Source organism: Mytilus edulis, chromosome 7, assembly GCF_963676685.1.
Source record: "Mytilus edulis chromosome 7, xbMytEdul2.2, whole genome shotgun sequence".
Classification (NCBI taxonomy): Eukaryota; Metazoa; Mollusca; class Bivalvia; order Mytilida; family Mytilidae; genus Mytilus; species Mytilus edulis.
In genome coordinates, this window is record NC_092350.1 from 30,493,724 (window position 1) to 30,782,081 (window position 288,358).

Genomic DNA, 288,358 nt, shown 5'->3' on the forward strand with positions numbered 1-288,358 from the left:
TTTAATAATACTGTAAACCAAATTACTTCCATGGATATTTTATTTTGCGTTTACCCTTTCTAATCCATTTTGCAAACCAACCAAACCAACTAATTTTTGCGACCAATTGATTTTTGCAAATTTCACAAGTAGAAAAAAAACGCAAATATAAATCGTTGTGAATACTTCAATTTGGATCTTTCTTGAATAATCATCAAGTAAATAGTAAATCGTCAAATTAAATAGCTGTAAATTGTGGTCATGAACCAAAATGAAATATGGTTACAACCTAGATACACTGTAGCATATTCATTCTTTATAATTCCGTAACTTCTATTACAGCTATGAGATATTGCACCGTATACATTATATTTTGAACAGTGAACCATTTACCTTTTAAAAGGTTAACGTTGATCAAATTTTATATCTGTGCAGAAGTAAACATTTCTTTAAATTTTGTTAGCTGATAAAGATGGATCAGAAAACTATCATGGACTATTCTTTCTGAACTGTTTTCTAATGTTATAATTGAGATTACAAATTTATTAAAACTGTCTGGATGATTAACATGCAATTACTCCTGTGACTAAAAAACATACACATGATAATAAGAAAGAAATTGTTTAAAAAAAAAACATTATTAACTTTGTTTCAATCAATGCATATTATAAATGATATAATTTGGAAAAGAAACAATTTAATATGTTTGTGTAACTCTGCTTCAACTACTATTATGGTGGAATCTAGGGGCATCAATTCCATGAGTGATGGTCTGAAAATGTGCAAATGAAGTTATTTTGCAAATGATTTTAAATAGAATCGATTTAACAAATGTTTAATGGTGATTTTCTTCCTGCAAGAATTGAAATTAAAGTCTAGTTTGTTATATTTGCAGGCATCCACTATGTGATAATTTAATTGTTACAATGTGTTAATTGATAACATTTTATAAATTACTTTGTGAAAAATCATACAGTGTCAAGGAAAAAATATACCGACGAGGATATCACTGACATGCTGGACTTTTTAATTGTTGAATTTGGAAGTTTGGTCTTCCAACAGACTATTGGAATCCCAATGGACACCAATTGCGCTCCTCTACTTGCAGATTTGATTTTATATGCCTATGAAGCAGAATTTATCTAAGGGCTTGTACAGAAAGGGGAAAAGAAATTAGACCAGTCTTTTAATTTCACCTTTCGGTATATTGATGATGTACTGTCTCTTAATAATAATAGATTCATTGATCACTTACATTTAATATATCCAAGTGAACTTGAAATTAAAGATACTACCGACACAGATAAATCTGCTTCATATTTAGAGCTTTTTTTCGAAATGATTACTGATGGTAGGTTGAATACCAAAATATATGACAAAAGTGATGATTTTAATTTTCCTATAGTCAACTTTCCATTTCTGTGTAGCAACATCCCAGCGGCACCAGCAAATGGAGTCTATGTGTCTCAATTGATACGTTACTCTAGAGCTAGCTCAAAGTACGTTGATTTTGTTGAACGAGGAATACTGCTTTCTCAAAAGTTGTTAAGACAGGGCTATGAATCAATCAAATTAAGGTCATCACTCAAGAAATTTTACGGTCGCCATCATGAGCTGATTGGCCATTATGACAAAAGTGTGTCACAAATCATATCTGATATTCTTCCTCAGTCATAATAACCTTCTATCATTACCGAACTGAACAAAGAAATAACACGACGGGTGGTGTATACGATGCAGGAAATGCTTAAACTTCTGGAGCACCTGATTTCACTCCCGGTTTTTAGTGGAGTTCGTGTTGTTTCTTAATTATTATTTATAACTGTTGATGTAAATGTCATTTGGTTTTGTGGGTCTTTGTTTACTCCTTTGTTTTGATTGTTATTGTCTTTTGCTGCATGCAAAATGTGAGGGAAAAAGAAAAAATTAACAAAATTTACCACTTGTTGAATTATAGATACCTCTATATAGATATCACATGACACTATTGAATTTGATTTCTTTGTTTTATATGATAAAAGTCTATGACAAGTAAGTAAGAAAAATATTTCTTACAATATACTAACATATATTGTACAGTTAGCATACCAAAGTACAATGAATCACTTAGTACATTATATTATAGTTAAGCACTCTAAAACAGATTAAACTCGCACTCAACAATCCGTCCAGTATGTAAGTCTTTAGCTCGGACTAAAAGTTCAGTGTAACCAACTACCATCGTCGCTTCTATCTCTAATGTTTGACCAGCTCTGATATCTGGTAGTGGAATGATTAAGCTGCCTAGTCGCTGACAGTTTGGATCTGTAACATATCGTGGGTTAGGGTCGATCGATGTGTAAATTGTAAACTCTAGGTTACTTTCGTCTGATTTGAAAACTTGAAATATTTGGGACACTGTATGACCTGGCTCCACTTTCTCACCAGCTTGAAGAAATTTAAAGAATAAATCCTTGCATCGATTAACAACAACTAAATCTGATTTCTTGTATTCTGGGTGCATATGAGGACCCCATAAGCTCTGGATACCATAAGTACGTCGCATTAATATAGCACTGATAGCCTTTGGTTGGTTGCCATATAAAACTGCTCCTTTAAGAACAGCAAGCTCTGCCTCTTTGGGAATAATTATCTTTTTATGTTTTCCAAATTTTTCTGTCATTCTATGCTGTATAAGCTCACATTCAGAGAATCCCCCTACCATAATAAGATTCTCCAAGTCTGATAACTTGTCATCACGAAACATTCTTTCTAGATGTTTTATTAAGGCTTCTGTTGTAGATTTGAATAAATCTCTAAATGTATCTGGGGAAATGTGTAACTTATCCTTCTTGTAGCAAACTGCCTGACCATACGGTGATTGCTCTAGAGCTGTCTTCATTTTACCTCTACAGCTTTTAACTAAATCAATTAGAGCAACAGGTAATGTAACGACTACTTTGTTAGTTTGATCTACACGTATTGACCTCTTTTTAGTTTCAAATTGTCTGAATAAGTCATTAAAGTCTTCAAGTTCAGTTTTTCTTAATTCTTCCATGACTGTGTGTCCAAATATTCTTTTAAGAAAGCCATGGAAAGATTCATCAATAGATTTCCCACCCCAGGGACCACCACTGGCAGGAACAACTTCCTTCAGTGTACCATCTCCACATCTTTGATGAACTGTAATATCGGCTGAGCCACCTGTACAAAATATTACATAATATATATATATATATATATAGAGAGAGAGATGTTAGTCACATGCATATTGTTAAAATATACTTTTTAACTCTTTCAGTCGTTTTGGAAAATGTTGTTTTTGCTCATTGTAGATCAATGTAAAGATCCATTCTGTTACATCTTTGTGATCAATGTATTTGGCAATCGTTGATGGCAGTCAGCAGGGTTTAAGAACATCAGTTGGTCAAAGCGTTATGTTAACCTATACTTTTTCACTGCCATGAAAAGTTTCAACTAACTTCTGATGGTTATAACACTTAAAAAACTGCTTGATTTTGTGAGTAAAAAGATCAGTTGTGATTACATTTTGTATTGCAGTATATTGTTAACATACTTTATAAGAATATATCATTTCTATCGATCATCCCGCTGGGATATCGTCAAGAACACGGTATTATTTTATTTAGGGGGTTCACTCGATAGACGCAAATTTTTATTAGTCTTCACTTCAAGGTTAATCGAACAAATTTATTTAATAATTGATTTTTACATTTTTTTTACTTTACACCGAGCTCATGAAGGTCTTATATCTGTCCACAATTGTTATTCTACTTATTTCACCTGTATCGGTGTGGACAATTCCATGTTTATATCACATGACATCTCCGCGGGAAATTATTCTATTGCGACCGTACATATGAATGTAAATTCGGATTAAGGTTTATGTACCCTTCTGTAGCCATTTTTGTACGAATTTTTCAAACCTCAATTGTATAAAAACTAAAGATACATGTATAATAAATAATAGAGATAGGCCATTTAGTACATGTTCCAAGGGGAAACTTGATGCAAAGCATTATTTTTTACTGTTTCATTGCATTTGATAGAAAAAGAGGACTTTGTGGCAAATAAATCAAGATTTTTATAGAAAATCCACAGCCTTTAATACAGAGATTTTTGTTATAAAATTTGAAACATAAATTACTCACTTGATTTTCTATGATGTGCTAGTGTTTATTTTTTACAAAAAGTTCTAAGTAACCTGTAAATTCCAAAACACCTCGTGCTGAGTCACTAAAGTCGAGCGCACCCTAAAAGGTGTACTTGATTTTGGCCATATTTATACTTGTCTTAACCAATAACTACATTTATAAACTTGTTTTAAGGAAATCAATGCTAGCACTGCATGCAATAATCCTATATCTATCAGTCATCAAATTGCCAAATATGAGAGTACAAGGATAAAGGCTGTGGATTTTCTTTAAAAATCTTGATTTATTTGCCACAAAGTCCTCTTTTTCTATTAAATGCAATGGAACAGTAAAAAATAATGCTTTGCATCAAGTTTCCCCTTGGAATATGTACAAAATGGCCTATCTCTATTATTCATAATATCTGTAGTTTTGATACAATTGAAGTTTGAAAAGTTCGTACAAAAATGGCTACAGAAGGGTACATAAACCTTAATGCATATGTGTTGTGAGATATATTGTTCTCTGTGTATATATTTTTGATAAATTGATGATCACATTTTCTACAACATAGTTAGATGTCAGGTTTGTACACATTTAGTCCCCATTTAGTCTCTACTGTAGTTTATTATTCAAAACTTAAGCCAGTAAACTGGTAAAGGGATACATGTGCTGCATAAACCCATCACATTTCAGGACATTTCAACCAACAAAAAACTATTGAATATTTTATCAGTTGACATATCTATTTTTATTTCATCTAATGTCAGTCATACCAACTGATAGGCCAAATAATTATGACATCTTGAAAGGCTATTATATTTTTTTTCTTTGACACCTTACTTCGACAGGAAAAAAATAGCCTCCCAAGACGTCATAATTATTTGGACTAACCAACTGACAAATTCAGCGGAAACCGTGTATTCGTGAATTCTATGTCTTTAATCTGCTATGGACGATTCTCTATAACATTGTATTTAATGGGGTTGTTTACATTTTGAGTCGTATGATGAATGTATGTTGAACGATTCCATATAACATTGTATTTTAGGGGTTGTTTACATTTTGAGTTGTATGATAAACGTATGTTTGTATGTGTTTCTTAATGAAAACAGCTCAATTTTATGATACTTTATATCCCAATTGACTCATGGCATTTACATGGGAATTCCGCAAATACCATACTGCCATATCGAGTTTAACAATAACAAAACAAATATATACATGTACATGTATAGTCACAGAAGTTTGAAATTCTAGCAATGACGGTGTAAAGATATGACAAACTCGACTATCACAGTAGAATAAAAAAAATAGGGAGGTACACCCGATGGTACACCCCCACCCCATCCTTATTTTTATCTAGAAAAGGACAGGGAGGGGGTAAGGTCGTTCTACGTTGATTAATTTCATTTATATTCACATTGATACATTACATGCGAGTATACGTCAATGAGTACCCAACGTCAATGAGGACCCAATGACAAAGAACACAAAACGACATATAGGACATATAGAGGGCAACAATCAGTCTTCAACAATAGACAAAATAAAGATATAAAGCTAACTGTTTTGAGAGTATTATAATTTGGACTTCGTTAGATATTTTTCAACAAATTTATAGTTTTTTGTTGTTGTGAATATATTGACCTAGAACTGTCTTTATATCTCTCTCAGACAATCGAAGTTTCAGTTGGTATAACATGTATAAATCTTTTCAATTTGCAGTGTTGTTCATTTGTTTTGGACATTTCCATATAATGCAGCATGTCAGGCCAAATATCTCGGCGTTTGGATCTTTGCATATGGCCATAAACATGACGTCAATTCGAGAAGCTAAAAATTTGACGTCTATTAGAGAGGCCAAAAATTGTTGTCGATTGACCCTGAACAAAAATGTATAGATGTACTGATTCAATTCAATAGTCTGTTTTCAGATGCCTGAGATGCACTCCAATATTTATTATTCATTAAAAATACAATGAATATATGTGGAATCATCTTTTAGAAAAGTTGTTCTTATGGTAATGACCCCCCCCCCCAATCCTTTATTTAAGTTAAAAAGACTACATCTTTTTACCCTTATTTTAAAGCAGCAAAATATATCTCATTTTTCAGCGGGGATACTTTTTATGTCGGGACAGTTTTCCTCATATTTGAAGGCTGTATGGTTGCCTGTAATTGCTATGTCATCTGAACCTCTGTGGATAGTTGTCTCATCATGCCTAATGGCAATCATATTAAATATTAGGCGAAAAAAAATATATGTCTGTCTACGGTTACCCGACCCATCCTATTTTGAGTGCTGACTCTAAGATATTTTATCCGTCATAAAGCGAAAAATAAACTGGACTCGTGTCAAAAATAAAGATAGTGTTGCCTCATTTCAATAAGTCCCCTGGCCTTCATCTTTGTAATTTTTATATGTATCCACCCTAAATAAATGTTGATTTGAATAAAATGAATCCCCTCCAGAAGGATAAGTTGAAAAAGTTTATTTACTTCTTACCTTCTTTAGAACTTTGTTTTTTTGGGGGGTGGGGTGGAGGAGGGGTTGAACCTGTTGTTAATAAGTTGAAAATCAGGCCACTACTTTTTCTCAATTCAATTGTTACGTATTTAACATGTCTGGACTGTTTTCTTTCTCTTTTTTGAAGGCTGTATAGTTGCCTATATTCATTTTGTTATTTGACCCTCTGTGGATAGTCGTTGAATTGGCAATCATACAACATATACTTTGTTCTATATGGATTGCAGACCTGAAAAAGATGTTCAAAGTTGAATATGCTGCAAACTTCAAACAGTCTACTACAACTTATTTACTATGAGACAATCAATCAGAATCGAACTATACATGTATACATTTATAATTGATTTCATCCCAGTCCTCATGTACATGTGCCACTATAGGTTGTATTTCTGTAAATATTGACAATGCAATTTCCAATAGGAACTACCCCTACCTCGAATGAAAGGTTACCACATATTTCAATGTAAACAATATGCACGTGTTTATTAACTGGTAGCATTCCCAAGTTCTGTCTCTGCAGATACCAGTCTGAGATATAAATTCACTTAAAATGTTGTAGAGATGACTGCTAACGTTTGATTTTTGCATAACTTCCAAGCATAGTTATTGTTTTCTATATAAAGAACTTAAAAATCATAAAATCATAGCATTTACAAGTTAAATTATTTGTTTTATGACCCAGGTGGTAGGCAATTTTCTATGTTTCTTGCCCTGGGGCCTCAAATTTCCTAAATAATTCTGCTGTTTCTAGCAATTTGGAATATTTAGTACATATTCAGGATAGAACACACTATTGTAAGTTTTCTTGAGATATTTTTGTTTTTCTAGCTTGTATTTATTATGACGTTGTGACAAAAAAGCAGATTTAGGTGTTGCGGCTTACTTTTGGGTTATCGAAAGGACACAAATACACCATAAATAATATTCAGGAAGGATCTATGAGTTTCAATGACGGCGAAGAGTAAATATAAGCACTTCTTAACAATTTAACTTACAAATATGCAAATATTATGAATTAATTTTGTATCCAGGACTTTAAGTAAACTATGCATACAGTAAACTGTGAATATATGCTGAGTCATCATATTTAAGGCCTAGGATTCTATCAATCTTCATTAAATATTTATAAAACTTCTTATTTGAGTTAATTTCTTTAAAATCTGTGAAATAAAGCAAATTTGGTTTAATAAATTCTGAATGTTCCCCTTTTTCACCCTATATAGGTTGCATTTCTGTAAATATTGACAATGTAATTTCCCATAGGAACTCCTTTATGAAGTTTTGAAAAAAATCTTATCCTAGAATTGAAAGTTCATATGCACCACAATTATTTTCAAAGGTCAAACTATAGGGCTGTGCGGCATATTTTCAACGTTTATATGCCCTGAACTTCTCAGAGTTCAAACTTACACTAATTTTCTTAACTACCCCTACCTCGAATGAAAGGTTACCAAAGATTTCAATGTAAACAATATGCACGTGTTTATTTACTGGAAACATTCCCAAGTTCTGTCTCTGCGATATGGAACACAGAGAGCATAACTGGGAACCAGTATGTAAGCAAAATTAATTTTCTATGAATATTCAATTTCTCCCCAAAAGAGGCGTGTTTTGAGCAACAGCTGTATTTACAAAGTGCAACCTATAGCTATTAATCAACAGAACAAATGCAAATACTTATAGTTTGATGCCATGAAAGTTGTGGTTTTTTTTTTTATAAATCTCTATCTTTATATCAATATATTAACTGTATCCAGATATGAACATGTTGGGCTCTTCTTCAGCAGAATATACAGTATAAGGTTTTCTCATTTGTATAGGCCTGTTTACAGGATGTATAATGGAATAGTGTTGTCAGTATGTCTGTCCGTCCGTTGTCAACATGTCAGACATTAACTTTAAAGGCTTTAATAAAATTGCATAAAACTTTGGTGAATTGTTTATATCTATCGACGTGAGCTCCCCTTCTTTTTTTTTACTAATTTTAGAATTTATGTTTCCGAGTCCTAAAAAAAGGGGGGATATTCCAGTTTTAAAACTTTAACTCAAAAATGCTTTTAGCAGTAACTGTTCTCATTAACATTGGTGAATTGTTGATATCTAGTGATGTAAGCTGCTGCCTTTAGATAGAATCTTACAAATTTTACATTTCCAAGTTATGGTGGTTTTATATATTAGAAAGGGGGAATTTTCAAGTTTCTGATAATGTTATCAACAATTCTCATTAACTTTGGTGCATTGTTTATGTCTATTAATGCAAACACCCTGAATGATTTTCAATAAATTTCTAATATGACATTTAGAAGTAATTGAACTTGATTTTTAGTACATGAGACAAGCCTATCAAACACTCATGGCCCAGATGGTTATTGAAAGTAGAATGCCTACTGATGACATTTAATTTCTTGCATCCATTTTATTTGAATTTAAAGGAATAGATGTTACATGTCTGTAATTATGTAAACAAACTCCACATTAATCAGACATCAACCTAAGCTAACCTGGATGTAATTGTAAGACATCTAGAAGTCAATATACAGTTTTAAACAAAAGACAAAATAATGAAAAATATAACAAAGTTTTGAGAAAAATTATTATAAAATGTATTAGTAATATTTAGAAAATATCGTTTAAAATTTAGGTTCCACCTATCATTTTAAAACTGGTATTTCGTTGGGGCTATTCTATCAGAGGGATATTTCATCGATATGGAATCTTATTTCATCATGAACATGATGAAGTCAGATTTGAACATGGACATGAGAAATGAAGGTGGAGTAAACCTGAATGTCAATTTTAGTCTTATATATGTTTGTCAATTTTACTCTTATATATGTTTACATATATTTGTATATTATTGATTCAGTTGTGATGGTAAATACAAACTCACAAGTATAAGATAAAAAATTATAGTTTTGAATGTTTCTTCATCAGTTAACTAGCATTAGATGGAGATATAATCTTATTTCCAACAGAGGGGCACTCACCCTATATCAATGTGTGCATGAAGTGATAGATAGTTCATAGATACTGAATGCTTTTACCACAAATTTGTGAAAGTTTTAACAGGTATTTATACTTAGAATACAATAATAAAATTCATGTTTTTCACTTCAGGAATTCTGATCCAACCATGTATACGTAGTATCTCATGTTATTGAGATATGGTTTTGGTCGATGGATGTTAATGAAGGACCTGTATATACGTAGTACAAAGTATATCACTGGATTAAGCTCTTTGTCCAAGTGTATTATGAAAGTGCTTTACTTTGAGCTCAGTTCATTGTTATGCAATTCATTCATTGGGAAATAAAGATTTGACAGACCACTCTCATGTACAAGGAATTATCAAAGTTGTATCCATTTTATGTACAATGTAAGTAATAGGGAGATATTAGCATTTTATTTAGATTTGAATCAAACATTTTTGTCCATTAGCCAAATTTATAAAACAAAAACACAAATTTACCAAACTCTAGCTACTAGCAATAGGATGCCTGATTGTTATGTTACGCTTTATTTTATACATATACATCTATACTGCCTACATGACGCCTTAGTAATTATAAGGCCTATTTTTTCTCTTTAAAGAACTCGTCTTCAACCAGTTTAGTAACAACATTAAGATTTTTTTTATTTTTTGTTATTTTGATTTGTATTCGGAACTCTTTTTGTTTTACCATCACCGCTATGGTAAAAGCTGCAATACTTTGGTAGGATTGCTACGAATAATTCCGACAACAAATGTAGGCATGTTATACACCATTGTAAAGATAAATCAATTTAGATTTACGATATAACAAGTTTGAGTGAGGTTGATAGCCTATAAAGCGGCATATAACGGAACTTCGTCACCACCTGACATTTTTCGAAAATGCAAGTTAAGTACCTTGTGTTATATTAAGGTATATGGGAAATTTTTTCTGAGACAAGTGCCTGTGTTCGTGATCTATAATGAAAATGTTATTTTATAAGACTTATGTAAAATGGTTGGGGTTTGGAAAAAATTTCAGCTATGATATATACATAAATTTTCTTTACAGTTTAATTTACTATATGGAGATCTTGTCAATATTCTTTAAATTATAACTGATATCTTACAATTTTAAAAAGGGAAGATGTATTTTTAAATACTTATAAGCAGAGACATATATGTGTATATATGTCTCTGTTATAAGTCATAAAATAGTAAGATGATATACTAGTAGTTAGGAACTATTCTATTTTAAAATAGACAGTTTGTAAAATTGGAAACATACATACGTGTATAACAATAATGTTTAGTTTGGTTTAATTTACTGAAAGTAAAAACAATTTTTATGTTTATAAAATACTTTCCAGTTTTACTCAAATATGTTATATCAAAAGGAGATGTATATAAAAAGGGAGATGTAAAGACCAATTTCATGTTAAGAATTGTATCAAAATTCGTTTTGCAAATTTATTGATTTTTTGAAACTTGCATTTGTTCATTGGTTTTACTTTCCCCTACTCATATATTTCCCTGAAAATTGAGAAATGGGTCACGACAAATTTGAGCCCTTTAATTTTTTTTTGAATTATATATAAATATCTAACAAATAAGGTATGTTGATTTTACATTTATTCTATGCATTGTGTGGTAATATGAAAGTAAATTTAGCTATTTCAATGCCGTTAATGTGAACTTGAGACAATGATAAATATTGCAAATCTGATTATTGTTTATTTTCGAAATACGAACTTTATTCATTGCTTGTGTAAATCCTAATAGTTACAATGATTGTTTTCTATATTTTCACAACTATGTTTATATTTTTGTGAATGTTTTGAACATTGTTATTGGAATAAATCTCATGAGGATTGCATTTTCTTTGTAGTCAATCTCATCTCACCAGTTTATACTTTAGATCCATGTACTTGGAATATTTTTGGAAAAAACTTGAGGTGTGAATTGTGTTATATTCATTTCGACTGATATTAGCGGGATATATTCATTGATGTATACGTATATGAGCACGCCAGAAGAAGTCGACACAATTATAGATTAAGATCTGATTTTGAAAAGTGTGGAAACAGAGATAAGTGGGCAACATATAAGTTCCGAAACAATTATAGATGAGAAACTCAAAACAGAAACGACAGGTAAAATGGAAGAACAGAAAACATCTGAAGCGGTAGGCGGTGTTAGGCCGAGAAAGTATATGGACTAAGGAAACGAATTTAGTGAAGGAAAAATAACTCAGTGTTTTAATGCATTAAAAGTGTTAAGTGAAAAATTATCCGAATGATATCTGACAAAGAACACAACGAGACAATACGAGTGAATTATAGAAATTACATGCAAGGCTATGAACAGTTTATTAAAAATTATTGATGTGGCAACAGGTCCGAGTGGTTCTCCGCATGCAACGAAAACGAGACTAGGATGGATACTTTGGAACGTTATATGTGAAACACAAGGAAACAGTTTTGGGGTTAATAGAGTGCACTTCCAAAGAGAAGGAATAGATGAAATACAACTTGACATTTTAATGCAAAATTTTTTTATTTTTTGGAAAGGATAATAGAGGACAAGAAAGAAAATTCAGCAGAGGACAACATGTTTATGCAAAAAGTTGAGAAATCAATCAAACTTGATGAAGATGGACATCATTGTATTAGTTTACCGTTCAGAAACAGTGAAGTATGTTTTCCAAATAATGCAGAACAATGTTTGCAGAGGCTGAATTCGTTAAAGAGGAAGTTATTGAAAAATCCTCGTGTTAAGCAGGATTATCTGGACTTTATGAACAAGATTATTGAAAGAGGTAAAGCAGAACCTGTTCCTTCCGATGACTTGGATAGAAATGAGGGAGAGGTTTTGAACCTTCCCATCATGGTGTGTACCAACCCCAAAAGCCACGAAAGATTCGCGTCGTTTTCGATTGCTCTGCAAGAAATCTACATGTCTGTGTTATTTTGAACAATTAACTTTTACGAGGTCCTAATTTAGCAAATATTCTTTTAGACGTTCTGATGCGATTTAGGCACAACACGAATGCAGTGTTAGGTTATATTGAATCCATATTTTATCAAGTTAAAGTACAAACAAACAACAGAGACTGTTTGCGATTCTATTGGTGGAAGGATGGAAACATAGATGAAAACCCAACGTTGAAGACTGTTCGTCGTCAGTTGATGAAGTAGAAAAGGCTGTTTCACTGATTAAGGACGTTACTAAATTGTGAAGTAAAGGAGGTTTCAATTTGACTAAATGGATGACAAACAATGAAACTGTTCTGGAATCTGTTGGATCGTAGTAAGAAGACACATGTATGGAGTTTAAGCGACGAAAGTGGAGTCGAACGCGCTTTAGGTGTTTATTGGTTCGTAAATGAAGATAAACTTGGTTTTCACATCATCATGAAATTCAATGTTGACTGTTCTTAGACAAAATTATTGAATCTTAGGTATGGAACGCCACAGCTGTCTTATGTGGAACTCTGATATTACTTTATGTTGTCTTATTATTACTAAATGATATTTTGTCTTAACTTAATATGGAATAGTCATTACTTAATGATATTTTGATATTACACTATATGGTTTCGTAATGACTTGATATAGTTTTGTCATTACTCAACATGGTTTTGTCCTTACTCGATGTGGTTTCACCATTATTTGATGTGTATGTGCCTTGACGTAATGTATTTGTTTCAATACATGATGTGGTTTTTTTATTTCGTAATGATGATTTGTCTATTCTTTATATGGTTTTAACATTACGTAATGATGTTTCAAAATTTGACGATTTTACACTACTTGATGTTTTTTTCTCATTATTTGATATGGTCTTGTGATTCTTTGATGTGGTCCTGTCATTCTTTGATGTGGTTATCCCATTACTAAATGAGGTAAAACCACGTGACAAATTCGGACAAACCTGTTCTATTTTTAGATAGATTTCCATGTTGTATGTGCCTTGAATGCGAGTGGCCATCCATCTAATTAGTGCTCAAATTAAAGTTCGGGTTACTGTTTGAGTTAAACTTTGAGGTATTTTTCGAATTCAAGTCATGCATAGAATTAAAGTTCCAGTTAGCATTGAGTTTCGAGTTTGACTTCGACTTTGAGTCACATATAAAGGCATAGTTCTATTTGAAATTCGAGCTATTTTATATGTCTTTTTGAGTTCGTAATTAAATTTTATATCGCGGAACAAGGGCTTTTGCTCGGGCTTCCGAAAAGAGGGCTCCACTTTCAACACTCCGTACAGTCAGCTACAAAAGCCACCATGCACAAAATCAAACGAAAACTATCGGTATATTTTACAAAAAAACAAATATGACACATATGTATACAACGACAACAATTGAACTACATGTTCCTGACATGTTCCTGACTTGGGGCAGGTACATAAAGAAAGTGCAAGGGACGGAGTCTAACATGTATTTGAGGGGATATCGGACTGTAACAGTGTAACAGCACAATACGAGAAAAAAAATGTAAACTAGACAACATGATGCCCACGCACTACACTCATTTAACCGCTTATACCCCAAAAGGGACAAAGTTAAATGTTTCTCCCAAAAGAGGAAAAATAATAAAAAGAAAAAACCCTGACCACATGATCACCTTCAATACATGTACAAACAGCTAGCAGAGGGATAAATTCCTAGCAATCAAACTGTAGGAGTTATCTAGAAACGCCCTACTCATGCAAGTGAATTTCCCAAAAATGACAAAGTTAAACTTTCTCCCAAAAAGAGCACATATTTATAAAAATTAAACCATGACCACATGCAGCACACCTTCAATATATGTACAAACAGACAGTAAAGAGAACACTTCCTAGGATGCAAACTGTTGGAGGAGTTATGCGGAATAACTATTTATCCATAATGGGACGGAAAGACGGACGGACGGACAGAGGTTAAACACTATACCCCCAATTCAGTTGCGGTAAAGTTGCGGTGGCTTAAACGAGAGTTTCAATTAGCTGACTCAATAGATCGATATGACTGGGTAGTTCAAATCCATCTCGGGTTCCACAGAAAGGTAAGGAGATTCTGCTCAACGTTAAGAACCCGTCGTGTTATTCGCGAAATTATAAACCGAGTGATTTGGTTTTATTTGGAAGTTCACATTCGAGTAAAAGATGAGGGTGTACCGTATTATGGTTACGACAACTGGAACATGTTCGTCGTCACATGTGAAACAGATATTCCAAACAGTTTATTTTTCAATTAGTGCGAGGTAGATCAGAGAATTAAATTGATTAAAAGTAAAAGATTGATATTCGTTTATATGTTCAAATGATCATTCACGCGGAAAAAAAATCGGAGAATTCTTATTTTACAGAATTGACGCTTTGTCGCTTAGTCCGATGTGTTTTATAACTTGTATATGAGTTTCCCCTCAATATATAGAAAAAGCATCTACAGAAAAACACTTTTTTTTGACCGATGAATGTACAGCCGACCAACATTACGCTTTTACACTGAAAGCACCAATCAATATCAGGCGAGACACAGCGTTCCGTTGAATATTTTACAAATTTATTATAATACTGCTTCTATTTGAGAACTTCTGATCAAATAACAGGACCAAGTGGTGTGGGGATATCCCAATTATGTCCGAAATACTGTAAAATTTTTAGGATTTTATTTTTTTATTATTGTCTGCCGTTGCCCTTTTTCATACCAAATAACTCTGAACAACCACTCGATTTTTAATTTGAACTTTAACGTTGGCGATACCCATCCAAAGCACATTAAACAAACGACATATTGAAATCTGTTTAAAGATTGATTTTTTTTCACATAGTGCTTGGTGGCATTTTGTAGCTGACTATACCAAGTGTTGAAGGCTATACGGTTGCCTATATATAATTTCTTATATCCACTGCATTTAAACTCTGGTGGATAGTTGTCTCATTGACAATCACACCACATCTAACTTTATTTCAACTCCTATGGTGCGTTTTGCAACATTGTTTATTTAGTACGCATATCCCGGAGCCCTCTTTTCGGAGGCCTAAGCAAAAGCCCTTGTTCCGCGATAGAAAATTTAATTACGAACTCAAAAAGACATATAAAATAGCTCGAATTTCAACTCAAAATCTTAATTAATCTAAATGATACTTAAATTCGAATCTTACTCGTTGTCTGCTCTTTGGTCGGGTTGTTGCCTCTTTGACATATTCCCCGTTTTCATTCTCAATTTCCCTTCAATATGGAGCTCTACCTGGGACTATAATACTATAAAACTATAAGAATAGTACATTTGTACTCCCTGGCTCTACCTAATTTCCATTTACTTAAAAACAGTCAAATGACTTCTTACAGGAGTTCTCGAACTTATATGACGAATTTTCTCACTTGCACGTTCGCCTCGTATATTGAAATATATGGTAAATTATTGATATAACTTTTAATAGCAAAAATTACCAGCAAGACAAGATCTACTGATTTTCATAGTTCTTTATTTCCCCCCTTAAATTCCGTCTATATAAAAGTGTCTTTCCGTTTCTGTTTCCGTTCCGTTTTCCATTTCCGACGTTTAGCAACACCCGTAGAGAAGACATTCGAACATACTACAAACAAGCTAGGCTAGTAGTGACAGTATTGAGATTTGTCAAGGTTATTGTAAATTGGGGTATGGAGCTGGCATGTTAGTAATTGCTAGTAGTCCTTTGTCAATTTATGTACCATTTCATTTTGTTTAGTTTTTTTTATTACCTATTCTGACATCGAACTGAGTTCTACTGTGCGTATTGTTTTTTACTACATTGGTTATAGGTCAAGTGGGGGGGGGGGGGTGTTGAAATTAAAAAAAGAAACATGTTTAGTCCCACCCCATTGTGAGCCTGTCCATCTTTTATGATTTTTAATTTTAGTTTCTAGTGAGTATATTTCAGAGTTTATTATGACGCCCATTCACACTGATCTAGTATATATTTTTGTTTAGGGGCCAGCTAAAACACGCCTCCAGGTGCGGCAGTGCTGCATTGAAACCCTATGGTGGCATTAAGCTGGTGTCTGTTCTTTGGTCGGGTCGTCGTCTCTTTGACAAACTCCCCATTTACATTCTCAATTTTACTATAATGTTTTCAAATGTCTCGTGTAATTAGGATTTGTTTTTTGTTATTTATTTAAGATTGATTGATAGTTGGCTGCTTGACTTTCTTGTATTAAGCATACGTAATGACAAAACATCTGTTATCTTCATTGGAGGTTTGTAATTGACGATACCTTTTCGAACTTTCTGACCTCGTAAAGCACAAACTTATTTACCTCCAAGGTCAACTACCATGTACTTCATTCCTGCTTTAATTGTCTCTGCAAAAGCATTTTTTTCTCGATTATTTCGATCAGTCATAAAGTGCTGGCAGTAAATAGCAGCTGCTTCAGGCTCTAAAGCAATACTCAAGTGGCCACTTTTTATACCAGCCTGTAAATATATGGTATATAGAGTATAGAAAATTGTTATGATGTGGATCTTCATGAAAAGACTCCACAGAGCATCAATCTCACATCTGGTATATATATATACTTTTTTTATATTTAGGTTTTTTTTTTTAAAATTAAACACAATCCTATAACTTTTCTGAAGCCTTTAAGTTTTTTAAGTAAAAAATATTGTGGTTGTCTGAATAACAGGCAGACACTCAAAATAATTGTTTATGGTATTATTGCCGTGACACAGTCATCCGATATGTTCCATCATGTTTAAACTTTGCCCTTGTATTTTGTATTTCGGATTAATTTTTTCTGTTTATAGTATCTACTTTACCTATTAATCTTATCATGATAATAGACATAATCAGGAAAAGTAATAAAAAATGTAATATGTAGTTTTGACTGTTCACTCTTATTTATAATATATATATAGACCTATATAATCCCTGAGGAATCCTTGTAATGTAGTTCCTAAGAACATTGCGACGAAAAGTATTCATGGAACGGACGGACGGATTGACAGATGGATCGATGTACGGATGGACGTATGGATCGACGAACGGACAGACAGAGGTAAAATAATTTACCCCTACTTTTTTAAAAGCAGGGTAAAATAACAAAATAATGAGTACACATATGTCCATGCTGTTCGCGAGGTTTTTGTTCTAAACATTGTGTATGAGTTAAATAAGATAAGGTAAAGTACAGACACACAAAAATGACGAACGGATGAACGGTAACAGTTAATGCCTTCCTCGCTTTCGACAGGAGCATGGACAATCATTGAAAGTCAAACACTCCAATATGAGAGGCCACCCATATAGAAATGTTTGTAAGTTTCCCTTGCTGACCGCTTAAATTATTTATTACAGTTTTTAGAATGAAAGCAAATAAAACTAGAGGCTCTGTTTGTCAAGTTTGCTCTCTATGCTTTGGTTATATGGAGATGAGCCAAAAACTGCAAACTGCATTTTATCCTATGTACTATTTTTAGCCATATATGCTATCTTGGTTCGCAGGCGGGGTCATCAGACACAGTTTTAAAACAAGATACCCTAATGATGATTGTGGACAAGTTTATTTAAAGGAGTAGGGAGGGGCATTAAAGCCTGGATTTGGCCCCAAAAAAATAATGTTTGATATCTATTCCAAATTGGCAAATAATGTTTTGAAATACATAGGTTCAAGAAATATAAAAGAAAAACATTAAGATTTTTACCTGATGAGGTCACAATTACGTCACATTATGTACTATTTGAAAAAAAAAAACAATGAAAAATACAGATTTTATGCAGTTTTTCATCTTAATTTCTGTTATTGAAACATCGTGCGCAGACAAGAAACAACAAAATAATTTAACAGAAGCTTTATTATTACTATTGACATGATCCCACCAAATATAAAGTTGTTTTTTGGGTGCGCACATACTTTTTCAATCGAAAATATGCATAAAATTTGATAAAAAAATAAGGAAATCACGAAATTTTACAAAATAATATGCAAAATAAATCATGATTTGTTGCCATGGAAACTTGTTCAATGTCAAATGTGTTTTGTTTCTCTGAGTACCTTGTACTGTAGTACGGTTTTCAGTTATTTGAGAATACCAATGATAACTTTTAAATTTGCAGTAATTTTTTGGCCAAATAAGGGCCTTATTGTCCCTACTCCTTTCTTTCAGTAGTTTCAGAGGGAAAGATTAACGAAAAATTGTTAAGAATTGACTATAAAGAGCAATTACTTCTTAAGGGGTCAACTGACAATTTTGGTGATGTTGATTTATTTGTAGATCTGACTTTGTTGAACATAATGGCTGTTTACAGTTTATCTTTATCTATAATAATATTCAAGATATTTATAACCAAAAACAGAAAAAAATCCTTAAAAGTACCAATTCGGGGCAGCAACCTAACAACGGGTTGTCCGATTCATCTGAAAATTTCAGGGCATAAATACCTTGACCTGATACACAATTTTTACCCTATCAGATTTGCTTCGCTCTAAATGCTTTGGTTTTAGAGATTTAAGCCAAAATCTACATTTTACAACTATGTTTTATTTTTAGCAATGGCGGCAATCTTGGTTAATTGGCCGGGATACCCTACACATTTTTTAAACTAGATTACCCTAATGATGAGTGTGGCCACGTTTGGTTAAATTTTGCCCATTGGTTTTTGTGGATAAGATTTTTCTTAAAGTTAATGACGACGGACGACGGACGACGACGGACGCCAAATGATGAGAGTAAAACCGCGGAAACTACTTTTTGGTCCGTGTAAACTCATCAACACTTTAAACAAACTTTTAGTATAATAAATGTAATTATCTGTAAATATTTCGGCGAGGGAAAAAAACTTAATTTGCTACCGCAATTTGCAGATTTAACATCGTTGTTATGATATTTAGAGTAGTTGTATGTATATAAACCATGATTTAGACTTGTTTATATAATATAAATATAATATATGTATAAACCAGTTTGAAATGTTTAAAAAAAAGGTTTTATTTTGGGATTATCAAAAAAGAATGCAGATTAGAATTTTTATCTATTTTCAAACTGGCTTCAAAAACATACAATCATGATTAATTGACATTTGCATTTGAACTTTAGCCTGAAAAGTTACTCTAAAAAAAAAACCCCCAAAAAAAGCAGCTTAGAATGGAATATCCAGTGGGTGATTTAGCATGTTGTCTTTCCGGAGAAAGGAGATAAAAAATTGATTCCTTAAACAAGAATATTTCATCCCACATTGAACAGTTTTTACATTTAAGTAAACAATCAAGGTCAGTTTCTAATTGTTATACAACAAAAATAATATAAAACAATGCATCTTTATTAAACAATTATCTGATATTTAATGCCAAATAAGCATTTGGGTTTACGATTGCTTTTCGTTTTGCATTTTTTTTAAAGAAATCAACTTGTTAAATACTTATTTAACGTCTATGCTATATTGGCACCAACGTTTTAATATTAGAGAATTTTAAGTTTCAAACGAAACTTACGTACGTTAACGCAAGTAACTTAAGCGTACAATTCTACGGACTTTTAAGACTTAATTCAAATTGTGGTTGTCTCCCTTCGCCAGTTCAATCATTTCAGATTTCAACCAGATACTCATCATAGTTATAATATTGTTTTAATTCTAAAATAACATTCATGTTTCAGGTACAGACATTTCGATTTCGGGGTGTGTGGGGAGAGCGCTTTGATATTAAAATGAAGATATTTTTGGTTCTGATTTTGACTGCATGAAATTGAATTCACAGCTTTTTGAGTTAAAAAAATTTGAGTTAAAAAAAAATTAATCAAATTGGAAATTAGTATATTTAGGGTGAGACAAATTTTGAAAGAGCATTTAAAAAATCTTTACTAAAGTGATGTGTGAAGGTTAACAAGTCTACAGGTTTACAGGTTTAATTTTACAATCAAGCAAGTAATTAAGAATAATTAGAAAGGAGTTAGGTATACATTAAGACCCCCTTTGGCCCCAAAATATAGCAGTTTTACAAATTGTTAAAATGTAAACTTTTAGTTATTAATTGGAAAGTGAAATGATTCAGCTACATGAACATGGGCTGATTTTGACATTACAGTGCACATATATCAGGTACTAGCATTATTAAGTCATACTACATTACTGACATTTTCACAATTTTAGCATTTTTGTAAATTTTTAGACGATGAATTTAGTTTTGCATGGTTGACTGAAATAATTTAAATTAATACGGATCACGTAAAATTTGTTTAGCGAAGCTTTGGGACTTTAAAAGATTAGCCATTGAAGAAAACGGGCGAAGAATGATGGCAATAACCATTTTACCTTGTAACTACGCCAGTTATCGTTCAATCCAAACACCAAATATCATTTCTCTGTATCTAAATAACCAGAATACCTTTTGTGCATTTAAAAAGGACTTTTTTTATTGTTTGCCATTCGAAATACTCTCTTCTTTTATTAAGGTCGAACTTGTTAGTAATAACGAAGCAACTCTTGGAAGGTCTGTCGTGTTCCAAATATAATAAACTACTTATATTGATAGTCATTGATATAAAGATTTACTACAGCTAGCACAAAAACTTGTACGTGGTGAGACTATAATAAAATATTGAATCTACATGTACTCATTACAATTATTCAATACACTAAAAATAGTTGGCCTATAGCTCAAAGGTTCTAAGAAACAGACTTAAACAAGAAAAAATAAATTATGTATGTATGTGGGTGTAATTCGGTGGGCGTGATTTGTTTGTGTGTTTCATACTTGTTTGTCGTTCTTTTTTTTTATATATAAATAAGGCCGTTAGTTTTCTCGTTTTATTTGTTTTACATTGTCTTATCGGGCCTTTTATAGCTGACTATGTGGTATGGGCTTTGCTCATTATTAACAGCCTTATGGTGACCTATAGTTGCTAATGTTTGTGTCATTTTGGTCTCTTGTGGGCAGTTGTCTCATTGGCAACCATACCACATCTTTTTTTTTATATATAAACATTGACATTAACCATGAAAATGACCCATTGAGGTCGAGATCAGATGAACAACACAAGGCAGACATAAACATCTTAAAATTCGTCCATACAACAAATAAAGTTGACCTATTACTGATATTTCAAGAAAACTAAAACACAAGAACTTAACACTGCACAATGAACCGTGAAAATGAGGTCAAGGTCAAATAAAACATGCAAGACTTGCATATAAAATATCCCATACACCAAATATAGTATTTGAAAAAATACCAAAACTAAATAAAAACTTAACTTTGACAACTGAAAATGAGTTCAAGGTCAGATGGTGCATGTGTATCTGCCAGTTAGACATGTACAACTTAGTCTTACAGTGAATATACTAGACCTCTCTAAGCTAAGGCTCTCTTGCTTATAGACTTGACCGTTAAAACTTAACCGTGTTCACTAATCCATGAAAAGTGATCGAGGTCAACTATAAACTATTTGACGGGCATGAGAAACTTGCAAGGTACGCGCAATACCAAAAATAGTTATCATATTACTCACTATTAAAAAAAAAGAATTTTAAATAGTCACTGCACTATGCAAATGAGGTCAAGGACAATGGACATGTGACAGACGATAAATTCATCACACGACTGAGGCATTTTTTTACAAAGTATGAAGCATTTAGTTTTCCAACCTTCAATTTAAGAAGGCAGCTAACTCCACCGCCGACTCCATCGTATCACTATCCCCATGACGAGCTTTCTGCGACAAAAGTCGCAGACTGTACGAAAAATAGGGGATAAAAAAACCTGTTTTGACATGTTGAGAAAGATCCAATACTTAATTTCAACTTAAATCAATATTTTTCCAAAAATTATTACCAAGAAACTGTATGAGCGATTTTTATCAAATATATACCAAAAGATGTAGAATTGTCTGAAGTTTTTTGTTTATTTGGTTATCATATTATTCATGCTAATTTTTTGTACTTTTTTGTAATATAATGAAACAATTTGGCCATTTGTGTGAAATGTGTCATCCGGGCTTCTAAAAATATAATACTAGTATTTTTTGTAGTGTTATCTTTGTATTGCTATACCAGCTATTCATATCTTGCAAACGTTTCCACATTGTTGAAGACCTGGATGTGACCTCTGGATGACGATTTTATTTTGATATTATAGTTTGGAGGGGCCTTTCATAGCTCACTATGCGGTATAAACTTAGCACATTGTTGAAGGCCGTACCATGACCTGTGTAATTTCTGTGTCATATGGTGTCTTGTGGAGATTTTTTTTTATTGGCAATCATATCTCATTTTTTGTTAATAAATACTAAAGATATACAACTGAACAACATATTGGTATCAAAAAATAACTTCATTTCTCAAAAATCACATGGATAAAAACTTGTCCATGCATTTGTCCATCTTTGATTCCAATGTTTTTCCTCGTTCTATGCTCTCTTTAACCGCTTCATATGTCTCTCGTGCCAATTCAGATGTTGACTTTCTTGGCGCTGGTGGTTGGGCTTGTACCAAAGGAGGTTCATCTTCTTCCGAACTAGACGGATTTTCTGCTGGTACCTCTATCGCTGCTTCTCTGTGGTCATCATCTAGCATTCTCCTTTTAACCACAGCTTCTATTTCTTTTTCTATTTCTTTTTGTGCTATAGGCACACCAGAATGTCCTCGTTTGCACAGCTGTAAAGAAAAACGTAAGATGTACTGATTTATTTAAGTTAATTCTCAACAAAAAAGTAGTATAACAAAAAGGAAAAAAAAATCAGATAGTTGTCGCTTTATATTTGCTGATTTGTTAAGTTATTTCCGTAATAATTTTTTTCACGAATGGGTCAATGGGATTAAATAATCAGAAAATAATAAAAAAAATCTAACTATAATTGATAACAGTCCAGATCATTTGAACAGTATATATAGAAGTTTATGGCGAGGGCTTCATCCTGCTACACTTTCAAATACGAAACTAAGCAATTAAAAAAGATAAAAAACTATTTATTTGGAAATAATCACCAACTTAACATGTAGTTCAAAACAAAGCTATAATTATTGTTGTTCATTCATCGTTTTGACTCCCTTTTTTTATAGTAACAGCACACATCTTTTATCTTCAAATTTCAATTGTCGGAAAAGTCGCCAGAATTTTCAATTTGTTTTCTTTACGAAAGGATGTCTACCGATCGAGGGGTCAACCAAAAACTTTAAAAATATAGTAAGGCAGTAATCATTTGGATTTTTGGGGAGGGGAGGGGTAGTTTTTTTAGGTGAAAATACGGCCATATTTGTCCATTTGTTATGATGAACCTCCTTAATTTGTCGCCAAAAAAATAGATTGTTTTTCGCCATAGGCATAGGCTATAGGCGAAAATCTAGTTTTTCCGGAAAAAAACCCATAGCCCCCCCCCCCCCCCCCCGAATTTCAAATGGTTGAACACTGTCTTAGATAGTTGTAGATACTTTAATCTTTTGATGAAATCTTATGACTAATGAAAATTACACTTTTTACGAGAAAGGGGAATTTACAAAATTAAAAAAAATAATGAATCTAATCAACTGATCAAACACACCCGACAATGCGTCAAAATTAACTCTAAAGTACCTTTTTTGAGATAACTTCTTTATCTTTGGGATGGTCTCCAGCTTGTCCGGAGTATCTGCTCTCCATTTCCCTTATTCTTTCAACGATTTCTTTTAACTCTTCATTGGTAATGATAGCCCCATCCTTTGTTAACTTTTTCATCTGGTCGGACATTCGTCTTCTTAATTTCTGGAAATCCCCCTCTAGGTACAACGACTTGGCCTGTCCAGGTAGTTCATCTATATTGCTTCTAATATTTTCCAATATCCTCGGCCAATTGCAGCGAGTTTTTTCATAGTTTTTGGCAATCATTATTTTCTCATTTAGAGAAACTTCGACACGCACCTCCTTTGCTTTCAAAGCCATTTTGCAATGTTGGGATATAAATGTTTTTTTCTGTATGTCCAATCAGAGGTCTCAAATAAATAAACAACTTCTTATGGACCAAAACAGGAGGTCCTTTAACTTTTATCTGCTTTTTATTAAATTTTATTTACATTTCGATGTATAATAAAAAAAAATAATAAAAAAAATATCGCTTAAATCTAGCTTTTTTGATTTTCAATATTTATAGGTACTAGTATATATATATATATATTTTATACACTATATATGAGGTTTGAATTCCCATCGGATACCTTATATTCAGCTTTAATACCTGAACTGGTATACATGTATAATAAAATAAATGTGTTTTTAAAGCTTCATAATGAACGGAAGGGACACTCTTTTTGCTATGATTTTAATGATGTACATGCAGTATCGAATGTTAAAAAATTGTATGCTTCTTCCATACAAGTCAGATGAGGATTTCGTGTTCATAATGTTTATGAATATGTATTCTTGTTATGTACGGAATATGAGGTTCGTCTTACCACACGTAAACCTTACAATAAGGAATAGAATTTTGGAATTTGAAGGAATACCTCACACATATGAAGCACGGGATGTCTTTTCTGTTCTGCAAAATCGACCATTTGATTTTTGGATACTTTCTGGGGAAAGCCCACGCTCATTTCAGGAGTTGGTATTGGCAATTACACCAAGAACTGCTGGTTTTCGATATGGAGTAAGGTTCATGACCCTTGAAAACAGACTGTTGATGACTTTGATATGGCTCCGCCAATATCCAACATATTCGATGTTATCTCAATATTTTGGCATAAGTGTACCAACTGTTTATACTATTATAAAGAAAATGTGGATAATTTTATGGGAAGAAGTTGCCAGAACAATAGTGTGGCCAGATAGGAATACTTGGCATCGGAGAAATGGAAAGTGGCCCGAAATGCCCAACGTTTTGGGATGCATCGATGGAACTTCGCATGAAATTTTGGTGCCGCAAACCGAACCACAAGAAGAATTTTACAGTGGTCACAGAAAGTTCCATTGTATACACACCCAGGTACAAGTATATGTTGAATTATATTTTTTCGCATATTGTTAAGACACCTTAAAAAGGATCACATAGTAATGATTACCCCCCCCCCCCTTTTTTACGTACAAAAAGAAATTTAAAACACTTATGTGAGCATGTGATTTTTACGGCAAAATATGTGACTTTTTTTTGGATGAAAATTTAAGCATTTACAAGCTATATATATATATATTAAGCTATCTACAAACACTTAATTTTAAGACTATTACGATTCGACTATAAGTATTTAAAGATTTACACATACAGCATTAGTGATCATATGATACGGAATTTTCAAAGTAACTATTTGCATGAATTTAAATTTTAAAACTTTATAGACAAAGGACACAGACACAAGCACTTGACTGGATACCGAACCTCTAAAACTCGCCCCTCCCCCTTTTTTGGTTTGATTTTTTATTAGAATGTATTTATAACTTTAAAATTGATATAGAATATTTTTTTTGTGGTTATGTAAAAATACATAATTTCTATGAAAACTAAAAAGCTCAATTTCGCATTTTTTATTCGAAATATGTATACATGTGAATTATTTTTTTCAATTTACATGTGATTTAAAATATACTAGTAGTACATGCGACATCTACGACAATCCAACCTTTTTCTCTCCATTGATCGGTTGACAGGGTTAAACAAAATTATGAAAAGATTCACCAGTCTTTCAATAAATGAAAAAAAATCATAAAGCTATACAAACTTTCTCTGACAGCAAAGCACTATTTGATTCGTCATATTTTTTAAATATAGAATTCAATTTTGTTATTCATGAATTTCAGCAAGAAAAAGTTGTTGTATACACACGTTATTCTTTCCACCTGTTCGTACCCTTTTCATATCTCTATTTTTGAAATACTAAACCCATTCCTGTTTCTTTCTCATCAAATTAGTATTTCTGTTTTGTGGGGGGGGGATCCATAATTCAAGCTCATCGGGTTTGAGGAATATGGATGTTTCTATCGTGTCTATTTTAAGTAACTCTTGTCTGAAATTATGCAAGAAAAAACCGGGGAGGGGAGGGGGACATGCCCGAGGGACTTCTAATGTTCGGTACCTACCTATGAATCAGCCAATGTATGAAATAATTTCATCCATACGAATAATAAAAAAACGATGCACAACAATTTTCAGAATGCTATCAAATCTACATGTATATGCTTACATTACTGTAAGTATTTTGTTAACGGAGTAACTTTGATCGATAAGGATCATGTTTATTTTCACTCTCGACTTAATTTATGTTTTACAGGTGGTTATAGATAACGAAAAAAATATCTGTCATATTCACTCCGGATTTCTGGGCCATGATAATGACGCTTTCGCGTATCAACAGATGAAGCGTATCGGTCCTGGACTTGATCTTGATTTTCCTGCCAATGGGTTTATCCTTGCAGACAGTATTTATCCAAATACAAGACCTCTGGTGACGCCGTATAAAGCAAATGAAATAGCAAGACTGCCTCGCAATGAAAAAAGGAGGAAACGAAAATTTAACAAACTGCACAAGAAGAGGAGAATTTTTGTTGAGCATGTTATAAAAGAGCTTAAAACTTTCCGGGTTATCGGAGCAATTTACCGCCACACTAGATGGGAACTCTCTTGTATAGTTGAGACGTGTGCTGGACTTGCAAAGAGAAGGGCTGAATTTATCAATAATCTTGATTAAGAACAAGATGTTCCTACGGTTGCAAAATAAACCCATACAAGATATGTTTTTATTTCGTTATTACTTAAAATTGTCAAGATTAAAAACCTTTACGGTCCAATTTCAAATTACACTCCATGCGGTAAATTAATTAATATTGGACGAGTCCTTTTCATTTTTTTTATGGGTGGTCAGAAAAAAAATTGAATAACTCAACTGACTGTAATTTGCAAAATTGGCCTGAAAAAATCCTGAAAAATCAAAACAAAATATGTTCCTGGCAATTTACAGCACATCTATATTAACAGCATGCAAAACAACTCATCTCGGATAACTCATTGATTAACTTGCTTGCTATCTTTGTTTGGATCTTTGTTTACTATTTACTGAAATTTGATTGGACAATAAAGATTAAATTCATTTCATGTCAATTCTTATGGTCCACTCAAATTCCAGCATATGTAAAAACTGACTGAAACTCCGCCTGCCTATTGTTTGCAAACAACCAAGCAAACAAAGCAAGCAAGTGGATCAATGATTTTTTAGAAGCACTGTAACATAATTAACAGTTTTCAATTCGATTTTGTCGTTTAAGTCTGATTACTGGTATCGGTAACTAGTGGGAAATTTTATGTCGTCACTATGAAAACATCTTTGTGCATGAAGGTTCATGAATTTTCATTACAGATTTTATATAATAACTGAAACGTTGTCTCTTGATTAGTATCATGGGTATTTGGGGCATGTAACCCCCTTTTTTGGACCTCACTAAAAAAAATGTTTTGTGTTTTTTTAATTTATTTACAATTTTCTGCAATATATAAACATATATCAAGTTATTGCAATCGACTAGCAATGGATTGTTGAGACTTGATATATGTTTATACATAGTAGAAAATTGTAAATAAATAAAAAAAAAAAACGCCAAACATTTTTTTTAAGGGGGGTCCATGCCCCAAATACCTGTGGATTATATGACTCGTAACACATTAATTGTCAGATACTACATCGAGGGAAAAGGATATATTGAACAATTATGTATGCATACCACACAAGCTTATCGTGTACTTCAGATAAGAAAACCCGTTGAAAATAGTTTACTCAGTGGCTGTGCCAGGGGTGTGGAGGGCTGTGATTGGATCCTACCTTTTTTTCCGGAAAATCACAATTGCTTTTTTTCATTCTTTTAATTTGAAATCTTTCTTTTTGAGAACCACGGTTTTGCTATATATCCAATTTGTTGTATTCTGGATTATCATGAAGAAGATATAGTCTGATAGCTACCAGAATTAAAAACAACAGAACTTAACTCTCACTATTGGAAATGATAGAAATGTATGTCGTATATGTACGATTGAATGAATCTTCCTTAAAGTTTTTCCAATACACAAAACAATGATTTCTTGCTCTCGATTTTAAAATATTTTCACATGTTTTTCTTTGACTGAACATGCTAAAAGATATTCAGATGCATTTGTCAGAAACTAATACAAAAGTTAATTTCAGTGCTAGGTAAGTCCTTACTTTGGGACCTCCTTGGGAAGACATTTACCAATTAAGTATGCTGCTTCATTCAGTTGTGATTGTCGCGCATGCATATAAACAGATGATGTGGTATAATTGCCTGTTAGACAACACTCTACCAAGATCAAATGACACAAAGATTAACAACTATTTGTCAACGTACGGCCTTTAACGTTGAGCAGAGCCCAATCCGCATAATTGGCTATAAAAGGTCCCTAAATGGCAATGTAAAAAATTCAAACGTGAAAAATAGTACAAAAAAATGAACGACAGACAAATATGTAACTCATAAAAAAACGACAACAACTGAATTACAGGCTCCTGACTTAGAACAGGTACATCAATACAGAATGTGGCGGGATTAAACATGTTATCCCAACCCTCCCCCTAACCTGGGACAGTGGTGTAACAGCACATCATAAGAACGAACTATACAAATCAGTTTACAAAGGCTTAACTCATCAGATGGATAAAAATACAAATACTTCAAACACAAGCCTAGTTTGGCTCCAATTTTTATGGCAAGGCTACAAGAAACCCAATAAAGATGATAATTTCCGAAAAATCTACTCGACATGGTTCATCTATTATGGTAACGAATTTGTTTGACAACTAAGCCAGTAAACCATTGCCATCTTTGTGAAGAATTCAGTAATTTAGCATTACTTAATGATGCTAGTACCCGATATATGTGCATTGTATATGTATGTAGCAGAAGCATTCTACTTTCCAGTTAATAGCTAAAAGATCATGCAATTTCTATATAGGTAATAAAAAGTAACACAATGCTACCATCGATCCCTCTGCTTGTCCGTCGGGGCGTCCGTTTGTAACATCCCTGTTGAAACTCTTGAATCTGCATATAAGAAGGGATTCTAAACATAGGAAATTTATCCCACTGCGATATGTTTTTATTTCATTTGCTAGAATGAACTTTCCAGGTAAAGGTTTACAAACACCTTTTCTTGATAGATTATTTTTAATGGCACACACGACACAGATCATTCATTTTAAAAAAGAAAAGCTGAGACATCATTAAGGATGTACTTTGGTGAGGTAAGGAGAAAATTAATAAATCAAGAATTTTAAATTGATACTATATAAGCTGGTAAAGCATTCTTTTAGGATAAATTAAGCTAAAAATATTTATAGGTCATAAACCTCCTTTTCGAGATATTTGAGATTTAAAATATGGCGGGAAAAGGCTGACTCGGACTTTTACTTTATGTTTGCATTGGTATTATATGGGTCTCAAAACAAAAGAAAAACAATTTTAAAAGAATCTTCTAAAATTTTGGTAAATGACCTTTCATGAGCTATTTAGTCTTGTGAAAAAATAAATGGGTGTTATGGGGCAAAATATTTTACCTTGTTTTGTATGGGAAAACACAAAGGAGTCTTAAAATTTTACACAAATTCCAAAACCTCACCTAAGTACATCCTTGAGACAAGAATACTCATGTTTGGAGTTCTCACAAATATTTACAAAAGTCCTTAATCATAATAATGGTTATCCAATAGAATAACTCCCAAAACTATCTGATAATCAAATAATCCGGCTATTTTTATGAATGTAGGAAAAAAAGTCATAGGAAAAAAAGTCACGGAAAAAAAGTCACAGGAAAAAAGGTCACAGGAAAAAAAGTCACAATATATATATTTTTGCATCAAATAGTCATAGGGTCTGCACATACATGTATTAACAGGAGAAACATTCCCAATTTGTATATTTTTTTATGGAAATGGTCATAGGGCCGCACATATATATGAATATATTGGGAAACATTCTGTGACTTTTTTTCCGTTTACCATTTTTATATGCTTATATTAAAAAATCATTACAATCTTAGATCAACGTTATCCTTTTTAGAATAAATACTTTCAAGATCTCATTTTTCCGTACATACTTTTTGAACGTGGCATGCCATATTCCCCAAATAGTTGAAAATAAAATCTTTTTCTACTAAAACTGTATTTCATTCAACATATACATGTATTCTCTGTGAACAAAGTTTGCTTTTTCGTAAGTTCAGATATCATGTATAAGACTAATGTAAACTGTCTCTCGTGGATTACGCTATTTTAAAGAGATTTTAACAAAACGGAGAAAGGGAGACAAACACAATTTTACAACAGCCAAGTTAAGGTGTATTACGTACGTCAAAACATACGATTTTTGTTTAGTTTACAAGTTTAATGGTCAACGGGAGATAACAATAAACATTTTTTTTACATGTTAAGGTATGTTACGTTTAAGTAAGTCAAAAACCTAAAATTCTCTAGTGTGGTATTTTCTTTGTGTCATAGATTATGATAATTATTTGTACAGTGAATGTTTACGTGTTTTAGTTTAATAGGCTTTTTTGATAAATGTAAGCCTGTTGTATAGATGTAAGTCAAGAGCCTGCAGTTGTTCATGATACCTATTTATTATAAGCTTAAATCCTAACTAACTTACTATCTGTTGATACTTTACGTTGATTTTCAATGATATTAAAACACTTAATCCCTGCTATGTGTTTTAATTGGTATTAGTCTCTGATGCATGACTTATTATTATTTAATGTTTTTGACTTTTTACTAGCTTTCAGTTATAGTTTCGTTTGTTCTTGCAATAAATATACGTTTCTCGTTATTAAAATAGATAAGACAGTTGGTTTTCCTGTTTGATATGTTCTTAAACTTTGTACTTGTTTGACTTTATAACTATTTTGATATGAGCGTAACTGATGAGTCTTGTGTAAACGAAACGCGCGGCTGGCGTACTAAATTATAATCCTGGTACCTTTGATAACTATTTACACCACTGGGTCGATGCCACTGCTGATGGACGTTTCCTCCCCGAGGGTATCACCAGACAAGTAGTCAGCACTTCGGTGTCGGCATGAATATCAATTATGTGGTCATTTTAAAAAAAATTCTGTTTGCAAAACTTTAAATTTTTTTCGAAAAACTAAGGATTTTCTTATCCAAGGGATAGATAACCTTAGCCGTATTTGGCACAACTTTTTGGAATTTGGGTCCTCAATGCTCTTTAACTTTGTTCTTGTTTGTATCTATACATATTTTGATATGAGCGTCACGGATTAGTCTTATGTAGACGAAACGTGCGTCTGGCGTACTAAATTATTATCCTGGTACCTTGATAACTATTGACACTAAACACTGTATTTCCTTCAAAGCTTAAAGTGCGGTGTCAGTAAGGCTCAATGTTGAATCATTACCTTGACCTATAATTTTTAAGTTTGTATACGTTGTGACTTAGATGAAGAGTTGTTTCAGTATCCCTCTCATCACATCTTTATTGGTAGTTGGTTTTGTTAACGGTACGGTTCTCAGATATGCTATCTTTTTATCTTCTCACAAAGACATACCTTTGAGATGTTAGCAGTATTTTAAGATTACTTTAAATTTTAAAACTTTTCAAAACAAAAAAATGCTGCAGTTTAGCTGTGAAAGGAGTACATGGATTTTGAAAAATTTTGCAAAAGTTAATTTGCTAAGGTAAAACATATGTGATGCATGTAGGCTTTAAAATATACTGGGCTGAAGCATCAAGTGATTGTTTATAGAAGACCAACCACGTAATAATTGTAAATTAGATAATTTAAGTGTGTCAAAATTCTGTATTTCTTGTTAAAGAAATGTTATCAATTCAGGCGTATTTAGAAATATTTGAATAATTGCCGTAGCTTTCCGTTCACACAGTTCATTAATATAAGTAATATTTATGTGAACAAGATTTATTCTAAATGCAAGACAAATGCAATATTCGCAGAGCTTTCTACCTATTCGTATCGAGTACAAATACAAGTTATATGTTCCTACGATAAACAAACCATGCTTTAGCCGACAATTTATTATTTACCCTTAATTTTCAATAAAATCGACAAAATTCTAACGGGGACCGTAAAATAAACTTCATCGTAAACAATTTTTTAATTGGATCCTTTCGCTTCCAAAAGAAACAGGACACAGGAAATCTATGCGTATACTCTTTTGTATCTGCATGTACCGGTATATTGTAAGATACCAAGTCGGCTACAGGACATAGGTCCTTCTTTCAGCACTACAAAAACACATTTGCTTCAGCCGAAAAAGCACAGTTAGGTTTGATTTAATGTCATATACATTTGGTTTTAAAAAGATGTTGATCAAATATTCTTAATTTATATTACGGTATGTACATTTTCGGTTTGTAAAAACGGTTTCTTACGTCTATACTTTCGTGGACCATCGGACTTTTGCGTATGGAGGCATCGCTCTTTAGCGTATACCATCTCGCATCAGCGTGATCATCGTACGTTAGCGTCCCCATCGCGCTTTCGATTACTACCCATATATTCAAATACATTTTTATCTGTTGACCTACACTTTTTTTTTCAAATCATGCAATGTTCATTAAATGTAAATGTGACACAAGAAAATGTGTCATATTGACACAATTTCATTCTCATCATATTACATTTTCATGATAAACAAAGGTTAAGAACGTCAAAACAGTAAACTTTACTTTTCAATTAAATTCATGTATTGGTATCTTATCTTTACATGACCATAGATGATTTAAATGAAAGATAAAACTAAAATGAATGAAATATTTCTTAGGAACCAGTAAAAAGGTTTTGAATCCGGGATGTTAATTAGACCTAAAACAAACCTTAGTGGCAGCTTCCCTCATAAACTGCTTTGCAGAGTCTTCCCATACTGCAGGTACTGTGAGGACATAAAATAAATCATTCTCCTCGATAACTTTAATTTTTTCTGATATTTTTATCAATAATTGATCCTTTAGGAACTGAATTACAGACTGAAACACTGTCAAAGCTTCCATTTCTTTATCGCACACATCTTTTATCTTGATGTCTCTTGTGATTCTCTGCGAAAAAATAAGTTGGTTTAAGCAAATGAATTAAGGTACACTCATTTCTATGCTCATATTTATAACATACACAAATGGAGATATTACGGATGTCAAGAAGTACTTCAATAATTGAGTATTGCTCGGCGATACAGCTTAACGAATATCAAGATAATACCAATTAAATAGTTTCCTGTAAGACCTTGGTCTCCTTCTCTTCATACAACGTTTTTGTGAACTCATTTAGTTAAATGATATCAAGATCTGTATGTTTTCTATTATCTAGTCCCAAATAATATGGTAAACATATTAGTATCAAATGGAAATATTTTGACTTTGTTCTTATTTTGTGAATAATTTCTAAGCAAGTAAGTGCGTATCGTTATGTAAATAAAGGCAACAGTAGTATACAGCTTTTCGAAGGTCATACATGTTTAATAGAAAACAGATCCTGGTTACAAACTAAATAAAGGCAACAGTAGTATACTGCTGTTCAAAACTCATAAATCCATGGACAAACAACAAAATAGGGTAACAAACTAAAACCGAGGGAAACACATCTATACTATTAAACGAGAAGACCTCATTTTGTGTGTCGCTTCTCTTCCTTCCACAATAAATTAATCATCATGCCTCTGTGTACTTTAGGTAACATGCATAGTCGCATTTGTCATCCATTCTTATGATTATTCAGATTGAGTTATTTTGGGAGAAAAACGACAAAATAGGTGTCCGGATATTGTGTCCATTATCAGACTGGCTTTTAGTCATAGATAAGACTTCCGGTTTTAAAACATGCACAAGAACAACCAATCGTATGATAGATTACAAAAATGACAAATAAATAAGCCAATCAGAGCGTTCTCCATATGATGGTTTTTAGATCGCAAGAACTCCAACTATTATACCTCCTTAGACACAATTATGTTTTCGCGTTTATCCACCTGTAAACTACGATTATACTACTATAATATACAGAGACTCTCTGTTTTCTGTCTACTTTTTTCTGAAATATTTACTATCTAAGGGTCATACCAGATGCATATATATTGAAATAAGTAAAACACTTCATCAAAAAACGACCTCAACAAAAACTTTAACCTGAAGCGGGACAGACGGATGGCAGAACGAACGAACGGACGAACAGACTAGAAAAACAGCATTCCCATAAATGGGGCATAAAAATTTATTGTTGGAAGTGAAAACTTTAACCTGAAGCCGGACAGAAGGACGGACGAACAGACTAGAAAACATAATTCCCATAAATGGGGCATAACAAATTATTGTTGAAAGTGAAAGTAGTGATTTGGCCAGAATAAAAGTAGGTTAGCTCGGGATAACGGGATTGATCTTTACGGGATGCGGGAATATTTTTTTTTTTATTTCGGGATGACTCTTATAATACGTGTTTTTGTTCTGCGAATGTGTTTAATGTAAAATATATAACATAATCTTGAATTTGCATGCTAAGATTAAAAAGGTATTGTTTACTGGCTTCACGATTCGACTGTCATTTTCGCCTTGTAAAAGTAGTTAAACAGGTTTTTTTTCTATTGTTATGCATTGTTCCTGTCAATTAATTTAATGGCGTGAAACAATAAAATTTCATATGAATTGACCGCTGTCAAGTATGAAAATTTGTTTAGCTATTTTAAACTTGTATATTGACATTTCAAAAACATATCTACTGCGAAAAACACGAAGAACTTGCACAGAAACACTACTATCTGAACTGGATGTGTAAACTTTTTTATTAGGACTTGAAATTAAAGTAAAGTACATCATCGATAAAGTCCGTCTGTTGCTTATTTTATCCCAAAATATATTTTAGAGAAATTTTATCGTTCGGTTGCTGTCCTATTGACTTATATCAATATTTTCAATCATATGAATCCTCTTGATCATAGAGGGTACCATATTGCCTACTACGGTTTTCTAAAACGTGCTTTGTATATAGAAACAAAATGATGAGGGTTGACATTGGGGATGGGGGGTCTTGCAAAAATGACATTCATTTGACAAACACTAATATAAATGATAAATGTTACCTTATATTTTCATCCTTTCTTTTACATATGTTAGACAACAAAAAGATAGAGTTTTGATCCTCTTGATCCTTTTGAAAATGTTTTAATTTAAAGTTAGAATTATTTTCAATACCTTTGTTTCATTGGGTGTTTTATTCTCCTTTATTCCCGTATATTTTTATTTTTGTTCAGATTGTTCATGAGTAAGTACAGAATCTAACTAAAAATTTGAAGATCCCGTTACAAAAATACATTTCTTAATTAGGACTGTCACTGCAAATTTTTTCACATGATATACAATTCATAACATTGCGATCAATTATAAGATTTAACTATTCACGATCTTTTTCCCAGGATTTTTTATATTTACGTTTCCTTTTATCATTTTCATATACTTTATTCCGATCTTCCTTTTGAATGTCACTTATCTTAAAACATTTTGTCCGATGTTCAACTCCTTCCGAAAATTTAAACATTTTGTGTTGTTGTGAAGACGCCAACTCGAGATATTAATCAACTAGATCAATTGTAAAACTTAGTATCCCCCAGTTCCGTGTAATTGATGGTGAAGGTAATAATTTTTGTAAATAAACAGTGATTATTGCGATGCAGTGATTTTTATCGACAAATTTCTAGTAGTCCGCCGGACCACCAGCTGACATAAAATACTGGTCCGACACAAATTCAACTGGTCTCGGACCACCGGACCAGCGCTAATTTCGACTCCTTGGGAGGTGTCATATATGCTATATCTTTCCATCCAAGACAAAATCTATTAAAGTAAGCAATCATAGGTTCAAAGCTGAAACGTAAGCTATAAATGAAAAGAAAAAAAAAAATAGGTTCAGATCCAACGCCGCAATTTTCGCAAACCATATCAAAGTTCACGTCCTTGTTGCACATACACATGGATAACTTCATAAATGATTTAATTAAGGTTGGCAAATGTCAGAGTCCGTTAAAAATATACAAAAATTCAATATCTCCATCAGGAAGAAAAAAAGCAACTTTGAAAAGACTAAAACAAAATGAAATTACAACTGATTAACTCATTACCTTCAAAACAAAGGAAACCGTTTGAAATAGAAAAAAGTCCAAAATACGGAAAAATGTCAAAATCAATATATATATATATACATTTTGTTAACATTGTCAGATAAAAATATTTAAAAAATGTCTTTTGCAGTTTAGATGAAACATGATTGATGACATAGGTTTGATGCATGTTCTAAATATGAAAATATAACTTAGTATTCTACAGTAAATATCTCATTATGGAAAACCGATATTTCTGAAAGATGTTTGTATAAAAAAATTAGGAGATGTGGTATGCTTGCCAATGGACAACTATACACTGAAGTTCACACGAAGTGGATGTAAGCAATGATAGGCAACCGTAATGCCTTCAACAATGAATAGACCCCATATCGTAAATTCGGCTATAAATTTTCGCAATGTATGCTTATATGTTGTTGTTTCTTAAAGACAAATTAAAAAAAAAAATACTTTTCCTCGATTTAAATTCCGTTTTAATCATACAAAAAGGTACAATATCATAAAATATATTTTTTTTTAAACCGTGAAATTTTAGTGACCCCAAAAGATATTTGACACATTCTAAATCTTCCCCTGTTTTACGAACACAACATTCAAGGATCCCTTATTTTTTTAACTGTCTTTACAAAAGTTGCTGGCCTCATGGATATTAACACGGACCGTTATCAACGGCTAGCTTTACACTAATTAGTTTGTCTTATGGGTAATAAAATTAACAGTATCAATTTTCTTGCACCAGATGCGCATTTCGACAATACATGTCTCTTCAGTGATGCTCGTGGCCAAAATATTTGAAATCCAAAGCTTATATAAAAGATGAAGAGCTATAATCCAAAAGGTCCAAAAAATAATTGTGGTCTTCATCTCCGTTTCATCATCGATCATATTAATGGCTATATAACGACTAATTTAAACACTCGTTTCTTTGCATAGAAACAACTTTTCGTTAATCTGAGCAGTGAAAGAATACTTTATATCACAAGATATGAATGTGTATACAAAAAGTGAACAACTAAGCAAAATTGTGAATCCCACAATGCATGATAAAATGTGTTGTATTTCAGTAAATAACACGTGGTTTCGGTTGATTGTAAACTTCTTCTTCTAAAATTGTTTTAGATTTAAATATGTAACTTAGTTTTAGTTAAACAAAAATAATAAGGATAAAAGGTAAAAACATGTATTTACAATGTACATATCATACTGCCATAAGATTAAAACACTGATTAGATTTAAAATTCAAAAAATGGATAAAACTTAAAATTAATAAGTTTAAAAAAGTCCACTTATTAAAAGATAAAAATATGTGTTAAGATTTATTTATGTCAGTGATGATAAAGAGGGTTCCTCATTAGACGTTTCATTAAAAAAAAAAAAAAATCATTTATACATATTGTTAATTTATTTTAACATGTTTAACATGTATTATTATTTATGTTAAAAATAGAACATTGAGGGTCATTTTAGATATCACTCATCATCTAGCAACAGGTTTAATTCTCTATTTTAATGGAGTATTTAAGGTTGGAATGGCAACAAAAATATCATTAATAACCATGAGGATATGTTATTATTCATACCCATTCTCCTGACCGACACTAGCTAGAATTTTAGATGATGGGATGTTCATCAGCAAGGAGTCAAGCACAATTGTTCATTATCCTTCACTGAATTTCTGTACTCTTGCAGTTAATATGCAGAGTATAAATGTTAAAAATATTTCACTGTAATTCTGCTCTCTTGGTATGTAATGCCCAGTCTTTGCAGATTCTTTCTATAGCTACTAATTGAGATTTTGGTATCCGACGGTTGGTGGAACTGTCAATTAATAATGGGAGTGCATCGTTTTTTAAATTCAATGATGTAGTCGTAGTTGATCTGATTTTCAATCATAAAATGTCTGAGTCTGATATAGTGAATTTTTCTGACCGGGTTAAGGCTTTTGCAGTTCACAAGAAAAGGTTTATAGTCTTCTGTTTCTTCCATACATAGTTTGCACTCTGCAGATTTTGTTGAATCAAAGCGGTTGTTTAAACTTTGAGTTGATACGTTCCAGTAAGTATTCTGGATTTAATTATGCCTTTATCAACATCTCTCTTGCTATCTCTGACACTGCTCCAACAATTATTAGGACTTCGGAAATTCCATTTGCTTATTTCCATATGATTGAATGTTGATTTTATTTCAGCTATCTCAGACTTTTTTGTTTTCCATTTTGAATCTATCATATCATGGGTCAATCTTTTCCAGTTTTTCTTTGGATTCAAGACTATCTCATGCGCAGAGGGCAATCCATATGACTTGAGAATATTATCCACTTTGATATACCAGCTGTTGGGGTTCTCATCTTTTGTCGCTAATTGACTGATTCCTATTTTGTACTCAATTGAATTTGCATCTTTTGAAATTCAAAGGAATAGAGAAATTATTGCCTTGTGAAAGAGTTGTTTAATGGATTCTGATCCAAGCAAAATATATATTGCAGCATCTGCAGTTCGTTGTGGTAGAGATAGCAGATGTTTAAATGTCTTTTTCTGGAAATTCTCAAATTTCAAAATATCAGTCTTAGTATAGCATTCTTGGTATGACAAATGTTCTCCATAGGTTATATAAAATCAACAGAATTACTCCATTTATTCCATGCAAGCCTGCTCCCATGAGAGAATACATGGTCTCTCTAGCAGTGAATATTTTGTTGACTACATTTGGGGTATTTCGGTCTTGTTTTTCGATACCCAGATGCTTTATGGTCTGTTTTTCGCTTATCTTTTTGTTGAAAAATTCAAGGTTTGATTCTTTGTTCTTTTTGTTGATCAATAATATTTCGGTCTTTTTACTATTGATTTTAACTAATGATACGGAGTTTAGTTGAAGCATCCTGTTCACAAGTTGCACATAGCATAATATCGTCTGCACACGTTGGACAACCCAAGTAATTGGTTCCGATCTTAAATCCAATATTTGTTGCTTCAAGTGTATCTTGGATATTCTTAGTGTATGCTTATAGAAGTTGGCAGATAAAATACCCCCTGCTTTACTCCTTGCAGGTTTGTGAAAGCTTGCGAGATACATTCTTGAGATTTTACTTGGGTTGATGTATTTTTATACATCTCTCTGATCAGTAACCAGGTAAGACCTGTAATTCCTTGGTGATAAAGTTTCCAAAATAGATGTATGTGATCTACCACATCGAAAGCTTTTTCTGCATCTAGGGTGATTAAAATTAATTTTTCATTATTATCCTTTGCTTCATTTATTGCTTCCGTGATTAAAAGAGCAATGGTTATTGAGGAAGCACCTTTTGTGAAACCTTTCTGTAGTCTATTTTGTTGCTTATTCAAGGTACCTTCAATTCTAGCTCTTAAGCAGAGTTCTAAGACTTAGCATATGATAGAGATGACAGTTATTCCTCTATAATTCGATGGAATTGTTGGATCCTTGTCTTATTTATGAACTGGAGTTAAAAGTCCCTTTTTTTTTTTTTATAGCAGAAGGTACATGTTTTGTGTAGAATATGTTATTGATCAGAGTTGTCAGGTAGTCTATTAGAGCTATACCTCCGTATATAAGATGTTCTGATGTTAGACTGTCTACATCTCCAGAATCCCGCTTTTTTTAATTGTGAGATAAGTTTTGTCGTATCAGAAGAGGTAACAGGTTGAACAGTTATGTCTTCATTTTCGCATAATTTTACAATTGTTTCTGCGTCTAATTTGACCAAATTGTCATGTTCTTTATCGAAAAATGGATTGTTATTTGTTTTCGCTAAGTTTGCAAAATGTTCTTTAAAGGGTTCATTTATATCACCCGGCGTAGAAGCTTCTTTATCTGGAGTCTGCAGCGTATGAGTGAATTCGGAGGAGGAGGATCTTTGGGTTTTTCTTCATGTAGCTGATTTCTGTTGTCAACACTTTGTTGTCTTTGTATTAATCTTATTATCCATTTAGAATCAAGCCTGTGTATGTTATAGATGTTATCTAAAGAAGGAGGAGATCCTGCTTTTTTTCCAGAGGAAGAATGCCTTTTTGGATTTACTGACGGCATTGGCAAGTTTTGGTGACCAACTTACCTTTTTTCCTTCGAATAAATTTTGATTTTCCTCGAGGATAGCATGTATCCAAAGCGTTATTCAAACCAATAAGTAATTGATTTGTAGCTTGGTTAATTCCATATGGTGTTTTCTATCCTTTAGTACTTCCTGAACTTTAAGAGCATCTTCACTTTTTCTCAGATGATTTTGGTACGGATAACTTCTCTGTGCTGTTTCTGACTGGCACTTAGTTCTATAAAGAGATCGGCAGACAAAGGATAATGGTCAGAGGTGTTGTGACCTTCACGTAGGATTTTAACCTGAATAAGTTCTTTTAATCGTATATTGTTCTCTGTTAAAATGAATAGTTGATTCATAGGATTCCCAGAAGGTTTGCCATTGTACAATTTTCCCATCAAAGTGCGGAAAACTGCCTAGTTTAGGTAATCTGTGGTTTTGACTGCTATTTGAAATCGAAGAAAAGCCTTGGTTGTACAAATTATGCAAGTCACGATGGGTATTTTACATGGAGCGGAAATTATCAAAATTGGTTGGCTGTACATTAGTTTCAGTTTCATTGCTGCGTATAACATTGTCATTGGTAAGCGATGAATTTGTGTGGTAAGATGGTTGAAAACTATTTTCCTTTGGATCTAAAGACGTTGTTGCGACATTTTGAGAAAGTGAATCAGAATGTCATATTTTTCTAATTTTCCGAAGCTTGGACTCTAAATTAAACATATACTCATCAGACTTTTGGATTTCCTCTGCTACATCCTCCCTCGACGTCAAATCCAGTATCTTTTCATTCAAATCCACAATAGTCCTCTGTTTCTGTTCAAATACATCCGATATTAATTTCACATCGTCTTTTTCTAAGTCCGAATTCTTTTCTATCTCATCAAATTTCTTTATTAACTTTATAACTTGCCTTCTGTGTCCTCTGTGTATTGCTTTTAACTTTGATTCCATTGTTTCCAACTGTCACGGCACAAAAATGTCGGGAATACGTGAATTTAGTGAGAAAACGTTGCATGTTTTAATATGTTTAATCAATCTATAGAAGCCCAAGTATGCAAATGACACGTCACAAATTCTTACGTTACAATATAAGAAATAAGTGACGTATACTTGGATACTATAGATTGCACATGCAATAAATAAATGCCAAAATACTAAGCATCTGATGTGCATATATTATTTAATGTCAGGGTTATAATATAAATGTTTTCAGCATATTATAAGATACAGAAGGATGAAAGTCACTCATTATCATCTATGGTAGGTTGGTCAAGTATATTGTGCTTCTCTTGGATTATTGAGAAAAATGGAAGTTAATTTGCTATACAAGTACATGATGTATCTTGTAATTTATAGCCATTATAGATAGCTGTTAAACATGTTAAAACATGAAAAAATATCATCATCAAGGTAGCTTCGGTGTTCGACGATTGATTTTTCTTAACTTTCTGTTACTGACTGGGTCAATGTCCGCTCTTGTATTTCAATATGCAAATTTGAAATCACGGACCGTTTTTTTAATACATTGAAAGTATCGAAATCTTATATTGGTTATAGAGGGGAAACCTTTGTTTTCTATATTGATAGAATATTAATCTCCAGGATTGTTTTTCATAAATACACCTACTGAAATATCAAATACAAATAGGGGTCATTTGCCTTACTTTCTTGAGAAATTCAAAATACAAAAATTGTGCCATTAATTCAGTTTATATGATTTGTCACTGATTTTAAAAGGGTTTTTTCCACAAAAACGTGTATGTACCTTTTTGACTTATAATATGTTATAGTTTTATAGTTATATTTCAAGTCATATATATGTTACAGGCATTTTCTAAATTTAGGCAATTTCTAAAATTTTTGGCGTTCTCTACGACCGAGTTTACTTGAAACTCTCGAGTTAACTTTACTTACGTCTGGCGTATATACTTAATTTAGTCCTGGTATCTATGATGAGTTTATTTACTCGGGTTTCAACAATACGATTTTTCTTGCACCACTCGAGTTAACCCCTCGTACCCTAGTTCCATTCCTTACCGAGGCAGGGTTAAACTCTTGAATGACGTCAAACCAATGAGAATATTTATTTTTTTTCCTTGGTCAGAGCTTTACCCTAGAGTTACTTAGAGTTGTTCCGAATATCAACTCTAGTCCGTTTACGTGATAATCAATTTTAAAATCAATCGGGTCCAGGACCAATCCAGTATATCTTTGTTTTTAATTCAATTTTATATGTTCATACATTTAGAATAATTAAGAGCTGATAAACTCAGTGTATGATAAATATATATTTCCGGTTATGGAATACATTTTTCAGTATTTATTTCCATATTTGTCTAGAAATTTTTAATTGCATGTTTGTAGTATAATTATTGTGTGTGTACTAAAAAAAATGTGTTTCGGTTATGGTCATGTAGACCTAGGCTTATCCTCATCAGGTATCCCTAGCCTATTTTGTTTCCTTTGTAATATGTAGAATAGTTCAAATTTGATTTCTCTTATGGGGATACGACACCTGTTCATACGTTTGAGTTCGTTTTTTTTCTTTTTTCTTTTTATCTGTTTTTTTGTTATTTATTTCTCTCTTTATTTTAACAGTTCTGTAATTTTATTGTGTGTGATATCTTGATCTTTTAATTGATTTTATATGATCATGTTATTTTCCATTTTAGAATTCATTAAATATTCTTTTAGATTTGTATGCCTTTTGTACGCAATAATCGGTGGTTTGGAAACATAGTTGTAGTATTTCTTTTTTGTTCGATTAGGTGCCAATGTTTCCTTAAAGCTCTACCGATTCCTTTAAATGCTGGGTTAAATCTTGTTGCAAAAACGAGTTGTGGAGCCGCTTTCTTATTTTTATAATTGTATTTCAAAGTTTGTTTCCTTTCTCGTTTTGTTGTATTAGTTATAATGTTGTCAATCTCAATTTCGTAATGTCCTCTTTTAAGAAGTTTAGACTTAAAAAGTTGGACTTCTTTATTGAAGTCTTTTAGGTTATTGCAAGATCTTCTAAAACGAATAATTTCTGCTGTAATGAATCCTAGGTATTTTATTCATTTTGTATAGTGCCGGTCAATGTTAGGCATTTCATAAATTGCCTGAAAATTCAAACCGCGCTGAAGTACGTCCATTATTCATTTTTCATTATTCAAAATTCATTAATGAATAATGAAACAGTTCACTATTCACTATTCAATGTTAAGTAATGAATAATGAAATAGTTTATGTTTTATTATTCAAGTTGAAGCGGTGAAAAGTGAAAAAATAGAAAAAAATTCTAACTGTGACACTATAGCTATATCCCGTATTTTTAAATTCGTCTTTTTGGTGTTACCTAATAAATATTCAAAATAATTATAGAAAAAAAAATAAAACACTCTTTAGATTTTAATTTGATTTATTTATCTGGTTCCTAGTTTCTGAGGATGTACCAGTGGGTTTTCCAACCTTTCTTTAACAGAAATTCCTTGGTTCAATGTATGGACAGACAACCTGAATACCAAAACATATACATCAAAATTGAAATACTCTACGAGGTCTTTTTTTAAATTTTCACTGGACCTTTGCTATTCTTCATCCTTCAATTATAGATATAACAAGCCGATTGTGCAGCAATGACCATTAGAGAGGTTACGGAGGACTTAAATGCCAAAATACGCGAAAAATATAAGAAATAATCAATTTTGAATAATGCAATGGATATTTTGAATAAAGGAATGGATTGTTGCGACCCTTTATTCCCTAATTATAGATATACCTTATACCTCATTCGAAAGCTGCTTTCAAGAGAGGAACAAAAGGTATATATTTAAAATGTTCCGCAACGCTTATTAGAGGAGTAACGAAGGACCTAAATATCGAAATACGCTTGAACATTAAGAAATAGCTTATTCTGAATAATGGATAATCCAGGCAAAGTTTATACACCAAACTAAAGCTTTATGATGAGGAATAAACTGAGTATAAACGATATGTACCGCAATGACCATTAGAGGGATAATGGAGGACCTAAATATCAAAATACGCGTGAAAATTAAGAAATAGCCACTTTTGAATAATGAAATGGATATTTTGAATAATGGACTGGATGGCTGTGACCCTTTAGTCCCTAATAATAGATATACATTATACCTCATTCGAAAGCCTCTTAAGAGAGGAACAAACGGTATTTAGTCAAAAGGGGTTACGGAGGACCTAAATGCCAAAAACGTGTGAAATTTAAGAAATAGCCAATTTTGAATAATGAAATGGATATTTCGAAAAATGGACTGGATGGCTGTGACCCTTTAGTCCCTTATAATAGATATACATTATACCTCATTCGAAAGCCTCTTAAGAGAGGAACAAACGGTATTTAGTCAATATGTTCCGCAACGCATATTAAAGGAGTAACGAAGGACCTAAATATCGAAATACGCTTGAAAATTAAGAAATAGCCATTTTTGAATACCTTGTAATGAAATGGATATTTTTAAATAATGGAATGGACTGCAGCGACCCTTCGACCAGCTCTTTTCAAAGGTGTTGACCGAGGCTATTCGCCACTTTATTAATTTTTTTGGGGATCCGGGCCCGTCTGGCCGCCACAGAGGTTCAAATGTGCCACTTAACGTAATTTCCCGTATTAATCACACATTCGGTACTCCTCGGCATTTCCCTACGGCAAAGTTCCGAACCAGACCCAGCTCATTTCAAAGGTATTGACCCAGGCTTTTTCCCACTTAAATATTTTTTTCTGGAATCTGGGCCCGTCTGGCCACCACAGAGGTTCAAAGTTGCCCATTTATGTATTTTTCCATTCCAACCAAACATTCGGTACTTTTCGGCATAACCTTACGGCAAAGATCCGAACCAGACCTAGCTCATTTCAAAGGTGTTAGCCGAGGCTATTCGCCACTTACATTTACTTTGGCACATTGGCCCGTCTAGCCACCACAGAGGTTCAAAGTTGAAAATTTATGTATTTTCCATTCCAACCACACATTCGATACTCTTAAGCAGATCACTACTGCAAAGTTGTAACTGGACCTAGCTCATTTCACAGGTGTTGACCCAGGCTTTTTTCCAATAAATATTTTTTTGGGAGCCGGGCCCGTCTGGCCACCACAGAGGATAAAAGGTGTCCCTAAACGCAACTTTCCTTATTAACCACACATTCAGTGCTCCTCGGCATATCCCTACGGCAAAATTCCGAACCGGACCTAGCTCATTTCAATGGTATTGACATAGGCATTTTACCACTTAAATATTTTTTGGGGATCCGGGCCAGTCTGGCCACCACAGAGGTGCAAAGTTGCCCATTTTCGTATTTTCCATTCCAACCACACTTTCACTTCTCTTCGGCATATTCCTATGGCAAAGTTCCGAACCAGACCTAGCTCATTTCAAAGGTATTGACATAGACTCTTTCCCTCTAAAATATTTTTCTGGGATCTGGGCCATCTGGCTACCACAGAGGTTCAAAGTTGCCCATTAACGTAATTTCATTACCCAGAAACCAAGTTCCTTTTTAATCACGTTTGTATCTTCATCCGTTTGGTATAAATTGTATATATAATATTCTTATAATATTGTCGAATTTTGGACATTGAAAGACCAAGGAGTCTCATCGTCATCTTTATTAAGCGGTCTCCGGTAGGTTTCCACTATACCCTTTTTTGGGGGGGGGGGGGGGGGCTTTCAATAAATATTTGTATTTATATTTCTGAATGTTTCTGGATAATATATAAAACAAAAACAAAAGACGATTAACCCAGAAACATTTAATTTATTGAATTACATCTTTGATGCATCTTTGATGTAATTTTTTTTTTATAAAATTCTATATAACAAAAAGACAAATATTCAACTTATATAAGGGTTTATTTTCGAGGACAACGATAATTTACGACAGCTTGAAGGGATTATGCAACGATTTCAGGCGTATTTTTTCACTCCTGTAAACTATGAAAATCATGCTTTTGATGTTATCAAATATTACATTATTTTTTTATTTTTAACAAAATTTGAATATTGAACCGATTGCTAGCAGCAGCTAGGTTGGATATAGAATATCAAATATCAAATATTGAAAAACGAACCGGCTGCTTACTTCACATACATATTTTAAACGGAATGAAAGGTTTTTAAAATCAGAATAAGCATTAAAATTGTCGAATTCCGCTATTAAGTTATAACTAAGATTTAGGGATTTTTGGAGTCTCATGCCGTTTTGTTTTTGTTTTTAAGACATATCATCACAATTGGCTGCTGGATAAAAGTGTCTGCTATTATGATTGGCTGCTAAGGCCCCGGTCACAACAAACCCACGACACATCTATGCAGCTCCATGACATGATTTTTTGTCAAATCGCAGGTCATCGGTGATCGTCGTATGACAGACGCACGATATTTTGAGCATCGTGGCGCTGTGGTGTGTCGTGGGAAGAAAATTAGACATGTACCTTTTTTGCACTATGATTTTTTTGTCGTGCCACTGTCTTGTGGCTGTCGTGTGAATGTCTTACCACAGTCGTGGGACTGTAAAGCGATAAACACATTGTCGTGGGTGCCAACATAAACCATTTTAATAATAAAAAAAAAAAAAAAACAATCGTACGACTGTCGCAAGACACTCGTGATACAGTCTCACGAATACCAAATTTCGTTCGATGCTCGCACAACATTGATTGTCTGTCGTACGACAGTGGTACGTATTTAGAAGAATACAATTCTGCGAGAATGAACGTCCGGAAAGAACATATTTTCTCTCGTTTGAAGAGGATGGTTATTCCACCAGACAGATTACGCTCGGTCCTACTAAATAGTTGATTTGCCGGAATCCAACAAGAGCAAAATATGGTCCTGTTAGCGTTGATTCGAGCACATAAACAGCATAGGAACCAGCGAAACGGCCGATATTGGGGATTAAGCCAGGTATCGAACTGCGCCTGTATTTGGGCAGTATAGTACACTGATGCAAGAGTTGAAGCGAGAATCTGCCGCCGGTGATTTCGTTGGACTTATGCGGATGGAGCCTGGCATGTTTCAAGAACTTTTGCTAAGAGTCACCCCTCACATCACTAACCCAATAAATCGGGTCTTCTTTATATACTAGTATTTCGGGGTCAACCGCGCAAGTGACCCACGACTGTTTTGCGACAGTGGCACGACAGTAACACGTCAGTAACACATGCATCCCATGACATGAAAACCTAACATCATAGCCCAAAACAACTCACGATTGTCGAGCGACTGTCTCACGACCGACTTGCGACAAACCAACGACAGTACAATTACATTTATTTTTTGACGTGTTCCCATCGTTTAATCATCGTGGACATGTTGTAGCTGATGTGACCACTCGAAATATTATTTTGACATTTTGTACGACAGTGCCACGACAACTGTTTATTAGATCTTCCACGACAAAAAAGACCGGGTCTTAAAAGTGGCTGCCAGCTTGAGTCTAGTCTCTATCAATAAGCTTTAATTTTGGTGTATAATTTTTGCCTTAATTAGGAGCTGACGGGTTGCAGCAGTCCGTCCATTATTGAAAATAAGCTATTTCTCAATGTTCAAGCGTATTTCGATATTTAGGTCCTTCGTTACTCCTCTAATATGCGTTGCGGAACATTTTGAATATGTACCTTTTGTTCCTCTCTTGAAAGCTTTCGAATGAGGTATAAGGTATATCTGTAATTAGGGGCTGAAGGGTCACAGAAGGCTATTCCATTATTCAAAATATCCATTTCATTATTTAAAATTGACCATTTTTTAATTTTCACGCGTATTTTGGCATTTAGGTCCTCCGTAACCCCTCAATGTCATTGCTGCACAATCGACTTGTAATATCTATAATTAAAGGATGAAGAATAGCAAGGGTCCATTGAAAATTTAAAAAAAGACCTCGTAGAGAATTTCAATTTTGACATATATGTTTTGGTATTCAGTTCGTCCGTACATTGATCCAAGGAATTTCTGTTAAAAATAGTTAGGAAAACCCACTGGGTTATCCTTCGAAACGTGGAACCAGATAAATAAATCTAAATAAAATAATGTTTTTTTTTTTTTTTTTTTTTTAAATAATATCTTTATTGCACTTTTCTTTGCTGTTGTTACAAATTACTCGACCTACAGCAGTTGGCCGAGTATCCCTGTGAATTAGTCACTGGATAACCAGGGAATTTATGCAGTGAATTCATATTTATAGATAGTTTATTAGTTTTACCATGGAAGCAATATTACTTCCATGGTTTTACAGTTCATGGTTATTACAAACATTTTACAAACTATATTGTTTCATGATTACGGAAAGTGTACAGTTTTGTCCGGTTTCTAAAGATAAAAACTTTATGATCATTGACCTTTAACCTTATTGATGAAAACCGTTGAAGCTGGTTGATCAATTGTGCAGATTAATTTATACGTTTTATTGATACTCACGAACAACTTAAACTTAAGTTAAAAATTATATGTGGTAAGTTTCGACATTGTAAATGGAAATTCATTTGATTAAGTGATAAAGTGTGTATAAATGCGTTTTGAGACAAAATTCTGTACATTTTCACGAAGTATGCTGTTTTGGTTTATTACCACGTGTTCAGATACATTGTCATCTTTTGCTACACAAATTTTATACATGAAAATGTATTATATCTAGCTATTCATGATCATATGTATCTTTTCACATCATTTAAAAATTTGCTGTTTTTAGCATTAATATATTTGTTAATTTCGTATGTGTATAAAAATTCATTTCTAAAAACTGCATAAGCGTCTATGCCTTTTTGTTTATAATTTGATATATGAGTACTTTAATGAACTGAATATATTAAGACAGTTAGGAAGAGATTTATATCATTATACATAGGATCATGTATTTCATAGCCCAGTACTAAAGTTTTAAAATTAAAAATATGTGACCCAATTTTGATTTTGCTTACAAGTACATATATTTTCTTCCAAAATTCATGAAAGAATTGACATTTGAGAAAAAAGTGTTCGTAATCGTCAGTCAAGTTACACAAGTCACACATACTTGTTTCTTGTATGTACCATTGTAGTAATAATTGTTTACATGGGAGGATGTAATGGAGTATTTTCCATCTTAACATTTTATATTTGTTATTTATTAAATAGGTAAAAGTAAATTGAAGCACATTATTTATTGGAGTGATTGATTCTAAATTGAAGATGTTTTTCCATTTGGATTATCTTAGTGGTCTCTCGTCATTTTTGTTATTAAAATGGTTATATATATATATATATCTTTGGATGACATATTTTCAATTCATTCTGATTTTTTGTTAACAGTCAAGGACAAGTTTAATTTTGTTTTTATAGAAGTTTTCAAAGATTTGTCAGATTTTAATGTACTAACCCATTCTTTTGGAATACAATTTTTCAATTTTAAAAGTTCGGAGATCCAATTAGTTTTTGAGGTTAGTTTCTCCAATATAACTTTTTGTGATATGTGACCTTTTTGATCAATTATATCATTAATGAAAATAATACCATCTTTTATCCAATTTAGGTAAACTAAACATTTTCCTTTAAATTTTATGTTTTTATTACCCCACAACATTTGCTGCCTAATATTTCTAAAATTTATGATAGGTGTATTACTTATTATTGTATTATTTGCTTCGTACCAGCTCTTTAACATGTTCAAGTAAAACGAGGGTAGTAAATTACTTAAATTAGGTAATGATTTTATGTTGTCAGGCATCATATGAAATATAAGGTTGTTTTTACCAAATTTATTGAAATAATATGTTGGAATGACTTTCCAATTAGCAAAATTATTTTGCGGTTAATCGTTTAACCCATGAAATTTGTAATGCATTCAAAAAGTAATCAATGTCAGTCATTTTTAGACCTCCATTAGTGTAATCTTTGGTAAGTGTTGAACGTTTTACCTTTTCTTGTTTATTATTCCAAATAAAATTGTACATTTGGGGTTTTGAAACAACCGAAGCTAAAAAAGTAAGATTAGGTAAAATAAGTGACTTAACAACTGTTTTTTGACCTATCATAGTTAAATTTCTTTTTTCCCAATCAAGTATTAATTTTTTTGACTGTTTCATTGTTTTTTTCAATATTTAATTTGTCACATTCACTTTTATTTAATCCAAAGTAAACACCTAGACTTTTAATTGGTTCCTTGCTCCCGTGTATATTTTCAATTGTTTCTTTACAATGTTTAAGTCTACCCAACCATATACCTTCTGTTTTAGATTTATTCAGTTTTAAACCAGAAAGCGTTCCAAATATTTCTATTAGGTACAATGCTTGGTGAATTTCATTTTTAGAATTGAGAAAGAGGGTTGTATCATCAGCCAATTGGGAAATTTTAAGATTATGTGTTTTTTCATCAAGTTTAATTTGAAATCCTTTAATGTTAGAATCTTGTCTTACTCTACAGGCCAAGATTTCAACTGCTATTACAAAAATAAGAGAACCTAAAGGACATCCTTGTTTTATACCACGGTGAAGTCTATAGGTTTCTGAGATCCAGCCGTTATTAGATAGGCATCCTTTAGTATCATTATATAAAGTTTTTACCCATTTTAAGAAGGAAGGTGGTACTCCAAATTTTAATAGGGATTCATACATAAAGGCCCATTCTAAAGAATCAAAGGCTTTGGAAAAGTCTATGAACAATAAAATTCCTTCTATATTAAATTTTTCTGAGTAGTCTATTATATCTTGAATCTGGCGAATATTAAAACCTATGTACCGATTTTTAATATATCCATTCTGATCACTATGAATAATTTTGGACAACACTAGCTTTAATCGCTGCGCTAAGGCATATGCCATAAGCTTAGTATCTACATTTAATAAAGTGATTGGCCTATGGTTGTCTAATGATAATGGATCATTTTTGTTTTATATAATAAGGAAATAACACCTATTTTTTGGAGTGTTGTCATTTTTTCTTTTTCATAGCATGTATTAAATACTTTTACTGCGGATTCGATAAAATTCTACCCTTAAACCATCTATTCCAGGGGATTTATTTAACTTCATATTAAATATAGCATTTGTACATTCTTCTACTGTTATGTTGCCCCCCAATAGTTCACTCTCAGTATTGGATAGTGAGTGATCTATCTTTGTTTCACTTATATAATTTTTAAGAGTGTTTTATTTTTTTTTTCTGATATTATTTTGAATGTTTATTAGATAACACCAAAAAGACGAATTTACAAATACGGGATATAGCTATATACCACAGTCAAATTTTTTTATTTATTTTTTTCACTTTTCACCGCTTCAACTTGAATAATGAAACATAAACTATTTCATTATGTATTATTCATTACTTAACATTGAATAGTGAATAGTGAACTATTTCATTATTCATTATTGAATTTTGAATAATGAAAAATGAATAATGGTCAGCGTGGTTTGAATTTTAGTCATTTTACAAAATGCCTCAATTTAGAAAACGCCTGTAACATATACACATGTATTATGTTGTAATATCATAATGAATGATACTTTGTAAATAAAAAAAAAAAAGATTTTGCATCATGCCCAGAAGCGATCCTCAGAAAAAGACACACTGATCATTCTTAAATCTTAAGTTTTCAAACTTGATACTCACCCTGTCACAAAGAAGCATCTTAAATCTATGAAAATAATAATATTCCTCATGTTCTTTATAAGCAACTAATTCAGAGTACATATTCTCAGCCTCATATCCAAACGCTACAAATTTCTGATTGGAATCCAGTAAAACGGCTGTAGGTGCTTTAAATGACAGTAGTTTTGATCCAGGCCAGATCATTGTTGAAATCAAAGGTGCCTGCCTTTTAGAATCATCCCTAGAACTAAAGGCAACACGTGTATATGTAGTTCCTATATCTATAGCAGCACAAAACAAGCACACAGTACTTGCCATCGACCATTCCCTGAACTGTCTATCAAAGAAACAAAAGCAAAAATGTATTAAGTTTTAATTTAGAATAAGAATATACTTTGGTTTCTTTTGCAATAAAATATTGCATACTGAAACCTTTTTTGATTTTTTAGCTGAATCATAGTGACTTTATGTCAGGGACTGTTGTTAGTAAACTAAGATCATTGACATTTTTTAAGAGAATTTTTATATATATAATAGAGTTTTCCTATTGTTAGAGTTCTTTTTCCATTTTTTTTTAGCCTGACATTTACTTGATATAATCCTACATATCATCTTTGTAATATTTTATTTACAAAGTTTGTCATTTGCTTTGGTTATGCAGAAAACAATATTCTGGAATACTTTATCCTAAATTTAAATTCTGTTTGTTAAGATACTTATATTTATGTTCTTTTTATCTTCTTACTTTTCAAATACACGGTTTCAGCTTGATGCCCCCGTTTACGGTTTGCAACAAATGTTTCTTACATCCTTATTGTTACAGACTAGTTGCAATATAGGTGAACATTGTTTACCAAAGGCTTTTAAAGAAAGTCTACAACTAGAATTACAATTTCAAGTTACTCATAGATGTAGTTGGAGGTTAAGTCGTAAAAGTGATAAAGTGAGAGCCAGAAGTAGCAAATAAATACTTTTTATCAGTCAAACAAACATTCAGATGCACATTGAACTGAGATTTTAGATTACTATATCTCCACGACAATAATTTTGCTGTTCAATCAGACATAGTCGCGAACAATAATGGTTTGTGTAAACAAATAATTTTGAATGTTTTAAAAAATAAACTCGAGATTCGTATTAATGTTGAACAATGATAGAAATAGTGTATGGAAAGCCAACGGGATCAAAACTCTTACTTCGTAACTTGTCAATTTGTAACTTGCAACTGTGTGATTTGTCAATTTGTATATTGCTGTTTTTTAACTTGTCGATTCGTAAATTGTCAATTTGTATATATATTGCTGTTTTGTAACATGTCGATTCGTTAAATGTCGATTTGCATGTTTTGTAACTTGTCGATTCGTAAATTGTCAATTTGTATATTGATGTTTTGTAACTTGTCGATTCGTTAAATGTCAATGTGTGAAATGTCAATGTGTGAAATGTCAATGTGTGAAATGTCAATGTGTGAAATGTCAATGTGTGAAATGTCATCGTTGTATTATGCTAACGACCATTATGACGACAGATGGCTCTCGGTTTCTTCTTCGGTGTATAGGCCTCCTGTAAATAGGAGCACCGCCATATGGAATATATACCAAAGTAATTTAAATCAATTATGGACAGCACATCTATATAAAAGAAACCAAATAGATAAATACATTGTTTGTTTTATATGGCATGTATACCAGGGTCTCGATCGCTTTTATTTAGAGGTGACCACAAATAAACATGTGTGTTTACTGTACTGGTCACCAAACCTGGGATCGGGTGTCAATTCCTGTATCATAGACGTGTCGCTGGAACCGGCTTCCTTATCAACTTCGCAAATATATTACTGTCACTTGGCAGGAAATTTCTACTTAATATTTAACCGGGTCAAACTAAGACTAAATACATGAAATATAGGACGGTGTTGGACAATTTATTCTAATAGTGTCCTGGGCCGCAAATTTTGAACTAAATCATGGGAGAAATGGTTTGACACTCATTATTCCTTAATATTATAATCTCAATATGAAAATTTCAGAAAAGAATATAATTATCTAATGAAGTTTTAATACAAAAAGCAAATGGACGAACAATCTTTATGTATTTGGCTCCTGAGTAATAAAGATAAAAAGTGTTTTATTATATCATATTTGTACTTTGCAAAACAAACTGAATGAAAAATTATTTTAAATGAGTCAATGATTAATGTATACTATATATTAAAACTGTATTAAATATGCACTTTTTTGTAATAAAATCTAAAGGAACCAGAAAACTAAACGAGGACCTAAATTGAACTATCAATATTTCCAACGTAGTCAAGAAGGCAAAATTAATACTAGGATTCCTGATAAGAAATTTGAGATATTGTCCATCGGAATGCAAGAAAACCGCATATATTTAAATGGTCAGATCAATAATTGGATATCATATGGTCAATAGTATGGGACCAGTACACATCTACAAACATCAATAAGCTTGAAAAAATACAGCGACCACCCCTGCGAGATTTAAAATAGGAGACTACAAATCCAGAGAAGTTGGTTGCGTCTCAAACACGCTCACCAAACTGAAACTACAAGACATGCAGACAAGACGCTCAAGTCAGAAGATAATATTCCTGTACGAGGTGGTCGAGGGGCTAGTTTCTCAGTGCTATAGAACCAGACAATACAAACTAGAGGCTCTCAAAAGCCTGTGTCGCTCACCTTGGTCTATGTGCATATTAAACAATTGACACAGATAAATTCATGACAAAATTGTGTTTTGGTGATCATGATGTGTTTATAGATCTTACTTTACTGGACATTCTTCTTGCTACAATTATCTTTATCTATAATGAGCTTGGCCCAGTAATTACAGTGGAAAATATATACACTAAAATTTTACAAAAATTTACAAAAATTTATGAAAATTGTTAAAAAATGACTATAAAGGGCAAATACTCCTTAAGGGGTAAACTGACGATTTTGGTCATGTTGACTTATTTGTAGATCTTACTTTGCTGAACATTATTGCTGTTTACTAACAGTTTATCTCTATCTATTATAATATTCAAGATAATAACCCAAACCTGCCAAATTTCCTTAAAATAACTAATTCTGGGGCAGCAACCCAACAAACAGCACATCTTGTCCCTCTTCGGAATAGTAGGTCACACCTCCTTTAAACCACCGGCAAATTTTTGTCAGGAAAATAACTTTATCTTGAATGGTGTTCAAATCTATGGGTTCCGCCATCGTTGGCGGCGGCGAAGATGCTATATGACATTATTCAATTGTGACGTTATATGTTACTCTCTCCCACAGATCTGCCATAGATTTGGAGAAAACAAAAATCTGCCATATATTTGAGTTGTTTGGCGTTTGTAACGTCACATTTACCATAGATTAGGAATCTGCCATAGATTTGGAACCCGCCATAGATTTGAGTTCTACATATATAATGCTTATTAGTAAAAATAATATACCGATTTAATAATTTCAAAACACCGACGCGATCATGTTTACAATTATATTTTCAACATGGCGACTAATCTAAATCGGATTATTGACACGTCTAAACATGTTAAAGGTTACTACGTACAATAACGACAAGTTAAAACACGCTTTCAATATTGATTTAAGGTGAATCCCTACAGATATAGCAAATTTTTTTTCACCATTGAATTTTTCTTAAAATTTGCATACATATACTATGCAATGGCCTCTATGAAAATTTGAGTTAAAAATAGTATGTCACCAGACTCGTTTCCATGGTAATGGTCACCAAAGTTGGTACATCACATGTATGCATAAATACGTATACATACCTGATGTAGAAACTCTGGATTTTTTTTAAGCCTTTGAAAGTATTTTGAAAGGTTTGTTCTTCATTTATTACAAAATTATTATTTAAAATGTAAATAAAACACAAATAATGGCAGTTTTATTCATTTTCATTGATTTCGGCTCTAATTTCATCAACACTGCTCCACAAAAAAAAACACAGATTTTGTTAAAAATTTCTATTTTTCTTAAATTTCCAAAAAAATGGTCCAATGAATATTTTTTTAAATTTGACATAAGATGCTCATAACAATTAGCTTTAAAAAGAAATAAAAAAAAATATGGGTCACCAGACTATTTTCTGCCCGAAAAACGGTTTTTGTGACCCCTAACGAAACAGTGATCAACAGCAGTTTTTTGTATATCTTTCATCATTGGTGATCAAAGTGTGACATATGTTGTCATATCCTTTGTTAAACTAACACAGAATTATACAGTTTCACAAGGCAATCAAATGAGAACAATTTTTTGGTTTCTATGAACAACGGTTACCATGGCAACAGGACATGAAGTTGGAAAATTCAAGTTTTTGCATTGTTCTGATGTGCAAGATTAACAACCTAACAGACAATGGAAGATCAAATGCCAGGATTTCAGAGCAACAACACATGGCTTCTATGTAAATGTAAACAAATATTATGATACATTGTAATGCAGCTTATATTAGCATTACTGTGGTCTTAAATGAGCAAAATAAATTACTCAGAAGTTAGCGAAAATCACCAAATATATTTTTTTTTAAATTATCCATTCATAGGTAACAGTCATGCAAGTAAATGGATTAAAAAAGACTTTGTCACCTTTTCCTCAGTTAATGATTTAAGTTTGATGAAGCATAATGATAATACATTATATATTTCAGTTGTCATAGTAACATAACCAAAAAATGATGAAATAATAACTTTTTCAAAGGTTTTTCAACTTTCTTTATTTTGAATGCCTAAATAATCAAGCATATAACTGTTATATTTACAAATATGTAAATAGTTTACTCCTCTGATTCAGTCAAGTACTTATTGATAGTCATAGCATTATTAGAGTTCACTTTGTTCTCAGTCAAAATTGTCAATCCTTCCATATTGAATAGTACATGTTGCTCCTAGTCAGATACATCATATTACTATAAGTGGCAATTCTTTTATTTTAAAATCTTTGTTTTCTGGTTATCTGTTTGCCTCTCTAATTTCTTATTCATACTTTCCCAAATTTTCTGTGTAAATTTTCCAGGGGAACATTCTATTGCTGCATTTACCTGAAAGTTTAATTTATTTATTTGTAATGAAAAGGTGTAATATATACTAATAAACTACTAAATCTATATAATATTTCAGTGAGTGCAAAATTATTCCAATCAACATTACAACATCAATTTAAAAAGATTATATTATACCTGACTAACAAAGGTACTCATTAAGAGTTTTATAATATGATATATGGCCAGGTTTTTGAAGTGATTGCAATAATTAGGTCAGCTGATGGGTATGCATTTTATATTGCTTTTGCATATGATGGCCATCCTTTTCAGTGGTTTTTGTTTTGTGTACAATGGCAATTTGGAATGCAATAATTGACAATATAAATGATATAGGGAGCATTATAGGGTCCAATGCAAATTCAAGGTATGCATGTACATTGTATATTTTTAAATAGGTGTGACCTTTACCATATACCTTAAATCAATACAGTTGAACTGTTCTTTTTGGTAAAAATTTACATATACAGCATGTGACCAAGTTTGAAATAAACATAAGTTATCTACATCACATAGTTATCTTCATTGTCAGAATTGTGGCACATAAGAACCAGTAGCAGTCTTGATAATATACTTTGTATTTAAATTATAAAATAAAGTACAAATCAATAGTGTAAAATGTGGATCACTGTGACCTTCTTTTGCATGGCAGCTGAGTTACTGAGACTCTGAGAGTGTATATATAAGTTTGCATGATCTGACACCTTTTGGTTGCTGAGATATACATTTGTTGTATATGAAATTGGATGTTTAATGTAACCAAAAGTCAGTGAAGTGGAAAATGTAGGTCAGTGACATCTGTGTACAAGTTTACATGATCCTACATTTTATAGTTGAGTCTACTAAATATATTGTCCAAAAAGAAATGTTATAAATGCCTGCAAAACACCATTATCAGATTAAAAAGTCTCAAATGAAACCTAAGTTTTTTTTCAAAGATAACTAACTACATGTAATTATCCTAAAATGTATGTATTTACCATTGACAGTCATCCTTCATTTTTCTACAAAACTGCTGCTAATAACCTGCTGTTAAATGATAACCATGAGACCTACAATTGATAACAAATATAACAAAAATTAAATAAGTAATTTAATATGATATAGGATTCATAAAAAGTGAGAGTTTTATATTACTTGTTATCAATGTTGGTTGTTGAATATCAAAATAGTGAAAATAATGATAAAAAAAGCCTTATTCCATATAATAACAAGAGCATTAATGCTAAGTATGGCATCCTCTCACCATAGAAGACTGTTGCTTTCACATGGGTTTTTAGAATCTACAATGTCCACTTTCACCTTGACATTTGGGAATATCTTTTCTATTAATAAAGTTAAAGTCTAAATTCTTTAAATTTACCTGTATTACTTTCATAGTTTCAACCAGTACCAAACATTTGCAATTCTGCAACAAAACTAGCTTCAACCTAATGAAAAAAAGTGATAACAAATATATATAAATGAAAGTGCATGCAGTGTTCAAATACTATAGCTAAAACATATTACATTTAAAATTAACTGGAAACTCTGGCTGTTAACAATGAAATTTGTAATAATAATAATATGTATAAAGGCTTTCAAAACCAAATAGGTTTCATTAAATTTGTTGAAATTATACATTAATATAGATTTCATTTAATAAATACAAATGTAACTAATTCTAGTTCAATATTTTTGTTGAAACAAATTCTGTCATGTTCTATACATGAAAGTCTTCAAGTATATATAACAATGCTTTACCACAAAATTGATTTGAAATAATGACCCTCAACTTGAAATTATTACCAAGATCTGTTAATTCATTTTTAATACTGCTTAAGTGCAAATATGAATATAATTATGGTCCTCGTTATACTTTATATAACTACTTAGGAAAATTATCAAAAAATACTTTGAAATTATATGACTAAAGGTTTAATTACCTTCTAATTATTCATTAAATTAACCATGTTTAAAACTGTTTCTTCTTTTGACTTTATTTACAGGATTCTTTTGCAACTGCAAATATTTTCTTTCCAGTTTAATTCTCCTTTTTCTTTAAATATGGCTGATGAATTCACAGAAAGTACATTCAATCCATCAAGGAAATTTTTGAAATGTGTGGCACAAATTCCTGCATGTATCATTCCTGAAAAATATGATATGAAATGTCAGTTTGCACATGTATTGGTTAATTAGATAAACTATTTAGACTTGAGTTCATAATTTTATTTGGAATATACAATTGATTTTTTCAATTTATATTTATATAATATGATTGTGAATTCATGTTTACCTTTATTCTTATAGATCACAGACTCACATTTATTTCTAATAATGTGGAATGAGAATGGGTGGCCCCCTTCTTAATTTTCTTTTTTTGCCTTCATGCATTATCCTGCATTCTACACATCATTCTAGGTGTTTTTAAATGACTAAATATGTAAGGTATCAGACCACTTGGTCTCTGATCACATGCAAAAATAACTTAATATGAAAATTCTGATTATAAAATAAAGAAAACTAATATTTTGAGTTTGTAAAACATTATTTTTGTGAATGAATCATTGTGGCTGCAATTGTTTACTTTTTCAATTCTAATTTTATGTATGGTTATATAATTGCTACCAAATAAGTATTTTCAAAATAATCCTCTCCTTTTGGATGCAAAACTAAAAAGCCCCTTATGTATAGATGTCTTTGTGTTCATTGCAAAAATGATAAATAACTTCCAGGGGAAAAATTGGGTCAAGAAGCGACAACAAGCGACAAGAAGCGACAACAAGAATTATTTTAGCGACAACAAGCGACAAGAAGACTATTTAGCGACAAGAAAACATTTTTTTTTAATTAGATATAAAGAAATTTGTATTTAATGTTTTTTTTTAAATATACGAGCAGATATGTCTAATTAAAATATTTTATTATATAGATAGATTTTTTTTTTAATTATTTTTAGTCATTATATAGTAATATGTACATTCCTATCTAACATAATATTTAGCGACAAGAAAACATTTTTTTTTTTATTAGATATAAAGAAATTTGTATTTAATGTTTTTTTTTTTAAATATACGAGCAGATATGTCTAATTAAAATGTTTTATTATATAGATAGATGTTGTTTTTGATTTTTTTAGTCATTATATAGTAATATGTACATTCCTATCTAACATAATATTTATACATTTTGTACATGGTGGTCCCATTTTGATAAGCAAACATGTGGAACATCAAATGAGATTAACGAGTCGCGTGTCCCCTGTTTTATTGCTACAATAACATCCAATTAACACCTTCAACTTTGTACACGCGTCAGACTATACAATTACACTCGCCAGAATATACAATCATTGTAAATAATGAGCACCTGTTGAAAACTCAAGATTGTCATTAATTTCCTTTCATCTTCAATCAATATGCATAAGGGAGCTACCATTTGATTTTTATGGGGGGGCTAGGATGAAAAATTTTGTCCTGCATTTTTTTTTTAGCTGTAATCTCTGTCCTGTCTTTTTATTTTTCACTCTGTTCGGTCCTGCCTTTTTTTTTTAGTTTATCCTGACTTTTTTTTACCTAAATTGTCGTCCTGACTTTTTTTTTTGCAAGTGTCTCATCCTGCCTTTTTTTTTACTCAAATCTCCTGTCCTGCCTATTTTTTTCAAATTTCATCCTAGCCCCCCCATAAAAATCAAATGGTAGCTCCCTAAACATGATAAATGTCGCTTGTTGTCGCTAAAATTCTTGTTGTCGCTAATTAGTGAGACCGCAAAATTCAAGAAAAATTACTAAGTCCAGCTTCATAAAAAATTTGGGCAGCACTTCCCCTCAAAATAAAGCTTTTTACCCTCAAACCACATAAACCCCAGACCATAATAGAGGGGAATTAAAGAAAGAAAAAGAGAGGTGTGGGGCAGGTTCATTTATTCAAGACATGAAACCATACACCTTCTCCAACCAGTAAAATGTGTAAAGAGAATATAAAGAGAAAATTGAACTCTCTTACCATGTGCAGCTTTTGAATTGATAAAAAATTCACCAGTCCCATTTCCTCCCTCGTTTCTACACTGTCACACATGATATGCAGGTTACATGCACTGCAGCTACAACGATATGGTATGGACAAAATGCTCCACGGCCTTCACCTCCTGGTACAAGCCTTGAAGGTCGTATTTCCGTTCACAGACAGTATCCGCAGGGGACAGTTTTAAATCTTAACGAACATATTCTGCGCTAGGTGATCAATTAGAGCTAGCCGTCGACCTTCTTTCCAGGTTTCGTCAAACAAAACATCACTGTTTGTGATCGGACGCCAAATTTCTCCAACTTCCCAAAACTTATATCATATGAATAGAACAGAATAGAATAGAATATCTTTTATTTCCATAAGAAGTACCCTCAAGGGGCATAGTGCATATACATTCATGACAATATATAGTTACAAACAATTACAAATACAATAAAGCAAAACAACAAAACAGTATGCTTTAAAAAGTTAAACATTTTAAATATTACTTACAGTATCCCAGTGTTATATTATAAATGTTTACTCAAGGCAGGTGTTTTGATAAGAAATAGCCAAGTTGTTTTAAAATATTAATAGACTCACAGTTTAATAGCCAAATAAATTTATTGACCATATCCAAGGAGTAAAAATTTTTACATTCTTTAAATATCAGATCAAATAACATGTCTCTATCCTTAGAGTATACAGGACATTCTATAAGAAAATGAAGTTCATCTTCCACTTTATTCAAATCGCATTTATCACAAATTCTTTGATGAACTTCTAATTTGGAATATCTCCCAGTTTCAATTTTAAGTCTATGAGATGAAATCCTGAATTTTGTGATAGCTTTTCTCAAATCAAAATTTTTCAAGATATTTAAATAATTTTCTTTACAAAATGATGTTTTAAACTGACAATATGTTCTTAGTTTTCCTTGGCTATTTTGGCTATAAGCATTTTCCCAAGATTTGACATAGGATACTTTTAAACAATTAAGTAAACATTTTCTGAATTTGTATTTACTAAAATTAATGAAGTTACTAGGCAGTTCAATAATTTTACATAAGTGTCTGACACTGCTATACCAACTATTGTGATTTTTATCATCTAAATCTTTAGAGGTTTGTAAGGCTTTATATAATAAAGAGTCCTCAGGCATATTTTCAATTCTAAAATAATAATTCAGTAGATTTTTCACAATACTAATATAAATAGGAAATCTACCTAGTTCAGAGAGTACAGCAAAATTGCTGCTCTTTCTGTTTACACCCAAAATAAATTTTGTTATTTTTATGTGTAATTTATCTGGTTCAAGATCTGAATAAATTTTATCTAAGACTATATCATTTCTAAATTTACTACTCTTTGGGTTAAATGTACCCCAAATTTGAGAGGAATATAAAGAAATAGGTTTGATCATGTGATCAAATAGATGTAGACTGGTAGTAATTTTTGGATGTGAACGAATAACATGTTTGCATAATTTATAATAGCCTTTTAGACTCTTTTTGTACAATTCCTGTGTTGCATGAGAGAAGACTACTGAAGCCGAAAATATAAGGCCTAAATACTTGTAGTGCTGTACACATTCCAGTTCAACTTGCTGAAGAGTAAATTTTTCATTGATAAGTCTACCTTGCTTATTAAATACTAAATTTTTTGTTTTATTGGTGTTTATGTTTAAGCACCAGTCAGAGCAAAACTTATCAACATTTTTTAATTTAGATTGAAGACCATATGATGTGGTAGAGAGCAAAACAATATCATCAGCATACATTAAACAATTAATATTAGTATCACCCAAAATCAGATCATCATCAACATTATCAATATATGATGGAAAGTCATTTATAAAAATTTTGAAAAGATTAGGGCTTAGGTTATCACCTTGTCGAACCCCTAATTTAACTCCTAATTTAACTCTAAAAGATATGATATTATAAGTTGAGAATCATTTAAGACTGTGTGAACTTTCAGGCTGAAGCTATTCATATTCTTTTTTTTAAAGAACGCATGCATTTATCCTTTATGATAAACCTTCCTTTCTTCTGAGCGATGAGCTGTAACTTGGAAGTTGTTTACACACGGTGTCAACAGACGTCATCGGAACTGTTACCGTGACCTAGATATACAGGCGATATATCCTAAATTTTTAAACGGGAACCAGTTTTACATCAGTAAAATGTTGTTATCTCCCTTAGTATCGGAAGTCACCTTAATGATTATATTATTTATATAATAACGTGTACGTCTTATTTTTCACAGCCGTAGGTGAATAGATATATAAACAAACAAATATATATTTGTTACACACTTAGGCCGTGTTCACATTGACCTAAACTCGGTGTTGTGTAAGTGTAACTCACACGTAAACTTAACAAAATTACGTTCCCATTGATAAAACTCAATGTTTCCATGTAGTGTAAATCATGTTTTGTCTACATGCAGTCGATACTCGATGTAGGCCTTGTGTAGATTAAGTGTATACAAACCTGGGCATTTAAAACATTAGTTTCACCGTGCATATTTAAGGAAGAAACGATTTAAAAAAAAAATTATATTTATAGCAATTATTTATGAAGTTCTTTACAGAAATATTTGTCTGAACTTGATATATTTATTTGTTTTGTTTAGAAATAAAACTTAACGTAGCTTTAATAAGCCCTTATCAAGACTCAAAGCAGCATCATTGCCGAAAACATAATTCATTTGAAAATTAAGGTCTTTCCGAATCGACTTAACTTACACAGAAATATTTGCCACTGGTCTTTACTCAAACAACGATTCACTCATAAATGCATTACTTAAAAAGTGTGAGGTAAATGTATTGCTCGTCTAGTATCTCGGATCCGTGAAATTACACTTAAAAAGTAAAAAAAAAGCATTACCTCCTCCCTTTGCCAAATACTTTTTGGAGAAGAAATATCATTTGAACAAACAGGAAAGATAGAAATATAGTGATCCCTAATATATCAATCCTTCTTCTTCGTCTGTAAGCACGCTGTTGCAGCCTACGTTTTCTAATGCTTAATCGAGACATCTTTATTATTTTTAAACAACTGCAAATCATCAAAATGGCTTTCATAAAGAAGCAACCACTTAACTTAAAAAAAAAGGGGGGGGGGGGGTATTTTGATTATTTATTTGAGTCAGAATTTTACCGCGCAAACGTTTTATTCCGGTTTTTTTTTCGATGCTGGTAATCATTTTTTTTTCTTTAACATTTAACACTTTAATGTATGGGGAAACTCTTGATTCAGAATATTTTTTGTCATCTGTAGAACCAGAATTGTTTTCTTTGTCCAATTGAGGTTCGGAATATTTCCATCCCTCCTATTTAGAATCAAATGGTCGTTCCCTTACTGCTAGAAAAGTTGTCCGAAAACGTTTCATTCGATTCTACGTAATGAACATTTAAATGACATAGAGTTTACAAATGTGAACAAATCTTATGTACAGGTAATTAAACACGGTGTATAGATGTGAACAAATTTAATTTGAAACCAATGTCCAGTTCATTAAACTAATTGTAAACAAGTTTACTGTACATGGAATTTCGTGTGAACACGGCCTTAGATGGGTTTACCTGTATATCTATTAATCATGTTAATAGACTAGGGATTTTAAAATAAAAATAAAAATCATATACTTATGCATAATTACACAAACGTAATTAGTAACACTTAATACTGAGTTTATCCTCCAAAGAAAATAATTAGTTTAATTAATTAATGTCATAATACTTAATGATGACGTCCGAGGGTATCCTCACTGGGTATCCTCATGGGTATCCTCTCCCATAGGTTTAACATTAGAAAAAGTGGCCAAGAACCGGTAGTTTCCCTACTTCTAATTAAGTTAGGAATATATTGTTACGAATTCATTGCAAATGATTTTTTTATTTTATATGTATGCAAATTTAAAAAAATAGCTTTATTGATTAACATCTTGAATCATTTTAGTTAATAAAATATCGACAAAATATTAGATTTGGTCAGGTTGCCGGGCAATAAGGAAGTGTGGCACCGGGTGGGGTTTATATCGTGAATGCTGGGCGTTGAGCAATGAAATGGTTCGATAATAGCTATAGCATTTATGATTAATAGGAATCGTTTATTACTAGTACCTGGGTTTTCCAGTTATGATGTAGCCTTTTATAGCCGACTATATGGTATCAGTTTTCTCATTGTTGAAGGCCATAGGTTGCCTATACTTGCTTACATCGACTTTATTTGAACTTCGCTTTGGTGAATAGTTGTCTCATTGGCAATCATACGGTTTATTACCACATCTCCTTATTGTATTTACCTGAATAATCCAGTCGTTATTTTCCACTGATCATTAACCTCGCAATTAAGAGAGATCAATTACGTCTAGAAACTGGACTAGTCGGGATGTATTTTCATATAGTTTCCGTTCTCGAACGAAAGTCCACGTAAGTAAAGAAAATAAAACTGGGATCCTGTAAACATGCAATTTTTGTTTTGCTTTCTTTTAGACGCATTTGCTGTAACTAATTTATGAAAAATATTTTAGGTATCTATTCAATATGGCAGTGCTCTTACTTACAGGAGGCTTATACACCGAGGAAGAAACCGAGCGCCATCTGTCGTCATAATGATCGTTAGCATTATACAACGATGACATTTCACACATTGACAAATCACACATTGACATTTAACGAATCGACATGTTACAATTTACAAAACATCAATATACAAATTGACAATTTACGAATCGACAAGTTACAAAACATCAATACACAAATTGACAATTTACAAATCGGCAAGTTACAAAATATCAATATACAAGTTGACAATTTACAAATCGACTTTTAACGAATCCACAAGTTACAAAATATCAATATAGAAATTGACAATTTACGAAGAATCGACAAGTTACAAAACATCAATATACAAATTGACATTTAACGAATCGACAAGTTACAAAACAGCAATATACAAATTGACAATTTACGAATCGACAATTTACAAAACAGCAATATACAAATTGACAAATCTCACACATTTGTCACAGTTACAAGTTAAAAATTGACAAGTTACAAATTAAGAATTTTAACCCCGTTGGCTTGACACTGATGGTAAACAATGACACAAATGGTGAACACTGACAGTAATGGTGATCATTAGCAGTTATGGTGAACACAACTGACAGTAATGGTGATCAATGACAGTAATGGTAAGCAATGACAGTTATAATGAACATTGGCAGTGATAGTGAACAACGACAGTTATAGTGAACAATGGCAGTCATAGTGAACAATGGCAGTAATAATGAACAATGACAGTTATAGTGAACAATAGCAGTAATGATAAACAATGACGGTACTGATGAAGAATGACAGTAATGATGATCAATGACAGTAATGGTGAGAAATGTCAGTAATTGTGAGTAATGTCGGTACTTGTGAGAAGTGACAGCAATGGTAATCAATAACAGTTATGGTAAACAATGATATTAATGATGAACAATGTCAGCAATGGTGAGAAATGTCAGTAATTGTGAGTAATTTCAGTTATGGTGAGTAATGCCAGTATTGGTGAGTAATGACAGTAATTGTGAGTAATGACAGTAATTGTCAGTAATGACAGTAATGATGAGTAATAACAGTAATCGTGAATAATGTCAGTAATGGTGAGTAATGACAGTAATGGTGAGTAATGGTGAGAAATGCCAGTAATGATGAGTAATGTTGGTAATGGTGAGTAATTACAGCAATGTCAGTAATGGTGAAAAATGCCAGTAATGATGAGTAATGATGGTAATGGTGAGTAATGACAGTAATGTTGAGTAATGATGGTAATGGTGAGTAATGACAGTTATTATAAACAATGACAGTAATTGTGAGAAATGTCAGTAATGGTGAGTAATAACAGTAATGGTGAGTAATGTCAGTAATGTTGAGTAATGATGGTAATGGTGAGTAATGAAAGTAATGGTGAGTAATGACAGTAATGATGAGTAATGATAGTAATGGTGAGTAATGGTGAGTAATGCCAGTAATGTTGAGTGATGACATTAATGGTGAGTAATGACAGTAATAGTGAGTAATGACAGTAATGGTGAGTAATGGCAGTAATGGTGAGTTATGACAGTAATGGTGAGTAATGGCAGTAATGGTGATCAATGATAGTAATGGTGATCAATGACAGTTATGGTGAACACTTACATAAATGGTTAACACTGCAAGAAGTGGTGAACAATGACAGTAATGGTTAACAATGACAGTAATGTTGAACAAAGACAGTAATATTGAACAATGATAGTAATATTGAACACTGACAGTTATGGTGAACAATGACAGTAATGGTGATTAATGACATTAGTGGTGATCAATGGCAGTAATAGTGAACAATGACAGTTATGGTGAACAATGACAGTAATGGTGAACATTGACAGTAATTGTAAACCATGACACAAATGGTTAACATTGAAAGTAATGATGAACAATGACAGATATAATGAACAATGATAGTAAAAGTGAACAATGACAGTAATGGTGATTAATGACAGAAGAAGTGATCAATGGCTGTTATGGTGAATATTGCCAGTTATGGTGAATATTGCCAGGTAAAATGAACAATGACAGTTATGGTGAACAATGCCAATAATAGTTATCAATGAAACTGACAGTATTGATAAACATGGACAGCAATGTTGAACTATGATAGCAAATTTGAACATTGACATTTATGGTGAACAACGACATTAAAAGTGAACATTGACAGTTGAGGTATACAATGACAGTTTAAATGAACAATGACAGTTATGGTGAACACTGACAGTAATGGTGATCAATGACACTGACAGTAATGATACATATGGACAAACATGGTGAAGTTTGATAGCAAATGTGAACATTTACATTAATGGTGAACATTGACATTGATGATGAACACTGACAGTTATTGCGAACAATCACAGTAATGGTGAACAATCACAGTAATGGTGATCAGTGACAGTTATGGTGAACAATGTCACTTATATTGGACAATGACAGTTATGGTGAACAATGACAGTTATAATGAACAATGATAGTTGTGATAAACACTGACAGAAATGGTTAACGATGATAGTAATGGTGAACACTAACAGTAATGAGAAACACTGACATCAGTGAACTATGATAGCAAATGTAAACAATGACAGTTATGGTGAATAATGATATAATGGTGAACACTGACACTTCAGTAATGAGGAACACTGACATTAATGGTGAACTATGATAGCAAATGTGAACAATGACATTAATGGTGAACAATGATAGTTATTGTGAACACTCACAGTAATGAGGAACACTAACAGTACTGGTTTACACTGAACGTAATTATGAACACTTACAGTAATGGTGAACAACAGTAATGGTGAGCGAGGATAGTATTATTTTTTAAATATAAGAAATGCAAACACTGACAGTAATTGTGAATAATGACATTAATGATAAACAATGACAGTTATGGTGAATACTGACAGTAATGGTGAACACTTACAGTAATGTTGAACACTGGGAATAATGGTAAACACTGACAGTTATGGTGAATAATGACAGTAATTAGGATAGTCAAATTAAAATAGATAAAAGGTAAAGTAAGAAAAATTCATAATTGAAAGAAAATTCAAACGGAAAGTCCATTATCAAATGGGAAAATCAAATGTTCAAGCACATCAAACAAACGGATAAACAAACCTGTCGGATTCCTGATTTTGTACAAGAATTTGTTTTTGTAAAAAAAATGGTGGATATACTCTAGTTATAGGGCTAGCTAAGCCTTTCACTCTGATAGTCACATTGAATAAAAGTAAAAGTGACGCTACCCAAATTTGTACACGATCTGAGTTGGTGGTAATAACCATTGTGTATATCAGTTTCATAACGTTTAGTTTTCGCAAACGTAAGTTAGAGAACAGAACGAAAATGTCAATCATTTTTCCATTTTAAAGGGGCACAAATCTAGAACGGTAAAAGTGGATATGTTTGTTTTAGCTTGTTAATATCCCCAATTGAATGATATTGTTTTTGTTTAAAAATAATGCAAAAGGATGAGAAACCAAAACAAACACATTTGGGTAACTTGGCCATATATGGGATCAAGCAACTGAAACTGTGAACACATACGTTACATAAATACAACGCAACTGAATTTAACCTTCAATCACACTTACAATTTAATCAAACACAGACAACAACAAAAACCTTTTTTTGGGTTAATAATAGTAAATAAAATTGAGAATGGAAGTGGGAATTATGATGCAGAGACAACAAACCGAGCAAAGAGTAGACAACAGCCGAAGGGCACCAATCGGTCTTTAACGCAGCAAGAAAATAAAGTTTGCACTAGTTTAGTGAAAATGAACGTCATACTAAACGTAAAACATATAACTGAACTGAAATTTAATAGAATAACAGACTAACAAAGGTGAAAGACTAATAACTTTGGGCATGCGCTAACAATGCGGTGGGGTTTTGTGAGACTTACGGAGTCCCTTTTAAAATGTCATGTTAATATAAATATTTTCGTTTGTCGGAGATTTTATCTAGTGTGCATCTGAACTCATTTGCACTTCTTTTCAGATCGTGCATGTGACTTTCAAATAAGTGCTAACGACTTCAAATATGTTGTATCGCAATTTTGAAACTTTTGCTCACTGCTCAAAAGTTGCGAGCACCAGTTTGAATATTACAAACGTATTATTGGTAATTAAACATATTTATGTCTACAATGCTCTTTAGGGGCTCCTTTCATAATGACACACACACTTTCCAAAAAAATAAATAGAAAATAAGCAAATTATGAATACAAGGGCAAATAAAAAGAAAATGATTTAAAAAAAAAGTGTGTTCGAATCACATTCCTTGACTCGTCATCAGAAATAACACAAACGCCAAAAACTCGAAAGCTGGATGAACATATATCGAACCAAGTCGAGCATAGTAGTACAAAGACATATAAAAACAAAATGTAAGTGAACAAAATGGAACACACAGTCAGTACCTAGAATCTTTAACCTAAGACCATCTTGTAGAATTTGTTAATTAGACACTGACTATTTATCTATTATGTTTTGGTTCTTTCCAATGAACTTTTTGAGAAAAAAGACGAGTTTCCTTCACAAAACCATCATTGATTTTAAAAAACTTTTTGCTCAGGCACTGATAACGTTTTGTTAACTATCTCGTTTTCATAGACTCTGGTATTGAGAAGCCATATTCGAAGTTAACGTCTTGAACTGAGGCCGTGAATGCTGCAAATTGGGCGTCCGTAATCTCTAGTTCATGATTACTAATGGGACCTAATAAAAAAGTTTGTACATATAATGGAAAGAACAAGATATTTCCAGAATCAGATCAGATCAATCAAAAGCTTAATTAAAATTCGGCATGTCACATAACAATAGCATAATCTCTTTTAGCTTTTATAACCGACAAATTCATACATTTACACGATAGGCATACACAATACACAATACATGTACTAATAATAAGCATAAATACATAGAACATTTATTTCATGCACACTTAGGCAAGGCTGAATTGATTTAAATGCTACACATAATATACATTTTTGAGAACTAAGCTAAAAGTAACATTAAGGGAGTTCGCTTCTCGGTTTCAAAGTTATTAACTTTTCATAACACTAGTTTATATAGATAAGGGATTAATAAGGGAATCCAAAGAGCATAAAAATATGTAGGTCACCATGCTTGTTTTCGAGATATTAGTCATTGAAATTTTGGCGGGAAAAAATTCTCTCTTGACTTTTCGTAGCTTTATCATTGACAAGTTGAAGTTCTCAAAAACTGTTAAAAGTAAAATAAAATTTTATAAGACTTTTACAGATGGCTTATCATTATACATGTAAAAGATTTACAAACAGAAAAATGGGGGTCACCGGGCAAATTTTTTCAAGGCATTCAAATGGGTAAAACCAGAGGATTCCGAAAATCTAACAAAAAATCTAAAACATGACAAGCCAGCTTCCTTAAGCAGTAACATAAAACACTAAAGCACAACAATCACATATAATGAAATCTAAGCAAATAAAACACAAAAAGTGGAAGTATAATGAGCAGCACTACTATGTTTCAAAACTGTCACATAAAACGTGAAAATATATACTAAACACAGGAGTTGCCATTCCATGAGTCGATTAGACTCTTGAATTAGGTCAAAGATGTACCGGTTCTAAAGTGGGTTGGCAACTCTTTTCATATTTAGGCTGCAGAATATCTCAAAGATTTCAAGACTTACCTTGGAGTTGTTAATTCAGGCACTTCAGCTAAGTTTTGATGTCTGAAAGAATAATTTGTTTCTTAAATGTTTATAAGACCTGTAAGCATATTGGATTTTCTATATTAACTGTTTTGAATACATCTATTATAATGTTTCTTCGGCCTCTTACTTTAAGTGATCATTTTTTTTATTTCAAGTGTAAATCATCATATGTGCTAATGTAACCATGAAACATGAAGCTGGTGGCTCTTTATTGTGCTGTTTAATTTAAGTAGAATAGACAATGAACAGAAATTAAAGTTTGACATATTGAAGGAGTACTGAAAGAGTAATATATTGTTAATTTCCCCAGTTTGTTTTAGTTTTCGCAAAGTCATTTTCGCAGATGATGGAGATATGTGTGTTTAAATTTAGTTTAAAGTCAATGAAAATGCCTAATAGTTTGACTTTTTTTCACATTTTGTTTTGTAACTGCCATACTTTAAATGTAATGTGTTTGCCCAATGTTTTATTGTTAATTGCCAAAGCTTTAAATTTTCATGGTTTGCCTTCATTTGATTGGAAGAGAATCCGTCTACATTTGTATCAGATTCAAACTGCGTTTTTTTTCAAGTGTGGAAATAACTGTGTTTGTATCCCGTTTCGTATTAGAAAGTATAATATTGTCAGTACATGTATAATTGTAGAGTGATCTGTGTGTGTGAAAGTGAAAGATTACATTAAAGAAAATCTTGAAAAGTATAAAAGAACCTTGTAGTACTCCTTTGTATATACTAGTATTTTGCTCAAACTGTACCAAACTCAAAAATATTGTTTCCTACTACATTTAAGTAGTTTTTTCAGTTCGAGAGAAGAAGTTGAAAGACCATAAGCTTCAACCTTAAGGAACAGAAGATCGCGAAGAAGTGGGAAAGACAGCAAAACGCCTTAGAAATATCCATTATTAATGATCCAATAAACTTATTTTCCAAACATCAATGATTCTGAGTACAGTAGTTTGACGTGCGTATTTTGATCGTAAAGCTGAGAAATATGGACGAAAATGTGTATCGCTGTATTCGACCAGCTGTTTGTATATTGTTCGTTTGAACATTTTTTGGAATAACTGGATATATAATTACAGGTCTATAGTTGCCCACATCAAGTACATTGTACTTTTTGCGTAATGGTAAGACTTGTTTTACATGTTTTAATTTGTCTGGAAAAGCAGCTGATTTTATTGTCTTGTTTATCAATTCAGTTATTGAGTTTGTAATAACTGGTGGTTTTAGTTTTAGGAATTTAACTGATATGCCATCTATTCCTGTTGCCTTTTTTATGTTTACATTTTCAAGTTGTTTGACTGCAAATTCATGTTGGATAATACTAAATTTTAGTAAGTGTGTGGTTTTTTTCATGAACTTTTTAAGTTTGGATGGTTCCATGGAAAATCAAACAGATCCCTTCCTACTTGACGCATTTATGAAATTGCGTTTAGCATTATATATACAAAGATATTAACGTTCACGATCATATTTTCGATATACTCAATGACACCAGTGTATATTTTACGATAATTCTTATATGATTTGCATTTCTTCAAATACTTGAATCGATTGGTCCGTCAGGATTTTTCATTTGGTTTATACTTCAATGGACCATAATGCCGAGACTATTTTCTGCGCGATACAGATGTATGGGACTAAGAGGTTCCAGCAATTTGAGTTTCACAAAACTAATACATTTCTGTTAATGTTTAATGTAATCTTCAAATTTGGAAAATGTCTTATTAGAATGTCGTTTTTTAGGCAGGTGGTATTTTATTACAAATTGCATTAATCGAACTTTAATGTATTTCACAAAGTCTATATGGTGGCTAACCCCTTAGTTAAATGTCTATTATGTATTTGATGGTACATAGTAGCCAATGTACCAAAAATTGTAAGTAAAAATATGCAAATGTTTGGTTTAAGAATTATACGAATGACAAATATTGTTTGCAGAGATTATTTATGTGTAAAATGAGTCGCTGACTCACAATCTTTACATGAAAGTCCTTTTGGTGTGTGAGTTAATCGCCCGAGTTTACACATCGATAACGTTTAGAAAATATGTGCTTAATCCTATATAAACAATCATTCTGTGAGTATTGCATGGTAATACATAGTCTCTATCGGTTAAATTTCCTTGTATTGGAATACAATTTTAACCGTTTTGATCTATAACTTGCCATGGTGTAGATTATATAACAAATACAAAGGCACTTGTCTCAGAATAAAAATCCTACATACCTTTATATAACACGTGTTATACGAGGTATATAGTGAAAACAATTCTGAGAAAAGTGCCTGTGAACAAAAATCAAGTACATATTATCAAGCAAGATGACAAAAGTGTTGAAAACTTATCATTTAAGATCATTTAGGTGAATTTTGTAAGTCTAAGGTCTATAACTCTGCACATATCATTAGCATTAGACCGAATCAAAACTATATATTAAATTTCAAATCAATATCTTTATGCATGACGAAAAAAAGTACGGAAAACTGATTATTTAGTGAATTTTCTAGGTCCAAGCACCAAATCTTTTTGCCGCACTGACAGATGGACAGCCACACAGACGAACGGACTGCAATCATAAAGTCTCTTCGTCTTCGTTATTGGGGGACTAAACAAAAGGTACAATGTTGCCGATTTTATCAATTGTAGACTTACTGCGATAACTTTTCTATTTCTGCTTGCTTTTGTCTTAAATCTTTGTTTAAATCATTGTTTTCCTTCTGGAGTTCGCAGGCTAACATTTCTTTCTCCTTTACTGCATTTGTCAACAATTCAATTTCAGTTTCTGTTTCTTTGAATATACTGAAAGAAGATTCATAAAAGAAAGAATCAATTAATGAATTTCATTACTCTCACTTTCAGATATAATAATGATGTTTTGTCACTCAATACATCAGATTTTGAGCAGTGCTAACATCTCATAGTATATGCTCGTAATCTTCAAAAAAAAGGATATTGCAAAGGTGAACGGTCTGCTTGAAATCTTTATCTTTTTTCCGAGTTATTTGACTGATTACACATGCAAAATGAAACTAACACCTTGTTAATGATGCCAATGTTTCCAGTATAAATATGTTCATCATGATTATATTTGTATGGAATCGAAGTACAAGGAATCATAGTCATTTCGTACCATAACTTTTTCGTATCCCCCCTTTTCGTACCCTAGCAAAAACCATTTCGTACTCTGACCATTTCGTACATTGACCATTCGTTCCTCATGGAATATTTTACATGTATACCTTTTCGTCCCTCATGGAAAATTTATATGTTTACCATTTGGTACATAATGAATGTTCCTATATATGCCATTTCGAACCTCATAAAAGATTGATATGTATGCCAATTCGATCGTCGGGGAAGAGTTATATATATGCCAATTCGCACCTCATGGAAAATTCATATGTGCATTTTAATTTCTTGGTAAAAACTGACTCATGGATGTATGCCAGTTTAATAGTTCCTTATGGAAGATTTATATGTATACGTTTTCGTACCTCATTGAAGATTTGTATGTATGCCATTTTGTACCTCATTGAATATTTGCGTGTATACCACTTCGTACCTCATGGTAAATTTGTATGTAAGTTATTTTGTACCTCGTTGAATATTTATGTGTATACCATTTTGTACCTAATGGACGATTTCATGTTTACCATGTCGTACATAATTGAATGTGTGTAAGTTTACCATGATGTTTTTCGTGGAAGATTATATGTGTATGCATGCCATTTTGAACCTTGTGGAAGATTTATATAACTTTCATTTATATTTAAAATATTCACATTGCCTTTTGCTGTAAGGCGGTAGAGGTCACGAGAACTAAAAAAATAAAGCAACTACGAGTTTTATAAAGGAAAAAAGTCACTTAACATTTTTTTTAAAAATCTGTAATACTTTATATTCATGATATTTATTTCAAGTATTAAATCTAAACTAACATTTATCAAATAGAAAACTCTAAAAACTCTTTTTCTCACAACAATACTAATTTATCAGAATTGTAGATTAAAGAATTCATTAAATTTATTCTAAGTTTCCTTTCAGTACATTTTATACCCTGTTACAACACATGTGAAAAGTCAAATTCCATCTTTTCCTTGTTTCTCCAGAATATTTCACTAGGATAGGACCTAAATAATCAAGCCTCGTTTCTGAAAAAGAGACTACCTGTGACACTCTTGATTTAAGAAACGGAGCCATTAATGACATTTTGTATGGTCCGCCTTCAGGACGTCTACAAACTTAGCAATTTCGCAGAACTTGTCTTACAGCAGCACGACCTTGCGGTTTCCAGTAATTGTACCTGATAGGGGATAATGTTTGTGAAACGCCACAATGAAGTTGTTTACAGGAAAGGGCAATGAAAACATCAGAGTAACGTTTCTTCTGAATACATTTAATCCATTGTTCTTGTCTTGACTCTGTTGACGTTTTTTCTGAATCGATCTATAAAACATGTAATCCATGCTGTAATACGAATTTATCGTATGAAGGAAGAGAACTTATCACTTTGGATTCCATAAGGTGTTTTGTCAGATACATAAACTTTTGCACTATAATGAGAAATGCTTTCTTTGACATTCTTTTTGACTTTTTAATTGATAATTGATTTCTCGTTATAAGAGTACAACTTCCAGGATCCTTCAGCACAGTTTAACCAGACAGGGCCATGCCACCACAATCTGTGGATGGCAAGTTTGTTTGTCGAAGTTCTTCTTGTAGAAACATCAGCAGGGTTTTCATTGGTTGGAATAAAAACTCAAACTTTACATTTTCTTGTTTCTTTATTTCTGTTACCCTGTTTCGTACGTACACAGTTAGATCTTTGTGTGATGAAATCGACTTTAATACACATTGTGATCCGACCACAAGAAGTTCTTTTCAATCGGTATTTTCATTTCACTTTCAACGAATTTCAGACTACTAACTCCAATAAGAACTGCCATTAATTCTAGTCTTGGAATTGTCATTCTGGAGTATAAGTCTAGTCTTAGAAAACATAAGATGCCACTTTGAAACTCCATTACTAACTTGATGAATATAAATAGCGGCAGTATACGCATTTTAAGAGGCATAACAAAACAATGTAATTTATACTTCCTTAGTTGTGACAAGCTATCCATTGCAATACTTCTAGGAGAGGCGTCACAAAACAATGTAATTTATACTTCCTTAGTTGTGACAAGCTATCCATTGCAATACTTCTAGGAGAGGCGTCACAAAACAATGTAATTTATACTTCCTTAGTTGTGGCAAGCTATCCATTGCAATACTTCTAGGAGAGGCGTCACAAAACAATGTAATTTATACTTCCTTAGTTGTGGCAAGCTATCGATTGCAATACTTCTAGGAATCTCACAATATGTTATCTAAAGTAAATGTGAATGTATCTCTTTCCATCTGACGTAATCTTCTTTATCTAATTCATCGTCTCAATTTAATCTTTTCTATAGATCTTAAAAAAAAACAATCTTTCCTTGAGTCGTCACAGGTGAAAAGAGTCCAAGTGGATCAAACACTTCAGCTTCTTCTTTCAAAAGGTTCTTTTTGTTTGTTTCTCTCCTATTACACACGAACGGGTTGACTTCAAGCGCAACGTATCTCTATCAACATTCCAAACATGATCAAGAACTTTCGTTGAACACACGCCATGCTTATCGCCGTCTGGAAAAAAGGCATTCACGTTTTTGTCATTTGAAATCCATTTTCTTAGGTTCATAGAGGCTTCTCTGAAAATCTTCGTTGAATCTGAATACAAACTTATCACCTTCGTCACAGCATTAGCTCCGGTGATCTACATAGATGTCATTTCTTATTTTTTTCCGCGATTGGTTGTTCACAAACACTTAAATGACAATCGATAGTAGCCCCTAGTAGTAACGGACTTGATATCACCAAAAAAGGGACACGAAAAAAACGATACTACATTATATGTTCACTGGTCAAACTTTTTTGTATCTTTAATCAAGAGAAATCTTGTAACTTCTCTTTCACTTTGCTGTAAACCTATTTGAAGGAAAGCTTTATCAATATCAGCCACAAGTCCCACTTTGTGAAGTCTGAATCTCATATTAGTATACCACACATTTTATTCAACATAACTGGTCCTCTATACAGACATTTATTTAAACTTTTTATGTCCTTGTTTGTTTTCGATGAAGCATCATACACTATTCGTAACTTGGTGATTGATTTCAGTAGTGTAATGACTGCATGATGAGGAATATAGTGGATCAAACTGGCTGTCTTTTCTTCAACTTTCTCTATTATCTCACGTTTCAATTGTTCTTGTATGACACCATTATACTGTTTTAGTAACTCTGTTTTTTCTTCGTCCGGCCGATACAAGACTTTAATCTTCCAAAAGCTAGAGAACTATTAATAGGTAAATCAGGATCATCTTGTTCCCAGGCCAAGTTACTTGGTATCTTCTATTTTGGAATTTCAGTTTTCTCTGAACGATTGTATTGCCTTTTCATCATCTGGATTTTTCGACTGATCGGTAATACCAATTGAGTCCAAGTTCCAGAAATCAGTAATATCTGGTTGGGAAATAAATTCACATTCGTTTTACATATTACTTGTCTTTTTAGAAACAACATCACTAATGACATGTGACAAAATCATCCTGTTTCATCTTTACAATCAGGAGTATCTTTTGCTCTTCCTGTAATTATCCAGCCAAGTTTTGAGGCAAGAAGATACAACCCATGTTGAACCTCAATTCTTTGTGAAAGTATTAAATCTAAATAATAATCATTTACAAGTATACCCATACTTGATGACTCAATTTCACCTGGTAAATTATCTGCAAGTTCAATGTCTCTTAAAAATTGTTTCAAATGGGTAATTGTGGAGTCATCTAATTTCCTACTTTGTACATTTCCGCTTATAACAGGGACTATATTGGCCATAATACTTAAGTACTTTCTATTCTTCAATCTTATCTCCAGTTTAGTGCTCTATGTTTTCACAATTTTAGCTTTTTCACTTCCAAATGTAACAAGCTTCCTTTCTTCTTCCTTTTAACTCTTTAATTTAAACTTATTTGCTAAACTTTGTGAAATGTACGTCCTCTGGGATTCTGAATCGAAAAGAACACGTGTTGCTGCTTGAAATTATTGCCAACATTTCTGACATCAGTTTTTGCAATTTGCAATAGTACCATTTCACTAGATGTGATGAAAACGTTTTCCTGTTCATCTGTATTGCCATTCTGAAGCGTCGTTCCATCAAAATATACACGATCTTGACGTCTATTAACCATCAGTTCTTCGGAAAAATGAACAGTTGATGTCTTCATATTTATTTTTTTCGGACACAAACTTCTATGGTGGGAATTTACCTCATTGCAGAAAATACACATTTTGCCTCGTTTACAGTCCGCTGACTTATTACCTTCTCTAAGACACTTAAAACAACTCCCTTTGATTTTTTTCTTTCTTTCTTCAATACTCTTGTACCTTAGACACTCATCATTCCAATATTTCTCATCACAGTATCGACATTTGTCTGCTATCCTTTTGGGTGTCTGGTAATCCTGATTTCTCTCTCGCTATGAATTCAACTTGTTACATAAACAGAAAATCGTCCACTTTTCTATGGAGCCCTTTTGAGTATCTAACTGCAGCATCACTTCTTTGGGTAGTTTTGTTTTTTTACAAATGAAGTGAACACAATCTGATTTACATTTTGTTTTAACACTTCCAAACCTCTTAGGTGTATTTTTAATTTATCAAGAAAATCTCTGAGGTTTGTTGTTCTATGCGTAGCAGAGGGCAAATTAATCATTTGGTTGTAGTGTAAATTGATTACATCTTGTTTGATTCCAAATCTTTCTCTCAAAATACCAACAGCCAGATCATAATTATCGTTTGACAATGTTAACCCATCTATTGCAAGCTTGGCTTGTCCTTGCAATTTGCTTCTTAAGTAATTGAATTTTTCAATATTTGATTGGTGATTTGAAAGAGTTCCAAATTTCAATCCACTTATTTTTGTCGCCAGAAAATGATATCAAATCCAATTTAGGTAACTTAACGGAAGTTGCTTCCTCGTCTTTTTTGGCATGTTTTTTTTTCTTAATGTTCAATTTGGAATCTTAATATGTCTTTCATTTTTCTTTGAAGATCAACAAAATCACTTGGAATAGCACTTTCTCTTACATTTCTAACCTCTTTTTTTTAATAAATTCTACTAACGCTCCAGCGTTTGAAAGATTTCGTCAATTAACTTCCTGTATCAACTGTTGTAAAGGAAGTAATAGGACCTCAAAAGAAAAAAAAACAAATTCCTGTTAAGTTCAAGCGGAGTCACGGAGCATCAGCGTTCGTGTCATCCGTGGCACTGAACTTGCTGTCACAGACATCTGCTGTCTTGCCTCCCGATACCAAGTCACCGTAAGTTACCTTTATCCCAGATCTGGGATTTTTAACCGTCATACAAAAACTAGGCCTTTCAGATAAGATCCCTACTGGACACCAAAAAAAGGGTGTTAAACAAGAGATCCCTGTTGCACACCAGCATCAAATCAACCTTACATCATAGATAACTGATTCCCCTTACGTAAGGACCTGCTTTTCTCCCGATTAACAAGCTTTAACGATCGGGCAGAATAATTCCATACTTGGAAAGTAAGCTTTAAGAACGTGACTGATGAGTTGCAAGTCTCCGACAGATCGATTTACTGATCAAGTGGCTCGGTCCAGAGTTTGCTAAACATGCCATTAGCATAAGAGCGTCGAACGCCAATAAGCCTACCATAGGTATACAAAGATTATGGAAGAGGCTTGACGAGCGGTATGGTGCTCCAGAAATGTTGGAAGCCTCTTTCACAAGGAAAATTCCAAGCTGGGATGTTTGCTAGCATATTTTGACTCTTCGTCCGGGATAAATCCTATTGTGTGAAAAATTACCGTAAAACCGTGTGCTTGTTGTAGTTATTTTGGATAGGAAATTTTATATTTAACCTATCTTGAGAACACTTTGCTAACGATGTCAGTGTCCCCTGTAATATAATGACCAACGGGACTATATTTGTATGAATCGATACGCTGGAAACCAACCATAAGTGATATGAATAACACGCCTTTAACGAATTAACGTGTTTTACTTACGAAAAGCGTAGCTTTGTGTGAATGATCATTTTAATGAGTGAGGCGTTATATGTGATTGGAAACATTACTAGGCGAAGTAACCTGTCAAAGGTTAAATATAATTGTACTTTTCATGAATTTAATAAATCAATTAAATAGTAGAGGCTTGAACGCAATTGCCTCTATCTTAAAGTAGGATTAGATTTTATGATACATGTCAACGAACGAGTTGGGATATAAAAACACCGTATGATGGAGACAAAGGCACATCGCCGTCTAAAAAGGGAAAATTAACAATAGGAAATAAAAAATCGTCTCTTTTGTCGTAAATTTTAGTATGAAGTTTCCCGTTTGAAATTGAAATGTCTAAATCTAGAAAAGGACAACTGCTGCTGTTTGTGTTAGATTTAGTTAAAATAAGTTCTTTTGGGTAAATTTCGGAAGTATATTTAGAAAACTCTGGATTATTCAACGAAAAAATATCATCCAGATACCGGTAGGTATTTTTGAATGTATCAACCAAATGTAACAATGATGGGTCTTTACTGAGTTTTGTCATAAACTGAGATTCATAGCAATATAGAAATAAATCTGCTATTAAAGGGGCACAGTTAGTGCCTATAGGAATACCTACTACGTGACGATACACTTTATCGCCGAAACGTACATAAATATTATCTAGCAGAACATTTAAAGCTTCAATCATATACTCACATTTCCAGTAAGTGTATCTAGCATACTTTCCTTTTTCGTTACAGAAAATGGCTTTAAACGAGTTACAGCAAATAAAATTACAATGAGATTTTTCGAAAGACCATTTTATCAAATACAAAAACTGTTTCTTTATAAGATTGTGTGGAAGTGTAGTGTACAGAGTAGAAAAATCATAACTGTTGACAGAATTATAAGGACCATTAAAAGCATGTATTTTAAACCTCTAAAGAATTTTTAACACTCCAAAAATAATTAATACCATTATTTTCATAAGCTTTGTTACAAAAGTTAATAACCAGTTCTTTGAGTAGTAAGGGAGGTAGTTAGAAGCACTAATTATAGATTAGTAATAGAACACTTACTCGAAGCGGAGATGAAACAGAACTTAAATGGTTTTTGTTTGTGTAATGTCGGTAACCAGTACATGTCAGGGACTTTCAAATGTTCGGAAGATGCTTTAAGCTGGGTAGTGGCAGTGTTAAGGATTTTCTTACGCCCAGGAGTAGATTACCTTAGCCGTATTTGGCACAACTTTTTGGAATTTTGGGTCCTCAATGCTCTTCAACTTTGAATTTGTTTGGCTTTTTAATTGTTTTGATCTGAGCGTCACTGATGAGTCTTATGTAGACGAAACGCGCGTCTGGCGTATTAAATTATAGTCCTGGTACCTTTGATAACAATTTACACCACTGGGTCGATGCCACTGCTGGTGGACGTTTCGTCCCCGAGGGTATCACCAGCCCAGTAGTCAGCACTTCGGTGTTGACATGAATATCAATTATTTTGTCATTTTTATACATTTTCTGTTTACAAAACTTTGAATTTTTCGAAAATCTAAGGATTTTCTTACGCCCAGGAGTAGATTACCTTAGCCGTATTTGGCACAACTTTTTGGAATTTTGGGTCCTCAATGCTCTTCAACTTTGAATTTGTTTGGCTTTTTAATTGTTTTGATCTGAGCGTCACTGATGAGTCTTATGTAGACGAAACGCGCGTCTGGCGTATTAAATTATAGTCCTGGTACCTTTGATAACAATTTACACCACTGGGTCGATGCCACTGCTGGTGGACGTTTCGTCCCCGAGGGTATCACCAGCCCAGTAGTCAGCACTTCGGTGTTGACATGAATATCAATTATTTTGTCATTTTTATACATTTTCTGTTTACAAAACTTTGAATTTTTCGAAAATCTAAGGATTTTCTTACGCCCAGGAGTAGATTACCTTAGCCGTATTTGGCACAACTTTTTGGAATTTTGGGTCCTCAATGCTCTTCAACTTTGAATTTGTTTGGCTTTTTAATTGTTTTGATCTGAGCGTCACTGATGAGTCTTATGTAGACGAAACGCGCGTCTGGCATATTAAATTATAGTCCTGGTACCTTTGATAACAATTTACACCACTGGGTCGATGCCACTGCTGGTGGACGTTTCGTCCCCGAGGGTATCACCAGCCCAGTAGTCAGCACTTCGGTGTTGACATGAATATCAATTATTTTGTCATTTTTATACATTTTCTGTTTACAAAACTTTGAATTTTTCGAAAATCTAAGGATTTTCTTACGCCCAGGAGTAGATTACCTTAGCCGTATTTGGCACAACTTTTTGGAATTTTGGGTCCTCAATGCTCTTCAACTTTGAATTTGTTTGGCTTTTTAATTGTTTTGATCTGAGCGTCACTGATGAGTCTTATGTAGACGAAACGCGCGTCTGGCGTATTAAATTATAGTCCTGGTACCTTTGATAACAATTTACACCACTGGGTCGATGCCACTGCTGGTGGACGTTTCGTCCCCGAGGGTATCACCAGCCCAGTAGTCAGCACTTCGGTGTTGACATGAATATCAATTATTTTGTCATTTTTATACATTTTCTGTTTACAAAACTTTGAATTTTTCGAAAATCTAAGGATTTTCTTACGCCCAGGAGTAGATTACCTTAGCCGTATTTGGCACAACTTTTTGGAATTTTGGGTCCTCAATGCTCTTCAACTTTGAATTTGTTTGGCTTTTTAATTGTTTTGATCTGAGCGTCACTGATGAGTCTTATGTAGACGAAACGCGCGTCTGGCGTATTAAATTATAGTCCTGGTACCTTTGATAACAATTTACACCACTGGGTCGATGCCACTGCTGGTGGACGTTTCGTCCCCGAGGGTATCACCAGCCCAGTAGTCAGCACTTCGGTGTTGACATGAATATCAATTATTTTGTCATTTTTATACATTTTCTGTTTACAAAACTTTGAATTTTTCGAAAATCTAAGGATTTTCTTACGCCCAGGAGTAGATTACCTTAGCCGTATTTGGCACAACTTTTTGGAATTTTGGGTCCTCAATGCTCTTCAACTTTGAATTTGTTTGGCTTTTTAATTGTTTTGATCTGAGCGTCACTGATGAGTCTTATGTAGACGAAACGCGCGTCTGGCGTATTAAATTATAGTCCTGGTACCTTTGATAACAATTTACACCACTGGGTCGATGCCACTGCTGGTGGACGTTTCGTCCCCGAGGGTATCACCAGCCCAGTAGTCAGCACTTCGGTGTTGACATGAATATCAATTATTTTGTCATTTTTATACATTTTCTGTTTACAAAACTTTGAATTTTTCGAAAATCTAAGGATTTTCTTACGCCCAGGAGTAGATTACCTTAGCCGTATTTGGCACAACTTTTTGGAATTTTGGGTCCTCAATGCTCTTCAACTTTGAATTTGTTTGGCTTTTTAATTGTTTTGATCTGAGCGTCACTGATGAGTCTTATGTAGACGAAACGCGCGTCTGGCGTATTAAATTATAGTCCTGGTACCTTTGATAACAATTTACACCACTGGGTCGATGCCACTGCTGGTGGACGTTTCGTCCCGAGGGTATCACCAGCCCAGTAGTCAGCACTTCGGTGTTGACATGAATATCAATTATTTTGTCATTTTTATACATTTTCTGTTTACAAAACTTTGAATTTTTCGAAAATCTAAGGATTTTCTTACGCCCAGGAGTAGATTACCTTAGCCGTATTTGGCACAACTTTTTGGAATTTTGGGTCCTCAATGCTCTTCAACTTTGAATTTGTTTGGCTTTTTAATTGTTTTGATCTGAGCGTCACTGATGAGTCTTATGTAGACGAAACGCGCGTCTGGCGTATTAAATTATAGTCCTGGTACCTTTGATAACAATTTACACCACTGGGTCGATGCCACTGCTGGTGGACGTTTCGTCCCCGAGGGTATCACCAGCCCAGTAGTCAGCACTTCGGTGTTGACATGAATATCAATTATTTTGTCATTTTTATACATTTTCTGTTTACAAAACTTTGAATTTTTCGAAAATCTAAGGATTTTCTTACGCCCAGGAGTAGATTACCTTAGCCGTATTTGGCACAACTTTTTGGAATTTTGGGTCCTCAATGCTCTTCAACTTTGAATTTGTTTGGCTTTTTAATTGTTTTGATCTGAGCGTCACTGATGAGTCTTATGTAGACGAAACGCGCGTCTGGCGTATTAAATTATAGTCCTGGTACCTTTGATAACAATTTACACCACTGGGTCGATGCCACTGCTGGTGGACGTTTCGTCCCCGAGGGTATCACCAGCCCAGTAGTCAGCACTTCGGTGTTGACATGAATATCAATTATTTTGTCATTTTTATACATTTTCTGTTTACAAAACTTTGAATTTTTCGAAAATCTAAGGATTTTCTTACGCCCAGGAGTAGATTACCTTAGCCGTATTTGGCACAACTTTTTGGAATTTTGGGTCCTCAATGCTCTTCAACTTTGAATTTGTTTGGCTTTTTAATTGTTTTGATCTGAGCGTCACTGATGAGTCTTATGTAGACGAAACGCGCGTCTGGCGTATTAAATTATAGTCCTGGTACCTTTGATAACAATTTACACCACTGGGTCGATGCCACTGCTGGTGGACGTTTCGTCCCCGAGGGTATCACCAGCCCAGTAGTCAGCACTTCGGTGTTGACATGAATATCAATTATTTTGTCATTTTTATACATTTTCTGTTTACAAAACTTTGAATTTTTCGAAAATCTAAGGATTTTCTTACGCCCAGGAGTAGATTACCTTAGCCGTATTTGGCACAACTTTTTGGAATTTTGGGTCCTCAATGCTCTTCAACTTTGAATTTGTTTGGCTTTTTAATTGTTTTGATCTGAGCGTCACTGATGAGTCTTATGTAGACGAAACGCGCGTCTGGCGTATTAAATTATAGTCCTGGTACCTTTGATAACAATTTACACCACTGGGTCGATGCCACTGCTGGTGGACGTTTCGTCCCCGAGGGTATCACCAGCCCAGTAGTCAGCACTTCGGTGTTGACATGAATATCAATTATTTTGTCATTTTTATACATTTTCTGTTTACAAAACTTTGAATTTTTCGAAAATCTAAGGATTTTCTTACGCCCAGGAGTAGATTACCTTAGCCGTATTTGGCACAACTTTTTGGAATTTTGGGTCCTCAATGCTCTTCAACTTTGAATTTGTTTGGCTTTTTAATTGTTTTGATCTGAGCGTCACTGATGAGTCTTATGTAGACGAAACGCGCGTCTGGCGTATTAAATTATAGTCCTGGTACCTTTGATAACAATTTACACCACTGGGTCGATGCCACTGCTGGTGGACGTTTCGTCCCCGAGGGTATCACCAGCCCAGTAGTCAGCACTTCGGTGTTGACATGAATATCAATTATTTTGTCATTTTTATACATTTTCTGTTTACAAAACTTTGAATTTTTCGAAAATCTAAGGATTTTCTTACGCCCAGGAGTAGATTACCTTAGCCGTATTTGGCACAACTTTTTGGAATTTTGGGTCCTCAATGCTCTTCAACTTTGAATTTGTTTGGCTTTTTAATTGTTTTGATCTGAGCGTCACTGATGAGTCTTATGTAGACGAAACGCGCGTCTGGCGTATTAAATTATAGTCCTGGTACCTTTGATAACAATTATGCTTGTTAACGATTTGACTCTCTGTGGTGCGCACTGACCTAAATGTATCTAGGAATTGATAATTTCGTTTTGAAGACCTTCTGTGTAGTATATGCGTCACACCATCACTACATTATTGGCTGCCTTGTCTGTCGGTACGAACACAAACCGCTCTGCGAGTACCTTGAGTTTATTTTTTATTCTAGAAATGGAAATATCATGGTTCCTATTATTAATTTCAGAATTTGTTTTCTAAATGAGATATTCGAATATTAACAGTATTCATAATTTTATTCAAATAACTGTCTTAAGATTTTTTTTATCAGATTTCTCACGTTTGCACCAATTTTTACAGTAGGCAGACAGAGCAGAGCGTCTTTAATGACCTGACGAAACTGTTTCCAATCTATTATAGATGGAGGACGGTATTTCGGTCCTTTCTTTAAAAAAGTTATGACCTCACGGTCTTCGACGATGTTGAGGTCTCCTGTAATTACATGACCATAAGGAACATACTTAAAACTAGATGTTTCGCAGTCTCAAGTGGAAGGAACATTATTAATTTTATATATTGACGTCTGTTGTAATTGACGTATAATTAAAAATCAAATTTCTGCTAGGTTTTTTTTATAAGAATACGAAATAATGGGTTGTTCTATATTATCAAAATATGCAGGTATTAAGCTATAGACAGAAGAGTCATTGAATATGCTAGACAAATTAATAAAATCAATACCTCTATTTATATATTTTAATTTAAGAAAATGTCGTTTATGATTTTCAGGTTTATCAATACTAGGAAATAGCCTGTAATGACAAAAGGCTGTAATAATACGGGTGTATTCATAAAACGGGCAAAAAAATGAAATTTTATCACACTCCAGAAAAATAGCATATAATTTACTTATATGTGTCTGACCCAGTTTGCATAATACTTGATGTCTGTCATTATTCTTTATTATAGATAACAGATCAGCATGTGTATAATTTATACGATGTTTAATACGTTGATTACGGTTTTTGCGTTTACCATGAGACCTATTATTTCTAAGTCGTTTATCAACAATATGAATGACATCGATAGAAGTTTTAGATATGTTCCCTTGCCCTATAATTTTATCATTTAGACCGAGAGGATAATCATAGAATGATTAAAGTGTTGTTGAAGCTAACCCATCCCCCCCTCCCCCGAAAATGCTTGGGGAGATCGATATAACTCTTGTTTGATGTATACCATATTGCCTGCTTTCAAGAAGAGCTAAGAGATGTGATTTTGAAGGTATTCCTTTACTAACATCAGGAAATTAATCATTGTTGGGTTGTTGATGTCTAGAGCAAAATTTTTGAAGCATGTCCAATTCACGGAATGAAGAAAATGAAACAACTCAGACAGAACATGTAGTGGCATATTTTTATAAAATCTATGTTGAAACGATTGTGTGCCCCCTCCCCCCCCCCCCACCCCACAAGCGCATTATCTGTGCCTGTGCATCACGTTTATGGAACCATTTTTAAGTGTTAAGTTTCAAATTATAGCTTCAAAATTATGACATACCTCCTAGTCAGCCTTTTATCTATGTCTTCCATAACTGCTTTCATAAAATTATCTTCGTTAAAACTTTCAATTCTTTTTGGATTTTGGAGGGTTTGATCTATTTCAGTCAAATTCTGTACATCCGTTTTAAGACGTTTCCAGTCAGTAAAGAGAGTAATGTCGTGTGATTCTTGTAAAAGGTTGTCAATCTGCAGTAATATTCCAGATGATTCATCATATTGACGCTGAAAGAACACTCGTTTTCTGTCCAAATCTTCTTTCTCATTCGTTTGGAAGTCCGATGCAGGAGTCATATGTATTTTTTTTGTATGATCAACTATTCCATAAATATCCCGGCATGTTTTTTCGACTTTTTTAACGTAAGAGTCAAAATCAGATGTAATCTGATGCGTTTGTTTTGTTTTTATTGTTTCCAGTGTCCTCTGTACAATTTCAACTTCGCTTTCAACTTTACATGGTTTTTTTTTGCATTTACTCGGTACGCATCAACAATCTTTTTAATCGTGTCCGTTATATGACCATTGTGAGAACTTGTCATACATTCGTCGCATGTAAGGCATTTACATGTACTGCAAAAAAAAAGGAATTTATTCTTGTGAAATTCACAAACGGGTTTTGCTTTAAACACGCGATTACCAGCTTTATTTATGTCAAAAACATGATGATCCTTACAAAATCGGTCATGAAAGTCGTTACATCCTTTGCATAAAGACTGTTCGCATTCCTCGCAATACACTGAAGCTGTGTATATAGTTTCACCTTTGCAAGCATCACATTTTCGAGACGGAGTTTGTGCCATTTCAACATATATTCTTTCCTTGTTGTCTAGGTGGTCACATGACATAAAGATAAAGATAAAGATAAAGATATTTGCTCATACATGTACTATCTGATATAGTTACCAGAAAGATATACTAGCAGAATGACTGTGAAATCTAAAATACCAAAATTTCAAATCCTTGTGTAACATGCATAATTATGAACTTTAAGTAACGAAATACCAAGAAATATTGATAACACAAATTGCCGAAGATGTTCATCAATGATGTTGACATTGAATTGTCATACAGTGTAGATATCATAATGTTATTAACTTTAGATTGATTAGTTGTTGGACAACTGCCAGTTTATCAGTTATATATGCAGATTTATTTGATAAACATGCCGGAATCAGCCTCGTGGAAGGTACGTGTAGTAGTAAATGAATGAAAGTACAGTTTGTTATACATGTTAATTTAAATCAGTTCAATACGAGGCGAAGTACAATGTACATGTAAATGGATGATTAAATAAAACATGATAACAATCAGAGAAGAAAGATAAATTTACACATATTGAACGCGTCAGCACTCAATACATGTACATTAAATAATACGTTTTATTATCGAATACTGTTAATCAACGTGTGTAAGCGTGTATTTGGGGTAGTAATAACAAATAATCCTCATTCTGGTTCAACGTTTTAAGTATATCCATACAATGGCCCAATTTATAGGAAAATGGAAAGAAGATAAAAATTCATTCACTAATTATAAAGAATTTTGTAAAGCATAGGGTACGTAAGATTTAATTTATTCTGTACTGACAGATTAAATACAATTATGTATGTATTAATACTGCCAAAGACACCTTCACTTGTATACATATGTAACAATATAAGATGTGGTGTACATTCCAAAACTTATTTGTTAATGATTAATCTAGCGCTATAAAATTAACACGATGATTTTGAGTGCAACTACTATTTTATAGATATTTCATACTGTTACATGTAATTGCAATGTAAATTATACCATAGTTGTACCGAAAATTCCCGGCTTCACGAGACTATACTTATACCATAGCAAAGTATGGTATAATTAAGTTACAACATGGGTTATTTTTAGAAACTATGCATTTAAAGTAAAAGTTCAAGTAAAATCAATAAAAAGTTAAACGAAAACAAGCACAAACTGTAGATTTTTCTAAATACAGGTTGACCGAAAAATATAAAGACGCAACAACAGTTTTGGATGGGGATATCTGGACCATGCAGATATCTATCACTGGGTTACCAACAGAGTCTTTTAAATTCCAGTCTGGAATAGAAGTAAAGACGAAAGACTTATTTGATGATAAGATCAGGGTATTAAAATGAAAAAGTACATGTATCAATTGTAAATCACGACAAAACCTTACACATTTTTAGTCCTCAATTGCTCATCAACTTTATACTTTATTTAATAGCCTTTTTAATTCTGTTTTTTTTAGCATCACAGATGAGTATTTTGTAGACGAAACGTGAGTCTGGAGTACAAAGTTTTAAATTTGGGATTATATGATGAGTTGATGATATAATGTAACAGTCGACACAGGATATGAAGACACGGAAGAATGTCATTTCAATTATTATATATGGAGACTCTTTAAAAAACTGTTTTTAAAAGTCAGTTATTACTTGTTGGTATCACCATCCCCTCCCCCAAAAATGGATTAAAAAATAAACATATAAAATTATCAACAATAAATTACAACAAACTAACAAAAACGTATACGTTTGAATTAATTTTACAAGTAGCACAAATTAAGACTTCATCTTAGAGGTGTCAGACCACCAATTAAAAATCCCTATCTGTTCAACCAAATTTTGCAATTTTCACAGCTTTCTAAATATTTTACCTTAAGTTTAACTTCAAGGAAACTAGGTATATCCTGAATTGTACATGTATCACCTTCCTACATGGCAATTTTCAACCAATGTTTAAAGTCTTGTAACAAATTTCTGATTTTGAAAAGACAGGTACTACCAAAATAACTCCCGGTTTTCTGGAAATCTTAAATTAGTGTACTATGTAGCACATTAATCCTGAATTTTTAATGCAAACTCATAGACAAGTGAATTTTGGCTCAAAATGGTCTAAATATATTTCCCTTTCACCAAAAGTTTCATTTCTGCAAATTTGTTTGTTAGTTTAAGTAAACAATGACATCAAAAGCACTATTTTGTGTCAAAGTAGGACTTCTTTTACATACGTTCTAAATTGGAGGGAGTAATTGGTGGTCTGACACCTAGAGTAAAATGTCGTTGTTTACGCATTTGTTTTGTAGTTTACTGCTACATTCGAATCAGATAACAATTTGGTGGTTGTCGGGCATAATGCAAAGATGGGTTATAAGCAATGTATAGTTACTCGAGAAGTTAAACGCGATATAATGTTAACAGTAAGTACATACTTTTTTATGTGTTCATTGTTTATGTTAAATGTCTTAAAGAGCTGCGTTTATCCGCACCGTAACTAACAATATATGCTCAATATTAAATTAAAAGGAACTTTTTCTTTCATCATATGTTGGATCATTCCCCTATTTTCATTCAAGCTTCGAATTACAAATTACAAAATTTAACAAGTTAATCTCTCCTCATGATAAACATTTTTGAAGGCTTAAAAATTATGAAGTAGCACTTTCAAAATTGGTAAACTATTGAAAAAAAGAAGAAGACAAAAACTTGCTTATTTAAATACGCATTTATAAATAAAGTTTAACCATGTCATCATATATAGATGATACATCTAGATGTTAGTATATTTTTAAAACATTGTAAAAGATGATATTTAGACCTTTTATATAGTTTATTTCAAACCAGAAGCAATACAGCTTATAGGTATATCATAAATATATACACGTATATCATAACGCGCCTAGTTTTTTTTGTAGACTGTTGAGCTCGAATGTGATGTGAAAATGACTTGAAGTTCAGAGTTTAAAAGGGCTTGAGTTGGCATTGGAATGATAGTTTTATTGTAACGAAAAAAGTGAATAATCTGTGCTGTGTTATGCATCGATATAAACTACGAATCTGTCCATCGCGGAAGCAGAAATATATGACTGATTTAATACCAAAAAAAAAAAAAAAAACGATTGCCGAAGTTTCTTCTGTACCTTATTGTTATGATTCTTTCAACAACATCTTATGTAACTGTTTGCCCAATTTAATTTTCAACCAATGAAATTGTGTTCTTTTAATCAATGTTTTGCACTGACACAATATATTTTGAGTTCTTCCGTTAATGACAAAAATAGAAATAGTATGAAATTCAAAACAGTGTGGCTGTGGCCATTGATTGACACATTAAATTCATCCATTGACTGGGACAATTTACGTGAACGTTTGTCTGTAACGACCACTGTTCACGACGTACCTACGATAGACATTTAAACTGTGGGGTCACCAAAGGTTTCTTAACGCTTTTAATTATAAAGTAATTCGAAAAAATAATCAGGAATAACCTTTATGTTTTGATTTATATAATTGGTATATTAAATCAAAACATCGTGTTATTTCTGATTATTTTTTTCGAATTACTTTATTGAGGTGTTGAGAACCTTTGGTGACCCCATAGTTTAAGTGTCTTTAAAAAGTACATAGTGAATAGTGGTCGTTACATACAAACGTTCACCTAAATTGTCCCAGTCAATGGATGAATTTAATGTGTCAATCAATGGCCACAGCCACACTGTTTTGAATTTCATTCTATGTGAATTCGATGATTATTGCTCGTGAAACAACTTACAAGTATGAAAACTCTACAAAGGCTGATTTTACAATTAAACTGAGTTCCCGTATGGTCTTCAGCACTAAGCAAAACATATATACCACATGATAAGTATGTATGCTGGTTCATATTCTGGATGCTAGTCTTGGCTCCTTTCCAATAAAAAATTCTTTGCTTACATCTTCTGACATCAGACTCGGACTTCTCTTGAACTGAATTTTAATGTGCGTATTGTTATGCGTTTATACTTTTCTACATTGGCTAGAGGTATAGTGGGAGGGTCGAGATCTCATAAACATGTTTAACCCCGCCTCATTTTTGCGCCTGTCCCAAGTCAGGAGCCTCTGGCCTTTGTTAGTCTTGTATGATTTTTAATTATAGTTTCTTGTGTATAATTCGGAGTTTAGTATGACGTCCATTATCACTGTACTAGTATACATATTTTTTTGGGGGCCAGCTGAAGGACGTCTACGGGTGCGGGAGTTTCTCGCTACATTGAAGACCCATTGGTGGCCTTCGGCTGTTGTCTCCTCTATGGTCGGATTGTTGTCGCTTTGACACATTCCCCATTTCCTTTCTCAATTTTAAACGTTATATAACAATCGAATTTTACCTAAAAAAATCAAAGGACATTCAGAGGAGAACATTCTCTGCAGCTTGTTGATTTCATAAGCATCTGAATGCTTCAACGCGGATATGAAACCTTGCATTAAAAGAACCGTTGATTTCTGTGTCATTTGATCTCCTCTGGAGAGTTGTCTCATTGGCAATCATACATCTTATTTTTTATATCAACATGTTATAGGACTCATCATGACTTTTAAGTCCATCACATTTAATACGTATATTTAAGTTTCTTATTTTGTTTTCATTACATGATTGAGAGGTGTGTCAGTACAGCTTCGATCAATAATGAATACGCACTTGTATTTTTCCATAGATTTTTTTTTGTCAGCCGAAATAAAAAAAATTTGAAGAAATACTATTTGTCAGTATTTTACACAAAAAAAAAAAGTCATGTTTAAACTCTTAGGTATTGATAAATACATTTCTTAATCACGTAAAGGTTTAACATATGTGTGTAGTAATGACGAGGCCATAGTTAATTTGAACCAGACAAGAAAGATATATTTAAATACACATTAAGTGCGTTAACACTCAATATTTACAATAAATCATACGTTTTATTGCTGACTGTTGTAGAATTTACGGGTGTAAGTGTGTATTAAGGGCAATCCTATTTAAACCATCATAAAATGGCTCAATTTATAGGAAAATGGATTGAAGATGGAAATTCCATAACAAATTATGACGAATTTTGTAGAGGAATGGGTAAGAATTTTATATATTTTGATCAGCTAAATTATTCCCAATAGATGTTCTGTCGTTGAAACCTACAATTGTTTACGCTAGTCAGTGAATCTGATAGTCGTCCCCGTCCGTACTACTGAACAGAATGACTTTATCTTTGGCAATCGTTTTTATAACGTGCGAGTGCACTGCATTTTGGATCTTTGAGCCAACCACTTTTTTCGACATGCTGAATTGCGACTAGTAAGGTTTATACATAGCACAGCGTAGAGTGCATTCTTGTTTTTAATGTTTTCTAGCTGTAATTCAATAAGTTCGAGGAAGAATTGTCTGATATTTGGTAAGAAAAATTATACCATTTATGACGTAGATATCAACATAAATCGGTGTGTTTTATATACCACAATGATCATCTGAAGTCCTTATGGATTAATCTAACAGGTAACCTTGTTTGAAGCAGAACCATTTTTATACGACCGCAAAATTTGTTTGGGTTCGTATAATGCTATGATGTAGTCGTCTGCGTCGTCGTCGTCGTCGTTGTCGTCGTCCGAAGACACAAAGGACAAGATCCGATAAGTACATGATATATAAGGCATGGAGATGTTAATGTTACAGATCAGCTCAATTATCTATAGTAAAGGATCCTACAAATTAATGCAAGATACAGTCACAGAAAAAAATTATATTAATAAGTACGTCTGAGTCAGTGACAACTCTACAACAGATTTATCCATCAGATCACCAGCAATGATAGTGATATATGGCTGTGTACATTATGTATATACAACTCGTCTAAACATCAACCCAACAATATTAGATCTGTAAATTTGCTTTCGCAAATTTTTTGTTCTTCCCTTGCCGGGATTCGAACCCATGCTTCTGAGATATCGTGACACCAAATCGCCTGCACTGTACCTGTCCCGATAGACCACACGACCACCTAGGCTTCACTATAATAAAGCTTTCGGTGGCAGTGTGTTACCTTTCCTCGTCAGTTTTAATCTAGCGGCGTACTACAGTACATGATATATAAGGCATGGAGATGTTATTGTATATATATATATATATATAACCTATCATGCACGTTATTACTATTGTCTGTGGGTATTTTATCGACATTATACGCGAAGAAAATAAAAATGTCCACATTGTTTTATCTTGATTAACAATGATTAATTTGTCAACAAAAGTAATAGAAACTGCTCACAAAACTGTTCAAACTTCAAGCGTCAAGTCAAATTCATCAGTGCCCTTGCTAGCTACCGACTAATACACACACAACACCATTTGAATCACGTGATTTTTTTTATCAGCTTCTATCAAGTGAATAACTACTGATTTGTCTGACTTTCTGACAAGTGTACGCCCGACCATTTCAAATCTTATCTTTGTGTGGTTCGTGCTGCTCATTATTTGGGTCATTATGAAGTTTTCTGTGAACTTAAATGTTTTGATGCCATATGATGTTGTCAGTCTATCTTTCAAATTGTACTGTTGTTTAGTTCTCTATGTATACAGCTGAACTTGTTGATATTTTGTTTGATGTTATATTGTGTTGTTACAGTGTATGTAAAGTGCGGATCCTAAAATATCATTTTTACTGTATATGCCATAAATGTCTAATGTAGAATGATAAATAAACAGACGAACTTTTTTTAATTTTTGAAGAAAATGAAGAAAAATAGTTAAAATTTATATGTTCAGAAATACATAATACTAATAAAACAAAGTAAGAGATGCGAGCGGGATTTATCGCGCCTAAAGCCATCCAACTGTGAAATATATACCAAAATAGGTGAATTTTTAGGACATTTCACGAACAGATCGTGCAGGTGCTTTATAACTAACAGGTGAGATGTTGTTGCAGTAAAAAATATTCATTTTAATACAATTATTAAAGTTGTAAAACGTAGAATATGTTTTGTCATTCAGTTTCTTCACATTTAACTAAATTCCACTATGATGATTTCGTAATGCTAGTCATGTTTACTGTCGAATAATGATACTATTCTTTCATTTTAACTGTGGAGCGAATCATTAGTATTGTATATGCGGTGCATTTTCACTGTATAATTATTATTTTGTTTTATCTATTACAGCTCATTTCTTTAAGCATGTAGAGCAAGACTTTAGTTGATTTGCTTGCTTTTTTTATTGGATAATCATTATGATAACACCCAATTTAATTCAAATATTAAAAATACAGGTTAAACTATGCCTATTCATATTGTTTAAAAATGTCAATCTTATTTACAAAGTTTGTATAAACAATTATACAAACAAAGCAAGCAAGCCAACCAAAGTTTTGCTTTACATGCATTAGGAAATTAGCTGTAAAGCCTTAATTTAGCCGACTTGCTCAAATAATAGATAAAGTAAGAGAAAGATTTGATAAAATTTAACTTACGGATAAAAGTTTGGTTTTAAAACACTCTACTAAATTCAATAGAAATAACATTTATTTCAAATGTATTCCATTTAGTTTCTTATAAAGCGTATAGAGATCTTTATCCTTATTTTTTTTTATCCATTTCCATGACACTTCACCACTAATTACGTACATCTTGATATAGATTGCACCTTTGTTTTCCCGTTTAAAAGGTTTTACACTGGAGCCCTTTATAACTTGCTGTTCGGTGTGAGCCAAGACTCCATGTTGAAGACCGTATTTTGACGTATAATGGTCTACTTTTATAAATTGTGACTCGGATGGAGAGTTGTATCATTGTCACATACGACATCTATATGGCTCAAAAACGAAACGAGACGGGATAAAAAGGGATGAAAAAATCTACGCTACTTTTTTAATATATATATTTATAATGGGCTTTATATGAGTCAAAATAGAGTAAAATAGTGGGTCGCATTTGGGTATAAGCGTCACGCCGGATTGCCGATTTTTTGCAAGCGTGACAGGTGAAAGTCAAATGATTGTGTAGAGAAAAACGGGAAATGAAGTCTAGCGGGACACGGATAATTACAAAAAATTAGAACTGCATAGATAGTATAAGCGGGATACGGGAATCTGACAAAACAATAAGCGGAATACGGGAATCTGCCAAAACAGTAAGCGGGATCCGGGATCAGAACCCCCCAATGAGACCCCAGAAAAAGATATTTTTGTATATTCATCCTATTGTTACAGTCATGCCTTCAATAACAAAAGTATCCGATGCATGCATTTTTTCATATTTTTGGTCCCTTTTTCAATTTTGTGGGGTCCAAATTTATAGACAAAAGTCCTTTAATATAGATATTTGGAATTCGTTGACATGCTGAATCTGACCATGTATCAAGTTTGGGGATTTTTTGCCTAGTTGCTGAAATAGCCCACAGTTCCAAAGGGTCTAAAATCAACAAAAATGAATTGTAGCATGCATTTCGTGTACAATAACCCAAACATGCATGGTTTTACCTCTGTGGTAGTATCCATTCGCGGATCTAGAATTTTTCATAAGTAGGGGCCCACTGACTGCTTAAGAGGGCCCGCTGCTGTCACGCTCCAGTGATTCACTATATAAGTTAAAATCAAGGAGAAACGTAATCTGAAGAATACAATATGACATTTTGAGAATCGCTTTTGTTACATGTTTGAAAAGCTATATATTTGATGAAGAATGAATGAGGAGTTTGTATTTCAATTGGAAAATACATGTATCATAAATCCTAAAGTCATCAACTAAGTTTTTTTTCATTTGTTGCAAGTGCATTTATCACATAATTCTACAATGAAAATTCCTCGCATCTTTGAAAATTCTACATTAATAATGACTGCACTAACAGTGATAATTCATCGCATCTATAGTTAAAATGGATCGCTTTCAATAATCGATATGCTATATTATGATGCTTTTATGACACTTATTTGAAGTTTAATGCTATGTTTGTATATTATAAAGACATATCACAATGAAAATATGTTAAAACTTAACTTAAAATCCTTTAACTTGATATTTTCAAAACGTAAACAAATACAGTTTTCCCATGATCCTTTATTCTACAATAGACATACCCGCATATAACAGTAAAAATGAACTAGCTGGATTCGCACTTTATATACACTGTTGTTAGTTAATCGTTATATTCCTTTTGATATCTGCAACTTATTAATTGTTTGTTTGATAAATGAAATAAAATCAATCAATATGCAGTTGTCTTTTGTTTCTGAAGATATAATTTCCGTTGAAGTCTTTGATAGAGTAAATTGTATGGATCGTGTATTTCATTCTTTTGAAGGCTATGATTTTGTACACACGCTTGTCTCCATAATTAATCTATATAATCTGTTTGAAATATAATTGGTAAAAATAACAGGTCTTGATATCAGGTCGGCTGAATTTATCTTCGTACTAACAAACGGTCGTTTCTTAGTTATAGAAGATATACAAAGCAATTTCCTGGACAGGGAGAATTAAGGCTTTTCATCATGGGTAAACATTCATATCTAGTCCTATTGGTACTTCCTGCAGATCTATTATGCACATCTTATTATTGACCTTTATTCTTTATTATAATGATTTTTCTTTCAAAAAGCATTCAAGCATAATTTTGTATGCACTTGTCAGGAACCTGCTGTTAAGTGGTTGTCGTTTGTTGATGTGATTCGTAAGTGTTTCGCTTTTCTCGTTTCTCGTTTATTTTTTATATAGATTAGATCGTTGGTTTTCCTGTTTGAATGGTTTTACACTAGTAATTTTTTAGCCCTTTACAGCTCCGTGTTGAAGGTCGTACTTTGACATATACTAGTTTACTTTTACACGTTGTGGCTTGGATGACGAGTTGTCTCATTGACACTCATTCCACATCTTCTTATATCTATTGACCTTTTATAGCTTACTATAAGGTATGGGGTTTGATCATTATTGAAGATCATACAGTATCAAACAGTAGTTTACATAGTCTCTGATGGATAGTTGTCTTATTAACAATCACACCTTCTTATATCATAATCGACATTTTACAATGATAGCAGTTATCGGAATACAGCTTCAAAGCAAGGACCGTAGGAGCTCATAAATTTAGCAATCAATCAAACGCATGACTTCGGGTAGCTTTGGCGAGCTGACGACTTTGCTTCTAAAGATTATCTTAATATTCTTATATCGTTGATAGTCTAGAGTTCATTCAACAGCCATGTTGAATGTTAATGCATATATCCAAAAGAGCCCTAAAGTAGCTTGATACAGAGAAAAAAATAATTATTATAACAGTTAAAATTTTCAATCTTTTATTTAGATATATTTATTTTTTACAAAAAGAAAAAATTGAAACTAAAAAAACAAGATCATTTGAACTTTACCATCTGTAACTGCCCTTTTTTGAACATGTGTGTTCATCTTGCTGTACCCAATGGTTAGTACATTTCGAAATGTGTAAGCTTTGCCAAAATAATATCTAAAGGAAGCGTAACTTTGCATTTACACAAAATTTAATTTTAAAGGAAACCAACTTTAATTTTTAGATAACTTTGAAGTCGTTTACAGCAAATAAATTAATTAACAGACATTTATTAGACATTATATATGTACCTCACTTCCAAGTTTATAAATTTCACTCGATAAAAACTCTGACGTATTTCAAAAACAAGGATTGATGGCGAGATGTGTTACAATGGTATTTCTTCCGATGATGTGAAAATTTGGTACACAATCTTTGCCTCAAATGCTGCCAATTTAAATTAAACTATGTCATGAGATTTCATGAAACCTGTTATGAGATCATTGCAAAAACAGTCGTTGACCTTTCATCCCCAATATTTGATATATGTTTATGTCCTTGTTCAATTTAGTGGTCATCCTGTTTGTGTCTATGCAAGTAAGTGAGTACATTTTATTTAGAGTCGGGCATGATATGTACAAATTAACATAGTAAGCATGAGCTCTGTAGAGCTCTTAACAGAATTGATATTTAAAAACGAATAACAAATTATAAGCACATTTGACAGACACGTACAAATAAAACACATGCATTATATAATAGCTATGCTGTTACTTTTTTATTGTTTGAGTTTGACCCAACCACGTTATGTGGTTATACCAAGTCGTTCTTCCCTCACCTAGTGTTGTGTATATATACACTTACACCCCTACCAGATCACCCTAGTTTGAGTTTTTTTTGTTATGCATGCTTTCCTTCATTCTGTAACATTTTGGCGTTAATGTCAAATCCACTATAAAACTTATAATTAAATATACAATTACACGGAAACGACTATCTATCAAAATTCACGTAGAAAAAATCCAGTGTATATGCTGGGATTCGAACTCAAGACCTTTAGCATATCAAGCCACGACACATCCACTACACCAGGACGACTGGATACGAACTATCAGTAATTTAACATACTTAAAGGAAGCAAGATGTTTTTTATAAGTGGAGCGAGTTGGCAGACCTTTATTCAGTGGGGTTTAAACCCTTTTCGTTAATAAGTGAGTTGTCAGAGATTGTTAAGTTTGATTATACACTTTTTCAAAAGTGGGGCGAGTCGGTAAACAAAAGTGGGGCGATTTTTTTCATAAAGTGGCGATATAGGTTGGGCCGATTGGCCAGTGGGACGAGTTGACATTGTTTGATATCTACTCATCGTGTTCGGGGGTCAAAAAGGGTATAAATCATCTAGTAATGTATAAAGTATATTATAATGGTTGTGTGGCGTTCTAAACTAGATTTTATGAATTGTAAATGGTTCTTCGTCTTATCTAAAACAGCTGGGATGTAAAATAGTTATCCCACTCGGACTTGGTGTGTCAGTGTTAGATCACCCTCTGGCCTCCGGCCATCGGGGTGATCTTACACTGACACACCGCGTCATCATGGGATAACTATTAATCATCATAAGTATTTCTTTAAGTCTTTGGTTTTTGGTCTGATTTCTTTTTAAAAGGGGTCTGATAATGGGGGTGTTGTAATGTTTTTTAGGGGTTCCTTCTATCCTTTAATGTATTACTACATTACATCAGTGTAGCTAGCGGAATACCATAGTCATGATAGTTTTTTATATCATTATTTGTCTACATTGAAAATGACGCATAAAAGTTTATAAAAAAGATATGTAATTTGAAACGTTTTAGGTTCTCATATACCCTGTACATCCATTAGGGTAAGCTGAAATACAGAAAATGAAATAAACTAATGAAACATAAAACTTCGACATGTAGGTATGTCTGATGATATGATAGACCAACACAGAGGCTCAACATCAGTTTTGGAATATGAACAAGACGGAGATAACTGGACATTAAAGATGACATACAGTGGTTTACCAACCAAAATATTCAAATTCCAACCTGGGAAAGAATTTGAGACGAAAGGTTACTATGACGATGTGATGAAGGTAGGAAAAGAAAATAATATCATGTTTGAATGTTAATGACCTTATAATGACAGTGAAAACTGGGATTTAGTATTAGAAAAAAATGCTTATCCTTCTTTACATGTTTAATAAGGATAAACAATGTTAAATATCCAGTTAACATAAAACAACGTTCTATAAATTATACGCATAATAAAAGTTACAAATTATTTAGTAGCAATACTTTTAAATACGTTTTCGTCCTGGGCATGCATGACATATTTTCCATCTAGTTAAGCAACCAACTATCAATTAATCAATACATCAATCAAATTTTTATTAACAATATTGTCTTGTAGCTTATGGTAACATTTGAATCAGACAGCAAATGTGTGGTCGTTGAGAAATGTGAAATGATGGATTATAAGCCATTTACAACTACTAGAGAAATTAAAGGCGATTTAATGTTAACAGTGAGTACATATCTTTATTCTTTCATCAAACCGTTATCATATAAAATTGAGAATGGAAACGGGAAATTTGTCAAAGAGACAACAAACATCCTAAGGCCACCAATCGGTCTTCAACACAACGAGAAAATTCCACACGCTGAGGAGGGCTTTAGCTAGCCCCTAAAGAGTAATGTATACTAGTTCTATAGTAATGTGTATAATGACTTTGATGGTGTACAACCAATAACTAGCATAGAACACAACAATGAACATACAAGATAACCATTTAGTTCAAAAATAAAAAGTAAATAGAGGAAAGCTGTAGTCTGAGAGAACATGATTTATGTGTTAGTTGTTATTGGTTTGTTCTAGCTTTCAGTAACAACGTTAACCTTTACTCATAGCTTATATCATTCTGTACTTAATATCTTTTTGTTATATTATGCTTGTCTTGTTGTCATCCATACCACATCTGTGTTTATATTCGTTCCAAACATGATGACTCAATTTATAAAAAAGAAGATGTGGTATGATTGCCAATGAGACAACTATCCACAAGAGACAAAAATGACACCGACATTAACAACTATAGGTCACCGAACGTCCTTCAACAATGAGCAAAGCCCATACCGCATAGTCAGCTATAAAAGGCACCGAAATTACAATGTAAAACAATTCAAACGAGATAACTAACGGCCTTATTTATTTAAAAAAAAAATGAACGAAAAACAAATATGTAACACATAAACAAACGACAACCACTGAATTACAGAACTTTTCCAACTGATTCTTACGGTTTGTTTTATATTGTTATGATACACTACTGTCCCGGGTTAATGGAGGATTTAACGCGCACAAAATTTACAAAACCCTGTCACATTTTTGTGTCTGTTTCAAAAGAGGGACGAAAGATACGAGAGGGACAGTCAAACTTATATGTTTTAGATTTTAACGAGAGAAATTTATGTATTACTGAAAAATTATTACACCAGGGTTTTCGATATCACAAACTAGTCAAAACATTTACTAAATTTTATCATCGGTATGAAGACATCATTCGTAAATATAGCTCAACATGCAGACTTCTAATACGTTCAGGTATTTCACATCCAATTGTTTATGGAAATATTCTTTATAAAGCACAAAGGTGTCAGTATTCACCTCAGAAACTTACAAAACCTTTGAATAGACTTATTAAGAAGGGATATAATTACGATACTGTTGTCAAGTCATTAAAGATTGCATATTTTGGCGTTAATATTGAGTCACTGATAAGGTCTTTGCATCGGAACTAAACACATTTATTCTAAAAACAGTTGTTGGCATGACACGGGTTATGTTCTTCTCAAATATGTTATGATGGTATGATACTAAACCCCTAACGGGAAGGATTGTGTCTGATGTTCATATGATGAAATCATAATCTTTCAGTTAGTTTAATTGATGTCTGGAGCTGTCATGTCATTTAACTGCTAGTAGTTTGTTGTTATTTATGTATTATTGACATTTTGTTTATTTTCTTTGGTTACATCTTCTGACATCAGACTCGGACTTCTCTTGAACTGAATTTTAATGTGCGTATTGTTATGCGTTTACTTTTCTACATTGATTAGAGGTATAGGGGGAGGGTTGAGATCTCACAAACATGTTTAACCTCGCCGCATTTTTGCGCCTGTCCCAAGTCAGGAGCCTCTGGCCTTTGTTAGTCTTGTATTATTTTAATTTTAGTTTCTTGTGTACAATTTGGAAATTAGTATGGCGTTCATTATCACTGGACTAGTATATATTTGTTTAGGGGCCAGCTGAAGGATGCCTCCGGGTGCTGGAATTTCTCGCTACATTGAAGACCTGTTGGTGACCCTCTGCTGTTGTTTTTTTATTTGGTCGGGTTGTTGTCTCTTTGACACATTCCCCATTTCCATTCTGAATTTTATTATAGATTGAAAATAAACTGACAACCCCATGGCTAAAAATAAAAAGACAAACAGACAAATAATAGTACAGAAGACGCAACATAGTAAACTAAAGAATAGGCAACACGAACCTCACCAAAAACTGGATGCGATTTCAGATCAAGTCAAGTCAAGAGAATGTAATTGAATGGTTGTTGATTGTTGTTGTCTGTATGACTTGTATTTTATTATCATATCCCACTAGCTATAGCTCCGAAAGGCAATGTGTTTATTAGTTTTCGTATGTCCATCATTCGTTTGTCCGTCCGTTCGTCATACTACAAAGCTTCATTGAATATGTTATCCTGTGTGATGTTTTTTTTTACTTCAACACGCATCAACTTTCTGTTAACCGAATACTTGTATGTTCTTCTATAAACGGCTATGTATAATTTTTTTGTCAGAAAATAAAAAAACCCAGAGCTTTGAGTTTTTCATTGTTGAATGCCTTACGATGACATTTAATTGCGTACGTCATATAGTCTTAATTGGGTGGTTGACTAATTGTCCATCATACCAATCTTCTTTTTTTATATCAGAATTTGAATTATTAATTCTTCTTCATATTAAAGAATTGGAAAAAAAGAAAATTAGAATAGAAATTTTAGCTATTTGAAAATCAAATCCTTGATCACTCGATGCAGGTGGTGTTAAATCTTTATCTGTATGTAAAGTACAAGTACAATTGCAAATAAATATATAGAAATATGGTGATGAGTATGTTTGCCACTGAAATACATATCATATAAACTTTAGACTTTAAGATTGAAATATACTTCTGACCATATGATCTTCAGCATCATCGTCTTGTCCTTCGTCAGAGAAGATAATTGCAGTATGTTCTTGTGATGATGCTGATTGGTGAACATCGGTATGATTTCTAAGTCGATGTCAGTGTATAATGATTGTGTTTATATTATGACTGGCGTACGTCATCAGTGTTTATATTATGACTGGCGTACGTCATCTGTGTATTATAGATGATTGTGTTTATATTATGACTGGCGTACGTCATCTGTGTATTATAGATGATTGTGTTTATATTATGACTGGCGTACGTCATCAGTGTATAGATGATTGTGTTTATATTATGACTGGCGTACGTCATTTGCTTAGTTATTTCATATACTTCATAGATTAATAAAGAGTCCAGATATTGTTGTAGGTTCGGGAGATTATTATATGATCATGTTGTATAATATTTGTTATATGATGTGATAACCCATAACTCATATTTCTCTTCCATATTTTGCATTTTTTGTAGACTGTTGAACTTGAAAGTGGTGTAAAAATGACGTCAGAGTTTAAAAGAGGTTGAAATGACAGTGGAATGTTCATATTACAGTATTCGGATAGAGACAACCACCAACTGTTACAATATATACCTGTACTGTAGCACATAACAACGATCTGAACTGCAAATTATTTTTGTTCGAAGTTTTTCTTCCAAATTATTTTAACTGATTTTAATATATTATAAATTACAATTCATTTTCTTGGCGATTTCTGTCTGTGAAACAAAAATTGATTCACTTTCGAATACTAAATAGAAGGTAAAGTTCTAAATGTACGAGTACTAGCATTCAACATTCAAGAATGTTCTGTGTAGTGACATGGTTAGCACTGATAATATTTAGATTTAATGCGCCATTTATCATATTTGTGCGGTTTTTTTAACTGTAAAACAAGAACAAGCTTGACAGAATTAAGGTTTCAAATTAAGAAAAATACAAACCACCACATGATATTATAATACATATCGGTTTGTCTGATTTGTTTATTATTTAAATCTTAATAATCTGAGGTTGAAATCTTTGAATTTCGGACCTAGTGGTCTTCATTTCTAGTCCCTTGAAGCCATATTGGATTTTTTTTATTCAGGGTCAAATTGGTAAAGAAAGTACATTCTAAGCCTTAGGAATATTTCTTCATGTTTTTTTTTCATTCCACTTCATTTGTTCTTGAGATGGAATTAGATATGTATTTTCTGTAGAATTTCAATGCCGATATAAAATTTAACCTCAGCTTGTGTCATTTTAAATATTCATCGAATAAGAATTTAGAAAAAGTTATGGAAGTCGTTTACATTGACGAATTGGCAGACAGGTAAACAAATTCAGAAGTGCATGATGTCTTTGTATTGACCAAGCAAGTTAAGAAGGCAAATAATCCATTAAGAAAATGACGTATGCAAAGATGTATAATGTATTATCTCAATACTTTATTCGAGCAATTAAGATACCATACAATTGATTATTTGCCGTTTATAGTATACAAAGTACAATGTACTAAGTACAAAATGTAAAATATGTCAAACAACAAACATTTTTAATTTTGTCTCTTATATTTAGAAAAAATAAAACATTTTTTCGTTAATTGTTTTGTTATAAATAGAACTGTTGTTCTTATCGTTTGACACGATTGCCTTATTTATATCGGAGTTTTTGTAGCTGACTATACAATATGATTTTTGCTCATTACTAAAGGACGTACGGTTCTCAAAGTTGTTTTTACTTCCACGTTATTTGGAATCTTGAGGATATATGTCTTGTTGGCAATCTTTCATCATCTCGTTATGTTTACATGCTTCTAAACATAACAATTATAAATAATAATTGTAATATTGACATTGAATAATTTTGAGATTACATTTTTTTTTAATATAATGATACATGTATGTTGCTTATAAATTAATATTTAAAATATTTCTTTCGTAGTTTGTACTGAATAAATTTCATTGGAATATAATAAAAAAAGTTTTCCTAGAAATATTTAAGAACTGAATGCTTCTTTTTGTAAATTCATTAGGATGTAAAAGCTCTGACCGAAGTATTTTTTTAATGAATCGCTTTCATAAATGTTACATTTCATTGTGCAATGAATGTCAATTTCAGAAGGACGCGAGATTGATGTTAGCCAATCAAAATAACGTATCTAAATGAAACATACATGCAATGTAATTATTTTCTTTTAGTCTTCCATTTTTCGTCAAATATTTTGTCGAGAATTTCTAGAGAACATAAAAATTATTAGTACTCGAGAAGTTACCTGGCGGACGGCCACCAATTGTGTGGAACTACGGTCTTAATACAAAGGTTGAAAAAACAGCTGCCCTATTTGATTAGATGCTAAATGTATTATGCTGCTATATAATAGAACATGTAAACGTGTATTGTTCCAATCTAAGAAATTGATTTCTACACTATCACAATACTATTTATCCTTGTAGTAGAAGTAGCAGATATGTATACTGGGCATCAAATAGGTTTAGTTGCATTGTTCATTTTTTCATGAGAATATAAATGTAGAGATAGAGTAAAAGCCAATTTCCCAATGCATGTGAAGAAAGACTTTTGTTTGCTTGCTTGCTGTTTCTTTGTATATTGAACAATTGTAATTGGGATAACGTCCAATTTTTTTTTAAGTATAGTGAATATATACAGGTTTAACTATGCCTATATATACTGTTTGAATATGTCAATCTTACTCACAAAGCTTGGGTTAACGTATATACAAATAAAGTAAGTAAGCTAACCAAAGTTTTACCCTACAAACATTTAAGAAATTAACTATAAGAACCGAACAATGAAAGTAAGCTTAATTCGAATCCGCTACGCGTATGTTAACTCAGCTTACCACATTCAAATTCACATGTTATACGAAGACAAGGCTTAAAATACAGTTTACACTTATTTGACTTGTTTTCTGATTCAGTTATCTTCCTTGTGCCGTTCTCTAGAAATTACAAAACTTTTGTTTAAAACGTTGTGCAGTTAGAAGTATATGTTTTCTATTTTGCGTTTTGAATACTGTAGTTTGCCTATTGGTATTTTTTTTATGTTTGCCATGGCGTCATATTTTGAACGACTTATTACAAATGTCCCTTTGTTATCTTTTGTCTCTCATTTAAAATAAATTTCATAGCATATTAAGTATATACATTATTATTTTGTTTAAAGTAAGAAGATCACCATTCTAGTCCAAAAAAACGATAAAAAGAAAAAGATCACAACATATATGCATGCTTCAAAACATAGCATGAAAGCTAAAGATATCTAGCTGTACGACTTTACATTGGTTTCATCGGAAATATCACTAGTTCTACCCGTAAATTCACAAAGGGAATACTTCGGGACAAAAGATAAACAAATCGATCATAATGATCAATAAAACAAAACACACCAAGTAATGTATATATATTATACAGGTACATGTCTATACTGCATTTAACTAGACCATTTAATACTGATATATATATATACGTGATAAAACATAAAGCATATAAGATTTATTAAAAGTCGGGTATCACATAACAATACAACATAAGCTTCGTAAACCTTTTAACTGACAAACATATAGAGGATAAACAGAAGACAATAAACACATAAAACAGTAAGCACATCATGCAAAGCATAAATAGTGGTCTCAAACAGCATTTAACATGCAAATTAAAGCATACATGTATAAAGTAAACATAAAATGTAAATAAACGGACATTCATGCATTGTCCCATCAACGTAGACATAAAAACAATACTGAAACCAAATATCCAAGTATAATTTATATTTAAAACTGCTTTATCAATTATATATAAATACTAACACAGTAAAAGCTTAATAAATAGCAAAAACGTTGTCGCACGACAACGCCGATGCCATATAAGTCGATATAAAGTAAACATTATATAAACATATATCTAAATACATGTATTTATGATTATTATAAAATTAAAACATGTATATCAATAAAACAAAAAAAAGCTTCACACATGAAGTATAGTAAGTTAAACCTTTAACCAGAGGTAAAGAGGTTGAATTACCAAGAACATATCCTCATTAAGATTGGGAAAGTTTTTTTTATATTACAGTCCTGGTTTTATATTTGCCACTAGACGTTAAATGGCATTCACTCAATCAGTGAAATGTATTTCAGATTTTGTAATGACACTTCGTTTTTTTCATAAAGTTTTGACATGAATCACCAATCGACAAGGACATGTTGAAGGATATCCAAAAATAAATTTTATGAATGGAAACTTTTACGATGAGATATGAGTAATCATACAACCATGCTTACAACAGATACCCTAATCTCCTAAACGATAATATTAAACCTGAACAGACACACACAGACAAAGAATTTAATCTCAAGGGTAAATCTATTGAATTTGTTTAAATATTAGATTGATCAGACATTTCCTGACCTCACTTGTCACTTGTAAATTAGAAATAGCTGGGTCAAAAAACAACACAACGAAAAAACTAGGTTTGAGTTGAAAAACTGTTTTCATGATGTTGCTGTTGTCTAAATACGGACTGTTCTCAAGTAACGGCTACGTTATATATTTGTTAAAACACGATGATCATGTTAACGTTGTAATACATGTATGTAAATATGACTGTACTTCATTTTAAAAATTAAGAAAATGCAATGAATCGGAAAAAAACCCCAAAAAATCTTATTTCCTTTACCATACTATCAAAGCTCTTAGATATGTTGAATATATACAGTATTTAATGAGTGTTGACGATTTGGGCTATGGTTATTGCAATATTATGCATAAGAAAAAACAATGGAAATACTTTTTCTTTTTTGACTAGTAATTAAATAGCACTTTTACAAATTATAGTCATATGATATTTTATTTCCGAAGGTTTGAAGGTTTATTCAAATTAAGCTACAGCATTTCAAATATATCATTTAAATAGAATAGAACACAGCTACAGCATTCCAATCCGAGATATGATTTGAATAGTATAGAACACACCTACAGCATGTCAAGCAAAGATATCATTTGAACGGTATAGAACACAGCTACAGCATGTCAAGCAAAGATATCATTTGAATAGTATAAAACACAGCTACAGCATGCCAGGCAGAGATATCATTTGAATAGTATAAAACACAGCTACAGCATGCCAGGCAGAGATATCATTTGAATAGTATAAAACACAGCTACAGCATGCCAAGAAGAGATATCATTTGAATAGTATAAAACACAGTTACAACATTCGACACATATTATCAGCTGCAACATGCAGAATATTGCAATTGAACAGTTATATAGATACACGTTATCAAAGTCTATGAACACGATGATCATGTTGTAATTATGGTGTTATATTTATACAACTGTACTATTTAAATATACACAATATATTTATATTTTTTGTCTAATTGAAAGGATCATACGACTATTCTAGTTTTTGCTAAATGTATAATATTTCGTAGTCACTGTTAGATTTAGTTATAACAAGTATGCACATATAGATGTTAGAAGATATAATATGAGTGACAATGAGACAACTCTCAATCCAAGTCACAATTTGTAAAAGTAAACTATGATTATAGGTCAAAATACGGTCTTTAACACGGAGTCTTGCATCAAACCGTACAGCAAATAGTAAAATCATCAAAAAAGGAAAACCAGCGGTCTAAATTTTATAAAACAAAAGAAAAGAGAAACACGTATGAACTATATCAATAAACGACAACCACTGAACATCCGGTTCCTGACTTAGGACAGGTGCAAACAAATGAAGCAGGTTAAAATATCACAATATAGAAAGACACATATGTCTATTTAGGATTTGACATATGATATAGGCATGTGTCTCTTCTACTAGATTACCATGTGTTGACCAATTTGGATTAATGTTTTGTATTTGTTTTTTTTGCTTATTCATAGACGTGGAACCATACTTTTATTTACTAATAGAGAGTCGTGCATGCATACATGGTCAGATATCTTTTTCAGACTTTCAATCCTAGCCTGCAAAATCCATTTACCCGTAATAACATAGAAATATTTATTCCTTTTCTATTTAGAATAGATTTTAACCATTTTATGAATGGAAAATTTTGATAGAGATGACCTGACAAGCGACGCCGATCTGAATTCTTCAGTCAACTTTACAATGATTACAAGGACAAACAAACACTCCATACACAAACCATTTAATCTAGAACGTAAACCTATAGGGTTTATTCAAATATAATTTGACTAGACATTTCCTGTGCTAGCTCGCCCCTCCATTTTTGATATGACTTGTTACAAAACAACGCAACGAATACAGAATACGAAGTCTTATTATTCAATTTTTTAAAGTAAAACGTTTAAAAAATCTGGTAGACTTTTTCGTTTCATTTACCCAATATATCTTGCATATCTCAATACATATATTTTCATATGGTATTACTACTGGTATGTTTTCTCTTTCTAAAATTATATTGTCCTGATAGCAATATCGTTACATGAATATAGATCCCTAGGCCTTTGAACATAAATTGACCAGAAAAAACTGAAAAAAAACCCCATATGTACCAAGTTTTAGATTAGTTTTGTTGATATACAAAACAAAATCTTGGTATTTCTAAACGGAAGATTATATAGAACAAAAGTATACTTAACAACACAATCATTTTCATTTACCTGTGTATAAAATGACGTATTTTTTTCAAAGTTTATGTTTTACAAAAAATTGTAAACATTTCACAGCGATTTTATACTTTAATCTAAGTTTAAACCTATCTATTTGCCTTCTTTTTTCATCCCTTATTTTTATTAACTATGTATTTGCATTGTATCGCAGACCAAATTGTTTCGTTCATTGTGTGTTAATTTGTGTTAAAATGTTTTTTGATTGAAGTTAGCCTTCCAATTGATATTTATAGTGTGTCGTTCTATGTTGTGATGTTAAGATTATTGTTTCAGAAAAGGTTTCGGACTCCTTGGTGTTTTTCCATACAATATAATGTAAAATATTTTGCCCCATAACACCCATTTATTTGTTCATATAAGACTTAATAGCTCAAGAAAGGTCATTTACCAAAATTTTAGAAGATTCTTAATTTTCTTTCTTTTGTTTTGAGATCTAATAATACCAATGCAAATATAAGGTAAAAGTCCGAGTCAGCCTTTTCCCGCCATATTTAAAATCTCAAATATCTCGAAAAGGAGGTCCATGACCTTTCAATATTTTTAGCTTATAATATTCCTTAATTGATGCTCGACCAGCTTATAGTATCAATTTTAACTTCTTAATTTATTAATTTTCACCTAACCTCACCTAAGTACATCCTTAAGTGGTTTATAAGTGTATCTCGTTTCTCGTTTTTATACAGATTAGACTGTTGGTTTTCCCGTTTGAAAGGTTTTACACTATGTTAGGGCCCTTTAGAGCTTGCTTTTCAGTGTGAGCCAAGGCGCCGTGTTGAAGGTTGTACCTTGACCTATAATGGTTTACTTTTTTACAAATTGTTACGTGGATGGAGAGATGTCTTATTGGCACTAACACCACATCTTTTTATATCTATATAAAAATGTTATGATGTGATTCAATATGTTCATGAAAAACATCATGTTTGAAATGAATATATACTTTTATTTTGTCAGTTACGTTACTAATTATATTGAATTAAACCTTGACCTTTGTACATGCACATATTTGAGTTGCAAAGGAGATTATAAATATCAAGTTAGTTATTACTTTTATCTAGCCTGCAACCATACAAAGTGCAACACTTTGAAGGGACAACATTGATATAATTTTCAAAAAATCAACTAAAACAAAATGGCTCAATTCATAGGGACATGGCAGGGTGTCAAAGGTTCAATGACAAATTATGAAGCATTTGGTAAGGCGATCGGTAAGTTCTTTATCCAGTGAAATGATATAACGCCTGGCTGGTTTATTGGGAATTTGTTTTATAAATTTCCTGTTTACAAAAGTATATTTTTTTTTAAAATACTTAGGATTTTCATGTTCCAGGCAAAACGTAAAATCACAAAAATACTTAAATTCAAAACGGAAAGTCCCTAATGAAATGGCAAAATCAAAAGATAAAACACTTCAAACGAATGGACAACAACTGTCATATTCCTGACATGGGTACAGGCATTTCATATGTAGAAAATGGTGGATAGAACCTGGTTTTATAGAGCTAAACCTCTTACTTGTAAGACAGTCGCATCAATTTCCATTATATTAAAAATGATGTGTAAACAAAATCGCACACACAGGGGTACAAAAACAGTACGGACCCACCAAATATTAAAATGATTTTATGTGCTCTAGAAGGGTGAAGCAGATTCTTCTCTACATGTGGCACCCATCGTGTTGCTCATGTAAACAGTCTAATTCGATAGGTCACATTCGTCAAAAGGGAAGGGGATTGAAGCTACGAAATAAGGAACATATCCGATATCTTCTGTATAACGAATTCTATGTAATGTTCAACCAACTCGTGATGGCGTCCGTAATATTTACGAAGTGATGATTACAACTTCCCTATTTGGATCTCTTTATTTAAAAATGAAAAGGTAACAATGGCAGCCTTAAATCATCTGTTTTGTCGTAAAGTTTTGTTTTCAACCGACCCACATAGTCCATTTCTAGTTACAAGTCTTAATCAAATGGCAAAATCAAACGTTCAAACACATCAAACGAATGGATAACAACTGTCATATTCCTGACTTGTTACAGGCATTTCATTATGTAGAAAATAATGTATTGAACCTGGTGTTATAGCGCTAAACTACTCACTTGTATGACAGTCGCATCAAATTCCTTTGTATTTATAACGATGCGTGAATAAAACAAACATAATCGTTAAAATTGTCAAAAAAGGGATACAGCAGTCATCATTGTGTCAAAATCTCATTTAGATCAATACAGAAAAACACCCAACAGAGAAACACAAAAAGCATCTATCAAATCTAACAACCACATGCATTGCTAAGAGTCAGGTGTTTGGCGACACAATATTAACGTCAATATAAAATAATTGTGTCGTTTAAAGTATTTTCAATTTTCAAAATTATTATTTCTAATGGGGAACGGTGGTATACAGGGTTAAAAAAAATAAAAGTTTAAAACTTTTGTTAGAACTAATTGCAGAAAAAACCGAGATTTAAAAATTCTTTTAGAATTCTTTAGAATGTTTTAAGCATCCACATATGGTTAATAACATTACGCGAGTAAAATAATTTTGTCGTTCAAAGTATGTTCATAGTTGTAATAGAACACTTACATTATGGCGGTCCTACTAAAAAACGCCCGGGAGCGCCCGGGAAAAGAAAAAGCGCCCGGGGAAAAGAAAAAGCGCCCGTAGAAGGAAAATTAGCGCCCGGAAAAGAAAATAATAATATTTTATAACAATATTTTTTTCCCTTAAAAAATAACTAATCATAATTGCTTGTTTTGTCCTTAATATAAATGGGGATATGTACGATGCTACATCTAAAGTGTTGTTGCACTTTTACATTTTAGATTTCAAAATTGTATATAAGTAAGTAAATAAATATAAATAAGAGTATATATGGAAGAATCATGAAAGACATTGTCCTCGATCAAAATGTATATTTTGTTATTTAAAAATAATCGTGGCCTTAGGTCTAATATTTTCGCAACTGCATGGTGAACATTTTTTTATACAGATGCTGAGATAGATTTATTATATCATTTTATAAAACCAAAACTGCTTCAACATGTTCAATGGCTATGCTTATCAGGGTTTTATGCTTAGACTTAAATTTAAACCAAACACCTGTTTTTTACCCCCTTGTTTTAACTACGGTACATGTAAGGTACTGCTTTTTCCATGTACTGATTTATTATGTGTACCTCTTTTAATTTTGATTAAATTAATATTTATCTGTGAAATTTGGGTTGTCTTATACATTTCTCATTTTGATATCGTTTTGGAAAAACATGTCTTTTGATGTCTTACATTTTATAAATCTTCCACATAAACTGTGATCCATTATTATCAATCTTTTGAAAAGTATTCATATATTATTGTTAAAATTGAAATATTCATACTTGTTTTTGTGCTTTATTACAAATGTCTATTATCTGGATTTGCAAATTACTTGTCTAAAATAAAAAAAAATCAATGTTCATAACTTAACAAATTTGTCTCATGCCAATAAAATATCTATATATTTTACCCGGGCGCTTTTTCTGTTCCCCGGGCGCTATATTTTCTTCTCCGGGCGCTTTTTCTACACCCGGGCGCTCCCGGGCGCATTTTAGTAGGACCCCATTATGGCAATAGAACACATTTACGGGATGTTTAAGTACCGGGCCACGTCAAATGGGTATCACATAAAACAGACCAAACAGTTAAAGTAATATTAATAATAGCACAACAACAAATAAAAGAACAATATAATATGTTATTAAGATGATAAACAACGTCAGGACGCAGAATCTTTTCAGCACGACCATCATAAATTATTTGTGAAGTTGATATGGAATATTTATCAACAAGGAAAACAGGACGAGACGTTCTTTGACATACCCCTAGTTTTGAGTCTGAGTAGGAGCTTCAAGCTCTTGAATATCGAATACATTGTGAAATGTAGGTGAAGTTGGTGAGTCTTATGTAGACGAAACGCGTGTCTTGCGTCTTAGATTATAAGCCTTGTACTTTTGCTTATCACATGTTCCCCATTTGATTATAAATCATCAGAAGATCTGTTTTGGTTATTAGTGTCATTGGATTTTTTTCATACATAAATGCATTCCTTTATTGTTTATTATGAACACTTCATCTTTCAGTCATTATTGGTATTTATTTTTATTCATATAATAAGACGTATCAGATACTCATACACGTTATTATATAATAATTATATAATAAAAACTGATCGGAGGCATTTTTAGTTGCCAACACGGTAAATTTTCTATTTGTCGTCTTGAAGTAGAAAATAAGATTATTGTTTGACTCTGAGGACTACGCGAGAAAATGGGAAACAAACAATTCGGTGTAATTTTTTGTTGTTGATAAACTGGCACCCCGATAAATCATTAATCTACTAAAATATAATAGTTACGAGCACAAAAGATTTAAACATTTAAGGAATCCGAAGAGCGTGGATGCTTTAAGTCATATACTTATACCATATGTTCTTGTGCCTGATAATTAGTTTCTTGCAATATTGATTTGTATCAAAAATAGTTATTTTGACTTCATTTTTAATGAACTTAGATACAAAGGTGCATCTTATAGTGACTGGAACCCGGTTTTTTTTTTGAGAAAAAAAAACTAAACAAAAAAATCAATTCTCTTGTTTTATATCAAACAATCAGATGTTAATATATATGGATTGAAAAACTAACAATAGATTGTAAGATAACTTTTATACAGACCTTAACCTGACTGACAACTAGTTACATGTAACCCACTATCCGACTCTGTTACATCTACAAATTCCACAATCAAACAAGAGCTGCAAAAGCATATTAATAAAATACGCCCTTCGACAAATGCAAATTAGATTGGAAGGCTCGAGAACGCTGACAATGTTAACAACAATATTTATCCATATACTCAATATAACACTTACTAATTTAAAAATTGATCAATTAAAACAAAGTCTTATTCAATTCATTATACATCATTTATTTATGCAATAGATAGCCGGGAAATAAAATACCACATGCAACGTGATCAATGTCAGTGATAAACTAACAGAAAAGAAAAAACCTCTTCAGATGGGCAATACTAACAACAACTATAAAAACAATTAAGAAAGAAGTCAAAACACCTTAAGATTGGCAATACCTACAACTGTAACAATACTAGCCTGCTAGTCAGTGTAAAGCATCAATCTGAAACCGATCGACCGAACATCAAAAACGCTGTAGCTAGAATAATAGATACAATAGAGGTTTTAGTTTTAAATATATTTATGCATATAATGGATCGGAAAACAAGTTATTATTTTAATCCCATTCCATTTTGCGGGTGTAAGTGCTGCCTTAAAGCGAAATTTAGCCTTTTTTTTTCGAAATCTACAAAGGTGTCTTTTACGTGAAAGGGATGTAGCTCTCTCTTAACACGTATCAGCCATTTATCGGCCCCTTCTGACGGATTATCATCGTTTCTCATGACTGTACTCGCCAATGTGTTACAGAAAAGTCGCCAGTTCAGTCGCTGAAAATTTCTCCCCGGCACGGGGATCAAACTAGCAATCTTTGTGTTAGCAGTCCGATGTGATTACAAGTACAATACGGCTCTCGATTGAGACATTTTGTAATTCGGGGGTAACTATCAAAGTGATAACAGTAATTGTCAATCAAATACCAATAATTGTTTTGTGAACTGAACTTTTTAATATAACACATATCTAGCATGATACATACGACTAAGGGCAACTATGTCGACAAGTAAAACGCTTTAGATAATTGTAACCTTTGCTATTTGTGTTTGTTGCTGTGGATCTAATGACTTTTGATCATAGGTGGTTACCCTTTATATTTTTTTTCTATGTGTATAAATAAAAAAACACTATAGAAATGATATTCGATGTCAGTAGAATATGAGTAGAAAAAACAGTGACGAAAGATGCCAGAGGGACAGTCAAACTCATAAATCGAAAATAAGCTGACAACGCCATGGCTAACAATGAAAAAAGACAAACAGACAAACAAAAGTACACATGACACAACATAGAAAAGTAAAGAATAAGCAACACGAACCCCACGAAAACATGGGGTGATCTCAGGTGCTCCGGAAATGTAAGCAGATCCTGCTCCACATGATGCAACCGTCGTGTTGCTTTTGTAATATCAAATCCGATAAATAGTCTAATTCAGTAGGTCACATCCATGAAAGGGAAGGGGATTGTAGTTACGACGTAAGGAACATATCCGATATAATTTTTGAAACGGTTATTCCATAACGATCAACAAACTCGTGATGGCGTCCGTAAAATTTACGAAAGGATGATTTCAACGTCACCATTTGGAACTCGTGGTTTAATAGCTTCCTTGTGAGCAGCAACCCTCTATCAAGAAAATCATGATAGGAAATACAAGCACGGAATATCGTATCAATTGGGAGATATATATCCCGTATGCAAGTGTTGCTGGAATGTTGCTACTTAGAAATGGAAAGTTCACAATTGGAAAGGTGAAATCATCTCTTTTGTTGTTTTTTTTCAACCGACCCTCATTGTCAATTTCTAGATGTGAAGCCGACTTAACTGTTTCTGTAGTATCCTTTATCTCTAGTTCGATGGGATAGATGCGTTCAACATAGTCACCAAATTTTGAATTATTTAGTGAAAGAATATCATATATTCTGTATAGCGAAAGTAGAGTTAAAGGATATTGCTAACTTCTTGCCCTTCTTCATAAGAAGTTCCTGTATGAATTCAGCCTCATAAAAATAAAGAAACAAATCGTCAAAAAGAGAGACACAATTTGTACCCATTGGAATGCCGACAGTCTGTTGAAATTAAATTTTTATGTAATGTTTTGACATAAATCATCAATCGACAAGGACATATTAAAAGATATCAAGAACTGAATTTTATGAATGAATATTTTTTAACGATGAACTGTGACTAATCTTACAACCATGCTTACAACAAATATTTGCATCACCTAAACGAGTATATTAAACCTGAACAGACACCTCACAGACAAATAATTTAATCTCAACGGTTAATCTTTGAACTCGTTCGTATATTAGTCATGTTAGTTTGATCAGACATTTCTTGACCTTGCTTGTCCTTGTAAATTAGAAATAGCTGGATAAAAACAACACAACGAAAAAACTATGTTTCAGTTGAAAAACTGTTTTCATGATGTTGCTGTTGTATAATTACTGACCAAGTAACGGATACGTTGTATATTTTTCTCAACGATGGTACTTGTTAAAACATCGATGATCATATTGTAATTTGTAAAAATGTACTTGATTTTAGATATTAAGAAAATGCAATGAATCGAAAAAAGAAAACAAATATTACTTCCCTTTTTATATTATTCAATCTCTTTGTTTTAAAAAATATTTTTAATAATGCAAATATTAAATGGATGCAGTTTTTATGGGCTATGAATGTTACGTCTTTATTAGAAACAAAATGTGCAAATGCGATTTATTTTGTGACGAGTTATATCTTAACAAATATCACTTTTTTAAATGCCGAATATTATTTATATCTTGGTTACATCATTGTACATAGTAAATAAGTAGTATATGTTGCGCTTTGTGACATGTATATGTAACAAACTTAACATTTTCAAAAGTAGTGAACTGTTCAAATATACCAAAACATATTGCTTGCACGTATCATTAGGACTTTGAAATGGGTATATTCTGAGACAAAATATATTATAGATGCTTTAAGTTATTCACCTCAAATTAAAGAAACTATTGAGTCGGACCTTCGCATATATATTTCAGCAATCTTTGTGACCTCACTGATGTTATAGGGACTGCCTTCCATTCTGAAGCACCCATTCTATGGCTTATTTATAGACCTGGAAGCATACATTTATTATTTTATAGATAGACGAGCATGTATACATAGTCAGATATCTTTCTATTTCGAATGAAAGTATTTTCACCATTTTATGAAGGGATTTTTTTTATAGAGATGACCTGGCATGCCACGCCGATCTGAATTCTTCTATCAACTCTATAATGATAACAAGGACAAACAAGCACTCCTTACATAAACCATTTAATATAGAACGTAGCATATTGGCTTTGCTAGACATGTCCTGTGCTAGCTCGCCATTCCATGCTTGATATGATTTATGACAAAACTACGCAAGGAATACTTAGTCTTGTTATCCAAATTATAGTTAATATTAAAATCTTGGGTAGATTTTATGTTTCATTTACGCTGTATCTCTATAAGAAAATTTAATTTCAATATAGTATCATTTTTTTCTCTCTCAAAAACGACGTTGTCCTGATAACAGTACTAGTATTGTTACATGTGTGATATGCTTTGAAAATAAACTGACAAAATAACAAATTAAAAAACATCAGAAGAAAAGTCCTTACATGACAAAACAAATGTATCCATAACGTTCTTGAAAAATATCATGCTTGAAATGATTATTCGTTTGTTTTGTCAATTCCGGTACTTAATGCAAAAGGAAAATATTATAAAGGATTATATACAATTGAATAAAAATTATAAAAGATTATGACCTCACAAGATTTGAAAAACAGAATTAACCTTTGTGCATGTACACATTAAAATCACATAGGAGATTATAAGTACGATTAGTGATGTCGTAATTACATTTAAACCACACATAGTGCAACACTTTGAACGGTCAGCATAGATATTATTATATACAGAAATTCAACTAACAAAATGGCTCAATTCATAGGAAAATGGCAAGCTGGCAAAGGTTCAATGTCAAATTTTGAAGCATTTGGTAAAGCTATGGGTAAGTTCTTTGTTCAAATTCAACGGATATAACGTCTAGATGTTTTATTTGTAAATAAATTTATTAACTTGTTCTTCACATTTACTATATCACCAGAATGTCACAAAATAAGATGTAAATCTATATGGTTTGAATAACTATCTGTAAATTGCAAGATACCTTTCAGAACTTTGTTAGAAATTGTTTTTGACATTAATGCTGTATATGTATTTATGTATATACAAATTGTATAAATTGTGTATATGTTTAATCCTATGAGATATATATATATATATGTACGGAATCAAGTATTATTATACAGAACTTAACATAACTGAAAACTGATTAATTACTTACTCTATTGACTACAAATCCCCTCAATTAAACAAAGGTGTATACATTTTTGTTCAATGACCAGCTGAAGGACGCCTCTGGGTTGGGGAGTTTCTCGCTACATTGAAGACCCATTGTTGGCCTTCAGCTGTTGTCTGCTCTATGGTCGGGTTGCTGTTGCTTTGACAAATTCCTCATTTCCTTTCTCAATTTTATTTATTATTGGACGGCTCGCGCTTTAACTAAATAAAATTGCTGTCCTTTTCAACCATTTCCTCAATTTTACATTTCCTTGCTTAAAATAGCGTCACCAATAAACGAGATACATACACAGCAAAGACACTAAATATTAGCAATACTAATAACAACCACCAAATATACAAATAAAAGAGATACAAAAACAGCAAAGACATTAAAGATTGGCAATACTAATAACAACCATCAAATATACAAATAAAAGAGATACACAAACAGTCAAGACACTTAAGGTTGGCAATACTAATAACAACCATCAAATATACAAATAAAAGAGATACACAAACAGTCAAGACATTAAAGATTGGCAATACTAATAACAACCACCAAATAAACAAATAAAAGAGATACACAAACAGTCAAGATACTAAAGAATGGCAATACTAATAACAACCACCAAATATACAAATAAAAGAGATACACAAACAGTCAAGACACTAAAGATTGGCAATACTAATAACAACCACCAAATAAACAAATAAAAGAGTTACACAACAGCAAATATACTAAAGATTGGCAATACTAATAACAACCACCAAATATACAAATAAAAGAGTTACACAACAGCAAATATACTAAAGATTGGCAATACTAATAACAACCACCAAATATACAAATAAAAGAGTTACACAAACAGCAAAGACACTTAAGATTGGCAATACTAATAACAACCACCAAATAAACAAATAAAAGAGTTACACAACAGCAAATATACTAAAGATTGGCAATACTAATAACAACCACCAAATATACAAATAAAAGAGTTACACAAACAGCAAAGACACTTAAGATTGGCAATGCTAATAACAACCACCAAATAAACAAATATAAGAGATACGCAAACAGCAAAGACTTCAAAGATTAGCAATACTAATAGCAACCACCAAATATACAAATAAAAGAGATACACAAACAGTCAAGACACTAAAGATTGGCAATACTAAGAACAACCACCAAATAAACAAATAAAAGAGTTACACAAACAGCAAAGACACTAAAGATTGGCAATACTAATAACAACCACCAAATACACAAATAAAAGAGATACACAAACAGTCAAGACACTAAAGATTTGCCATTCTAATAACGACCACCAAATATACAAATAAAAGAGATACACAAACAGCAAAGACTATAAAGATTAGCAAAACTAATAACAACCACCAAATATACAAATAAAAGAGTTACACAAACAGCAAAGACACTTAAGGTTTGCAATACTAATAACAACCCATTAAATAAACAAATAAAAGAGATACACAAACAGCATAGACAATACCCTAAAGATTGGCTATGCTAATAATCCCGAAAGAGACATAACTAAAGTGCTAGTCATTATGAAACATCAATCTGAAACCGATCGACCGAGCATCAAAAAAGCTGTAGCTATGATAATAGATTAAATACAGTTAACCGTGTCTGAGGATCAAAAGAATAGTAAGTTTGATGAACAAAGGTAATTTATGGATTTTAATAAAATTTAGAATGAAAATGTGACAAAGGAAACAATTCTACCAAAGAGCAGACAGCAGCCGAAGGCTACTAATAGGTCTTTAATGCCGCAACACATTCCGGAGGCGTGCTACAGCAGACCCTTAAACAGAAACGTATACTAGTTCAGTAATAATGGACGTGAAACTAAACTCTGAAAGAAACTAAAATTTAAAATCACACAAGACTAACGAAGGCCAGAGGCTCCTGAATTGGTTCAGGCGGTGTGAAACATGTTTTTTTTATAGATATAATCCCTCTCCTATACCTCTAGTCATTGTAGAAAAAAACAAACAGACAACAATACGCACGCACAGTAAAACTCGGTTCAAAAGAAGTCCGAATCCGATGTTAGAATAGGTAACAAAAAATATTTAACAAAATGACAATGATACATTAATTAAGAAAGGACTACTAACAGTTACTGACCATCTCCAGACCTCAATCAAACTGATTGAAAGATTATGTCTTCAACATATGAATATCAAGTACAATCCCTCCCGTTAAGGGTTTAGTATTATACCATCATAAAATGTTTGAGAAAAAACATCACCCGTATCATGCCAACAACTGGTTTTAGAATAAAAGTGTTTTTCCGATGCAAAGACCCTATAAGTGAATCAATACTAAAGCCAAAATAAGTAATCTTTAATGACATGACAACATTATCGTAACTTTATCCCTTCTAAAAAAATTGTTTAAAGGTTTTGTTTGTTTTTTAAGAGAATGCCGGCATTTTTGTGCTTTGTAAAGAATATTACCATAACAAATTTGATGTGAAATACCTCAACGTATAAGATGTCTGCATGGAGAAATACATTCACGAATGATGTCCTTGTATCGATGAGAAAAGTTAGAAATGTGTTGACTAGTTTAAGATATCGGAAACCCTTGTGTAGTAATTTTTTCAGTTATACACAAACTTTTAACTTTTAAATCTAATACGTTGTTACATACACGAACGAATCTTACAAGTTGAGATAAATACACACCATAAGATGGTGACAAGGGAACATCACCATCTAAATATAGATAATTAACGATAGGAAATGAAAAATCAACTCTTTTATCATAAATATTTTGGTCTTGAGTTTCCCGTTAATGATATATATATATCAAGATCGAAGAACGGACAGTGTTCTTTATAAGTAATAGCTTTATTTAAAGTTAGTTCAACAGGAGAAATTTCTTTAGTATGCATATACTGAAGTCATCATTATTGACAGCCAATATATTCATCCAAATATCTAAAAGTATTGTTAAATTTTTGTATCAGATGTTGTTTCGATAGGTCTTTTAGTCATACATTATAACTCATAACAATATAGAAACAGGTCCGCAATTAGTGGTGCACCGTTAATCCCCCATTGGAATACCGATATTTGACGATGTGCGGAATCACCAAATCGAACAAAAAATTCCAGGGCAGTTATACTAAAGTTTTGAAATGTATAAATCATAAGGAGACAATTTTGTAACCCGGCGTAACTATCAAAGTATTTAAAGTATGGAAAGTAAAATCTTCAATCACATATTGTATATAGACAGATGAAGATATGGTATAAGTGCAAATGAGACAACCAATTCATAAAAGTAAACCATTATAGATCAAAGTATGGTCTTTAACACGGAGCCTTGGCTCACACGATTAGCAAGATGTAAAGGGTCCAAACAACTGCTAGTGTAAAACATTCAAAAGGGAAAACCAAAGGTCATATGTATGTATAATTCGAGAAATGAACTACATTAACAAACGGCAACTACTGAACATGAGATTCCTGACTTACAACAGGTTCAAACAACTGCAGTATCTGTTTTTTTTTCAAATTCAGGCCTTCCTGCTGAAATACTTGAAAAGTTTGAAAACGCCACCTGGACTGCTACATTTACTAAAGATGGAGACACTTGGTCAGTTGAATACGGTTCAGATGTTTCACCGAAAAGGACGTATAGTTACCAAGAGGGGACGGAACTAGTTACAACAAATATGTTTGGAAAAGGTCTTAAGGTACAACTATATACAAGTTACTGTGTACTTAAAAAGAAAAAAATCAAAATGCATACAAATACAGTTTATATAAACAGGCATATGTGAAGGCATACATACTATATGTTCCAATAAATTAAAAGTTATATAGATCTCAGTATTTAGAAACAATTCGAAAAAAAAATATATTGCGCATAACATTCTAAACAAAACTTTATAAAAAGGTTGTAACAAATCCATCAGCTTGGGAATTAACTAGTAATAATAGTCACAATTAGTTTCAATTAATTTGAATGGCATGTTCACTAAAATTTATCTTTTAGTTTTATTTGTAATCCTACAAAAGCTCAATTTTTTTACATTCTTATCAATCAACTGTAGACAATTCATATAATATTAAGATTAAGTAATGTAAAGAGCGAATATTTTCAAGAAATATTTAGCGCGTTTGCTTGAATTTTTACATTCTGTAACCCAAACATTATTTTATATTTTAGTTAACAGCTACATTTGATTCAGATACAAAAATGACAGTTATGGAACAAACTGAAAACGAAAATGGTTGGAAAAGCCTGAAAGTAATCCGAGAAATAAAGGATGACAAGATGATAGCTGTAAGTACATGTATGTCAAGCCGTTACATTTCAGAGGTTTTAGCTGGTGGCTGTTTTTCGTTCATTGTACTTCCATAAATCCGGTTATTATCAGAGATTTGTTTGAATTATTTCATATTTTGTCATGTTAGGGCATTATTCAGCCGGCTTAGCTCATCGTTCAATGCTGTGTGGGAATAGAAACATATGTCTCTGATTGGGATATAGTCGCTTAAACCTGCATCATTTGCTGAATATTTGTCTCATAGGCACATGTTCCTATTTTGTCAAAGTATAAACAGCTTGACAATTTATTTTAAAAATTTAACATATTATTACTAGTACTTAAAGCAATTTGAATGTTAATTCTCTTTTAAATGTTTTCCTTTCTTGTTTCATTGTCATCGATAGTAAATACTTCCTATTTATTATATAATGTTGACTCGTTAACATTTCGCATTCTTGATCTAATTTCATCAGAGTGACAAAAATATTGACGCTGCAGATGTAACAAACACACTGAATAAGCTTCAATTATATGATCAGAATATTAGTATTTAATGGAAACAGAATGCATGGGTATATATTTTATGTTTTGGCTTTTCAAAGACGTTGGTAAACTAAAACTCAATTTGTTGGTATGACATGATGTTTATCAACGTAATAGGTATTAAAGCGAGTCTGCTTACCGGACAATTTATTTTCATTTCATGTAGACTAATGCATGTTCTTATCAATCAATACAGTTATATTTTCAATGACTTCCAATTCAATTATCCGATGAATGAATCACGATTCCCTGTGTTTAAAGTATAAAATATTTTAAAGACTTCGATGTTTTTACGAATTGAAGACATATAGTTTAAGAAAAATCACTAGTTCGATAATTTGACACATTTGAAAGACTCTACTATTCCAAAATTTTTGTCAGCAGCTACCTTTATTTTCAAAAGCCTCAATAAAGATAAATAATATTTTTATCATATTAAAAATCCGCATAGAAAGAATCAAATAAAAAAAAAAACGCATATAATTAATCATACTAAAGCTCGTACAGATTTGTATTTAAATAAAAAATGTCCAACAAACCTTGAACACTTTATAATTATATTCTATGATAAAATTACGTTCAACTTATTTTGTAGACAGTTCAGGAACTTGAAAGTGGAGTAACGATGACACAAGAATTCACAAGATGCTGATTTATGAAATATTGTAACAGTAACGGATCAACTATAATTTAGACTAATACGTCGATCTAATACGTTGATCTTATAACATTTGAAAAACATTTTCACAGATGTACTTTCAATTAATCAGTAACCAGAGAATCAGTTGAAAATGAAAGGGATGACATTCAAGAGTCGGTTGCTGAATTACGTATCAGTACGACTTTAAAGCAAACATACGTCTTTTGAATGATAGTGATTTATATGTTGTTGTATCCTAGACATTGGTTACAGTGCATACAATTTTAATAAAATACATATAACAACTGTATTAAAAGAGGGACGAAAGATACCAAAGGGACAGTCAAACTCATAAATCTAAAACAAACTGACAATGCGATGGCTAAAAATGAAAAAGACAAACAGGAAAACTATAGTACACATGACACAGCATAGAAAACTAAAGAATAAACAACACGAACCCCACCAAAAACTAGGGGTGATCTCAGGTGCTCCGGAAGGGTAAGCAGATCCTGTTCCACATGTGGCACCCGTCGTGTTGCTTATGTGATTACAAATCCGGTAAATAGTCTAATTCGGTAGGTCACATTCATGAAAGGGAAGGGGATTGTAGTTACGACGTAAGGAACATATCCGATATCATTTGTGAAACGGTTATTCCATAACGGTCAACCAACTCGTGATGGCTTCCGTAAAATTTACGAAGGGATGATTTCAACTTCACCATTTGGAACTCTTGTGAGCAGTAACCCTCTATCAAGAAAATCATGATAGAAAATACAAGAACGGGAATATCGTATCAATTGGGAGATATATACCCCGTATGCAGGCGCTGCTGGAATGTTGCTACTTAGAAATGGAAAGTTCACAATTGGAAAGCTGAAATCATCTCTTTTGTCGTAAAGTTTTGTTTTCAACCGACCCTCATTGTCAATTTCTAGATGTAAGTCAAGATATGAAGCCGACTTAACTGTATCTGTAGTATCCTTTATCTCCAATTCGATGGGATAGATGCGTTCCACATAGTCACCAAATTTTGAATTGTTTAGTGAAAGAACGTCATCTATATAGCGGAAAGTAGAGTTAAAGGATATTGCTAACTTCTCATCTTTCTTCCTAAGAAGTTCCTGCATGAAGTCAGCCTCATAATAATAAAAAAACAAGTCTGCAAGTAAAGGGGCACAGTTTTTTCCAATTGGGATGCCGACAGTTTGTTGAAAAACACGTCCTTCGAACGTTACAAATATGTTGTCAATCAAGAAATCAAGCATCTTGATAATATCGGTTTCAGAGAATTTTTTCTTTGAATCACAGTGATTCTTTACAAAGTATGATTTAAAATAGTCCAAACGAGAAGCAAGACCTTTTGTCATGTCAAAAGCACAGAGTGTCTGTAGGACCATTACTGGTCATAACTCTATCGCAGATTATATGTAGTCTCCATGTGTCCTTTAGATTACACGTTAGTATTACATTTCTGTGTTCAGTGAGCTACTAAATCACGGGGGAAATCCAATTCAGTATGTAGTCTTCAACTTTTAAATCTCATGCAAGATGCCTTATGTTCAGACATTGTTGTTTTTAAAAAGTATTTATCAAAGTCAAACGACAATCGTTTAATTATTCTTTTCGTACAATTCAATTTGTGATTATGGCCAGATAAAAGATATTTCAATGAGGGTGTAGTTCCCGATAATTGAATTTATGCTGACGATCGGATCGATGCGAAAAATAATTTGGACGATTATACGCTAAAAGTTTTTAGCGATCGAAAGGGGGAGGGAATACGCCCTCTACCCCTATGTCCTCGAATGCACATTAAGGTATACATTGACAAAAACCTCGTCCCATACATTAGTATCGGTAAAGTCAAAAATATCTTCAATAAATTATGGAAAAATAATTAAAAAAAGTCGAGTACACCTTTTACATTCGGGTGTGTTTGAATCTACTTTAAACGTTAAAAATTGTAAAAACAATAAAGTCAACCATCTCGCTTTGGAATTCATTTTTAAAAAAAATTTCAAGCTAATTTTGTCTTGGTTAGGTTTTAAAATTTATAATTTGAGAAGAACTTAAATATGGGTCAAATGAAATTACAAAAAGAAATATGGGTGTATTTGATTACAAGTTGCTGACTTACTTATTCACAAGTCTCCCCTCTCTAAGAAACACTTCTCTCCCCTCTATCAGGCCAAATATATTTTTTGTATAATCATTGAATCTTTTTCTTTACTCAATTCAGACAAATAATTTTAACGTTATTATACGCTAAAATACACAGAATATCGAACAAAATTAATGATACATGAGTACTAGATTACTATTTTAAAGATATTTCGAAAATCAATTCTACATCTAGAATTAAGGTCACTTCTTTTATCATGCAAAGCTCTGATTCCTTTCACGGATTTGGCTATACTTTTTGGACCTTTTGAATTATAGCTCTTCATCTTTTATATAACGTTTGGATTTCAAATATTTTGGCCACGAGCATCACTGAAGAGACATGTATTGTCGAAATGCGCATCTGGTGCAAGTACATTTGTACCGTTAATTTTATTACTACAACTTGGTCGATGCCTCTGCTGGTTGACTATTAGTCCAAGAGGGAATCACCAGCCCAGTAGTCAGTACTTCGGTACTGGCATGAAAATACGGATTTTTTGTGTTATTCAAATTTGCTGTTACAAAATGATAGAAATTATTATAAATTAAGGAATGTATCTCCCTTATGCAAAGCTCTGATTCCTTTCACGGATTTGGCTTTACTTTTTGGACCTTTTGGATTATAGCTCTTCATCTTTTATATAAGCTATTTGGCCAAGAGCATCACTGAAGAGACATGTATTGTCGAAATGCGCATCTGGTTCAAGAAAACTGGTACCGTTAATTTTATTATCTTGTTGTGATTGTTGGAAATTAATTGATATTCAACTTTAAATCATTATAAGATTTTTAATATTATAATATGTCGAAAAGGAGAGAAATGTCATTCTTGTGCGTCAGTGCATTGTCCAAACGACATGATCTGTTAAAACGAAAAGTGTTTTAATATCATTTTAGACATATGATAGTCCTTGTTTATTATTTGCATCTACACGTTAAAAACCATTCAATCAATCAACTATAATAATTGATTTTGTACTGATTCTTGAGACTTAAGATTTTTTTCATAAAGTTTTGACATGAATCATCAATCGACAAGGACATATTGGAAGATTTCCAAGGATAAATTTTATGAATGAATATTTTTGAACGATGCGCTGTGACTAATCTTACAATCATGCTAACGACAAATATCTGCATCACCTAAACGATAATATGAAACATGAACAGACACCCCACAGACAAATAATTTAATCTCGAGGGTACATCTATTGAATTAGCTCAAATATTGGTTTGAACAGACATATCCTGACCTCACTTGTCCTTTTAAATATAGAAATATCTGGGTCAAAACAACACACCGAAAACACTGTTTGGGTTGAAAAACTGTATTCATCTTGCTTTTGATTGATTGCACATTTTTTTATTTATTGGTAAAAAGACGCGCTAGCAAAATGTTATCCTGGTATCTATGATTAGTTTATTTACAACCACTGGCTCGATGCCACTGCTGGTGGAGTTTTCTTTCCCCGAGGGTATCACCAGCCCGGTAGTTAGCATATCTGTGCTGACATGAATTATCATTGAGTCAGACATGGTCGTATTTTTAACTGTTTAAAAAACTTTTGATTTTTTGAAATACTAAGGGTATTCTTCCTCAGGAATAGATTACCTTCACTGTTTTTGGCAAAACTTTCAGGAATTATGGTCCTCAATGCTCTTCAACTTCGTAATTAATTTGGCCTTTTGAACTTGTTTGGTTTCGAGCGTCACTGATGGGTCTTTTGTAGACGAAACGCGCGTCTGGCGTAAATACGAAATTTTATCCTGGTATCTATGATGAGTTTATTTGCATACAAAGTTCGATATCTTTTTCAGAGTTTCCATCCTAGCCCGTAAATATAAAAAAAGAAAATGTGGTATGATTGCCAATGAGAAAACTCTTCACTAGAGTCCTAATTTCACAGAAATTAACAACTACAATTATAGGTCGCCTTGATGCCTTCAACAATGAGCAGAAACCATACCGCATAGTCAGCAATAAAAGGCCCCAAAATGACAAATGTAAAAATTCAAACGAGAAAACTAACGGTCTAATTTATGTACAAAAAATTAACAAAAAAACAAATATGTAACACATCAACAAACGACAATCACTTAATTACAGGCTCCTGACTTGGGACAGGCGCATACATAGAGCGTGTGGCGGGGTTAAACTTGTTAGTGAGATCCCAACACTTGCCCTTACTTGGAACATTGGTGTATCAACATAAGAACGAACTATAAAAATCAGTAAAGTCCAGGTTTTATCAACCCTTAAAAGCATATAATTATTTATGTCTTTTCTATTTCGAATGAATGTATTTCATCATTTTATGAATGGAAAATTTTCAAAGCGATGGCCTGACACGCCACGCCGATCGGGATTCGTCCGTCATCTCAACAATGATTAAAAGGACAAACAAACACTCCACACACAAACCATTTAATCTAGAACGTAAACCTATAGGTTTTGTTCAAATATTGGTTTGGCCAAACATTTCCTGTCCCTGCTCGCCCTTCCACGTTTGATATGATTTGTGACAAAACAATGCAACAAATACTAAGTCTTATTATTATCCAAATTATTCAACCTTGAAATCTAGTAGACTTTTTCGTTTCATTTACCAAATATCTTATACATACATCGATACTTTATTTTAAATGAACAGCTTTTTTTTCCATTTATATCTGTATTTTGTTCTCTCTAAACGACGCTGTCCTGGTTACAATATATGTTACATGTTTAATATGCTTTGAACATCAACTGACAAAACACTAAGACAAAAAACAAAATCTGACGAAAAGTTTAACGTGACAACAAAAACCTATCAGTAATGTTCTTGAAAACTATCATGTTTGGAAGTAATATACTTTTTTTTAATTCCGATACTCCGTTATAATGGATATTCTAATATGACGTCCTTATACGCTTTGTAAACAAAGCCGTGTTTTAATTAAAAAAATGTGTTTGACACATGTGCATTAATATAGTGTTTATATTCTTGCTATTTTCATTGTTATTCTAATCAAATATATTCATTTTACAAATTACATAAATTTTCATTATATATTGTTTAACATATATTTACCCTGCTTTTAGTTTTTATACTTATAAAATATGAATATGTTATTTACATACTCCACGGGGAGGAAATGAGAACAAACAAACATTTCTAATGTGTTTTCGTACACTTCGACCTATTAATATACTGTAAAATAACGACACATATAATGCCTAGCCATGTTAAAATGAACATAGAGCATGACATAAAGGAATTATTTCTTAACTAATAATTATTTATTGTAACATATAATTGAATAAATTGAATTAGATAATTATGACAAGAACTGCTCCTCATAAAATTTGGAAGAAAAGTATTGACCCTTGTGCATGTAAATATCTGAGTCGCATAGGAGATTGTAGGTATATCAGTTACGATTAGTGAGGTCGTAATTACCTTTATCTAACCTGCAAACCACACAAAGTGCAACACTTTTGAACAGTCAACATTGATATAATATACAAAAAATTTACTGAAACAAAATGGCTCAATTCATAGGAAAATGGCAGGCTGGCAAAGGTTCAATGTCAAATTTTGAAGCATTTGGTAAAGCTATGGGTAAGTTCTTAATTGTTTTATTTTTAATTTCTTTTCAACATGTTCTTCACTTTTACTGTATCACAAGAATCTTATATCACACAATAAGAAGTTAATCTATATGGTTTGAATAACAAACTGTAAATTACAAGATACCTCTTAGAATTTTGTTAAAAATTGTTTATGACATTAATGCTGTATATGTATATGTAGACTGTACAAAAGTCATGTATAATTTGTGTGTCTCTTTCATACTATGAGCTGTATTTTCCTTACGAATAAAGTATTAAAATCATACAGAACTGAACATAACTGAAAACCTATTAAACCTCTATCCGTTACTCTCTACCGACTACTCATTCACCACGATTAAACAAGGGCTGCAAAAATTTATGAATATAAATGTAATGTCATTTGACCAAATATGTAAATAAAATAAGGAGGCTCAAGCTTTTTAGCTTAATAAGATCGCTGTTCCTTATGTTAACAACCGTTTTCAACCGTTTAATTACGTGTTCTATTATTAAAATAAAACATCGGCTACATTAATTTAGGCGTGGCGGATCCATAAAGTTAGGGATTGGAAGGGGGGGGGGGGGAGTCAGGAGGTTGGACGATCAATACATTTGAATGGAGACATATGGTTAGAAACCCACCTCCTTTTTAAAAATGACTGGATCCGCCCATGAAGACGTATTTACATTCCGTGAAATCAAACAAGTTTCCGTAAAATTTGACGTCACAATTAAAATGTGATTGTTGTTTGACGTCAGAGGGTTTATCAGAGCATATTCAATGTCATTTGGAGAAAAATGTCAGCTAAATACCAAAAATATAAATACGTGGAATATGCAATATGGTAAATGAGAGAAAGCCAGAAAACCAAAAAACACATGCAATGGGATCATTAAAAGAGATACACCAGCAAAAAAGACGAAACCCATAAAGATGGCTAATATTAATAGCAACAACGAAAAATAAAACCCCTAACGATTGGCAATACTTTTAATAACAACCAACAAAATTATCAATAAAAGAAATACACAATCACCAAAGACAAAAGCCTTAACGACTGGTAATACTAATAACAACCGCAAAAACGGATAGAAATGTAGTGTTCATCAGCCAAATCTTTCAATATTGTTCAATGATCAGTAAGGAGACTAGTTTGGTACGGAAAAAAAATAACTAATTAAACGTAAAGCACTTACGGAAATATATTATACCTGAGTATAATATCACGGCCATTATTTAAATTGATTAGTTACCTTGAAAGGTTATATGAGCCCATATTTATAAAGGTACCAGACTTATCATTTAATTCTCCAGACGCACGGTTCGTCTTCAACAGACTCATCAGTGACGCTCAATTTAAAATAGTTATAAAGCCAAACAAGTACAAAGTTAAAGAGCATTCAGGACCCCAAATTCCAAAAAGTTGTGCCAAATACAGCTATGATAATCTTTATCTGGGCTTTAGTTATTGTTGAAGGCCGTACAGTGACCGATAATTATTAATTTCTGTGTCATTTGGTCTGTCGTGGAGAGTTGTCTCATTGGAAATCATAGTGATACCATATCTTCTTATTCTATATATAGTCTGCGATGCAGTATGAAGAAACAATCTGATAACGATCGACCATACTGCAAAAACGCTGTATTTATCATAGTATATCAAATAGAGTTTTGTACAAAGAAAGTTGATGGAATTGCCGCACTCCTGAGAATCTATGCATTTCTGAAATATATAAACTATACGGAGACGATTGAAGCATTTTGTGAATCGAGTGTAACTAATTAATAGTATCGGAGGTAAAATCTTCAACCACATACTGTATCTGTTTCATGATATAATTTTAGGCCTTCCTGCTGAAATAACTGAAAAGTTTCGAGACTCTACTTGGACTGCTACGATCAGTAAAAATGGAGACACGTGGTCGGTTGAAAACGAATCTTCTGTTTCACCGAAAAGGACGTATAGTTACCAAGAAGGGAAGGAACTAGTTACAACAAATATGTTTGGAAAAGGTCTTAAGGTATAACAAATTTGTTCGATATGTATAATCATAGAAAAAATGCAATAGAAGTACTATGTCAGGAACCTGTAATTCAGTTATTGTTTGTTTACTTTTCAACATCTGTTATGCTATGATTAAGGGCAACTATGTCAACAGGTACACACACTCAGTTTTAGGTAATTGTAACCTTTGCGCTTTGTGTGTGTTTTGCAGTTGATGTGCTTATAGTATTTTGCGTCATTTGTGTTACCACATATTTAGAAATATTTATAGAGATATCTTGAAATATGAAATTTATTTGTATGAGGCTTAGAAACGGGAGAAATGCGAGGTTGTACCGAGCATTTCTCCTGTTTCGTGCCAAATACAAATAAATTTCATATTTCAAGACACTATACGTATATTGTTTTTATACTGATATCGATAAAAAATATTAAAAATATGTAACATATATTGTTAAAAAAAAGTGTTTGGAATTTCCCTCTTGGGGTACCATTTTGGGGTATTTCCCTATGAGCGTAGTCCAGGCGGTAAGACATTGACATTTTAAGGAATTAGAAAGGGAAAATGAACTTAATTAATAAAATTTAATAAAAATTGTATATACATTACCAATTTGAAGACATAACAAGTTAAATTTATAAAAGTTTGACCATTGTTACTACACGTTGTCATGGTTGTGACCTGACGTTGTTGATGAAATACAGTAGTTCCGGTAAGTACGCGGGGCTTATAGGTTAGTTGAGGTCATTGACGTATAAAGCTAACGTATAGCTTTATCTGTATAGTAAATTAGCTGATTGCAGTAGAACTTTTGTTTTTCTATTTGTATAAATATAAAATGATTGTTTAAATAATTATCAATGTCATCATTATATGGGTAGTAAAGTCGACTACTTGACATTAACCCAATGGACCTGACGTCAGGCAACAGTGGTATCGGCCCAGTTGTTGTAAAACCCATCAATATGTATATTAAGCTTATGATTTCTCATCAACAACACCTATTTCCTATATTTTCGCATATACTATAGGTCTCAATCTTTAAAAACAATCAGAAAACCAAAGAATTGCAAAGAATATTTAAGACCAAACTTACAAAAGTTGTAACACATATGGCAAATCCACTTAGCGTTGGAAACACTAGTTATAAGTGTCACAAGGTTTTTCAATTAATTTGAATGACATGCTCAGTAATATCAGGTTTGTTCATCTAATTTACAAACATACTAGTACCAAATCTCCATTTTTCACATTATTACCGACCGAAATTTTACAGTAGACCGATCATTTAATATTTAGATCAAGAGATTTAAAGACCGAGTATTTTCAAAAATGATTTGTTTAATTTTCTAAATTCTGTAACCAATCTATAATTTGATATTTCAGCTAACAGCTACGTTTGATTCCGATACAAAAATGACTGTAATGGAACAGACTGAAAACGAAAATGGTTGGAAAAGTCTCAAAGCAGTCAGAGAAATAAAGGGTGACAAGATGATAACTGTAAGTATTTACAAACAGTTCACTACAATGGCTGTCGTTGGTTGCTATCATATTTGTGTTTTCGTTAAATGACTGCCAGAAGTCAGGCCATGGGAGATTTGTTTGAAATATTTCATACTTTTGTCATGTTTAGGCATTCGTCAGCTGACTTTACAATATGTGTATTGCTCATCGTTGAATGCTGTGTTGGGATCTATAGTCGATTAAACCCACATCAGTTGACCTCTGTTGGATAGTTGTCTCATAGACACATCTCCTTATTTTTTCCATGTATTAACAGTTTGACAATTTTTTCAAAGCTTTAACATATAATTACTAATACTTAATTTGATTTGAAAGTTAATCTCTTGTATTCTTTAATGTTGATAAGATAACATTCCTCATCGGTGAGCAAGCATAATTGATAATAATTAACTTCAAACGAATGATAAGTGGTGTCTTAACAATTGTGATGTGAGAATGTTATGTTCCGGCTAAAATCTTCTTTTACTTGAGATTAAAAGTGGGAATGGAATCGCATTTCCGTTAGATTTTAATTAAGTCAAATGCGTGAAAGATATTTCAGTGATAAATTAATATACAATTCTGCTTTGTTTGAACAGTGGTATACTGCAACACCTCTCTGTTTCATGTACTAAGATTTATTTAAATACCATTACTGAAATGGTTAAATTCAAATGTACATACCCTAGCACTAAATTAGATGATCTATTCGAATCTTCAACTGCTATTACAAGTCTGAAATTTTATAGGTTTTGCATGTAGACAGTACAGAGTAGTTATAATGTCTATCAATGCATTTATTTTTTTATTATGACGTAATTATTGTTTTGGATAAAAACAAGATAATACAAAGATGTCAACAGAATTTCATAATTTCATTATGATCTAAACTGGGAGACTGCAGAAATGAATCAACTCAAATTATACGAACAGAGAACTAATATTGAACCGAAACGGAAAGTATATAAACTTATGTTTTGGCTTTTTCAAAGACGTTGTTCAAACTAAAATTTATGTTGTGGGTATGAAGTGTTGTCTATCAACGTAAAACATCACCAACAGGACAAATATTCTTACTACTTGTAGACTAATGTTTGTTCTTGCCAATGACTACATATACAGTTTCTATGTCTTCCGTTTCAACGTTTTACCTTGTGCGTAAAGTTTAAAAACAGACTATAATTTGAAGACTCCGACGTTTTTACGAACTGAATGCACATAGAGCAACAAAATTCAAAGAATGAATAAAAAATACACGATTGAAATACTCTACGATTCCGAGATTTTCTAGTCATACAGTCACATAATTAGCTATTTTCAATTTCGAAAACTTCAAAAAAGATAGATAAATGTTTATTAATCCTAAAATATCCGTATAGAATCAATAATATCAAAAACCAGTATAGAATTAATAATATTAACGTGGTACCTAACACTACAGGGAGATAACTCTGTAAAATCAGCTAAAAGTTTTAATCACGTTGTATCGTTAAGGAAATATTAAGATTCTCAATAATCAAATCAGTGTTGTTCAAACTGCTATATATTCAATGAAATTTTTTCCGAGAAAGTGTATGGTTCAAGTTTTTAGAATTTTTTTTTCTATTTTTGTGAAAGGGTCAAAGTAAATGATTATTTTATCAAAATTTTATGAAAATAAAGTAGCCAAATCAATTTAAGTCAAGGTGTTCGGTACCACCTTAAAAACTCGTACATAGTTTTATCAAAATAAATAACTATTTAACTCTTTAGAATTCTATAATATAGTTATATTCATCTTATTTTGTAGACAATTACAGAACTTGAAAGTGGAGTGTCGATGACCCAAGAATTCACAAGATGTTGATTGATAAACCATTGTTATTATAACAGCTACGGATAATCTATGTTTGAAATAAACAGTAGAGACTAAAACATCGAACTAGTACGTTGGTGTTACCGCATTTGAACCAACATTTTCTTAGATGTAATTTTAATTGGTCAGTGACCAGGGAATCATTTGAACATGAAAAGATGACAACTAAGAGTCGGCTGCTAAAATACGTATAAGCACGACTTTAAAGCAAACATTTTTCTTTTAAATGGTAGCTATTAAAATTTTGTTATATTATTATATTCTTGTTACGTTGTACAAAATCAAAAAATAAAATGGACAAAACAACTGAATTACAAAATTTTATCGTCCCATTTAATGATGGGCTCTATGTTTCTATTTTCTAACAGCTTTCATTCTTTTCGACGAAAGAATCCACCTTCATGTTTTCTTTTTTCAATTATGGTCTGTAACAAAACAAAAACTAAATATCGATTTCCGTATCAGCCGAATATCTCACAAATAAGTTAAAAATAGAATAGAATTAGTGAATTTTACAGAACTTTACATGCATTTGTCTTGACTATCACAACACTTACCGTGTCGATGTCTTGACGAGCTATGTATTTTAGATGTAATACCACCACTGTTTCCCCTTTTACATTTTGTAGTCTTTCTTAGATTGTCACTTTTTAAATCCAAGTGCAGAATTTTATGTTTGTTTAAAATAAAGAAATATTTGGCATGAGTAAAATTTAATCCTGTGCAGTATTACGAAAAAAAGTTCACATGACATTTAAATGCATATAAGACAATAACCAACACTGGAAGATGACCGATCAATTTTCACCCCTTTGTTCCTGTCTTCAAACATTAGTAACCATGTTACTTCAAGTTTCCAAAATATTCTATAGAAACACTAAAATAATAAAAAAAGAAGTGTGCTTTGCAGCATCTTAATATACTTTTCCTTCGTCGTCTTTAAGCTGTCTCTTTTTGGTTATGACGGTGTCAGTTTCCCTTCAACTCATGATTTTTAATGTCAAACTTGGTATCTTTAAATCTTTTATAGTTCGTGTTGTGGTAATGCAAATATGTGCATACGTATAAGCAGTTAAAAGGCCATATTTTTATATGAATCATTCATTGCAACGGTATTACATAAAACTGTCATTATTCAAGAGTAATATATATTTTAAAGACAGATCGTAAGTTCTTTAAACCTGTCTTCGTTTACGCGCATTGGTCAATGCTTTCTCAGTTTCATGGTGAGCTTCCATATATAGTCATCCTGATACCTTGATATACATTTTGATTGACTAAAAGATTAAAAAGTTTTTCATCCGATGCATTACGAAAGCCAGCAAAGAATTCTCTCTTGTACATGTAACCTTTTTTAAAATGTTGAAATTATATATGAAAAGGCTTCATTTTACACAAGGAAAAAGTAGAGCGAATCGCCATGGCCGATTTCGTCCACTACAATTATGCAACGTCTGCAAATGATAAGAAACTAGAGACTCTAAAGAGCCTTTTTTCGCGGGCGGGTTCATCGGACAAAATTTGAAAACTAGGTACCCAAATGATGATTGTGGACAAGTTTGGTTAAATTTATTTTAGTAGTTTCAGAAGAGACGAATTTTGTAAACAACTTTTTAAAAATGTAAAAAATTACTGTAAAGGGCAATAACTCCTTAAGGGGTCAACTGACCATTTTGATCAAGTTGACTTATTTGTTGATCTTACTTTGTTGAACATTACTGCTGTTTACCGATTATCTCTTTCTATAATAATATTCAAGATAATAACCAAAAACGACAAAATTTCTTCAAAATTACCAATTCTGGGGCAGCAACCTAACAACGTGTTGTCCAATTCATCTGAAAATTTCAGGGCAGATAGATTTTCACCTGATAAACAATTTAAATCCATGTCAGATTTGCTCAAAATGCTTTGGTTTCAGAGTAATAAGCCAAAATCTACATTTTAGCCATATGTTCCATTTTTAGTCATGGCGGCCATCTTTGTTGGTTGGCTGGGTTACCGGACACATTTTTTTAAACTAGATACCCTAAAAATGATTGTGGCCAAGTTTGGTCAAATTTTGCCCAGTAGTTTTAGAGGAGAAGATTTTTGTAAAACTTTACGGACGACGGACGACGGACGCCAAGTGATGAGAAAAGCTCATTTGGCCCTTTCGTGCAAGTGAGCTAAGAAGGGAACGAGAAACAATTATGAGTCACACCGACAAACGACAACCACTGAACATCAGGTTTCTGACTTAGGAGTCAGGACACAAAAAAAACCAAACGCATATATAAATAACAACAATATCAGATAACTAGAGAATGCGTTAAATAAACAGTGTTAATAATACATAGATAAACGTTCTACTCAAATAAAATTTATACTTGAAAATTATGTTTATTGACTTTTTCTATTTCACAATAGTAAACGTAAATGTATTAAAGTATTAGTCCAATCAATCTTTAGTTAAGTCAGACATGTATTTTAAAAGGACATTCTACTTTCTTGCAGAATATGTATGAGAAAGTTCGACTTATTTATTACACAAAAAAATAAAATTTATTGACTTTTCTATTTCGCAATAGTATGGAATGAGATGAGTTACAGTTTAAGCACAATCTATCATTCAATTGGACCCTATAGTTTATACCCATCTTTGATTGGACATTTCAAGAACGTTGTTTTTTCTTCTGTAACTAGAACGTTCAACTTTAAAAAAAATATGATGACCTGCTAACCTTATATCCTAACAGAGGTATGCTATATAAAAGTGTAACTACAATCTAACCCACACGTATTTAACGACCACAAAAGGTTAACATCCGATTTTTTTTAGTGTTTTCATCAATATGGCTCAATTTTTAGGAAAATGGAAATCAGTATCTATGTCCAATATGGAAGGTATAGGAAAAGCTTTAGGTAAGTCAAGATTCAAGATTTTAATGTTTGATATATATTAATTCTATGCATGTTCCTTTGATCATGTTGATAACTATTTACACCACTCGGTGGATACTACTGCTAAAGGACGTTTCGTCCACGAAAGTATCACCAGCACAGTAGTCAGCAGTTTGGTGTTGACATGAATATCAATTAATATATGGTCATTTTTATAAATTTACTGTTCGCAAACGTATGAATGTTTTGAAATACTTAGGATTTCCTAACCCAGGCAAAGATTAACTTTAGCCGTATTTTGCACATCTTTTTGGAATTTTTTGGTCCTCAATGCTCTTCAACTTCATACTTGTTTGGCTTTCTAACTATTTTGAACTGAGCGTCACTGATGAGTCTTATGTAGACGAAACACGCGTATGGCGTTTCAAATTATAAGCCTTGTAACTTTGATTGCTATATTCATTGATAATGGAATTTATATGTCGTATAAATTATTTTCATTTACATATTCCTTGCAATGGCGTTATCGTTTTTGCTTTTATGTATAACAAATTATATTCAATTTAACAAAGAATTTCAAATTAGGGAACGGCTTCCATACAGAGCTGTTGATTCCGTGTTTTTACATATTATACTCTAAACAATTTTCCAATTTTATTTTCAACAGCAATATAATGGCTGTTATGTTTATTTGTCTTTGTAAAATCTGTGTAGGTGTTTGTTTTAAAACTCGATACCGCATGTTCGTTCGAGTCCTACCTCCTTTTCTCTACAAGAAAAGATACATACAGGACCCCTTTTTGGAGTTGGTTTCATACGTCATGCAATTATACTCTACATCTTTCCTTCGCCATTTTTGTTGTTGTTGAACAAAACATATCTCAATAAAACACCCCGTATTGTGGTAGAGTGATCCTTTTGTACATTAGATTTGCTTAACCCCGTTTTTAAAAGTTTAATATTTTGAAGTGGTAAAGAATCTTAAAAAAGATTTTTCTTTGACATTTAAATCATACCTTATCAGATTGTTATGTTAGCGTATCATTAAATTAAACATTACTTTAATTTGCGTAATGGAAATGCCAATCCAACAATCCTAGCACCTAATGTAGTGCTTGACCTGAAACCCCTTTTTCTGCTTTTCAGACTTTGTAAAAAGTCACCAGTTTCTGAGCAGAAAGTTGATGAACCAAGGTTATGTTAAAGAATGTATTGTCCTTCTTCAACATAAGTTAATCGGAAGATACTAAGATCGTGTTGATAAATATTCCGTATCAACTTTACAAATAATACACGATGGTGTTGGGTATAAATTCTAATTACAAACGTTGTTTATCATCTTGATTGCATGTTAAAGTGTTCGTTAATTTGTACATTATAACCATTACTGTTTAGTAAATTGTTTGTTATAGTCTTTTGACGTCGCTCGGTATTTACAATCCCGTCATGGTGTTATTGTGCTACGGAAATTTTTGTATTCCTGTCTTTCAATTTTGCTTATGTGCTTTGTCTATATTCTTGTTGCTTTTCTTTGTTGACATTTTTGTTTGTTTTTATAGACATTAAGATTACAGCATGATGATGAATCCTGAACCTTTATTTGACACTGTTTCCTGTTATGTCTTTTTGTTTTGTTTACACATTGTTGTCAATATAATATCAAATAAGCGATTATCAACGATGGAACTAAGAGAGAGTTTCAATAGTAATTGAAGAATCTAGGGCACTGTATTATAGATCGATTTACAACTTTGTGATGGGTAACTTAGAACTGGTGGATTCTTCAAAAAACTTTGAAGTTATTCATACAGTTATATTCATTTTCATTTATTATATTTATGACATGAAATATGTAATACACTTTTAGGCTATTCAGATGAAATGATAAAGATGGCCAAAGCATCCACCTGGACATTTGAATTCACCAAAGATGGAGATAGGTGGTCAGTGTCAAATGAATCGAACAACACACCAAAATCAACAAATACTTACGAAAAAGAAGGGAAAGAATTGGTTACAAAAGGCCCATCTGGAAAATGTATGAAGGTACATGTACATGATATATTAGTTTTTCTATCCAAGCTTCATCTATACTATTAAACGAAAAGACCTCATTTTGTGTGTCGCTTCTCTTCCTTCCACAATAAATCAATCATCATGCCTCTGTTTCCTATAGGTAACATGCAAAGTCGCATTTGTCATCCATTCTTATGATTATTCCGATTGAGTTATTTTGGGAGAAAAACGACAAAAAAGGAGTCTGGATATGAATCCGTCATCAGACTTAATTTTAGTCATAGATAAGACTTCCGGTTTGAAACATGCACAAATACAACCAATCGTATGATAGATAACAAAAATGCAAAATAAATAAGCCAATCAGAGCGTTCTAAATATCATGGTGTTTAGATCCCAAGAACCACATGCAACTATTATACCTCCTTAGAGAGGACAATTATTTTTCGCGTTTATCTACATGTAAACTACGATTATACTACTTCAATATATAGAGACTCTCTGTATTCTGGTCTACTGTTTTCTTTGAAATGTTAACGTTTACTATCTAAGGGGTCATACCAGTTGCATATATATTAAAATAAGTAAAACCTGTTACACAAGTACAACCAATCGTATGATAGATAACATAAATGAAAAATAAATAAGCCACTCAGAGCGTTCTCCATATCATGGAGCATAAAAAGTTATGGTTGAAAGGGAAAATAGTGATTTGGCAAAAATGAAAGTAAGGTAGAGATTAGAGGGATGCAGGACCTTTTTTGGGGTGTCGGGATCGGGTGTTTTTAAGCTCGGGATTTGCGGATTGATCCTTACGGAATCCGTGAATATAGTTTTCGATTTCGGGATTTCGGGATATGAATTTCTTTAAATTCTGCATCTCGGGATTTCATGATTTTAAGCCCGGGATTTCGGGATCAGGACCCCTTCCGACCACCCCTCAAATTAGCCTAAGTCGGTCGTAGTCATTTATACATGATTCATATCCTACCATTAGTGTGTTAATTAGGCTCTCAAAAGAAAAGGCACTGATTGATTGTCCTAGAAGCATATTTTATTAGACTAATAATGGTCTATATATATATAGTTACATTTATTTCATGTTTGAAACGGTGCAAATTTTTAATTTGATTTGACTTTTACCAAAAGAAGCATTGTAGAAAAGGAGAAGAATAATTGTGGTCTGAGACCAGAAACACGAAAATAATTGAATTTAACAGAAAGGAAACAAATATCGGACTTTGGAAAAAGGGAGAGGGCTTTTGATACCTTTTATGAAATTCTCCATACATAATATCTTTTACAAAAAATCATCCTACAACAGTTCACAAGCTGTATATGCCCGCGATTTCGCGGGTGTGTTCTAGTAAAGTATAATAAGAAAGGATGTCTATATCTGTAATATAGTCAATCTTCAGTTTACAAGAGTATTTGTTTGTCGATTGTTCAAGTGTGGGAGCCTCATAATCGATTTCAGACCATGTGAAACCAGAATCTACTGGTTTTATGTCATGTATGCATCATAGAGGTGATACAAAACACGCTGCCGACCCGCAGTAAATCAAATCTGCGTTTGTGTTGGATGACAGGTCTTTATTTGATATGTCAGGAATTCAGATTTGATTTTGTTCTAGTCTAATGTTTTTTTCGTTTAAATTTTATGACTTTGGTAATGCTTTTCATTCCATCAATGTTCAACAGACATTGATAAATGTCTGTTTTGCAAATAAAGAATTTTATCAATAATTATCAATATTGCATTAAAAATATAAAACAACACGCGCTTTTCTGAATTTACCTACATCAGGAACGCTCAAAGCCAAACATTTGAAATCCGAAGATGTATAAGTACCGAAAATCGTTGAAGAGCATTAAATGTTTTTCATTCACACAAAGCAAACTTTAAAAGTAAGAGTATTTACTAGAATCACGAATCGTTGTTGATGACACTATATAATTTCTTACGTAGACCAAACCGTTAAACTCTTACTATTTGAACGTGCTTAAAAGAATTTGTTTAAAATTCTGACTTTTTTTTAATAAAACTTGACAATTGACCTTCTCATGATATCTGATTTAGAAAATCGTTTATTAGTTATAATAAAGAATATGTTGTATGATTGCCAATGAGACAACTCTACACAAGAAACCAATTGACACAGAAATTAACAGTTATAGATCACCGTACATATTCAACAATGAGCAAAGCCAATACCACATAGTTAGCTGTAAAAGCCCCGAAGTAACAAATGTAAAACAATTGGAACGAAAAAAAACTAACGGTCCTATTAATGTACAACCAAATTAACTAAAAACAAATATGTAATACAGCAACAAATGACAACCACTGAATTACAGGCTACTGACGTGGGATATGCACATACATACAGACGATGGCGGGTTAAACATGTTAGCTAGAACCCAACACTTCTTACCGGAGACAGTTGTGTAACAGTGCAACATAAGAACGATTTGATTTTAAACATATTTTATTCATTAAGATATGAAAAGGATTGAGCAACAGGCACAGCCTATAAAAGCTCTCTCCATATTACATGTTCAAGGTATAGTTCAATTATAACAACTGTATTAAAATAATGCAATATACATGTAGTGGGACATGCATGCTTCTTATGAGCACACACGAGCAAATATATGTTTACAGTGTTACTTACTAAATGCAAAGTATATTTAAATATATAGACAATTACTCATCATGTATTCAAGAACCTTGAAACATGCAAATATCCTTTATAAGTCATTAGAAATATATATATATATGGCTTGAAAGAGACACTAAGCTTGCTTAGTGGATTAATTGAATTAATGTTTAAGTGGAGGAAAAAAAATAAAAAATAAAACTAAATGAAACAAAAAATAAGTTAGTTTCAAACAAAACGTTGAGTGTCACTGATATATTTATGAACAGATTTAAAAATAGCAGTATTCATATCATATGAAAATAATCTGTTTCCAAAAAGTAATTATTCAATATTTATATCAACATTATCAGCAATGGAATTAATGGAATCAAGAAGGATCTGTCTTACATCATTGTACTTAGGGCAAATGAAAAAGAAATGTTTGTTATCCTCAACAGGGTGATTACAGTTTGCACAAAAAGTGTTCTCGGATAAGAATTGATTAAACAAATGAGATTTTAGGTTGCTAGCATTATTTCTGAGTTGACAATGACTTATATTAAGTTTCCTTATCCCATAGTTGAAGGGTTTAAATATATCATCAGTCCTATAAAACTTTTCCAGTCCACTTCTAAATATACCCAAACTTGGGGATTTTTGTAAACTCAAAGGAAGACTGTTCCAAAGTCTTATAGTGGAAGGAATGAAACTATTGAAATAAGAGCTAGTTCTAGCAAGAGGCGGATGAAAAGTGTTATTTTCATTCCTCAAAGTATAAGGGGTTTGTCTGGGAAGATATGGCTGGACTAACTCATATAAGTATGCAGGTGTCATCCCATTTAATATTTTATAGAATAGTACAAGCTTATGTTTATTACGTCTATTCTCCAGAGTTTCTAAACCTAATTCAATATAAAGTTTTTGTCTGGAGGAATTACGTCGTAAACCTGTAATTATTCTAGCGGCTTCTATCTGAATATTTTCAAGAAGCTCAGACTCGTGCTGGGAGCAGTTGCCCCATACAACATCCCCATACTCTAATATAGGTCTAATAAAAGCATAATAAATACGTATAAGTGAACTCCTATCTAATAAATGCTTAACTTGACGAAGCACAGATAGACGAGAGCATGCTTTTTTATAAATAATATCAATATGTGAGTTCCATGAAGCTGATGACTGAAATTTTATCCCAAGATGACAGTGAATATTTATTTTCTCTACCTCTTCCCCATTTATCCCAAAAAATACAGGTGGGTGTTTCCTTTCCCTTCTTGTAAATACAATATTTTTAGTTTTCTTAGAGTTAAATTGAACAGCCCATGATTTTGCCCAATTTAAGATAACATCCAAGTCATCAGTCAAAGAAGCAGCTGCTACAGCAGGATCATCATCTACTATAACAAATAAAGAGGTGTCATCTGCAAAAAGTCTAATATCATTAGAAATGTCATTTATTATATCATTTATATAAATAAGAAACAGAAAGGGTCCTAAAACTGATCCCTGGGGGACACCTGCATGTATACTTCTTAGAGTTGACGAAAAACCTTCTGAAACGACCTTTTGTTGACGATCTGAAAGATAGCTTTCTATCCAAGATAAGAGCTGATCATTTATGCCAGATTGTTTAAGTTTAAATAAAAATCAAAATCAAATTTTAAAACACACTTGTTCTTTTCTTTGACTCGATAAATATCTTTAAGCTAACAAAAAAGAAAACCATATGTTTGATTGGTGCAGAGCACTGAAAATAAAGTGTTCTTGGAATATTGGTGAAAAAACCGTGATGAGATTACAAAAAGTAATAAGTAGGTTTTTTTCAAAAAAAAGTCTACCTTTCAAAATTCTAAATGTGTAACTTTGTAAACTTAATTGTAAGTTGTTCCTTGTGTTTTAGCTTACTATCAAATTTGACTCGGATACCAAAATGACTGTAATGGAAAAATGGGAACAAGCAACCGGATGGAAAGATGTGAAACTCGTACGAACAATTGAAGGAAACACAATGACAGCAGTGAGTATCCAATAAAAGAATATGATATGGTAAAACTAAGTTATCTCGTGAACGGCATTTATTCTTGATTGTGAGTTGTCTCATTGGCACTCCTATCACATCTTCTCATATCTATTGACAAAAATATAAGACATTAGTGGATTTGTTTTTTAATCATGGTATCTATGATGAGTTCAGTATTGTTAAAAACTGGACTGAACAAATTGATAACGCAGAAAAATTAATGGTATAAAAATCTTGATTTTGAAGTTGCTTACCTAACACAAATATTAACTCTATTTCGATCTTTTGCATCTGTAAACATGATGAACAACTAATAATTCAAGTTCCAGTTATGCATTGTACATTGTTTTTTCATCAAATCAAAGACGAACTATCGTATTCCTGAAATTGATATACAAACTCATAAAAAGTTGTTTTTCTTACCTTTGAATTAAGTGGGAAAATATTAAAAAGAAAAGTGACATGTATCAATTGCAATTGCTCTCCTTTGTGTGGGTTTGGTGTTGTCTTTTAAACAAATCTTGCAATCCTTTACTTCTCTGTTAGAGCACAGACAAAAAGAAAATTCTTTATTTGCAGAATCAGTCTACATTTAAGATTTAGATGCATCTTATGCTTCACGAATATGTGATTTAAATATATTGATATATAATTAGCTAATTGACATTAAAGGTTTTGGAAGATCTGGAAAGTGGAGAAAAGATGACCCAAGTATTCGAGAAATGCACATAGATTGAGGAAAAAAATAGTGGAGTGGTAATAAGCGTCATCAATTGGTGTTGTTTGAATATTTACTAGTGCATATTGTAATGCTGACTGAATATGTTTGAAATAGAATGCGATGTAGAAAAAGCAACAAAAGGAAGGACTTCAACGAATCACAAGCCATCACATTTAAAGAATTTCACATTTACATCTGATATAAAAACAAAAAGATTGTTTTTTGAGGCAGCATTGTAATAAAACCATTTTTCTATTATAATGTCGTTTGTTTTATATGTTATTTACAAATTATTTCGATAAAAAAAAGACGAAAGATACCAGATGGACAGTCAAACTCATAGATATAAACTGACAATGCCATGGTTAAAAATAAAAAGACAAAAGACAAATAATAGTACAGAAGACACAACATAGAAAACCAAAGACTAAACAACACGAACCCCATAAAAAACTGGGGGTGATATCAGGTGCTCCGGAAGGGTAAGCAGATCATGTTCCACATCTGTTTAGGAGAATTATACATTAAAGGATCAATAAAGCTTATCACTTTTTAAATAAGGGCATGATATCAAGGGGGTAAATAAACCTAGAAAATACAAGTGTATACAAGTGCCAAAATCCTTACAAACAGACGAACAGACAGTAATTACTCTATAAATACTCCACATTACGAAACAGAACTCTAAAGCATGTGCAAAAATTGATCATAATCAGAAATCGGGGATGATTAAGTTGTTCTGGAAGTGACAACTGACATGTTGCTCATTTGGATGATCGGTGACCTAATTGCAATGATCATAAACTTCATCTTAATGTTTGTTTATTGTCAACATACAAAATAAGGCAAACCTACCGTTATTTGAATGCTCATGAAATTAATACGTTTTATTTCTACTGAATGCCTGCACTTAAACCCCTGAAAAGAAATTGAAGCAAATCCTAGTTGTATTTCTTTATTTACTATGTAAACAACAATATGTTATGTAATGATATGAAGACTATGTTGTTAACTCTTTTCAACTAAGATTCACTAAACCGTTTTGTATAATTAACACCAGTCACACATTTATTCCAAATGAGCATAACCTAAGGAACAAAAGAGGGGCAAAAGATATCAGAGGGACATCCAAACTCATAGATCAAAAAGAAACTGAAAACGACATGGCTACAAAAGAAAAATACAAACAGACAAACAATAATACACAAAACACAACATACAACATACAAAAACAAAAATAAAGACAAAGCAACAGAAACAAGCATTCCATTGTTAATTGTATATTCTACATGGAAAAATTTAAACGTAACCTCATCATGACTGACATAATTTATCTTAAACTACATGAACATGATGAAGGTCAATAGAAGCTGCAACGTAATTCAATAATTTTTCATGGATCGGTTTAAAGGTTACAAAACAGAACAATAGCAATTGACATTATCGCTATTTTGTGCATTTTTCTTTTGAACTCTTTTTGTGATAATTTTCATATCATGCTTCTCGCTTGAGATGGAAAAATTATCGCTAGAAACTAAGGAGACCACGTGACGTTGCTAACGAAATTGACATGAAATTGACAACGTCGTCATAGGTAAAATAGCGATAAACAGATTATCTTTGGTCATCTCAACTCGATTGCTTTTCTCACTTTCGCTGTACCAGCTCAAGCGAGAAAATCAATCTCGTTGAGATGATCAACGATAATCTATAAATATCAGCAATGTCCTGATTAATATGCAGATGATAATGTTTATCGTTTAGCCTGTATTCTTAAAATTGAGCTGCCTGGAACTTAGGAATGTGTACTCCTAGTACTACTTTGCCTTTACTTCTTAGGAAAACAGAACTCACAATTCGTCCGCTCTGACCGTGTCTGTATTGACATTTTGGATATCACTTAACGCAATATAATGTATTCCTGGTAAAATATTAAGTCAAGTATTTCGCCAACACATATTTCTTACACGTTTACCAAATTTTTCAATAGATAAATAAATTTGGTTCGGAACTTTCTTGTTTGTAGTTAACCTTTTAGCACATCCTATGTATCCTATTGGTCTGGTGATACCCTCGGGGAATAAGAACTCCACCAGCAGTGAATCACTATTGGTCTCAGTGGTGATACCCGCGGGGAATAAGAACTCCACCAGCAGTGAATCACTATTAGTCTGGTGATACCCTCGGGAATAAGAACTCCCCCAGCAGTGAATCACTGCAGTAAAAATATATAGTGATTTACCAATTTATGATGGCGAACTGAGAACTTAAGTATTTTTTTTTATAACTTTCTGGAGTAAATTTATGGAGATATCAGGTTATTTATTAAAACAAATATGTAGTGGGAAATCTTAATTCAATATGATAATTTTGCATCATGGTTTAGGTTGTCTATATAATATGATGTTTTTATTTCTTAGAATTTTTTATATTATAAATTTATACTTACGCATCTAGAACAACTAATATTTACGAAGAAGGGAAAGAATTGTCGAAAACACTTTTTTGGACAATGTCTTAGGGTAGTCAAAATTGAGGTCCTTGCTATTGGTCTATTTTATTTCTTTCTAAGCTTTAGTCGATTACAAGGTGAAATACTGTTTTTCACAAGTATATAAATATCCGTAAGTATGATCCATTTTCCGTTAAACTAACCCATTATGTTGGTCGGTTCTTCGAGTTTTGTATAATTTTTTTAAACATTTTCTGGTCATGTAAATATATTGAAAAACACCATTAAAACTCAATTACACTTTTATATTCTCTTTTTAGAAATTAACCAGCGATAAAATAAACGTCACAAAAATACGCCATCTTTTGTGATGGCGTTGAATCATTTGTGTGATGCACAGTTTATAATTCTATTGTGGTATCCTGTTATACTGTCGTAAATGCATGGATCATGTCTGTTTTTATTCTGTAGTTTACATGTTTAAATAAACTACTGTCAGTTACTATATTATTTATTTGTGTATTTCTCTGTCCTGTGTCTTTTTGTGTTAATTTGTATAATATTACTGTCATATGCAATTTTGTCATTTTAGCGGTATTTTATAACATTGCCATATAAATGGTAGGTTTGGGTAGCTATAAAACCAGGTTCAAGTGACCATTTTTCTTAAAATGTATTGCATCAAGACAGAAATATTGCAGTTGTTATCAAAGAGTCAGTTTGTTTGTGTCAGTTCAGTGTTTCTGTTGTTCCGCTGTTTCCCTCTTATAGTTGGTATATTTTACACGGTTTTGGTTTGTGAGTGACTCAGATTTGTTTTCGCTCGATACAATAATTCGTGATAGAGATTTCAATAAGTTACCACGAGTATTTTTAAAATTTGAGATCTAGCTTTTAATACGAAATTATAATTTCGGGAGATCATACGTGAGCTCCTTAGATTTTGGAATAGTTTTTAGCAGATTTCAATCTGTATTGCATGTACATTAAGCATCTGTCATACAGAAAACCGGTTAAAGATTGTCTATTGGTATTATTAGATGGAAAACAATGTAGAATTTTTTTTTCTAAAAACATCAGCAAAAGTTTTTAAAGAAGCTAGTACCCTTTTAGTTGATGTGGCTTTCAAAGATTAATAACAATTGAAGAGGAAATTCAATATAAACAAATCATTTATTAGACCTTTTTATATACGGTCTATTTATCGGTTACTGAACTGAACTTGGAAAGATAAGAGAATCAATGATGTTATCGCAAAACAAATATTTCTGTTTCCATATATTTTACGCTAAAAGGCATTTTTGTGGCATTAAAAATCGTTGATAGTTAATATATGTTACTACTTTATGAGAACGACTACGACAGGTAAGATGTATGGGGTCGTCTCAAAAATAAAAATTAAAAATAATAGTATTGGTCACTATTGATTTTATTGCTTGACATTTATTTGATCGGCAATGATACATCTTTCCAAGAGAGTCCAAATGACATGATGTTTTTTTTCTAATTTAGTATGAAGAAAAGTATGGGCATTAAATTACATTTCTTATAGGATCTTTTTGGACGTTGAGCTGTCATGGTAAAATTTGGAAAATTAAAAAAAAAAAAAAAATTATGCTCTTCGGCAACCAGATGGATGGGGTTGATGAATTGGCTCGCCCTAATGTTGTTAGGCAAAAAAAAAAGAAAAAAAAGAAAGCGATTCCGATTAAAATCATTTTGATCTTTCATCTCACAAAGCACACATTCAGAGTTACTGCATGTTCCTCATTTTGTCGGGTAGTACCACCACCCCCACCACCAAAAAGAGAAAAGGAACTAGAGGCTCACAAGAGCCTGTGTCGCTCACCTGTTACTGTATTTACTGATGTCGGCCATCTTGTTTGTTGGGCGGGGTAATTAGACACTTTTTTCTAAAATAGATACCCTAGTAATGATTGTTGCCAAGTTTGGTTATATTTGGCCCATAGTTTAAGAGAAGAAGATTTTTGTACAAGTTAAAAAAATGACGAAAAGTTGTTCAATGTTGACTATAAAGGACAATAACTCCTTAAGGGGTTCTCTGACAATTTTGGTCATGTTGACTTTTTTGTAGATCTTACTGAACATTATTGCTGTTTACAGTTTATCTCTATCTATAATAGTATTCAAGATAATAACCAAAAACTGCAAAATTTCCTTAAAATTACCAATTTTAGGGCAGCAACCCAACAACGGGTTGTAGGATTCATCTGAAAATTTGTGAGGGGATAGATCTTATTCTGATGGACATTTAAATCTTAAAAGATTTGCCCTAAATGTTTTAGTTTCAAAGATATAAAGCAAAAACTGCATTTTACCACTAAGTTCTAATTTTAGCCATGTCGGCCATTTTGTTTGGTAGGTGGGGTCATCGGACACATTTTTTAAACTATATACCACAATTATGAGTGTGGCCAAGTTAGTTTAAAATAGGCCCAGTAGTTTCAGAGAAGAAGATTTTGAACAAGTTACAAAAAATGACGAAAAAGTTGTTAAAATTGACTATAAAGGGCAATAAACTCTTTAAGGGATTGACTGACAATTTTGGTCATGTTTGACTTATTTGTAGGTCTTATTTTACTGAACATTATTGCTGTTTACAGTTTATCTCTATCTATAATAGTATTCAAGATAATAACCAAAAACTGCAAAATTTACTTAAAATTTCCAATTCAGGGACAGCAACCCAACAACAGGTTGTCCGATTCGTCTGAAAATTTCAAGGCAGATAGATCTTGACCTGGTCAACAATTTTACAACTGTCAAATTTGCTCTAAATGCTTTGGTTTTAAAGATATAAGCCAAAATATACATTTTACCCCTGTGTTCTATTTTTAGCCATGGCGGCCATCTTTGTTTGATGGCTAGGTCATTGGACACATTTTTAAAACAAACTAGATACCCCAAGGATGATTGTGACCAAGTTTGGTTAAATTTGGCCCAGTAGTTTCAGAGAAGAAGATTTTTGTAAAAGTTTACGGACGACGGACGACGGACGCCAAGTGATGAGGTCAGATCAGGGGAGCTTAAAAAGAGAAGGTTTCTACGACAAAGGGACTATGCATTTTTCAATCAATTTGTGAGGACGATCATATAATCAAATGAGGGATAATCTGTCGTTTGAGTCTAAATCCTTGCTAGCCACTGTCCAAAAAGACTTTGCAATAACTACAAGCTTTATAGTAACTTTCAAGATGAAATACAAATTCCATTCGCAGGTATGTACTGCTTAAACGTTGTTACATAAGCAGAAGCTTACTGATTAGAACAAGAAGTCAATTACATTATATCCCCAATTCTTTCTTCAAAGAATGCATCAACCGTTACAAGGTATCATGAAGCCGAGTAATCCCTCGTTGATAAAATACCGATGGGATATTTTCTATCGACATTTGGAATCAATTGGTTTTGCCACTCTCGAAATTGAGTATACACCAGTTAAGGTGGAGATCGGTTGAAAAATTCGATCGTGTTTACACGCGCGTAACGGACGGATTGACAATCCAGTAATTATCTATAATCTAAAATTAATTATACTGAAATAACGAGGTCAAATTTGTCAGCCGTCATGAGGTAAAAACGACAAATCAAATTTCCACTTTACATATAGCTAATATAGGTATACAATGGTGTTGATTAAAAATGACACCACTTCAGACCTATTTGTTTTCCACATAATTAATATTGCCAATAATTGATAAGATCCAGGTCGACGAGTTCAAACAGAAAGATTTGAAAGCCGCAGATAAAACTGTGCATCTTATAATCGGCATGACTTTATCAGATGACAATACCAATACTAAAATAAGGCTTAGGCATAGTTATATACTTTAATTCAGTCACGGACACGCGATATCAAGGTTGTGTTCTAGTATTTCATAAATTTCGTAAATATCATAAAACAATTTACAGAAACAAAGTAATTGTGATTGGCATGGGGCACAATCTTTTGATGGAAAATCGCATAATAATAAAATTGAAGAGAAAGCTGACAATGATACCGAATGATTCGAGTAATTAAAAATCAATTTCAACGTGAAATGTAGTGTAAATACATGTTATAAGAAATTAAATGACAGAGGAATATATTTATTTAATTTGAATTTTGTTTCACCTACGGGACAATCTTAGATGAAAATAAAACTAATTTGATTGAAATAAGAATTCTATTTCATATTATTGTTGCATAAATTAAAGGACATTCTACTTTTTTGTAGAACGTTCTACTTAAAATTTAGCGTAACCCAAGTTTAAATTGTATGTTGTATATTGAATAGAAATTCTACCTTTTGCAGGTCATATTTTAGAACGTTCTACTTTATAATGATTCAGTTTACCTGGTAACTGATACATGTATATTGATTAATGGCGAGTGTATCTACTATATAAAAGAAATGTAAAGTCACTGAATAACCCACAAATATTCAACCAGCACGCCAGGTTAACGTCTACATACTATTTCGATATGGCTCAATTTTTAGGAAAATGGAATTCAGTATCTATGACCAATATCGAAGATGTAGGAAAAGTTTTGGGTAAGTTTGTGTTTTATTTCATATTTATTCTCCATATTTGCGTATGTCCTGAATAGTTACGAACACTCGTTTCGGTCTTATATATCATATTATTGTATTTTCTATCAAATATAAAGCCACAATAATAGATAAATTATCTCTAGGGCTATGTCAATGATACTAATAGGACATAATCTTAAGTCTAGATATATACTTTGAATTCACTAAACGATAAAATGATGTATTCCCATTTTCAGTCAAAATAATAGTGAGTGCAGGTAAGCTATACCCACACTCACATTAAATTGAAAGTAGTCGGAATAGCATGACTTCAAAACTTGTGAAAAAATGTCCCACAATTCCAAAGTTGTATCCACCATAAGTCATAACTAGAGACAAAACCAAACCATCAATAACATTATTTAAAAAAGAGGTGCGATAGATACCAGAGGGACCTGCAAACTCATAGATCGAAACAAAAATTCCAACGCCGAAAAAGTAAAAAAAAACTAAAACTAGATGAATAAAAGTACACTAGACACAACATAGAAAACTAAAGACTAAGCAACACGAACCTAACCAATAACTAGGGGTTATCTCAGGTACCGGTGCTATGGAAGTGTCAGCAGATCCTGCTTAACTGGTGGCACCTGTCGTGTTGCTCATGTTATTACAAAATCGGTAAATAGTCTGATTCGGTAGGTCACATTCATGAAAAGGGAACGGATTTTAGATACTACATAAGAAACAAATACGATATCATTGTAGATACGTTAAATGAATAAGACAGTTAATGTTTAACTAGTAATTTAAGAATCTTTGTCAATGTACTATATTGGGATTAATTTACGATGACGACCAAAGAATTTTTTATTTGTTGCCAAAGAAGATAGCCGGTTACAAATTAAAGATATAAAATCAGTAGAATGACAACTGTATTTAATGAAAACCTAGTTTAAGTTTTCCAAATAGTTAATATGTCTCTTATCTTTTTTAGCGTGTTGAATATACATGTAAAATGAACTTTCAGGGTATACAGATGAAATGATTAAAAAGTTCAAAGAATCTAAATGGACATTTGAATTCACCAAAGATGGAGATAAGTTTTCAATTACAAATCAATCAGACAACACACCTAAATCAACTAATACATACGAAGAAGGGAAAGAATTGGTGACGAAAAACTCATTTGGACAATGTCTTAAGGTATCTTTTAATGTGTTTGAGCTTTTGATTTTGTCGTTTGATTAGGTACTTTCCTTTTCGAATTTTCCTCGGAGTTCAATATTTTTGTGATTTTACTATTTTCTATTCCAGATTGAGGAATTGGAGACTGTTAACAAATATGTTCATTTGTAAATATGATCCATATTCAGTTGATCAAACAAATAAGTGAGCGTATAAAGGTTTGTAATTAATTTCAGGTCATGTAAAACCGGAATGTAATGTTTTTTGTCCGGTATGCACCACGGAGGTAAAGCATAAAACCACTTTGCCGACTTTAAATATTATTTTTGTCCAGAATGGACGTTAATAGATATAGGTAGATGTGTTGTGAGTGCCAATGAGACAACTCTCCATCCAAATAACAATTAAAAAAAAGTAAACCATTATAGGTCAATGTACGGCCTTCAACACGGAGCCTTGGCTCACACCGAACAACAAGCTATAAAGGGCCCCAAAATTACAAGTGTAAAACCATTCAAACAGGAAAGCCTGCGGTCTAATTAATCTTTATAAAATAAGCACACATTAATTAGTAAATTCAGTTATAAGTACTGCAGCACAAGAAAAAAGTTTAAAAACTGAAAGTAAAAACAAAACGTTTGTCCTCCTCCCCGCAAGGAAGATAGATAGTTATCAAAGGTACCAGGGTTATAATTAAGTACGCCAGAACGTGAACATATAATCCAATTGTCGCTTTGCTCCCATTTCTAAATATGACACCTTGTAAATAAGCTATTCGCTTGAAAATAAATAACCTTTTTACGATCTTTATATTTTTTTTGTATTTTAGATTACTATCAAATTTGACTCGGATTCCCAAATGACTGTATTGGAAAAAATGGAACTACCAGGTGGTTGGAAAAATATGAAACTTGTTCGAAAAGTTGAAGGAAATAAAATGACAGCAGTAAGTATTCATTAATGTTTATGAACCCTTCTGTAGCCATCTGTTTGGGGATAGTCTCATTGCCAATCATAACACATCACATTAATGTTTATGAACCCTTCTGTAGCCATCTGTTTGGGGATAGTCTCATTACCAATCATAACACATCACGTTAATGTTTATGAACCCTTCTGTAGCCATCTGTATGGGGATAGTCTCATTACCAATCATAATACATCACGTTAATGTTTATGAACGCTTCTATAGCCATCTGTATGGGGATAGTCCCTTTGCCAATCATAACACATGACGTTAATGTTTATGAACCCTTCTGTTGCCATCTGTATGGTGATAGTCTCATTGCCAATCATAACATATCACGTTAATGTTTTTGAATCCCTTAATAATATTAACCAACCATATTTGACATCTTACTTCCAAGATGGACCTCTGAGTATATACTTAGTAGTATATATAGGTAAATTGTATGTGTAATACAATCAATGGCAAGCGTGCTGTATCAGCCATCCGTGATGATATCGATATCAGCACGGTTGCAAAAGCTTTATCACACCTTTAATTTGGATGACGTCACATCATCGATTGCAGTCACCGTTGCAAAGGCTTTATCAAAACCCTAATATGTATGACGTCATGTCAAACCAATACTCTGTATGACGTCATTTCAAACCAAAACTCCTTATCTGTATGACGTCATGTCACATAAAAAAAACTCCATCTACTTGAGGTATATTTATATAATAAAGTGTATATGATATGGTTTTTTTCAATATCACACACCGTATCAACCCTCAAACAATATAATCCCTCGAGCAGAGCTTCTGTATCTGTATCTGTATCTGTATTTCACACTTCTGTAATTGAATTCTGTATGACACAGATTCCTTTCGGCTATGTTTTTACATATACGGTACTTAACTTACTTCTTGATAAGGATTTATTGAAACACCGTCATTTTTAATCTTAAGAATATTCTATTTGAACAAGTCTTGGTCAAGATTATTTTGTTAAGTTGTCAGGATTTTTTTTACCACTCCACTCTACCCTACCCCATCACGAATATCAAATAGTCATCCCATTGGTAAAAACTAAAGTTAAGAACCTATTTTATTATACCTCACTTATCATTATCATTTTCTATATAAAGTAGGAACACAATATTTTGACTATTTTTTTTCAAATTGCAAGCTTTGAACTATTGGACCGGTCAATAGTTTCCAACTATTGGACCACGAAGAAACTATTTGACCGCAAGCGTATTTATATTTCGAGGAACTGCCAATGCAGCAGCGTGATTGGAGTATGTTTTAAATTCTTCGGGAGTAACGACGTCGCGGTTTAACTATTTTACAGCCCGTAACAGAGAAGTGATCGAATTGATGTTTCTTTACCGTCAAAATTAGCTAACTTAATTGAGTAGTGACCGAACTATTGGTACTTTAACGTTAAAAAGATTGACAATGTTGACAAACTTTCATGTGTCGATAATCAAGTTTGATACCGATAATATTGAAAATAATTCTAATAAAATGAAACAAAATATGTCCATGCACCATTTCGATTGGGCGAAAAGTAGTCATTTCTTCAAAGTCAGAACAGAAAAAAAAAAGATTTATGGAAGGACGTCTTGATAGTATTATTTCCTTTAAATTTTACCCAAAACTAAAAGAAATATACTGATAAACAATTAAAAAGGTGTTTGATAGGAATGAAGTCCTTTATTTTTTCGGACTACAATGTGTACCGTATGTGTGATGGATTTGAATTCAATCAATAACTTTGAAATGTTTTCTCATATGTATACACAAAAGGGAGGACTGGTATTTGTACTTCTGTTAGAATATGTCTTCGTCCGTTTCACATGCCAAACTTTTCCTAGTACAGTTTAAACGGGAAAATTTTGTTGATTCTGTACTCACACTTCACGCGTAGTTGAGTACAAGTGTCCTCGTAGTGAACGCACCCGACTACGCGTGCAGTAAAAAGTGTACTCTTACGTCGGATACCGGGCAATTTCTTTGTTATATCTGTACTTTATCAAATACATGTACATGTTAATATTTACTTAATATTAAATAGGTAACAGTTATTGCTGAAAGCCTGTTCAGGGTTTCTTTCTTGTGTATGATTATATAATTTTTCACATGCCTGAACTCATTGACGATAATGTAAGGTGCTCTATTAGAAAAAAATAGATTTCTAGTACGGGTTTGAAAAAGAAATTTCGCCTTTTCTTTAGCCTGTTTTGTACATTTAGTTTAACAGATATGATTCAATGGAAATTTTCACATGGAACCTTCGGTAAATAGGAAAATGAAAAGATATGGGGTAATTTATAGAGAGACCACACTCCATCCATGAGAAAAACGGAGGGAATTTAAAAATCTAGAGGTCTCCACAAGGCTTTCAACAAGGGTGGAATCACACTCCTTCTGAAAAGCTCCAAATCGCCCCAACGTGTACATACGTTTGGTCATCAAGAGATTCTGGTTTCTCTTTTTGTGTGTCATAAACATTCAATTCAATTCGGATTTGAATTTAATTTACCGAAACATTTCCTTACATTAAATCTTAGGACGGTCAGAACATTTTGAGGACGCAACAGATCGAAGTACAATTTTAAGTAGTTCATAGATGTGCAATAATTCAGCTTCCTGTACATGTTCATGAAGTTCTAAATTTTGAATGTTGATTTCTTTAAAAAAACACCATTTTTTTACAATAAAAAATCTCAAAATGTCCGTTAACAATGAAAAAGTTTGACCATGAAAAATCACATATCTAAGAAAAGCAGTCGTTTAATTGATTATAAGAAAGTTTCAGTATATCATGTCAAAGTTTTTTAATTTGAGAGTTTTCCTTTAGTTACAAATGTAGCTCCATGTCTGATGGTGAAATACAAATGAATGCCTCAGAAAGTGGTGAATTAGTTTCCATTAATGACAGATGAATCGGGCCAAGCTTAGTAACTTACAGTAAACAGACTACTGTAACGTTGACGCACTCGTCGAACTGTTTAAAAGATTTGTGTTTATGACCAAAAATTTATATGCAACTTCATTTATAAATTAATCTGAATTTTATAGCGCGTCGTCACAATAATGAAAGTTATAAAAACAAATCTATAACCAGCAGATCTATACTTCTATAAAGAAAGTATTCTTGTACAAAAGGGTATTTATTATAAAATGGTCCTAACTATAGAATAGATATTTTACCACAGAAATCTTAAACGGAAGTTTCGACAATTTTAAACAGAAGAGATTTAAAAATAAATTTAACTTTAAATAAACACTGAAATAATTTTAATGCCTCGAAGGTGTAAAGAATAAACCAACAATCTCAATCTTTAAAAGTGTCTTCATTGCACTAACCGACGAATTCATGTTTACAGTAGAAACAGTGGATGTGACTCCAATAAATTCACATTATCATTGTAGTCATGAATATTTATCGCTTATATCAAATTGATAAAGATTTTATCGAGGTCGCACCAACTGTTTCTACAGCTAAGATCAGTTACATGTAAGATTCGCACGACTAAGCCATTGTTTATGACAGAACACACATTCTTGATTATGTATTGTTGTTTCCGTCAGTTCGAAAGTATTTGATCATTTCAACTGAATTTACTCCTTTGTAGTTCATAATATGTGTCATGAACAAAGACATATGTTCGATTGAATAATGATTTCCTCGTAACAAATGATAGAAATTTCGGAGATCCCGTATTTGATCCTTTACCGTTAAAATGAAAATGCCAATGACAGAGGTTGATTATAAAAAAATGTTTTACTGTGTTAAAAAAACTTCGACTTAAACAACGAAAACCGACTTAAACAACGAAAACTTACACGTTGGAAATGAAATATTTTGTCGATGAAGAAAATTAAATTATGTTACTTCTGAAATAAGTTTGTTGATAACGTAACCTATTCTGACGGTAAAGAAACGCGAATTCGATCACTACTCTGTTACGGGCTGTATCTAAGTTTGATGGCAATGCAGGACATAGCCTTAGCATTTCCGAATATTTATGAAGTAAACATTAAACAATATGCTTGTGTTTCTGGTTTTTTTTTTTATATAATGATAATGTATCCCCCCCATTTATTGTCTGTTGTCTTCTTCGATAAAATATAAAACACTGACTAATTTGCTTTTCGTGACATAGAAAGTTTATTGTCCTTGATAGTTACCCCACAAGGACGCAGTGTGTCAGTGTAAGATCATCCCGATGGCCGGAGGCCAGAGGGTGATCTAACACTTACACACCAAGTCCGAATGGGATAACTATTTTACATCCCTGCTGTTTTAGATTAGACGAAAAAACCGCTACTATTCATAAAATCGAGTTTAGAACGCCACACAACCACTATAATATAATTTATATATTACTTTATGATATATACCCTTTATGACCTCCGAACACGATGAGTAGATATCAAACAATGTCAACTCGCCACACTTGCCAATCGGCCCACACTATATCGCCACTTTATAAAAAATCGCCCCATTCTTGTTAACCGACTCTTCCCACTTTTGAATAAGTGTAAAATCAAATTGAACAATTAGTCTGACAACTTTCTTATTAACGAAAAAGGTTTAAACCCCACTGAATAAAGGTCTGCCAACTCGCCCCACTTATAAAAAGATTTTGCTTCCTTTAAGTATGTTAAATTACTGTTAGTTCGTATCCAGTCGTCCTTGTGTAGTGGTATGTATCGTGGCTTGATATGCTAAAGGTCTTGAGTTCGAATCCCTGCGTATACACTGGATTTTTTCCACGTGATTTTGATAGATAGTCTTTTCCGTATAATTAATTATAAGTTTTATAGTGGATTTGACATTCCCGCCAAAATGTTACAGAACAAAGGAAAGCATGCATAACAAAGAAACTGGGGTGATCTGGTAGGGGTGAACCGGCTCAGATCACCCCTGTTAGAACAGAGGAGCTTGGATGTATTCTCGGAGTACAACTTTTGCCGTCGGTTTCGCCTCAGGGCAATAGTCGCACCTCGGGGACAATAAACTTACTATTCCCCTCATACCCAGTCAATAAGTATACAATGTAACTTTAGCACATACTTACAACTTCTCGTCCAATCAAATTGCTTGAATTTGCCTTCTAATTTTCATAGTACATACTTTTTCCGTGTACTAAGTAACTACGCATGAATGACCACAAGGGTAAGATTTCATTGTATCGTAATCAAGATATTAGAACAACAATTGCTACTGGCTATTTTGAAAAAAATCTGTGTTCCAAATTTAACTAAATAGTTTGTAATTAGTTTTCAAACAGATTCTTAACATCCTACTAATCGTCTTTTGATCCAATTTTTTTTTTTTACAATTAAAAGTTTCTTTCATTAAAATAAAGAGTAACACTTATGGTTCTTTATACCTTGATTAAAATACAACTCCATCTAAAATCTGTAATCCTTTATCTTCCATGAAATTACTTTGTACACAAAACGAGTCAACCATGAATCTTTTGAAGGGAAATTGTTAATAAAGCAATTTGATATATTTCGTCATTAATTGGTCGATTATTGGTTGCCTAATGACCAGTGACAAATATTTCATGAATGTAAACTATCCACTGGACTACCTATGGGTACATACCAGGGGCAGATCCAGCCTTTTTTAAAAGGTGTTTCAACCAAAGATTAAAAAAATGTATGGGAGGGGGATCCAACTGTTTGTACTCATTCAAAAGCATTTTCAATATAGTTTTAGTTTTTACGTGAATTTAAAATATATTTTCAAGAAGTTAAAGCTTTCACTGCAATTTAAGAATTGTCTGCTCTTGTTCAATTTATTTTGTCATCTTACCATGTAAATAAGTACATGTATAGTAAAACACCGCTTTATATCAATAAACATACTTACACCAGCAGCTACCTAGTTTTCTTTTCATTCTAAAGTCAAGGGTCTTTTGAAATCCCATTTTTACAATGATATTAGTGAGTAGATTTACAAAACTACGTTAATGAGCTACATCTAGTCAGCCAAAACATGTCAATTACACTAATTACAGGATTACTCAAGTTGTAAATATGTGCTAAATTGGATATTGTATAGAAAGGTATATAATATGAAACTAAGAGCTCGGGGGCAAGCCCCTCGCTCTAAGTTTCATATTATATACCTTTCTATACAATAACCGACACGTATTTGTTCTTTGAAACAAATTGTACTATCCTAATTATCTGCCACAAAACCAATTTTATTTTGTAGCTGTAATCATATACTAATTACCTTTTACTGTGTCTGACGTATTTTTGTGTAAGAAACATAAATGATGAATATTTACCAATCAACTATTACAAATGAATCATAATAATTTCGACAATGATGTTATATCAACTGATTGTCATTTAAGGTTTTCGAAGAACTGGAAAGTGGCGCAAAGATGACCCAAACTTTCGAGAGATGCACATAGTCTGAAGAACAAACAAACGGAGTGGTAGTGAACGTCATTCATAAGTGTTGTTTGAATGTGTGAAAACGTCTTGAGATGCCTAAAGAATGTACACACAAGATGTATGTGTGTAATAAGCGACAAAAACAGTTTTTAAAAGAACAGAAGAGCACAAAAGTCTTCTGCGAAAATCAGACGATAACATGTTTTTATGTTTAACCCCTAGAATATTTGTCGTAAATACACAATTGTTGGCAGCTTTGCAATAAAACTTTTTCTAACATAGTTATCTCTTAATTTATTTTTGCTTAACTACATCTAATGCGGGGTTCACACATTGCCGATGATTGCTCCTGTTTTGGGATCAGACAGCAATACGACACGAAAAGTGAAAAAGTCGGATTAGTATCCTCAATTATCGGGAATGTCCTATCATTGTTTGAACGTAGTCGTTTTAGTTCGTAACAGATTCATACGGGTCGGGAAGGGTCCGAATAGTTCGACAAAGCACCCCGATAGTTAGGTGCGTCCCGTAACACTCGGGGCAACTCAGCCGATTTTGTTTAGTCGGATTACAATCGTGGCTATGTCGTGACAGATTCTGCTATATCGGATCGAATTCCGAACAATGTTTTGTGTATTCTGGACGGTGTCCTGTGGAACGGGAATGATCTGGAGTAATTTTTCATAGCTGTCGATTGAGTCCAGATTGCATCCAGGTCTTGTCGATTGCGAACCATTTTTTACCGAAACCGTTCCGAAACAGTCCCGTTATTAAAACGAAATTCGTCAATGATACCCACGTCAGAGTCCCGACAATTACAGAATACAATACGACTGAGACCAGACAAAGCCGTTTGCAATGCAATAGAGCGGACCTTGATAGAATTACGTTCGACAGTACCTGATCATCCCGAATATGCCGACAGTTTTCGAACGGATAACTTCCGTCAGCGTCGGTTCACTGTCTGATCTCTGTCGGATTACATTCGGTAAAGTTGGGACGCAGTCGTGACAAACTCGGTCGAATTTTACCTGGCGAAAATTACGAATCGGATTAGAAGCGGATTCAGAACGGGATTATCGGGACATATTCGCTTGGAAACGGTTGAATATCGACGCTTCCTGAACACTCTGATTGTTGTCGTGATAAAATTATTTGTTTTTACAAATTTTAATTAAAGTTTGAATTTCCATTTACGATTCACAGGATCTTGCTCAGACTTTTGATAAATTTTAATCGGGAATGGTCCTGTCAAGGACGGTAGTAAAGATCGTGAATGTGTGACCCCGGCTCTAGAGAAATGCCTGCAGCATGAACATACCATTTGGAGAAAAAGGCTCAACACTGTGTTTAAAAGGGTGGAACAAAAGTTTGGGAAAATACAAAAATAAGCAAAATCAGGCAATTCAAAAGTCAAAATCCCTATAAAGAGAAGAATGAAAAACCAAACAAACAGACCAAACATGCCCTAGACATTAAACCAAGGCCTTGTACAAATGAATCCAAAACAGAGACCGAGGATGCAGTAAGGTGCTCTTGAAGGATTAGTAGCTTTTAATTATGATAACTAGTGTGTTACTTCTGTTGATGATTTTAAAGCGGATAGTAATAATTGTAAACTTCTGCAGTAATTTGTGTTTTTTTTTTAATTGTAAACACATAAAGGAATGCTATTGTTAATTACAGTATAAAAAAGGTTTTGTTTTCGAACCTTCGAAGAGAAATAGATGAAGTTTTAGCTGTCTCCGACCTGATAATATCAAATCTTACTTGCAATTTTCTTTGATGTCATAAAGTTTTCATCCGATGAGTTAAAGTTTTACCCATTCTGTAAACTGATAATCGATATATACATATAAATTCTATCACTACATCGAGTGTGATACGATATTTATCCACTCTAGACAGTTAAAAACTTTCAAATTTAAAACGGGAGGGTCGCCGAGCGTTTTAAATATTTAAAATTTAACTGTCGAGAGTGAATAAATATCGTATTACACGAGATTTGGTGGTGGAATCTGTTTCTCTAATGATTTTCAAACAATATGCAGGCAAATTTATTCCTTCTTTACGAAAGTTCTGCAAAAAGATGTGTTCTTTCTATGTGACTTTATGAGTCATGGTCGCATTTTTTCATGACGTCACAATACAAAATTCAGAGGAAAGCAAGAAAATTCGACGTCATAATCGAATTTTAACTAATGATGAACTGAGATCAATCGAACCACACGTTGATTAATTTTTTTTATACAATGGGTGCAGAGAGTGATAAATGCATGAAGAATAAAAGAAATATATATATATATAAAACGTCTGAATAATAGTTAACGATCATGTTTCCCACGAGGGCGCTGCATCGTAACGAGTAATAACAAAAAGAGGAAACTATAAATTTAAGTATCTATAAATATTTCCGATAACAGATATCCTTCAGCAGTATGATGGTGATGTTAAATGAATCATATCAGTCTACTTTGATTATACTATGACATAGATATAGGAAGATGTGGTGTGAGTGACAATGAGACAACTCTCCATCCAAATGACAATTTATGAATTTAAAGTAAACTATTATAAGTCAATGTACGGCCTTCAACACGGAGCCTTGGCTCACACGGAACAAAAAGCTATAAAGGCCCCCAAAATTACTAGTGTAAAACCATTCAAACGGGAAAACCAACGGTCTAATCTGTATAAAAAAAAAAAAAAAACGAGAAACGAGAAACCCGTATAAATTACATAAACAAACGACAAGTTAACTACGGTACATCAGATTCCTGACTTAGAATAGGTTCAAACATTTGCAGCGGGATTAAATGTTTTGATGGTACCAAACCTTCTCCCTTTTTCTGAAACAATAGTTTAACATTACAACACAGAAAACACACGATAAAATATCAATTGGAAGGCTTAACTCTAATCAAAAAACGTAAATTAACACACTATGAACGAATAAATTTGATCTGCGATACCTGAATGCAAATACATAGTTAATAAAATATTAGGGACAAACACTCAAGGCCAAAAAGCAAACAAACAAAGCCGTGGCAAGACACCACCGCGAAATATTAAATAACCCTTAGAAAATATTCACTTTTGAAACAAAAACAGTTTTCATAATATATACAGGTAAATAAAAAATAACTTAGTCGTTTTAGGTATACTAATTCTGTGTATATAACATTTTCCAATAATTAGGAATACCAAGAAAGTTCTGTCGTATAAATACCTAATTTTACAGTAGATACACATAGGGTGAATATCAACAATAAAACTAGACAATTAGAGCTAGATAAAACTGCCCTTTACAGATTTAAGGAGAATAATCTTGATGTGCATACAAATGTAGTATAAAGAAGTGAAAATTAGTAGATCTTCTTCTTCTTAGATATAGTAGTTAAACTCAATAATGAGTACTCAATACTTGTGCGTTACGTAGATGTTGGTAATGTCTATTTACAGTCAAAGATCAAAGATCAAAAAAGAAAATACGGCGCATGCTGTACAGTAAGTGCAGGATAAAAACATTCAATCATCTAAGTAACCAGTGTCTTGAAAGCTTCGATAGTGGGAGCTTTCACTGTCGATTCCGGTAATTTATTCCAGGCTATTTCTGTTCTTGGAATGAGAATTTGTATTAATCGTGTCTTGGGCTGAAGATGGTGTATGCCATGGTATTGTAGTGTCTTGATGTTCTGTTTATTGGTATGAGGTAAGTATCTGTTGGAATTGATACTTGTCCATTTTTAATTTTGTAAAATAGACACAATCTGATGTTCACTCTTCGTTGGTAGAGAGGTATCCAGTTAAGCTTGCTTATCATGCTTGTGACACTCGATTCGTTACTGTAGTCGTTGATAATATAGCAAGCAGCTCTTTTTGTACCCGCTTTATTTTGTCAATATTGTCTTGCGTATAGAGATCCCATATGTCTGCGCTATATTCCACTCTTGGTCTTATAAGTGCGTTGACAGCATTGGTTTTTGTTTGCTGTGGAGCTTTTTTTATTTTTCTGCTGAACATCCCTTGTGCTTGATTTGCACTGGCTATAATGTTGTTTATGTGTAGGTTCCAGCTAAGTCATCTTTGATGGTAAGTCCCAAGTAGTTCGTGTCTGTGACTGCTTCTAGTTGTTTCCCATGCATGTAAAAGGGTTCTTTTATGTTTTTTTTTTTATCTTGTTAGGTGCATCACGTTGTATTTGCTGACATTAGATTCCATTTTCCATTTCTGTTCCGATTTCGTCAGTGTAGTCAGATCTTTTTGTAGATATTCCAAATAATCAAAGTTGGTATATAGACAAAATCCATATTTATATGAAATAACAAAAAAGCATTACAAATAGTATCAACAGGTCAAATTAACAAGAAAGTACGATTTGAGAGTACTCGCAGTTACTGAGAGCTAGTTAAAAGCCAAAAACAACTAATAATAAAAAAATCATGCATCAGAGACTACAATCAACTAAAACACATCCCAGGGATTTAGTATTTTAACGTCATGAACAGTCAGAGAAGACATGACTTGTGCAATGCCAAAAATAAATGTATCAACAGGTAGTAGGATAGTGAGGAGCGACTTCTTCAGAGATTAAAAAATAACGTGTGTGTGTCTCTATACAACCCGCCTCATAAGAAGATACAATTTTGTTATGTTTTAATTTGCTAATGACAAAATCGATATTAGTTTATACAATCGAAAAGTTAAACTGAACATCAGTTAAGATGCTTGCTCAATTCTAAAAAAAATTGTCAAACATGACATAGGTTGTATGGCTAATTACAACAGTGACTGCAAACATATTCTTCAAATAAAAATAATAATGTGCGCTATGAATTTACACAGTTATATAAAATTTAAACGGTGACGACAGTGTTTGGGGACATTCGGATTTCCTTAGCTCACCCTCATTTATAACTCGCTTAGATGTTAGACATCATAATAGTACTGGCATCAAGTTATATGAAATTATGATGTATCTTGACTCCCTTTACTGCCTTGTTATAACATTGCATTTTTTATCAAATATATTAGAACAAACTAAAGAATGTATTTCAACTATAATTTCCAATTAGAAAAAAGACTACATAACTGTACCAATAAATAATAAGGTATTAACTCTCTCGGACAAATTTGGTTTCATTCTTATTTTCTCGCTCGTAAAGACTATTTATATTTTGATACACCAAACATTTCACATGGGTGCATGACTTCCCGAAATGTTCCACTATTTTAAGTGTATTTATTGATTTAATATTGTTAAGTAAATTGGTGATGCAAGTTTCAATCAGAAAAAATAAATAATTATGGATTTCGATAAAGTATGTGGATTATAAAAAAAAATCAACCAAACAATACTGAAATTTACTGTTTAGTTTTTGTGTGAGGGCTTACTTTTTGAAACATCATTTTCAGAATATAGTCTGGGGGGGGGGAGAACATGTTACAACTTAATTAAGGGTTGACTTCGTTGTTGATTATTAACATATTAAATCGTCAGAAACACACATGAAATATTTGCCACTGGACGTTTTGCAAATAACAATCATAAACATATAATACTTTATGATGCTTATGTTTGTAATAAAATTTTAGATGCAGGAAACATAAATTGTTGGTATTCATCTATGAGATATTAGACCAGCGGTAGAATAAAAAAATTTTTTTTTGGAATACACCCACCGAACACACGGCTAAATTATATATCATTGAAAAGATTAAATAATCAACTTTAATATTAATGATGCCGTAAGCATGAGAAGTGGTCGGAATTTTGCATAATTGAGGTCAAAGGTCAACAATTGAATATTACAAAATTTTGTCTTTATTGTCAATTTTGGGCTAAACTTAGGAACATAAAACATATTAAACAACCAGGGGACAATATTTCATTCAGCATATATGGAGCCTGTTGGGATTACCATTTGTTTTCTAAATATGTCATTTTTAACGTTAAAATTGACGTTTTTCGTTATATGATACTTTTTGTTTATTTATGACTTCATTTAGTTTCCATACAAGGATTACCTTGAACTTTGGTAATATTTTGTTCATTAAAAATGAAGTCTGAACACGACTTGCTACTATACAAAAGTTTAAAGTTAGGTAAAGTAGGGATAAAAGTTAATTTCATTCATTTCAGTTTCAATGGTCATGATGGTTATTTTAGTAAATTTTTGACATTTTTTTTGGCAGACAAAAGCTGTCATTAATATTTTTGTTTTGAAAACCAAAATGTATACATATAAGGTTTATAAAATATGTTAGCATCATGTCAACGTTTTTTGACGTTTTTTAACATTCGGAATGTCCCGATCGTCCTATCATAATAAACGGAAATAGCTTCAGTGTCAAAGTAAACTAAACGTATATTTAATCAACAGAAAAAGTGGACAAAAACTAAAAGCAAAACAAGTTTATATACGAATTAACATTATTAAGACGTAAATAGGTCGGGTAATCAAGCATCATCATCATCATCTATATCTGTCAGGTGTGTATTGATGTTTTTACAAAGGTCTGATGCTTGACATTGACAAAGTTCAGTACAAATTTTGTTCAAAACACACACAACTTTTCCTGCAAACTGATTTTCCTTTGCATGTGCACACCAAATCTTGAAGGAAGTCAGATGACATTTGATCTTCAAACAAGACAGGTTCAAGACCACACTTTCCTTCTTTCCAACCAAACTGTAGAAGCGATCCAATAGCAGACTTGGCGATATGTGCAGTCATCCAGATTTTGGTTTGGAAAGAAGACCTAAGGACGTGCTGTTTTAAAGATGCTTCACAAGGAGGGAGTCGGACCAAGCTAGAATCTTTACATGTGGCTAATTTCACCCGGAAACTGTTTAGATTATTATTTTATATCTAATAAAGATATTTGGGACAAGTCATTGAAATGAAAAGGCATTTCTTTTAGTGCCTTTAGCATGGATTTCTTGCCTATGCCAAATAAAGACGATGTAGTATCACATCCTGTAATAGCATGTGCAGCTGGTAGGAATTTACACAAAACTGAATTTAACGACCCACACAGCTCATGAGCAGGAATGTAACGCCGACAATCCTTAATGCTAGTGATCATTCATGTTTGAAAGCACAATTCAGATATATGAGTTATCTGTGGGAAATAATGTATTAAAAGCACTAGCACGTCCGTATCCGGAAACTTTACAATAATGCGATCGTTTATACCGTTTTCCCTGTACAGTTTGTCAGCATTCAAGGCATGCAGAATAATACGTGTATCTGCTTCTTCTTGTGTACTTGACAATTCACTGCAATCTGATATACCTTTGGGACTTATTATTTTCACTATTTCTGGATTGGGAAATGATCCAGCAAGGTTTGGTTTTTGTCCATCTGTATAAGTGACTGCTTGTTTTCACCTGAACTAAGAAATTTTTTCCAGTCTGGAATGATTCTTCCTTCAATTACTTGAAACACCTTTGGATTGAAAAAATGACTTTGATTGACATTCCCGTTCAGAGCTTTTAATGGAATTTTGAATGTCATATCTATTAAAAATGTCAGCAACCACTGAAGCATATTGAAAGCAAGCAACCTGATTGCGGACAAAATCTAAAGCCAATTCATCAAATGTTTTAAACCTTTTTGCATTGATAGATTGCAATAATGCCATGCCATCTCTTATATGGGTGGTTCGGGATATATCGAATATTGGAAGGGTTTGACAGACTACTACATCCTGTTCCAGAATGTGAGCTAAATCTGCCTTGCAAGTCTTGCACATTGTACCATCGTCATGGAACATGGATGTTGGGATTGAACCAATTGGATAGGACAGAACTTTTTCAACTGTTACATCCTCTCGACAATTTGCAAAAGCCAAGGCACGCATAAAAACTAACTCTAGGTTGATATGCACATTAACTGTGTCACCAGAACGACACTTTAGTTTAGTTTTTTCGTCATATCCTCGAAAGACTTTAGTTTAGATCTTGATATCGGGTTAAAGAAACTTCGAGACTGTCCATTCGACAAAGAGCCATCAACAAAGTATTTAACCCTTTGTGTGCCCTCGTCAATAGAATTCAATAAAGAATCTTGAACTTCTTTAGATGCGTGCATCCCAGTCGAAATGTTTATGAGAGGAACTGGATGTAAGGTAACATCAAAAGGATCTGTCATTTTGTTGATGATATGATCTATCAAATCACTAACCTGTTGGTTATCTCGTGTCATTGCTGCTGGTTTCATTTCCTCGTGAGATAAATCACTCTCTAAGGACAAACCAGCTCTATCACGCATTTCTGAACCGAAATGACCGAGATCATGACTCATTAATGTCCATCTAATCAAAGCAGATTTTTTGCGGGTTAACCCAACAATCCCCCCATGCCCTTCATAGTCTTTGATAATGTTTTTATCGGTGGCCATAATGCCACTCCAAATGCCGTTAAAAGATCCCCTTTTTTGGTGAATTGCAAATTCACCAGAATCAAATGCTGATTGGACTTTATGAGGGATATCAAGCATATCAAGAATATAAACCGGGGTCCATCTGGAGTAATTAGTTCTGTTGGTTATGAAGAAGTATGGCAGCATATCAGTAGTAGTATGTAAATGCAATGACCACAAACCCTCCCGTTCTGCACGAATGTTTTGAAGCATTACTTCAACCGCGTTCAGGAACATATCCCAGTACTTGAATGTCGGGGACTCGAGATATCCCCAGTTCCTGAATCTAACTGTTAATGGTAATACATGGGTGATATACAGAATCGTTAGCTCGTTAAGTTCATCTTTGAAAGATTCTGATTCTTCTGAAAACTTTGCTTGACATTTGGACAGCATCACCCATACATCCTTTGGTATTGCATCAATACCATCATTTTCCTCACACCATCTGAAAAACGAAGCAAACCATAACGATCGTAATGCTTCATAGACGAGTGTTAAACCTCGGACTGATCGGTTAAACTGTTTCCCTAAGAGCATCTGGTCAACAGTGCATCCGGCATAAACACCAGAATCAACCATAAGATCTCGAAGACCCCCTTCTGCCCACAATTTGCCAATACAAGCTATAAAACAAGAAAGTGTGTGAAATCCACCAAGCCTCAAAATATGGGATTGAAAAACTTCCGGCATTGACCATTTCACTTGTTGTGATACTGCGTAAAGTTGTTGATCAAACATCTGTATTGCAAAGTCCTGTCCTACTTCTTTTGACATGTCCATACATTTCTTCATTGTTGTATAAACGGTTGACATATCGCTTGGCTTCGAGTCAACAACTGGTGCATATGTAACAAGTGTCCGGCAAGGAAGTGATTCTGAGACTAGGCCATTAAACCCAGTCCAGAAAGAGATTGCTTGTTTAATTTGTTCTGAAAGTTTCATTGGAAATTTAATTACTTCTCTGAACAGAAGACGCAGCAAAACCCAAACGGAGTCTAAAGAAGCTTCATATCTTTCTAAACAAGAGTGTATGTCACTATATGCATTCTCACGACGGGGAGGCTCAGGACGCTCTTTTGGCTTGTTGAATGGTACACAGTTTATCAAAGACATTGTCTGCTCGACGACTGGTAGAGATTTTTCCTGTCCTCGTTTAACTTTAACCTGTTCAGCATGTACAGCGCTTGAATCTGTCATTTCAGTCTGCAGTTGGAAAACAGCTCTAACCATAGAATGGAAAGTATCCTTGCCATCCACCGTTTCCATGTTAATGTCAATGTTATCTGATCATTCCTGGATAAGACAACCATTTGATGACAGCGGTACAGTACCGTTTGGAACATACACGCCGTTTTTGATCCTATCAATTTCATGGCTTGATAAGCTTGTTAGGTATCGCCTTACCTCATTATACGAACTGCAAAACCCATGAGCATTTAATGTTTCAACTTATTGTTTTGATCCAAATTTGTGATACAATTGTAATGGAAGACTTATTTGAAATAGAATGATTACATTAGTACTCATTGAAACTATACTTTCTGTAAGCGACATACATTTTCGCATTTTTTCTACGGTAGTATGATTTTGGTTTGAGACGGCCAGAAAAAACTTTTCATCTATTAACCAACAAATAAATTTGGTCAGATTGGAGGGCATTGATTGAATTGAAAACGGCAGAGAACATTCAGAAGGTGTTGGGTAATAATCATTTTTTAGATCAAGGTTATGTATATCACGCCTTAAAATATTGGAAGCGGTGTGTAAAATCTGTTCTTCACTTGTTGTATTTTTGGAACTTCCAATTTCCAAATCTAACTGTGCTATTTTGAGTTCAGATTTTAGCTGACTTGCAGCTTTGATGGCGTCACCGATAGATATAGAGCTGCTGAACATGATATTTGATTTACCCTGGCCTTGTTGTGGTTGTATGACAATTGAATCGCCGTAATAATTCATTAACTTATTTTGCAATTTATATGTTGTGTATTTGTCGGCATAGTCCTGTGGAAGCAAGAAACGAAATTTCTCAAGCAAGGTGGACATCATAAAAGCCTTATGCTTTACCATCAGGTCTGAATTAATTTCTGATACCAACTTCTCAAATGCAGTATCGTGGTCAGAAGATTCTGCTTTTACTTTTTGGGGTGTTTTCAGTAGGTATCTAGTTATACAGGCCGAATGATAAAGGGCATTTTCAGTAAAATTTTAATGTAAAACCGTTGACTCAATTTCATGATCCGAATTATTTCTAGCTGCCTCAAGTATGTTCTTAATTCCCTCAAGTATATTCTTAATTCTGTCTTCTGATTCCACTTTGTGCAATTTAGCATCTTCTTTGTAAGTTGTGTTCTTACAAAAAATACAGGAATACCACTCTGATCGAGTTGTGATTCTAGATGTGCTTGCAGCAGGTGAAAAAATGAAAGCACCACCTATATTCTCCTCCGTTTCCAAGATTTACAACAAGATCTATGGTTTTTAACATCAATATTTTCTGAAAAAAAATGATTAATAGAAGACAACTCTTCTACAATCTTTAAATAGATCTCATCTTTCCGTAGTTTAGTAGCTTCAATAAAACTAACTTTGCCCTTGTCAGTGAAAATATATAAATTTTCCGGGCTTTTAATCCGACAAATTATGCTTTCCTGCCAATCTAAGGAAGTCTTTCCTCTCTTGGCACTTGTTGAGGTAAGTTTTAAAGGATTACCTAACTTCGACATTATCCGGAAAATTTTCACAACAGATCCGGAATAATTTTTAAGCGATTACTTAACACAATGTAAACAATGATAAAAAACAATATATATTACCACTCTGGGTATTCAAAATAACAAAAAACAATGATATTAACAATAAAGCAAATATAAAACTAGTGTAAACACAAATATAAACCATAAAACTGATATTAATTAAACAATTTCAATGTGAAATGCTAATAGACATTTGGCTTGTAGGGAAACGGTAGTATTACATTTTCCTAGCATTAGGTTGGCCTTTTGTGTACCCAAGACAGGTGAAGGAAGTCAACTTAGGAGCGCCGTGATTGGATGTAAGGGTACAATATATTTTTTTATTTATCTATGAATAACTGCAGTGTTTATATTTACAATATAAATTTTAAAACCTATAATTGAAATATTTTCTAGAGAATTATTCGAAAAGGCTTTCAAAATTTTATAAATTTGCTGCAAAATGACGGTGGGAATGGATACCATAAACAAGCTCCGTTGGAAATTGGTCATGATACTATTTGGCTTCAATTTTTAGAATAGAGTAATCAAATACTAACACCACACATAACTGTTTTATCCAGGTTTTTGATATAATAAGTGGTAAAATTAAAAAATGTTAGTATTGTCGCCTATGGCAGAATAATAGTACCGTTTTCCCTGTACAGTGATAGATGGAAAACGGTACTATTTATTCTGCCATAGGCGACAATATTAACATTTTCTAAATTTACCACTTTTTAAAGATAAAAACCTGGATAAAACAGTTATATGTTGTGTTAGTACTTTATTATTGTGTTTTAAAAATTAAAGCCAAATAGTATCATAACCAACTTCCAACGGAGCTTGTTTATGTTATCCATGCCCACCGTCATTTTGCACCAAATTTTATGAAATTGTGCAAGTCTTTTCGAATAATTCTCTAGAAAATATTTCAATAGGTTTCAAAATTTATATTGTAAATATACACACTGCAGTTATTCATAGATAAATAAAAAATATATTGTACCCTTACATCCAATCACAGCGGTCATAATTTGACTTCCTTCACCTGCCTTGGGTAAACAAAAGGCCAACCTAATGCTGGGAAAATTAAATACTACGGTGACCGTTTTCCCTAGGACTGAACGGAGTGAGGATTAAACAAAAGTAAACGTCCCGGACTACAGTTAAGCATAGTTTTATTATGGCGTAATGGGGAGATAATTTTGACCAAAAAATAATCCTGACTGTAAAGGGTTGTGCCTCTTGGAATTAAAGATTAATTCAAAATAACATAACAAATAATGTTAAATATCTCATGTCTACATTTTTTGTTATCATCATAAGCAGGGGGAAGAAAGGTCCAATGATGTAGGCCCTCAGGTAAATGGTGCCTCATCATCAACAAACCTTTTCAATTTAAGTAAGTGCAACCCCTTAAGAAATGTTGAAATGGTTTACTGTTAAGTAATTCAGAAATGTCTTCCATTGGAGGTTCGTGTAATACAAATCCCAGTAATTGTCTAATATAAAAAAGAAGATGTAGTATGATTACCAATGAGACAACCCTCCACAAGATACCAAGAAATTAATAACTATAGGTCACTATATGACCTTCAACAATGAGCAAAACCCATACCGCATAGTCAAATAAGTCTATTAAAAATAGTATGTCAGACGATGAAAATTTCATTTGCAGCAAAAAAAATGCAAAACATACAAAAAGAAAAAAAATCTGTGAGTGTTTTCTCCAGAGCACAATATCCTCTTAATCATGTAAATTGACCATTGTCACCAATTTTTCATAAGACAATTAGAATTATAATTTTTGGAAGTATAAAAAAAAATAAAAAATTGTGTTACAGAAAAGTCGCCAGTTCAGTCGCTGAAAATTTCTCCCCGGCACGGGGATCAAACTAGAAATCTTTGTGTTAGCAGTCCGATGTGATTACCAGTACAATACGGCTCTCGATTGAGACATTTTGTAATTCGGCGGTAACTATCAAAGTGATAACAGTAATTGTCAATCAAATACCAATAATTGTTTTGTGAACTGAACTTTTTAACATAACACATATCTAGCATGATACATATGACTAAGGGCAACTATGCCTACAAGTAAAACGCTTTAGATAATTGTAACCTTTGCCATTTGTGTTTGTTGCTGTGGATCAAATGACTGTTGATCATGGGTGGTTACCCCGTATAATTGTTTTTCTATGTGTATAAATAAAAAAAAACACTATTGAAATGATATTCGATGTCAGTAGAATATGAGTAGAAAAAACAGGGACGAAAGATGCCAGAGGGACAGTCAAACTCATAAATCGAACATAAACTGACAACGCCATGGCTAACAATGAAAAAAGACAAACAGACAAACAAAAGTACACATGACACAACATAGAAAAGTAAAAAATAAGCAACACGAACCCCACGAAAACATGGGGTGATCTCAGGTGCTCCGGAAATGTAAACAGATCCTGCTCCACATGATGCAACCGTCGTGTTGCTTTTGTAATAACAAATCCGATAAATAGTCTAATTCAGTAGGTCACATCCATGAAAGGGAAGGGGATTGTAGTTACGACGTAAGGAACATATCCGATATAATTTTTGAAACGGTTATTCCATAACGATCAACAAACTCGTGATGGCGTCCGTAAAATTTACGAAAGGATGATTTCAACGTCACCATTTGGAACTCGTGGTTTAATAGCTTCCTTGTGAGCAGCAACCCTCTATCAAGAAAATCATGATAGGAAATACAAGCACGGAATATCGTATCAATTGGGAGATATATATCCCGTATGCAAGTGTTGCTGGAATGTTGCTACTTAGAAATGGAAAGTTCACAATTGGAAAGGTGAAATCATCTCTTTTGTTTTTTTTTTCAACCGACCCTCATTGTCAATTTCTAGATGTGAAGCCGACTTAACTGTATCTGTAGTATCCTTTATCTCTAGTTCGATGGGATAGATGCGTTCAACATAGTCACCAAATTTTGAGTTATTTAGTGAAAGAATATCATATATTCTGTATAGCGAAAGTAGAGTTAAAGGATATTGCTAAATTCTTGCCCTTCTTCATAAGAAGTTCCTGTATGAAGTCAGCCTCATAAAAATAAAGAAATAAATCGGCAAAAAGAGAGACACAATTTGTACCCATTGGAATGCTTACAGTCTGTTGAAATTAAATTTTTATGTAATGTTTTGACATAAATCATCAATCGACAAGGACATATTAAAAGATATCAAAAACTGAATTTTATGAATGAATATTTTTTAACGATGAGCTGTGACTAATCTTACAACCATGCTTACAACAAATATTTGCATCACCTAAACGAGTATATTAAACATGAACAGACACCTCACAGACAAATAATTTAATCTCAACGGTTAATCTTTGAACTCGTTCGTATATTAGTCATGTTAGTTTGATCAGACATTTCTTGACCTCGCTTGTCCTTGTAAATTAGAAATAGCTCGATCAAAACAACACAACGAAAAAACTATGTTTGAGTTGAAAAACTGTTTTCATGATGTTGCTGTTGTATAATTACTGACCAAGTAACGGATACGTTGTATATTTTTCTCAACGATGGTATTTGTTAAAACATCGATGATCATATTGTAATTTGTAAAAATGTACTTGATTTTAGATATTAAGAAAATGCAATGAATCGAAAAAAGAAAACAAATATTAATTCCCTTTTTATATTATTCAATCTCTTTGTTTTAAAAAATATTTTTAATAATGCAAATATTAAATGGATGCAGTTTTTGTGGGCTATGAATGTTACGTCTTTATTAGAAAAAAAATGTGCAAATGCAATTTATTTTGTGACGAGTTATATCTTAACAAATATCACTTTTTTAAATGCCGAATATTATTTATTAAATATCTTGGTTACATCATTGTACATAGTAAATAAGTAGTATATGTTGCGCTTTGTGACAAGTATATGTAACAAACTTAATATTTTCAAAAGTAGTGAACTGTTCAAATATACCAAAACATATTGCTTGCAAGTATCATTAGGACTTTGAAATGGGTATATTCTGAGACAAAATATATTATAGATGCTTTAAGTTATTCACTTCAAATTAAAGAAACTATTGAGTCGGACCTTCGCATATATATTTCAGCAACCTTTTTGACCTCACTGATGTTATAGGGACTGCCTTCCATTCTGAAACACCCATTCTATGGCTTATTTATAGACCTGGAAGCATACATTTATTATTTTATAGATAGACGAGCATGTATACATAGTCAGATATCTTTCTATTTCAAATGAATGTATTTTCACCATTTTATGAAGGAATTTTTTTTTATAGAGATGACCTGGCATGCCACGCCGATCTGAATTCTTCTATCAACTCTATAATGATAACAAGGACAAACAAGCACTCCTTACATAAACCATTTAATATAGAACGTAGCATATTGGCTTGGCTAGACATGTCCTGTGCTAGCTCGCCATTCCATGCTTGATATGATTTGTGACAAAACTACGCAAGGAATACTTAGTCTTGTTATCCAAATTATAGTTAATATTAAAATCTTGGGTAGATTTTATGTTTCATTTACGTTGTATCTCTATAAAAAAATTTAATTTCAATATAGTATCATTTTTTTCTCTCTCAAAAACGACGTTGTCCTGATAACAGTATTGTTACATGTGTGATATGCTTTGAAAATGAAATGACAAAATAACAAAGTAAAAAAACATCAGAAGAAAAGTCATAACATGACAAAACAAATGTATCCGTAACGTTCTTGAAAAATATCATGCTTGAAATGATTATACTTTTGTTTTGTCAATTCCGGTACTTAATGCAAAAGGAAAATATTATAAAGGATTATATACAACTGAATAAAAATTATAAAAGATTATGACCTCACAAGATTTGAAAAACAGAATTAACCTTTGTGCATGTACACATTAAAATCACATAGGAGATTATAAGTACGATTAGTGATGTCGTAATTACATTTAAACCACACATAGTGCAACACTTTGAACGGTCAGCATTGATATTATTATATACAGAAATTCAACTAACAAAATGGCTCAATTCATAGGAAAATGGCAGGCTGGCAAAGGTTCAATGTCAAATTTTGAAGCATTTGGTAAAGCTATGGGTAAGTTCTTTGTTCAAATTCAACGGATATAACGTCTAGATGTTTTATTTGTAAATAAATTTATGAACTTGTTCTTCACATTTACTATATCACCAGAATGTCACAAAATAAGATGTTAATCTATATGGTTTGAATAACTATCTGTAAATTGCAAGATACCTTTCAGAACTTTGTTAGAAATTGTTTTTGACATTAATGCTGTATATGTATTTATGTATATACAAATTGTATAAATTGTGTATATGTTTAATCCTATGAGATATATATATATATATACGTACGGAATCAAGTATTATTATACAGAACTTAACATAACTGAAAACTGATTAATTACTTACTCTATTGACTACAAATCCCCTCAATTAAACAAAGGTGTATACATTTTTGTTCAATGACCAGCTGAAGGACGCCTCTGGGTTGGGGAGTTTCTCGCTACATTGAAGACCCATTGTTGGCCTTCAGCTGTTGTCTGCTCTATGGTCGGGTTGCTGTTGCTTTGACACATTCCCCATTTCCTTTCTCAATTTTATTTATTATTGGAAGGCTCGCGCTTTAACTAAATAAAATTGCTGTCCTTTTCAACCATTTCCTCAATTTTACATTTCCTTGCTTAAAATAGCGTCACCAATAAACGAGATACATACACAGCAAAGACACTAAATATTAGCAATACTAATAACAACCACCAAATATACAAATAAAAGAGATACACAAACAGCAAAGACATTAAAGATTGGCAATACTAATAACAACCATCAAATATACAAATAAAAGAGATACACAAACAGTCAAGACACTGAAGATTGGCAATACTAATAACAACCATCAAATATACAAATAAAAGAGATACACAAACAGTCAAGACACTTCACTTAAGGTTGGCAATACTAATAACAACCATCAAATATACAAATAAAAGAGATACACAAACAGTCAAGACATTAAAGATTGGCAATACTAATAACAACCACCAAATAAACAAATAAAAGAGATACACAAACAGTCAAGATACTAAAGATTTGCAATACTAATAACAACCACCAAATATACAAATAAAAGAGATACACAAACAGTCAAGACACTAAAGATTGGCAATACTAATAACAACCACCAAATAAACAAATAAAAGAGTTACACAACAGCAAAGATACTAAAGATTGGCAATACTAATAACAACCACCAAATATATAAATAAAAGAGTTACACAAACAGCAAAGACACTTAAGATTGGCAATACTAATAACAACCACCAAATAAACAAATATAAGAGATACGCAAACAGCAAAGACACTAAAGATTGGCAATACTAATAACAACCACCAAATACACAAATAAAACAGTTACACAAACAGCAAAGACACTTAAGGTTTGCAATACTAATAACAACCCATTAAATAAACAAATAAAAGAGATACACAAACAGTCAAGACACTAAAGATTTGCCATTCTAATAACGACCACCAAATATACAAATACAAGAGATACACTAACAGCAAAGACACTAAAGATTGACAATACTAATAACAACCACCAAATATACAAATAAAAGAGAAACACAAACAGCAAAGACACTTAAGATTGGCAATACTAATAACAACCACCAAATATACAAATAAAAGAGATACACAAACAGCAAAGACTTTAAAGATTAGCAAAACTAATAACAACCACCAAATATACAAATAAAAGAGATACCCAAACAGCAAAGACACTTAAGATTGGCAATACTAATAACAACCACCAAGTATAAAAATAAAAGAGTTACCAAATATACAAATAAAAGAGTTACACAAACAGCAAAGACACTTAAGGTTGGCAATACTAATAACAACCACCAAATATACAAATAAAAGAGATACACAAACAGCAAAGACTTTAAAGATTAGCAATACTAATAACAACCACCAAATATACAAATAAAAGAGATATACAAACAGCAAAGACTTTAAAGATTAGCAATACTAATAGCAACCACCAATATACAAATAAAAGAGATACACAACAGCATAGACTATACCCTAAAGATTGGCTATGCTAATAATCCCGAAAGAGACATAACTAAAGTGCTAGTCATTATGAAACATCAATCTGAAACCGATCGACCGAGCATCAAAAACGCTGTAGCTATGATAATAGATTAAATACAGTTAACCGTGTCTGAGGATCAAAAGAATAGTAAGTTTGATGAACAAAGGTAATTTATGGATTTTAATAAAATTTAGAATGAAAATGTGACAAAGGAAACAATTCTACCAAAGAGCAGACAGCAGCCGAAGGCTACTAATAGGTCTTAAATGCCGCAACACATTCCGGAGACTTGCTACAGCAGACCCCTAAACAAAAACGTATACTAGTTTCAGTAATAATGGACGTGAAACTAAACTCTGAAAGAAACTAAAATTTAAAATCACACAAGACTAACGAAGGCCAGAGGCTCCTGAATTGGTTCAGGCGGTGTGAAACATGTTTTTTTTATAGATATAATCCCTCTCCTATACCTCTAGTCATTGTAGAAAAAAACAAACAGACAACAATACGCACGCACAGTAAAACTCGGTTCAAAAGAAGTCCGAATCCGATGTTAGAATAGGTAACAAAAAATATTTAACAAAATGACAATGATACATTAATTAAGAAAGGACTACTAACAGTTACTGACCATCTCCAGACCTCAATCAAACTGATTGAAAGATTATGTCTTCAACATATGAATATCAAGTACAATCCCTCCCGTTAAGGGTTTAGTATTATACCATCATAAAATGTTTGAGAAAAAACATCACCCGTATCATGCCAACAACTGGTTTTAGAATAAAAGTGTTTTTCCGATGCAAAGACCCTATAAGTGAATCAATACTAAAGCCAAAATAAGTAATCTTTAATGACATGACAACATTATCGTAACTTTATCCCTTCTAAAAAAATTGTTTAAAGGTTTTGTTTGTTTTTTAAGAGAATGCCGGCATTTTTGTGCTTTGTAAAGAATATTACCATAACAAATTTGATGTGAAATACCTCAACGTATAAGATGTCTGCATGGAGAAATACATTCACGAATGATGTCCTTGTACCGATGAGAAAAGTTAGAAATGTGTTGACTAGTTTAAGATATCGGAAACCCTTGTGTAGTAATTTTTTCAGTAATACACAAACTTTTAACTTTTAAATCTAATACGTTGTTACATACACGAACGAATCTTACAAGTTGAGATAAATACACACCATAAGATGGTGACAAGGGAACGTCACCATCTAAATATAGATAATTAACGATAGGAAATGAAAAATCAACTCTTTTATCATAAATATTTTGGTCTTCAGTTTCCCGTTAATGATATATATATATCAAGATCGAAGAACGGACAGTGTTCTTTATAAGTAATAGCTTTATTTAAAGTTAGTTAAACAGGAGAAATTTCTTTAGTATGCATATACTGAAGTCATCATTATTGACAGCCAATATATTCATCCAAATATCTAAAAGTATTGTTAAATTTTTGTATCAGATGTTGTTTCGATAGGTCTTTTAGTCATACATTATAACTCATAACAATATAAAAACAGGTCCGCAATTAGTGGTGCACTGTTAATCCCCCATTGGAATACCGATATTTGACGATGTGCGGAATCACCAAATCGAACAAAAAATTCCAGGGCAGTTATACTAAAGTTTTGAAATGTATAAATCATAAGGAGACAATTTTGTAACCCGGCGTAACTATCAAAGTATTAAAAGTATGGAAAGTAAAATCTTCAATCACATATTGTATATAGACAGATGAAGATATGGTATAAGTGCAAATGAGACAACCAATTCATAAAAGTAAACCATTATAGATCAAAGTATGGTCTTTAACACGGAGCCTTGGCTCACACGATTAGCAAGATGTAAAGGGTCCAAACAACTGCTAGTGTAAAACATTCAAAAGGGAAAACCAAAGGTCATATGTATGTATAATTCGAGAAATGAACTACATTAACAAACGGCAACTACTGAACATGAGATTCCTGACTTACAACAGGTTCAAACAACTGCAGTATCTGTTTTTTTTTTATAAAAATTCAGGCCTTCCTGCTGAAATACTTGAAAAGTTTGAAAACGCCACCTGGACTGCTACATTTACTAAAGATGGAGACACTTGGTCAGTTGAATACGGTTCAGATGTTTCACCGAAAAGGACGTATAGTTACCAAGAGGGGACGGAACTAGTTACAACAAATATGTTTAGAAAAGGTCTTAAGGTACAAATATCACGGTGGGTAGGGTTGTCCTGCGAGAGAACGTACTGTGCTGGTGATTTGGTCCTGTCAGGTGCTGGTGGGTCCTGATTCTGTGCTGGTGGGTTTGTTTACATTGTATCAGAACGGCAATAAAACGACTGTTTTGTTGCTTAATTTTTCTCTGATGCGTCATAAGTGCCATGCAAAGTATATTACAACAATATTATATTGCAAAAGTCGTGCAAGTTCGTTAAACGGAATTGTCCTGACGCTGTGCTGGTGATAAGAAAAACGGTCCTGGTTCTGTGCTCCTATGTCCTGGTTCTGTGCCTTTATATTTTAGTTAAAAGTGGCATATATTCAAGATCATTGATGCTGTACTGTTATTGACTAATTAACTGTTGTCTGCTTTCTTGAAATTGACATTGTTGTGAATCTGTTTACTGTTATTATGAGAAAAAAATACCCCTATTTTTTTATTTTTGTTTTAAATTAACTGTAATCTTATTTATTGGCCTGTTAATGGAACCCTTCTTGCCCCATTTTAAGATAAGACAATATATTTACGATTTTCGGGATTACGATCATTTTGCAAGATCACCAAAATACGTTGTAATTAATACAATACTTATATAAAGTAGATGATGTGGTATGTTTGTTGTCAATGGACAAATTTCCACAAGAAACCAAAAGAAGTATGTGTTAACAACCATACGTCATCGTACGACCTTCAACAATAACCCATAAAATAAAAATGTAAAAGGTTTTGCATAAAAATGGAGAGCAAAAATATAGAAACAAAGTTTATATAAACAGGCATATGTGAAGGCATACATACTATATGTTCCAATAAGTTAAAAGTTATATAGATCTCAGTATTTAGAAACAATTTGAAAAAAAAAATATACTGCGCATAACATTCTAAACAAAAATTTATAAAAAGGTTGTAACAAATCCATTCAGCTTGGGAATTAACTAGTAATAATAGTCACAATTAGTTTCAATTAATTTGAATGGCATGCTCACTAAAATCTATCTTTTAGTTTTATTTGTAATCCTACAAAAGCTCATTTTTTTACATTCTTATCAATCAGCTGTAGACAATTCATATAATATTAAGATTAAGTAATGTAAAGAGCGAATATTTTCAAGAAATATTTAGCGCGTTTGCTTGAATTTTTACATTCTGTAACCCAAACATTATTTTATATTTTAGTTAACAGCTACATTTGATTCAGATACTAAAATGACAGTAATGGAACAAACTGAAAACGAAAATGGTTGGAAAAGCCTGAAAGTAATCCGAGAAATAAAGGATGACAAGATGATAGCTGTAAGTACATGTATGTCAATTAAGCCGTTACATTTCAGAGGTTTTAGCTGGTGGCTGTTTTTCGTTAATTGTACTTCCATAAATCCGGTTATTATCAGAGATTTGTTTGAATTATTTCATATTTTGTCATGTTAGGGCATTATTCAGCTGGCTTTGCAATATGTTTATTGCTCATCGTTCAATGCTGTGTGGGAATAGAAACATATGTCTCTGATTGGGATATAGTCGCTTAAACCTGCATCATTTGCTGGATATTTGTCTCATAGGCACATGTTCCTATTTTGTCAAAGTATAAACAGCTTGACAATTTATTTTAAAAATTTAACATATTATTACTAGTACTTAAAGCAATTTGAATGTTAATTCTCTTGTAAACGTTTTCCTTTCTTGTTTCATTGTCATTGATAGTAAATACTTCCTATGTATTATATAATGTTGACTCGTTAACATTTCGCATTCTTGATCTAATTTCATCAGAGTGACAAAAATATTGACGCTGCAGATGTAACAAACACACTGAATAAGCTTCAATTGTATGATCAGAATATTAGTATTTAATGGAAACAGAATGGGTATATATTTTATGTTTTGGCTTTTCAAAGACGTTGGTAAACTAAAATACAATTTGTTGGTATGACATGATGTTTATCAACGTAATAGGCATTAAAACGAGTCTGCTTACCGGACAATTTATTTTCATTTCATGTAGACTAATGCATGTTCTTATCAATCAATACAGTTATATTTTCAATGACTTCCAATTCAATTATCCGATGAATGAATCACGATTCCCTGTGTTTAAAGTATAAAATATTTTAAAGACTTCGATGCTTTTACGAATTGAAGACATATAGTTTAAGAAAAATCACTAGTTCGATAATTTGACACCCTTGAAAGACTCTACAATTCCAAAATTTTTGTCAGCAGCTACCTTTATTTTCAAAAGCCTCAATAAAGATAAATAATATTTTTATCATATTGAAAATCCGCATATAAAGAATCAAATAAAAAAAAACGCATATAATTAATCATACTAAAACTCGTACAGATTTGTATTTAAATAAAAAATGTCCAACAAACCTTGAACCCTTTATAATTATATTCTATGATAAAATTACGTTCAACTTATTTTGTAGACAGTTCAGGAACTTGAAAGTGGAGTAACGATGACACAAGAATTCACAAGATGCTGATTTATGAAATATTGTAACAGTAACGGATCGACTATAATTTAGACTAATACGTCGATCTAATACGTTGATCTTATAACATTTGAAAAAACATTTTCCCAGATGTACTTTCAATTAATCAGTAACCAGAGAATCAGTTGAAATTGAAAGGGATGACATTCAAGAGTCGGTTGCTGAATTACGTATCAGTACGACTTTAAAGCAAACATACGTCTTTTGAATGATAGTGATTTATATGTTGTTGTATCCTAGACATTGGTTACAGTGCATAAAATTTTAATAGAATACATATAACAACTGTATTAAAAGAGGGACGAAAGATACCAAAGGGACAGTCAAACTCATAAATCTAAATCAAACTGACAACGCCATGGCTAAAAATGAAAAAGACAAACAGGAAAACTATAGTACACATGACACAACATAGAAAACTAAAGAATAAACAACACGAACCCCACCAAAAACTAGGGGTGATCTCAGGTGCTCCGGAAGGGTAAGCAGATCCTGCTCCACATGTGGCATCTGCCGTGTTGCTTATGTGATTACAAATCCGGTAAATAGTCTAATTCGGTAGGTCACATCCATGAAAGGGAAGGGGATTGTAGTTACGACGTAAGGAACATATCCGATATTATTTGTGAAACGGTTATTCCATAACGGTCAACCAACTCGTGATGGCGTCCGTAAAATTTACGAAGGCATGATTTCAACTTCACCATTTGGAACTCTTGGTTTAATAGCTTCCTTGTGAGCAGTAACCCTCTATCAAGAAAATCATGATAGGAAATGCAAGCACGGGAAAATCGTATCAATTGGGAGATATATACCCCGTATGCAGGTGCTGCTGGAATGTTGCTACTTAGAAATGGAAAGTTCACAATTGGAAAGCTGAAATCATCTCTTTTGTCATAAAGTTTTGTTTTCAACCGACCCTCATTGTCAATTTCTAGATGTAAGTCAAGATATGAAAGCCGACTTAACTGTATCTGTAGTATCCTTTATCTCCAATTCGATGGGATAGATGCGTTCCACTTAGTCACCAAATTTTGAATTGTTTAGTGAAAGAACGTCATCTATATAGCGGAAAGTAGAGTTAAAGGATATTGCCAACTTCTTATCTTTCTTCCTAAGAAGTTCCTGCATGAAGTCAGCCTCATAATAATAAAGAAACAAGTCGGCAAGTAGAGGGGCACAGTTTGTTCCCATTGGGATGCCGACAGTCTGTTGAAAAACACGTCCTCCGAACGTTACAAATATGTTGTCAATCAAGAAATCAAGCATCTTGATAATATCGGTTTCAGAGAATTTTTTGTTTGAATCAGAGTGATTCTTCACAAAGTATGATTTAAAATAGTCCAAACGAGAAGCAAGACCTTTTGTCATGTCAAAAGCACAGAGTGTCTGTGGGACCATTACTGATCATAACTATATCGCAGATTATATGTAGTCTCCATGTGTCCTTTAGATTACACGTCAGTATTACATTTCTGTGTTCAGTGAGCTACTAAATCACGGGGGAAATCCAATTCAGTATGTAGTCTTCAACTTTTAAATCTCATGCGAGATGCCTTATGTTCAGACATTGTTGTTTTTAAAAAGTATTTATCAAAGTCAAACGACAATCGTTTAATTATTCTTTTCGTACAATACAATTTGTGATTATGGCCAGATAAAAGATATTTCAAAGAGGGTGTAGTTCCCGATAATTGAATTTATGCTGACGATCGGATCGATGCGAAAAATAATTTGGACGATTATACGCTAAAAGTTTTTAGCGATCGAAAGGGGAGGGAATACGCCCTCTACCCCTATGTCCTCGAATGCACATTGAGGTATACATTGACAAAAACCTCGTCCCATACATTAGTATCGGTAAAGTCAAAAATATCTTCAATAAATTATAGAAAAATAATTTAAAAAAGTCAAGAACACCTTTTACATTCGGGTGTGTTGGAATCTACTTTTAACGTTAAAAATTGTAAAAACAATAAAAAGTGAACCATCTCGCTTTGGAATTCATTTTTTTTTAATTTTCAAGCTAATTTTGTCTTGGTTAGGTTTTAAAATTCATAATTTGAGAAGAACTTAAATATGGGTCAAACGAAATTACAAAAAAAATATATGGGTGTATTTGATTACAAGTTGCTAACTTACTTATTCACAAGTCTCCCCTCTATAAGAAACACTTCTCTCCCCTCTATCAGGCCAAATATATTTTTTTTATAATCATTGAATCTTTTTCTTTACTCAATTCAGACAAATAATTTTAACGTTATTATACGCTGAAATACACAGAATATCGAACAAAATTAATGATTAGATTAGATTACTATTTTAAAGATATTTCGAAAATCAATTCTACATCTAGAAATAAGGTCACTTCTTTTATCATGCAAAGCTCTGATTCCTTTCACGGATTTGGGTATACTTTTTGGACCTTTTGAATTAAAGCTCTTCATCTTTTATATAAGGTTAGGATTTCAAATATTTTGGCCACGAGCATCAATGAAGAGACATGTATTGTCGAAATGCGCATCTGGTGCAAGAAAATTGGTACCGTTAATTTTATTACTACCACTTGGTCGATGCCTCTGCTGGTTGACTATTAGTCCCAGAGGGTATCACCAGCCCAGTAGCCAGTGCTTCGGTACTGGCATGAAAATACGGATTTTTTTGTGTTATTCAAATTTGCTGTTACAAAATGATAGAAATTATTATAAATTAAGGAATGTATATCTCCCTTATGCAAAGCTCTGATTCCTTTCACGGATTTGGGTATACTTTTTGGACCTTTTGAATTAAAGCTCTTCATCTTTTATATAAGGTTTGGATTTCAAATATTTTGGCCACGAGCATCACTGAAGAGACATGTATTGTCGAAATGCGCATCTGGTGCAAGAAAATTGGTACCGTTAATTTTATTGCTACCACTTGGTCGATGCCTCTGCTGGTTGACTATTAGTCCCAGAGGGTATCACCAGCCCAGTAGCCAGTACTTCGGTACTGGCATGAAAATACGGATTTTTTGTGTTATTCAAATTTGCTGTTACAAAATGATAGAAATTATTATAAATTAAGGAATGTATATCTCCCTTATGCAAAGCTCTGATTCCTTTCACGGATTTGGCTTTACTTTTTGGACCTTTTGGATTATAGCTCTTCATCTTTTATATAAGCTTTGGATTTCAAATATTTGGCCAAGAGCATCACTGAAGAGACATGTATTGTCGAAATGCGCATCTGGTGCAAGAAAATTGGTACCGTTAATTTTATTATCTTGTTGTGATTGTTGGAAATTAATTGATATTCAACTTTAAATCATTATAAGATTTTTAATATTATAATATGTCGAAAAGGAGAGAAATGTCATTCAAAGGCTTGTGCGTCAGTGCATTGTCCAAACGACATGATCTGTTAAAACGAAATATCATTTTAGACATATGATAGTCCTTGTTTATTATTTGCACCTACACGTTAAAAACCATTCAATCAATCAACTATAATATTTGATTTTGTACTGATTCTTGAGACTTAAGATTTTTTTCATAAAGTTTTGACATGAATCATCAATCGACAAGGACATATTGAAAGATTTCCAAGGATAAATTTTATGAATGAATATTTTTGAACGATGCGCTGTGACTAATCTTACAACCATGCTAACGACAAATATCTGCATCACCTAAACGATAATATAAAACATGAACAGACATCCCACAGACAAATACTTTAATCTCGAGGGTACATCTATTGAATTAGCTCAAATATTGGTTTGAACAGACATATCCTGACCTCACTTGTCCTTTTAAATATAGAAATATCTGGGTCAACACACCGAAAAAATTGTATGGGTTGAAAAACTGTATTCATGTTGCTTTTGATTGATTGTACATTTTTTTATTTATTGGTAAAAAGACGCGCTAGCAAAATGTTATACTGGTATCTATGATTAGTTTATTTACAACCACTGGCTCGATGCCACTGCTGGTGGAGTTTTCTTTCCCCGAGGGTATCACCAGCCCGGTAGTTAGCATTTCTATGCTGACATGAATAAAATCAACGGTACCAATTTTGTTGCACCAGATGCGCATTTCGACAATACATGTCTCTTCAGTGATGCTCGTGGCCAAAATATTTGAAATCCAAAGCTTATATAAAACATGAAGAGCTATAATCCAAAAGGTCCAAAAAGTATAGCCAAATTCGTGAAAGGAATCAGAGCTTTGCATGAGGGAGATACATTCCTTAATTTATGATAATTTCTAATATTTTGTAACAGCAAATTTTAATAACACAAAAAATCCGTATTTTCATGCCAGTACCGAAGTACCGAAGTACCGAAGTACTGGCTACTGGGCTGGTGATACCCTCGGGGACTAATAGTCCACCAGCAGAGGCATCGACCCAGTGGTAGTAATAAAATCAACGGTACCAATTTTGTTGCACCAGATGCGCATTTCGACAATACATGTCTCTTCAGTGATGCTCGTGGCCAAAATATTTGAAATCCAAAGCTTATATAAAACATGAAGAGCTATAATCCAAAAGGTCCAAAAAGTATAGCCAAATTCGTGAAAGGAATCAGAGCTTTGCATGAGGGAGATACATTCCTTAATTTATAATAATTTCTAATATTTTGTAACAGCAAATTTGAATAACACAAAAAATCCGTATTTTCATGCCAGTACCGAAGTACTGGCTACTGGGCTGGTGATACCCTCGGGGACTAATAGTCCACCAGCAGAGGCATCGACCCAGTGGTAGTAATAAAATCAACGGTACCAATTTTGTTGCACCAGATGCGCATTTCGACAATACATGTCTCTTCAGTGATGCTCGTGGCCAAAATATTTGAAATCCAAAGCTTATATAAAACATGAAGAGCTATAATCCAAAAGGTCCAAAAAGTATAGCCAAATTCGTGAAAGGAATCAGAGCTTTGCATGAGGGAGATACATTCCTTAATTTATAATAATTTCTAATATTTTGTAACAGCAAATTTTAATAACACAAAAAATCCGTATTTTCATGCCAGTACCGAAGTACTGGCTACTGGGCTGGAATTATCATTGATATGGTCGTATTTTTAACTGTTTAAAAAACTTTTGATTTTTTGAAATACTAAGGGTTTTCTTCCTCAGGAAAAGATTACCTTCACTGTTTTTGTCAAAACTCTCAGGAATTGTGGTCTTCAATGCTCTTCAACTTCCTAATTAATTTGGCCTTTTGAACTTGTTTGGATTCGAGCGTCACTGATGGGTCTTTTGTAGACGAAACGCGCGTCTGGCGTAAATACGAAATTTTATCCTGGTATCTATGATGAGTTTATTTGCATACAGAATTCGATATCTTTTTCAGAGTTTCCATCCTAGGCCGTAAATATAAAAAAAAAGAAAATGTGGTATGATTGCCAATGAGAAAACTCTTCACTAGAGTCCTAATTTCACAGAAATTAACAACTACAATTATAGGTCGCCATGAGGCCTTCAACAATGAGCAAAAACCATACCGCATTGTCAGCAATAAAAGGCCCCAAATGGACAAATGTAAAAATTCAAACGAGAAAACTAACGGCCTAATGTATGTACAAAAAATTAACAAAAAACAAATATGTAACACATCAACAAACGACAATCACTTAATTACAGGCTCCTGACTTGGGACAGGCGCATATATAGAGAGTGTGGCGGGGTTAAACTTGTTAGTGAGATCCCAACACTTGCCCTTACTTGGGACATTGGTGTATCAGTACAACATAAGAACGAACTATAAAAATCAGTAAAGTGCAGGTTTTATCAACCCTTAAAAGCATATAATTATTTATGTCTTTTCTATTTCGAATGTATGTATTTCATCATTTTATGAATGGAAAATTTTTAAAGCGATTGCCTGACACGCCACGCCGATCGGGATTCTTCCGTCATCTCAACAATGATTAAATGGACAAACAAACACTCCATACACAAACCATTTAATCTAGAACGTAAACCTATAGGTTTTGTTCAAATATTGGTTTGGCCAAACATTTCCTGTCCCTGCTCGCCCTTCCACGTTTGATATGATTTTTGACAAAACAATGCAACAAATACTAAGTCTTATTATTATCCAAATTCTTCAAGTACGACCTTGAAATTTAGTAGACTTTTGTATTTGTTCTCTCTAAACGACGCTGTCCTGGCTGCAATATATGTTACATGTTTAATATGCTTTAAACATAAACTGACAAAACACTAAGACAAAAAACAAAATCTGACGAAAAGTGCTAACGTGACAACAAAAACCTATCAGTAATGTTTGGAATTAATATACTTTTTTTTTAATTTCGATACTCCGTTATACTTGATATTCTAATATGACGTCCTTATACGCTTTGTAAACAAAGCCGTGTTTTAGTTAAAAAAAATATGTTTGACACATGTGCACAAATTTACTGTTATATTCTTGCTATTTTCATTGTTATTCTAATCAAATATACATATTTTACAAATTACATAAATTTTCATTATATATTGTTTAACATATGTTTACACAGCTTTTAGTTTTTATACTTATAAAATATGAATATGTTATGTACATACTCCACGGGGAGGAAATGAGAACAAACAAACATTTCTATTGTGTTTTCGTACACTTCGACCTATTAATATACTGTAAAATAACGACACATATAATGCCTAGCCATGTTAAAATGAACATAGAGCATGACATAAAGGAATTATTTCTTAACTAATAATTATGTATTGTAACATATAATTGAATAAATTGAATTAGATAATTATGACAAGAACTGCTCCTCATAAAATGTGGAAGAAAAGTATTGACCCTTGTGCATGTAAATATTTGAGTCGCATAGGAGATTGTAGGTATATCAGTTACGATTAGTGAGGTCGTAATTACCTTTATCTAACCTGCAAACCACACAAAGTGCAACACTTTTGAACAGTCAACATTGATATAATATACAAAAAATTTACTGAAACAAAATGGCTCAATTCATAGGAAAATGGCAGGCTGGCAAAGGTTCAATGTCAAATTTTGAAGCATTTGGGAAAGCTATGGGTAAGTTCTTAATTGTTTTATTTTTAATTTTTTTTCAACATGTTCTTCACTTTTTCTGTATCACAAGAATTTTATATCACACAATAAGAAGTTAATCGTTATGGTTTGTATAACGAACTGCAAATTGCAAGATACATCTTAGAATTTTGATAAAAATTGTTTATGACATTAATGCTGTATATGTATATGTAGACTGTACATGTATAAATTGTGTGTCTCTTTCATACTATGAGCTGTATTTTCCTTACGGAATAAAGTATTAATATCATACAAAACTGAACATAACTGAAAACTTATTAAACCTCTATCCGTTAGTCTACCGACTACTCATTCACCACGATTAAACAAGGGCTGCAAAAGTTTATGAATATAAATGTAATGTGCATTTGACCAAATATGTAAATAAAACAAGGAGGCTCAAGCTTTTTAGCTTAATAAGATCGCTGTTCCTTATGTTAACAACCGTTTTCAACCGTTTAATTACGTGTCCTATTATTAAAATAAGACATCGGCTACATTAATTTAGACGTGGCGGATCCATAAAGTTAGGGATTGGAAAGGGGGGGGGAGTCAGGAGGTTGGACGATCAATACATTTGAATGGAGACATATGGTTGGAAACCCACCTCCGTTTTAACAATGACTGGATCCGCCCATGAAGACGTATTTACAAACAAGTTTCCGTAAAATTTGACGTCACAATTAAAATGTGATTGTTGTTTGACGTCAGAGGGTTTATCAGAGCATTTGGAGAAAAATGTCAGCTAAATACCAAAAATATAAATACGTGGAATATGCAATATGGTAAATGAGAGAAAGCCAGAAAACCAAAAAACACATGCAATGAGATCATTAAAAGAGATATACCAGCAATAAAGACGAAACCCATAAAGATGGCCAATATTAATAGCAACAACGAAAAATAAAACCCCTAAAGATTGGCAATACTTATAATAACAACCAACAAAATTATCAATAAAAGAAATACACAACCACCAAAGACAAAAGCCTTAACGACTGGTAATACTAATAACAACCGCAAAAACGGATAGAAATGTAGTGTTCATCAGCCAAATCTTTCAATATTGTTCAATGATCAGTAAGGAGACTAGTTTGGTACGGAAAAAAATAACTAATTAAACGTAAAGCACTTACGGAAATATATTATACCTGAGTATAATATCACGGCCATTATTCAAATTGATTAGTTACCTTGAAAGGTTATATGAACCAATATTTATAAAGGTACCAATCTTATCATTTAATTTAAATAGTTATAAAGCCAAACAAGTACAAAGTTAAAGAGCATTCAGTACCCCAAATTCCAAAAATGCCAAATACAGCTATGATAATCATTATCTGGGCTTTAATTATTGTTGAAGGCCGTACAGTGACCGATAATTATTAATTTCTGTGTCATTTGGTCTGTTGTGGAGAGTTGTCTTATTTGCAATCATAGTGATACCATATCTTCTTATTTTATATATAGTCTGCGATGCAGTATGAAGAAACAATCTGATAACGATCGACCATACTGCAAAAACGCTGTAGTTATCATAATATATCAAATAGAGTTTTGTATAAAGGAAGTTGATGGAATTGCCACAATCCTGAGAATCTATGCATTTCTGAAATATATAAACTATACGGAGACGATTAAAGCATTTTGTAAATCGAGCATAACTAATTAATAGTATCGGAGGTAAAATCTTCAACCACATACTGTATCTGTTTCATGATATAATTTTAGGCCTTCCTGCTGAAATAACTGAAAAGTTTCGAGACTCTACTTGGACTGTTACGATCAGTAAAGATGGAGACACGTGGTCGGTTGAAAACGAATCTTCTGTTTCACCGAAAAGGACGTATAGTTACCAAGAAGGGAAGGAACTAGTTACAACAAATATGTTTGGAAAAGGTCTTAAGGTATAACAAATTTGTTCGATATGTATCATCGTAGAAAAAATGCAATAGAAGTACTATGCAGGAACCTGTAATTCAGTTGTTGTTTGTTTACTTTTTAACATCTGTTATGCTATGATTAAGGGCAACTATGTCAACAGGTACACACACTCAGTTTTAGGTAATTGTAACCTTTGCGCTTTGTGTGTGTTTTGCAGTTGATGTGCTTATAGTATTTTGCGTCATTTGTGTTACCACATATTTAGAATTATTTATAGAGATATCTTGAAATATGAAATTTATTTGTATGAGGCTTAGAAACGGGAGAAATACGAGGTTGTACCGAGCATTTCTCCTGTTTCGTGCCAAATACAAATAAATTTCATATTTCAAGACACTATACGTATATTGTTTTTATACTGATATCGATAAAAAATAATAAAAATATGTAAAATATATTGTTAAAAAAAAAGTGTTTGGAATTTCCCTCTTGGGGTGCCATTTTGGGGTATTTCCCTATGAGCGTAGTCCAGGCGGTAAGACATTGACATTTTAAGGAATTAGAAAGGGAAAATGAACTTAATTAATAAAATTTAATAAAAATTGTATATACATTACCAATTTGAAGACATAACAAGTTAAATTTATAAAAGTTTGACCATTGTTACTACACGTTGTCATGGTTGTGACCTGACGTTGTTGATGAAATCAGTAGTTCCGGTAAGTACGCGGGGCTTATAGGTTAGTTGAGGTCATTGACGTATAAAGCTAACGTATAGCTTTATCTGTATAGTAAATTAGCTGATTGCAGTAGAACTTTTGTTTTTCTATTTGTATAAATATAAAATGCTTGTTTGAATAATTATCAATGTCATCATTATATGGGTAGTAAAGTCGACTACTTGACATTAACCCAATGGACCTGACGTCAGGCAACAGTGGTATCGGCCCAGTTGTTGTAAAACCCATCAATATGTATATTAAGCTTATGATTTCTCATCAACAACACCTATTTCCTATATTTTCGCATATACTATAGGTCTCAATCTTTAAAAACAATCAGAAAACCAAAGAATTGCAAAGAATATTTAAGACCAAACTTACAAAAGTTGTAACACATATGGCAAATCCACTTAGCGTTGGAAACACTAGTTATAAGTGTCACAAGGTTTTTCAATTAATTTGAATGACATGCTCAGTAATATCAGGTTTGTTCATCTAATTTACAAACATACTAGTACCAAATCTCCATTTTTCACATTATTACCAACCGAAATTTTACAGTAGACCGATCATATAATATTTAGATCAAGAGATTTAAAGACCGAGTATTTTCAAAAATGATTACCACGTTTGTTTAATTTTCTAAATTCTGTAACCAAACTATAATTTGATATTTCAGCTAACAGCTACGTTTGATTCCGATACAAAAATGACTGTAATGGAACAGACTGAAAACGAAAATGGTTGGAAAAGTCTCAAAGCAGTCAGAGAAATAAAGGGTGACAAGATGATAACTGTAAGTATTTACAAACAGTTCACTACAATGGCTGTCGTTGGTTGCTGTTTATCATATTTGTGTTTTCGTTAAATGACTGCCAGAAGTCAGGCCATGGGAGATTTGTTTGAAATATTTCATACTTTTGTCATGTTTAGGCATTCGTCAGCTGACTTTACAATATGTGTATTGCTCATCGTTGAATGCTGTGTTGGGATCTATAGTCGATTAAACCCACATCAGTTGACCTCTGTTGGATAGTTGTCTCATAGACACATCTCCTTATTTTTTCCATGTATTAACAGTTTGACAATTTTTTCAAAGCTTTAACATATAATTACTAATACTTAATTTAATTTGAAAGTTAATCTCTTGTATTCTTTAATGTTGATAAGATAACATTCCTCATCGGTGAGCAAGCATAATTGATAATAATTAACTTCAAACGAATGATAAGTGCTGTCTTAACAATTGTGATGTGAGAATGTTATGTTCCGGCTAAAATCTTCTTTTACTTGAGATTAAAAGTGGGAATGGAATCGCATTTCCGTTAGATTTTAATTAAGTCAAATGCGTGAAAGATATTTCAGTGATAAATTAATATACAATTCTGCTTTGTTTGAACAGTGGTATACTGCAACACCTCTCTGTTTCATGTACTAAGATTTATTTAAATACCATAACTGAAATGGTTAAATTCAAATGTACATACCCTAGCACTAAATTAGATGATCTATTCGAATCTTCAACTGCTATTACAAGTCTGAAATTTTATAGGTTTTGCATGTAGACAGTACAGAGTAGTTATAATGTCTATCAATGCATTTATTTTTTTATTATGACGTAATTATTGTTTTGGATAAAAACAAGATGATACAAAGATGTCAACAGAATTTCATAATTTCATTATGATCCAAACTGGGAGACTGCAGAAATGAATCAACTCAAATTATACGAACAGAGAACTAGTATTGAACCGAAACGGAAAGTATATAAACTTATGTTTTGGCTTTTTCAAAGACGTTGTTAAACTAAAATTTATGTTGTGGGTATGAAGTGATGTCTATCAACGTAAAACATCACCAACAGGACAAATATTCTTACTACTTGTAGACTAATGTTTGTTCTTGCCAATGACTACATATACAGTTTCTATGTCTTCCGTTTCAACGTTTTACCTTGTGCGTAAAGTTTAAAAACAGACTATAATTTGAAGACTCCGACGTTTTTACGAACTGAAGGCACATAGAGCAACAAAATTCAAAGAATAAATAAAAAATACACGATTGAAATACTCTACGATTCCGAGATTTTCTAGTCATACACATAATTAGCTATTTTCAATTTCGAAAACTTCAAAAAAGATAGATAAATGTTTATTAATCCTAAATTATCCGTATAGAATCAATAATATCAAAAACCAGTATAGAATTAATAATATTAACGTGGTACCTAACACTACAGGGAGATAACTCTGTAAAATCAGCTAAAAGTTTTAATCACGTTGTATCGTTAAGGAAATATTAAGATTCTCAATAATCAAATCAGTGTTGTTCAAACTGCTATATATTCAATGAAATTTTTTCCGAGAAAGTGTATGGTTCAAGTTTTTAGAATTTTTTTTTCTATTTTTGTGAAAGGTTCAAAGTAAATCATTATTTTATCAAAATTTTATGAAAATAAAGTAGCCAAATCAATTTAAGTCAAGGTGTTCGGTACCACCTTAAAATCTCGTACATAGTTTTATCAAAATAAATAACTTTTTAACTCTTTAGAATTCTATAATATAGTTATATTCATCTTATTTTGTAGACAATTACAGAACTTGAAAGTGGAGTGTCGATGACCCAAGAATTCACAAGATGTTGATTGATAAACCATTGTTATTATAACAGCTACGGATAATCTATGTTTGAAATAAACAGTAGAGACTAAAACATCGAACTAGTACGTTGGTGTTACCGCATTTGAACCAACATTTTCTTAGATGTAATTTTAATTGGTCAGTGACCAGGGAATCATTTGAACATGAAAAGATGACAACTAAGAGTCGGCTGCTAAAATACGTATAAGCACGACTTTAAAGCAAACATTTTTCTTTTAAATGGTAGCTATTAAAATTTTGTTATATTATTATATTCTTGTTACGTTGTACAAAATCAAAAAATAAAATGGACAAAACAACTGAATTACAAAATTTTATCGTCCCATTTAATGATGGGCTCTATGTTTCTATTTTCTAACAGCTTTCATTCTTTTCGACGAAAGAATCCACCTTCATGTTTTCTTTTTTCAATTATGGTCTGTAACAAAACAAAAACTAAATATCGATTTCCGTATCAGCCGAATATCTCACAAATAAGTTAAAAATAGAATAGAATTAGTGAAGTTTACAGAACTTTACATGCATTTGTCTTGACTATCACAACACTTAACGTGTCGATGTCTTGACGAACTATGTATTTTAGATGTAATACCACCACTGTTTCCCATTTTACATTTTGTAGTCTTTCTTAGATTGTCACTTTTCAACTCCAAGTGCAGAATTTTATGTTTGTTTTAAATAAAGAAATATTTGGCATGAGTAAAATTTAATCCTGTGCAGTATTACGAAAAAAAGCTCACATGACATTTAAATGCATATAAGACAATAACCAACACTGGAAGTTGACCGATCAATTTTCACCCCTGTGTTCCTGTCTACAAACATTAGTAACCATGTTACTTCAAGTTTCCAAAATATTCTATACAAACACTAAAATAAAAAAAAGAAGTGTGCTTTGCAACACCTTAATTTACTTTTCCTTCGTCGTCTTTAAGCTGTCTCCTTTTGGTTATGACGGTGTCAGTTTCCCTTCAACTCGTGATTTTTAATGTCAAACTTAATATCTTTAAATCTTTTATAGTTCGTGTTGTGGTACTGCAAATATGTTCAAACGTATAAGCAGTTAAAAGGCCATATTTTTATATGAATCATTCATTGCAACGGTATTAAACAAAACTGTCATTATTCAAAAGTAATATATATTTTAAAGGCAGATCGTAAGTTCTTTAAACCGGTCCTCGTTTACGAGCCTTGATCAATGCTTTCTCAGTTTTATGGTGGGCTTCCATATATAGTCATCCTGATACCTTGAGATACATTTTGATTGACTAAAAGATTAAACAGTTTTTCATCCGATGCATTACGAAAGCCAGCAAAGAATTCTCTGTTGTACATGTAACCTTTTTTAAAATGTTGAAATTATATATGAAAAGGCTTTATTTTACACAAAGAAAAAGTAGAGCGAATCGCCATGGACGATTTCATTCACTACAATTATGCAAGGTCTGCAAATGATAAGAAACTAGAGACTCTAAAGAGCCTTTTTGCGGGCGGGTTCATCGGACACAATTTGAAAACTAGGTACCCTAATGATGATTGTGGACAAGTTTGTTTAAATTTATTTCAGTAGTTTCAGAAGAATGTAAAAAAATTACTGTAAAGGGCAATAAGTCCTTAAGAGGTCAACTGACCATTTTGATCAAGTTGACTTATTTGTTGATCTTACTTTGTTGAACATTACTGCTGTTTACAGATTATCTCTTTCTATAATAATATTCAAGATAATAACCAAAAACGACACAATTTCCTTAAAATTACCAATTCTGGGGCAGCAACCTAACAACGGGTTGTCCAATTCATCTGAAAATTTCAGGGCAGATAGATCTTCACCTGATAAACAATTTAAATCCATGTCAGATTTGCTCTAAATGCTTTGGCTTCAGAGTAATAAGCCAAAATCTACATTTTAACCATATGTTCCATTTTTAGTCATGGCGGCCATCTTTGTTGGTTGGCTGGGTTACCGGACACATTTTTTTAAAACTAGATACCCTAAAAATGATTGTGGCCAAGTTTGGTCAAATTTGGCCCAGTAGTTTCAGAGGAGAAGATTTTTGTAAAACTTTACGGCAACGGACGACGGACGCCAAGTGATGACAAAAGCTCATTTGGCCCTTTGGGGCAAGTGAGCTAAGAAGGGAACGAGAAACAATTATGAGTCACACCAACAAACGACAACCACTGAACATCAGGTTTCTGACTTAGGAGTCAGGACACAAACAAACAAACGCAAATATAAATAACAACAATATCAGATAACTAGAGAATGCGTTAAATAAACAGTGTTAATAATACATAGATAAACGTTCTACTCAAATAAAAGTTATACTTGAAAATTATGTTTATTGACTTTTTCTATTTCACAATAGTAAACGTAAATGTATTAAAGTATTAGTCCAATCAATCTTTAGTTAAGTCAGACATGTATTTTAAAAGGACATTCTACTTTCTTGCAGAATATGTATGAGAAAGTTCTACTTATTTATTACACAAAAAAATAAAATTTATTGACTTTTCTATTTCGAAATAGTATGGAATGAGATGAGTTGCAGTTTAAGCACAATCTATCATTCAGTTGGACCCTATAGTGTATACCCATCTTTGATTGGACATTTAAAGAACGTTGTTTTTTCTTCTGTAACTAGAACGTTCAACTTTAAAAAAAATATGATGACCTGCTAACCTTATATCCTAACAGAGGTATGCTATATAAAAGTGTAACTACAATCTAACCCACACGTATTTAACGACCACAAAAGGTTAACATCCGATTTTTTTTAGTGTTTTCATCAATATGGCTCAATTTTTAGGAAAATGGAAATCAGTATCTATGTCCAATATGGAAGGTATAGGAAAAGCTTTAGGTAAGTCAAGATTCAAGATTTTAATGTTTGATATATATTAATTCTATGCATGTTCCTTTGATCATGTTGATAACTATTTACACCACTCGGTGGATACTACTGCTAAAGGACGTTTCGTCCACGAAAGTATCACCAGCACAGTAGTCAGCAGTTTGGTGTTGACATGAATATCAATTAATATATGGTCATTTTTATAAATTTACTGTTCGCAAACGTATGAATGTTTTGAAATACTTAGGATTTCCTAACCCAGGCAAAGATTAACTTTAGCCGTATTTTGCACATCTTTTTGGAATTTTATGGTCCTCAATGCTCTTCAACTTCATACTTGTTTGGCTTTCTAACTATTTTGAACTGAGCGTCACTGATGAGTCTTATGTAGACGAAACACGCGTATGGCGTTTCAAATTATAAGCCTTGTAACTTTGATTGCTATATTCATTGATAATGGAATTTATATGTCGTATAAATTATTTTCATTTACATATTCCTTGCAATGGCGTTATCGTTTTTGCTTTTATGTATAACAAATTATATTCAATTTAACAAAGAATTTCAAATTAGGGAACGGCTTCCATACAGAGCTGTTGATTCCGTGTTTTTACATATTATACTCTAAACAATTTTCCAATTTTATTTTCAACAGCAATATAATGGCTGTTATGTTTATTTGTCTTTGTAAAATCTGTGTAGGTGTTTGTTTTAAAACTCGATACCGCATGTTCGTTCGAGTCCTACCTCCTTTTCTCTACAAGAAAAGATACATACAGGACCCCTTTTTGGAGTTGGTTTCATACGTCATGCAATTATACTCTACATCTTTCCTTCGCCATTTTTGTTGTTGTTGAACAAAACATATCTCAATAAAACACCCCGTATTGTGGTAGAGTGATCCTTTTGTACATTAGATTTGCTTAACTCCGTTTTTAAAAGTTTAATATTTTGAAGTGGTAAAGAATCTTAAAAAAGATTTTTCCTTGACATTTAAATCATACCTTATCAGATTGTAATGTTAGCGTATCATTAAATTAAACATTACTTTAATTTGCGTAATGGAAAGACCAATCCAACAATCCTAGCACCTAATGTAGTGCTTGACCTGAAACCCCTTTTTCTGCTTTTCAGACTTTGTAAAAAGTCACCAGTTTCTGAGCAGAAAGTTGATGAACCAAGGTTATGTTAAAGAACGTATTGTCCTTCTTCAACATAAGTTAATCGGAAGATACTAAGATCGTGTTGATAAATATTCCGTATCAACTTTACAAATAATACACGATGGTGTTGAGTATAAATTCTAATTACAAACGTTGTTTATCATCTTGATTACATGTTAAAGTGTTCGTTAATTTGTACATTATAACCATTACTGTTTAGTAAATTGTTTGTTATAGTCTTTTGACGTCGCTCGGTATTTACAATCCCGTCATGGTGTTATTGTGCTACGGTAAATTTTTGTATTCCTGTCTTTCAATTTTGCTTATGTGCTTTGTCTATATTCTTGTTGCTTTTCTTTGTTGACATTTTTGTTTGTTTTTATAGACATTAAGATTACAGCATGATGATGAATCCTGAACCTTTATTTGACACTGTTTCCTGTTATGTCTTTTTGTTTTGTTTACACATTGTTGTCAATATAATATCAAATAAGCGATTATCAACGATGGAACTAAGAGAGAGTTTCAATAGTAATTGAAGAATCTAGGGCACTGTATTATAGATCGATTTACAACTTTGTGATGGGTAACTTAGAACTGGTGGATACTTCAAAAAACTTTGAAGTTATTCATACAGTTATATTCATTTTCATTTATTATATTTATGACATGAAATATGTAATACACTTTTAGGCTATTCAGATGAAATGATAAAGATGGCCAAAGCATCCACCTGGACATTTGAATTCACCAAAGATGGAGATAGGTGGTCAGTGTCAAATGAATCGAACAACACACCCAAATCAACAAATACTTACGAAAAAGAAGGGAAAGAATTGGTTACAAAAGGCCCATCTGGAAAATGTATGAAGGTACATGTACATGATATATTAGTTTTTCTATCCAAGCTTCATCTATACTATTAAACGAAAAGACCTCATTTTGTGTGTCGCTTCTCTTCCTTCCACAATAAATCAATCATCATGCCTCTGTTTCCTATAGGTAACATGCATAGTCGCATTTGTCATCCATTCTTATGATTATTCCGATTGAGTTATTTTGGGAGAAAAACGACAAAAAAGGAGTCTGGATATGAATCCGTCATCAGACTTAATTTTAGTCATAGATAAGACTTCCGGTATGAAACATGCACAAATACAACCAATCGTATGATAGATAACAAAAATGCAAAATAAATAAGCCAATCAGAGCGTTCTAAATATCATGGTGTTTAGATCCCAAGAACCACAACTATTATACCTCCTTAGAGAGGACAATTATTTTTCGCGTTTATCTACATGTAAACTACGATTATACTACTTCAATATATAGAGACTTTCTGTATTCTGGTCTACTGTTTTCTTTGAAATGTTAACGTTTACTATCTAAGGGGTCATACCAGTTGCATATATATTAAAATAAGTAAAACCTGTTACACAAGTACAACCAATCGTATGATAGATAACATAAATGAAAAATAAATAAGCCACTCAGAGCGTTCTCCATATCATGGAGCATAAAAAGTTATGGTTGAAAGGGAAAATAGTGATTTGGCAAAAATGAAAGTAAGGTAGAGATTAGAGGGAGGCAGGACCTTTTTTGGGGTGTCGGGATCGGGTGTTTTTAAGCCCGGGATTTGCGGATTGATCCTTACGGAATCCGTGAATATAGTTTTCGATTTCGGGATTTCGGGATATGAATTTCTTTAAATTCTGCATCTCGGGATTTCATGATTTTAAGCCCGGGATTTCGGGATCAGGACCCCTTCCGACCACCCCTCAAATTAGCCTAAGTCGGTCTTAGTCATTTATACATGATTCATATCCTACCATTGGTGTGTTAATTAGGCTCTCAAAAGAAAAGGCACTGATTGATTGTCCTAGAAGCATATTTTATTAGACTAATAATGGTCTATATATATATAGTTACATTTATTTCATGTTTGAAACGGTGCAAATTTTTAATTTGATTTGACTTTTACCAAAAGAAGCATTGTAGAAAAGGAGAAGAATAATTGTGGTCTGAGACCAGAAACACGAAAATAATTGAATTTAACAGAAAGGAAACAAATATCGGACTTTGGAAAAAGGGAGAGGGCTTTTGATACCTTTTATGAAATTCTCCATACAAAATATCTTTTACAAAAAATCATCCTACAACAGTTCACAAGCTGTATATGCCCGCGATTTCGCGGGTGTGTTCTAGTAAAGTATAATAAAAAAGGATGTCTATATCTGTAATATAGTCAATCTTCAGTTTACAAGAGTATTTGTTTGTCGATTGTTCAAGTGTGGGAGCCTCATAATCGATTTCAGACCATGTGAAACCAGAATCTACTGGTTTTATGTCATGTATGCATCATAGAGGTGATACAAAACACGCTGCCGACCCGCAGTAAATCAAATCTGCGTTTGTGTTGGATGACAGGTCTTTATTTGATATGTCAGGAATTCAGATTTGATTTTGTTCTAATCTAATGTTTTTTTCGTTTAAATTTTATGACTTTGGTAATGCTTTTCATTCCATCAATGTTCAACAGACATTGATAAATGTCTGTTTTGCAAATAAAGAATTTTATCAATAATTATCAATATTGCATTAAAAATATAAAACAACACGCGCTTTTCTGGATTTACCTTCATCAGGAACGCTCAAAGCCAAACATTTGAAATCTGAAGATGTATAAGTACCGAAAATCGTTGAAGAGCATTAAATGTTTTTCATTCACACAAAGCAAACTTTAAAAGTAAGAGTATTTAATAGAATCACGAATCGTTGTTGATGACACTATATAATTTCTTACGTAGACCAAACCGTTAAACTCTTACTATTTGAACGTGCTTAAAAGAATTTGTTTAAAATTCTGACTTTTTTTTAATAAAACTTGACAATTGACCTTCTCATGATATCTGATTTAGAAAATCGTTGATTAGTTATAATAAAGAATATGTTGTATGATTGCCAATGAGACAACTCTACACAAGAAACCAATTGACACAGAAATTAACAGTTATAGATCACCGTACATATTCAACAATGAGCAAAGCCAATACCACATAGTTAGCTGTAAAAGCCCCAAAGTCACAAATGTAAAACAATTGGAACGAAAAAAACCTAACGGTCCTATTAATGTACAACCAAATTAACTAAAAACAAATATGTAATACAGCAACAAATGACAACCACTGAATTACAGGCTACTGACTTGGGATATGCACATACATACAGACGATGGCGGGTTAAACATGTTAGCTAGAACCCAACACTTCTTACCGGAGACAGTTGTGTAACAGTACAACATAAGAACGATTTGATTTTAAACATTTTTTATTCATTAAGATATGAAAAGGATTGAGCAACAGGCACAGCCTATAAAAGCTCTCTCCATATTACATGTTCAAGGTATAGTTCAATTATAACAACTGTATTAAAATAATGCAATATACATGTAGTGGGACATGCATGCTTCTTATGAGCACACACGAGCAAATATATGTTTACAGTGTTACTTACTAAATGCAAAGTATATTTAAATATATAGACAATTACTCATCATGTATTCAAGAACCTTGAAACATGCAAATATCCTTTATAAGTCATTAGAAATATATATATATATGGCTTGAAAGAGACACTAAGCTTGCTTAGTGGATTAATTGAATTAATGTTTAAGTGGAGGAAAAAAAATAAATAATAAAACTAAATGAAACAAAAAATAAGTTAGTTTCAAACAAAACGTTGAGTGTCACTGATATATTTATGAACAGATTTAAAAATAGCAGTATTCATATCATATGAAAATAATCTGTTTCCAAAAAGTAATAATTCAATATTTATATCAACATTATCAGCAATGGAATCAATGGAATCAAGAAGGATCTGTCTTACATCATTGTACTTAGGGCAAATGAAAAAGAAATGTTTGTTATCCTCAACAGGGTGATTACAGTTTGCACAAAAAGTGTTCTCGGATAAGAATTGATTAAACAGATGAGATTTTAGGTTGCTAGCATTATTTCTGAGTTGACAATGACTTATATTAAGTTTCCTTATCCCATAGTTGAAGGGTTTAAATATATCATCAGTCCTATAAAACTTTTCCAGTCCACTTCTAAATATACCCAAACTTGGGGATTTTTGTAAACTCAACGGAAGACTGTTCCAAAGTCTTATAGTGGAAGGAATGAAACTATTGAAATAAGAGCTAGTTCTAGCAAGAGGCGGATGAAAAGTGTTATTTTCATTCCTCAAAGTATAAGGGGTTTGTCTGGGAAGATATGGCTGGACTAACTCATATAAGTATGCAGGTGTCATCCCATTTAATATTTTATAGAATAGTACAAGCTTATGTTTATTACGTCTATTCTCCAGAGTTTCTAAACCTAATTCAATATAAAGTTTTTGTCTGGAGGAATTACGTCGTAAACCTGTAATTATTCTAGCGGCTTCTATCTGAATATTTTCAAGAAGCTCAGACTCGTGCTGGGAGCAGTTGCCCCATACAACATCCCCATACTCTAATATAGGTCTAATAAAAGCATAATAAATACGTATAAGTGAACTCCTATCTAATAAATGCTTAACTTGACGAAGCACAGATAGACGAGAGCATGCTTTTTTATAAATAATATCAATATGTGAGTTCCATGAAGCTGATGACTGAAATGTTATCCCAAGATGACAGTGAATATTTATTTTCTCTACCTCTTCCCCATTTATCCCAAAAAATACAGGTGGGTGTTTCCTTTCCCTTCTTGTAAATACAATATTTTTAGTTTTCTTAGAGTTAAATTGAACAGCCCATGATTTTGCCCAATTTGAGATAACATCCAAGTCATCAGTCAAAGAAGCAGCTGCTACAGCAGGATCATCATCTACTATAACAAATAAAGAGGTGTCATCTGCAAAAAGTCTAATATCATTAGAAATGTCATTTATTATATCATTTATATAAATAAGAAACAGAAAGGGTCCTAAAACTGATCCCTGGGGGACACCTGCATGTATACTTCTTACAGTTGACGAAAAACCTTCTGAAACGACCTTTTGTTGACGATCTGAAAGATAGCTTTCTATCCAAGATAAGAGCTGATCATTTATGCCAGATTGTTTAAGTTTAAATAAAAATCAAAATCAAATTTTAAAACACACTTGTTCTTTTCTTTGACTCGATAAATATCTTTAAGCTAACAAAAAAGAAAACCATATGTTTGATTGGTGCAGAGCACTGAAAATAAAGTGTTCTTGGAATATTGGTGAAAAAAACCGTGATGAGATTACAAAAAGTAATAAGTAGGTTTTTTTTCAAAAAAAAGTCTACCTTTCAAAATTCTAAATGTGTAACTTTGTAAACTTAATTGTAAGTTGTTCCTTGTGTTTTAGCTTACTATCAAATTTGACTCGGATACCAAAATGACTGTAATGGAAAAATGGGAACAAGAAACCGGATGGAAAGATGTGAAACTCGTACGAACAATTGAAGGAAACACAATGACAGCAGTGAGTATCCAATAAAAGAATATGATATGGTAAAACTAAGTTATCTCGTGAACGGCATTTATTCTTGATTGTGAGTTGTCTCATTGGCACTCCTACCACATCTTCTCATATCTATTGACAAAAATATAAGACATTAGTGGATTTGTTTTTTAATCATGGTATCTATGATGAGTTCAGTATTGTTAAAAACTGGACTGAACAAATTGATAACGCAGAAAAATTAATGGTATAAAAATCTTGATTTTGAAGTTGCTTACCTAACACAAATATTAACTCTATTTCGATCTTTTGCATCTGTAAACATGATGAACAACTAATAATTCAAGTTCCAGTTATGCATTGTACATTGTTTTTTCATCAAATCAAAGACGAACTATCGTATTCCTGAAATTGATATACAAACTCATAAAAAGTGGTTTTTCTTACCTTTGAATTAAGTGGGAAAATATTAAAAAGAAAAGTGACATGTATCAATTGCAATTGCTCTCCTTTGTGTGGGTTTGGTGTTGTCTTTTAAAGGAGTAGGTCCGGTAAGGACCGATTTTGGCCTCAAATTTCAGATTCATCTGACGAAAGATTTTGACCACTTTTTAAACACTTAAGTGTCTATTTTATTTGAATCAATTAGTTTTTGTGAAAGATTTTAACTGATTTAGTCATTAAAAACGATCCGATTCAAGCTCAAATATGAAAAATCTACCAAATATGCCGAAAAATGTCGCTTTTCATATGTTTTTTGTCAAAAATGAAAGTGGCCGCATCCGTGTTCATCCTCAATCTTTATATATGTTATGAATTATCATAAAATACAACTTACATTTCAATATTAGGGATGAACACGAATGCGGCCAATTTCGTTTTACACGAAAACCGTCTAAAATTTGACTAAAATGCTAGAATTTTGAAGATTTTAGTAGTTTAGCATGACTAGATGATGTTATCACCCGATATTTATGCGTTGTATTGTAAAAAAACAGCCCATATTTATGTAGCAGAAGCATTCTACTGTCCAATAATAAACTAAAAGTTTACATTTTAACAATTTTGTAAAACTGCTATATTTTGGGGCCAAAAAAGGGTCTTACTGGACCTACTCCTTTCAAATCTTGCAATCCTTTACTTCTCTGTTAGAGCACAGACAAAAAGAAAGTTCTTTATTTGTCAGTCTACATTTAAGATTTAGATGCATCTTATGCTTCACGAATATGTGATTTAAATATATTGATATATAATTAGCTAATTGACATTAAAGGTTTTGGAAGATCTGGAAAGTGGAGAAAAGATGACCCAAGTATTCGAGAAATGCACATAGATTGAGGAAAAAAATAGTGGAGTGGTAATAAGCGTCATCAATTGGTGTTGTTTGAATATTTACTAGTGCATATTGTAATGCTGACTGAATATGTTTGAAATAGAATGCGATGTAGAAAAAGCAACAAAAGGAAGGACTTCAACGAATCACAAGCCATCACATTTAAAGAATTTCACATTTACATCTGATATAAAAACAAAAAGATTGTTTTTTGAGGCAGCATTGTAATAAAACCATTCTTCTATTATAATGTCGTTTGTTTTATATGTTATTTACAAATTATTTCGATAAAAGAAAGACGAAAGATACCAGATGGACAGTCAAACTCATAGATATAAACTGACAATGCCATGGTTAAAAATAAAAAGACAAAAGACAAATAATAGTACAGAAGACACAACATAGAAAACCAAAGACTAAACAACACGAACCCCATAAAAAACTGGGGTTGATATCAGGTGCTCCGGAAGGGTAAGCAGATCATGTTCCACATCTGTTTAGGAGAATTATACATTAAATGATCAATAAAGCTTATCACTTTTTAAATAAGGGGCATGATATCAAGGGGGTAAATAAACCTAGAAAATACAAGTGTATACAAGTGCCAAAATCCTTACAAACAGACGAACAGACAGTAATTACTCTATAAATACTCCACATTACGAAACAGAACTCTAAAGCATGTGCAAAAATTGATCATAATCAGAAATCGGGGATGATTAAGTTGTTCTGGAAGTGACAACTGACATGTTGCTCATTTGGATGATCGGTGACCTAATTGCAATGATCATAAACTTCATCTTAATGTTTGTTTATTGTCAACATACAAAATAAGGCAAACCTACCGTTATTTGAATGCTCATGAAATTAATACGTTTTATTTCTACTGAATGCCTGCACTTAAACCCCTGAAAAGAAATTGAAGCAAATCCTAGTTGTATTTCTTTATTTACTATGTAAACAACAATATGTTATGTAATGATATGAAGACTATGTTGTTTTAAACTCTTTTCAACTAAGATTCACTAAACCGTTTTGTATAATTAACACCAGTCACACATTTATTCCAAATGAGCATAACCTAAGGAACAAAAGAGGGGCAAAAGATATCAGAGGGACATCCAAACTCATAGATCAAAAAGAAACTGAAAACGACATGGCTACAAAAGAAAAATACAAACAGACAAACAATAATACACAAAACACAACATACAACATACAAAAACAAAAATAAAGACAAAGCAACAGAAACAGAAACAGAAACAAGCATTTCATTATTAATTGTATATTCTACATGGAAAAATTTAAACGTAACCTCATCATGACTGACATATCTTAAACTACATGAAAGTCAATAGAAGCTGCACCGTAATTCAAAAATTGCATGGATCGGTTTAAAGGCTACAAAACAATCAATAACGATAGAACAATAACAATTGACAATATCAGCAATGTCCTGATTAATATGCAGATGATAATGTTTATCGTTTAGCCTGTATTCTTAAATTGAGCTGCCTGGAACTTAGGAATGTGTACTCCTAGTACTACTTTGCCTTTACTTCTTAAGAAAACAGGACTCACAATTCGTCCGCTCTGACCGTGTCTGTATTGACATTTTGGATATCACTTAACGCAATATAATGTATTCCTGGTAAAATATTAAGTCAAGTATTTCGCCAACACAAATTTCCTAACACATTTACCAAAATTTTCAATAGATAAATGAATTTGGTTCGGAACTTGGCTGTTTGTAGTTAACCTTTTAGCACATACTAGTTTAACGGACTTTTTTTAGTCAGCATAAAAGCCCTTTTAAACTAATTTTGATAGTTTGTTCATGCATGTACAATGAATTCATGTCCAGTAAACGATGATTAATAAATATTGTAGACATCGCAATATCTATAATGTTAACACGATATTGTGTCAACATTGTTTACATTGTTTGAACCCTTATATATTGTTTACATCGTTGACATCGTTAACATTGCGATGTTTACAATCTAGAAAATATATTGTGTTTACATTGTTTACATCTCGATGTATAACACGATGTTGTGTCAACATCGTATACATTGTTTCAACCCTTATATATTGTTTACATAGTTGACATCGTTAACATCGCGATGTATACAATGTTAACACGATGTTGCGTCAACATCGTATACATTGTTTGAACCCTTATATATTGTTTACATCGTTGACATCGTTAACATCGCGATGTATAAAATGTTAACACGATGTTGTGTCAACATCGTTTACATTGTCTTAACTCTTATGTATTGTTAACATCGTTGACATCGTAAACATCGTGATGTATACAATGTTAAAAAGATTTTGTGTTTACATTGTTTACATCGCCATATTAACTATGTTAACACTATTTTGTGTCAAATTAGAGCTATAACATCACATTGTAAACTGTAGACATGTATTCGACAAACTTCATTGAATAATTATTATTATTTTTAATATTGTCAACATCACAATGTACCCGATGTGAACGATGTAAATACAAAGGTATAGACTTGGTACACATTATTTATACGATGTTGACGATGTAAATGATGTATAAACGATATTGTCAACATCACGATGTAAACGATGTTAACGATGTAAACAGGAAGGTAAAGAATTGGTTCACAACATCTATCTATACGATGTTGACGATGTAAAAACGATATTGTCAACATCACGATGTATACGATGTGAACGATGTAAACAGAAAGGTATGGACTCTATATTCAACATAATAACATTTATTGTAAATAAAAGATTTTTTGGCTGGAATTTCCGATAATATTGATTTTATTAATGCCATGTGTGTAGAAGGCATTTCTTTGTTTAAGTATATCAACATGAGGTCAAGGACTACATCATGTTCAATGCATGATCATCTAATTACATTATCTGATTGGTCAGTTCTTAAAATCGGTAATTAATATCAAATTTCTACATGTGCTTGGACATGCGGTCATTCGCCTTTGTTTTGGGAGAAAGAAAAGATCGTTTTGAATTTATCTGAAAAACCGAATAAACTGTAGAAAGGCATTCATCGAAGAATCCACAGATTAGAAGGTAAAAGCGAACCTTAACTATTATTTTATATATTTTTAATAACTTAATTTTTAATTTATTATTATTTATTTTTGAATTGTTTGTTGCTTTTGAACCATGGTCCGGCGTGCCTTAATTTTTGGTAATTCTTATATTCGTCGTTTGGAAACTTTTACTCATGAAAACTGTGATCGAGGTTGGTTAAATTTAGGTTTAGACGGAACCGACATCCAGGTGGAATTTTTTGGTTTGGGGGGAGGGACTCTTCGCCCCGGTAATAAATGTGTTCAAAAGCAACAATATATGCATATAATTGAAGAATATATGCCTCATTCGGTTTTTCTTCAGGTTGGAGGCAACGATTTGTCCTCTGAAAATGAGCCCGTGAAAATAGCAAGAGATATCAGTGTTTTTGCCGATTACATAATAAATTGCTATCATGTTAACCACGTGGTTATTGGTCAACTTCTCCCGAGGTATTCCGAAAGACCGGAAGCTTATTATAACAACAAGGTTTACATTGTAAACAAAGAACTTAGTCATTTAGTAAAAGAAAGAGACAATGCGACTTTCTGGCATCATAGGGGGTTGTGGAAGAACACCCCAGATTTATTATTAAAAGATAAAGTTCATCTTAATGATGAAGGTATGGAAATATACGCTAGAAGTGTCCGTGCTGCTGTTGGTAGCCTTTCACGAACATGTAATGTCGAGCAAACATGCGTTGCAAATTACCGTTTATGATTGTTATAAACTTATTGTCCCTATTTGGACATATGAAGAAAAGAAGCATACACTATAATTATGTAGTTATCTATGAATTATTTGCATATTATTACTCCATCACCTTTTGTAACGATTTATAATCTAAATTATCTCTGAGTGGTTGTGCTTAGTATGCACGTGGTTGTGCTTATATGCACATGGTTGTGCTTATACGCACATGGTTGTGACACTGGTGACATGAAAGATGTCTTATTTGTAAATAATTATGGTTGGTTACATCATTTATATCAGAGTTATATAATATAATATGTCTCTTTTTATATTTAAATATTGATTATCCATAATCATGGTTTATATACTTTTATTTTAGTATATTATTAGGTTAATTATTTAATCAGAGAATAAATCATGTCTTTCCCTATAATGGTTGTGTCACAATAGGGATCGATTTTGGTACTATTAAAGAATTTTATTCATATTGGTTGGTTTTATAAAATTGGTTTTGGAGTAATAATTAGCATACATGTATCATAGTCAAACTTAACTTTTAACATGAGTACATTTTGCTAGATATATCATCATATCAACTATGTTAATTTTATTGACAAGCATTTTGGTTTAAAAATTATACTTATTTACATTTGTAGTAACATTCTTAAAGTTCTGTGATATACAGGATTTCTATTTTTATTTATTTTGTTTTTGTTTTATGTTTTTATAGCAAAATGCCAAAGCAGAAGAGCCGAACAAGAAGAAAGGCTGCTCCTCAAAGCATTGAAGAAGATGTTCCAAATTTAGTGGAGGAACAAAGTGAGATACCACCACTATACAGGCCACCAGTGCGGAGACGCAAGACCAGACGAGCTGTTCCTGAAACAATTACTGAACAGCCGTCTGTTCCAACAGCAAATGACATTGCTGATGCTTTATTCCGAAAGTTTGAAAGTTCCGGCGTGCAACTGGTAAAAGACAATACAGCAGTTCCAATTAATGACTTAACTGGTATGTTGTCGTCATCATCCACACAACCAGAAAAATCATCAAATAATGACTCTCAGGGACAAATGTTAGCTGTCTTCCAACCGCCATTGTCTTTAGATCCTAATATTAACACGTCTTCTGATGGTGAGCTGTTAAACTCTAACTCGTATGCCGAGAATCCTTATGCTTGTGGCATGTTGAGACATTCTATACCTTTAGATTACCATGTCAGCAATAAGGTTAAATCTGATGTTTGGTGTGATAACTATGTAAATTTTGCTTTATTATTACCTTCTAACATTGATGATACATGTAATGAATCAACATTATTTGAGAATTTGAATATAACAATTTCAAATAGGAAGTCTAACAAAGAGCTTTTGTCCATTCACCAATGGACAAATGCTTTTGACATATTTATGTCTATATATCTTGAAAAGAATTTGAGGTCGGCTAGAGCATTGATTAAATATGGTTTTAATGTACGGTCATTATGCAAGTCCTTGGGTTTCCAAGCCGCTAAAGTATATGATGAGAAATTTAGAAAGATAAGAAAAATTTTAGGGTTACAATGGGATCAAATCAATGATGAACTTTGGCGATCTGCTGCTTTATATGAAAGACAATCTGAGTTTTCAGGTCAAAATAAGAAGTCGTATGCTAAAACCTCAAACTCAGCCCCAAATTCTTTTCAAAGGAGGGCCCAGCATCAGTATCAATTCCCAAATGGCTATTGCTGGGCCTTCTGTAAATCAGGGGAATGCACAGCAAAGTTTTGTAAACTCAAACACCAATGTGTACACTGCAGCAAGAAACACTGTACCCTTACATGTCCAGAGCAAAAAGGAAAACAGGCAAACTTTGTCAAAACTTCCAACACCAATAAAGGTTAAAAATTTGGAACATTTTTTAGTAGGTTATGAAACCCAGTTGAAAGATAAATTGATTCATGGTTTTTCTTTTGGATTTTCAATTAATTCTTGTTTTTCTACATCTCTTAATAAGAAGATTTTCCCTCCAAATCATAAAAGTGCAAGGGAAAATTATCATGTTGTGCAATCGAAACTGAATAAAGAGATTGAAGCAGGCAGAGTTAAGGGTCCATTTACAAAGCCCCCTTTCCCTCTTTTTGTATGCTCCCCTTTGGGTTTAGTTCCAAAAAAGGAACCCAATTCTTATCGATTAATACATGATTTGTCGTATCCTAAGGGTGACTCTGTAAACTCTGGTATTTCCCCAGAATTTTCGGCAGTACAATACCAAAACATTGAAACAGTCATAGATTTAGTCCAATCTTATGAATCAAACTGTCTAATGTCCAAAACCGATATTGAGCATGCATTTCGCTTAATTCCAATAGCTAAAAAAGATCATCATCTGTTAGGTTTTCATTGGGACAAACAGTTTTATTATGATGTATCCCTCCCCATGGGGGCTTCGTCCTCGTGTCAGCTATTTGAGGCTTTTTCTACAGCCCTCCACTGGATTTTAAATGCTAAATTTCAAATATATGGCGTATCACACCTGTTAGATGATTTTTTCTTTGTCGGAAAAGCTGGCTCAAATGAATGTTATAGTGCATTACAAACTTTTCTTTGTCTTGCTGATAAATTGGGGGTACCCATCAAATCAGAAAAAACACAACTCCCTACTACTTGCATTACTATCTACGGTATTGAAATTGATTCTACTCAGATGGTAGCTCGATTACCTATGGAGAAAATAGAAAAAATTTTGCAATTATTAAGTAAATACAAATGTAAACGCAGTATCTCACTCAGAGAATTGCAATCCTTATTGGGTCTTTTAAATTTTGCATGTGGAGTTATCATACCTGGGAGAGCCTTTTTACGTAGGCTTTTTGATCTGACTATAGGTCATACATCTCCTCATTATAGAATCAATCTGAATTCTGATGCAAGATTAGATCTTAAGTTATGGTACAGTTTTATTGAAAATTACAATGGTAAATCTTGTTTTTTATTCAAAGAATGGGTTTCATCAGATTTTTTAAAACTGTTTTCTGATGCTGCAGGTACTTATGGTGGTTTTGCTGCAGTTTTTGGCAGCAAATGGTTTTCAGGGAAATGGCCACCGGAGTTAATTGATTTACACATTACAGTGAAAGAACTTTTCCCGATTGTGTTAGCTATTGATATATGGGGCCCTCTATTAGCAAATCATAAAATACTGTTTTTAACAGATAATTCAGCTGTTGCTGAAATTATAAATAAGACATCATCTCGGGAAAAGAATATTATGAGACTGATCCGAAGATTAGTGTTAGCTGCATTAAAGTACAATATCTATTTTAGAGCCAAACATATTCCTGGGAAAAAAAAACGTTATTTGTGACTTGTTGTCTCGTTTTTCATTTCATGAAGCTCATCAGATTGCTCCTTGGTTAAGTCCAACTCCTGTGGCCATTCCACCTCAATTTTTGCATCTATGACTGATAAGCTTGTTAGTGCATCATTATCTGCTGCTACTCAGTCATCATATAATAGAATGCTAAGTGTGTATTCAAATTTTTGTCAGAAATATTTTCCAGGAGTTAATGTACTTCCATCTACTCATGTCATGGTTGCTCATTTTATTTCACATTTATTTATTCAAAATTATCGACCATCTACAATTGCGTCTTACATATCAGCCATCAGTTTTATGCATAAAATTAAGTTCTTACTGGATCCAACAGACACATTTTTTATTAAAAAAATGTTAAAAGGTACAAAACAGTTGAGACATTCTGTTGATACACGGCTGCCAATAACCTATGACATTCTTGTAAAATTGGTTAAGGCTTTACCAAAAGTAATAGTAGGCATTTATAATCAAGTTTTGTTAAAAGCTATGATGTCTACAGCTTATTTTTGTTTCTTAAGGATTGGAGAAATTGCAGTTAAAACTGAGTCTGAAATCTATAGAGTAATTCAAAGGGAAGATATAAAGTTTGAAAGCGTAAATGGTCATGTGAGCAATATGACAATTACTATGAAGTTCTACAAACATAGTAATCTACAGAGTAAGACATTATCAATAGCTAGACGTCCTGAAAATTATTTATGTCCTGTTAAAGCTATTGAGGAATATCTAAGGTTACAAAATTGTCCACATGGTCCTTTATTTCGATTTAAATGTGGAACAGCTGTTTCGGGTTTTTATTTCAATTCTTCACTAAAAAGTTTGCTTAATTTCGTAGGATTAGACACTAATTTTTATAAAGGCCACAGTTTCCGAATTGGAGCTGCGACATCTGCAGCTGCCAGAGGTGTGCCGTTAGCCTTGATCCAAAGCATGGGTAGATGGAAGTCGAACGCTTTTCAACATTATATTCGACTTGATAATTTTCACACTTAGATTTAATATAATCTCAGTCGCTTATTAAGTACTTTGGTAGAGGTCAACATGGCTTGCTTTACCTTATTGTGATTTTTTGTATTTACTTTTAGAGAGGTCAACATGGTTTGCTCTGCAAATTTAAGTTTTTTTTTTTTTATTTCAGTCATTTACTATATGTAATGGTATTTATTGGGTTGGTAGAGGTCAACATGGCTTGCTTTACCTTTCCTTACAAGTTTAATTATCAATGATAATTTTGTATACTTATATATCATTTCTTTTTTGTTTTGTTTTGTTTATAACATGTGTTATTATTTTTGTAGAAGTCAACATGGTTTGCTCTACACTTTTACTGAAATGCTAAAGTTAAAAAGAATATATTTTATTCAATTTTGGGTGTTTTTTTATTGAGGTCAACATGGCTTGCTCAATTTTCTAATTCTGGAGTTCCTAAGTTGAATACAGAGTCCTCGGTTGGGGATCCCTCTTGGGATTTGTGGCACTTTTTCAACCCCACCTTTGCTTATTAAAGTCATTGTCATTTATGCAGTACTATTATAATTGTTAAGATGTAAGTTGCATTTTAAATTAATTTCTGAATAAATGACATTTTACTCAACTTGTATTTTATTAACAGCAAACATAGCTCAGACTCTTTGATCTTGGTCATTTATACAAGGTTTTCTCGTTGTTATCTGTGTCAAGGAACATTAGCTGACAAAAACACGATGTTGACACGATATTGTCAACATTGCGATGTATACGATGTGAACGATGTAAACACAAAGATTAAGAATGGGTTCACAACATTTATACAATGTTGACAATGTAAAAACGATATTGTCAACATCACGATGTATACGATGTGAACGATGTAAACACAAAAGTAAAGACTTGGTTCACAACATCTATGCAATGCTGACAATGTAGAAACGATATTGTCAACAATCACGATGTATACGATGTCAACGATGTAAACAGACAGTTTTAGAGTCGATATACAACATAAACACGATGTTGACACGACATTGTTAACATCACGAATATACGATGTGATCAATGTAAACACAAAGGTACAGAACATATAGATAGGATACAATGTAAACACAATAACGACACTATAAAGTTGACATTGCGATGTTGACAATATCGACAAAACATCGTGTACTGGACATACTTCGTACAATGTATGTTAAACTGTTACACCACTGTCAGAAGTTAAGAGGTTTGGTCAGGCCAATATGTTTCAGCCGCCACATTTTGTATGAACTGGTCTCAATTAAGTAGTTGTCGTTTTTTTGCTGTATATCATATACACATGGAAAAAAGTATTGCAAGACCTTTATTTTTTAAAACTTGAAAAATCAGTCTCTTATTTTGGATGAAATATGATAAAAGATTTGTAAAATAATATTGAAACGTAGTTAATGATAACATTGGCTTTAAAACGATAAAAAAATGTATGAAAAAAAAAGTTATATGTAACCAAAATTTTTATAACAAAATGAAGTGTTTTTTGTACAAAAAAAAATGCATTTTACAACTTTTACTGTAGTCGAACTTTACAATGTCAGACATTTCAAAATAAATCTTTAGATGATTGTTCACATCATGGTTGATCGTTATACGCCAAAGAATTAGTACTTTGTGCGCAGCCCTCATTCAAACGGATAACCGCATCTTAACGTCTTCCGATTCCTGCCATAAGTCGACTAATTTGTTGCTAAGCTAGCAGTAACCATTCTTGACGAAGGGTATTGCTTATTTCATGACTTGTTTGAAATGGGGTGTCCTTACATGCACTTTACGCCACATAGTGTCCCAAATATGCTCGATATGGTCCAAATTCGGGCTACGATTGAGCCAAGGAAGATAAACCGAATTTACTTGGAACAATGGATCTTCCTCCACGACGTTAATTTCCAACTTTGGCGAGCTCTGCACTATATTTGATACGGGTATCTGTGTGTCTGTTCGTAAGCAAAGGTCACCGAAATGGTATTATCGAACGATAACCAGTAGTGATGAGCCGATCTCGAACAGTTCTTGTTTAAAGGCTCCTGTATGGTCATCATTCTCTTTTTATGATTGTATTGTTTGCAATGGGTTTCCTTCTGACCAACCTTCATTATGCTTAATTTTCCCTAGAAGATGTTTTAGGGGGTCTTCTTGACCTCGGAAGGTCTTAAACATCGTTTCTTGCCTGATGTTTAATTCTCAAAACGACTTATAGTGGAATTGTGATGACCAACAATACGTGCAATTATCACAGCGACATACCTGCTTCCCTCATGCTGAATGTCTGCCATCTGGCTGCAGTTATTAGTTGTAGATGACCAAATACAAGGTGTAAATAACATACATGTCTAAACTTGGTTATTTTAAGTGTTGAAAACAATGAGAATTAAAACATCTGTTTTAGTGTTTACGAGTACAGTAGCTGCATGTGCAGATAAGAACTGATAGAGTCGATATTTATCGATTAAACTCAGGTGATATTTAAATAATATTTAGCTAATTCTATTTCAACAAATTATTAAACAAAAAAATAAAAAGTGTTTTTTTAATTTGAATTTCAATTTGGTGTTGCAATACTTTTTTCCATGTGTATATTTGGTTTTCGTTTATATTTTCGTTTGAACATCAGGTCTTTACTTGTCTAATTCGATTTTGTAATATTTGTCATTTCGGAGCCGTTTGAATCTGACTATGCGGTATTGGTTTTTCGTTGTTAAAGGCCGTAAAGTAACCTATAGTTGTTAATGTTTATGCCATTTGGGTCTTTTTGTGGTGTCTGTAGTTGATCGAAGATGTTCGTTGTTGTTTAGCAGTTTGCATGTTGTGTCGACTTTATATCATTTGTTTGTGTGTTTCACGGTGAAGAGTGTTTGTGTTGTATTTATGTCACGTAACTTGTTGTCATTTTAGCAATATTTTTTAACAATGTCAGTATTAGCCGGAGGTTTAGCTAGCAATAAAACCAGGTTCAATCCATCATTGTGTCTTGAAATGTCCTATAATACCAAGTTATCAAAAAGTTTGTTTGTATTTATGTTGCAATTGGATTTTTATTTTTGTTGCACTTCAGTTGTCTGGTTTTTCCTTTAATTAATTATTATAGCTGATATGTTTCCCTCGATTTTATTATTTCTTTTAATCGATGTATGATTTTTGAACACCAGTATACTACTGTTGTCATTATTAAGCGTATTTACACAATAAGAAAGCGCGGTAAGATTGCCAATACTATCCACCATAGAACAACATGCGTAGATGAAATCAGCTACAGATCTGGAAAACTCTTCAACAAAGAGCAACATATTACCATACATTAACTATACAAGGTCTTGAAATTACTAAACGTAAAACAACTGAAACGACATAACCAACAGGTTTATTTATGTTCACAAGTATTGAAACACAGGTTGGTGTATCCAGCAGTATTTGCCATCATCAGGGACAATACACAATGAGAAATTATAGTATCACTTCATCCAAACCCATCGATTTGTAAATGGTAAATTGTGACGCTCGAATAAAATAAAGTTTAAAAGGCCAAATAAAGTACGTAGTTGAGGAGCATTGAGAACCAAAAAATCCAAAAGGTTTTGCCAAATACAGTTAATGTATTCTATTCCATAGTTAGAAAAACCTAAGTATATTGAAAAATTCAAAATTTTGTAAACAGTTGATTTATAATTATGACCTTATCAATCATAATACATGTCAACACAGAAGTGTTGACTATTGGTCTGGTGATACCCTCGGGGAATAAGAACTCCACCAGCAGTGAATCACTGCAGTAAACATATATAGTGATTTACCAATTTATGATGGCGAACTGAGAACTGAAGCATTTTTTTTTAACTTTCTGGAGTAGATTTATGGAGATATCAGGTTATTTATTTACATCTTATAAATAATCTTAATACAAAAATTTTGCATCATGGTTTAGGTTGTCTATATAATATGATGTTTTTATTTCTTAGAATTTTTTATATTATAAATTTTATACTTACACACCTAGAACAACTAATATTTACGAAGAAGGGAAAGAATTGGCGAAAAAACTTTTTTGGACAATGTCTTAAAGGGGCACTAGCGGTCAATCTTCATGGTCACCGATTTGACTCAAATTCTCATATTTGATTTATAACAATGTAAAACATTTATCCAAACTATCAAAAGTCTAAAATAAACAGTTTACAGAGCATAGGGTAGATAATATATTCATTTCTTAATTTGGCGTATAAATATTCGCATACGCTTAAATCAGTAATTCGGTTTTCACACATATATATCTAGATTTCGCGCCTCTTCTCTTGTCGAGAAAAAATTACTGATCAGTTCGACACGTATATTTTGCATTCACGATATGTAATTGCAGTTATATCTTTTTCTGATTGAACATTTTTATATTTGTAGAATTCCTTCCATTGTTCGGAGACCCAGAGACCACGATTTACATGATTTACATGACCAGAGTTGTCACAATTTATTTCTATTATTTACAAGATTGATCGTTTATATAAATATACAGTGTTAATTTCCATTTTTTAACCCAAGCGTACATTTTAGATAAATAAATTGAATGAAAACTACGGTTCCTAATTTGTGCATTGGAATTAAAAATTCGATATGCATCATTACTTTCTTTTGTTTACAACTCTGTCTTGTATTGTTCTGGTCGTACTATTTCAAATATTCAATTTCATGACTGTATCATGTGTATCCATAAGTTTACCATAGTACTATCATATGGTTGGGTTAAAAATTAATGGTAAACCCTTAGGCTAGTTTTTACTGTTTTAATGTTTAATCTTACCGTTTTAATTTCTTGACATAACTGCACGACTCGATTCTCAATTATATGTGTTAAGATAATCGTTGCAAAGAATCCTGCTCAAACTTTAGTGAAAGACGGGGTTAATCTTGCTTTGTTGCGAGAGTTTATATTCTTTGTTGAAGGCAATTGTAGTGACCTGCAATACAAGTTCCATTCAATTGAGTTTAGTTATTATATGTCTTGTGTTTCTGTCTCTGCCCTAGGTTTTCTATATGAGTCTATTGGCACGAGAAACTTCATGTGAGCTTGACCTTTGCCCTCAATGTTAAACTTGTATATTTTGTTTGAATTAAATGGAAAATTAACTGCATGATTGGCATTCGTACCACATCTTCTAAGATATATTAGATACATAAGATATATTGTTAGTTTAGTGTACCACAATGACCCTTTTATCAAAATCCTTTTTTTTTTCTCACAAGAATCTCTTGACCAGACTATGACTTTTTGACTCTTTACCTTTGCATATTGGATGTGTCTCTTGGTCAAACTCCCCGGCAGTTCCAGTTCCGATCCGCATACGGGCCCGAATACTACTCTACACTAATCACTGCCTTCGGCTTTTTTCGTTACGCGCTCTTCAAGCGGTTTGACCCGGATTGACCTTTTGTTACTGAAGCAAATATGGCTGAACATTGATGAATGAGGATAATTGTTATTAACTTCACCAGTATATATGAATAAAAACACTAACCGTAAGTAAAATGCACTCAATCCAAATAATTTTACAAAATAAAAATTTGCAAATTTCTGTATCGTTAGGTCGAAGAATTCAATTCTGGCATGAAAACTCGATCGACTTTGTTGAAAAAATCTTCGTCAATGAATAAACATAAAATATGATCTTCTCGTCTGTGAAGTTGAAAGAACACTTTACGCTATAGCTTTTGGTATTAAATTGGACATACTTTTAATAAACTGGCACCCAATCATCAGCTAATAAACTCGTTTGAAGAACAGAATACAATGTTGGGAGAGTGGCTAAATTTTACCCGAGAAGCTGCTCCATGTGGAATTAAAGATATTTTACAAAAGACAAATTTGGACTCTATAGGGATAAATTTAGGATTTCCTGGGAAAGGGGTGCAAATAATGCCAAATTGACACATGGCTTCAAATACATTATTTAAACGAACTTCAGTAAGGGCTGTATATTATATTAAGACTCTGTTTACTTACCAATCTCCGAATTTCTCAAAACTCAATTTAGATTTCATGGATAAAAAAAATAAAACAATCATAAATTATTATAATTGAAAAATAATATAGGGTAACACACACATTACTAAATTTGTTATGCAATTTGCTTTTATTATATATATGTCACCATGGTCATGTATGTATTAATTTACAATATTCTGGATGGGAGCATTTCCATTTCGATATTACTATATTTTATTGAATTATTATCCAGTCAATTTATAGTCTATAAAATATAATAATAATTACCCCCCCCCCCCCCCCCAAAAAAAAAGTAAAATCTTTATAATTTTGGTCCAATTATTCTGTATTCTATTTACCCTTTAAAAACCACATTTAGGCCAAATAAATAAATATGTGTGTTTCCTATTTCCCTCTGTACTAAACCCTATATGTTTTAAGCTTGGAAATAGCTGCCTACCTTAAAGTTTTTTTTGTAATTTTTCAATAAGCACTGTTTAAGTCAGAATATCTCTCCCTTAGACTCAATGTAAAAAAAAATGTTGAATTACATAAATTCCCTACCTACCTACCATTTATTTTCAAAGATGTAATAGGAAACACACACAGTATTTTATTTGGCCTTAGCCCTTATATATACAATGTACATGTACTCTTAATAAACCTTTTATTCCTGCAATAAAAAAAAACACTTTTGACTATAATTCTAAGACGCCAGTAATCAATTCTAATGTTTTTATTTTTTATCTTACAGATGGTGACAAAAAAGATAACAGCACAGTGTTAAGATTGAATCAGAATGAATAAAACAAAAAGATTATAATAGGTATTGGTTTTTTTTTAAATATTTTTATTTGCATGGATTAATTACTTTATCAATTTATAAAAAAAATACTATTTAATTATCCTGCCTTGCATGGAATAATTAATTATCCTGCCTTGCATGGAATAAAATGACAACTTACATTGTTCTAAAAAAAAATGTTTGTAAATAATGAGTAAAATTAATGCTCAATAACAATGTTTAAAATGTTAACATGAAAACTGATTTTGATTTGAAGCCATATTTTATGAAATTGATTAATGTAGACAAATCTTTTTTATAGTTACAAATGTAGGTGACACTTAAACACTCAATATCTTTCTTTAATTAGTATAGTAGGATGATACAGATTGATGCCTGTGAAAGAATTATAAAAAAGGTTCCATTCCGTTTTTTATTGTCAATAATACTTCCCTCCCCCTATTTTTCAAACTTTTTATATGTTAAATAATGCAGGTCCTTGCATTTCAACAATTTATTTTTAGTTATACTCATTTTATTATTTCATTATTACTTTCAGCTCCCTCAACCAGAAGAACTATGAACACAGTTATTGATTTCTATGTTTCCTTGGAGATTTTAACAGTTATTGTTAAAACTTGAAATCTAACAGAATGAAAATTTGAGAAAATTTACATATACAGTGTACATTGTGTACATTACATGTAGCTTCAATATAAACCAACTGATACACCGTAAGTATGTCTTCTATATATGAAAGTTATAAATTGGTTTGTTTACAAAATTTATTTTTTACTAGATATATTTGAGTAAATACCGGACCAAATTATATATTAAAGCAAATACTCACAAACGTTTTTTTTTTTTTTTAAATTACTAATATTTCCTATATGGTGATATAAATTATATGATCAAATTGTGGATACAACTACATGGTTTATGCTATAAACTGTGAATATAAAAAAAGAGTATGTTGTATGATTGCCAATGAGAAAACTCTTCCAACAAGAGACCAAATGACAGAAGTTAACAACTGTAGCCTATAGTAGGTCATAGTACAGTCTTTAAAATAATGAGTAAAGCCCATACCACTCAGAGAGCTATAAAATACACTGAAATGACAAATGCGAAACAATTAAAACTAGAAATTTGGCCTAATTTATCATACATGTATGTACAAAATAATGAACGAAAAACAAATATGTGACACATCAAACAACAACCACTGAATTAAAGGCTCCTGATTTGGGACGGACACAGACATACATAATGTATCGGGTTAAACATGTTCGCTGGGACCCAACCCTCCCCTTACCTGGGACAGTGGTGTAAGAGTACAAAATAAAAACAAACTATAAAATTCAGTTGAAAAAGACTTAAATCTTAACTCATCATGAGATGGATACAAGTAGAAATAAATAAAACCAAGAAAAAGGGGGCATGGTCAGGTACTATTACATACAAACAACTGAAAGACACTTAGTATAGATCTAGATTATTTACTCTAAGCACACTCAAGCTTAATAGATGTGAAAAATACCCTAAATCTGATAGGTCCTGCAACTTTTGACTCCAAAACATTACTTATAAAGGGAACTCAATCTTAATTTTGTGTTAAAATTTCATGAGAAATTGTTCAAAGCAAAGGAGAAGGGCATTAAAGGACTATTTTTTGTCCAAGAATATAAACTATTCCAAAAAACCCCATTATGTTTGGAATTGCATAAATTTAAGAAACATGAATTAAAAACATAATATTTTTTATACGACCGCAAAAATTAAAAAAATTTTGGTCGTATATTGGTATCACGTTGGTGTCATCGTCGTCGTCCGAATACTTTTAGTTTTCGCACTCTAACTTTAGTAAAAGTGAATAGAAATCTATGAAATTTTAACACAAGGTTTATGATCACAAAAGGAAGGTTGGAATTGATTTTGGGAGTTTTGGTCCCAACATTTTAGGAATAAGGGGCCAAAAAGGGCCCAAATAAGCATTTTCTTGGTTTTCGCACTATAACTTTAGTTTAAGTAAATAGAAATCTATGAAATTTTGACACAAGGTTTATGACTACAAAAGGAAGGTTGGGATTGATTTTGGGAGTTTTGGTTCCAACAGTTGAGGAATTAGGGGCCAAAAAAGAGCCCAAATAAGCATTATTCTTGGTTTTCGCACAATAACTTTAGTATAAGTAAATAGAAATCTATGAAATTTAAACACAAGGTTTATGACCATAAAAGGAAGGTTGGGTTTGATTTTGGGAGTTTTGGTCCCAACAGTTTAGGAATAAGGGGCCCAAAGGGTTCAAAATTAAACTTTGTTTGATTTCATCAAAAATTGAATAATTGGGGTTCTTTGATATGCCGAATCTAACTGTGTATGTAGATTCTTAATTTTTGGTCCCGTTTTCAAATTGGTCTACATTAAGGTCCAAAGGGTCCAAAATTAAACTTAGTTTGATTTAACAAAAATTGAATCCTTGGGGTTCTTTGATATGCTGAATCTAAAAATGTACAGTATTCAGCAATAGCAAGAAATCTTCAATTGCACAGTATTGCGCAATAGCAAGAAATCTTCAATTGCACAGTATTGTGCAATAGCAAATATTTCCAATTGCACAGTATTGCACAATAGCAAGAAATATCTAATTGCAATTTCAATTGGAGTTATCTTTCTTTGTCCAGAATAGTAGTTGAATCAACTTAAATCATTGTTTTATACAATATATATAATTGATATTTCAATTGGAGTTATCTTTCTTTGTCCAGAATAGTAGTTGAATCAACTTAAATCATTGTTTTATACAATATACAATGTATATTCACTTTTACTACCAACTGATAAATTAAAACAATCTTTACCATTCAGTGATAACAAGCACTTTATTTTACATTTTAATATTTTATGATGTATTTAAATGAGTAGTTATTGTTGCAAACTCCATTATTAGAAATTTGAATTGAGATCAGTTTTGGAAAAAGGGAAAGGGGGATGTGAAAAAAAAATGGGGGGGGTTAAATTTTTCTCATTTCAGATTTCATTGATGGAGTAAGGGAAAACAGTTCCGGAACGGAAACGATCACTGTCCGGAGTTTGTCTCTTGGTATGATTACATTGACGTCAAGTCAGGAGTCTCTGGTTTTTGTTAGTCTTGTATATTTTTAATTGTAAGTTGATTTTATAATTTGAAGTTTGAACTGGTACATATTTTGTTAAGAGCCCGCCTTTGGAAGAGGGATTTTCTCGCTTTGTTGAAGATATAAAAAAGAAGATGTGGTATGGTTGCCAATGAGACAACTATCCACAAAAGACCAAAATGACACAGACTTTAACAACTATAAAGTATTTAATTAATATTTGTAACGTCAGCTATGTCCAATATTTATGTCAAATATCTATCACAGTACTTACCAACTTATTGATCATAACTTTCCTTTATATGTCTTTTAACATTCTGTTTTGAACAAAAAGATTTCTAACATATACTTCACATGTATTTCTTTCAAATCTGACATTATTAAAAATCCATTAAATAAAATTCAGTCGAACTTGATAATAAATGTGCAATCAAATATATATGCAAGTCGTCAACTGGTCAAGTGGCTAGATGCACATATCGTTAGCCATATAAACAACATGTCCTAATTGGGTGGTTTTAAAACTTTTAGCATAGGTGGATCCAGGGGGCGCCCCCCAAACCCTTTGTGGGGGAAATTTGGTTGATTATATAGGGAATCATTGAAGCATGAATGAAGCGGGCCCCCTTAGGAAAAGTTCTGGATCCGCCACTGTCTAGACATATTTACGTAAATAAGGGATGAGTAAAGGAAAAAAAAGAAAACAGCATGACTGAATTAAATAAAAAGATGTTCGATGTACTGTATACTTCGGTTTGTTTTAAAAATATATACGATGCTTTATTTTTATCTAGTTTTCTTATCAAAATAATTAAAATGAGAAGATAAATACCTTATAGCTTCCTTTACCGTCGATGCTAAAATGTTTAATGTTATAAAATAATTTTAGCGTCTTTGACCTACTTTACCTTTTTATTCGGAGACTTGCGGTTATCTTCTGTTATGATCAACGGCAACATTAGAATGTTCTAGAATAGAACCAAGATGGAACCAAGAAGTTGGGTTGCCTTAACCAAACAACCCGGATGTTGAACCAGTTACCATGGTTTCGAACCAAAGAACCAAGGTTCAGAACCAGAAAACCCAGATGGAACCAAGGTTTAGAACCAGAGTGCCCGGATATAACCTAATTGCATTCGGAATTCTCATGACTTTTTATACCTTCAATGTATTTTCCAAATCATTTATTTATGTAGTATATTTATATATAATTAAACTGATCAGTACAATTTCTCATCCCAAATTGCTTTTTGTTTTATTTACGTATTATTAAGACAATTTTTATGTTCGTATGAGTACAGCGAAGAAGAACATAAATAGGTTCGTTTCGTGTGTATTTCAGTCCAGACGCTATCTAATTAACTATCGATTTTGCCTCAGATGACCATATAAGCGATGTAATTAAAACATCAATAAAGATATGAATAGATTAAACCAACACGTGCAATTGGATTTTTATAGGTCTGTTTGGTTTTATTTTATAGATTAAAAATAGATGTTTCTCATTGCTTTTAACCGTATAAGAATGATTTTATGTGCATCGAATTAGTAATCAAATGATTTACCGCAGTTTCACTTTCATTGTTGACATTCTTTTTCTTTAAATAACCAGTACACGTATAATGCATGCGTTGTCAATCTCTAGCTAGGGGTTAAATTGAAGTTCACATGAATACGGATTTAAAGAGGTTGACTCGTTCACTTGTAAGTGAATAACTAATTATCAATGTTTCTTAGCGTAATTTGACAAAATTAACCCTTTTTGGCTGCAAAAAGCGAATTGTTATTTCACTATTTCACTTTCATTATTGATTGAACAAAAAAAATCAAACTTTAGATTTTTATATATCTCGTAGCTAGTGCCCCTTTAAGGTAGTCAAAATTGAGGTTCTTGCTATTGGTCTATTTTCTTTCTTTCTAAGCGTATGGTCGATTACAAGGTGAAATACCATTTTTCACAAGTATATATATCCATATTAGTATGATCCATTTTCCGTTAAACAAACCCATTATGTTGGTCGATTCTTCGAGTTTGGCATAATTTTTTTAACATTTTCGGGTCATGTAAATATATTGAATATCCCTATTACAAACTCAATTCCACTTTTATATTCTCTTTTTAGAAATTAACCAGCGATAAAATAAACGTCACAAAAAAGGTCACTTTTTGTGATGGCGTTGAATCATTTTTGTGACAATGTGTGATGCACAGTTTATAATTCTATTGTGGTATCCTGTTATACTGTCGTAAATGCATGGAACATGTCTGCTTTTATTCTGTAGTTTACATGTTTAAATGAACTACAGTTACTATATTATTTATTTGTGTATTTATCTGTCCTGTGTCTTCTTGTGTTAAATTGTATAATATTAGTATACTGTCATATGTAATTTTGTCATTTTAGCGTTATTTAGGTTTAGGTAGCTATAAAACCAGGTTCAAGTGACAATTTTTCTTAAAATGTATTGTATCAAGACAGAAATATTGCAATTGTTATCAAAGAGTCCGTTTATATGAATAATGGCGTCAGTTTGTTTGTGTCAGTTCAGTGTTTATGATGTTTCGCTGTTTCCCTCTTATAGTTGATGTATTTTACACGGTTTTGGTTTGTGACCCAGATTTGTTTTCGCTCGATACAATAATTCGTGATAGAGATTTCAATAAGTTACCACGAGTATTTTAAAATTTGAGATCTAGCTTTTAATACGAAATTATAATTTAAGAAGATCATAGGTGAGCTCCTTAGATTTTGCAATAGTTTTTAGCAGATTTCAATCTGTATTGCATGTAAATTACGCATCTGTCATACAGAAAACCGGTTAAAGATTGTCTATTGGTATTATTAGATGGTAAAAAATGAAGAAAACTATTTTCTAAAAAACTCAGCAAAAGTGTTTTAAGAAGGTAGGACCCTTTTAGTTGATGTGGTTTTCAAAGATAAATAATAATTGAAGAGAAAATTCCATATTAACAAATCATTTATCAGACCTTTTTATATATGGTATATTTATCGGTTACTGACATGAACTTGGATAGATAAGAGAATCGATGATGTCATCGCAAAACAAATATTTCTGTTTCTATTAGGAGACGATATGGTAAGCTGTCTCTTGTATGCCGACGATTCAGTTATTATGTCTGACAGTGCTGATGGACTACAATCGCAACTTGACTCTTTGCACAAATGGACAAAGGATCATTTAATGACAGTTAATTACGACAAATCTAAAGTTATGCACATTCGGAAAACTACTGTTAACCAGTGCGGTCATACTTTTATGTTTGGTGATAAAACATTGGAACTTACCTCAAAATATCGCTATCTTGGCCTAGTCATCTGTGAACATACCGATTTTACAACTACAACGCATGAATTACTTACCGCAGGCAGCAGAGCTCTAGGATCATTAACTTCAAAATACTATAATATGGGAAACATGGACTATGATACTTACACCAAAATCTATGACAGTACAGTGTCGCCGATACTTGAATACGCATCTGCTGTATGGGGATTTAAGAAGTACAATCCGCTAGAAAGATTACAATACAGAGCCATACGGACATTTTTGGGAGTTGGCAAGCACGCTCCTCTCCCGGCTATCACAGGAGATACAGGCTGGACTCCTATACACATGAAAACTCAATGTAACATGATAAAACTATGGTGTAGACTTTGTGAAATTCCTGAATATAGGCTGTGTCGCAAAACTTTTATGTGGGATTTCAACATTTCCAACAGATATAAAAGAACATGGAGTAATGATGTAAAAAAAATAATGACTAAATGTGGTCTACACGATGTGTATTTCAATCAAAACTCAGAACGACAACCAACGGCTCATATCGTATCTTGTGTTAAGAACAAACTCGTTGAACTGCATCAACAGGAATGGCTAAAAGCACTGGAAGATATGCCTAAATTACGAACATATAAAAACATTAAAGCTGACTACAATGTAGAGCCATACTTGAAAAAGTGTTTATCAAGACAACAACGATCAGTGATAGCCCGGATGCGAAGCGGAACTTTACATTTAGAAATCGAAAAGGGCAGATTTCGTAATGTGCCACTTGACCAACGCCTTTGTAAAATGTGCAAGTCTCAATCAATAGAGGACGAATCCCATCTCTTGCTGTTTTGTGAACGCTATGAACAATTACGAACAACATTATTTAATGATATCCGAGATAAGTACAACATAGACTTAACTACGCTACCAGCAAACATCAAATTAAAACATTTATTTTGTAATTACAGCAAGCTTGTTTCTAACTTTATTTTGAACTGTTTTACCATCAGACAATCTAGAATCAACTGTTAACGTGCCTTGCTATAATTTGCGTGTAAATTTGAACTATATTTATTTATTTATTTTATTTTCAATAATGATACACAATTAATGTACAGTGCATCATAAGCCTATTTGGCTGGCTGAAAATTACTTGTATATATGAATGTAATTTTTGTTATAATTCAGGTTGCACTTTAATATTAAAATATTCTATTCTATTCTATTCTATTATATTTTACGCTAAAAGGCATTTTTGTGGCAATATAAATCGTTAATAGTAATATATGTTACTACTTCATGTAGTACTACGTGTTACTTGAACTTTCATATTGTAGTAACAGTATAGCAAGGTTCCCTAATTCTTTTGAATTACTCATTTTGCGGGACAAACTTAGATTAAAATAAAACTAATTTGATTGAAAATAAGAATTCTATTTCATATTATTGTTGCATAAATTAAAGGACATTCTACTTTTCTGTAGAATAAGTATGAGAACGTTCTACTTAAAATTTAGCGTAACCCATTTAAATTGATTTTTCAACTTGTATATTGAATAGAAATTCTACCTTTTGCAGGTCATATTTTAGAATGTTCTACTTTATTAAATTATTAAATTAAAGGACATTCTACTTTTCTGTAGAATAAGTATGAGAACGTTCTACTTAAAATTTAGCGTAACCCATTTCAATTATATTTTCAACTTGTATATTGAATAGAAATTCTACCTTTTGCAGGTCATATTTTAGAATGTTCTACTTTATAATGATTCAGTTTACTTTGTAACTATCCATGTATATTGATTAATGGCGAGTGTATCTAGTATATAAAAGAAACGTAAAGCCACTGAATAACACACAAATATTCAACCAGCACGCCAGGTTAACCTCTACATACTATTTCGATATGGCGCAATTTTTAGGAAAATGGAATTCAGTATCTATAAATAATGCCGAAGCTGTAGGAAAAGTTTTGGGTAAGTTTGTGTTTTATTTTATATTTATTCTGCATATTTGCGTATGTCCTGAATAGTTACGAACACTCGTTTCGGTCTTATCATATTATTGTATTTTCTATCAAATATAAAGCCACAATAATTTAAAATTGACTTGAGTCCTCAGAACGACAAAAAGCATCAAATACAACTAACACAAGACTTTTAAAGACACAAATAACCAAAGTACAAGTAACAGCAGTGAGTATGCTCAGAATAATAATTAAAGGCAAATATTGTTACTAAAATAAATATCATATAAAATAATTTGTTATCTAAAGTAATATGATCGCTCAAAATACTTAAAAAGTTTAATATGTTTTATGTATAAAAAGTATTGGCGGAATTAAGTTGTGGCACAGACGGGTTACTTTTTGGCGCAAAAAGATATCGCCCCATCACAGTACTGCTACAAGAAATCTAAATGTCAAAAGGAGAAGAGAAAAATAAAATGATTAATTATCACTGGGGCTATGTCATTGATACTACTAGGACATAATCTTAAGTCTAGATATATACTTTCAGTCCTGTTGAACTTACTTTCAATAAAGCTAATACTAACAATGACCACTGCCCTTTCCTCAATCTTGATATCTATATCATTAACGGGAAGCTTAATACAAAAATTTATGATAAAACAGATGATTTTTTTATTTCATATCGTTAATTATCCATTTTTAGATGGTGACGTTCCCTTGTCACCATCTTATGGTGTTTATATATCTCAATTTTTAAGATTCGCTCGTGTATGTAACAACGTATTAGATTTTAGCGAGAGAAATTTATGTATTACTGAAAAATTATTACACCAGGGTTCTCGATATCACAAACTGGTCAGAACATTTACTAAATGTTATCACCGGTATAAGGAAATATTTCGTAAATATAACTCAACATGCAGACATCTTATACGTTCAGGTATTTCACATCCAATCTTTTATGGTAATATTTTTAACAAAGCACAAAAATGTCAATATTCACCTCAAAAGCTTACAAAACCTTTAAGAAGACTTATTAAGAAGAGATATAGTTACGATACTGTTGTCAGGTCATTAAAGATTGCATATTTTGGCTTTAATATTGATTCACTTATAGGGTCTTTGCATCGGAACTAAACACATTTTTTTTTAAACCGTTATTGGCATGACATGGGTTATGTTCTTCTCATATATTTTATGATAGTATGATCCTAAACCCCTAACGGGAGGGATTGTGCCTGATATTCATATGATGAAGACATAATCTTTCAATCAGTTTAATTGAGGTCTGAAGCTGGCATGTCAGTTAACTGCTAGTAGTCTGTTGTTATTTGTGTATTATTGTCATTTTATTTATTTTCTTTTGTTACATCTTTTGACATCGGATTCGGACTTCACTTGAACTGAATTTTAATGGTCGTATTGTTATGCGTTTACTTTTCTACATTGGCTAGAGGTATAGGGGGAGGGTTGAGATCTCATAAACATGTTTAACCCCGCCGCAATTTTGCGCCTGTCCCAAGTCAGGAGCCTCTGGCCTTTGTTAGTCTTGTATGATTTTTAATTTTAGTTTCTTGTGTATAATTCGGAGTTAAGTATGACGTCCATTATTACTGTACTAGTATGCATATTTTTAGGGGCCAGCTGAAGGACACCTACGGGTGCAGGAATTCTCGCTACTTTGAAGACCCATTGGTGGCCTTCGGCTGTTGTCTGCTCTGTGGTCGGGTTGTTGTCGCTTTGACACATTCCCCATTTCCTTTCTCAATTTTATTTGAATTCACTCAACGTTAAAATGATGTATTCCCATTTTCAGTCAAAATAATAGTGAGTGCAGGTAAGCTATACCCACGCTCACATTAAATTGAAAGTAGTGGGAATAGCATGAATTCAAAACTTGTGAAACAATGTCCCTCAATTCCAAAGTTGTATTCACCATAAGTCATAACTTAAGACAAAACAAAACCATCAATAATATTATTTAAAAAAGAGGTGCGACAGATACCAGAGGGACCTGCAAACTCATAGATCGAAACAAAAATTCCAACGCCGAAAAAGAAAAAAAACCTAGACGAATAAAAGTACACTAGACACAACATAGAAAACTAAAGACTAAGCAACACGAACCCAACAAATAACTGGGGGTTATCTCAGGTACCGGTGCTATAGAAGTGTCAGCAGATCCTGCTTAACATGTGACACCTGTCGTGTTGCTCATGTTATTACAAAATCGGTAAATAGTCTGATTCGGTAGGTCACATTCATGAAAAGGGAACGGATTTTAGATACTACATAAGAAACAAATACGATATCATTGTAGACGTTAAATGAAGACAGTTAAGGTTTAAATAGTAATTTAAGAATCTTTGTCAATTTACTATATAGGGATTAATTTACGATGACGACCAAATAATTTTTGTATTTGTTGCCAAAGAAGATTGCCGGTTACAAATTAAAGATATAAAATCAGTAGAATGACAACTGTATTTAACGAAATCCTAGTTTAAGTTTTCCAAATAGTTAATATGTTTGTTTTGTCTCTTATATTTTTTAACGTGTTGAATATACATGTAAAATGAACTTTCAGGCTATACAGATGAAGGTATTAAAAAGTTCAAAGAATCTAAATGGACATTTGAATTCACCAAAGATGGAGATAAGTTTTCAATTACAAATCAATCAGACAACACACCTAAAACAACTAATACATACGAAGAAGGGAAAGAATTGGTGACGAAAAACTCATTTGGACAAGGTCTTAAGGTATCTTTTAATGTGTTTGAGCTTTTGATTTTGTCGTTTGATTATGGACTTTCCTTTTTGAATTTTCCTCGGAGTTTAATATTTTTGTGATTTTACTATTTTCTATGCAAGATTGAGGAATTGGAGACTGTTAACAAATTTGTTCATTTACAAATATGATCTATGATATTCAGTTGATCAAACAAATAAGTGATGGTATGAAGGTTTGTAATTAATTTCAGGTCATGTAAAACCGGAATCTAATGGTTTTTTGTCCGGTATGCACCACGGAGGTAAAGCATAAAACCACTTTGCCGACTTTGAATATTATTTTTTTCCAGAATGGACGTTAAGCACACATTGATTAGTAAATTCAGTTTAAGGTACTGTAGCACAAGAAAAAAGTTTAAAACGGAAAGTGAAAACAAAAAGTTTGTCCTCCTCCCCCCAGGATTATAATTAAGTACGCGAGAACGTGAAAATATAATCCAATTGTCGCTCCGCTCCCATTTCTATATATGACACCTTGTAAATGAGCTATTCGCTTGAAAATAAATAACCTTTTTACGATCTTCATATTTTTTTTGTATTTTAGCTTACTCTCAAAATTGACTCGGATTCCCAAATAACTGTATTGGAAAAAATGGAACTACCAGGTGGTTGGAAAAATGTAAAACTTGTTCGAAAAGTTGAAGGAAATAAAATGACAGCAGTAAGTATTCATTAATGTTTATGAACCCTTCTGCAGCAATCTGTATGGGAATAGTCTCATTACCAATCATAACACATGACATTAATGTTTATGAACCCTTCTGCAGCCATCTGTATGGGGATAGTCTCATTACCAATCATAACACATCACGTTAATGTTTATGAACCCTTCTGTAGCCATCTGTATGGGGATATTCTCAGTACCAATTATAACACATGACATTAATGTTTATGAACCCTTCTGTAGCCACCTGTAAGGGGATAATCTCATTACCAATCATACCACATCACATTAATGTTTATGAACCCTTCTGTAGCCATCTGTATGGGGATAGTCTCATTACCAATCATACCACATCACATTAATGTTTATGAACCCTTCTGTAGCCATCTGTATGAGGATATTCTCAGTACCAATTATAACACATGACATTAATGTTTATGAACCCTTCTGTAGCCACCTGTAAGGGGATAATCTCATTACCAATCATACCACATCACATTAATGTTTATGAACCCTTCTGTAGCCATCTGTTTGGGGATAGTCTCATTGCCAATCATAACACATCACGTTAATGTTTATGAACCTCCTGTAGCCATCTGTAAGGGGATAGTCTCATTACCAATCATAACACATCACATTCATGTTTATGAACCCTTCTGTAGCCATCTGTAAGGGGATAGTCTCATTGCCAATCATAACACATGACGTTAATGTTTATGAACCCTTCTGTAGCAATCTGTATGGAGATAGTATCATTACCAATCATACCACATCACATTAATGTTTATGAACCCTTCTGTAGCCATCTGTAAGGGGATATTCTCAGTACCAATTATAACACATCACATTCATGTTTATGAACCCTTCTGTAGCCATCTGTATGGGGATAGTCTCATTACCAATCATAACACATCACGTTAATGTTTATGAACCCTTCTGTAGCCATCTGTAAGGGGATAGTCTCATTACCAATCATAACACATCACATTCATGTTTATGAACCCTTCTGTAGCCATCTGTATGGGGATAGTCTCATTACCAATCATAACACATCACGTTAATGTTTATGAACCCTTCTGTAGCCATCTGTAAGGGGATAGTCTCATTACCAATCATAACACATGACATTAATGTTTATGAACCCTTCTGTAGCCATCTGTAAGGGGATAGTCTCATTACCAATCATACCACATCACATTAATGTTTATGAACCCTTCTGTAGCCATCTGTAAGGGGATAGTCTCATTGCCAATCATAACACATGACGTTAATGTTTATGAACCCTTCTGTAGCCATCTGTATGGAGATAGTCTCATTACCAATCATACCACATCACATTAATGTTTATGAACCCTTCTGTAGCCATCTGTAAGGGGATAGTCTCATTACCAATCATAACACATGACATTAATGTTTATGAACCCTTCTGTAGCCATCTGTAAGGGGATAGTCTCATTACCAATCATACCACATCACATTAATGTTTATGAACCCTTCTGTAGCCATCTGTATGGAGATAGTCTCATTACCAATCATAACTCATCACGTTAATGTTTATGAACCTCCTGTAGCCATCTGTAAGGGGATAGTCTCATTACCAATCATAACACATCACATTAATGTTTATGAACCCTTCTGTAGCCATCTGTATGGAGATAGTCTCATTACCAATCATAACTCATCACGTTAATGTTTATGAACCTCCTGTAGCCATCTGTATGGAGATAGTCTCATTACCAATCATAACACATAACATTGATGTTTATGAACCCTTCTGTAGCCATCTGTATGGGGATAGTCTCATTACCAATCATAACTCATCACGTTAATGTTTATGAATCCTTCTGTGGCCATCTGTTTGGGGATAGTCTCATTACCAATCATAACACATGACATTAATGTTTATGAACCCTTCTGTAGCCATCTGTATGGGGATAGTCTCATTGCCAATCATAACACATCACATTAATGTTTATGAACCCTTCTGTGGCCATCTGTATGGAGATAGTCTCATTACCAATCATACCACATCACATTAATGTTTATGAACCCTTCTGTAGCCATCTGTATGGGGATAGTCTCATTGCCAATCATAACACATCACGTTAATGTTTATGAACCCTTCTGTGGCCATCTGTATGGAGATAGTCTCATTGCCAATCATAACACATGACATTAATGTTTATGAACCCTTCTGTAGCCATCTGTATGGGGATAGTCTCATTGCCAATCATAACACATGACATTAATGTTTATGAACCCTTCTGTAGCCATCTGTATGGGGATAGTCTCATTGCCAATCATAACACATGACATTAATGTTTATGAACCCTTCTGTAGCCATCTGTATGGGGATAGTCTCATTGCCAATCATAACTCATCACGTTAATGTTTATGAACCCTTCTGTAGCCATCTGTATGGGGATAGTCTCATTGCCAATCATAACACATGACATTAATGTTTATGAACCCTTCTGTAGCCATCTGTATGGGGGTAGTCTCATTGCCAATCATAACACATGACATTAATGTTTATGAACCCTTCTGTAGCCATCTGTTTGGGGATAGTCTCATTGCCAATCATAACATATAACATTATTTAATAATATTAACTAACCATATAAATGACATCTTACTTTCAATATGGATATCGCGAAGCACTATAAAGCTTTATCGAATGCTTTTTTTCATATATTAAGTGAAACTGTATCTGTATTTCACACTTTTGTAATTGGATTCTGTATGGCACAAATTCCTTTCGGCTATGTTTTTACATATACGGTACCTAAACTATCTACTTGATAAGGATTTATTGAAACACCGTCGTTTTTAATCTTAAGAATATTCTATTTGAACGAGTCTTGGTAAAGATTATTTTGTTTGGTTTCTAGGATTATTTTACCACTCAACTCCACCCTACCCCATCACGAAATTCAAATAGTCATCCCATTGGTAAAAACTAAAGTTAATAACCTATTTTATTATACCTCACTTATCATTATCATTTTCTATATAAAGTAGGAACACAATATTTTGACTATTTTTTCAAATTGCAAGCTTTTAACTATTGGACCACGATGAAACTATTTGACCGCAAGCATATTTATATTTCGAGGAATTGCCAATGCAGCAGCGTGATTGGAGGATGTTTTAAATACTTCGGGAGTAACGACGTCGCGGTTTAACTATTTTTTCTAAGTTTGATGTCAGTGCAGAACATAGCCTTAGCATTTTCGAATATTTATGAAGTAAATGTTAAACAATATGCTTGTGTTTCTGTTTTTTTTATTTATGTAACGATAATGTATCCCCCCCCCCCCCCCACCCCCATTTATTGTCTGTTGTCTTCTTCGATATAATAAAACACTTACTGATTTGATATTCGTGACATAGAAAGTTTATTGTCCCTTCGGAGTACAACTACTGCCGTCGGCTTCGCCTCAGGGCAATAGTCGCACCTCGGGGAAATACACTTACTATTCCACTCATACCCAGTCAATAAGTATACAATGTCACTATATTTGATCTTTGAAACAAATTGCACTATCCTTATTATCTGCCACAAAACCAGTTTTATTGTATAGCTGTATCATATACTAATTACCTTTTACTGTGTCTGACGTATGTTGGTGTAAGAAACATAAATGATGAATATTTATTAATCAACTATTACGAATGAATCATAATAATTTCGACAATGATGTCATATCAACTGATTGTCATTTAAGGTTTTTGAAGACCTGGAAAGTGGCACAAAGATGACCCAAACTTTCGAGAGATGCACATAGTCTGAAGAACAAACAAACGGAGTGGTAGTGGACGTCATTCATAAGTGTTGTTTGAATGTGTGAAAACGTCTTGGGATGCCTAATGAATGTAAACACAAGATGTATGTGTGTAATAAAAACCGACCAAAACAGTTTTTAAAAGAACAGAAGAGCACAGAAGTGTTCTGCGAAGATAAGACAATCAATTTTGTTGTAGTTTAACCACTAGAATATTTGTCGTAAATAAACAATTGTTGGCAGCTTTGCAATAAAACTTTAGATAGTTATCTCTTATTTTATTTTTTTCTCATTACACCTTAAAGCAATTCCTTCAGTGTACATATATCATTGGAGTAAAAGTTCAACAGTGTGCTTCAAAGGAAGAAAAAATACCCCGGGAAAAAAATACGCAAAATCAACCAATTCAAAAGTCAAAATCCCTATAAAGAGAAGAACAAACAAACAGACAAAACATTCCACCCAAACATGCACTAGACATACAAACTATGACCCTGCACAAATGAATCCAAAACAGAGACCGAGGATGCAATAAGGTATTTAATTTGGAGTGATCAGAAGCTTTCGCGTCACGTTTGATAATTATATATAACTGTGATACAAAAACAGATGTGGCATGATTGCCATTTATGCAACTCTTCACAAGAGATCAAATGCCACAGAAATTAACAACTATAGGTCATCATACGGCCTTCAACAACGAGCAAAGGCCCATATCGCTTAGTCTTAGTTCTGGACAGTGGTGTAACAGTACAACATCAGAACGAACTATACAAATCATTTGATAAAGCTTAATTCATCTGATGGATACAAATAGAAATACTGGTACATCTAACAAAAACACAGAGTGGATGTTACTCTTGATGATAATATTAAAGCGGATATTAATAATTGTAAACTTCTGGATATACAATTTGTAGCAAAGTTTTCTTTTGATGGCATTTTGGATTCTACATGTATATGACATTCTTAAAAAACCTTCTATTACAAGAATATAAATGCATGAACAGGTTGGCAGCCTGAGATTTAGGGTTACGGGGAGGGAATAACACGGTTTTTGGTCTCGAGCTAGTTTAATTTGTTCTTTCAGTGGAAAGCCAATAATTTCAAGCATATAGTATTTTTTTACCGTACATGGTAAGTTTAAAAATTGCAGGTATCTAAATAGGGTTTTGGTCTGAAATGGGTTTTTCAAATTATCTCAAGTCATCTTTCTAATGCTGCACCATATTTTATATGCGATGTCCCATGTTGGTTCCATATGAATATAATATCTACCGAATTATGGACAAAGTCATTATTTACTTCAGTAATTTTCTAACTATATCTACTTTATAACAAGAACATACTTTTGAAATTTCCAGGTAGTTGCATGTAAATTATAAGTTTATTCCCCTCCATATGGTCCAGTGACTACAGAACTTGACTATTGAGGGTTCTTGAGTATTGATAAAATGACATTAATGCATACAAAGGTTTGGCCACACACACATGTAAGTTATCTCCCATCTTAATAAATGCATGTACTTAGATTTAGAGAGACGTTTTTTTTTAAACAGGCGGAAACCCAGTTGAAATTAAACTAAAGAAACGGAACTCTTTGTTAGAGAAGGTTAAAAGCAAAATTGGTATACTTGGACTGTGTACATCTGTTTCTATGGGCTTTGACAGTGTAATAAAGATGGGTTTTTATTTTATTTTATGCATCTTATATACGAGTTTTTACTTGAATTATTTATAGTATGGAGCTTCGAGATATTTGTAAACTTTTAGATTATGATATAATAGAGAATTATTCATAAAAAAGTTGATTGTGGCAGGTTCAAATCATAGTGGATCTTTTCTATACAAAGCATAAATTCCGCCGGAAAACAAATTCACAGTAAGATTATAGATTGATCTTTGTAAGGCAGCAACCATTTGATTTTCTGGGGGGGCTATGGTTTTTTTTCTGTACAAACGTTTTTTTTCGCCTGCGGCGAAAAACAATCTATTTTTTTCGCGACAAGTTGAAAACAATTTTTTTCTTTCAATTTTAGCATTACATATAGTGGCAGCTGAGGGTGAAACAAACAATTTTTTTTTTGCTTCCAGTCAACTTAAAACTATTGTCTCATTGGTTTACAGGTGGAATTGTCGCAAGTTTATGATCATAGTTACATGATGCCTAATACATGTAGCTAGCAGATACATTTGTCTAATAAAATACAACTGGCATATCAGGATCGTAATGGTGCTATTAGGATAAGTTAATCGGCTTTCAAGAGCTAGATTGGCAGCGCAGCCGTCATCCAAACAATTCGCTTCCATTTTTACGAACGGCGGAATGGGGAGATAATTTTGAGGAACTAGAATCCTAACTGTAAAGGGTTGTGCCTCTTAGAATTAAAGATTAATAGAAATTAACACTACATTTTTTGTTAGAAATTCATAGTTAAAAGGTTACATGAAAATAAGCGGTGGACATGATTAATACATATCTTTGTTTTCATTATTTTGTTTGAGATTCGAACTAGTCTTAGCTTTAAAAACCTTTTTGCCGACCGTGCGAGGGGTATAAAGCCAGCCAATTGCAAGGTCGTTAAAAACTCCCATCGTCATAAGCAGATGGAAGAAAGGTCCGCTGATGTAGGTCCTAAGGTAATCGGTGCCTGATCATCAACATTATCATCAACAAACCTTTTCAATTTAAGTAAGTGCAACCCCTTAAGAAACGTTAAAATGGTTTACTGTTACATTGTAAGTAATTCAGAAATGTCTTCCATTGGAGGTTCCTGTTATACAAATCACAGTAATTGTCTAAGTCTATCAAAAATAGTATGTCAGACAATGAAAAATACATTTGCAGCTAAAAAAAAAAAAAAAAATTAAAAATAATAAAATCGGAGTGTTTTCCCCACAGTACAATGTCCTGTTAATCATGTTAATTGATCATTGTCATCAAGACAAATACAATTATAATTTTGGAAGTATCAAGAAAATGATTTTTTTTGTTTATATTGTACATGTAATAATCTCTTTAAAGTTCAAATATTGTTAATTTAAAGTTTAGTGTTTTCAAGTAGAACTACGTTTACTATTTTTTAGTTCATGTCATTTGCAGAAATGGAATATCTGTAAAAATAATAAATACATTCCAGGGGCCGGTAACAAGAAATTTATTTCAGAGAGGTCATAAGTATTGAATTAGGGGAAGATAAGATAATTCTAAGATCATCAGTCAAAGAGTGTAAATCAAAGCTCTCTCAGGTTGTTCTTAGATCGGTCTTATTTATGTTGCAACGTAATAGTTTTCAAGTAACGAGTTCTTAATAGTTTTCTGGGGTCTCCGTTTTTGGTTCCTCGTAAAGAAATTAGAATCACCTTAAATGAATCATAAAAACGTTTTAATGAACGATAAAATGAGCATAACAATCAAATACCCATTTGACCTAAGGAAAATAATTCTGCCCTCAGGCCACCATTATTCTTCACCTTTGCTACAAGACTTTTTTTAATAAAAGAAAAATTAAATGAAAAAATATGCACCGCTTCAAACATGAAATTAATTAAACTGCTTATTGACCATTATTATTTTAATAAAAATATGCTTGTCCCAGGACAATCCTTCAGTACGTGCTTTTTCTTTTGAGTTTCCTATTATTCACCAGGCCAATGGTAGGATTTGAATCTTGTATAAATGACGTAGGCTTATTTTTCTATCCTACTTTCATTTCGGTCAAATCACTACTATAAGGGTTTACTTTTATAAGAATAAGAATATTTTATTTCCAATTAAAGGGCCCTATAAAGAGCTTTCATGACATTACGCACAAGTACATAAGATTAGACATTAATTAGAGACATATAAGAAAACAACATTGTTTAATACTATTTAAAAAACCATAAAAGGCCAGAACAGAACCAGATAATACAATTTGCATCTTTGAAATATACCACTTAAAATCATATACATTGTACCACTCAAAATATGTATTTTTGATGCTAATTTGCATTTATTATATTTGAACTTCTCCTTATCTCTAGATTTTTAAATAAATACTTTCCTAAACATTTATACACATTTAAATGTTCTTGTGTAAATAGCCATAAAAACTTTGAAAAATTGTCTAAAGATTGAAAATTATAACAATTTAGAGAAATTTCAGTAAAAAACTCATTTCTCCATATATAGCGGACATTCAGTTACAAAGTGTATCCAATCTTCAACTTTATTTGAAGTACAGTATAAACATTTTCTCAGTGTCCTATTCACATAAAGTTTGGCATATCTATCAGTCTCAATCCTTAATGGATGAGCACTTATTCTAATTTTAAAGATTGATTGCCTTAAACTAAAATCTTTTAGATCCAAATATTTTTCAAAACAAAGTAGAGTTTTATAGGAAAAATAGGTAGTAAGTCACCTTGATCGGATTGTAAAACTCTATATTAAATTGTTATTTGGATGGATAGTATGTCATTGACACTCATACCACATCTTCCTATATCTTTTCACTTTAAACAATATTTTTTTTTCAAATTTAAAAAGCCTTCTTACAAAAAATAAAATCACAAAACTACTGAACTCCGAGGAAAATTCAAAACAGAAAATCTCTAACCAAATGGCAAAATCAAATTATAAATTGACAACACTTGTCATATTCCTGACTTGTTACAGGCATTTTCAAAGAGTTCAAAAATGTTGGATTGAACCTGGTTTAAAGAGCTAAACCTCTCACTTGTATGACATAAAATTGAAAATGGAAATGGGGAATGTGCCAAAGAGACAACAACCCGACCATAGAAAAAAACAACAGCAGAAGGTCACCAACAGGTCTTCAATGTAGCGAGAAATTCCCGCACCCGGAGGCGTCCTTCAGCTGGCCCCTAAACAAATATATACTAGTTCAGTGATAATGAACGCCATACTAATTTCCAAATTGTACACAAGAAACTAAAATTGAAATAATGCAAGACTAACAAAGGCCAGAGGCTCCTGACTTGGGACAGGCGCAAAAATGCGGCGGGGTTAAACATGTTTGTGAGATCTCAACCCTCCCCGTATACCTCTTGCCAATGTAGAAAAGTAAACGCATACCAATACGCACATTAAAATTCAGTTCAAGTGAAGTCCGAGTCTGATTTTAGAAGATGTAACCAAAGAAAATTAACAAAATGACAATAATACATAAATAACAACAGACTACTAGCAGTTAACTGACATGCCAGCTCCATACTTCAATTAAACTGACTGAAAGATTATGATTTCATCATATGAACATCAAAAACACTCCTTCCCGTTAGGGGTTTAGTATCATACCATCATAACATATATGAGAAGACTGAACATAACCCGTGTCATGCCAACAACTGCTTTTTGAAAAATGTGTTTAGTTCCGATGCAAAGACCCTATAAGTGAACCAATATTAACGCCAAAATATGCAACCTTTAATGACCTGACAACAGTATCGTAACTATATCCCTTCTTGATAAAATTATTCAAAGGTTTTGTTAGTTTTTGAGGTGAATACTGACACCTTTGTGCTTTATAAAGAATATTTCCATAAAAAAAAATGGATTTGAAATACCTGAACGTATAAGAAGTCTGCATGTTGAGCTATATTTACGAATGATGTCCTTATACTGATGATAAAATTTAGTAAATGTTTTGACTAGTTTGTGATATCGAAAACCCTGGTGTAATAATTTTTCAGTAATACATAAATTTCTCTCGTTAAAATCTAAAACAATGTTACATACACGAGCGAATCGTACAAGTTGAGATATATAAACACCGTAAGATGGTGACAAGGGAACGTCACCATCTAAAAATGGATAATTAACGAAAGGAAATGACGAATCATCTCTTTTATCATAAATTTTAGTATTCAGCTTTCCGTTAGTGATATAGATATCAAGATCGAGGAAAGGGCAGTGGTCATTGTTAGTATTAGCTTTATTTAAAGTAAGTTCAACAGGATAAATGTCTTATCAAATTCCATTATATTGATAACGATGCAACAATAGGCATAAATGTCAAAAATAGGTGTATAACAGCAACACGAAACCCACTAAAAAACTTGGGGTGATTTCAGATGATCCGGAAGGGTAAGCAGATCCTGCTTCACGTGTGGCGCCCATCGTGTTGCTCATTATATGACGAAACCGGTAAATAGTCTAATTGGTTAGGTCAGATTCGTGAAAAAGGAATGGGATTGTAGTAATAACGACATAATGAACATATCCGATATCATCTGTATAACCGATATTCCATAACGGTCAACCAACTCATGATGGCTTCTGTAAAATTTAAGAAGTGATGATTTAAACTTCACCATTTTGAACTCTTGGTTTAAAACTGAAAAAGGTCAAAAATTTCTCCTTGCTTTATATTTAACACTTCTCTCAACAAGCCAAAATTGTAATGATTTACAATAAAGAGAAACTACATCATCCACACACATGGCCAAGAAAACACTGATATATAATTGCCTATTCAGATGAATTAATAATTAGAATAAAAAAGTTCTAAGGTTCAGGTATTAACTTTTTTTAAGCAACTTGTTCTGTTATTAAAACAAGTGAATGTACAGCTAAGAGTAGTCGGGACCACTCTTACAAAAAATATCAAGTGAAGCTGTTGCGAATTGTTCTTGGTACACCCCTTAGTTGCTAAGTTTGTTTTAAGAACACTTAATAACTGACCAAAATTTAAGAATGATTTTGTGTTACCGGAATTAGTAAGATCGCTTTAAGGTAAACTTAAGAATCGTTCTTAAATCATGCACTTTTTCAAAACATTAAGGGCTGTCAATCATTCTAAGATAGGTCTGAGGTTGGGTCTTGTTACATTCTTAAATCTTAAGACGCCCTTTAGACATTCGTAAGACATCAGAATGCTTCTTGTTACCGGCCCCAGGGTCGGATCCAGTCATTTTTTTTAAGGACGGGGGTTAGCCGTGTGGGGTGTGGGGGTCCAAACCAGAATAACAGAGAGGTTTCCACCATATGTCCACATGCTAAAGCATTGATCGTCATAAAGGGGTTACTACCCGCGTAACACCACACAGCCCCTTGATCCGCTACTCCGTACCCTTTATTCCCATATTAATAAACACATTTTTTCAGTTTTTAAAATTGGATTTTTTTAAAATGTAGGGTGTTCATGCATGTTTTGTAATTTTGACATGTTTGAATTGATCACAATCCTAAATATCTTATTCAATGATTAATGTACATTACAGCTAATTTCCTAATGCATGTAAAGCAAGACTTTGGTTAGCTTGCTTTGTTTGAATATTGTACAATTGTAACTGGTGTAACGTCCAATCAAACTTACATATATGTATACAGGTTAAAATATGCTTTATGTGCCGTGTTTCTTTCAATCCAAGATATGAACGAACAATGACCTTCCCCCAGCTGACTTAAGATTAAATGTATGTTGGAAGCATCTCCGTGGTATTAATCAAACCTGTTATGTAGATAGATAGATAGATCTTTATTCTCATTAACTAAATAACATAGTTACAGAGATGATAATATATACAATACAATATATTTTGCATGTGTGAAATATACATAAATAAATGTAGTTTAACCAGGAGGACAGACTTTCACCGATATATAGTTTATAAATCTACACAATTTTTCTAGTAAGACAATATTGATTGTAGTGAATACATTTTTAAATTTAAGAATATTAACATTTGTACAACAATAGTGTGATAAATGTTTATATCGTTCTTTTAAAAAAAAAAAAGGACAAGACATTACATAATGGAATTCATCACCGATGTCAGCAGATTCACAAAGGTGACATAGCCTCTCGGGTCTTTGAACATTTTGCCACCTCCCTGTCTCCACTGGCAAACGGTGATTGCCACATCTAAATTTACATAGTTTCAGTGCACTTTTTAACGATAAAACTGAAATATAATTTTCAAATTTAAGTTCTGTTTTGAATAATTTATAACATAAACCTTTTGATGATTGATTTACATTTGCAAACCATTCTTGTTTAAACTGATCTTTTAACTTTTGTTCAATACTTAATACAATCCATTTTTTGGAGATACAAACTTAATTTTGACAAATGTTTGACATACAAATGTATCACAATTATCAAAAATACTTTTGATAAATAACAACCATTTGTTTTCAATTCCATACTTATTATAATTAATATATATCAACTTATATAACATTGACGAAATCTTGTTATCAAGTGTGTTATTAAAAAGGTTGCACCAAAATTTTATCATCCGTAATTTAACGTATAAAGAAATCGGATATCTTCCCAATTCCCCGTAAACCATAAAATTTGGAGTCGATCTTTTTAACCGTAAAACATGCTTACAAAAACTCAAATGTACTCTTTCTAAAATGTCAAGATTTTCGTATCCCCAGATTTCGGCCCAATATAAGAGTATAGGTAAAACAGCTTTGTCAAATATATCGAGCTGGCATTCTATAGATAGATGGTTTGATCTACACTTCTTAATAACACAATACATAGTTCTAGTAGCTTGATCTCTAAGATATTTTCTAGTTGCAAAAAAAGATGCAGTTCTAGAGAATATATTAACACCAAGGTATTTATAGTTTTTAACAATTTCTATCTCTTCGTTATTAATATAAAATTTCAAATTATTCCGTGGCCTACCTTTTGAAAATATCATTACCTTTGTCTTGTTAACATTAATTTTAAGTTTCCAGTTTTCACAATATTGAGAAAAACTATTTAGAAGTAATTGCAAATCTGTGCTTGACTCAGCGAGTAAAATCGAGTCGTCAGCATACAATAAGACAAATATCTTAAAATAAATATCCAGTTCATCTTCTATATCAGATGTAATTGAATGTATACCTTTTGAATCACTATTTTCTAAAAATTCATGAAGATCATTTTAGTATAAAGAAAATAATAAAGGAGAAAGATGTTCCCCTTGGCGGACCCCAATATCACTAACAAACATGTCAGATGCTTCATTATTATGTACAACTCTTGATTTTACATCTTTATACAAATTTTTTACAATTCTGAGAAATTTACCAGTTATCTTATTTAAAACAAGCTTATACAGAAGCGAGTTTCTTTGAACAAAGTCGAAGGCTTTTTCAAAGTCAACGAATGCACAATGTAATTTTTTTCGTTTGACACATAGCAACTCAAAGAGTGCATACAATGAAAAAACAGACCCAGAGCGACTGATGAAGTAAATTCAATTAAGAAAATAATAATAATAATAATTAATAATAATAATAATAATAATAATAATAATAATAATAATAATAATAATAATAATAATAATAATAATAATAATAATAATAATAATAATAATAATAATAATAATTAATAATGATAAATTATAATTATCCAATGGAAAATCAAAATAAATCAAAAATGAAAAATATTTAATATATATACAAAACAAAATAAAAACAAAATAAATACAAATATAAAATATTATAAAAATTGGCGTTACGGGCAACATGCTTATGATTGATATGTACTTAAAAAAATAAATAAAATACATATATCAATCAAGAAATTAAATTCACATTATTCGAGCATCTATCGCTGCAACTGCAATAGACGATAGAGTTTAGATGTATAAATTTGACTTCAAATAACTTAGATTATAAGGAGAAAGTTACGAGTCGCTTGGTTATACATCTATCAGAAACATAACTCGTTGAGTTTTGAATGAAACCTTAAACAATGTGAACTTAATAGCAAAGAGAGCCTTTAAAACAGAAGTATTGGCAAGAGCTTGAAGCATAATTCGAAGAACACTTGTTACTTCGAAATATTATACCTCTCTAGTCTCTACGCGTGACATGTTGAGCGCTGGCCCATCCCATGTCAAACATAGGTAACTCAAGTATTTTAATACCTTAGTCCTACTCTTAAATTTTATACCTGCATGTTGAGCGCTGGCCCAGCCCATGCTTAGAGGGTATGGGCTCACTTTGCAACCTGAGACGGATAACCTCGAGTGAAAAAACCATTTGCACACTAAATCATGTATCCAAAAGAACTGTCAAATGGACAAACAAATGATTAGTTCACCCGAAGAGAGGGCTGCCTAGTTACCCTTTTTATTCAGGGCTGCCTGAGAACTCAGGTAATAATTTTGTGACAAGTAAAGAATGGGTAAAATCCATTATTACATTGCCCTCATAGCACGTTACCAAAGCACAAACCACAATCTCGGAGGTGTAAAGGGGCGGTTGGCGGGTCAATAAATACAAATAAACTTGTTACAAAAATAAACATGTATATCAATCCTATACAAAGTTTCAACTGCTACTATAACAAAATTTCTGATAGCTATAGACGATGTTGGGAAGGAGTGACCTCCAGTTTGACGTGTCTGATTTATCAGATTATAACATGACAAAGTAGAATTTTAAAACACTGCGGTTAAACAATTGCAGACATCATAAATAAGTCAAGAATAAGAGATAAAGATACAAATGGCAGCTGCAAGGAAATAAACACTTACATAAACTTTAATTAATGAACATTAATACGCATTAAATATACTGTTTAAAGATGTCAATGTTACCTTCAAAGCTTGAATTAACGTTTATTCAAAAGCAAGCAAGCCTACCAAAGTTTTACTCTACACGCATTAGGAAATTAGCTGTAGTTTTAAAAATTTGTTTTCTCACGAAACGTACATGTAGTCCACTCATATTGTCGGGTGCTTCGGGTATAAGATTTATTTTAAATATCTGTCGTAAATTGTCAGTTTAAAGATTTATTTTTGTTAAGGAGCGTAGGTTCCAACTACCTCAGGCACATTTACCTAAGTTACTTAAATTTGATTATTATTTATGTCCCTTTTGTTCATATAGCTCTACTCGTATTTCGTTACGTTTTACATCCTTCAAATATTCGTGGTATTCTAAGTTTTCTAGTCTACCAGTTCTTTTATTGGTGGTTGAATGATTGTCGATTTAATACAGCTTAAAAATAATTATTGTTTGGCCTAATTTGCCGTCTTTCCTTTATCAACTTAATCTTGATCTTGTTGTTTTCCAGACTTCAAAAATATAACTTTTGTATACAAATTTTACGGTTTGAAAGTTCAAATAACAGTATATGGCACTCATATCACTTCTTCCTATATCTAGATATGGAAAATCAGATATGAAACTGAACATAAAGGTTTTAGCATAAATCAAGAATTTGACAAAACGTAAAAATAATGTAAATTAAAAACCAATTGTTCAGATAACAATTGAAGGTCTTTCCTCTAGTAAAGATCCATTTTGATATTAAAATATGAAAAATCAATATATAATGTTAGTTCCTATGGCTTTCTGATGTATTAATATGAATTTGAAGCAAAGGTCAAAATCAAAACGTCCAATAAGCCTATGACCTTGACCTAAATTTCAAGGTAACAAACAAAGGACCTTACATCAAAAGACCCTAGGTCTGTAATTTTGTATGATTAATGAGTTATATTACTTTACGCGTAATACTGAATAAAGAATGGGTGAACATTTCCATTAATTGTCTACGTTCCCGTTCAACCAAAATATATAAGTAACGACATGTCGCAACTAACAATTTAGTAAAAATAATTTGTCGATATGTTATGCAGTTTTTTAAAATAAGGGAAAATAAGCCAAAAATCAAAATTTAGAATATGACCTTGACCCTTGACCTTGACCCTTGACCTTGACCTTATTTTCATTTTTTTGGACCAAGGATCTCAAATCTAAAGATCCTAGGCCTCTATCACTTATGATTTACCAGTTAGAAATGCAAATCACTTATAACAAATACATAAGGGGGAATAACTCTCATATGGAGTCTCCGTATAGCTTCAGTCTTAATAGCCAACCTAATCCTGAAGATGTAACGAGCAATTTGGTAAAATAAATTTTCGTAATCTTTTACGGTTGCGATGGAGTAGTGACCACAAGCAAAACAGTGTTTGGGGAGATAACTCTTACAACGTAAAGTATTTGGTTACGCTGTTGTCAGTTTTTAAAGCGTATAAACTATACGATATCATCTTCCAAAAATCTAAGCGACAACTTATGAAACAACCATACTTTGCAAGAAAAAAATTTGGCGGAAGGAAAAAAAAATATATAAATCAATTGTTAAAAAAAACCAATTGTTAACGGTCTTTCCCCTCTGAAACATGATTGATTGGTTTTTATTGATTTATTAATTGATAGTTTTAATTGGTTGGTTGGTTGGTTGGTTAATTAGTTGATTGATTGATTGATTGATTGATAGCTGGAAAGATAAATTTATACCCTCACGGAACACTGATTTTTATAGTTCGTTCTTATGTTGTACTGTTATACCACTGTCCCAGGTTAGGGGAGGGTTGGGATCCCGCTAACATGTTTAACCCCGCCACATTATTTATGTATGTGCCTGTCCCAAGTCAGGAGCCTGTAATTCAGTGGTTGTCGTTTGTTTATGTGTTACATATTTGTTTTTCGTTCATTTTTTTTACATAAATAAGGCCGTTATTTTTTTTTTGTTTGAATTGTTTTACATTGTCTTATCGGGGCCTATTATAGCTGACTATGCGGTATGGGCTTTGCTCATTGTTGAAGGCCGTACGGTGACCTATAGTTGTTAATTTCTGTGTCATTTTGGTCTTTTGTGGATAGTTGTCTCATTGGCAATCATACCACATCTTTTTTATACGTTGTAAAGGAATTGATAGCGTAGTTTCCGTGTTTAAACACTTGAGACGTAGCCTCTAGGAACACATGAAAACGGCATTGAGAGCCAAGTGTCCGTGTTTAAACACTTGAGACCTAGCCTCTAGGAACATGTGAAAACGGCATTGAGAGCCTAGTGTCCGTGTTTAAACACTAGAAACCCAGCCTCTAGGAACACGTAAAACAGGCATTGAGAGCCTAGTGACCGTGTTTAAACACTAGAAACCCAGCCTCTAGGAACACGTAAAACAGGCATTGAGAGCCTAGTGACCGTGTTTAAACACTTGAGACCTAGCCTCTAGGAACATGTGAAATCGGCATTGAGAGCCTAGTGTCCGTGTTTAAACACTAGAAACCCAGCCTCTAGGAACACGTAAAACAGGCATTGAGAGCCAAGTGACCGTGTTTAAACACTAGAAACCCAGCCTCTAGAAACACGTAAAACAGGCATTGAGAGCCTAGTGACCGTGTTTAAACACTAGAAACCCAGCCTCTAGGAACACGTAAAACAGGCATTGAGAGCCAAGTGTCCGTGTTTAAACACTTGAGATTTAGCCTCTATGAACATGTGAAAACGGCATTGAGAGCCTAGTGTCCGTGTTTAAACACTAGAAACCCAGCCTCTAGGAACACGTAAAACAGGCATTGAGAGCCTAGTGACCGTGTTTAAACACTTGAGACCTAGCCTCTAGGAACATGTGAAAACGGCATTGAGAGCCAAGTGTCCGTGTTTAAACACTAGAAACCCAGCCTCTAGGAACACGTAAAACAGGCATTGAGAGCCAAGTGACCGTGTTTAAACACTAGAAACCCAGCCTCTAGGAACACGTAAAACAGGCATTGAGAGCCTAGTGACCGTGTTTAAACAATAGAAACCCAGCCTCTAGGAACACGTAAAACAGGCATTGAGAGCCAAGTGACCGTGTTTAAACACTAGAAACCCAGCCTCTAGGAAAACACGTAAAACAGGCATTGAGAGCCTAGTGACCGTGTTTAAACACTAGAAACCCAGCCTCTAGGAACACGTAAAACAGGCATTGAGAGCCAAGTGTCCGTGTTTAAACACTTGAGACCTAGCCTCTAGGAACACGTAAAACAGGCATTGAGAGCCAAGTGACCGTGTTTAAACACTAGAAACCCAGCCTCTAGGAACACGTAAAACAGGCATTGAGAGCCTAGTGACCGTGTTTAAACACTAGAAACCCAGCCTCTAGGAACACGTAAAACAGGCATTGAGAGCCTAGTGACCGTGTTTAAACACTAGAAACCCAGCCTCTAGGAACACGTAAAACAGGCATTGAGAGCCAAGTGTCCTTGTTTAAACACTTGAGACCTAGCCTCTAGGAACACGTAAAACAGGCATTGAGAGCCTAGTGACCGTGTTTAAACACTAGAAACCCAGCCTCTAGGAACACGTAAAACAGCCATTGAGAGCCTAGTATCCGTGTTTAAACACTAGAAACCCAGCCTCTAGGAACACGTAAAACAGGCATTGAGAGCCAAGTGTCCGTGTTTAAACACTAGAAACCCAGCCTCTAGGAACACGTAAAACAGGCATTGAGAGCCTAGTGACCGTGTTTAAACACTAGAAACCCAGCCTCTAGGAACACGTAAAACAGGCATTGAGAGCCAAGTGTCCGTGTTTAAACACTTGAGATTTAGCCTCTATGAACATGTGAAAACGGCATTGAGAGCCTAGTGTCCGTGTTTAAACACTAGAAACCCAGCCTCTAGGAACACGTAAAACAGGCATTGAGAGCCTAGTGACCGTGTTTAAACACTAGAAACCCAGCCTCTAGGAACACGTAAAACAGGCATTGAGAGCCTAGTGACCGTGTTTAAACACTTGAGACCAAGCCTCTATGAATGTGAAAACGGCACTGAGAGCCTAGTGTCCGTGTTTAAACACTAGAGACCCAGCCTCTAGGAATACGTGAAAAGGGCATAGACAGCCAAGTGTCTGTGTTTAAACACTAGAGACCTAGCCTCTAGGAACACGTAAAACAGGCATTGAGAGCAAAGTGCCCGTGTTTAAACACTTGAGACCTAGCCTCTAGGAACACGTGAAAACGGCATAGAGAGCCAATTAAGTGTCCGTGTTTAAACATTAGAGACCTAGTAGCCTCTAGGAACACGTAAAACAGGCATTGAGAGCAAAGTGCCCGTGTTTAAACACTTGAGACCCAACCTTCTAGGTACACGCGAAAACGGGTCTGTGAAACATTTTAGTTCTATTAAAATTATGACATTTGTAGGAACATGCAAGGATATATGCACGCCTACAAAAAAATCATTGCGTAATACTCTCTTTATAAAAGTTTTTTTTAATAGGGCTTTCCATAATGTGTGTCTTATTTACTTATTGATCTTATTGTGTGTTCATTGTATTCAATTTTGTAAAGTTTAAAGGATATCTTAAATGAGATCTCGCGAGAATAGACAAGGTAAGTTATCCTGTCATTCTTTGCTGAACTGTCGGCCTGAACGGTTGGCCTGTCATTCTGTCCATTTGGGACATTGTGTTGATTGCACTAACTAAGTAAGTTATTTATTTTAATTGTTGGCAATAGATAGGTGCGGCCTACGAATTGCAACATTTTTGTACCTAGTCGAGTAGTTCTAGAGTTTTATTTCAAGCTGTTGTACATGTTAAAGCTACAGGTGTATAAAAGTTTTTTAATTTAATTATTGGCAATAGATAGGTGCGGCCTAAGAATTGCAATATTCGTGTATCTAGTCGAGTAGTACTAGTGTTTTTATTACACGCTGTTGTACATGCGGAATGTAGTCACAGGTGTATTCGATAAAGTTGAACGAGGCAATTTAGGGCCTTTAATTTAAAATGATTGAACATTGTAACAGAAATGTGCATTGGAATTTATTTTAAAGTAGTTGGACATTGGAAGAGAAAGTATGTATTGGAATGATCTTTTAGACATAGAAGAGATAGCAAGGGCTATGCTCGGTATTTCTGTTTACATTTTTTTTTCGGATATTATTGAAGCACGCCATTTTTTCTCGTGCAGAGTGTTGGCATGTGGTAAGAAGTTGTTGATTCAATTTTAACGTTAATTTAAATTGTTTACGTATATTGTTATGTTATGGTATTTGGTTGTTTAAAGCATAGGGAGAAGGAAAAAAAAACAACATAACTTTATTTTAATATCTTGTTCTTTATTTATTATATAATTGTTTTGTATTTGTCAGAAATCGGAATGCATTTTATGTTGTCCATTTTAAATGCGTGACGGACATTAAATTGCTTTCTTGATTCGCATGTCGGAATATTGTTATATTTTACTGTGGTGGAAAAGTGTGTTTACGGCAGACTATGCATCATTGTGTTGTTCCCATTATATCGAAAATCAACAGCCCTTTTTCTTCACTTTTATGTTTACATTATGCATAATATTAAATAATTTATGAAAGTAGCATTTATTTCCCTAGGTAGAGTTTAATTTCGTTATAAAAGTGAAATTTGGACATTTTCAAGTACAACTTCTAAGGTGTGTTTGACTTTTGGAACAACGTTCAAGGTTGTATTGGTTGTGATGTTTGTTTAATTATATGTGTTGCAATTATTTAACACTTGGGTATCATAGATAAAGGAGGGAGTAATATATAATTACAATGTTTGTTTTTATGAAAATGACGAAAGATAGGATTTTTTGTTTAAAAAAAAAGATATGTAGAAAACTTGATTTTTCTGATTTTATTACATAATTAATTTAGAAGGGAACTTCTTGTATACTTAGAACTAGAATTTTCTTTTGATGTGTGTTTAGTCGAGTAGACCTTTTATAATAGTAAAATAGCTTAATGATATTTAGCTTTTTGTTTCTTTTAGTTGATTTATATGACTGGTGTGTTGAAACTTAGACATTCGCTGATAGGGAAGCTGTTAATCACGGTTATCCTGTAAGGAGGTCTCAAGGGGAGCCGATATCAGATTCAAGTTTAGAAAAGCTGAAAAGGGACAATATTTTAATAGATTACTCTGTAGAGAAACGTGTTAAGGAGTATGGAGTTATCAGGAGAAACGGTGAATAGTGTGATGGTGCTGACAGGGAAAGATTTACATATGAAAAATGTCTGAATGCTATTGCATTTTGCAATTTTGTATTCCAACCTATAGTTTATGCCTCAAAAGGGAAGTCTTGAAGAAAACATATAATGTACAAACGTGATCACCGAGTACGGCTGTTTTAAAAAATTGGTGGTGGGACTGAGGCAGTTGTCATTCTTAGCAACAAGTTTCATGTCGTGTTTACCTACCTTTCTAGAGAAAGAGTTGCATAGCTTACTACCACTGGGTTGGCAAACATTTGTGTTGCGTTGATGACAAATGCAAGAAGTTAATTGTCATTCAGTTGAACATTTAACAGTAATGTTGCTGGTACATGTACATGATTGTATGTTTGTTATAAGGGGCTTTGTCAGTATCTTTCAGATGGTTCAATTAGATATTTTTAGTATCTCGAGTTTGAGGCCCGATAAATTTAACATTGATCAAACTTTGCAGTTGGACAACTACAACATCTTTTATTTTGCTAAAATAAAATAGTGAAAGGGAAAACGGTGCATGGCATAGCCTGTTGGAATGTTAAATGGTTTGTTTGTCTGCACTTCGGTGTTTTAGAATACAAAGTGAAAAATGACAAATACATGTATGTCTAACCTAGTTATGCAAGAAAAGAAAGGTGTCACCATTGTAAAAGAGAGGGTCATTATATAGCTGATTGATCAAAGATAAATAAGGAATGCTGTAAAGCATTATTGTATTTTTTGCGTTACTTTTTCAGGGTAATAATATTAAAAGATTAAAAGATTAATATTATTTTTATTTAGTTTTTAAAGCAATTGCTTTTATGCCGTCGCGTATGGCCATCTTTGTGACCCAGATCAGAGACTCCGCCCAGATCAAGCCATAGTATTTTGTTAAACAGGCTCCTGGTCAGTCATTCTTTAACACCTATGTATGTTTTCTAATGCAATACATAGCTTGAAACTTTAAAAAAAAGTTAGTGGATTTAAGAAGTTTCAGAATATGTTCTTGTAGATGTATTTTTGTATTTAAAGGGTCAACCGTTTGACTATCAAATAACATAGAAGTCCGAGTGAAAAAAAGTACATTTTTATAAATGCGATTCCGTTTTCCGCCGTTCGTACGATGTTTCAACAAAATATGGATTCATTTCAGTTGTTGATTTAGTATTGAAAATTTAACTGAATTATCTCCTAATAAATACGGTATTTTATGTTTAATTTGTGTTTCTTTAAGAGGTCAGGTGCTCTTGTTCATTCATAAAATTATCGTTCATTCATACATTTATCGTAAAATCAAAATCACTACACAGGTTAATTATTACCTGTAATCTAAAAATAGACAAACTTTATTTGCGCAAATAATTTAGCGGAACGAAACCTTTGTTGAAAACACATAACAATAAGTTCGTTTTCCTTTTCTGTCAAAACTCCGTAATATTTATCGATCACCTTACTAATGAAATGGACCCGTCCAAACGTAGTAGATGCCAAGTCGGTCCAGATGAAGAGATATTTACAATTTGGAATTTTCTAGTTTATTAATACATAGATTGAAAAAAAGTACGTCTTTTTAAATATCATGATCAAAACTGGGTTTGCATAACAAATGTCAGATGAAACCATTATCCTCGTCTTTTCAGTGAACAAGTCTACTACGTTTGTTGACACTCGACGGTCCACCGTGTTAGCAATTTTATTTCACATGTTTTCGAAATATTGAAGATCATGTTTCGCAATGTTTCCTGAAAATTGATAAATATCAAAGCAACGTAGAGCTGTTTGTTCTTGTTCGTATAATAAAATTGAGAATGGAAATGGGGAATTTGTCAAAGAGACAACAACCCGACCATAGAAAAACATACAACAGCAGAATTAAGGTCACCAACAGGTCTTCAATGCAGCGAAAAATTCCCGCACCCGGGGTCGTCCTTCAGCTGGCCCCTATACAATATATATACTAGTTCAGTGATAACGATTTAATGTCATGTTTGTCTTTTCGGGATTGCATGAGAATTATAGTTATCTCGTACCCACATGCACTTGTTTCTATGCCTGTGCTCGTACCGCATCAGAAGGAAACATATCAACTGAGCAATAATGTTTGGAACTTAGTTTTAAAAATGATGACAAAGTAACATTATGAAAATATTTTTATTAAGCTGAAATATACATTTATTCTTTACATGTTTATGTCTTGTAAGATATTTTATTTCTTTCCCGTTTTTTAACATTTGCGTCTGGAAAGTTGAAATGTTTTAACTTAATCATTTGTGTTAATGGTTAAATATAAATTAATAATGAAAATTGTTAAAATTAAATCAATAAAGGAAATTATTGCCAAGGAAGTTACAAACACTACCAGGGGATAATCCATGATGATTTCATTTTGAGTTATATGTTTCAGCACATGTATATTTGACCCCAACTTTAGCCTGGTAAACGTGTTGTCTCCTTGTGAAATATAAAACATATTAAAAATGACTTTCTGCTAAAGTCTTTTATTTATATAAAGTTAAAACCTTCTTACTTTTAACTAGACAACACTCATGTCAGGTTTAATTCTTGTATATATGTGGATGAAAAATAAAAGTCCCCAAACATTAACATGGCAGCAATTGCTTTTACAGCCTTTAAGGCTTTGATTTGGATATGCAACCCTTGACTCAAGGGACACTGAAGCCCTAGTGATTTTATTTTCACGCGGGTCAAGGGTTGAGTATCCACCTCTGTAATTTTCCTGTTGGGTGGAAATACAAAAGAAAGAAAGAGAAAAAAAAAGACAAGAAAATTTATTTGTCTCTTAGGTTTGATTTTTATCCAAGAAATTGGGTTAAAAAATAGAAGGCTATCTACATGAGGTCGGAATGGAAATTTTCTAACGTTTTTAAAGAGAAAAAAAAAACGAACACAAGTGAGCTGAGATAATTACAGAGGTGAATAGGCTCAACCCTTGTCCCTCATTTTGGCTGCTTCAGTGGGTTATACAGACTGAGGCTGGTGTCTGTGTCAACCTGGGTGACTTGCGGTTTAAAGACCCTAATAATTTTGTAGCTTGGAATATCAATTTAAATTTAAATGAATGGGGAAATATAAGCGCATTGAAAAATGTTTAACTGGATTAAATTTGGTGTTGATATCAAGTTCGTCAAACACTTTGATAATGACATTTTAGACACTCTTCCAAAAGACAATATCCTAATGCTAAGATAATTATGCTACAATGTATGTGTATAAGGAACTCATTGTGAAAACTTAAAAAAAAAAAAAAAAAGGATATGTAATGGGTCTTTCACAATACTTGAGAGGTTGTTTAGTCACGATAAAAGATTCACAATTTAACTTTGATGCGTGAAGTACCAAGGTTGTTGGAAAGGAACTGAATGACTTGATTGCGTCAGTCGATGATTAATCTTGGTACGACCATATTTTCTATGTGAAAAATCTTGAAAATCTTGTGGATGCAGTTTGATGGATATTTCATGATATTCAAGACAATTATTTTCGAATTCAAGGCTACTGCTTTTGTCTATTAAGCAACTGACATGGTAGAAACAAGCTTCTGTAGGTCTTTAGGCGTACCTGGTTAAACAGTTCATTGATGGAAGGTGTGTATCGTATTCGGGTTTTATATATTCAAAATTATGTGCATACAAGTTTGGATTGTATGCGGTTGGTTAAAGCTGTGACTATTATAATAGTCCCAGGTTAAAGTTGTTATTTCTTTGCCTGTACTTGGTATATAAACAGATATTTTATTGATTCGGCCGCTTGATCGTTTAAAACCTATCTGCAGAAGACATAATCAACGTTTGGGTTTGAATAAAACCGCCGTTGTTTATTTATATTTCTAAGGGCTTTTACGAGTGTATTGTACCCCAATGTCTGAATAAGACCCTGCAATACTACAGACGAGTACTCGAGTTTGAGACAGACACGTGCTATGTATGCCTTGCTTTTTATTTTCTGGTTTACTGTTTCAAGGTTTCTTTTAAGTGTTGTATTGGCTTAGAGATATCATCTGTAGGTTTTTCTCATTTGAGGTTGGTTTGTAATGCGTTGCTTAGGTCTTAGCAGGTGTAACATTTTCTAAAATATGAGTGTGAAGACTGTACCTATGTTGCAAAGGTTGACGTTTAGTTGTTAGAGAGAGAACATCGCACTTGTCTGGGTGGAAGGTCATCAGCCAGTCCTCTTCCGAATTCGCTGCTGCATCAAGATCAGCTTGAAGTTTGAGGCAGTCATCCTAAGATTTAACTGTCATGTGTATGATACTGTCAGCAGCAAATAATCTTAGTTTGCTATAAACAAGATAGTCTGGAAGGTCGTTAATACAAGAATAAGACTGGACCGAATACAGTACCTTGTGGGTACCCCCCCCCCCCCCCCCCCAGGTGAATGGGACTGTGCTTAATGATTTTCCCTCCAGAACAATTTTCTGAGTACTGTCGTAGATAAATACAGAGATTCAATTAAATGTGTTACCAGTGAAGCCAAAATGATTTAATTTGTAAAGGTAGTGACGATTTGAAACTTTGTCAGAGGTTTTTGCAAAGTACACTATTACGAGTTCTGTTTGTATATTTGAAGTTCATGAATGAAATAGAAGTTGTGTTTCACAATATCGAATATCGATAGTACCGAAAGCCATGTAGGAGGTCATGCAAGATGTTTTTGTATTCAAGATGTTTCATGTTCGAGGTGACTATATGCGCCATTAACTTGCAGTAAATACAAGTTAACGGATTGGTCTGTAGTTGACCGGTTTATGTTTGTCCCCCTTTTTGTATGCTAGTGCGACTCTAGCATGTTTCCAGTCGTTAAGGGTGATTCCGCTGTTGTAAATAGATATAGGAAGATGTGGTGTGAGTGCCAATGAGACAACTCTCCATACAAATAACAATTTAAAAAGTAAACCATTATAGGTTAAAGTACGGCCTTCAACACGGAGCCTATGTAAGACTTTTTGGAAAATTGGGTAAAGAATTGCTGCGATTTGTGTCTGGATTTCTTTGAGTAAGCGGCAAGTGATGTTAACTGGGACTGTGGCTTTATGAGGGTTAATCTCGTTTAATAGCTTTTCGATTCCTTTTGACGTGATATGTAAGCTTATGATTTTAGGATGTGTGTTGATGTCCTTTTTTGGTATTTCTCGGGGTGATTCTTCGTTACTTCGTTTGGTCCTGTTTATCTAAAATATAGGGTCTAATTCCACAGCGTGTTCTTGTAATAATTGAGTTGGATAGTTTTTTATATTTCGGTGTTGTAAACTTGTATTTAATAAGATTACCATAAAGTTAAATAGTTGAGGGTATTTACGGTAGAATTCCGTTTGTTTAGAAGCCGTTAATATTCATCTTACATTTTTGATTTTAACTATTACATTAAATTACAATGCAATATTTTAATAGACTTATATAAATAGTACTTAAATCGATCACTTCAGCCATGGATACTCGCGGCCCAGTGGTTCGAACCTGTTAACGAGGTTAACGGACGATTTATAATTTAAAGTCGGAAATATCAAGTAGACTTGTGTTTTGGAAATTAATTATTTCCGAGCCATAAATTAAATCAATTTAGCTTGATTTAATGTAATTGTCCGATTGCAGGTATTCAATTTACAGTTAACAGAGATAATGAGGTCAAGGTCCGTGATCAGTATTAGAGTATTTATTTGTCGGTGTACTTATAGATAAAGGTGTTTTCGAGTAGTAGAAATACGTAATGTTGGAGAAGATTGTATATTTTTACACACTATTAAAAGGAGCGCATCAGTATATTAATAATGTAAAAAATACGTGTAGCTTGAGATGCTGATTTAACATGACGGACTTTACCTTATAAAATATACAGAAAAAAAAGAAGCATAGTTGATAAATAGAAAATAGGCAAAGGTCGAACCGTCTCCTGTTGCAGGTAGATAGGTAGCGGATTTATGAATAAAGATTGTCTTATTGTGACGCTCAAATACAAAGAAGGCATTACTGGCTGTTAAAGCTTTATCTATTATTTCATAATCTGATGTGAGTGTATGTCTTTAAAAATATATAAAGGGTTTAATCATTTTGAGGTGGAGAAATCACATGTAATTCATTGGGGATGCGCCATAACTGTGCTGTCAACAGGGGCAACTTCTTGTCAATGCAATATATAAATGAATCATGTGGGGTGGTTTCGAATAGATTTTGTAATAGAGTTCGTCAGATTGTTGATTCTACATCTGTAAGCTTTCTTTGTGCCGAGGTTGCTGATGCGGACTAGATGAATGTTTTGATAAATTTGGTAACAAGGATTGATAAAAAAAAAAACCCTGATCGATGCTGGTTATTATTCAGAAATTACATATATTTCCATTGTTTTCACTTTGCATGTTATCTCTGTATTTGTTGTAGATTTGCTTAAAAATATATTAGGAAATATCTGTTTGATAAATAATATTTATTTCATTTGGTTTCATTAGGCATGTCGGTATAGCAAATTTATCATTCATGTAGATAAGTGATTCCTAACTTAAATTATTAGTTTATACCCCTGTCATATTATTGTACTGAGAATGGCTAATTTATTTGGAAACAGAGGTTAACTTAGAGGTGATGGTCATAGTGAATTAAGTAGGGGCTCATCATACACATTATTTAATTAATGGTTGGCTACTGATGTGTTAGCAGAATGGCAGTGTTTTATGCCCATATTATAAGCAGAAGTAAATGAACAAACGCAGACGAAACCAGTTTTTGAAATATATTTATAAGTTGTAAACCGTTTTCAGTTACAAGGTGCTATCTCTTATTCTAATGTTAATACGCGGCCCGAACAAGGTAACCTTTTGAAGTGCACTTTGGCCTAGTTTTTGACATTGTATATTTGCTGTCCTTCTATATTTGGTTCTTCTCGTGTTGAGCTTACGGATAGCGTTTTGCTATTATGGGTGCTAGTAGCGCTGAGTTCCGTTCACACCCCATTTGTCTTGAAGTTCGTCTTTCATCTTTCGATTATATTGTTAGAAGTTTTAACAGTTCTCTTAATTCGTGTCACTAATGTGTATATAAAAGGAGTTTATGGATAATATATGGATGAACATGTTCGACAGGAAGTCATTTTGAATATAGATTTAAACAAGATTAACATGCGATGGCGCTTTGATTGTCATTCTTCATCTTAAGTTCACAGTGAGACTTTACGACGTGTAAGTCGAACAATTGCACCTTGTTGTAAGTTAAGTACGTCCCCTGGGAACAGTATATGTATCATCGGGCTTAACTTTCTGCTTTCAAAGCTGCCTGACAGCATATGGATTTATTTTAAGGTTTGAGTTTTGGGAAGTCTTAAGGTTTGTTTTGTTTCTGTATAGTAACTTCCATTGTTCAGGTGAAGTATGACTGTGTTTTATATCTACTTCACCCCAATACTTAACCGAACCCTAGTCTATTTGAGCAATCTTAATTATGATAGTATCATATCTTAAATGAGATCTCGCGAGAATAGACAAGGTAAGTTATCCTGTCATTCTTTGCTGAACTGTAGTACTGTTAGTAGGACATTGTCATATTTTGTCGAATTGGACGAAATATCTACTTGATACGTGGAGAAGACTTAGAGAAATATATGTAAAAAAAAAAAAAAAAAAAAAAAAAAAAAAAAAAAAATCGACAAAAACATTGATGGAGAATCAATTTTATCAGGTTACATTTGCTTAAATTTCTTCGGGTTTTATATCTACTTCACCCCAATACTTAACCGAACCCTAGTCTATTTGAGCAATCTTAATTATGATAGTATCAAATCGAACCTGACTTGCATGGTTTTAAATGTACGTACACATTTTTTTTTTTCGAAAAGGGGAAAACCCCTATTTCATTTTAGGTCAGGGTTGTCAATAAGATTTACAGTAGGAGGCTAAATAATAAAAGTAGCAGGCAACACTGGCGGACGGGCGTAGCCGTTCGGCGCGACGAGCTTGCTGTACCGGATGCAGTGATTGTGACGTCATCAAGCTGATATAGTCAAAAAGAGACGTCGTCCTGAGCACACCTATGTATAAAGAATGTGAAAACGGATTTAATTTTCTTTCATTTACAGGTCATTGATGTCGGATCGTTGCATGCTTTTTTCGTACACGTATCAATGGAACACAGATTTGTTTTTTAATACATACTAGAACAGACCCGTGATATCACGGGTCCGTGACTGAATTAAAGTATATAACTATGCGCAAGCCTTATTTTAGTATTAGTATTGTCATCTGATAAAGTCCTGCCGATTATAAGATACACAGTTTTTCTCTGCTTTCAAGTCTTTCTGTTTGAACCCGTCGAACTGAAACAATAATATTAATTATTTGTAAAACAAAAGGTCCTGGAATGGAGTATTTTTTAATCAACAGCATTGTCCTATATAAGTTATAAATAAAGTTGAATTCTTTGCTTCTCTGTTTTACGTCATGCCCACTAACAAATTGAAAACTGTACCTATACGCCTTATTTTTAGTCCAGATTTTTAGTATTCGTATTGTTATCTTAGAAAGTCTTACTGATTAAAATACAACAGGTAACAATTTGACAATTTAGTAGTGTCAACCCTGTGGTTATGACCCGTGTATATAGCATATTAATCCTGGATACAACGTTTGGTGGTGCGCCTGTCAGATGCGGAACGTACAGATAAAGTAATAGGTAACAGGTGAATATACTATTGGTATCGGTAGCGGACTCGACCCGGAACTTCTTAATTATTGGCAATATTAATTACGTGGAAAACAATCGGGCCTAGAGTGGTGTAATTTTTAATCTACACCTTTGTACTATATTAGTTATATATAAAGTTGAATTCTGTGATTCGTCGTTTTTACGTGATGACGGCTAACAAATTGGACCTCGTAATTTTAGTATTATAGATTTGGAAGTTTGATTCTATGATTTTGCTACTATTTACGAACTTTGGATTGATTGCTATGTCATTGATTTTAATTTCTCAATCCAGATTGGAACTTTAAGCGGACTGCACGTGATTTATACTGCTAACGGAAAATAAAGTTTTTTGGTTTATTTTACAGGTAAACTATTGTCCAATCGCTGACCGCTGACCACTGGCCAACTCTTTCATTGCATGCACACAAAAATAATATTAATGCTGGTGTCATAGTACTTGAACGAAACGTTTATCGATCAATTTTCAGAAATATATGTACATGAAATGGAGCAGATATTTTATTGTGCAGGATTAGATTTGTATTTCGGAAAGAAATTTATTCATAAAAAAGACGGATTAGCATTTTTATAATAAAATAGAAATGGGATTCCTAAAAAAAAAGGGGGGAGGGGTAGATGGGTAGATTTGGGCATTAGATGATTTACAAAGATAAATTGCATGTACGCATCATGAGAGCTGTAAAGTTTGAAGCTATAATTAGTCAATTAGTGGATTTTTCCATATCAGTGGCATGAAAACCCCCAAAATATTACATGTATTTTTTCGACAAAATTTCACAACATAAATAATGTCGCGACTAACATTTTGCTCACATTTTTTTCAATGTTACCCCGGACTTTTTTCAGAGAAAAAGCAGTTTGAAGTGAATGCCATTATTTAGAACATGACCTTGACCTTTGTCCTTGACCTCATTTTTTAAGTTGGTACATGTACCCAAGGACACCAAATAAAGCGGTTCTAGGTTTATACGCCTAAAGGTTAATGAGTTCATATGCATATCACTTATCTCAAATGTAAAAGTGATAATAACTCTTATATGGAGTCTCTTGATAGCTTCGGTCAAATTAAGATCCTAATCCTGAAGACGTAATGGGCAAATTGGTAAAACAAATTTGTCGTAATCTTTTACGAATACGGAGGAGTAGTGACCACAAGAAAAACAGTGTTTGGGGGAGGTAACTCTTATGTACCGTAAAGTATTTGGTTACGCGGTTGTCAGTTTTTAAAGCGCATAAAATTTACGATATCATATTCCAAATATCTAAGCGACATCTTGTGAAACAACAGTACTACGCAAGAAAAATTTAGGCGGAAGAAAAAAAAATAGTCAGAACGAAATCAATAGGTCTTTTCCACGGAAAGTTGGAAAGATCTAATAATAATCGGAACAAAATCAAAAGGTCTTTCCACGGAAAGGTGGAAAGACCATTGTTTAAAATGTCTACAATTCAAAAGGTTCAATACCAATTTCATGCATCTATAAATATGTCAATAATGCACTTCGACTTAATTTAAATAGAAGATCAACACTTAACAAAGGTAAAGTATTAGGATTTACGATCGTCTATAGCTATTTAACAGGTAATGTAGGTCACTCATTTAAGGTTTATTTAAACAGTTAAGCTATTTTAATTTTTAAATACAGTTATAAAATTCTCTCTGGAGGTACAGTTCAGTAGTTGACAACAAAATGGCACAATTTATTGGAAAATGGGAAGGTGACGCAAGCTCATACACAAATTATGATGAATTTGCAAAGGCATCTGGTAAGTTTAGTTGTACTGTATATTATTAAGCTTTTTTTACTTTTTATTTCGAGCTCCATCTCCATTGGTTCCAACATTTTTATTCTCATCCCTTCTAAGATGATTTATTTAAAAAAAAATAGGCATCCAAAAATTTTCCAGCAACCTACCCACTTCAGCAAAGATTATTGTTCGGTGTCTGATTACCCTAAAAAGGGTCTAGATGCAATTTAATTTTAAGGTTTGCTTGTCAACATACACTGTAATATATATGCCTGTGGAAATAATATTCCAGAATACCTTTCCCATTTGGAACTTACATCATAAAAGAACTTCCTTATCGTGAGAAACTGAAGAGAGGAGCATGAATTATTATTCGGTTTGCATTCAATTTCTTTTCTCTTATTCTTTGGCAGTTTAACCCTTTTTGTGCCCATTATATTAAAGGAAAAAATAATCAACGTGTGGTTGCCGATGATCTCAGAAGATGATTGACTGAGGATCATAACATTTATCAGCTCACTGAATAAATGGAAATGTGCTCACAGATTTAAAAAAAAAAAAAAAATGGAATTTAACAGACACTCGAAGGGGGATTTCGTTTGTTGAAAAAATGAAAATGTATTTGATAATCCTTAGAGAAATATGCTATCTTCTGCTGCTTAAGTGCTAGATTTTTTTAGTACTGAAGATAGAAACACCCAATTGTGTTGTAGTCTGTAACATGGTTACTTCTGGATTATTGGATTTATCCAAACTCGATAGTTAAACGAGGCTATTTCAAATATTACTTATATACCTGAAAGTTTTTTTTTACCCAGTATAATTTTAAAAAGAATATTAATAAAACAGTTCAATGCAATGTAAATAGTTATTAGCATACATGTTTATAACTTTGTAATATGTTTTTACAGTGTCTCATAAGTCAATTTGTTTGGCTGGGTGTTGATTATTTTAAATATTGTATATGTTTTACTGTATATTGTTCAGATGTTACGGAAAGCCGTAAGGGGACACACAAAACATTAGAAAATATTTTTTTTAATTCGAGATCACGATTAAACATTACTGTTTTACCGAGATCTCGATAAAAAATATATCGTTATCTCGATAAAACGAAATTGTTATATCAAGATCTCGGATTATTAAATCGTTATCTCGGATTATTAAATCGTTATCTCGGATTATTAAATCGTTATCTCGATTTATTATATTGAGATTACGATTTATTATATCGAGATCTCGGATTATTATATCGAGATCTCGGATTATTATATTGTTATCTCGGTTTAATTCATAAAAAGATAAATATATACATATTCATTTGTGAAATATGAGAACACACCTAATAGAAATATGAATATTATTGCTTCGTTAATTTGTTTATTTGACACAATTAAAGACCGGTTTTGAATGCATTGTAAAAGGTATCTGTTTCTCGGCAAATGACATAATTCCTAACATTTTCTATTCAATTTACCAAAAAGATCAAACAAATATCCAAGAATTTACAGATCGAAAAGTTTTCAATTCGTGACCAAACAAATCTCAGAACATATTTATAATTTTAAGGCGTCAGAAACGAATTTCTTGATTTAACTTTATCAGGATATCCGGGTTCATGCAATGCATAAGTATTGAAAATATGTGATGAATAATTACTTTAGAATTAAAAAAATGTTGTAAAAAAAAATAAGGGGTTTTATCAACTACTTTTACATGCCCTTAAAAAGGAGCCAATGTAGGGCAGGTACACGATTCGAATATTGTAAACAATCCTTTAATAATCTATTTAAAAAAATATTTCAAGATCTTACATGAATAAACACAAAAAAAATCAAATGTACTATTTATATACAAGCAAGGAACTTTAAATATTGTTCGTTTGCGATTTTATCATTAAAGGTAATAGAAAAGTACTGAGTATCACTCGTATTTGTCATATAACAATTTGGTTCTACGTGACCACAAGTTCATCCACAAACAAACGATTTTACTGTATTCACTCCTATCATGCCTGTAAACTTTTCCAACTATCCGGAATATCTTTAAAAGTCGGGTTACATGTTCCACAACAACGTTCTCTCGATATTTCCTAATTGTTTTGTAAATTTCTGCATTAGAAATTTTAAAATCAGTTACCCATTTGCATTATTGAAAGTACATAAAATTAAAGCTCGGGATCACATACTGTTTTTCGGTATATCTGCAGATGCGGATAGGTCAACGTATATGATACGGTTAATACGTCTTTAAATGACCGACCTCTAATTGGTAATCGAATTTAGAATTCGTTTTTTCCCCGAATAGTGCATGTACATGTTTTACACGTTTAAAGTCAGATTACAACCTGTGCGGGCTTTAGCACAAACGATAATGTTTATTGGTTCAGCGAAAATGGACGTCACACTATGATCCCAAACATAAAAATGAACCAAAGTTAATAGAAAAACATACAAGACTTATAAAGTATAGACTTGCCCTTCAACCTCTATATACATGTCCAATTTAACTTTGCTAGGGTACTCATCTTGATATGCAGCATATTTATGATTTTATTAGATTAATATACTAATTCTCATTCTCAAGGCATTTTGATATGAATTTGATAGTTTTCTTAATCTATTTAAGAAATACCCAGCGAATATGTTGAGGAGTTTAAAAATGCTAAATTTGAGGTAGAATTCAAAAAAGATGGCGACATGTGGAGTTGTGAAATTAAAAGCACAGCTGGCCCAGATAAAACATACAAATTCAAGTCTGGAGAGGAAGTGACAGAAACCGATATGTTTGGAAAGGGAGTAAAGGTAACGGCATGTCTCTGATTTTGTAACAAGTCCTATGTTTTGCAATGAGAATAATTTTTTTTTAAACTTACATATTATTTTCATTTTTGCTGTATTTGGCACCATATTGATTTCCCTTATAATTATTCATAAAACCAATTTAATGCAAACAAATGAATATAAAATGTCGTGGTAAAAGACCAGTCCTTACATACATGTTGCAGTCATTTCATTTCCAGCCTACCATAACATGATTGGACGGCATTTTATTTCCTGTCTGTTTGTCTTTTTTTCAAACTTTTGAATTTTGATAGTTCATCATATAGACTTAAAACTGAGTACATACGTTCATTATGATATGAATTCTTTATATGTTATGCCAAATTAGAGTTTTGATCCAGTATAATGGTTCACTAAAACAGTTCAACGTACAGTGTGAGCTTTAGGCTTGTTTACTTATAAATATTGTTTGTACTAATTTTAATGAAAAAGTCAACGCTGAATTTTCAAAAAATTATCGTATCTTATATATGCTCTTAAAATAAGTTTTGTTTGGTGTTAGAAGTAAAATAATGTTTTTTTGTCTTTTTATTGATTTCAAGTATACAATCACCGTCGATTCTGATACAAAAATGACAGAAGTGGAATCGGGTGAAGCCACTGGTTGGAAGACATTGACAATAACACGGGTAGTTACTGGCAAGAACATGCTAGAGGTATAGTATTTTGGTTTCATAACCTATGATATGTCACAAATATCGTTAAAACAAAAATAAATTAGTAAAGGAAGGATTTAAATAATAATACGAGGAGATTTTATTGGTTTTCCTACTTTGTTTCTAACACTGTATCGGTACCGTTGTTTGGAGTGTATCAGACCCGAGGGGTAGCAATCGTTTTATATGTCATTGCTTCGACAGTGTAATGAATATTTTTAATATATTCATGTATTTTGCCTGTAAATTACTAGTTCATAAAATTATCATATCATTTTGCTTGAATTAATGTCTTTTTCCATAGATGAATTGTCTGTACTCTTTAGGTCCTTTTTGGTTTATATGCTCTCCATCGGTTTTGCTTTTTAAATTTTGTTCTCGGTCGTACCTGATCAAACTTATTCCATAGGTTTGCGAATGATACAACAGTTATCATAAAAAATTTATCAACGAAACACTGTTAGGGACATACTTAAATCATAATTCCTCATTTCCATTTGATATTTCTAAATTCTATGTTGAGTAAATATGGAACGGAAATATTTTATTTTGAAACAGAGAAATGTCAAGTTGTAACTGAGAAATGTAAATTTTGAAATTAGAAATTTTAACAACAGAATGTCCCTACTGGTTTTTCGTAGAAATATAATTCTAAACCCGTCATCGTTTTCATTTGACTGTTTTTTTAAGCAAACAATTATCATTTTCTACACAATCAATAAATATTTTTATTATTGCTTTCCAGACAATCAAACTGGAAGATGGTACAGCAATGACAATGTCGTTAATCAAAGTATCCTAAAGTAAGATAGACCAGGACATGTTATAAGACGGCTGTTTTGACATTATAGGTTAATAAGTTGTTGAAAAAATGAATAAAAGAACAAACTTGTCCTACGATTATTGTATATATTACTATGCATTATGATTTTAGCTACATGTATTCTATTTATGTAAACAAAATTAAATATATATCTTTTGTCATTATAGCTTTTCACGTTTCTTCGTATTTATACATCTCTGGATTTTAAATGTTTAGATTTGAGCATTCCTGGTGAAGGTCATTCCGGAAAAGCGCTTCATAGGCACGATATTTATTACGTGTTTTGTTTATTCTTTAAGAAATTATACATTTATTTAGTACACTTACAATTTGTTGCTGTACTTTAAAAATGATTTCATACAACAACGCCATATACATGTACATTGTACAGTAGAGGATTGATTGATTGGTTGTTGGTTGCTTAACGTCCAGTGGCAAGTATTTCATGCATGTTCAGGACGAGAAAATTTAAAGTAAATAAGAATTAAGGTCCTGTAATAGAGGCCGTCCAGAATGAAGGTCGGGGGAACTGCCATGGAAAAATGAGGGTAAAATTGATAGGGACAGAAATTAAGCCTTGCAGCAGGCCACCAACGAACCCCTCAGAGAGTTGTTGCAAGGGTTATTAACGTGCAAAGTGCAAAGATTGTGGCACTCTCGAGGCATCAGAGTTAAAGGCCCTATTCTGACTGCACGTGACTGCATACTTGTACATCCCTCACAGTCAAACGGACAACCAACTTTGTCGAGGGTTTTCAAACCGGTCGGAGGAAGACCAGTGGTGACCATTTTTCTAGTCCCTAGTCACTCTTGAGCATAACAGTAGAGGAAGCCATGACCTTCATGCAATAACAAAATAGATTATACAGAAAAGAATCATTTTAATATTGCTTCAAACTATCCATGAACGAATGATTTTTATCCCCCAAAATGCCAGACACAGTGACTGAACAATATCTTTATGGTTATAACCTTCATCAGTAAGAAGATATGGTGTGATTGCCAATGAGACAACTCCCACAAGAGACCAAATGACACAGAAATTAAATAGGTCACTGTGCGGCCTTCAACATAGAGCAAAGTCAATACCGCATAGTCATCTATAGAAGGCCATGAAATTACAAATGTAAAACAATTCAAACGAGAAACTGACGGCATGATTTATATACAAAAAAAAAAGAGAACGAAAAACAAATATGATTTATACGATTGAAAATATTGCACATACGTCAATATGACAGCAGCCGATCAATAAAATTCCTCAAAGATATATTTAAGAATTGAATGCTTCTTTTTGTAAATTTATTGGGGTGTAAAAGCGTTGACCGAAGTACATTTTGTATGAAGCGCAGAAGCGCTTCATTCTAAAAATATGCGCACGGTCAACGCTTTTACAACCCTATAAAGTTACAAAAAGAAGCATTCAATACTTATAATTAATTGTTTTAGCTATGATCATGAAAAGCCGAATTTTATATATTTTTTTATTTAATTCACCTGTGCACTTTATTGTTTTACCACGCGTATTATGAATAAAAGGTTGTATTGAGCAATGCAACTACTTACGGAATAACACGTGATGTGCAGTTAGCCAATCAGAATAAAGTATTATAATGAAACATACATCTAATGTAATTATTTTGTGATAAAATCAAGAACAGACGAACTTTATCGATGAACAAAACTATACAAAATTTGTTGAGCTATTCATCGTCCCGCTTTTTTAAGACTTTTTTTGTAGCATACCGATTATCATGATGTCCTAAACTTCAAGTCCTAAAAAAAGTTTACATATCCAGTTTAGATAGTACTATTTCTGTGCCAATTTTTCGTGTTTTTCGATGTATAAATGTTTTTTGAAATGTCAATGTATACATGTTTAAATAAGCTCACAAATTTGTCATAGTGGACAGGGGTCACTTCATATCAAAATTTATAGTTTCAAGCCTTGAACTTTAATGCACAGGTACAAAACATAACAATGATAAAAACCTGTGCAACTACTAAGTTAACAAGGCGAAAAAAAAATCGAATCGTGAAGCCAGTAAACAGTATTTTTTTTAATCTGAGCATGCAAATTGAAGATTATGTTATATATTTTACATTAAACATATTCGCAGAACAAAAACATGTATTATGAGAGTCCCTTACTTTTTATTAGTCGACAGTTTTCCAATTAATTCCACGTGTTTTCAAGTGATAGTAACCTCGTAGTAGCCCACAATGAATTGTGGTTCATTGAGTCGGTTGGTAAGTTTTCAAGGCCATATTGGCCTTGTGTTTTGGAAATTACTATGCGAATATATTCTGACGTCAGGAAATCTAGAGTTCTCGACCTGATAAAGGGTCTACATGTATAATGACGTATGTACCATCATGAAGAGTTTTTAAATTTATTTGATATATAATATCTAACTATATTACAAAGATTCACGAGAGCTATATTCCTATTGATCAGAAGAAGGAAAAATGCATTTCTGAAACTAAAATTGTATAAAGCCTATTGACTTCACCAGTTAGGTATTTTAATACGTGCATGAAGGATCATTTGTTTAACAAAACAGTAAAGAAATAAATGTTACGGTTGGATCGTCAGAGATTTATAAAACTTGATTTACTGTGTACACAGGTTAAAATCTGATAACTCGATGTCATTAAAAAAGTGTCATAAATGTACTAAAATGGATTGGTAAATATGTTTTGTCTAATTTTACACATTACCAAACTCATTTACCGTCGGTAATGTAAAACATCTTTCACAAAAGCAGACTGAAACAAAATGCCAAAATATTTGTTAACCGCACCAATGTTCAAACAAGAGTAAACAGTTCCTTCTCCAAAAGTGCAACCATTCGCGTTGCTCGTGTCTTAAATAATAAGTACAGCTGGTGTTTAGTCATTAGTACGTTCCCTTGAGTTGGCGAATATACATGTATTTAACTATTATATGTAAATGCAACTATAATAATCAAATCCTTTTTAGACCGAAAAAAACTGAAGAAAAATACAAAGTGAAAAATTTACAATTGTCTATTTGGAATCAAATTATTCGATATTTATTCTATCGTTGAAATAATGGATATATTGAAATTATTTTTTATACTGGGTTGTTTAAACACGACAGTCAATATTGCATTAAGAGAAATTTTATGTTTAACATTAATTTTGACCATGTTTAAAAGTTGCCTTGTTGGAGACACAGTACTTTCAAGGTCTAGCACCATGTCTTTGACATTGGACCACCGCGATTTAGCTTTCATTTGGCTGACACAGCGTTAATTAAACGCTAGTATTTAATCAATATATCAATCAATCTTGGCTACTGTTTTCGAATAGTCAATGCTGTACTCCACAACATTCTATAAATAGTTAACGTTACCAGGTGATTTAACAATATAACTACTATTGGCCCAGACAGTCAATAAGTACGATTCTGTCTGCAAAATAAAACAATGCTCAATAACTTGTCGGTAATCCAAATTTATAATATGCCATGTCATCGATGGTAAATTAAATACTTCAAAAAAAAGCGATCGTGGTCGATTTAATGTTAAATTTTAACCACGTACATGTTTCACTCAACTGAACAGAAAACCTTGAAGTAATATTGTGTGTATTCGCCAAGTTTTTCGTTAATTTTAAACATGTGAAATACAATTAATATAAAAAAAAATCCAGATTAAGTGTCATATCATAGTCAGCTAATAGGTTATTTATGGAATGACTGTATTTTTTTCTATCTATGAAGAAATAACATTAAAAATGTGCCGTGGTGCACACTGAATAACCCGCGTACAGTTATTTCTTATCTAATTGAATTCTAAATTCCATTTTAAACCATACTAGATCATGAAAAAATACTGATGATGTCACGGTCACATGACTAAATTATGTCTATGAGCTTACAATAGACAACTTTCGAGTTCAATGCATTTCCGTCAAAAACTCTGGTTTTAGTGAACGTCATTTGTGTGTTTAGGGGCGTCGTCACTTCCATTCCAATGTTGAGCGAGTGGTTGGAAAACTATAATTCTATATTTTACGAATTATTCGGCAAATTGAATTCTCAAAATTGACAAATCAGCATTGCTGTCATTAGGGAATTGTCATTAAGTACCTAAAGAACAACCATTATTTCTAGTTAATCCTGCACAATTACGATCACTAAGACGCTTGATGAACGTAAATAGTGCAGGGATACAGGCGACCCCCTCTTTCTGGTAAATGACGTCATAAAGGCGCGTATAATTGACGAGTTTTTTCCAGTGACGGATGAACTCGAAAGTGGTCTATTAAAAAAACGTCAGTCAATCCGAAGACGCGTTACATCAAAAATTAAATTATTAAAGTTTAACTTGGTAATTTCAATGCAAAAGACAGTTTTAAAAGCCAAAAAACTCAACATTTTGAAATTGAAAATCTCTGCATTTATAGGCAATGCCCATGTAATATCTAAAAGAGGAGCGAAAGATACCAGTGTCACATTTAAACGCATAAATCGAAAATAAACTGACAACGCTATGGAAAAGACAAACAGACGAACAATAGTTCACACGAAACACAACACAGACAAATAAATATTAAGCAACACGAACCCCACCAAAAAGCTTGAGTAGATCTCAAGTGCACCGGAAGGGTAAGTCAATACCGCTCCACATGCAGCACCCATTGCGTTGCTCATATCAGTTCTAACCCGATATTAAGTCTAATTATGCAGGTCAAAAAATTGAAAAATTAACGGGATTGAAGTTGCGACATAAGGAACATATCTGATTTCATCTGTAATACGTATATTCCATAACGGTCAACCTATTCGTGATGGCGTCCGTAAAATTTTCGGAGGGAAGATTCCAACTTAATGGACGCATGACTTTACAGAGAAATTTAAAAAAAAACTGCATGAAGACTTCAATGTAAATTTGACATAAACCCAATGTTCTAAACAATGAACAAAGTGAGGAAGAAGTTTCAGAAATGGTCAATGGAATACAACTTTCGAAAGTGTTCCAAAAAAAAACCCAAACAATATGCGACATGCTGACGAAACGAATTGCAATGCATATAAAAAAAATAATCGCATTTATTATTAATATGGCGTCCAGTTAATATAGATCTGAGAGTTCTCGAGGTTACTGACAGTTAATTAAAAAAATCCGAACTGTAAAAATATAAGGGCATACACTACATGCAAGGCGACACATTCTACTGTATCCACACGAGTAACAACCCTGCAGTAAATATACTAGATATATAATATAATTTATTTGCCTCCTATTGGAGAGTATGAAACAAAGCAAAGACAATTAATCATATACACAGACAACACGAGTTATGATTTACACAGAGACATTCAATAAAGACGGGATCACGACGAAAATTTCAATTATTTACATATGTTCTTTACAGTTTGAAGATAGTTTATGTACTACTAGCAGCAGTTGTGGTTCTGTACCAATTTACAAGAATTGTAAATAAAGTTCACACACATGAAGTTAAACTTTTCACGTTCTTCATTCTTTAGATCAAAATCGGTGTCACAGGCAAGAATAAAATTAACCAATTTATTGTCAGTCATATTTCCTAAGTGAACACTAAATGTAATCGAGTTTATGTCTATAACACTCCTCAAAAATTGATCTAGAGCATCAACTGTATAGTCACATGATAGTATTGCATGAGTACAAGGATCATCAAAAAGTTTACCACATTTATCGCATAATATTCTGTTGTTTTGTAAGTTCTCGCGTATAAGACAGCACGTTGATGTTACAAAATGGGCCTGCCTGTGCATCAATGGGTGACGTAGTGCTACTCTCCACGCCGCATGCGGTACACAAAACGAGTGAATTCTATCTGGTAAAAACACGAAAATGGAAAGTATAAAATATGATAGCATGAAATGAAACCATTTCGCTTTTTTTGCATTTTTGACTTCGTGTTTTCGCCTGATAGAATATGAACATGTAAATACGCAAATTGGCAATACTCAGCAATGTTATTTGCAATTGATGATTAAATATTGCCTCTGGGGTGTGACTTTATCCGAACAGTGCCAAAAGGACTAGTATTGGGTAATGTTGCAAGCCATTTTCTGCTTTTTTTATTCAAGGGTTTTGAAAGAGTGTCGTGTAGCTACATATTACATTTATTACATATCTATCATCGCAAAGGTATACTAACTAGTACAAATAAATCAATGTATATCTTTTTGAAGTCATAATCCTTGGTTTTAATTTAATAAATGCCAATAAACAATGCAGGAGATCTTACATCAAATGTAACGTTGCCAATATCTCTCTAGGAAAAATGTGCACTGAATTACATGCTATCGACTTGGGACAGACATATAAAGAGTATAACGGGGTCAAACAAGTTTGTGAACGATCCTTCTTCTCATGATCTAGGGCAATGGTGTAATTGTATATCATACTAACACGTTCTTGTACCTTTGGTAACTATGTTCTTGTATTTGTTTTTATGGTAAAAACAAATGAACCAATGTAGAACATTGCACTAATCTAACATTACTTTATGTGAGAACTGAACCATTTTTGATCAGTAGAAACAATGAAGATTATCCTCTGTCCCCTACATTTTAGAAGAGTCTATAATAAAAAAAAAACATTGCCTTTCTTCTTTACAAAATATGAGACGGTAGTATAACGTTTAGCGTTTTTCAGTTGACAAAACAACATGGTAACTTACATGTAACCAATATAAGATCGTGCAAAAAGAATTTAAAATAGATACTTTTGTTTAAACGGATCGCAGTGTTCGCTAGTCAGCTTTTATGATCACCAATCTTAATTACTACTTTACTATCAACAGGGTACGTGTTCTCTATTGTGACAGTGATATAGGGCTTCAATACTGCAGCACCTACACGACTTATATCATTTAACTTTTATGATAGTTGTTGTCGATTATACCTTTATCTAATGAGTAGATGTGGTATAATTGACAATGCGACAAGTAAAGAAACCAAAATGATCAAGGAACAGAGAGATGTATGAAATTGTAAAATAGTAATATAGATGTTGCCAATTGTCGTCAGATTTCCCCTTGGTATCTGCCGCCTCATAAGACTCCGAGTTACTTAACACCTATAGCATGCAGTGAAGCTAACATGGCTAAGTATGTACCAGTAGTACCAACACAGAATAAGTAGTTATATGTGTTTGCTGTCTTCCTCCTCAACACATACTACTAACAAACTTAAAAAGAACCGAACTGATAAAGCAATTCATGCGCCAGACATACCACTACTATATATGATCGAGTTAAAGACATCATGTAAGCAAATAACTTATTATTGTACGGATTATATTAATGTCGTCGGAGTACCAGTGATACCTGAAACATGTGGAAAGCAATTTCACTTTTTGATAATCGTTATTGAATAAATAGTACACATAGATGTAATACACATTACATCTATGATTTAGATTAAACGCTAAAAATCAACAGTCGGTCATGCAATGATGCAGTTCTCGCCATATTCTAATCTATATATATATATATATATATTATCCATTTTTTTTTATCTATATACATATAAGAAAAGATAGATAAAAAATATACACACATGGTTAATCATGTTTTCAAAATATCATATGTTGGATACTTATAAATCATCAAGTATTGTGACTCAGATTCGTGTATATCATGTATAATTATGTCCAAACTCATGTATTTATACATGTGCTAATATATCAATATTTACCATGATATCATGTAGGGTAAACTAACTACACCATGTACACATAAATCTGCTACAGATAATCTCAAGAAATAACAATTATGTCTAAATTTCTGGGGAAATGGAAAGGAGATGGAAGTTCGTTTGTAAATTTTGAAGCATTCGCCAAGGCGTCAGGTAAATTTTATTATCATAAACCACCACTTGACTATTTGACTATTTTAAGTAAGCACACATTTATACATTTTCGACGTGTCATTACTATTCAAATAAAGATGTACACTTATAAACTTATGAAACTAACCGTCAGAGCGAAACAACTTTTTATATTATGGTGAAAGTTATTTCTGATTAGTTAAATTATTGTATTGTCTGCTAGGCTGTTTTATAAGGGCAAGTAAGATATATAGTATATAAACGTTGTGCACGATGTTCCTACAACACGACGTTACACTAAAAATGCGGCGTCAAAGAGGGTTTTTGACTTTGATTAATTTTTGCAAGTTTTATTCGGGTTTTTTATATGTTGTTGGTTGATTCTGGTTCTGTTCTTTTTGTGATATAATTTTATCATAAATTACTTCAAGTTGTGGAAATCGATTTAATAATGTGTACCTTTTAAGTTATTTCACCTAAAAATGCAGTGCTTACTGTCGCAAGTAATGTGGGAAGGAAAAATTGGACGGAAGAACATGTATACGGTTTCCATAAATAATGTGCAAAACTTTTATCATAGGATGTTTAACTTTCATGGTGCATATCATCTGTTATTGTAAAATATCTATATCTTAATTCAACCCCAATACAAATATATCTGACACTCTGCAAGTAAATCGCTTGATTAATTTGAATAGAATTGTATTTTTCTTGGCACATAATTTGTCGAAATACACCCCTTCAATTTCTTGAATCTTGGCTTGAGAATTATTTTCCAAGTCTTCTAAAGTTGCTTGCTTAAATTGTTTAACTTCTGATATACATTTTAAAATAAAGTTATATAATTAGTATTGTTGATATACTGACCTGAGATACTGACAGACTTTAAAAACGTAGTACTTATACATGTTATAAGTATGTACTAGATTATCATTTTTAATTCTCATTTTTAAATATGCAATTTTTGTTAAACAAATGTATGAAAATAAATTGCTTTCATTACTTCTGTGTCTAAAAATCGTTTACATACAGTTCGAAAGTTGAAGTGATTACGTCATATTTTACGTTCAAATCATGCAGTATGGACTGAAATTCTGGTTTCCCCTCTTATCAATAGATGTTTCACCGTCGAATGCAATTGTCATCGTAGCTCTTTATTAGAGTACAGTTATATACTAGTACTACACTATATGTTGTACGTTCTATATATTTACTACGTTCATTCATTCATTCATTCATTCATTCATGCATTCATTCATTCATTCATGCATTCATTCATTCATTCATGCATTCATTCATTCATTCATGCATTCATTCATTCATTCATGCATTCATTCATTCATGCATTCATATTCATTCATTCATTCATTCATTGACGGACAGTTTGAAAAAGACTTTATTCTATATACTACTCTGCACGAAGTTATTATGCATGCAACCCCGCCACTTTTTCTAGCACTATATATACAGTGAACTCGTACTAATGCGAGTTTCACACACGCTACATAAAGGACTGCCTGTAACCAACACAAAAATGATTGTCAGAAAGTTCGACTAATATTGTGTTTGACATGTTTTGGGTTCCTATTTGTACTTTCTGATTTTGTCCTTGCCACACCCATTTCGATGTGCTTTGGCAATTATGCCTCTTAAACTTGAAGGCTTTAAATGTTTTTCTGTAGTCGATTCTTTGGTATTTCAGTTAATGGGAAAAGTTTTCCCATGCATTCTGCAAGTTGTGGCCGTTATTATGTCTTACAAATGGCGTTTCGTGATCAAATTATATTAACGTGGCGTTGTATTGATCTGGTCATTGATGGTCATCATCAAATCCCGTCTGCTTATATCGTTGTACAGTAAGACGAGTTTCTGACGTCAAATCAATGCCTACAACACGTTCACGTTTTCCGACTGCCTACAATATAGTATAGGCTGATTCAGATTTCCGTTGCTCAATCTCTGCAATAAGAAGATGCAACATTTTAAAACTGATTTAAGTGTGATTATGAATTGAAAGAATTGTTTCACGAAGAAAAAATCATTGAAAAAAACATTTAGGGGTTTAAAGTTTCGCTTTAAAAAAATCGTGCGACCTCAATAATCCGGTATGATGAATACATCTTAGGAAAGTCAAAAAGGAACAAATTACACCAATATGTCGTTATTTATATATTAGATACCCTACGCTAATTATCCTCTTCAATAACATTTTAATTATAATAGTTAAATCGCTGAAATATGTACCATCTTCTAAATTATTGAAAACTATCATCTTGCATCGACAATACTATATTGGCTTTGATCAGATACCCCGATCTGGTTAACGCCTTCATATGTGTACACATAATGAATTAATTAATAAATATTGATAGTTTTACGGTCTTATAATGCTTTAACGTTGTCAGCGTTGTCTTCGTCGTTGTAGTAGGCGTCTTCGCCCATAGATATTTGGTTTCCAGACAATAACTTGAGATTAATCGTATGGATTTGTGTGAAATTGTATAAAACGGTTCAATATTACAAAAAGAAGGATGGGAATGATATTTTGGTTTATTGTGATAACTGTTAGGGAAAAAGGAATCTAAAAGGTGCCAGAATCAAGTATTTTTCAGAACAATTACTTGAATGTGTATGAGTGTGGATCTCTATGAAACTGTACGACAAGTTCCAATACTTCAAAATAAAGGTAGGGCCTCAAGACCGAGATGTCTAAGTAGTAACTACTGTTATCACTAGCCAGTCAACTCTGAGGATGTGAGTTCAACCCTGCTCGTGCGGGTACACTCAACTCCAATCTTAATTGACTATATCGAAGGTCGGTTGTTTTCTCCGGGCACTACGGCTTCTCCACCAAAAATAAAAAAAAAAAATGGCCAACGCGAAATAACCATAAGGCGGTGTTTAAAAGTGACGTTATAATTTAAAATAAAATCATATCTAATCAAATAAAAAAAGAGGTTTTTATTGATTTTCGGTTATGAATGATTGGGGCAAATATGACAGGCGGTCTGATCAAGCTGCCCTGAGGGAGCATTTTTTGTTCACGATGCCTTGAGTTAATTTAATATTAAATAGTAGAGCACATCATGAAATCCTTCAAGGGCATCTTAAAACCAAGAACAGTTACAACTACCTCAGAGGATGTTGGCAGCGTTTCGTTTCGCATGATATATAGATTAATAATATATCATTGAAATCATTCACATGAATAGGAGAGAGAAAGCTGTAATTTTAGAACGCTTACATGCTTAAAAATTCACTGTATCATTCAAATCATTATGATATAGGAATGCTAGAAGGAAATGTCAGACTACTTGATGGATGTTGCTGAATAATATACTAAGTAAATCAATTTATCGAAAAAGTAACAAGAAAAGTTACATTGTAATTTCTTACCTAAAAAGGATCCTGCTTGGAACCATACCTTTAAACTGAAAGCGGAGTTATAGTGGAAATATAATTATGTAAGTTGAGGGTGTGTTACATAATCTTAGGAATATTTATCACGAATAATATGAAAGAAGAAGTAGACTAGTGTAGATGAAGGGATTTATGTGGAAAATTATACCTGCATGCTGAATATTCAATAGCAAAAATGGTGAATAGTATGCTGAAATTTTGTAAAGAATATTTGTTCGAATTGTTTTAAATCTTTATCGAACAGAAAGAAAATGTTAAAGTATGTTGCAAATGTAATAAGGAGTAATGTTTTCTGCAATAATTACAAGATCTGCAATAATAGAATAACGTCATAAACTATTTACTTTTATTTTTGTCATCCTATAAAATTGTCATCAGCACTTTTTCCATTTACAGGTCTACCTGACGAAGTATACGAAAAACTAAAACAAGGCACGTATTCTTTGGAATTCAGTAAGAATGGTGATACCTGGTCGTATGAGGTCGTATCATCTATTTTACCAACAAAGACATACACGTTTCAGCCTGGAATTGAAGTTAACACTACAGATTTGTTTGGAAAGGCCTCAAAGGTCAGTTATAATATACTTCTTCCAACGAGATCGTAAAACTTCAATATGTATCCTTTAAAAATTCAAAAGACGATTGCATATCGAGAATCAAAAGTCGAAATACATCTCATATTAATAATGACCGTTAATAACCTACGGTTAGAAGGCGCAACTAAAACATTACTCTGTCTTTTGATGCATTTATTTATGCTTGTATAACAAGTAAATTGATGTCTTTAATGCTCTTGTCTTTCTAAAGGTCCAAGCGATTTGGTTACTTTAACGATGATGATTGTAATGGTGTTTAACATCCAGTTAAATATATATATATATATATATATATACATCCAGTTAAATATATATATATATATTTATACAACTCGTCTAAACATCAACCCAACAATGTTAGATCTGTAAATTTGCTTTCGCAAATTTTTGGTTTTTCCCTCGCCGGGATTCGAACCCATGCTACTGTGATATCGTGACACCAAATCGCCTGCACTGCAGCCGTCCCGCTAGACCAAACGACCACCTGGGCTCTCAATAAAAGAGCTTTCGCTGGCCGTGTGTTACCTTTCTGCGTCAGTTTTAATCTAGCGGCGTACTACAGTACATGATATATAAGGCATGAAGATGTTATTGTTACAGATCAGCTAAATTATCTATAGTAAAGGATCCTACAAATTAATGTAATATACAGTCACAGATATATATATATATATATATATATATATATATACAACTCGTCTAAACATCAACCCAACAATGTTAGATCTGTAAATTTGCTTTCGCAAATTTTTGGTTCTTCCCTCGCCGGGATTCGAACCCATGCTACTGTGATATCGTGACACCAAATCGCCTGCACTGCAGCCGTCCCACTAGACCACACGACCACCTGGGCTCTCAAATAAAAGAGCTTTCGGTGTGCATGTGTTACCTTTCCACGTCAGTTTTAATCTAGCGGCGTACTACAGTACATGATATATAAGGCATGAAGATGTTATTGTTACAGATCAGCTAAATTATCTATAGTAAAGGATCCTACAAATTAATGTAAGATACAGTCACAGAAAATAATTATATTCATAAGTACGTCTGAGTCAGTGACAACCCTACAACAGATGTATCCATCGGATCGCCATCAATGATGGTGATACATGGCTGTGTACATAATGTATATACAACTCGTCTAAACATCAACCCAACAATGTTAGATCTGTAAATTTGCTTTCGCAAATTTTTGGTTCTTCCCTCGCCGGGATTCGAACCCATGCTACTGTGATATCGTGACACCAAATCGCCTGCACTGCAGCCGTCCCACTAGACCACACGACCACCTGGGCTCTCAAATAAAAGAGCTTTCGGTGTGCATGTGTTACCTTTCCACGTCAGTTTTAATCTAGCGGCGTACTACAGTACATGATATATAAGGCATGAAGATGTTATTGTTACAGATCAGCTAAATTATCTATAGTAAAGGATCCTACAAATTAATGTAAGATACAGTCACAGAAAATAATTATATTCATAAGTACGTCTGAGTCAGTGACAACCCTACAACAGATGTATCCATCGGATCGCCATCAATGATGGTGATACATGGCTGTGTACATAATGTATATACAACTCGTCTAAACATCAACCCAACAATGTTAGATCTGTAAATTTGCTTTCGCAAATTTTTGGTTCTTCCCTCGCCGGGATTCGAACCCATGCTACTGTGATATCGTGACACCAAATCGCCTGCACTGCAGCCGTCCCACTAGACCACACGACCACCTGGGCTCTCAAATAAAAGAGCTTTCGGTGTGCATGTGTTACCTTTCCACGTCAGTTTTAATCTAGCGGCGTACTACAGTACATGATATATAAGGCATGAAGATGTTATTGTTACAGATCAGCTAAATTATCTATAGTAAAGGATCCTACAAATTAATGTAAGATACAGTCACAGAAAATAATTATATTCATAAGTACGTCTGAGTCAGTGACAACCCTACAACAGATGTATCCATCGGATCGCCATCAATGATGGTGATACATGGCTGTGTACATAATGTATATACAACTCGTCTAAACATCAACCCAACAATGTTAGATCTGTAAATTTGCTTTCGCAAATTTTTGGTTCTTCCCTCGCCGGGATTCGAACCCATGCTACTGTGATATCGTGACACCAAATCGCCTGCACTGCAGCCGTCCCACTAGACATATATATAATGTAATAAAAATATGAAGTACTAGACCGCAACGCTGAATTGCTGAGCTCAACTTTGAACTTTATAAGTTCAGAAATTAACTCGCCAAGAGACAATGAGCAAAGCCCATACCCCATAGTCTGCTATAAAAGGCCCTGACATGACAATGCAAAGAAATTCAAACGAGAAAACTAAGAGCCTTATTTATATAAAACAAAATGAACGAATGTCATGTCATATTTTCGACTTATGAATTTAAATGCCCCTTTTGTATCGCCTCTACTGTGATAAGTTTCGAATGCATATATGTATATTATATTTTCCTCTTTTTAGATAAATTGTACCAAAAATCTGTGGTACATAAATTTAAGTGTCAGTCCAAATTTTTATGTCGATCAGTTGCCAATAAAATTTCGTGAAGTTGATCATGTACATGTATATTGTAAGTTTTCGAGTATTTAGTATATCAGCTACATGTTTGCGTATATGATTAATTTGTATTCTTTACATTTTCTAGTTCACTGCTGTTTTTGACTCAGACAGTAAAATGACCTTGCAAGAACATGCTGAAATGATGGACTGGAAGAACATTACAGTTACCAGGGAGATAAAAGATGATGTGATGCTGATGGTGCGTCATTAATAGTCGAATCACAAACTGATTTATACACATATAATCTATAAAGTGCTATTTTAATTTTGTAATGGGTTGTTTGGATTTTGAATGGAGGGTTATCATCTTAATGATTGTACATTCTTTTCCAACGGTATCATTGATGTTATTCTACAAACAGGTCTAACCTTTGCAGAACAATGTTTTTGCAATAATGTTTGCAGAATCATAAACATTATAATTATAGCAGTTACCTTTATCAGTAAATTGAAATTTAGAAGGATACATTCATTAAATTAAATTTCAGATATATCACAAGGGTGCTTTTGTTATGCCCCATTTATGGTCATTATGTTTTCTGGTCTGTGGGTCCGTCCGTCCGTCCGTTCGTCCAACTTCAGGTTAAAGTTTTTGGTCGAGGTACTTTTTGATGAAGTTCAAGTCCAATTGACTTGAAAGTTAGTTAACATGTTCCCTATGACATGATCTTTATAATTTTAATGCCAAATTAATGATTTTATCCCATTTTCACGGTCCACTGAACTTAGAAAATGATAATGCGGATAGGGCATCCGTGTACTTTCTTGATACATTCTTGTTTTTTTTATTGCAGGAAGTAGAATTAGAAAACGGAGTAAAGATGTCACAAAAGTTTACAAGATGCTAGCATTTATATACAAAGAACAAACATAAGATTCAGAGATTTGATTGTTGTAAAGTTATCGAGAGGGCATTTATGTGGATACACTAATAATCAGATTGAAAGACGGACAAAGAAGAAATCAATCGCTATATGTTTTAATCTGCTAGCTACCATACTAAACGTTTCTGTCAAATTTGTTTTCTTTCTTAATTTTTAATGCTGATATAGTAACACAAACTTTAATGAATCTTTGGTATATGTATTCCTTATACGGTTTATATCGTGATCATCTTGGAAACATAACTACGATGACACTTGACGTAATTAAATGACTTTATTCCATAAACGATCAGAGGAGAAGGTATAAATAACTGGTATAGGTTAACCTGTACGATGTGTCAGTGGAATCAAAACTCTAGCGACACGTTTTAGTGGTATATCTTTTAAAAGAGGGACGAAAGATACAAAAGGGACAGTCAAACTCATAAATCTAAACAAACTGACAACGCCATGGCTAAAAATGAAAAAGACAAACAAACAACAGCACACACGACACAACATAGAAAACTAAAGAATAAACAACACGAACCCCACCAAAAAACTAGGGGTGATCTCAGGTGCTTCGGAAGGGTAAGTAAGTATACACATGGACATATACACAAAAGTATTGCAACATTAAATTGAAATTGAAATTAAAAAAACACTTTTTTATTTTTTTGTGATATAATTTGTTAAGATAGAACTAATTTTTTATCCTCATTGTTTTCAACACTTTAAATAACCAAGTTTATAAAGTTATGTGATTGACACCTTGTAATGGGTCCTCCACAACTCTTAACTGCAGCAAGATGGCAGATTATCAGCATGAGAAGAGCAGGTATGTCGCTGTGACAACCGCACGTATTGTAATCAGGCAATGCACGGTATTAAAAGACCCTCACAGATCAAGAAGACCCCCTATACCATATACTAGGGAAAATAAAGCATAATGAAGTTTGGTCAGAAGGAAGCCATTGCATACAATGCAATCCTAAAAGGAGAGTGGTGGGCATACATGAGCCTTTTAACAAGAACTGTTCGAGATCGACTCATCGCTATTGGTTCTTAATTTTTGTGCGATACGACCATTTCGGGGACATTTGCTTATGAACAGACACAAAGTTGTCCGTTTCCAATATAGTGCAGAGTTCGCCAAAGTTGGAAATTGGCATCAGCGAGGAAGATCCATTGTTCCAATGGAATTCGGTTCATCTTCCTTGACCCGATCGTAGCCCGGATTTGAACCATATCGAGCATATATGGGCGTAAAGTGCGTGAAAGGACACCCCAGTTCAAACACGTCATGAAATACACAATGTCCTTCATCAGAAACGGTTGCTTCTACCTTAGCAACAAATTAGTCAATTTATGGCAGGAATCAGAAGACGTTGAGAGGGGTTATCAGTTTGAATGGCGGCTGTGCACAAAGTACTAATTCTTTGGCGTATAACGATCAACCATGATGTGAACGATCATCTTAAGATTAATTTTGAAATGTCTGACATTGTGAAGTTCGACTACAGTAAAAGTTGTAAAATGCATTTGTTTGTACAAAAAACACTTCATTTTGTTATTAAAATCGTGGTTACATACATTTTTTGCTCGTTTAAATGCCACATGTGCCAATGTTATCATAAACTATGTTTCAATATTATTTTACAAATATTTTATCATATTCTATCCAAAATAATAGGCTGATTTTTCAAGTTTTAAAAAATCAAGGTGTTGCAATACTTTTTCCATGTGTATAGTTGTCTGATCTGTTAATTAAGTGATCGTGTCCTTTTCCTGATAGCTAAAGGTAACAGTAGTAAACCGCTGTTCAAAAGTTGTTATCAAATGCGGCCTACAAACTAAAACTGAGGGAAACAAATAAACTATATGAGAAAACATACGGCACAACAGAAACGCTGAAGTTTAACAAAAACAAATGCCATCATACATAGAAAAAAACTATTTCTGTCACATTTCTGATTCGGTATTGGATATAGAAGGTTAAAAATGATTTTATGGCTAGCCAAATTTCCCGCTAAGATGGCAATGCTATGGCTTAAATGACAACACTATGTGACAGCACAAAGAAACACGAGAAAAACTCAGCAAAGAAAAACACATATAAATAACATAATAGTCGTTACAAAATGTAAACCCCAAAAGAACAACGAACATCTTACACCAACGACAGCACAGGAAAAAAACAAACAGTGACGTATTTTTGCCACGAATATATAATATTGAAATTCATACTATTATTTTCACAATATCAGTCCAAACAATT

General features: G+C 32.8%; 14 protein-coding genes and 2 long non-coding RNA genes across 21 annotated transcripts in view; 13 read left to right on the forward strand and 3 right to left on the reverse strand.

Annotated features, from left to right (window-relative positions):
* Positions 1-1,921: 1,921 nt before the first annotated feature.
* On the reverse strand, positions 1,922-88,886 carry LOC139481228 (heat shock 70 kDa protein 12A-like). Of its 3 annotated transcripts, XM_071264397.1 has the most exons (7): positions 87,949-88,882; positions 74,303-74,449; positions 71,627-71,668; positions 52,318-52,633; positions 33,387-33,605; positions 16,899-17,055; positions 1,922-3,162 (listed from the first exon to the last, which is right to left on the reverse strand). In XM_071264397.1, the coding sequence occupies exons 1-7, from the start codon at positions 88,239-88,241 to the stop codon at positions 2,114-2,116; spliced, it is 2,223 nt and encodes a 740-aa protein (XP_071120498.1). In that variant the 5' UTR covers positions 88,242-88,882; the 3' UTR covers positions 1,922-2,113. The 3 variants fall into 3 exon arrangements, with proteins under 3 accessions (XP_071120498.1, XP_071120500.1, XP_071120499.1); XM_071264399.1 differs by lacking the exon at positions 74,303-74,449 and having other exon boundaries at positions 87,949-88,886; XM_071264398.1 differs by lacking the exon at positions 71,627-71,668 and having other exon boundaries at positions 87,949-88,885.
* On the reverse strand, positions 22,657-24,308 carry LOC139482849 (uncharacterized). Its single transcript, XM_071266890.1, has 2 exons — positions 24,144-24,308; positions 22,657-23,227 (listed from the first exon to the last, which is right to left on the reverse strand). The coding sequence occupies exons 1-2, from the start codon at positions 24,294-24,296 to the stop codon at positions 22,919-22,921; spliced, it is 462 nt and encodes a 153-aa protein (XP_071122991.1). The 5' UTR covers positions 24,297-24,308; the 3' UTR covers positions 22,657-22,918.
* On the reverse strand, positions 57,075-61,626 carry LOC139481229 (uncharacterized). The gene is made up of 5 exons (XR_011654583.1): positions 61,354-61,626; positions 59,292-59,497; positions 58,730-58,796; positions 58,347-58,418; positions 57,075-57,366 (listed from the first exon to the last, which is right to left on the reverse strand). It is a non-coding gene; the product is annotated as an uncharacterized lncRNA (long non-coding RNA).
* Positions 88,887-93,636: 4,750 nt separating the features above from the next.
* On the forward strand, positions 93,637-104,982 carry LOC139481230 (fatty acid-binding protein type 2-like). Its single transcript, XM_071264400.1, has 4 exons — positions 93,637-93,815; positions 100,955-101,130; positions 101,448-101,561; positions 104,757-104,982. Exons 1-4 carry the CDS (start codon positions 93,740-93,742, stop codon positions 104,808-104,810), a joined length of 420 nt encoding a protein of 139 aa, XP_071120501.1. The 5' UTR covers positions 93,637-93,739; the 3' UTR covers positions 104,811-104,982.
* Positions 104,983-119,542: 14,560 nt separating this feature from the next.
* LOC139481231 (fatty acid-binding protein 1-like) lies at positions 119,543-125,816 on the forward strand. The gene is made up of 4 exons (XM_071264401.1): positions 119,543-119,697; positions 123,588-123,763; positions 124,240-124,356; positions 125,481-125,816. Exons 1-4 carry the CDS (start codon positions 119,622-119,624, stop codon positions 125,535-125,537), a joined length of 426 nt encoding a protein of 141 aa, XP_071120502.1. The 5' UTR covers positions 119,543-119,621; the 3' UTR covers positions 125,538-125,816.
* Positions 125,817-131,129: 5,313 nt separating this feature from the next.
* Positions 131,130-136,718, forward strand: LOC139481232 (fatty acid-binding protein 2, liver-like). The gene is made up of 4 exons (XM_071264402.1): positions 131,130-131,296; positions 133,136-133,311; positions 134,683-134,799; positions 136,592-136,718. Exons 1-4 carry the CDS (start codon positions 131,221-131,223, stop codon positions 136,646-136,648), a joined length of 426 nt encoding a protein of 141 aa, XP_071120503.1. The 5' UTR covers positions 131,130-131,220; the 3' UTR covers positions 136,649-136,718.
* Positions 136,719-139,355: 2,637 nt separating this feature from the next.
* On the forward strand, positions 139,356-208,948 carry LOC139481234 (fatty acid-binding protein-like). Of its 2 annotated transcripts, XM_071264406.1 has the most exons (5): positions 139,356-139,561; positions 200,686-200,739; positions 202,587-202,765; positions 207,276-207,392; positions 208,645-208,948. In XM_071264406.1, exons 1-5 carry the CDS (start codon positions 139,492-139,494, stop codon positions 208,702-208,704), a joined length of 480 nt encoding a protein of 159 aa, XP_071120507.1. In that variant the 5' UTR covers positions 139,356-139,491; the 3' UTR covers positions 208,705-208,948. The 2 variants fall into 2 exon arrangements, with proteins under 2 accessions (XP_071120507.1, XP_071120508.1); XM_071264407.1 differs by lacking the exons at positions 200,686-200,739; positions 202,587-202,765; positions 207,276-207,392; positions 208,645-208,948 and adding exons at positions 141,408-141,586; positions 146,099-146,215; positions 146,891-147,200 and having other exon boundaries at positions 139,385-139,561.
* Positions 153,778-162,772, forward strand: LOC139481235 (fatty acid-binding protein 1-like). Its single transcript, XM_071264408.1, has 4 exons — positions 153,778-153,947; positions 154,957-155,132; positions 155,944-156,060; positions 162,449-162,772. The coding sequence occupies exons 1-4, from the start codon at positions 153,878-153,880 to the stop codon at positions 162,506-162,508; spliced, it is 423 nt and encodes a 140-aa protein (XP_071120509.1). The 5' UTR covers positions 153,778-153,877; the 3' UTR covers positions 162,509-162,772.
* Positions 178,688-198,126, forward strand: LOC139481233 (fatty acid-binding protein 2, liver-like). Of its 2 annotated transcripts, none has more exons than XM_071264405.1 (4): positions 178,688-178,788; positions 194,341-194,516; positions 195,895-196,011; positions 197,803-198,126. In XM_071264405.1, the coding sequence occupies exons 1-4, from the start codon at positions 178,713-178,715 to the stop codon at positions 197,857-197,859; spliced, it is 426 nt and encodes a 141-aa protein (XP_071120506.1). In that variant the 5' UTR covers positions 178,688-178,712; the 3' UTR covers positions 197,860-198,126. The 2 variants fall into 2 exon arrangements, with proteins under 2 accessions (XP_071120506.1, XP_071120504.1); XM_071264403.1 differs by lacking the exon at positions 178,688-178,788 and adding an exon at positions 192,412-192,591.
* Positions 208,949-214,896: 5,948 nt separating the features above from the next.
* On the forward strand, positions 214,897-215,823 carry LOC139483080 (uncharacterized). Its single transcript, XM_071267111.1, has one exon. The coding sequence runs from the start codon at positions 214,897-214,899 to the stop codon at positions 215,821-215,823; it is 927 nt and encodes a 308-aa protein (XP_071123212.1).
* A 93-nt stretch (positions 215,824-215,916) lies between these two features.
* LOC139483081 (integrase/recombinase xerD homolog) lies at positions 215,917-216,828 on the forward strand. Its single transcript, XM_071267112.1, has one exon. The coding sequence runs from the start codon at positions 215,917-215,919 to the stop codon at positions 216,826-216,828; it is 912 nt and encodes a 303-aa protein (XP_071123213.1).
* Positions 216,829-222,146: 5,318 nt separating this feature from the next.
* Positions 222,147-224,285, forward strand: LOC139482850 (uncharacterized). Its single transcript, XR_011654980.1, has 3 exons — positions 222,147-222,351; positions 223,572-223,643; positions 224,161-224,285. It is a non-coding gene; the product is annotated as an uncharacterized lncRNA (long non-coding RNA).
* A 5,547-nt stretch (positions 224,286-229,832) lies between these two features.
* LOC139483082 (uncharacterized) lies at positions 229,833-231,062 on the forward strand. Its single transcript, XM_071267113.1, has one exon. It carries the CDS (start codon positions 229,833-229,835, stop codon positions 231,060-231,062), a length of 1,230 nt encoding a protein of 409 aa, XP_071123214.1.
* Positions 231,063-231,847: 785 nt separating this feature from the next.
* LOC139481236 (fatty acid-binding protein 1-like) lies at positions 231,848-239,513 on the forward strand. Its single transcript, XM_071264409.1, has 4 exons — positions 231,848-232,006; positions 234,590-234,765; positions 235,340-235,456; positions 239,188-239,513. Exons 1-4 carry the CDS (start codon positions 231,937-231,939, stop codon positions 239,245-239,247), a joined length of 423 nt encoding a protein of 140 aa, XP_071120510.1. The 5' UTR covers positions 231,848-231,936; the 3' UTR covers positions 239,248-239,513.
* Positions 239,514-266,294: 26,781 nt separating this feature from the next.
* On the forward strand, positions 266,295-270,922 carry LOC139481237 (fatty acid-binding protein type 2-like). Its single transcript, XM_071264410.1, has 4 exons — positions 266,295-266,457; positions 269,068-269,243; positions 269,825-269,938; positions 270,684-270,922. The coding sequence occupies exons 1-4, from the start codon at positions 266,382-266,384 to the stop codon at positions 270,738-270,740; spliced, it is 423 nt and encodes a 140-aa protein (XP_071120511.1). The 5' UTR covers positions 266,295-266,381; the 3' UTR covers positions 270,741-270,922.
* Positions 270,923-278,401: 7,479 nt separating this feature from the next.
* The window catches only part of LOC139481238 (gastrotropin-like), a 15,201-nt gene continuing 5,244 nt past the window's right edge, over positions 278,402-288,358 (forward strand). Inside the window, exons 1-4 of one of the 2 annotated variants that reach the window (XM_071264411.1) lie at positions 278,402-278,637; positions 282,433-282,608; positions 285,303-285,416; positions 286,012-288,358. The exon at positions 286,012-288,358 is cut by the window's right edge and continues 373 nt beyond it. Coding sequence is in view for 1 of the 2 variants with exons in the window: in XM_071264412.1 (XP_071120513.1) it covers positions 278,562-278,637; positions 282,433-282,608; positions 285,303-285,416; positions 286,012-286,065 (420 nt within the window). In the remaining variant the exon portion in view is untranslated. The remainder of the gene's footprint in view (positions 278,638-282,432; positions 282,609-285,302; positions 285,417-286,011) is intronic. The other variant, XM_071264412.1, reaches the window with a different exon arrangement.

Coding starts and splice junctions, on each gene's coding strand:
- LOC139482849 (XM_071266890.1), bottom strand. CDS start 24,296: ATGTCCGACCAGATGAAAAAGTTAACAAAGGATGGGGCTATCATTACC. Junction 23,228..24,143: donor AAGAAGTTATCTCAAAAAAG/GTACTTTAGAGT, acceptor TTTTCTTTACAG/CTGTGCAAACGAGGACATTC.
- LOC139481228 (XM_071264397.1), bottom strand. CDS start 88,241: ATGACTCCTGCATCGGACTTCCAAACGAATGAGAAAGAAGATTTGGAC. Junction 74,450..87,948: donor GATAAAAGGCTGACTAGGAG/GTATGTCATAAT, acceptor ATCTTCTTTCAG/TATATTCAAAGAAACAGAAA. Junction 52,634..71,626: donor CCTGAATTAACAACTCCAAG/GTAAGTCTTGAA, acceptor TTTCTTTGATAG/ACAGTTCAGGGAATGGTCGA.
- LOC139481230 (XM_071264400.1), top strand. CDS start 93,740: ATGGCTCAATTTATAGGAAAATGGATTGAAGATGGAAATTCCATAACA. Junction 93,816..100,954: donor CGAATTTTGTAGAGGAATGG/GTAAGAATTTTA, acceptor TTCGACATGTAG/GTATGTCTGATGATATGATA. Junction 101,562..104,756: donor AAGGCGATTTAATGTTAACA/GTGAGTACATAT, acceptor CATTTTTTGTAG/ACTGTTGAACTTGAAAGTGG.
- LOC139481231 (XM_071264401.1), top strand. CDS start 119,622: ATGGCTCAATTCATAGGAAAATGGCAAGCTGGCAAAGGTTCAATGTCA. Junction 119,698..123,587: donor AGCATTTGGTAAAGCTATGG/GTAAGTTCTTTG, acceptor TTTCAAATTCAG/GCCTTCCTGCTGAAATACTT. Junction 124,357..125,480: donor AGGATGACAAGATGATAGCT/GTAAGTACATGT, acceptor CTTATTTTGTAG/ACAGTTCAGGAACTTGAAAG.
- LOC139481232 (XM_071264402.1), top strand. CDS start 131,221: ATGGCTCAATTCATAGGAAAATGGCAGGCTGGCAAAGGTTCAATGTCA. Junction 131,297..133,135: donor AGCATTTGGTAAAGCTATGG/GTAAGTTCTTAA, acceptor ATATAATTTTAG/GCCTTCCTGCTGAAATAACT. Junction 133,312..134,682: donor TGTTTGGAAAAGGTCTTAAG/GTATAACAAATT, acceptor TTGATATTTCAG/CTAACAGCTACGTTTGATTC.
- LOC139481234 (XM_071264406.1), top strand. CDS start 139,492: ATGGCTCAATTTTTAGGAAAATGGAAATCAGTATCTATGTCCAATATG. Junction 139,562..200,685: donor AGGTATAGGAAAAGCTTTAG/GTAAGTCAAGAT, acceptor CTCAATTTTTAG/GAAAATGGAAATCAGTATCT. Junction 202,766..207,275: donor CATCTGGAAAATGTATGAAG/GTACATGTACAT, acceptor CTTGTGTTTTAG/CTTACTATCAAATTTGACTC.
- LOC139481235 (XM_071264408.1), top strand. CDS start 153,878: ATGGCTCAATTTTTAGGAAAATGGAATTCAGTATCTATGACCAATATC. Junction 155,133..155,943: donor CATTTGGACAATGTCTTAAG/GTATCTTTTAAT, acceptor TTTGTATTTTAG/ATTACTATCAAATTTGACTC. Junction 156,061..162,448: donor AAGGAAATAAAATGACAGCA/GTAAGTATTCAT, acceptor TTGTCATTTAAG/GTTTTCGAAGAACTGGAAAG.
- LOC139481233 (XM_071264405.1), top strand. CDS start 178,713: ATGGCTCAATTCATAGGAAAATGGCAGGCTGGCAAAGGTTCAATGTCA. Junction 178,789..194,340: donor AGCATTTGGTAAAGCTATGG/GTAAGTTCTTTG, acceptor ATATAATTTTAG/GCCTTCCTGCTGAAATAACT. Junction 194,517..195,894: donor TGTTTGGAAAAGGTCTTAAG/GTATAACAAATT, acceptor TTGATATTTCAG/CTAACAGCTACGTTTGATTC.
- LOC139483080 (XM_071267111.1), top strand. CDS start 214,897: ATGGGGGCTTCGTCCTCGTGTCAGCTATTTGAGGCTTTTTCTACAGCC.
- LOC139483081 (XM_071267112.1), top strand. CDS start 215,917: ATGACTGATAAGCTTGTTAGTGCATCATTATCTGCTGCTACTCAGTCA.
- LOC139483082 (XM_071267113.1), top strand. CDS start 229,833: ATGGTAAGCTGTCTCTTGTATGCCGACGATTCAGTTATTATGTCTGAC.
- LOC139481236 (XM_071264409.1), top strand. CDS start 231,937: ATGGCGCAATTTTTAGGAAAATGGAATTCAGTATCTATAAATAATGCC. Junction 232,007..234,589: donor AGCTGTAGGAAAAGTTTTGG/GTAAGTTTGTGT, acceptor ATGAACTTTCAG/GCTATACAGATGAAGGTATT. Junction 235,457..239,187: donor AAGGAAATAAAATGACAGCA/GTAAGTATTCAT, acceptor TTGTCATTTAAG/GTTTTTGAAGACCTGGAAAG.
- LOC139481237 (XM_071264410.1), top strand. CDS start 266,382: ATGGCACAATTTATTGGAAAATGGGAAGGTGACGCAAGCTCATACACA. Junction 269,244..269,824: donor TGTTTGGAAAGGGAGTAAAG/GTAACGGCATGT, acceptor ATTGATTTCAAG/TATACAATCACCGTCGATTC. Junction 269,939..270,683: donor CTGGCAAGAACATGCTAGAG/GTATAGTATTTT, acceptor ATTGCTTTCCAG/ACAATCAAACTGGAAGATGG.